Source organism: Hyperoodon ampullatus, assembly GCF_949752795.1.
Source record: "Hyperoodon ampullatus genome assembly, chromosome: 2".
Classification (NCBI taxonomy): domain Eukaryota; kingdom Metazoa; phylum Chordata; class Mammalia; order Artiodactyla; family Ziphiidae; genus Hyperoodon; species Hyperoodon ampullatus.
In genome coordinates, this window is record NC_136915.1 from 16,960,812 (window position 1) to 17,249,169 (window position 288,358).

The 288,358-nt window shown below is 38.1% G+C and overlaps 3 protein-coding genes across 26 annotated transcripts; 1 reads left to right on the forward strand and 2 right to left on the reverse strand.

The window, feature by feature from the left end:
* Positions 1-657: 657 nt before the first annotated feature.
* HP1BP3 (heterochromatin protein 1 binding protein 3) lies at positions 658-33,776 on the reverse strand (the record flags this gene model as incomplete). Of its 8 annotated transcripts, none has more annotated exons than XM_079727282.1 (12): positions 658-952; positions 1,441-1,554; positions 3,033-3,144; positions 4,808-4,967; positions 9,901-9,991; positions 18,237-18,391; positions 19,660-19,740; positions 21,586-21,729; positions 24,136-24,295; positions 25,620-25,773; positions 28,613-28,712; positions 33,682-33,776. In XM_079727282.1, 11 exons carry the CDS (start codon positions 28,692-28,694, stop codon positions 658-660), a joined length of 1,548 nt encoding a protein of 515 aa, XP_079583408.1. The 8 variants fall into 8 exon arrangements, with proteins under 8 accessions (XP_079583408.1, XP_079583404.1, XP_079583403.1 ...); XM_079727278.1 differs by lacking the exon at positions 33,682-33,776 and adding an exon at positions 33,077-33,202; XM_079727277.1 differs by lacking the exon at positions 33,682-33,776 and adding an exon at positions 29,156-29,251 and having other exon boundaries at positions 28,613-28,709.
* A 12,848-nt stretch (positions 33,777-46,624) lies between these two features.
* On the reverse strand, positions 46,625-232,729 carry EIF4G3 (eukaryotic translation initiation factor 4 gamma 3; the record flags this gene model as incomplete). Of its 17 annotated transcripts, none has more annotated exons than XM_079696716.1 (33): positions 46,625-47,647; positions 49,127-49,273; positions 53,096-53,177; positions 65,372-65,518; positions 73,990-74,088; positions 76,246-76,327; positions 77,483-77,608; positions 83,124-83,296; positions 87,243-87,361; positions 89,325-89,545; positions 91,051-91,168; positions 92,169-92,262; positions 94,194-94,288; positions 97,405-97,537; positions 98,980-99,084; positions 100,130-100,366; positions 101,793-101,939; positions 118,152-118,349; positions 126,585-126,755; positions 132,045-132,155; positions 132,527-132,646; positions 134,374-134,507; positions 137,052-137,298; positions 139,573-139,661; positions 177,880-178,719; positions 185,198-185,306; positions 203,945-204,067; positions 206,624-206,721; positions 214,310-214,424; positions 215,225-215,404; positions 227,606-227,638; positions 231,165-231,278; positions 232,685-232,729. In XM_079696716.1, 33 exons carry the CDS (start codon positions 232,712-232,714, stop codon positions 47,466-47,468), a joined length of 5,019 nt encoding a protein of 1,672 aa, XP_079552842.1. In that variant the 3' UTR covers positions 46,625-47,465. The 17 variants fall into 17 exon arrangements, with proteins under 17 accessions (XP_079552842.1, XP_079552851.1, XP_079552846.1 ...); XM_079696725.1 differs by lacking the exon at positions 132,045-132,155 and adding an exon at positions 216,342-216,362; XM_079696720.1 differs by lacking the exons at positions 132,045-132,155; positions 231,165-231,278 and adding an exon at positions 216,342-216,362 and having other exon boundaries at positions 91,051-91,111; positions 232,685-232,714.
* Positions 100,527-100,814, forward strand: LOC307048035 (small ubiquitin-related modifier 2-like; the record flags this gene model as incomplete). Its single annotated transcript, XM_079696889.1, has 1 exon — positions 100,527-100,814. The coding sequence occupies one exon, from the start codon at positions 100,527-100,529 to the stop codon at positions 100,812-100,814; it is 288 nt and encodes a 95-aa protein (XP_079553015.1).
* Positions 232,730-288,358: the final 55,629 nt, after the last annotated feature.

Consider the following 288,358-nt stretch of genomic DNA (forward strand, 5'->3'; position numbering starts at 1 on the left):
ACATTGATCAATGTGAAAAGGGGCCCAAAGGAGTCGTGCATCTTCAGAATTGAATGAGATCATAATGTTTTTGGCCTATTCCCAAAGCTAAGACATCTCTGTGTTTATAGTTGGAGAGAAGGGGCTAGTGGAGTGGTTTTATAAATAAGATTAGTTATTATAGCTATAACTGAAGTCTCCAGGCAGGAGGCTTTATGATTCAGTCAGTGCTATACTGCCTCCTTTTTACTTGCAGCACCTGACTAGCATCCCATTCTTGATGCTTTCAAACAAATATAAAAATCTTCGCAACTGTTTAGATAAAACTGGAAAAAAAAAAAAAAAAAAAAAAAAGCCAAAGCTGACCATAAAAAAAGAAAGAGGGCTGGGGTGGGGGGAGAAAAAAGGACAAGTATAGATTATACGGTTCAGGGAAGTCCAGAATTATCGGGGAAATTAAAATGGCTGGGAGGGAGGGTGCGGGGCGAGGGGCAGGCACCAAGAAGAGCACCTAAAGCTAACAAATGGCTAAACCGGTTTAGTTATATTCCCTCCCCATAATGTTCATAGGGGAGGAAAAAAATGTAATTGTAAAAGCATCAAACTAAAACAAATGCACACTGACCTTAGAAAATAAGATTTTGAGTTTCATCATGATACCCTTTTTTCCTATAAAATTTACTTTTTTGCTTTGAAAGATTTCTTCATGGTGGATTTGCCCTTGCCAGGCAATTTCACTTCCTTTCTCACACTGGCTGCAGGCTTCTTTGAAGAGCTACCACTAGGTTTTTTGATGACTGGGGGTGAGGGTCTGGCTTTCTTGGCAGGAGTTTTGGCCTTAGGGGGGGCTTTCTTGGGCAGGGGCCTAGCTTTCCCTCGCTGGGCAGCTGGGACTTTAGGTGCAGGCTTGGACCCTCTCTGCTTCATGGATGCAGCCTTCCCTGGCGACTTGGCTGGGGTTTTCTTCTGCAACCTGTGAGAACCAAAGAGCAAAGGCAATGACTTAGTACTTGAGAGATTCACTTCACCAGGATGACCAGATACTTTGCCAAAAAAGAAACAGCACAGGCAGAAGTCACCTAGGTTAAGAAGAGGAATGTGGGTTATTACTTTTTACCTAAAGGCTTTACTAAAATTGTATAAAAACTCAACCAATTCCTGAAGACTACACATAATTCCATGTTTTTCCTAGAAAAATATGCAATTCTTTTTCTTCAAATAATCAGACAAACTATGGATATATATATATATACACACACACACACACACGTTTGACCAAAGAGTTATTACATATTCACAGTGTTTCACAAGTTTAGAGCCTCTAAATGCTCAAGAACAGGACAAATTCAAATGTTACACAAAGAATCTGAGAAGGATCCTGAACTGTTAACACACTTTTCACAGCCTCTCTCCTAGCGCTGTCATTTTCAGCTCTAAGGAGGGTTTTCCACACGTCCCCACCTTCTCTTAGGTGGTGGCTCTTCATCCTCAGAGTCCTCCTCTGATGACTCATCTTCATCTTCATCCTCATCTTTAGAATCATCTGGCTCTTTCTTTGGAAACAGAACTCCTGGGCTAGTAAGAAAAAAGTTAGGTAAAGAGAAATCCCATCAGGACAAGGAAAAGAATGTGAACCTAGATATGCTCTTCCCTGGAGATAACCCACTTCCTCCCACCCTCCCCAATTATGTCAAGTTAGGTTACAAATATCAGGTACAATTTAACCTATTTTGAACAAACATATGAAGTTAGGACAAATCTATAAAAGTCCCAGACCATACCTCATTCCCTTCCTCCCTCCATTTAATAAAACTGATACTTTCATCATTTATTTAGTAAACGATTATTGAAGCTCCTGACATGTGTTTGGCACTGTTATCAGCCACTGAATATACAGCAGTGAATGGTCTATACAGCGGTGAATAGCCTACACAGCAGTATATATTTTTTGCCTTTATGATACTGGCAAAAGACCTCAAAAGTGTCATAAAGCCTGAATCTCTTCAAAGTTTTTGAGAAATTCAGCAAGGATATTCTAAATTTTCTTTGTCCTTAATGGTAGAAAACTTGATCCCACTGATTAATAAGTCCTTAAATTATAACACTGTACGTGCATGATTTTAAGAATATTTAAACATTTGAAAAACTCAAATAATAAACATTCAATCAAGTAACACTTATGTTTATACACCAAGAGCAATGTAAGAAAGCTACACTATACTGCTGAAATAGGTTTCAGTGGTACATGTCATGGCACTTTATTAGAAACGAAAGTGTAAGAAGGCGAAAGCACGGGTACACAGAAAAATGCTTGGTCCATAGGAGGTGCTCAATACATTTTTTTGGTTAAATGAATAAATATGTATAAGAGACAAGTTTTCAAATAAATAGCCTTGTCTCTATAGTATGAAGAGGCAGATTAGGATTCTTAGAAGTAGTCAGTGCTCTCCCTACTTGGTGCTGGACCATTAAAACATATGTAATCCTCTAGTAATCTTCCTGTCATTACCATGTACTTTATTCTTTTTTTTTTTTTTTTTTTTTTTTTTTTGCGGTACGCGGGCCTCTCACTGTTGTGGCCTCTCCCGTTGCGGAGCACAGGCTCCGGACGTGCAGGCTCAGCGGCCATGGCTCACGGGCCCAGCCGCTCTGCGGCATGTGGGATCTTCCCGGACCGGGGCACAAACCCGTGTCCCCTGCATCGGCAGGCGGACTCTCAACCACTGCGCCACCAGGGAAGCCCGTACTTTATTCTTTATTAGAAGGAATGAACATCTAAATGACTGGCCAAGGATCTCAAAGAAAATTCAACGCTTGATTTCAGCAACACTCGCCTAACAGTAAGTTCCAGCAGGATAGCCCCAATCCCCCTGTTCTTATATGAAAACCTTCAGCTCTAAAAACAATACTGCCTTAAGTAGTCTTTATTTTCAAGTATATTCAGTTCAGTATAACAATAATAAGGGCAAAATAAGTTAAGCCAAACCTGTAATCTGGAGTCAGATTTTAAATTTGCAATGACCAATACTTCACATTATGGGCTAAGTGCTTACCTGGGGTAATAGGGAAAACAGAGCTGGAAGGTGCCACTGAATCCTTTACCAGAGATCTGTTCCATCCACCCATTCTTTTCGCATCTCTGTAGGGTTTTCTTCAGCAAATGCACTGAACAGTAAAGTCAGAAATGAAGAAAGTACTTATTTATTCAGATTTGATAATTCCCTCAACCACAATCAGTTATACATCAATTTATTGTCCTTACATGTGCTAAGTGAATCCCTTGTGGTCATAGGGATTTTTAATTAATTCACTAAATTATTATTAAGTGTCCATAAATTTGGAAAGAGTTAAATTATAATGGGAAGAGACTTTACAGACCATTGTGTCAAATTCCTCATTGCACAGGAAGTGGAATAGCAGCCAAGGGTGGCTAATGACTTGCCCTACAGTCGCACATAAATGGTTAATCGCCAACTTAAAACTCAATCTCTCATTTCTATTCATTCAAACATCTACTGAGTGCCTATAAGTACTGATAAGCATTTAGAAGGATATCTATAAAGAGAAAACCAATTTCTCAAGAATCAGCAAACAGTAACAAAACAATATCATGGCTCCTAAAGGCCTCAGCAATTCTCATCTTTCATATAAAAACACATAAAAATACATTTTATAGTGATTCAGTGTCCAAATAAATAGCTGCCACAATTATTAGTGACACTGAAAAGGTTAATAACCAAATTCATCTTCTCTTATAACACTTGGTCAAAAGAGAAAACCACAGAATAATCTACAGGGTCAATAGGCACAATTAAACGCAGTATATATCTTAAGTAAAGAAAGAGAAAAAACAGCCATACAGGGGCTTCCCTGGTGCCGCAGTGGTTAAGAATCCACCCGCCAATGCAGGGGACACGGGTTTGAGTCCTGTTCCGGGAAGATCCCACATACTGTGGAGCAGCCAAGCCCGTGCACCACAACTACTGAGCCTGAGCTCTAGAGCCCACGAGCCACAACTACTGAAGCCTGCGCGCTTAGAGCCCATGCCCCACAACGAGAGAAGTCACCGCAATGAGAAGCCCACGCACTGCAACCAAGAGCAGCCCCCGCTCGCTGCAACTAGAGAAAGCCTGCGTGCAGCAACGAAGACCCAATGCAGCCGACAATAAATAAATAAATTTATTTAAAAAAAAAAGACTTCAAAATTAGCTTTTCATCTAAAACAATATATTCTAGTTTGCATTTTCTGTTACTTAATTTTCATATTCCTCACCCTACACCATTGTGCCTACTCTCATAGTTCACTGAGAAAATATACACTCTCACTAATCTGTATGTGACAATGCTGCTAAGGCAAGGTTTCTAATCTCAAATCACCACCTGACAGGGTAAATATACTTTACTGAAAAGAAGTATATTCTGTTTAGGGCTTAAGTCAATAAGAAATAACCTAAGTGGGAAGTATTTTACAACAACGACTTGGTTTCAGGGTGATATTAGATGTTCTGGTAAACATTCACAAGTAGGTGAAAAGATACTATACTTGAGAGGTGTTTCAAACCTAGCAATTTGTCTCTATTATAATAAAAATAAATATCAGAAAAATCTTTACAGCAAAGTAAAATCAAATTCTGATCCTCAGCAGACACTGTAAATCAAGGATAAGTCTTGATTTTTTTTTGTAAATAATAAATAAGTTTGTAAAGTTGTTCCCTCTTGGTTTTCAGTCAGTAGTTAGTGCTTTATCATTAACAGCATGATCTTTAGGGATCCTTTCACAAGACAATCCCCTGGATCCCCGTTAAATGTGCTCAACTCTGAGTCTTACTTTGATAGTTAGAATTGGTCCCTGGGTGGTTCTCCAGGACATACTTCTTCAGAGCAGTGGTGGAGCAGGTCTTCGGCTCATTCATGGCAGCAATTGCAGACAAGATTGCATATTCCATCAGGCTTCCACCAAGCAGGGGTTTCTCCCCTGATTTCTTCAGCTGTTTTCCAAGGAGGAAGAGAAAAGCATCAAGACAACACTCTCCCAAAGCAGGTCAAGACAAGACTCCTCTGCACCAGGTGGGTCGGAGTTCCTGCATTAGCACAGATACGTTTTACAATGAATTGTCAGGTTAGGGACTTTCTCTTCCCACTCTTCAGGTATTCAACCTAACTGAGGAGTCCCAACCCTCCTAGGGATGTTTTCTCCTTCTATCCACCCCTCCATCCAACTGAAAATAGCAAAAGCCAACCTAACCCCAAAAAAGTGACAGCTCCATTCCAATAAGGAGGTTAACTTGTTATGACCCCAATAAATGAACACTTTTGAGAATACTTCCTTTTTTCTGAATCTGAAAGATGGAGTATTATTATAAAAATAATAAATAGCCTTTTTAATCCTGTAAGGAAAACGGCTAAGGAAAAGTTTGATAAATATTTAGGGTATCATACAAAAGAAAATTATATAGCATACTTCAAGGACAAAAGGCTGGGGAACAAAGGTTAGCACCAATAAGCAAAAAGGTTAAAGGACAAACTGAGGTATGGTCTACAATAGTAAGTCTCAAAAGAAAGGTCCACAAACCCCCTGGGGTTCCTGAGATCCCTTCAGAGGATCTGCAAGGTTAAAACTATTTTCATAATAATACTAAGATGTGATTTGCCTTTTTCACTGTGATGACATTTGCACTAATGGTGGAAAAACAATGATGGGTAAACCGCTGCTACCTGTGGAGGCACAGAAATGTACCAGTAGTTACTGCATTCTTTACTGCAATACGCTTATGGTTAAAAGAAAAAAGAAACAAAAAAAAACCCAGTTTCACTTAGGAATGTCCTCGATATAAAAATGATTTTATTAAATCTCAACTCCAATGCATATCTTTTTGATACTTTGATGGGGCAAAGTGAGAAGAATTTATAAAGCATGTCAGCTGCATCTGGAGGGATGGTGGTAGTCTCAAGAAAAGCACCCAGTGATTGAGTTGTGAGCTGAATTAGCTGCATTTTTTATGGAATACCCTTTTTATTTGAAGGAACAATTAACCAATAAACTATGGTTAATCAGACTTGGGTATCTGGTAGTCATTTTCTTGAAAATGAGTTAAGTGAGCCCATCATATCAAGGAAAACAACTAAGAGTATTTGTTGCCAATGATAAGTTCAACTTTTCAAGAGAAAATTTAAATTGTGGAAAACTTGTCCTACCATCATGAGCACAATAATTTCCCAATACTTAAACACTGTTCTGATGAGATCAGTGGGTGATATTAATGAATATGATTTTTGTTACTGTTTGATGAAATGTGCCAATATTTTAACAACTGCATAATTCAATGAACTACTATTCTTCAAATGACCAAGTGATATAATTATGTCTAAAAGATACACTCAAAGTTCAAGACAGGCCAAAGGATTTTGAGATAACAGAGTACAACGAGTTCATTGATACGGTTTCAGGTTCCACATAGCACCTTTAACGTACTTTAATACCACAAAATCAATTAATGTAATATCATATTAACAGAATAAAGGACAAAAGCCATATGATCATCTCAAGAGTTTTAGAAAAAGCATTTGACAAATCCAACAGCCATTCATAATAAACTTCCAACAAACTAGTAACAGAAGAGAACTTTCTCAATCTGATAATAGGCATCTATGAAAAACTCACAGCTTTAACGGTGAAAGAATGAATGTTTTCCCTTTAAGATGGGTAAAAAGGTGAAGACATCTACTGTCATCACTGCACTGGAAGTTCTATCCAGTGCAATCAGGCATGGAGAAAAAAAAAAGAAAAAGACATCCAGATTGGAAAGGAAGAAGTAAAATGGTCTATTTGCAGATGACATTATCCTGTATGTAGAAAATCCTAGGGAATCCACCCCAAAATCCCAAGGAACCCACAAAATCTCTAGAACTGGGCTTCCTTGGTGGCGCAGTGGTTAAGAATCTGCCTGCTAATGCAGGGGACACGGGTTCAAGCCCTGGTCCAGGAGGATCCCACATGCCGCGGAGCAACTAAGCCCGTGCACCACAACTACTGAAGCCCGTGTGCCTAGAGCCCATGCTCCACAACAAGAGAAGCCACCCCAATGAGAAGCCCATGTACCAAAAAGAGGAGTGGCCCCCGCTCACCATAACTAGAGAATGCCCGCATGCAGCAATGAAGACGCAAGGCAGTCAAAAATAAAATAAAAGTTAAAAAAAAAATTTATAGAAAAAAACACTCTAGAACTAGTATATGAGTTCAGCAAGTCGCAGGATACAAGATCAAAAGACAAACCAACTGTATTTCTATAGGCTAGCGCTGAGCAATCTGAAAATGAAAATAAGAAAATTCCATTCACAACAGCATGGAAAAAGAGTAAAATATTGAGGAATAAATTTAACAAAAGAAATATAAGACCTGTACACTGAAAACTACAAAACACTGCTGAGAGAAGTTAAAGATCTAAATAAATGAAGAGGCAGTGAATGTCCATGGATAGGAAAACTCAACATTGTAAAGACAGTGATTCTTCCCAATTGATCTATAGGTTCAATGCAATCCCTACCAAAATCCTAGCTGGACTTTTTGTGAAAATTGACAAGTGAATCCTAAAATTCATACGGAAATGCACAAGATCCAGAATAGTCAAAATAATTTTGAAAAAGAAAAAGTCGAGGACTTATATTTCCCAACTTCAAAACTTACTACAAAGCTACAGTCATCAAGACAGCGTGATCGTGGAATGAGGATTCACATACAGATCAATGGAACAGAACTGAATCCAGAAATAAACCCTTACATTCATGGTCAATTAAGTTGTGATAAAGGTACCAAGGCAATTCAGTGAGAAAGGGACAGTCTTTTCAATAAATGGTTTTGGGACAATTGGATGTCCACATGCAAAAACATGAATTTATAACCCCCACCTCACACCATAAACAAAACTTAACTCAAAATGGATCACAGACCTAAATGTAAGAGCTAAAGCCATAAAACTCTTAAAAGAAAAATAGGAGTAAATCTTCCTGATCTTAAGCTAGGCAATAATTTATTAGATATGTCACCAATAACACAAGCAACTAAAAAAATGATAAACTGGACTTCATCAAAATTAAACAGTTGTGCTTCAAAAGGCACCATTAAGAAAGTGAAAGAATGGGTTTAGGAGAAAATATTTGCAAATCGTGTATCTGATGAGGAACTTGTATCTAGTTATATAACTCATAACTCAATAATAAAACAAACAGCTCAATTTTAAAAATAGACCAAGGATTTGAATAGACATTTACCAAAGAAGATAAATAAATGTCCATTAAGCACATGAAAAAATGGTCAACGTCAGTAGTCTTAGGGGAATGCCAACCAAAACCACGAGACACCACTTTGTATTCACTAGTATGGCTATAATTTAAAAAAGACAATAAACATGTTGGCAAAGATAAGGAGAAACTGGAACCCTTATACATACATTGTTGGTGGGAATGCAAAATGATGCAGCCACTTGGGCAGTTTCTTAAAACAAATTTACCATATAGTCCAGGCAGTCCACACTCCTAGTTATATACCCAAGGGAAATAAAAATGTATATCTGCACAAAGATTTGGACATAAATGTTCATAGGCAACATTAACCATAATAGCTAAAAAGTGGAAATAACCCAACTTGTGAATGGATAAACAAAGTGTGTCAGATCCATACAGTGGAATACTATTTGGCAATAAAAGGAATGAAAGTACTGATTCATGCTGCAACATGGATAAACCTAAAAAAATACTATGCTAAGTGAAAGACGTCAGACACAAAAGACCACATAATGTATGATTTTACCTACATGAAATATGTAAAAAGGCAAATCTATACAGAGAAAAAATAGATCAACAGGTTGGATGGGGATGGGAACAGGGAGTGATGCAAACGGGCCCAAGAGATCTTTTTTGGGTGATGGAAATGCTCTAAAACTGGACACTGGTGATGGTTATACAACACTGTAAATTTACTAAGAATCACTAAATTATACATTGTAACATAAAATGATTGTATCTTATGGTGTATAAATCATACTTCAATAAAGTTATTACAAAAAACTATCATTTGGTGAGCTTTGGTATACTATCAAAGAATAGTATCAACCTCTATCTGAAAATTATCTTAAAATACTCCACATTTGGGCCTCCCTGGTGGCGCAGTGGTTGAGAGTCCGCCTGCCGATGCAGGGGATACGGGTTCGTGCCCCGGTCTGGGAGGATCCCATATGCCGCGGAGCGGCTGGGCCCGTGAGCCATGGCTGCTGAGCCTGCGCATCCGGAGCCTGTGCTCCGCAACGGGAGAGGCCACAACAGTGAGAGGCCCGCGTACCACAAAAAAAAAAAAAAAAAAAAAAAAAAAAAAAAAAATACTCCACATTTATCTAACTGTACTCCTGTGGGAGCTGGATTTTCCTCATAGATGTAACCCAAAATATATTAAAACAGATACCAGCTGTCTTCTATTAAGCTAGACAGTAAAGACTTTTGTAAAAATGTAATAGATAGTAACCCTCTTCTCATTAAAATTTTTTTTATTTTGGGAAATACAGGTTTTTTTTTGGTCGTGCCATGTGGCATATGCAGAATCTTAGTTCCCTGAGCAGGGATCAAACCCATATCCCCTGCATTGGGAGCACAGAGCCTTAACCACTGGACCTCCAGGGAAGTCCCATGGGAAATACAGTTTTCATAAAAAGTGTTATGTATGTTACATGCAATGGGTTTATTATTTTTTAAATGAATTAATATTTAAAATTTTCCTCTGGTGTAATTTCTAATATGGTAAATATTGCTGTGCATAACCCACATAAACAAAAGCTCCTGGGGCCCTCAATACATTTTTGGAGTATAAGGAGATCCTGAAACCACAACTTTTGAGAACTACTTCTCTACAACCAAGCCTTTTTAGCCTCTAACCTGGAATGTCCCAGAAGCACCTTTGCCAGTGATTTGTTCTAACTGGCCTCTCTCTACTGCTCTCTGCAGAGCATTCTTCAACAGCTGAGGCCTGCAGAGAAAACATAAAATAACAATAAATATATTAATGAAGGTAAGATTTGAAGAAAACAGAACCAGGGTTATTCTAAAGAACTAAAGTTCTGATTCCTATTATATGTGTAGTACTTTGTTAAAACAGTAAAGTAATAAATTGTTGGCACCCTTAATAAGTGGTATTTTTTTTCTTCAAGCAAAGAAGCTAAGTCATTACCTGTACATACAGAACCATGAATCATACAGAACCAATTTCCAACTTGCCAAGGCACTCCAAAAGCCTCTTTTTTACCATCAGACTACAATAGCAACCAAACTTTGTAATCAAGCAAAGAATGGATATCTTTAACGTCCCATCTAATTCTGATATTCTCTGCAGCAAAATTCCTGATTTTTTACAAGTATATACACATTAACAAAAAATTGAGTTGTTTTTTACAAACCAGTATCTAAAGTCAGCCTAATAAAACAAAATTCCCTGAGAAAGAAAACTGGTTGTTTTTAACATAGTATCTCTGCATTAAGAGGGTTGTATTAAAAAAAGTAAAAACAAAAACAAAAAACTAGGTCATCAAAACCAAACGGTGGGCAAGAAGAAATTGAATATCATTAAAAACATAAGAACAGGAATTCCCTGGTGGTCCAGTGGTAAAGAATTCGCCTTCCAATGCAGGGGATGCAGGTTTGATCCCTGGTCCGGGAACTAAGATCCCACATGCCACAACTAAGCCCGGGTGCCACAACTACTGAGCTTGTGCGCCTCAATGAGAGAGCCCGCGTGCTGCAAACTACAGAGTCCACACGCTCTGGAGCCTGCGTGCCACGCTAGAGAGAGAAAACCTGCACATCACAACTAGAGAGAAGCCCGTGTGCTGCAACCAAGGCCCAACACAGCCAAAAAAATAAAAGTAAATAAAATAAAATATTAAAACAAAAACAAAACAGAAACACATAAGAACAAAGTGTTGAGGCAAAAGCTGCTCTGTCAAGGAGCAATGGTCTGAACGGTGGGTGAAGAATGTCAGGTGCAGGGAGAAATCAATCAAGCTAGCTTAGGGCTTAAAGGGGTCTGTGGTATGGAACAAGACAAAATGGAAAGCTATACACCCAGGCCAACAACAGGACATCTGAAGAAAGGGTTAATCGTAACCCAAAAGTTAAGAGATGTGTTTTGCCACACCTCCCCAGAATTACTAGAATAGCACCCAAGGAGCAGAAAATCATGAGACTTCTTTGAAACTGGTTACTTGATAAGTTAAGTTGAAAAGATTAACAACTTGGCAGCCCACTGAGGGCCAGAATGATGAGGGCCAAACTATTACCACTTGGGGTGCTTTATCGAGCTTTGATACTTTTGTTTGGAGAAGAAATTTTGAATCTTTTCTCTAACCACTAAACATTACAGCCTGAGCTGACACTAGAGTTATTAATTACATTATCCGCATGTTTGGGGTAGAAGGGTGGAGGGGATCCCCTGTTCTAACAGGATGCTAAAGAGCAGAAACCATGCTATCAAATCTTGTACATCCTGACACTCCAAATGAAGAAACTCCCTCTCCGCCAAATCACAATGCAAGTATTCCTAGGCCAGTGCTATTCCATTCAGGACAAATATGATTTATGCCATAACCCAAAACACACTCAAAGTCATTCACCCCACAAGTATTTACTGAGTATTTATTATGGTTATGCAGGAATAAACACTTAGATCTAGTCACTGGACTCGAGGAATTTAAGAGATGATGAATACGTAATAATTATGGTAGAGAATAAGGTTCAGGGTTGAAGCATGTGCATAGAGCTTTGGGAACACAATTGAAGTTAGATTCCAATGGAGGACCATACAGCTTAAGTTAAACAGTGAAACCCTAGTCTCTTGTATCAAATTAAACAACTAATCTGAGAAGAATCTTCTGGGTTTTTTTTTTGGCCATGCTGCGATGCTTGCGGGATCCTAGTTCCTCAACCAGGGATCGAACCCAGGCCCTTGGCAGTGAAAGCTTGGAGTCTTAACCACTGGACCGCCAGGGAATTCCCTGAGAAGAGTCTTCTTAATGAAGGTTCAAATGCTTCAGGAATGAGCTATCAGTTAAATTGGTTCCCTTAACATTTTTGTTTTCTCAGCAATACCAGTCATTACCTTAGCATACACCTTATCCTGGGCCTTTAGAAAGCTCACAGTTCTATCACTCACTCCTACCTTCAGGTAAAACCACACTTACCAAGTGCTTCAAAGCTTCTCAGATTGGCCCTTTCTCTCTCATCACTGTTATAACCTTAGTACAAGCCACCATGGTCTCCCTTCTGGAAACTGTGCTTCTGTTTTCATAGTGCACATCACTATTAGGTCAATAAGCCTATAAAGGCCTCCTTTAATATGTTACTCAGTTGATCAGGTGTCAGGTCTTAATGCTCCCACCCAGCTTCAAAGCATTCCATGGCCTGGTGCCAGCCCTTGTTAGTCTAGATCCAGTCAGACACAGGCTTCTTTCCGTTCCGCAAAAAGAATGCCAACTCCTGCCTCTGAAATTTTCTCATGAAGCTCCTTTAAGATGCCTTCTCCACTCTATCATCACATCTAAATTCTACACATTCTCTAGATCCATCTCAATGGGATGGGACCCGACTGGATCCTCATCTTGATTGGATGGGGCTCAATCAATCCCCATCTTTTTAACTCACTGCTAACTCCCAGGCACAACTCCTTTTTCTGAAAAATTCTAGTCTGTATCACACCATTCTGTACTTATGATGGTGCTAAGTGCTGCTGTAAATGTTTTACACGTGTGGAATAAACAAGAGAATACAACAACCCCAAGAAACAGGTACTACTATTGCCCATACTTTACTGAATGGGAAAAGTTAAGTGACAGAAAAATTAAGTCATTTCTCCCAGATCACATAGCCAGGCCGTGGAAGGACCAGGTTATAAACGTGAGCAGTCTGATTCCAGATTTTGCATTTTTACTTACTATGCTAGGTAGGCCTGCACTTTCCAATATAAGACAGCCCTGGACAGTGGAAAAAGCAAGAGGAAAATAATGGAAAAATGAAATAAAGTTCTGCTTTCACCAGTGAATAGCCAAGTAACCCAGGGTAAGATTTTTATCAGGAAAATTGAGGTAGGAATACCTATTTTTAAGTCTATTTTGAGAATTACAGAAAACAATCCAAAATAAAATGTTTTTAAAAGCCCTATACAAATTTATTTTATACAAATTTGTTTATTATAACAAATTTTTATATTTATTGTAACAAGTTTTTCTTTTTAAAAATAAGATGAATAGACCAGTTTAATTAGAAAGCAGGGAATAGTGAGTGATTGTTGGTGGCTATGTTTTTCAATTGTGGAGAAAGTTAGTCTGCACTGAGAGATAAAAACGAAAGCAATGCACAAAGCGAATGGAAGGTAAGGGAGGGAGTGGCAGGAATCTTAAGAGTTACATCAATCTGTTAGAAACGCATGGACAGAATTAAGAAGACCAAAAGACTCTTGAAATTACTTAAAGAGTTTAAACTGTTAAGAAATTAAGGGATCTCCAAAGAAATTAATATGTTTAGAGAAAAGTATAGGGAGTAAAATTGAATCTTGGGCTATGCTCATATTTTGGTATGCACAGAAAGAGAAAAATCAAAGAGAATACGATGAAGTTACACCATACACAAGGATTAGACATTAAAATTTGATTTCTAATGTCATATGACAGAATTACCTTTGACAGCACCTTCTTAGAGGCCAACCCAAAGCCTATGTAAAGCCAACATACCCCATTTTTCTCTAGGGTTGCAAAAAGCATTGTTAACAAATAAAGGAGGTGACTTGCATGTTGTATAAAAACAGTCTTTAAACATTACAATCATTATTTAGTATGGTGTGATGCTCATATCATGAGAACCACGTTGGAATTGAGACTGATTAACAATACTAACATTAGATGAGTTATTATTACGTGCCAGGCACTTTTATTTATTTATTTATTTGGCCGTGCCGGGTCTTAGTTGTGGCACGTGGGATTTTTGTTGTGGCATGCAGCATCTTTTTTTTTTTTTTTAAGTTGTGGCATGTGGACTCTTAGCTGCAGCAGCATTCGGGATCTAGTTCCCTGACCAAGGATCGAGTTCCGGCCCCCTGCATTGGGAGCGCAGTCTTCACTACTGGACCACCAGGGAAGTCTCAGGCACTGTTCTAAGTGCTTAACACATACTAAGGTTCCTAACAACTCTATGACTTACACACTGTTTATCAATGAGGAAACCAAGACACAAAGAGATAACTTATTCAGAGATATAAAGCTAGAAACGACAGACTCAGGATTTAAACATAAGGGTCGGGTTCCAAAGTCTGTGCTCTGTACCACAATGCTCTACAGCCTCCAGTGTATGGTAGCAGAAATTCATGTCTCATCTCATATGCTCCAGGGCAAAAGTTCCTTGAGTGAAACAGCCAGGTGAAGTGCCCATATTAGTTCACTCATTCAACTAATATTTATTGAGCATGTTCTGTGTGCTAGGCTTGGGAAAAACAGAAGTGAACAATATAAAAATCTGCCATTTTAATGGGATAAACAGGTAATTTTAAAAAAGGCAAATAAAATGCATAGTATGTTAGAACATGGTAAGTGCTATGGAGAAAAATAAGGCAGAGAAATAGAATTCTGCATGCTGGGAGAGGAGGGAAAGGTTGCAAATGTAAGTTAAATGGTCCTATCAACCAAATGCAATGAGTGGACCATGTTTGGATATTGACTTGAAAAAAACAACTGTAAAAAGTCATTTTGGAGACAACTGAGGACATCTGAACATGGCCTGGGTACTGGATAATGTTAAGGAATTATTAGTTTAGTTAGGAATTCGGTTAGTATGATGGTTATGTTCTCTCTACATTTATGTGTATGTTTGAAAATTTCCAAAATAAAATGTTAAAAAATGGTACGGTAATCAAGGCAGGCATGTGGTGATGATATGAGAGTAAAAACTTAAAGGAAGTGAAAGAGTGAGCAAGGTGGGTTATGGGGGAAAACCACCCAGGTAAAGGGATCAGCAAGTGTCAAGTCTCTGAGGCCAGTAAGGGAGAGAAGAGTAGTAGGAGGTTAGGTTGGAGATGCAATGGAAGTATAGTGTCTTGTAGGCCATTTTAAAGACTCTAGCTTTAAACTTTTTAACTGTGAGGTGGTTGGAAAGCCACTGGGAGGTCTGAGCAGCAAGGTGGTATGGTCTAACTTACATTTTAAAAGTCTCACTCTCACTGCTATGTTAAGAACAGACTGAAGGGAGGGAGCATGGGAGAAACAGGAGGTTATTGCTCTAATACATGTGAGAGATGATGGTGGCTTCGAAAAGAGTGAAAATAGTGAAGGTAATGAAAAGAGGTCTGTTTACGAATATATTTTAAAGACAAAGTAATTTTTTATAGATTACATTTAGGTGTGAGATAAAGAGACCAGGACAAACCCAAGGTTTTTGGATTCAGCAACTGAAAAGATGATATTGCCACTAACTGAGATGGAGTAGGTATGGGAAGTGCAGGGCCTTTCTGGTGGGGCGGGAGAGACGGGGCAGGAGGGACGGGCGAGGGTCGGGTGGGGGTCAAGAGTTTAGTTTTGGACATGTGAAATTAGCCACACAAGTGGTGATGTCAAATAGGTGTCTGTATATATAAATGTGGAGTTAGGAGGGAGGTATGGGCCAGATTTATATACCTGTATACTAGTATTGTATAGGTGCTATTTAAAGTTTTGAGAATGAATGTGGACAGAAAAGACAAGAGGCCTAAGGTCTAACCACGGGGCACTCGTACATTAAGGAGGCAGGAGATGGGAAATCAGGAATCCTTAGGAGGCTGAGAAAGAACGGGTGGGTAGTGAAGCTGGAGGTAAATCAGAAAGGTGTGTGTGGTGTTCTGAAAGGCAAGTGAAGAAAGTGTTTCAAGCAGGTGGGAGCCATCAACTGTGTCAAATGCTGTAGAAAGACCAGCAAGTCAAGGACTATGAACTGACTACTGTAATTTGCAATGTGGAGGCCCTCAGTGACACTGACAGGACGAAGTACTTCAGGTAAAACGGTGGGGGTAATGTGTGACAAAAGTGGGTTTAAGACAAAGTAGGAGGAGAGAAATTATAGGCAGCAAGTACAGACAGACAACTCATACTTTAAAACTACTTTTCTTGTTCTTTTGTTCGGTCAAGCGCTAAGTATACACTTTCACGTTAAATATGTGCATGGCAGGACTCCACTACAGTCAGTGGTAGAGCAAATCAAAGTAAAGGAAAAAGGAGCTTCAAAGAAAGAAGTTACTATTTAATAAGGTAATAAGAAAAGGTCTTCAGGTTCATCATCATCTATGGGCTGACAACCCACCTATTTTCAGGCAAATTTTGTTTCAACATAAAATGACAACAGGACATGTCCCCAAAGACATGGAGCAAAGTTACACTGCAATCACCAGCATGTCTCATGTAAGTAAAGTAGAACCGTAAGGAAAGAAAAAAGCTGGGGGAAGATACAGTCTCTAGTCACCAAAAACAGAGTAAAAAGAGATAAGAGTGAAATGTATTTCCATCTTTAGATGCGCCAAACAATGCGTATTGGACCCGAAGTTATACCTGTGGCTCCTAATCAGGGTATAAGAAGCATGAAAAAATCCGGATATTAATTTCACATTTTCTGCTTCTATGATTCCCCTTTCTTTGGCACTTTCACTAACTGGCCACTCTGAAGACCACTAAGTGCTCTTCTGAGAATGTGGCTTCTGGGCTGAAACCCCTGCAATTCTAACTGTATGCCTCAGTAATCCAAAGTAAATACCAGTACTAAACTATATCAGGACAATGTGTATCCAATACAGAAACTGTCTGTAGAAAGGACTCTGGATTAAACGCAATTTCCCAGAAGTCAATATAACAAAGAGGTTACACAAACACATTCAAAACACAAACTCTGTGAATTACAAATTTAAACAATGTGTCTGCATGAATCCACAAGCACATGTGACAATCTAATCAGTCTAGATGCTTTTAAGTGGCAATTATTTTACAAATGAATTACTATCAAAGTTCTCTCAGAATTTTACATTAAATGTTTAAATGATGAAAATATTATGCTATTTCTATGTAGAAGTGCTACCAAAGCCTGAAGTCTCCTATGTTCTCAGTTATACCTCTAAATAAAAAATAATGAGCTACCAACCACCTCATTCCCTATTAGGGCGGCTACTATCAAAAAACAAACAAAAAAACACCAGAAATAAGTGTTGGTGAAGATATGGAAAAATCAGAACCCCTGTGCACTGATGGTGGGAATGTAAAATGGTACAGTCACTGTGGAAAACGGTGTGGTGGTTCTTTACATAGTTAAAAATAGAATTATCATATCATCCAGAAATTTTACTTCTGGGTATTTGAAAACAGGGTCTCAAAGAGACATTAGTACACAAATGTTCACAGCAGCATTATTTCACAATAGCTAAAACATGAAAGCAACCCAAGTGTCCAATGACAGATGAATGGACAAACAAAAGGATAGACAAAATGTAGTATATACATACAATGGAATATTATTCAGCCTTAAAAAGAAACGAAATTCTCGAACACGCACAACAACATGGATGAACCTTAAGGACATTATGCTAAGTGAAATAAGCCAGTCACAAAACATACTGTATGATTCTACTTATATGAGGTATGTACCTAGAGTAGTCAAACACTGTACAGACAAAGTAGAATGGTGGCTGCTAGGGACTGGGGGATAAGGGGGAACAGGGAGTTCTTGTTTAATGGGTACAGAGTTACAGTTTTGCAAAATGAAAAGAGTTCTGGAGATGGGTGGTGGCAATGGTAGCACACTATGGAAGTATTTAATACAACTAAACACTGTTACCACTACAAATGGTTAAGAAGGTAAATTTTACATTTATGTATATTTTATCACAACAAAAAAATTAGAAAAAATTTAAAAAATAATAAGCAGCTGAGAGGACATAGTTTAATGCTGAATATTCTAGCAGCTGACATCATGAAAAGAGTTACTCTATCAGAGCCTTGTGAAAGTCAACATGCGGTTTGAGTTTCAAAAAGAAACTACATATGGAGATATGAAAAGGAAAATATAATGGTACAAAAAATAAAACCCACAAAAAAAGCTTTTATTCCTAGCTCAACTGAAAGTCATCCTTACTGAATATTTAATCTTTCTCCTTTCTCATGAAAAAGGGGCTAAGAAGTAACAGACATCTGTGCTTTAAAGTCCAGGCCTCTGGCTCATACCTGATGTCCACTCTAAGTTTAGGGTAATACTGAGACACGTATTTCCTGATGAGACTGTAGGAAGCTTCTTTAGGTTCACAAAGGCGAGTAAAGGCCAGTGGGAGGATATCCTCCAATTTTACTTGTGGTTCTGGATCCACTGCAGAGCTCCTGTTCTGAAATGTAATATCAAAAATTATCATCATTACAGGATATAGAGCTTTCTTTTCTAATGCTTCTATATTCAACTCAAGGGCTTTCCCAAGCTGACTGCCAAATCAAATAAGCAAAAGAAAACTATTCCTTTTTAGCACATTCAAATAATTCATACCACAGTGGTGTAATGTCACTTGAGTGGCAATTTCTTTTGAGATAAAAGTTTCAGGGACTTCCCTGGTTGGCGCAGTGGTTAAGTATCAGCCTGCCAATGCAGGGACACGGGTTTGATCCTTGGTCCGGGAAGATCCCACATGTTGCGGAGCAACAAAGCCCGTGCACCACAACTACTGAGCCTGCGCTCTAGAGCCCATGAGCCACAACTACCGAGCCCACGTGCCACAACTACCGAGCCCACGTGCCACAACTACTGAGCCCGTGTGCCACAACTACTGAAGCCAGCACACCTAGAGCCTGTGCTCCACAACAAAGAGAAGCCACCGCAATGAGAAGCCTGCACACCACAATGAAGAGTAGCTCCTGCTCGCCACAACTAGGAAAGCCCACGTGCAGCAACGAAGACCCAACACAGCCAGAGATTAAAAAAAAAAAAAATTGAACTGGGAGACTTAAAAATATATATAAAAATTAAAAGGTATTAAAAGTCTTAATTCATTCTTCAATAACAAAGAATGAAAAGGATCATGCAGCACCAGACAGCACTGTTCAAAAAAGTTCATTTTGGAAGTCTGAAAGCCTTATAAAGAAAGTACAAAAATCTCCAGTGCTGTAACACTGGAGATGTAGAGGAACAGTCATGATTTCAATTACTGACACAGAGGAAATATTACGTATTTCACTTTATTATCATATACTTTCCATAAAATGAAATTATGTGTCTGGAGGAGGGGGAGTGTTAGTATCTACAAAAAAGAAAAACTGGCTTAAGATAGAGTTTTAGGGTCTAATATTAGGTAAACATGTACTTGTATGTCTCTTCTAGTTTAAAAGGTATTTCACAAAAAAGCAGTATAACTCATACAGCTGCCCATAGTTCAACAGAGGGCAGTTAGGCCCACGGGCTCCGGGGCTGGGGTGCCTGGAGTCGCACACTGTCCCGTCTACTCTCTGGCTGAACCATAATGAGCAAATGAACTATAACCTCTCCAGGCCTTCAGAGAAAGGCTGCATCCTGCACAGTGCACACAGTGAACACTCAGTAAACACTGTATTGTTAGCAGCAGTAATAGTATTACAATGCTCAATCAAACTGGTATAGACTTCTTACCTTTCTGTTTCTGGACTTCTGAGGTGTTTTTCTTGATTTCTGGACCACAATAAAACTCCCGGAAGCACCTTTTCCTTTTACCTAAAGTAAATTAACTTTAGTTGCAATAACAGGTATTTTTATTTTAAATTATTCTGGTACTCATATTGGTAACTTTATACTAGACTAAAGCGAATTACAGGGCACGGTGATGCAAGAACTAATGTAAAGTGCTGCTGAACTCTTCAGAGAAAAAAGAATGGATGAGTCAAAAGACTTGGGATCAAATCCTATTTATGGTACCATTTAGCTATTCAATACTGGACAACCTCATAAACCCTCTGAGCTTTTGTTTCCTCATCTACAAAAATGGTGATACCAGGTTAAACAGTTTACTATAAGCTTTCAAAAAAAAAAAAAGTGAGAAAACCTCTATCTTTAAAGGAAGACAGCTCCTTGGCAAAAGTTCAGGCCTAGTTGATCTCAGGCCACAATGCTTCCTACAGTTTGCCCGTTACAGATTATTACTGCATATGGGAAAGGTTATCTAGCAATTTTAGACATTGCACATGACAGTATGTGGAAGTCTTAGAATATACTTCCACAGTTTACGAAGTGCTGTCATAGAACTTCACATTAACCTGAGTCCTCCACACCTTAGCTTCACCTACACTGCTGTGAATACAGCAATCAAACGGAAATGCTTTCAGCCTATAAACCTGTTGAAGCATCAAACTGAGGGTCAGCCTATGAGGCAAAATAGGTCACAAACTATATTTTCGAAAAGAAAAACATGAAGCCAGCTAATAAACTGTGCTGACATATACTATGATACTAATTATAATGGTTAGATAATATCTTTTAAGCAATGATTATTTTAAAGGCCATTTAAATATCAGTTTTACAACATTTTGAGAAAGGGAGAATGTAAGCTCCATCACAGGACTGTTTTACTCACAGATGGACCCCCAAGCACCTGGCACACAGGACACACTCAATAATATATTTGTGGAGTTAAGTATTTGTTGAAAGTTCCTAAGAGGAATTTAAATGCCTGAGTGGCACAGAATTCTGTATTAATCAAACCATGCAGAAAGATATAGAAAAAAGGCAATAGGACTCTGGGAATGCAGTGAACTAGATCTCCAGAACCATCTTTGCTATTACCATGGGACCCTGGTAGTTACTTCCTCCCTCTGGACCTCTGAAGATTGACAAGAAAGTTCATTCTAGCTTTAGATTTTTATGATCTTAAACAATTTTCTTTTTAAGTTGAGGTATAGTTGATTTACAATATTATATTAGTTTCAGGTTACAATATAGTGATTCAAAAGTTTTATAGATTATACTCCATTTAAAATTATTATAAAATATTGGCTATATTCACTGTGTTGTACAAAATATCCTCATAGCTCTAAGTAAAGTTTTGATGTACTATGCAAAGTAACATGGATTTATGCCTGAAATCAATATTGGTTTTAGTATTATTCTCAATTTATTCAGGTTTATCTGATGCTCCCAAAAGCCTTAATAGTTTCAGCCACTAATAAGTTAAGCTGAACCTATGTGCAAATCTAATTTATAATGATAACCAGTCTAGCCATAGAAGTTAGGCCTTAAAACGAACAACCCCAAGACAAGAACAATTACCTTTTCTGCTGCTGCAGTAACTGGACTCCTCAACCCCACTTCTAATCTGCAGCACTACATAATCTCAAGCACAAGCAGCCCCCCAAAAATCCGATTAAAAGTACAGGCCGCTAGAAAAAAAGTTACATTACCATACTGCTTCTGTTCTCTAGAATAGTTATCTTTAAACTTTTCATCATCATGTTAACTTATTTTAACTAACAAATTCACAAAGCACAAAAAGCCTAAATGTTACTAAATATGGATTTACAGCTAATACATGTTGAAATGATCTTATTACAAACAACCATTTAATACCTGTTTGATAACACCTCTATTTAATTCTCTTTTCAGTGCTTGTTTAAGGAGGTAGCCCCTTCTCTCCAGCTCCAGAGAAGGGTACTTATGGATGATATATTTTCGAATAGCAACCACGGATGCACCACTCTTCTGGAAGCATGCCTAGGAAACAGATTTATCAAACCATACATATTAATTTAAACTAGCTGTTTTTCATGTTTTCTGACACCTATGTTTTCAAAATAAATTATTTTGGAAGTGAACTTGATAATGGATGATAAAAATGGCAGGAAAGAGTGAACAGTATTGCAGGTAACTTCAGTTCATCATGGCTGTGGAGAAATACAGAATTAACAATATTTCTGCAACAATTTTAAATTGTTCAAAACAGCCAAAGAGAAGATACAACATGTGAACAACATTCTGTGTGTTAATGAAGAAGCTCTTTCCATTCTAATTCTATTCTGTATTTAGAAGACAGATCTTTAGCATTAAAGTGAGGAAAGCAGGGCATTTCTATCCCTTGTAGATTCACAGATCTGGCCCATTTTATGGAATGAACTTCAGCACACCAGAAACAGTATTCCTCTGCAGGCTTTGTGTGAATGCCAGCAGATACCATAAGCAAAGATAATCTGAATAAATGGCACAAAACTGGGTTTACAGATGCAAAGCCTTAAGGGGCATTTTGGACAACAATGAGAGCATCCGATTGCAATTTAAAGTGCCCTCTTCCTTTTCCATCCTATTTATCTATATTCCATTTGACTAATGCCCATGGAAAACTGAAGTAGGTCACTGCATCACAAAGGCAGCAATTCTGTTTCAAAAGCTTTATATTTTGAAGCACACAAGCAGCATCTATTATCTAATGAGCTAGTCCACCAATTTTGTGTAGCCATTGTCTATAAAATGACCATAGGATTTACTCACTGTCATTGCATAAAGACTTGGTTGAATGTTATTTTATACACTGACAATAAAGAAAAATAAGTCACAGACAGATGAACCAGAAAAGACTGTACAACACAATTTAATATGGATTGTGTTAAAATGAATCACCTGCTTCAAGTAAATGTCTCTGACCTATTACAACCTACTGAAGTTTTCTCCTGATCTTATAAGAAAACACAGAGTAAAGAAAATCAAGCAGAAAAGCACATTCTAATGCTAAAACAATCCCTTGCTCCACCAAACTGAATAAGATGAAAATAGGTATCAAGATTCCTGTTCAATTCAGAAAATGGTGTCAATGGTCTGAAATCGTGATTTGTTTACACTGCATGGAATACACGATATATATAGAGAGATATATAAATAGATATATAGATATGTATTTCATTTGTACAAATATGCATAATCATATTCAAACTATTTTTCAGGCCTAATTATACTGTTTAAATTTTTTGTTTTATTATCTTAGAATTTTAGTCCCTTCTCCACCCTCACTGTAACCCTGCTCCTCCAAACCTAGACTGAGCGGTCACAAAGTGAAATCCTTGAAGCAAGGCTACACAAAGAAAAGAGATCTCACTATAATCAAGCTATATGAACCAGGAAAGTTTTCTAAATGAGTTGAGAGTTGTCTTGAAGGAGTGTAGGGAGAGGTCTGAGGGCAAACCTTTTTCCAGTTTGTCAGTGCCGTCTTCTCAAATTCTAAGTATGACCACCAAACTCCTCTTTCCTATGTAAACCACCGTTGGTTAAACTGATCTGTAGCCTTCTCTCCCCAATTCTGACTCAGATCCTAGCAACAAGGTCCCTGAAATCAGTGTCTGTGGCTTCTACTTTAACTCCTTTTGTCATCTGATCATGTGAAATAAACATGGCAAAATGAACCAGAAAAATTTACACACAAAAAGGCAAGGTCAGATTAGAAGATACCCTTAAAACAGGAAAACAGTATCTGATGATCACACAAGCTAATGAAAGTCAATGAATTATCGCAAAGTTATAAAGCTATGGAAGGAGGACAGATTTGGCAAGTATTTTGGAATGACCAGGTGATGAAGCAAAGCAGTGAGGTTTCTAAAAGAGTTCTGGTGTGAAAGATAACCAACTACTAATATTAGACATAAGCTTTGAAAATGAACCTAAAGATAGTATACTGTTTTGAAATAAAAATTTTCTCATTGCTATTCAGTTACCCTGAGTCACAATTCAATTTCATTAAGGGCAAGGACTCTGTTTGTCGTATTCTATGCTATATCACTAGTACGATTGCCTGCTACAGAGAAGCTAGTCCTTAATTGTTTGTTGAATGAATTAACATGTTCAGCCTTCAAATAAAAACTGTACTGAATATAAACTGAGTTTTTAAAAAAAACATCTAAAGATAAGTTAAAAATACTTGCTATAGTAAATCTGAGTTTTAAAAAAAAATTAACAGTGCTCACCAAATGTGATAATATTATAAAAACATGAACTTAGCAATGGCTTTCTTCTATTTAAATCTCTTTTAGGAAGCAGAGCAAGATTTCTGATGCCTGCACAGGAGTATGCCATTTTCAAATACGCAAGAGACAAACAGAATAAATCTAAGATGAACTGCTTGAAATAAAAACTTGCCTTAATGGCCTCAGTTAGGATTGCATCCATCTTGGGACGTGGGGAGGAAGCCATCGGTGTTTGTTTCTGGGCCCTGGCTAGCTGGCTGGCAGAAAGGGTAGCCCAGGAAGGTATTGTTTTTTTCACTTTCTTCTCCTTTTCTTTAGACTGATCTTTCTCACTTTAAAACAAAGAATTGTTATTATGCAAGATAAACTCTTCAGAAAGAAGTATAAAGTCAGAAAGAAGAAAAGACCAGAGAGGGATAAAAATCAATGTTTTAATTCATTTCCACACTGAGGTGATACGTAAAATAAGCAACATTTTACAAAATAAAACATTTTTTAAAAATTGGGTTCTACAAATGAACCAAAAAGGTGTGCTCTCCCAGCTGCACACAGGAGAGAGGAGTCATATAAATCAGCACTAGTATGAAGGGCCAGTACATAAAAGAAATGAGAATTTTAAAATGAATTCTAGTAACAAGTGCAACAGATGCGATTCAGTACAGTGCGAAGAACTCAAGCTCTGAAGTCAGAAAACTTGGGTTTGAGTCTCAGCTCCAACATTTACTAGCTATATGATCTTAGAAAGTGACCTGAGTCTCAATCTCCTCAGCTGTAAAACAGTAATGTAATACCAAATACTTCACAAGGTGCTGCAAGAAATGATGAGATTACGTTTATAAAAAGTTTTGTGAACCATAAAGCATTATACAAATTTTATTCTAAGTAATAACACTCCATGTACCTAAAAGAAAGGGTAGCTGCTAAAAATTCCACGGACCTTACATATACCTGTGAAACTGGGATGAAGGATTCCCTGAGGATTATACCTGGAAAGTATAGTTATTTCTAAGTCATTCTTTTATTTAAAAAGTAATTCCTGTTTTCACCAGTTATGAAAAGAATAGAATGAATGCTACCAGCTGTCCTGCAAAAAAATTTAAATTAAAAAAGAATCACCATCACATTGTACAGATTATCAATAGCAAATTTTGCCTTCAGATTCTCAAAGTCACCCTCCAATTGAATACTTCATCAAATATATACAGAGTTTTAGGTCACTCTAGCAATGTCTTGGTATAGATTAATGCTTTCTAACATAAGCACGTAAAAATAACTCATTCCAGCAAAGAGGGAGGAATAAAGTGAAGAAGAGTCTCTCAGGTCAGGTTTTTACAGTCACGTTCCATTTCTTATTGAAATTATGTCAATGTTTACAATAGGAGACACTCCCACAATGAATTCTAAGCACAAAAACACATGCCAAAGCCAAAAAGAATGAATTTTGCATCCGTCAAACCACTGTTCTGATAACTACTACAAATTCTAATAGGCCATACGACTACATCGTAAGCCTATTCCAAAAGATAATTCCAAAAAAAGTAAATCCAAATAGCATGTATCTAGCATAAATTAAGTTGTATCACTTTAAAAAAATCTGACCTACAGTCCTTTTACATAGTCTTCACTTATAAATAGCAAGAAGGCATAAGTCCTTACTCCTTTTTGGTTTCCTCAGAAGGCTTGTTTTCTTCCTTCTCTTCATTCTCAGGTTGCCCCTTTGGCTGCTCTGTCTCACTAGATGTAGCAGGTGGAGTTTCATTCTCTTGTTCTTCTACAGTGGAGACAGATTCCTCTGAACTTACATCTGGTTCTAAAAAAAAAAAAAAAAAAAAAAATCCGGTGAGTAGAATTGCATCAAGTAAGTACATTAGAGGCTGAGTCAATAAAAGGGTAGAAGTTTATCTCTTTAAACAGATAAGCCAAATGTTGCAATTAACAGTTGTATCCTAAAATGAACAAATGACTATGAGTACAGTTTTTTTCCCCTGCTTTATGTCACTCAAATTGCCTATATAAGGGGTTGCTGATCCAGACCATTAGGTGAGAAAAGGAGAAGGATCAGGAAATTGCACAGAAAGGGAAACTCATTTTACCCCAAATCAAAACTCTTGAGTGTTTTACTCTATAATATTAATGATGAGACTCATAATTAAGAAATTAGCCATTTCATAATTTAACAGGCTAATATTAGTAAGGGAATAAATAATAGAAAATTAATATTTATTTTCCAAGTGAAATGATTCTGGCAAGTGTAGACATATGAGAGCGGGAATACTGAGATCTGCAGTTGCTGGTCTGCATCTTTTCTCAGCAGGTCTCCTTGAGCAGCCACTACAGAACACAGAACCCCAGGAAATGATTAAGCAGAGACTTAAAAGGGCATCAGTGGACAAAACTAGGCAAAAAAAAAAAAAGGATACGCTTGAAGAGTTTAGTCATTTAAATTATGTGAACTCATGACTGGCATAATGAAGACTTTGGGGCCTTCACATAAATAAGAGAATTTTTTAAAATGCCACTTCCTTCTGATTGCCAAACCACATACATACAATGCTAAAGGAATTCTACAAATTAAAATTCTAAACTGTAAGTTTCAGGATAGTCAACTATAATTTGTAAATCATCCTGGATTATGCTCTTCAACCAGACATGCATGTAAGTGAAAAATCCTCCCATATATGCTCAGCAAAAATCAAGGCTCTAGAGTCAGATATATCTGGATTCAAGTTCACACTTTCTAACATTCTAGCTTGATATCTTAGGGCAAGTTCTTTGACATCTCCAAATCTCAGTACCCTTACTTCACAGAGTTATTATGAACATTATACAAAATGCTTTAGGGGAAACCTGTAGGCTAGCACTTGTACTGCTTCCCATCCTCCTCTGGCCTCTTCTACTGCTTCTAGAGCTGTTACGCAAATATTACAGCTAGAACTTCAGTATAACAATGGTATCTGGTGATAGATAACTACAAGATGTATTTTTTTTTATCACGATGTATCTTTTACAGCCCTTCGCCCCAACGATCCGACCTAACTGGCCAACCTGCCTGTGTAAGAACTTACTTTTAGTTAGTCATGTTTACTTATTTTTACATTGCCTTATTCTAAACAAATTGAAAAGCCAAGACCGTTTAGTGAGTTTTACCTTAACAGCAGGGCTACAAATTAAATTTCACGTTATTTTCTCTTAAAGCTTACGGTTTAATAAAGGTTCAATTGCTCAACAGATGATGAGACATTGTTACATATGAGACAATGTTTCCAACTCACAGAACTATTGTGTATGCCTTTTTGGATTTATAAAATTTACAACATGAGTGAAGTCCAATTATTTTCATGTACAAAATACTATAATGGGACAGAGATAAGATAAACAAACACAACTTGTGAAGTGTCTTACCGGTCCTTTATAAATTCTCGCTTGACTTTTCTAATACCTTACACCTGAACACTCTGGTGTATTCTGAAAACTCACGTTATTAGTGACTTAGTGACTTCAACTGGCTGTTAAATGTGGCTCAAGATGGGCCATCAAGTGGCTTATCTCAGTGCTGGAAAAAATAACCTATCCTCAACTCACCAGCAACTATTATTATTTTCTTTTTTTTTTTTTTTTTTGTGGTACGCGGGCCTCTCACTGCTGTGGCCTCTCCCGTTGCGGAGTACAGGCTCCGGAAGTGCAGGCTCAGCGGCCATGGCTCACGGGCCCAGCCGCTCCGGGGCACGAACCTGTGTCCCCTGCATTGGCAGGCGGACTCTCAACCACTGCGCCACCAGGGAAGCCCTATTATTTTATTTTTATTTTTTTTAATATGCTGATTCCCATGTCTCCTCACTGCCTTAGGCCAGAGTACCCCAAATGCTTGTAGTATTCGTCTGAGGATTCTGAGACAAAATCCAGGCTCAGCTGGAGGAAGAGCAGATCCCTAGTGCACCAAGGATAAAGGCATGAAGGGTGCATGTATTATTTTATTCGTAATATATGCTGGTCAGCAAATATTTGGCTCTAACAGCCACGACAGGGACAGCACCACGTGCTCATCCCTGGCAATGAAAAGAAAAGAAAAAGGTCACAAGAGCCAGAAAAGCAGTTCCACTTGAAGAAGTGGTCAGAGGTGCCATAAAGGAACACGAATACTCCAGATTGACGGTTCTACCTTTCTCTTGATTTATTATGTTCCCACCTCTGCCTGGCCAATCTTCTCTCCACCAACACCAAAGTTACAAACCAATGCTTTGATCGCCCATTTGCTCCCTTAAGGCCTCTTGATGATTTCGGGTTGAGCCTTCCGCTGTCCATCTTGAAGGCCCAAGTCCTCCATTCTTCCAGGGTCTTCATCCCCATGACACTGTATGCCCAGAAGCTACTCTTCGACCATTCCTGTTCTCTCCACCCATCTTTCTGTTTTTTAATTCCAAGAACATGAAATTTTCACCTTCTAAAAATCTTTAGAGACAAGATGAAATTCTTTCTTTGCCCACATGGTCTGGAAATGACATACCAACAGGTACCACCTCTCTCTCTAAATGCTCCCCCCAAACACTGAAGCATAAAAAAAGAACAATTCAGTCCAAGGGAATTTATGGGACACTCCCAACTGGAGCAGAAACGTTTGCCTTTTGAAGCCGTTCACCGCTTTACTTTACCTGGCTTTTCTTCCTCCCCTTCCGCGAGCTTGCTCTTGGGAGGAGTTTCCCGGGTAGAATTCACAGCTCGACGAATCGGCATGGTGTTATCTTCTACCTTCTAAGAAAAGAAATGGCCATAATCACACATGCAACAAAATTTCTCTTCTCTCTCTTTCTCAAGGGGCCTAACTGGGTGTCAGAAGATGTAGGAGAATTCTTCAAGTCGACTCCAGGATCTGATGCAAATTACTTTTAACAAGGTTTTTTGAAATGAAATATGATTCTTAAGAAGTACTTTTCAATGTATTTTATTTTAGCTAGAATTTCAAATGGAAGTAAGTAATTATACTTGATTTGGAATAAATTTAGAAGGTTGGAGGTTTTCTCAGGAGTTTGAGGGGAAAGGGAAGATGAAAAGAACTTTGTATCTACTTGATTTGTTCAGATTCACAACCCAGACTCCCCCAAGTAGAGGAAGGAACAGGTACCAAGAAGGACCCAGCAGGGCCTGAAGTCAGGGACTGATCCAAGAGCGAGCTTCAAGAATGTGTCAGCCCCTACCTCACCTAACTTGTCCGCGTGGATCAGCTGAGCTCCTACTATAAGTGGGAGTGCCTTAGGATGGACGAGTTCACCTTGAGACGTATCAGTCGCCATTTAAAATAATTTCTAGGCCCGAGTACAGGTTACACTCTGAAGCCTCTGCTGTTAACCACAAGGATTTTTCCTAATGGTTTCAGCGTGGTGAAGAATCAACCTAAAGCACAGAAAAGACCTGGTGTGAAGATTAACAGAAACAAAACTAAACTAAAACGTCTAAATTTAATATACATCCAAAGGGAAAAAAAATTCACCATAAAACTTATAGTTAAGCGACAGATGACTTGGTCAGTTATCATTCAGAAAGATAAAATCACTATCAAAATATAGACTATGTAAAAGCAGCGACTAAGACAAATGCACAAGCCACAGCAGCTGTTGCACCTTCCACATGAACAAAGGCAACAAGGACAAGAAAGCTCATGAGGAACCTAACCCCACCCCCTCCTGCTAGTATCAGGAACTTAGAAAGAACAGAATAAGGAGACCCAGAAATAGTTTAGTCAATGTTTACTCAAAGATCAGTTTACTAAAGAGAGAGGCTATTGTTGTTACTGTTCTCAAATGGGTCAGGAAACTTAACTGTAACCTTAACTCCACCTCCATCAGAGAAGTAATACAAGGGCAAAAATACTGCTGAAGAACATGACAGTCTGAGAGCCTCCAGACTCAGAAAAGCAAATTCAGACCATCAGCTAGGAGACTAAGTATGCCTCTAAGACCTTATTTGTCATATTTTTAATATTAAGCAAAATCAGCGCAAAAGAACAAAATTAAAGATTTAAAAATAAAACGCAGGTAAATCACTCAAATTTACCTGATCATTAACACCCTCTGCCCCGCCCATCCTCATCCTCAATAACATTTTATAATAAAAACTCTTCCAAAATATAAGAAAATAATCAGTTAGGCGTTTAGATCTTTGTGCTACTGAACATTAATGAAGACTTGGGAAAGAGTAGACTAGTCATTCAGCTTCTACTTTAAGCTCTAACCCTGTCTAGGAATTTAAGAGCTTTCAATTTGTCAGGTAATAGTTTCAAGCTCCAAACATACAGAACGCTTTCACGTTTACAGGGAAAACCATTTTATGGGAACACCAAGATCAATGCCAGACTTGTGAACTATCCGTCAACTGCAATGAAAGGCAGCTGAAAGAATTCAAGATCATATAATATGCTAAAAACTTACTATTCAAGAGTAAATTAGGAATATCCACGAATACTTAAAAATTATTAACTGTTACAAAAACTACTTAAAAAGCTCATATAGCAAGTCACTTCAACAACTATAAAACACAAAAATAAAAAGTTGTTTTCTCATTTGTGAAAAGTTGGGTTTAAGGGCATTATTTAGGTTTGTGAAAGCTAAAAGTCTATCTTGGAATAATTTCAATACATAAACTTGCTCCCTCATCCAACTAGAACTTACATAGTAATGTATTTTCCTTGATTAAAAAAAAAGCAAATCTGATGATACTTTTACATGTAAATACCATACAGAAGTAAAACTTCATGATCAGGTTATTCTTGGTGAAGTGACACTGCTAATAAATTCATCTTTCTTAACCCATGATAATACTAGCTAGGATGAAAATGATACTGTGAAGTCAGCAAAACCTTCAGCAGTCTGTTCGTAGAGGATCTTTAAAAAGTATTTTCCCTGTAAGTAAAATACTAAAAAAAAAAAGTCAAAACCCTTCCAGTCAACTCTATATTTACTAACTGCTCAAAATCGAAACAAACAGGTTTTAGAAAAGGAGTGGGGGTGCAAAGGAAACGACTCTCAACGCCAAGATGACAAAATTGACTGAAATCAGGGCAACAAGTACATGGTCCATAAAGACATTAGACATCATTAACCTGAGGACAAGAATGTTAGTTTAAATTAGGTCAGGTAAGAAGTATGCCCAGGGTGGAATAACTGAGAAATAAGTTGGTTTGCCAATCTTCCTGGCTGCATCCACCAAAAAAACCAGAGCCTGACACTTTCCTGCTTAAAACCTCCCCATTACCACCCCCCCCTTATTTCAGTAATCTCACCCCTTACTATTCCACCCATCACTCTACTCTCGTGACTCCAAACACACAGATCTTCTTTTGGTCCTCAGTGTGTGCTATGCACATGCTCTTCTTTTACACTGCAACATTCTTTTCCTAGACACTTCAATCAGATTTCTGCTCAGTGTCACCCCCTCAGAAAGCCCTCCCATTCTTCTTATTCTTTTTCAGGTTTCTTTATATTGCATTTGTAATAGCATTTAACACCACCTGTAATTCAATATATGTCTATTTACTTTTTTATTATGTGTCTCTTTCAGTGAAATGTAAGCACTACAAGAGCTAGGACTAATTCATCACTGTATTCCCAGCACCTAGAAGAATGCTCAGCACATACTGGGTGCTGGATAAATATTGGGGAAAAAAAGTTGAATGAACAATGACACCTGACAGTACTTATTACTATATTCAGCAAGTGTGAAGAACACTTAAAAAATAAAACTAAATATTTAAAATTTAATATAAATATTAAGAAACGTTTGCCTCAGCTCTGCATTTCCTTAGTAAAGGTCATGAAACTTAAGGCTTCAGTCTATAGCACTTTCTTTATAATACGTTGGTTAATGAGTTATTCCATAAGTTCACTGTTTATCACAGAGCTAACAAAACTATATGAATGGTTAATTCACACTACCTTAACATCACAGGTACCCATTAATTTAACTTTTGTTGCTACATTTCTGAATGATCAGACTTTTAGGCCGCCACACTTGTTTCCTCACAGGAATCTTATCTGGCTGGTTCACTGCTGCATACTTGGTGCCTAAGAAACATACCAGGCACAGAATAGGTGCTTAATAAATATTTATTAAGTGAAAGAACGAATAGACGAAACTTGAATAAGTTTTTCATCTGGGTTCTTATATGTGCCATCTGAGTTTACCTGTGGTTTATGTGGTCTTTCTGTGGTCATCAACCTGTTTGTTTTTTAAATTTAATGTAACATTAACATAACAAAGATTTGCTTTCGTCAAGGGAAGTGCTAAGTTGTTTAAATGCAGGCAATAAAGAAAAGGTTGTAAAAGTAGAAAGTCCGTAATTTCAGAGTTTTAATTTACTTTCTCTACATTGAGAAAGCACTAGAAAAAGAAGTAGTTCAACAATGTATTTCAGTTTACTGATATCCTTGAAAGTACGCATTTTAGGGAAAGTATTATTTCATATTTTACCATAAAATGTACACAAGACATTATACATTATAATATCATTAGCTATGCACTGATTACATCAAATTGTTCTCAATCTAAAGTCTTTACGTTCAGACTTAAAGGGTAATGTCACAAAAAGCATGCGTATAATTAGCTAGCAACTTCTTTTTCACTTTCGTATTTCAATATATCAGTGTCTATATTGGGCACAGATGCTATGGACACTACACGGACCTATTCCTAAGACACGCACAATCTAACTGGCTAAAGAGTTAGGATTTTCATCTATACACGAAGAGTTCAGGACACTTCCGCCAAGTTCTCGCCCTCAATCTTCCAATTAAGCTTAAAAACAAGGCCAAAAATAACCTCTAAAAATGTTACTTCTACTTTGAAACACATTACACTAAACTTCGGGAAAGAGCAGTAAGAATTTTAAAAGCTCTTAACAGTTTTATGCCTATGCCAGATTAAACAAAACTAAACTATCTTCCAAATTAAAACTAGACACGTGTAACTTCACTCTAAGACAAGCCAGCTTTGTCCATAAAGTCCCTGGTAAATTCCTAGCTGTACTTTTAACTAGATTCTCACTTTTCAATGTAACATAAAGTCGGGAAGCATGATAAACAACAGAGAGAAAATGTATACGCGGAAAGGGCGGTAAAGTTCACCTTGGCCGTCCTCTGTGCAGGGGTGAACACTCCCTCAAAGTGGTTAAGTGACTCGTCCTCGGTCACAGACATTGGTCAATTCGGTATCAAAATCTCAAATCTGGGCCTCGCACTTCACCACTCCTGCCTCCAACTCTTTACAAACGCCCCTATTCACACGTTTGACTTTATTAGCTAAAATCACATCACGTAAGGAGCAGTGACTAACAAGCTCTAGGAAAGCCATACGGGAAAACGAAAGCTTAGGCCCGCGTCGCGGCGGCAGCGGCAGCAGCAGCAAAGGCTTTTCAGGGGCGCCAACAGCTGACACCGAGCCCGGACCGCCGAGAGAACCGGTTAGAAAGACCAGGAGAGACAAAGGCGGGGAGCGGCCGGTGCGGCGCCGAGCACAAGGCAGGGGGAGAGCGGAGCCAGGATGAAGGCGGCGAGGCAAAGGGCGGCGAGCTCAGCGGCAGCGGACACCGAGGTGCGCGCTCATTGCAGCTGACAGCTCGGGCTCCCGCTCCGGGATGCGCGCGGGGAGGCCGACGCCGCGACCCGAGCAGCGGCCGTCCGCGCGACGCAAGAGGCAGTGGACCGCGAGTCCCAGCGCTCGGTACACTCACCGCTGGGAGCTCCGTAATGGCGGCGGCGGGGGCGGAGAACCCGGGGGGCGGGTTCGCCACAGCCAGTCACCGCCGCCGGCATCTTTCGAACCGGCTCCGAAAACCGCTGAGAGTGGGGTGAGGGGGAGGGAGGGAGCGGACAGCGGGGCCCACCGCAGGCCTCGGGAGCATGCGCAAGACCTCAGCCAATCGGAGAGGGCGGGAGGACGCTGGCGCAGGCGCGCTGGGACACAGGGCCCTAGATCAGGGAAGAGCTCCCCCACCTCCCCAGCCCAAACAAAACAAGGGCGGGAGCGCGCGCGCGAGAGGGCCCCGGAGGAGGCTTCCAGGAGAGGGGCAGGGGGCTAGGTCGCAGTGGGGGGAGGGGAAGGGGGCGGAGCGGTCGGGGAAGGCAGACAAAAGGCACCACCTCCGGGGACGCGAACGCCCCGCCCCCTCCTCTTGGGGAGCGGCGTCGGCGCCCCGAGCGAGCGGCCTCCGCCACTCGCCCTCGGGGTCCAGCGGGCCCGCACCCACTCCCCACCCGCCTTTTCCGTTCTGAGTTACCTCTGCGCTCCCCGCTTCCTGTCGCCCGCGTCCCGCAAGGATTCTCGGCGCCGCTCCCGCTGCCGCTCGTCGCCTCCGCCGCCGCTGTCCTCCAGGCCCAGCCGCCGAGCTCTGCCGCCCCGCCCCCCTGCCCGCGGCCCCGCGCGCGCGCCCCCCAAGCCGGCCCCGCCCCCGCGCGCGCCGGCGGCCGCACCCCCAGCCCCCGGGAGCGGAGGGAGCGCGCGAGGCTTGCCTCCCCGGTCGGGCGCGCGGGGTCGCGAGAGGGCGCTCCGGGATGTGGGGACGCCCGGGCGGGGTCTGTGCACCTTCCACCCGGCGCTTCCCGGGTGGCGCCCGTTAGTCTGGGTTTTGCGGTTTCGGTTTCCTCGGAAGGGCACTCTTTTCACTTAACCCTTCTCTACTCTGGTTCAGTCCCTGGTTTTGGCGATCCGTCTGCCTTTAGAGGGGTTGGGATTTCCCGCTTCTGAATTTAGCCACAGCACAAGAACTACACTTCTTTGAAGGCGGTTGGAATAATTAGAAACCCAGAGAGCGGAAAATTCAGTTCCTCACGTTCGTTCCCATTAAGTATCCATACAGTACAGGGTAGCGTAATGACTCAGGAAAAGAAGTGTAAAAGTTGATTTTCTAATCAATGAAACGGTCTTCCCTGGCTCCCCAATCTGCATATGCAGGGAAGGTTCTCAACAAGGAAACCGTGGGATTAGAAAACAGGGAATTCCCTTTGGATTGCCATTTTACGTTGGTATCAGCGTACTTCGGCTTGTACGTACTGTTTAAAAATGTAACTTTTCAAAGTCGGCTTGGGAAAATTCTATGTACCTAAAGTAGTAGGTGTTTTGTCGCGGTCAGAGGGGGTTCGGGTAATGATATAGGGAAATAATAAACACTACAATTGCCTTGAGGCTCAGAGCAGTGTGACTAGCATTCAAATGCATGTGCCTGTCATCCCAAAGATTTATTATGAAACCATTTAAGCACTTGCTAGCCCAGTCCTCAGGCTCTGGCATTGCCGATAGCACTTTAACTGTCTCACCAGCTTTCCCAGGCATAGCCATCCACTCCATCAGTTCCAAAGGGAGGTATATAAAAATTTAGCCACCACCACCAAAAATTCCTTACAAGGTGAGTGTTACCATTAATGTCCCGATGGCATTACCAATGCCCTGGCACTCTAATGTCCCATTAAACATGTTCACAAGGTGTTTTGGTCATTTTGTGCCCAAACTTCATCCTGCTCACTTCCTTTCTTATCAACATTTCTACCTTTTGTCTCCTTTTTTAAAGACTCTTCCATTTTTATGTGTTCATATGCTTAAAACGTCCTACCTTTCTTCTTTTTCCCGGAAATGTCTTTAGCCCTATCTCATGCAAGAAGCTGACACAGATAAGGGCAAACTAGATTTCTCCACTCCACAGATTTTTGCTTAAAACACACACACACAACTTATCTGTTGTTTACAACACGTACACCCAAGGAGGGAAAACCCTGAAAACAAAATTCTTTCTCCAGAGTGTGCGCATGGAGGCGCTTGCAAACAACCGCCTCCCAACCATGCACTAAAGCTAACACTCACTGAAGTCTGAAGCTGTTTTTCACTTCCAAAGGGATTTGAAGTTTTTATTGGACATGTATATTGCTTGAGGCATTTTACGTCTGCTAAATGTAACATCTGGTCAGTTTTGCTTTTTTTTTTTTTTTTTTTTTTTGCGGTACTTGGGCCTCTCACTGTTGTGGCCTCTCCCATTGCGGAGCACAGGCTCCGGACACGCAGGCTCAGCGGCCATGGCTCACGGGCCTAGCCGCTCCGCGGCATGTGGGATCTTCCCGGACCAGGGCACAAACCCGTGTCCCCTGCATGGGCAGGTGAACTCTCAACCACTGCACCACCAGGGAAGCCCAGTGTTGCTTTTTATACTTAGCCGCATCCGAGTTAAGACTCCATGGGGTATGGTTTTATAGTTTATCTCACTTGGTTTTCTTTGAGCTATACTAGTAAAAACATCATTCAATTGTGTTTGTTAAAAACAGATTTACATGATGAATTTTGCACCCTTTACTTAAGCTGTTAGGCTGTTTGATGTTCTGCACCGAGGGAACACGCATCTTGGCAAGTTTAAGAGCAGCTCAGTTCTTATGGAGTGTGTGGAGTTTACGGTCAGAGCACCAGTAAGACCCTCTTGCACAGAGACCTCTCACACTGACTGATATCAAAGTCCCTGAAGTTCCACCATTCATTCCTTTTAATCTCTTCTATAGCAATTTTAAAGTGCTGCTATCAAGGAGAGCTAACGTACAGGCCTCAAACTGATAATTCAGAATTCATTGTTTTAACCTCTGAACTTGAGAATCTAAAGCTTTCCATTGGACAGTCAGGGATTAGAAGAGTAAGAACTCCGGGTGTCTGACTAGAGGAAGAGCTTCTAGGAGAGAGAAAAGGAGTAAACGTGCTGTCGTCCGTGATGACTTCACACTTCTGCCCAGGGCCAACCAGCTTATAGGAGTGACTCTGGAGTCCCAGAAACATGAGAAAATGTAGGGTTTTGTGAACTAGAAAAGCAAGTGTTAAGAAGTCCCCAAAATGGATAACTAATAGGAACCTTCTGTATAAAAAAAAATTAATTAAAAAAAAAAAAAAGTCGGGCTTCCCTGGTGGCGCAGTGGTTGAGAGTCCGCCTGCCGATGCAGGGGACACGGGTTTGTGCCCCGGTCCAGGAAGATCCCACATGTCGCGGAGCGGCTGGGCCCGTGAGCCATGGCCGCTGAGCCTGCGCGTCCGGAGCCTGTGCTCCACAACGGGAGAGGCCACAACAGTGAGAGGTTCGCGTACCGCAAAAAAAAAAAAAAAAAAAAAAAAAAACAAGTCCCCAAAATGCAACTGCATCATTTCTAGTTTTCAACAAAAACACTCATTTTCTTCAAAAGCCAAGTCACTGTTGAAACTTTAGCATACCGCAAGCCTTGCAGACTTCATGGCCTATTGTCAGTGTAATAGGTTTTTTGCTATTCCTCAAATTTAAAGCTAAGTGATACTTAAATCTGTTAGGCTAAAAGGTCTTGTTTTGTATAGAAAAGCAAAATATGTGACTTTGGAGATTTAGGCATAAGGATGGAGGAAGTTGAAGCAATTGCAGATTCCAAGAATATTCCAGACTACAGCTATGACACTACCTCACAAGGTTGAGCATGAAAGATACATCAACCTATTTTACTCACATTCCACCTCGTGTTAACACAGATGTTTAAAGAATAATTCTTGATTGCCTGGTGGGGAGAGAAGTTTCTGTTCCTAGCAAGCCTGATCTTTATTTTCCCCACAAATCAAAGCTGAGGGGTTGCAATTTCACACAGCAGTAACCAAAAGCCAGGCTGGAGCTCCGATCCCTTAAGAAGGTATAGTCCTGGTAGGGTTGGGGGTCATCTGACTTTTCTGGTTTCTAGCCAGAAAGACTGGAAATGGCTCTCAATTTGGCTGCAGCTTGGAAAGGGATGGTAAGAGAATTAATTTATATGATTAGGCAGAAAGTGGAGACTGATGAAGAGATTTAATATTACTTCACTACTGCCACCCCCTTAATGGTTTTCTTTTATTGTTTGTTATTATCTGAGGCCAAGACCCTGGTTTAGAGATAAGCAACACTCCTGGATCCTCCTCTGCCGATGTTGCACTTTCTTCTACTCACTGGTGGCAATAATTTTAACTCTATTCAGCATAGCAGTTATCGAACTGAAAAACTTTTTTCTAAACTCTGAAAAATTCTGAGTCTAAAATATGTCTGATCCCAATCGTTTTGGATAAAGAATCATACATAGATCAGAATATAAAAACCAAATACATTTTACAAAATAACATTTTCTGTCGTATGTCCCCCCCTTCTCTCTCTCTCTCTCTCTCTATATATATATATATGTATATATATATATATTTAATACTGGTTGTAATCCATTAATTTTGTCATTCACAGTTTGAGAACCTCTGTCCTAGATGTCATTAGCCCTTCGGTGTTCAATTGGAGTCAATGTTTCTAGCTCCTTGAGGGGGTCTGAAAAGTGTTAGTGCCAAGAGTTTACTGTCATTTTGAGGATAAGGATTTTAAAAGCTACCCTTTAAGTTTGAAGCATCTGACAAATTGAAGTTACAATTCAGCCTTCAAAGGAACAAAAACATTTGGGAATGTTATTATAGGTGTCTTTCAGTGGGAACTAGAACCTAGAATTAAGGTCCCTAAGGTACTTAGTCCTGCCATCTCTAGGGAAAGCAACAGGATTTGCTTTCAAGCCTGGCTCATGTCAGGTTCTGGGAATTGTATGTGTTGAACCATCTTTTACCCCTTTTAAACACCAGAGGCAAGACAACCGCATTTTAGACATAATAAAGACACTCATTTATCAGATTTACTAAAAATCAAAATATATCCAGTTTTGACAGTGTAATAGGAAGTAAATTTGCCAACAGTACTATTCTTCTCTCTCCACTCCTACTTTGTGTCTTAAAAGGCAAATCTTATTTGCGGGAAGATGCCTGAAGGGGAACCAAGCCTGTGATGGTGGCCAGAGATAAGTGAGAGTCAGATCAATGACACCTAGGGTGGTGACTGTCAGGGTTTGCTGATGGGGAGGTTGAGAGTTAGTGGGAGGCAGGACGTTCAGGTTTTAAACCAGGAAAATCCCAGCAAAATGAGTTGGTCACCATAACACATCTTTCCTTCGTGGTTATGGGGAAGTTTGAGAAAGTTTCTTTAAGCTTAAAGGGGAAGGTATTTTTCCCAATAAAACCCAGTAATTTAAAGGAAAACATGAATCAAAATCTATGACTGAAAAGAAGACAGATTTTTAAAGTCAGAATTATGAAAATGGATCCATTTGTTTAAAAAAACACAAACCTGAAGTTCCAAAAAGAATGGTGATGGAAGGACTTCCCTGGCGGTCCAGTGGTTAAGACTCCATGCTCCGCTGCAGGGGGTATGGGTTCGAAGGTAGTGTAGTTTAATTTTGTATGTGGCTGAATATGACTAAGGTTGTAGAATGGGATAGAAAAAGAACATTGGACACAGGGAGGACATGCCCCAGGTATTCTAGGCAGAATGCTGGGGGCTTTATCTGATCTCCTTTAATTAATCCTCACAACAACCTTATGGGGTGGATGGTGTTTATAGATAACTTTAATCTTAGATATAAACTTAACTGTTCATTCTAAAGAGCCAGAAGTTATTCCCATCCACTAACTGTGTGGCTAAATTTTGGGACTGGAAATGATTAAAAGTACGGCCATTCCTCTTACTGAGTGACAACTTATTAAAAACAAAACAAAACATAAAAAACCCAACTAAGGTTGGTCTCTAGCGAATTCTACTAAATTGAAAGAATACGGCAACTTTCAAAAAGTTCTTTCACCCATTTGCCCAGAGAAGGTTTGTCTGGATTAATCTGTCACAGGACATGTTTAAATTCTACTTCTGCACATGAAATGGACTCTCCCCATACCTGCCACTCTTTCTTCATTTTGCAAATACACCCTGCATCCCCCCTACCACAGAGCCTTTGCACTCATGATCCCTTCTTCTTGAACCCACCCCCTTAACTATTTAATTCTTTAGATTTCTCAGTTTAAAATTCTCTTCCTGAGGGAAGCATCCCCTAACCCCCCAGTTTACACAGGGCACCCATTATATGCTCTCACAGCACTGTATTTTCAAAACATGTGCCATTTGTAATGCCACATTTGTGTGTCCAACCAACACCTTGCAGTTTAAACATATTTTTTAAATATCAGAGGACTTCCCTGGTGGTCCAGTGGTTAAGACTTCGCATTTCCACTGCAGGGGACGTGGGTTTGATCCCTGGTCTGGGAAGTTCCGAATGCCATGAGGTGTGGCCAAAAAAAACAAAAAACAAAAAAAAATGAAGATATGAAAAAGGGTTGTAACATGACTGAAACTTTAAAAAAAAATCTGAAAATATAAATTGTTCCCAAAACTGTTTGGTAAATCAGGTTATTTTCACCATTCCACAGTGGTCTCAACCCTGGCTCATATTAGTATCACCTAGGCAACTTAAAAAAAAAATGATGCCAAGGTTTCATCCTCAGAGAGTCTGAAATAACTGGTCTGGGGTGGAGTCCCAGGATTTGTGTTTTTGAAAACTGCCAGGTGATTCTAACACACAACAATGCTGAGCCCCGTTATTCTATGTTCTAGGAAGCAATTAAGATAGGACAACCATTAGAGCTTTGGCAAAGATAGTTTCCTAGGACTTCAGGTCAGAAGACATATTTTGATTAACAAGAGGTAAATATTTCAGAAGAGTCAGAAAGGAAATCACCGGTAGAACAAGTTCAACTGCTGGATGGTCATTTGTTTAGAAAATTTCAGAAAATCTTGATATTCTTACTTCTTTGAAAAGTTTAATATCCTATTTCACCAAGACTTAATTCACTGTTAAGCTTGGTAAACAGTACTTAAAGTGATTCTGGATGTGCTCATATGGTTGGCATGAGTGAACCCTTTTTAGAGAGGACAGTGGGGGCCCATACAAGTGAGAGTGAACAAATTAGCAGTAAACAGTAGCATTAGCATCAGAACACAAGTCTCCTAACTCTAGTCAAGATCTCTTTTCCACTACAGCATACAACTTCTTCCTATATGAACTCTTGCTATCCACTCAGGTAACATGTTTTTTACTCAGCTGGTTCCTCAGATGGCCTAATTTGTTTAACTCTTTCATGTTTCCTGAATAAATCTAAGACTTTACATTTACCTCAAAGTACTATTTTAGTTGCATCTCATCAAGTTTTGATATGCAGTACAATGGTTTCCATTGTCAGTTAACTTCTGGTTATTTAGCAATTTCCATTATTATTATTTAATTGAGTTAGTCTCTCAGGTAAGATTTTAACACTGTACTGTATGGTACTTTAGTAGATTGTCTGAATATTGCTAGCTAAGGGAAAGTTAAAACAAATTATCATAACAGGGAAAGAGAGGGAATAGTTCTAATCCTTTTTTCTTGTTATGTAGGGTGAGCAAAACCATAATCGTAATGTCTATAGGGTGAAGTCTTTTGGGTACCAGAGTTATCATATAAAAAATGAAGCAGTATTTGTAAAAAGTCAGTGTTCCTGTGAAACTGGCAAGATCTCACATTCAGTAAAAAAAAAAAAAAAAAAAAAAAAGAGTTTACAGTGCTGGCAGAACTAGAAGCAGAGAAACCCCAGTAGTAATGAGCTCACCCAGTGCCCAGATCTAGGTTTCTAAATACTATTCTCCTAAAAGAAACCAAGGCTCCTTGAAGAAATGACTGACTCTATGACTAGGGCAGGAAAAATGCAAAAATCCAAGATACTCCAGTGGCATTTTGTACTGTCACAAAGTAAGTGCTCTAAAAACAAACAGATGAAGAAATGTCGAAGAGACACATGAATCAACTTGAAAGAGCTCCCAAGGCCAAAGCTGGAACAATCTGGGTGACAAAATAATGTGGTATTGGATTATAACTCAAAGTGTAAGATAAATATACATGAATCTGTACTGATATATATGTATATATATATAATATAGTTATATGTGTGTGTGTGTGTATCTACACATGACTTAATAAACAAATAGAAGAGACAAATCTTTCTTGCAGGAGAATTCGAAATAATAAGCAGGTATCTCCAACTCCAGGAAGGAAGTGGAGCTTAATTCTCTCCTATTCCACCCTTCCTCGCCCAATGTGGGCTAGACTTAGTGATTAGCTTCCAAATAGACCAGAGTAAGAAAAGGGGAAAAGAAAAACAACTTTAGAGTGGAGACCTGACAAACACCACGTTAACCATGTAGTCAAGGTTAAACATCACCAATGACGTCATGGGGGCATCACATACCCCCTGATATAAGGAGGGCACTTCACTTAAAAGGTATTTTTACCCCAAACTCTAATTATGAGAAAAACACCCGACAAACCCAATTGAGGGACATTCTACGAAGTACCTGACCAGTGCTGTCAAGGTCATGACAAACAAGGAAAGATTAAAAATCTGTCAAAGGCCAGAGGACACTAAGAATACATGATGACTAAACGCAATGTGGTATCCTGGATTGCATCCAGGACTACAAAAAGGACAAAAGGGACAGTAGTGATAAAGTCTGGAGTTAACAGCAATGCACCAATGCTGGTTTCTTAGTTTTGATAAATGTCCTCTGGTAGTGTAAGACATTAACAGGGAATTGGGTGAAGTGTATATGGAACTATCTCTACTAAATTTGAAACATCCCCATAGAGTAAAATTATTTCAAAATAAAACATATTTTATTTATTTATTTACTTTTTTTGTGGTACGCGGGCCTCTCACCGTTGTGGCCTCTCCCGTTGAGGAGCACAGGCTCCAGACGCGCAGGCTCAGCGGCCATGGCTCACGGGCCCAGCCACTCCACGGCACGTGGGATCTTCCCGGACCGGGGCACGAACCCGTGTCCCCTGCATCGGCAGGCGGACTGTCAACCACTGTGCTACCAGGGAAGCCCAATAAAACATATTTTTAAAGTTTGGCACATGGGTCTCTGTAGCTTTTTTTCTTTGATATGTTAAGTCATTTCATGATTTGGTAATACAAAATGATGTCTTCCCTTTTTTTGTGGGGGGGGATGGTTGGTAGTCCCGACATTAACAGATAATCATTTTTCCCTCTGAGGGATACATGTGATCTTTGAAGCTAGTGAGCATATAGTGTATCTCTCCCTAAACTACTGGAGGATGTGAAGACTTAGAGCTCAAGTTTATTGAATAGGAAAAGTAATCTTCTGTAAGACTAATAAACTGGGACTAACGAGTAGTAGGGGCTGTTTCAAGGCATTTTTATTCCTTAATGAGTAATTTTACTTTCATGACAAGTAAGCAGCCTCAACAGTCCCTATGTCCAAATGTGCCTCAATGGAGAGGACAAATAAAACCTCAGACTCCAAGTCAAGCTACATCTTAACTTTTCCAGGGTACACTGTAGTAGCCTCTAATTCATGCAGGAATTTCAACCCCATGGAAAAGTTATTCAAGTAGCAATAAATGAGAGGTCAAAAATGACCAGACCCTAGTTGCCAGTGCTAGGATGTCAGATATCCCAGGTCATATACATCAAGTTCACAGAGTGACAAAAGGAAATTCTCAGGAACTTGTTCAGAATTAGCTGATGGTTGTAAACATATTTCCAAGTTATACCTAAAGAAGTAACAGAGAACAAAAAGTCAAAAACAGGGGAAAATCAGGGTCTTAAACATTGCTGTTAGGTCCCTGATGTTGCAAACACCTGTGAGGTTTGATCATTTGCTAAATGTTGGACTGGAGGTCAAAACAAAAAGCAATGCAATGTATGATTTCATCTAAATGAATCTACAGAAACAAAAAATAGAGTAAGTGGCTCTCAGAGGCTGAGGAGAGTAGAGAATGAGGAGAGACTACCAAAGGATATGTGCTTCTTTATGGCATGATGAAAATGCTCTGACATTAGATAGTGGTGATGGTTGCACAACTGTGAATATAGTAAATTTTGGGTGAATTTTATAGTATGTGAAATATATCTCAATAAGAAAAAAAGCCAACACAAAAATAAAGGAATGCAAAATGTTCTTCTCTCCAAAATGGGGAATGTAGGAGTGCATAAGGGCCAATGGAATGGTCAAAACTGAAAAACTGGATCCCTACATTTTTTTTTTTTAAAGTAATAAAACTTAAGGGAGTTCTGGTAGTCTAGTGGTTAGGATTCAGCACTTTCGCTGCTGTGGCTTGGGTTCAGTCCCTGGTCTGGGAACTGGGATCCTGCAAGCTGCATGGCACGGCCAAAAAAAGAAAAAAAAAAAGAATAAAACTTAAGTAATGATAACACAGAATTACATCCAATAGCCCAAGACTATTTTTTCTAGCTTAGAATCCTTTTGACTGGATCAAGTTCACAGAGTGACAAAAGGAAATTCTCCTTGAATGGAGCCATTTGTAACAAAAAGATGTCAAAAACCCCAGAATGATAACTTGTTTGAAGAGTGGTCCTAGACCAGATAAAACTGTCTTTGGGTTAATTGTTGTAAATAATCTAGATTGTATTTTGAAATATATTAAAAAAGACAAAAACCAAATCAAAGATCTGCCAGCATAACAAGCGGTAGACAGGTCTTAGTGGGATGGTATGCTGATGTAGCAATGTAAACTTCCAGCTTTCTTTTTGTCTTTTTTCCATGAAAAATGTGACCTCCATGGGAGTAAAGATTGTTTTGTTCACTGTTTTATTCCCTGCACTTAGAACATAGTAAATGCTCAGTAAATATTTGTTGAATGAACCAAGTTCATGATGCAGCCATGAACAGGCTTGCTGGTCTTTGTAAGAATCTAAAATGGGTTTATTTTGAAAATTGGCATCATGTCCTTTTTCTAGAAAGGGAAAAACTCTCATTTAAACTTATTGAGTAGCTATAAGTTAGCTGGTTTGAATACAGGCATAAAGCACCTTAATCAGTGAACTAAACCTTAATTAATGAACCTCTTCCCAAAGTTCAAATGGGTGAAAGAGCTTTTGTGACAGCTTGAAGGAGTTGCAGCCATGTCAGTGCTGGCCATGTCACCTATTACTTTAAACCCAAAACAACCAAACCTTGCTTTCCAGTAAGAAAACTGTGAGGGAAATCCAAAAGGGAGGGGATATATGTGTATGTATGGCTGATCCATTTTGCTGTGCAGTAGAAGCTAACACAACAGTGTTTTGCATTTCAGCTGGTATAAGTGTGGATCAATATCCCACTTTGCTCATATTTTGCCATTAGGTAATCTTGCTAATCCCATCTAACGTTCTGTGCATAAAGCAGCAAGTTATCCATAAATTACTTTGTAGTCTCCTCATCACACTTCACACTTATAGGTTGAGATTTCCAACACGACTTCTGTTACTGTACTATAGACGTTTATAGCTGAAGCTTTTTTCAACCCTTGAATTATTTCCCCCCCAATATTATTCTCTTTCCTCCAGTCCTTACACTTGTCCACATCTAAAATACCCATGAATAGGCCATCACTACTACCTGAAGTTCCATCCTGGCTAGACCCCTGCAAACGACAGCCACAGATTTCCAAGAGGCAGTCACCACCTTGCTTCTCCATCCCCACCCACCACCCTTCACCCCTGTGAGTGCTGCCGACACCTAAAGCTGCATCAGTCAGGAGATTCCTGGATCAGAACCCTCTGCACTTTTGATTCTGGCAGCTGTTAAAAACTCAATATAACACAGAATCAAGTTGCTTCTTCCAACTGAGGGTTCCCAGGCAGAGCCTGCAGCCAGACCCTGAAACTTTTCAGGCCGCATCTCTGATGACAGCTGCTGTCATACGCCTGTCACAAGACTTTCAGGGTTTTGTTCTTCGAGAACAGCTTTCCACCCCTGTGCAGTGGGCTCAGTGTGCTCATGTAGTGGGATCCTGTATTGTGTTCAACTACATTCTGAAGAACTTTTGATTGCTATGGACAGTTTTGTTCTTGGGCATCACAAGTCTTGCCAAGTCTCTTAATGTGAATATTTCTTCAGAGGTGGAAGCTAGAAGAACTCTTTGGTTATCCAGATACAAAATACAAGACGGCTTATTTGGGAGCAGCATGGCTTTCTTCATAATACATTTTGTAGGGTGATGGCCTACAAACAATTGAAATGGAAAGCTACCTGTAGAGACTACAACTTCATCAAAGAAGAAAAAAAACAAAGCACAGCACAGCACTCCAATATCTGTCGGAGAAACAGAGGCCCAAACCACAGTTTGTTTTATACTCACCAGAATGGCTTGAGTGAAGCTGAAGTTGGGAAAAATGTGATTTTCACACATGGTATTGGTTTGGTTTTAGACCCCACAACCACTTTTTAAAAAGTGTAATTTAGCTTTGGTTTCTTTCATTTTTTAGAAGACATCTTTGCGTTTCTTAAGCACTGGCAGCAATGATGATTTTAAAAATCAGTGGTAGTGGTAGTATCAAATTGAATTAGTGCCCCTAATCCAAATACATAGAGTGGAACACGTGGTTATTTAAAATATTGCTGTTAGGTTTGTTCCTACCACGAATGCATTTCTAGTTGGTGTTGGAAAGAAGCATTCCCTGGACTTCAGAGAAGCTCTCCCACCCAAGCACAAGCGTCCTCCTTTACCCACAAAGTAGCCTGCCTTTTCCAACTGTGGACACACAGGCAGGCAGGCAGGCAGGCAGGCAGACAGACAGACAGACACACACACACACACACACACACACTCTCTCTCTCTCTCTCACTCTCTCCCCTACTTCAGAAGTGATTTTGATTAGACAGCGAGAAGCCAGACAGCACCTCCCAGAGATGGGCGCACATGCAGCAGCTGTCAAAAGGAGAAGTCACTTTACTTTCTTTTAAACTTGCAATGTTTGTCTTTATTTTGTTCTTTATATTTTGAAAGTGAAAAGAAATAGTATTGAGTCAATTTCTTTTTGTTTTTTTAAATATTTGTTCTATGTATTTACAAGCCTTAAAGTTGCTCTAAAGATTTCAAAAGTATTAAGAGTACTTTTCCCAGGGTAGCACTTTTTTTTAAAACAATTCTTGGAGTTCTCTGGTCCACAGCATTTCCTTCTGTTCCAAGGTTATGTATGTTTTGATTACTATTTTGATTTTTTTATTTTCTGAAGCAAGCTGAGAGGCAGGCAGAAAGATTTGATGCCCAAAAAAAAAAAAAAAAAAAAAAAATCTTTCTTACCTTGTTCACCCCAAACCTTCTTAAATCTGAACTAAATACTATGCTTTAAAACAAACGTGAGGTGCATCTGAAGGGGAGGGAAATTTATTTCTCTGCTTTTCTATTATACAAGTTGTTTACAGAAACTGCAAATTATAAAATTACACTGGCATTTGCAGTCCTTAAAATAAATTAAAAGTTCTCAACTTTTTTTTTTTTTTGCTAAACAGATGTTTTTTTTTTTAAAGTATGAGTCCTTGTTTAAAAAGAAAAGATTAAAACAGAAAATACTTTCTATAAATAATACATGTGTTTTGGTTTTAGTGCTCCCGCCCTCAGGTTTGAAGTTTACTTTTTTCCAGTACCTTTTTCCTCCATGATCACCTTTCTTTCTCTTTCCCCTCTCCCACTCGTGCACACGTGGGGGTTTCTGCGAGAATTGGCCTTGCTGCACTGTGATTGGCGAAGACGTGACACTTTTTATAAAAATACTTAAATTGTTTCTTTTGTTTCATTTTGTGTATTTGAAGTTTTAGTTATCCTCAGACTCCTCTTCTGCTTCCCGCAGCCATGTGAAGAATGCTGTGACAGATTTCAGGGCCACACCCTTCCCATTCTGCTCTGCGGGGTCCTTGCTGCTTTCCCATTTGTAGAAGGCATCCTCAGAGATCACCTCCTCGTCATACAGGCAATCAAAAAACATCCGTAGCAAATCTGCAAGGAGGTGAAAATAAACCATCAGTTCTGGGGGCACTGTAGCTGTGAGAAGACCGTATTTCCAAGCAGTGAATGGATGCACATGAACTCCCCAGGATAAGAGCATCCATGACACTTCATCACACTCCCTCTTGATAGCATAAGAGCAAAACCATTTGTCTAAAGAATGGGAAAAGATTTAAGCAGTCTAAACTATTTCCTATTCCTGTTATTTTGTTCAATTTGAACTATTTTCTGATATTGCTGAGTTGTTTGATATCAGGTAGTTCTCACCCTAAACACTTAAAAATTAAATATAAGAATACTTTTTTTTACTTTCTTCTTTATACATTTTGTTTGAAATTTTACAATAAATATATATTATTTTTACAAATTTTGGGAGAAAAAGGCAGAATGTACTTCCCCCCCTCTAATGTTGTTTTCAAAATGAAAAGAGTAATAATTCATATGAAAAAAATGGGTAAAAACTATCTCATCTGGATTTTATCCAGTGAAATGATAGTCGTGGTTTATTGTTTTCAATGTCCAGATGATCTGGGCAATTTTAATCCTCTGTTTTGCTCTCACAGTGGAAACTTAGCTTATATTATTGTTCAAAAAAGAGAGATTTAAAGATAGAATGTCTCTTCAGTTACACCCTGAGGATTGTTTCAATCTTTTCCTTTATTTCCCAGAGGGATTTAATAGCACTAGCCAAGAAGGAAAACTCTGGAAATGCTACAGCCTAAGGAAATGCCAAAGAACTACTTCAGTGCTATCTCTAAAATAGCCAAGTATTTACTATCCACTTTCACAAGTTTCAACTGAATTTTCAAGATTTAATACAATTCAGTTAATTTACCAGCATCACTAAGACTCTGGTATTCAGGTTACCTTATTTGTCTGGTTAGCCAGAATTAATCATAACTATTAACTGAAAATTAGTCTAAACTGCCTTAATGTCTTTGTTGGGTATCTGAGGATTCTGAAGAGTATCATCCTCTTTCATTATTAAGACCTGTGTCTAAGAAGGTGAAAAACTGTACTGCACATATGCTAATGTCAAGATGCCCTAGACCTGCATTGTCCAATAGGGTAGCCACTAACCACATGTGGCTATTTACATTTAAATTAAGTGAAATTTATTTCCTCAGTCACAGTAGCCACATTTAAGTGCTCAACTGATATGTGTGGCTCATGGTTACCATACTGCATGACAGAGATACATTTCCATCATTGCAGAGAGTCTATTAGACAGACCTGCCCTAGGATGAGGATTAAATCTCTAATATAAACTAGTGTTCTTGTTATCATTTTCTCATAAAAGTCAAACACTTAAAAATGTTCAGGTCTATTAAAGTTATTGGTTATCTGAGTTTTTGTAATTAGTGATTCTTCTATTATCCACTGTTCAAGCCCATCCAACCATCTCTCATGTCTTGGCCTGGATAAATCTCACCCTCTGGTTGGGTTAATTGTAGCAAGAGGTAAACTTACTGGCAGGTTGATCAAGTTTTACTATTGATGCTTGTAGTGCATAAAGTGCTTGCAGTTCCTTCTCCGTATCTGAGTCTAGGTACTTGATTAAGATCGGCACTCTCTGCTTGATAACAGCAGTGTCTACTCGGAAGGTAGAACAGTCGGCTGGAGGTGATAGAAGAACTGAGCATTAACACACAGAGCCATTTTCAATTTTCTGAGTCGATAAGACACACATGACTCTGCAAGGAAAGAGGAAGCAAGGGGGTCCAAGGCAAAGATTTTGAAACCCAAAATTTTCTGAAATTCTTAATGGGATATTCTCCCTGAAACAAACAAACAAAAATATAGCGGGGGGGGGGAGGATATATTTAGAGTGCTGGGTTCCCTCAAGAGCAGCACACTCAGTTCTTTGTCTTTAATCGTAATGAAACAGGGACAGTGGTTTCATGACATTTCAAACTACAAAAGGAATTAGAAAGGAAATTAAAGTGATAGTTCATATAAAATCTTTTCACAAGGGTAAAAGAATTAGAACCATTTTTTTATTACTATCAGGATGAGGACTAACTGTGACAGTGGCAAACAACACATTTAATCTGAGCCTTCTGAGGGAAAGGCACAGTTAAAAAAAAGGGCTAAGAAAAGCATGCTCAGGGCCTAGAAGCATGCGTGGTTTTTTGTTTTTGTTTTTTAGCTTTATTGATCTTTGCTATTGTTTTCTTTGTTTCTATTTCATTTACTTCTGCTCTGATCTTTATGATTTCTTTCCTTCTACTAACTTTGGGTTTTATTTGTTCTTCTTTCTCTAGTTCCTTTAGGTGTAAGGTTAAATGGTTTATTTGAGATTTTTCTTGTTTCTTGAGGTAGGATTGTATTGCTAAAAACTTCCCTCTTAAAACTGCTTTTGTTGTATCCCATAGGTTTTGGATCGTCGTGTTTTCGTTGTCATTTGTCTCTAGGTATTTTTTTGATTTCCTCTTTGATTTCTTCAATGATCTTTGGTTATTTAGTAACATATTGTTTAACCTCCATGTGTTTGTGTTTTTTACATTTTTTTCCCTGTAATTGACTTCTAATCTCATAGCATTGTGGTCGGAAAAGTTGCTTGATATGATTTCAATTTTCTTAAATTTATCGAGGCTTGATTTGTGACCCAAGATGTGATCTATCCTGGAGAATGTACCGTGTGCAGTTGAGAAGAAAGTGTAATCTGCTGTTTTCGGATGGAATCTCCTATAAATATCAATTAAATCTATCTGGTCTACTGTGTCATTTAAAGCTTGTGTTTCCTTACTAATTTTCTGTCTGGATGATCTGTCCATTGGTTTAGGTGAGGTTTAAAGTCCCCCGCTATTATTGTGTTACTGTCGATTTCCTCTTTTACAGCTGTAAGCAGCTGCCTTATGTATTGAGCCCTTGAACATCATGTAGTGTCCTTGTCTCTTGTAACATTCTTTATTTTAAAGTCTATTTTATCTGATATGAGTATTGCTACTCCAGCTTTCCTTTGATTTCCATTTGCATGGAATATCTTTTTCGATCCCCTCACTTTCAGTCTGTATGTGTCCCTAGGTCTGAAGTGGGTCTCTTGTAGACAGCATATAGATGGGTCTTGTTTTTGTATCCATTCAGCAAACCTGTGTCTTTTGGTTGGAGCATTTAATCTATTCACATTTAAGGTAATTATGGATATGTATGTTCCTATTACCATCTTCTTAATTGTTTCGGGTTTGTTTTTGTAGGTCCTTTTCTTCTCTTGTGTTTCCCACTTAGAGAAGTTCCTTTAGCATTTGTTGTAGAGCTGGTTTGGTGGTGCTGAATTCTCTCAGCTTTTGCTTGTCTGTAAAGTTTTTGATTTCTCCATCGAATCTGAATGAGATCCTTGCTGGGTAGAGTAATCTTGGTTGTCAGTTCTTCCCTTTCATCACTTTAAATATATTGTGTCACTCCCTTCTGGCTTGTGGTGTTTCTGCTGTGAAATCAGTTGTTAACCTTATGGGAGTTCCCTTGTATGTTGTCGTTTTTCCCTTGTTGCTTTCAATAATTTTTATCTTTAATTTTTGTCAATTTGATTACTATGTGTTTCGGTGTGTTTCTCCTTGGGTTTCTCCTGCCTGGGACTCTCTGCGCTTCCTGGACTTGGGTGGCTATTTCCTTTCCCATGTTAGGGAAGTTTTCAACTATAATCTCTTCAGATATTTTCTCGGGTCCTTTCTGTCTCTCTTCTCCTTCTGGGACCCCTATAATGCGAATGTTGTTGCGTTTAATGCTATCCCAGAGATCTCTTAGGCTGTCTTCATTTCTTTTCATTCTTTTTTCTTTATTCTGTTCCGTGGCAGTGAATTCCACCATTCTGTCTTCCAGGTCTCTTATCCGTTCTTCTGCCTCAGTTATTGTGCTATTGATTCCTTCTAGTGTATTTTTCATTTCAGTTATTGTATTATTCATCTCTGTTTGTTTGTTCTTTAATTATTCTAGGTGTTTGTTCTTTAATTCTTCTAGGTCTTTGTTAAACATTTCTTGCATCTTCTCAATCTTTGCCTCCATTCTTTTTCCAAGGTTCTGGGTCATCTTCTCTATCATTATTTTGAATTCTTTTTCTGGAAGGTTGCCTATCTCCACTTCATTTAGTTGTTTTTCTGGGTTTTATCTTGTTCCTTCATCCAGTACATAGTCCTCTGCCTTTTCATTTTGTCTATCTTTCTGTGAATGTGGTTTTTGTTCCACAGGCTGCAGAACTGTAGTTCTTCTTGCTTCTGCTGTCTGCCCTCTAGTGGATGAGACCATCTAAGAGGCTTGTGCAAGCTTAAGCATGCAGTTTTATTTCTTCTGTAAGTTAGCACTGGGACAGAATCCTGTTTTTTCTTTTTTCCTTTTTTTTTTTGCGGTACGCGGGCCTCTCACTGTTGTGGCCTCTCCCGTTGTGGAGCACAGGCTCCGGATGTGCAGGCTCAGCGGCCATGGCTCACGGGCCCAGCCACTCCGCGGCATGTGGGATCTTCCCGGACCAGGGCACGAACCCGTGTCCCCTGCATCGGCAGGCAGACTCTCAACCACTGCGCCACTAGGGAAGCCCCACAATCTTGTTTTTAAAAGCACCTTCTATACTTTACAACTCTGATATTAAAACACCAAAGTCTTATGGTTGTATAGATGCTGAAAATTACTTTAAAAATTTTAATGAAGACTTTCCACTTAGCCTGTTATTTTCCTTGGTAAAGAACTAACATTGGAAAAACATTCATCTGAAAAAACATTCATCTGAGAGAAAATCTTAAACTCGGAAGCTATCTCTATAATGATAAAGACAGAGCTGAAATTCTGAACAACTTTTGAGCTGACAGATTTCTTTTTTTTTTCTACTTCAGTGACAGAAATGTGGATTTCTGTCTGACACTAAGTGGATGATCTCATGAAGTACTGGTAAAAACTATATGCAGCTTGGAACATTTAGGTTTTCTACCAATTTGAATCCTATCCACCTATGTCTTATCATATAAAGTCAACATAAAGCAGGAGAAATAATTGGTATTTTCTTTCCTCATATACGTATTTACATATAATGGCTTTTCTGTTGAGATTAGCCCTTCATTGATATTAAATAAGAATATTCAAACTGTTCTTTAAAACTCTTCAATGGAAGACAGGAGGCTTTGAATGTTGGAGGTGAAAAGTAAAGGAAAAGTCACATGTAGCAGAGTATAAAACAACCCAAGGATCATGCACCAACTTCCGCTGAACTGAGGAACACAAGGCATGCAGCAACTGCTCGCATCTGGGCTCTCTGCAGGCAGAGCAGCTATTCACCCCCCTGCCCGAGACAGCCAGGCATTACAGAGAGACATGGTATCCATTTGGCACAGAAACTGAGCTTTACAGGGCAAGTTTGGAGGGCAATATAAACTCTGACCCACATCATCTCATCAGCAGTTGACATACAGGGGATTTCAGGTGTTAAGAGCTGCCTTCAGAAATATTACTTACCTATAATAGCTGCTTTACAAACAGCTGTCATTAAAGCTCTAAGGAATGTAGGTGAACTCATCTGGCTTTCATCTAGGTTAGCCTGAAATCAAAAGTAAATAGAATAGTTAAAGGTACCCTTGCACACCAGAGAAATTATTTTCCCCTAAACCTGGCTTTGTCTGGCTCTAAGGGCAGATGGGATCATGTTCAACTTTCTTGTAAAAATTAGTCTCCTAATTCACCAGAAAATACTGGGGCTATCGCCAGTTCTGTCCGAAAATGCTCTCAGTAGCAGTGTTTCATTTTCAGAGAGCTTAACTATCCCCTATCCTTTGCTCATTCAGTTAAACAGTGCTGTGTACTATATACGTTTAGAAACGTAACCATTTAAAAGCATTTCCCCTTCTCAATAAATAAGCCATACTAAGATGATCTATCCAAATCTATAAAGTTGAAAGAACAACTACACCACAACCACACAGTATTTTAAAGCCTACTTTGCTCAGTAGTGTGCAACTATGTTTTGATGTACTAACACTGCTTTCTCATCTTAATTTTAATGCGACTTGGAGGTTAATTTCAAGCATTACCTCAAACAAACCCTTCAGGTGGTGGTGAGAAAACTATTACTCTTTTCTAAGGATGGCAAAAAAATGTATTTAGAGATAAGGTAAATAGAGTAAATGGGCCCCCAATTTATTTTTTAGTTTCTCTTAAGATCTTATCTTTTTGCTATAAAACACCATACTAGCTAGTATGGACACCAAGGGGGGAAAGCGGGGGGTGGTGGGGTGGTGGGGTGGTGGGATGAATTGGGAGATTGGGATTGATATATATGCACTGATGTGTATAAAACAGATAACTAACAAGAACCTGCTGTATAAAAATAAAATAAATTAAAATTCAAAGAAAAAACCCCACTATACTAAACCAGATGACTAGCAAAAGGAAAAGACAAACAAAAGCAGCCATTTTCTAGGCAGGTATTTCAAATAATTTCCAGAGTTTATGCTCCTTATGCCTGTGAACAGAATTAATGCTTATTTCAGCTTCTTTTAATAGCAGAGCATAGTATTTTCTACTGAAAGAGTCAGGCTTAAAATGACTGGCTAGGAAAAAATTAAAGATGTCATTTTAAACCTAAGTGTTAGAAAGCTAAGAACTTCAAAGATATTCAGAGATCAGTTTAATGTTTATGAATTTTAGAACTGACACAGACTAACCAGCAGCTCTCTCTTTGTTGAATACCTAACCTCGCACATCACCTGGGAGGAACTGACAGTTTCCTGAGAGCGGAATTAAGACTGGTTAACAAGTCAGATGGCTGGCTCTGTGGGACACTGGCAGAGCTGAACACAGAGGGCCGTGATACCTTTTGCTACCGATCTTTTCCCACAGGACAGAAACATGTGGTGGCACTGCTGACAGCTAAGGCTGAGGAAAGGGTGGGGCAAGAACTATGCATAAAAGATTTCATGATGGGGGCTCCCCTGGTGGCGCAGTGGTTGAGAGTCTGCCTGCCGATGCAGGGGACACGGGTTCGTGCCCCGGTCCGGGAAGATCCCACATGCCGCGGAGCAGCTGGGTCCGTGAGCCATGGCCGCTGAGCTTGCGCGTCCGGAGCCTGTGCTCCGTAGCGGGAGAGGCCACAACAGTGAGAGGCCCGCGTACCACAAAAAAAAAAAAAAAAAAAAAAAAAAAGATTTCATGATGATTTATGTGTTATAGCCAGTTGCTAGTATACCTCTTTAAAAAATATACAGGCTGAAGCCAAAGCTGGTCTAGCCCCAGAAATTACTTCTGCAAAGTCTGAACAATTATTTTTGAAGAATAAATGAGAGAATAAAAACACACCATTACTTTTTGGCCCAACAATACTTTATAAACACGTTGTAGAGCTATTTCAATTGAATATCATTTGAAATCCCCAAGGATTAGACTTCAAGCGGAGTCTGAGAAAAATAAACAAATTAGCTATATGTGATTAGATAATAAATAACACTTCCAAACCATCTGTTTCTTCTGTTTTAAAGAAACAAATTGCATATTTCTTCTACCAAATAAAGCCACATACTGTAATTCTAACATTCAAGAATAGAAAAGACACGAAGAAAAGTATAAGAACACTAAAGATTAAGCAAAGATGTTAACAAAAAAGCACAGAACAATAAGGAAGATGGGTCCTCTAATTGGAACTGATAAGCGAAATCAGATTATTATATAGTACCAGTATCAGACACAGAGCAACAAACACCTTATATGTATTGTCAGCTCAGTGACCATTATGTTTTTGTCTTCTTGCTCCTTTTTTAAAAGTCACCTTTATTAGGTATAATTTACATTCAGTAAAATTTACCCTTCATCTTCTATTTAAGGAGAATAATTGTTGGTCTGGACTAGGCAGAATAAATACTAATATTTAAAAACTGAAGCCCAACATGGACGAAGAGGTAAAAACAGCATCATTTTGCAATACATGAGAAATAGAAGAAGTAAAAGACCAAAATGCTGAAATCTATGAAAAATCAAGGAGAAAGAGAATGATGTGAAGTATGCAAACACTGACCTGACTTTTAAAACATAAAAGAAGGTGTCTGATGTCAATAATATACCGGAAAGCCTGATGCTGATTCTATGCTAAAATCTATAACAAACTATCATATGAATGGTTTAAAAGTCTTACAGCGGAAAGAGATGATTATGTTAAGAGGAATAAATACATACATGAAAAACAAGTCATGCTGAACTAACCTTCTTTCCTTTTCTGATACGATCAGTATATGGTAGCTCAGATGGATATAGCCTTCACTTTTCTAGACTTTAGCAAGACATTTGACAAATTATCTAATAAGAGATATCCCCTTATGGACAAGATGAAAAGGTGAACTAGACAGTAGAATGATGTGAAATAATAAGCAAGTTAATAGCTGAAATGTCCACAGGGGTGGGGTGAGATTTGGTCCTAAAAAGCATGCTGCTTTATCCTTAGTCCTACCCCATTCACACATTTTACCCATAACTCGAATGAGGGCAAAGTTGACATATTAATGAAATGCAAGGAGGATACAAAGTGAAAAAGATGGCAAGCAAAATTTATGACCAAGTCAGAATTTAAAATGTCCTGACAAGACTGAAAAAAAAACTGTCTAATTTAAGAAGATAAATGTAAACAGAATTAAATTATTAAGGGACTTCCCTGGTGGCACACTGGATAGGCCTCCGCGCTCCCAATGGAGGGGGCCAGGGTTCGATCCCTGGTCAGGGAACTAGATCATACACACATGCTGCAACTAAGAGCCTGCATGTCTGCAGGCCACAACTAAGGAGCCGGCGAACTGCAAATAAGGAGTCTGCCTGCCTGCTGCAACTAAGACCTAGGGCAACCAAATCAATAAATTAAATAAATAAGTATTTTAAAAAAAGAAATAAAATTTTAAAACACCATTTTGGTTCAAAACCAAATGCATGAGTTTGGGATGGGAGAGGTGACTAACCTGTAGAATATAAAAGAATGGGTACTACAAGACTGAAAGAGCAAGGAGACCTTCAAGATGGCAGAGGAGTAAGACGTGGAGATCACCTTCCTCCCCACAAATACATCAGAAATACAGCTACATGTGGAACAGCTCTGACAGGACACCTACTGAATGCTGGCAGAAGACCTCAGACTTCCCAAAAGGCAAGAAGCTCCCCAGGTACCTGGGTAGGGCAAAAGAAAAAAGAAAAAACAGAGACAAAAGAATAGGGACAGGACCTGCTCCTCTAGGAGGGAGCTGTGAAGGGGGAAAAGTTTCCACACACTAGGAAGTCCCTTCACTGGTGGAGATGCGGCGAGGGGGGTGAGGCAGGGGGAAGCTTCGGAGCCACAGAGGAGAGCGCAGCAACAGGGGCGCAGAGGGCAAAGCGGAGAGATTCCTGCAGAGGATCGGTGCCGACCAGCTCTCACCAGCCCGAGAGGTTTGTCTGCTCACGCACCGGCTGAGACGGGTCGGGGCTGGGAGCTGAGGCTCGGGCTCTGGAGGTGAGATCCCAGGGAGAGGACTGGGGTTGGCTGCGTGAACACAGCCTGAAGGAGGCTAGTGTGCCACAGCTAGCCGGGAAGGAGTCCGGGAAAGAGTCTGGACCTGCCTGAGAGGCAAGAGACCATTGTTTCAGGGTGCGCGAGGAGAGGGGATTCAGAGCACCACCTAAACGAGCTCCAGAGATGGGTGCGAGCCGTGGCTATCAGCGGAGACCCCAGAGATGGGCATGAGATGCTAAGGCTGCTGTTGCAGCCACCAAGAAGCCTGTGTACAAGCACAGGTTACTATCCACACCTCCCCTCCCGGAGCCTGTGCACCCCGCCACTAGTCCTGTGATCCAGGGAAAACCTCCCCGGGAGAACACACTGTGTGCCACAGGCTGTTGCAACGGCACACCAGCCTCTACCAGCCTCTACCGCCACAGGCTCTCCCCGCATTCCGTACCCCTCCCTCCTGCCTGACCTGAGTGAGCCAGAGCCCACTAATCAGCTGCTACTTTAACCCCATCCTGTCTGAGTGAAGAACAGACTCCCTCAGGAGACCTACACACAGAGGCGGGGCCAGATCCAAGGCTGAAACCCAGGAGCTGTGCGAACAAATGAGAGAAAGGGAAATCTCTCCCAGCAGCCTCAGGAGCAGTGGATTAAATCTCCACAATCAACCTGATGTACCAGCATCTGTGGAATACCTGAACAGACAACGAAACAACCCAAAATTGAAGCGGTGGACTTCAGGAGCAACTGTAGACTTGGGGTTTGCTTTCTGCATCTAATTTGTTCCTGGTTTTATGTTTATCTTAGTTTACTATTTAGAGTTTATTATCATTGGTAGGTTTATTTACTGATTTGGTTGCTCTCTTCCTCCTTTTATATATATATAGATAGATAGATAGATAGATAGATTTTTTTCCTTTTTCTCTTTTTGTGAGTGCATATGTGTATGCTTCTTTGTGTGATTTTGTCTGTATAGCTTTGCTTTTACCATCTGTCCGAGGGTTCTGTCTGTCTGTTTTTATTCTTTTTTTTAGTATAGTTTTTTTTTTTTTGCGGTATGCGGGCCTCTCACTGTTGTGGCCTCTCCCATTGTGGAGCACAGGCTCCGGACGCGCAGGCTCAGCAGCCATGGCACACGGGCCTAGCCGCTCCGCAGCATGTGGGATCTTCCCGGACCGGGGCACGAACCCGTGTCCCCTGCATCGGCAGGCGGACTCTCAACCACTGCGCCACCAGGGAAGCCCTAGTATAGTTTTTAGCACTTGTTATCATTGGTGGATTTGTTTTTTGGTTTGGTTGCTCTCTTCTTTCTTTTCATTTTTTGTTACTTTTTAATTTTTAATAATTATTTTTTATTTTATTAACTTTATTTTATTTATTTATTTATTTATTTCCCGTTTCTTCTGAGCCGTGTGGCTGACAGGGTCTTGGTGCTCCGGCCACGTGTCAGGCCTGTGCCTCTGAAGTGGGAGAGCCAAGTTCAGGATACTGGTCCACCACAGACCTCCTGGCTCCACATATCAAATGGCGAAAGCTCTCCCACAAATCTCCATTCCAACGCTGAGACCCAGGTTCCACTAAATGACCAGCAAGCTACAGTGCTGGACACCCTATGCCAAACAACCAGCAAGACAGGAACACAACCCCACCCATTAGCAGATAGGCTGCCTAAAATCATAATAAGGTCACAAACACCCCAAAACACACCACCGGACGTGGTCCTGCCCACCAGAAAGACAAGATCCAGCCTCATCCACCAGAACACAGGCATTAGTCCTCTCCACCAGGAAGCCTACACAACCCACTGAACCAACCTTAGCCACTGGGGACAGACATAAAAAACAGTGGGAACCACAAACCTGCAGCCTGAGAAAAGGAGACCCCAAACACAGTAAGTTAAGCAAAACGAGAAGACAGAGAAACAACCAGCAGATGAAGGAGCAAGGTAAAAACCCACCAGACTAAACAAATAAAGAGGAAATAGGAAGTCTACCTGAAAAAGAATTCAGAGCAATAATAGTAAAGATGATCCAAAATCTTGGAAATAGAATGGAGAAAATACAAGAAACGTTTAACAAGGACCTAGAAGAACTAAAGAGCATAAAGCAATGATGAACAACACAATAAATAAAATTAAAAATTCTCTAGAAGGAATCAATAGCAGAATAACTGAGGCAGAAAAACAGATAAGTGACCTGGAAGATAAAATAGTGGAAATAACTACCGCAGAGCACAATAAAGAAAAAAGAATGAAAATAATTGACCTCTGGGACAATATTAAACACACCAACATTCGAATTATAGGGGTCCCAGAAGAAGAAGAGAAAAAGAAAGGGACTGAGAAAATATTTGAAGAGATTATAGTTGAAAACTTCCCTAATATGGGAAAGGAAAGAGTCAATCAAGTCCAGGAAGCGCAGAGTCACATACAGGATAAATCCAAGGAGAAACATGCCAAGACACACACATTAATCAAACTATCAAAAATTAAATACAAAGAAAAAATATTAAAAGCAGCAAGAGAAAAACAACGAATAACATACAAGGGAATCCCCATAAGGTTAACAGCTGATCTTTCAGCAGAAACTCTACAAGCCAAAGGGAGTGGCAGGACATATTTAAAGTGATGAAAGGGAAGAACATACAACCAAGATTACTCTACCCAGCAAGGATCTCATTCAGACCTGATGGAGAAATTAAAACCTTTACAGACAAGCAAAAGCTAAGAGAATTCAGCATCACCAAACCAGCTCCACAACAAATGCTAAAGGAATTTCTCTAGGCAGGAAACACAAGAGAAGGAAAAGACCGACAATAACAAACCCAAAACAATTAAGAAAACGGTAATAGGAACATACATATCGATACTTACCTTAAATGTAAATGGATTAAATGCTCCAACCAAAAGACATAGACTGGCTGAACAGATAAAAAACAACACCCATATATATGCTGTCTACAAGAGACCCACTTCAGACCTAGGGACACATACAGACTGAAAGTGAGGGGATGGAAAAAGATATTCCATGCAAATAGATATCAAAAGAAAGCTGGAGTAGCAATTCTCGTATCAGACAAAATAGACTTTAAAACAAAGACTATTACAAGAGACAAAGAAGGACACTAAATAATGAACAAGGGATCAATCCAAGAAGAAGATAAAACAATCGTAAATATTTATGCACCCAACTTAGGAGCACCTCAATACATAAGGCAAATGCTAACAGCCATAAAAGGGGAAATCGACAGTAAGACAATCATAGTAGGGGACTTTAACACCCCACTTTCACCCATGGACAGATCATCCAAAATGAAAATAAATAAGGAAACACAAGCTTTAAATGATACATTAAACAAGATGGACTTAATTGATATTTATAGGACATTCCATCCAAAACCAACAGAATACACTTCCTTCTCAAGTGCTCATGGAATGTTCTCCAAGATAGATCATATCTTGGGTCACCAATCAAGCCTCGGTAAATTTAAGAAAACTGAAATCGTATCAAGTACCTTTTCCAGCCACAACAGTATGAGACTAGATATCAACTGCAGGAAAAAAAATCTGTAAAAAATACAAACACACGGAGGCTAAACAATACACTACTTAATAACCAAGAGATCACTGAAGAAATCAAAGGGGAAATCAAAAAATACCTAGAAACAAATGACAATGAAAACACGACAACCCCAAATCTACAGGATGCAGCAAAAGCAGTTCTAAAGTGGGAAGATAATAGCAATAAAATCCTACCTCAAGAAACATCTCAAATAAACAACCTAACCTTATACCTAAAGCAATAAAAGAAAGAAGAACAATAAAACCCCAAAGTTAGCAGAAGGAAAGAAATCATAAAGATCAAAGCAGAAATAAATGAAAAAGAAATGAAGGAAACAATAGCAAAGATCAATAAAACTAAAAGCTGGTTCTTTGAGAAGATAAACAAAATTGATAAAACATTAGCCAGACTCATCAACAAAAAAAGGGAGAAGACTCTAATCAATACAATTAGAAATGAAAAAGGAGAAGTAACAACTGACACTGCAGAAATACAAAGGATCATGAGAGATTACTACAATCAACTATATGCCAATAAAATGGAAAACCTGGAAGAAATGGACAAATTCTTAGAAAAGCACAACCTTCAGAGACTGCACCAGAAGAAATAGAAAATATAAACAGACCAATCACAAGCACTGAAATTGAGACTGTGATTAAAAATCTTCCAACAAACAAAAGCCCAGGACCAAATGGATCACAGGCAAATTCTACCAAACATTTAGAGAAAAGCTAACACGTATCCTTCTCAAACCCTTCCAAAATATAGCAGAGAGAGGGACACTCCCCAACTCATTCTACGAGGCCACCATCACCCTGATACCAAACCAGATAAAGATGTCACACAGAAAGAAAACTACAGGCCAATATCACTGATGAACGTAGACGCAAAAATCCTCAACAAAATACTAGCAAACAGAATCCAACAGCACACTAAAGGGATCATACACCATGATCAAGTGTATCCCAGGAAAGCAAGGATTCTTCAATATATGAAAATCAATCAATGTGATAAACCGTATTTACAAATTGAAGGAGAAAAACCATATGATCATCTCAAGAGATGCAGAAAAAGCTTTTGACAAAATTCAACACCCATTTATGATAAAAACCCTCCAGAAAGTAGGCATAGAGGGAACCTACCTCAACATAATAAAGGCCATATATGACAAACCCACAGACAGCACTGCTCTCAATGGTGAAAAACTGAAACCATTTCCACTGAGATCAGGAACAAGACAAGGTTGTCCACTCTCACCACTATTAAAATTCAACATAGTTGGGCTTCCCTGGTGGCGCAGTGGTTGAGAGTCCACCTGCCGATGCAGGGGACATGGGTTTGTGCCCAGGTCCGGGAAAATCCCACATGCCGCAGAGCAGCTAGGCCCGTGAGCCATGGCCGCTGGGCCTGTGCGTCTGGAGCCTGTGCTCCGGAACGGGAGAAGCCACAACAGTGAGAGGCCCGCGTACCGCAAAAAAAAAAAAAAAAAAAAAATTCAACACAGTTTTGGAAGTTTTAGCCACAGCAATCAGAGAAGAAAAAGAAATAAAAGGAATACAAATCAGAAGAGAAGAAGTAAAGCTGTCACTGTTTGCAGATGACATGATATTATACATAGAGAATCCTAAAGATGCTCCCAGAAAACTACTAGAGCTAATCAACGAATCTGGCAAAGTAGCAGGATACAAAATTAATGCACAGAAATCTCTTGCATACCTATACACTAATGATGAAAAATCTGAAAGAGAAATTAAGGAAACACTCCCATTTACCACTGCAACAAAAAGAATAAAATACCTAGGAATAAACCTACCTAAGGAGACAAAAGACCTGTATGCAGAAAACTATAAGACACTGATGAAAGAAATTAAAGATGATACCAACAGATGGAGAGATATACCATGTTCTTGGATTGGAATAATCAACACTGTGAAAATGATTATACTGCCCAAAGCAATCTAAAGATTCAATGGAATCTCTATCAAACTACCAATGGCATTTTTCACAGAACTAGAACAAAAAATTTAACACTTTGTTTAGAAACACAAAAGACCCCAAATAGCCAAAGCAATCTTGAGAAAGAAAAACAGAGCTGGAGGAATCAGGTTCCCTGACTTCAGACTATACTACAAAGCTACAGTAATCAAGACAGTATGGTACTGGCACAAAAACAGAAATATAGATCAATGGAACAGGATAGAAAGCCCAGAGATAAACCCACACACATATGGTCACCTTATCTTTGATAAAGAAGGCAAGAATATACAATGGAGAAAAGACAGCCTCTTCAGTAAGTGGTGCAGGGAACACTGGACAGCTACACGTAAAACAATGAAATTAGAACACTCCCTAACACCATACACAAAAATAAGCTCAAAATGGATTAAAGACCTAAATGTAAGGCCAGAAACTATCAAACTCTTAGAGGAAAACACAGGCAGAACTCTCTATGACATAAATCTCAGCAAGATCCTTTTTGACCCACCTCCTAGAGAAATGGAAATAAAAACAAAAATAAACAAATGGGGCGTAATGAGACTTCAAAGCTTTTGCACAGCAAAGGACACCATAAACAAGACGAAAAGACAACCCTCAGAATGGGAGAAAATATTTGCAAATGAAGCAACTGACAAAAGATTAACCTCCAAAATTTACAAGCAGCTCATGCAACTCAATATCAAAAGGACAAACAACCCAATCCAAAAATGGGCAGAAGACCTAAATACACATTTCTCCAAAGAAGATATACGGATCGCCAACAAACACATGAAAGAATGCTCAACATCACTAATCATTAGAGAAATGCAAATCAAAACTACAATGAGGTATTACCTCACACCAGTCAGAATGGCCATCATCAAAAAATCTGAAAACAATAAATGCTGGAGAGGGTGTGGAGAAAAGGGAACCCTCTCGCACTGTTGGTGGGAATGTAAATTGATACAGCCACTATGGAGAAAAAAGTATGGAGGTTTCTTAAAAAACTAAAAACAGAACTACCATATGACCGAGGAATCCCACTACTGGGCATATACCCTGAGAAAACCATAATTCAAAAAGAGTCATGTACCACAATGTTCATTGCAGGTCTATTTACAATAGCCAGGACATGGAAGCAACCTAAGTGTCCATCGACAGATGAATGGATAAAGAAGATGTGGCACATATATACAATGGAATATTACTCAGCCATAAAAAGAAACAAAATTGAGTTATTTGTAGTGAGGTGGATGGACATAGAGTCTGTCATACAGAGTGAAGTAAGAAAGAAAGAGAAAAACAAATACCATATGCTAACAAATATATATGGAATCTTAAAAAAAAAAGTTATGAAGAACCTAGGGGCAGGACTGGAGTAAGGATGCAGATGTAGAGAATGGACTTGAGGACACGGGGAGGGGGAAGGGGAAGCTGGGACGAAGTGAGAGAGTGGCATGGACATATACAGACTCCCAAATGTAAATACCTAGCTAGTGGGAAGCAGCCGTATAGCACAGGGAGATCAGCTTGGTGCTTTGTGACCACTTAGAGGGGTGGGATAGGGAGGGTGGGAGGGAGATGCAAGATGGAGGGGATATGGGGATATATGTATATGTAGAGCTGATTCACTTTGTGATACAGCAGAAACTAACACACCATTGTAAAGCAATTATACTCCAATAAAGATGTTAAAAAAAAAAAAAAGACTGAAAGAGCAGTTTGAGCTCAGTGTAGTGAGCCTGCCAGAAGCACAGAGTTAAAAAAAAAAAAAAAAAAAAAAGCAAAAAGCACCACCTAACTGTACTGTTGGACCACACCTGGTGATCATGCTCAGTTTGCACATGTCACTTTGTGAGGAATGTTCAAAATCCAGGTTATGTTTGTATGAGAATAACCAGACAAGGGTCTGGATATCAAGATTTCAGGAACGAATGAAAGAACCTAGAGGGGGAGATAGGGATATATCTTACTGACTAGTATAAATTACTTTAAAAAGATTCTGAATTAGGTGAGATGATAGATTATCATATAGACAGCAGGGAAAATAGGTAGAAAAACCAATTTATCAGCAGCTTCATTATTTCTCAGTGCCTGGAAATGAGTTGTTAAAAAAACAACAGCCCATTAGAAGGACTACAAAACAAGATTTATGCAAGAGGGAGAGAACTAGATTAGCCTTCAATGGCTTTCTTTCAACTTGGATTAGTATATGATCCCATGGAAATGTGCACAAATAAAACACATGTACATAAACAGAAGTTACTATTTAAAGGAATACAGTAACAAATTAAAAATGGACATAATCAACAGACTCCACAAGATTAAATAAGATACGAAGTTTCCAGAAGGGAGTGTTGTTATGAAAATGTCAGTCAACACATTTAATAATAATTATATATTGCTTATTAATTTTATCCAGATTAGTATTTAAAACATGACAACATTAAGAAAGAAATGAAAATTTTTGAATGGTAAAATGCAGGGTGTATCCAAAACTAATGAGAGATCCAGAAAAATGGCTTATGTTCTGAATATTTTTACCTGACTTTATAAAAGACTACGAATCTTATAAAAATAGAAAAACAGCATTAGTTTCAAATACATAAACATGTAAGAATAAAAACTAACTTCATTAAAGTTAAAAACTCCCATTAAGTGAGAGGGTAAATATGTGAATGAAGGGATCCCACAAGAATCTTTCTTTCAGAGATATCAGGGAAGGTGACATAGTCTTTATACCTCTACCCAGTCAAAGATCTGTTCATCATTTGCTTTGTCCTCAATAATGAGTTTCTCGAGTCGCTTATACAGCTCTTCGGCAGAGAGTTCTTTCTTTGAAAGTGCTTCAGAGGAACAGGAACCATCAGACTCTATAAAGTCCAACTTCTGTAACATACAGTGTTAAACATATTAACATAATTCAATATTATTATCACCCTGAGAGGAAAACAAAGTCATGGGCTATCTCTTCTATTGCACATGGTATCAAAATGATCAGCAGAAGCCATTCTATATTTATTGTTCTAAAAGATTCTCACTCCATTACCCTTCTGAATATTTCCCCATTTTTTAATACTGCATAGCTCTGCTTCTTCTTAAAAACAAAAGCAAGCTTACTTCTCCTCCAAATCATTCTGAATTTCAGTCTTTTTAAAAAATTTAAGTACATCTGACATACAATATTATATTAGTTTCATGTGTACAAAATAGTGATTTGCCATTTGTATACACTGTGAAATGGTCACCACAATAAGTCTAGTCATTATCTATCGCCATACAAAGTCAATACAATACTATTGACTGTATTCTCCATGCTATATATTACATCCTCATAACTTATTTATTTTATAACTGGAAGTTTGTACCTCTTGACCCCCTTCACCTATTTCACCCCTGCCAACCCCTTCCCCTCTGGCAACCAACTACCTATTCGCTGTATCTACGGGTTTTGATTTGTTTTGTAGAATCCACATATAAGTGAAATCATGCAATATGTGTCTTTCTCTTGACTTATTTCATTTAACATAATACCCTTGGGTGCTTCAGTCTGGCTTTTAGCTGTGACATAGCTCTAAGGCAGGGCAGGAGTACTGGCAAGGGTACAATTTAACTCCCTTTCTGCAGCCTATGATTTAGTATCACTATTGCCACCGAGCAGCTGTCAAAAACTCTATAGTTTTAGTTTTGTCAAGTCCTTTAAACACCTCTTGACCATTCTGAATCCGAGTGTGAGAAACGATGCCATAATTGTTTAACTCTTAGATGGGTAGTTAAAAAAAATCAATAATCAAAATGATTTTTCATTTTCAAGGGTATAAGGAAATGAGGTATATAAGTATGTTTTGCCTTATGAAGTTTCTCTATGCAAAAACCATGAAGATTAAAATATTAAAGATTATTAACATATTTTCCTCTAATACCTTAGAAGACTCTGATATATTTCTATACCCTCCTTTGATCCACAAAGAAAAAATTACCTTGAATTCTGTGAAAAAAAAATTTCATTCTATCATTTTAATTGTCTTTACCACTTATGTCTCATTTTAAAATATATTCCTATAAAGTTTAGAAACATGATTCAGTATTACAATTTTTCTGATTCAATGTTGATAAATATCTCAACCACCACATTTCAATATACATACAAAATCACAAGAAGATGGCCATAAGTTCTTTTAAGAACAGGCAATTTTTCACAGCTTTGAAACATTCTCCAAATTTGTTCTAACACTCTTAGGTGTTAGAACACCTACACAGAATACCTCTTTAACCTACCCTAAACCTACATAGATGACTGAAGGTCTGAGAGTGATTAACAACAACAGCAAAGTCAAACATGAATTACACTGCTCATTAATATAATATGACATAAAAATGTGAAAGTGAACGTCTTTACCATGGCCAAACAGAGTCAGTGGTGAGTTGTAAAGTTTACCTTGGTCATTGGAGAGAAACATTTATTTCTCAGAATCCCTGTGTTTCTGTATATGTTATCGAATCCTCCTAGAACCTAGAAGGCTGGGCTTCAAATTTATGGATCAGCTCATCACTACCTCTTGCAGAATGTACTCGGGTTCCCAGAAAAAGGGCATTAAACCAGCCATTTTAGTTTTTATTTATTTTGGCTGTGCTGGGTCTTCGTTGTGGCTCATGGGCTCTCTAGTTGTGGTGCACAGGCTTCTCTAGTTGTGACACGCCGGCTCAGTAGTTGCGGCACACAGGCTTAGTTCCCTGACCAGGGATCGAACCCAGGCCCCCCCCCACTGCATTGGGAGTGTGGAGTATTAACCACTGGACCACCAGGGGAGTCTCTAAACCAGCCATTTTAGAAGAAAGCTGAAATTCAGGATACAGAAGGCCAAGTTTTCTGGAACCTCATTGTTTTGTCTTTTAAACTTTTTTTTTTTGGTGGTATGCGGGCCTCTCACTGTTGTGGCCTCTCCCGCTGCGGAGCACAGGCTCCGGACGTGCAGGCTCAGTGGCCATGGCTCACGGGCCCAGCCGCTCCGCGGCATGTGGGACCTTCCCGGACCGGGGCACCAACCCGTGTCCCCTGCATCGGCAGGCGGACTCTCAACCACTGCACCACCAGGGAAGCCCTAAACATTTTTATTAATAACAACATCATCCGTAACTGACTGAGTTCCTCTCTATGCTCAGTGCTTCTTAAACATTATCTCATTTAATCCCCATAAAAATTCTACCAGATAGTTATTATAAGCATTTCATAGGTGAGGAATACGAGGCTTAGAGAAATCAAGTAAGTTGCTTAAAGTCTTAAGTGGTAGAAAATTGGAACCTGAATCCAGGTTTATTTGACTTCAAATCAGGGTGCCATATGTTTTCATTTATCTTGGATATACACCTAGAAGTACAACTGCTGGGTCTCATGGGAGTTCTGTGAGGAAACCATCATTATGTAGTTATTTTCATAAATTACATCTTTATACAATGTATGCCCATTAACACATATTTATAGTTATTTTCTTATGGATTTGCCTTTTAAATCATATAGCAAAGAAAATGAGGAGCTACAAACCAAAAACATAAAAATACTTGCTTTTATATTTACCTGTGTGGTTACTTTTACCATTTATCTATATTTCTTTGCATGGCTTCGAGTTACACTCTTGTGCTCTTTTGCTTCAGCCTGAAAGACTCAGTTTAGCAGGGGAGGTCTACTAACTCAGTTTTTATCTGGGAATGTCTTAATTTCTTCTTCATTTTTATAGGAAATATTGCCAGATATAAACAGTCTTTAAATTTTAGTACTTTATTCTTTTTTTTTTGGCTGCGTTGGGTCTTCGTTGCTGCGCACGGGGCTTTCTCTAGTTGAGGCAAGCGGGGGCTGTTCTTCATTGTGGTTCACAGACTTCTCACTGCGGTGGCTTCTCTTGTTGCGGAGCTCAGGCTCTAGGTGTGTGGGCTTCAGTAGTTGTGGCACACGTGCTCAAGAGCTCAGGCTCAGACGTTGTGGCGCACTGGCTTAGTTGCTCCGCGGCATGCGGGATCTTCTCGGACCAGGGCTCGAACCCGTGTCTCCTGCATTGGCAGGCGGATTCTTAACCACTGCACCACTAGGGAAGCCCAGTACTTTAAATATATCATTCCAGTGTCTTTTGACAGCCATAGTTTCTGATGATAAATTGGCTGTTAATCTTATTGAGGCTTCTTTGTATGTGACGAGTCTCTTCTCTCTTGATGCTTTCAAGATTTCTTCTTTGTTTTTGTCTTTCAACGGTTTCATTATATCTTGATGTGAAACTGACTTTATCCTGCCTAGAGTTCGTTGAAATTCCTAGATGTGTAGATTCATATCTTTGATCAAATTTGGGAAGTTTTCGACCATTATTTCTTCAAATACTTAAATACTTTCTTCTGCTCCTTTCTCCCTTCTCTGGTACTACGTTATATATATACTGATGTGTTTGATGGTGTCCCCTAGGTCCTTAGACTTCGTTAATTTTTCTTGTTTCTCTTTTCTTTGCTCCTCAAACTGAGCAATTTTTTTCAAAGCCTCTTTTTATGTTAAATGGATTATTTTTTCAATATGTATTATTACAATTTAAAGTTTTCTTTAAAAAATAAACTATAGGGACTTTTTAAAAAATTCAATGATATTCAGTTTCATATAACAATGCCAGAAATTTCATTAGCAAAACAATTAGTAAAAGAGTGTATCTGTTGTGAATACTGAAGATGGATTTTCATCGTAGTAAATTAGTGCTGAATCAGTGATTCCTGACTGACTGAGCAATTTCAATTGCCCTGTTTCCAAGTTCGTTGACTGATTCTTCTGCCTGCTCAACCCTGTTGTTGAAAGAGTCTAATTTTTCATTTCAGCTATTACCACTTTTCAGTTTCTACTTGGCTCCTTTTTATAATTTCTACCTCTTTACCAGTATTCTCAACTTGTTCAATTCATCATTCTGATTTCCTTTATTTCTTCGTCCATGGTTTTCTTCAGCAACTTGAGCATATTTAAGTCAGTTAAAGTCCTTGTCTAGTATTCCCAATGTTTGGGCTTCCTCAGGGATGCTTTCTGTCATTTTCTTTTTTTCCCCTGTGAATGAGCTATATTTTCCTGTTTCTTTGAATACTTCATAATTTTTTTGTTGAAAACTAGACAGTGTAATGCAGTAAGTCTGGACATTAGATTCTCTCCCTCGCCCCGTATGATGTTGCAGTCATCTGTTTAGTGACTTTTAGACAAGGACTATATTCCTTCTCATATATGGTTACTGAAGTCTCTGATCCATTATCTCTGCAGTCAGCCAGTGACCTTTCAGAGATTTCAGTGAATGCCTGGATCCAATGAGAAAGAGAGGGGCGTGGGGGTGTGGGGAAGACATAAATGTGTTCTGTTTAAGTTCTTTGACAGACTCCATCCAAGAAGTTGCTTCAGGGTGAGGAGCTGAAATGACATCAAGGTCCTGCACAGGATACTCGGTGAACTGCTAGGCAGATTAAAAGACACAACACCAATCTTTAGAGGACAAGGTCTTTATTGCTCAACCTGGCGCCAGAAAGAAGGTGCTACTGTCTCCTCAGCTGTCTGTCACAGAGCTGGGGGCTGATAGCTTTCTATGCAAAACACCAAAATCACTGGAATTTACCAGACTCTTTTTTTCATCAAGAATCCTCCTGGTATTGGTAGTGCATGTGTTCCACTCCATAATTCCAAAATAGCTGATTCTAACAGACCTTCCCAGCTCAATAGTTGTTTCAGTGGAGGGACTAATTCTGGACCTTCTTACTATATCATCTTCCCTCCATCCATACACTGATTTTTAAATTTTAAATTAACCTTACATTCCTGTGATAAAACCTACCTGGTTATGATGTATTATCCTTTTTATATACTGTTGCATTTGATTTGTGAAATTTTTGTTGACAAGATTTTCTCTGTGTTAATTAGGAATACTGGTCTATAGTTCTCTTTTCTTGAAATGCCCTTGATTTTGTTATCAATTTAATGCTGGCCTCACAGAATGAGTTGGAAAATAAGTCTCTCCTGTTCAATGTTTTGGAAGAACTGGTGTAGAATTCTTTGCAGAATTGGCATTATTTCTCCCTTAAATGTTTGGTAGAATTCATCACTGAACTCACTGGTGCCTGGAGTTTTCTTTGTGAGAACGTTAACTACTTCAATTTCTTTCATAGATATTCAGGTTATCTATTCTTCTTCTTGAGTCAGCTCTAGTAGTTTGTGTCAAGAAATTTACTCATTTCAACTAAGTTGATGTATTTATTGGCATAAAGATTATTTGCAAAATTCTCTTACTTGTTGTTATGTGTAGAATCTATACAATGTCACCTCTCTCATTCTTTTTATTAGAAACCTGTGCCTTCTCTTTTTTATTTTTCCTGATTTGTCTGGCTAGGGGTTTATCAATTTTATCTTTTCAAAGAACCAGCTTTTGACTTCAGTGACTTTTCTCTACTGTTCTTCTGTTTCATTGACTTCTGCTCTGATTCTTGTTATTTCCTTTTTAAATTTTTTATTTATTTATTTATTTATTTATTTTTGGCTGTGTTGGGTCTTTGTTTCTGTGTGAGGTCTTTCTCTAGTTGCGGCGAGCGGGGGCCACTCTTCATTGCGGTGTGCGGGCCTCTCACTTTCGCAGCCTTCTCTTGTTGCACAGCACAGGCTTCCGACGCGCAGGCTCAGTAGTTGTGGCTCATGGGCCTAGTTGCTCCACGGCATGTGGGATCTTCCCAGACCAGGGCTCGAACCTGTGTCCCCTGCATTGGCAGGCAGATTCTCAACCATTGTGCCACCAGGGAAGCCCCTCCTTTTTTCTATTTACTTTGTTTTATTTGCTCTTCCATTTTCTAATTTTGTAAGGTTGAAGCTGAAGTTACTAATTTGTGACCTTACTTGTTTCCTACACACAGGTGTTCAGCGCTAAAAATTTCACTCTAAGTACGGCTTTAGTTGCATCCCACAAATTTTGATGTGTTGTGTTTTCATTTTCATTCAGTACAAAATATTAAAAAAATCTTTTACGATTTCTTGTTGACTCACGGGTTATTTAAAAGTGTGTTATTAAGTTTCTAAATATATGTTGCCCTTATCCTTAAAGGTTAGTTTATTTGGAAGTCAACTCTAGATTAACTTTAAGATTATTCCGGGACTTCCCTGGTGGTCCAGTGGTAAAGAATCTGCCTTACAATGCAGGGGACACGGGTTCAAGCCCTGGCCAGGGAACTAAGGTCCCACATGTCGTGGGGCAACTAAGCCCATGCGCCACAACTACTGAGCTCCTGCACCTCAACTAGAGAGCCTGCGTGCTGCAGACTACAGAGTCCACACGCTCTGGAACCTACATGCCACAACTACAGAACCCATGCACCCTGGAGCCTGTGCGCCACAACTAGAGGGAGGCCTGCACTCCGCAATGAAGAGCCCGCGTGCTTCAATGAAAGATCCCGCCTACCGCAACTAAGACCGATGCAGCCCCCCCACCGCAAAAAAAAAGATTACACCACCATCTTCCATTGTTATCTATGTATACTTTGATTAACAACTGGCTTTCATTGTTGCTATTGCAAAGTCTGCTTTTCCTTTGTAGGTGATGTGCTGCTTCTTTCTAGCTACTTTAAAATCCTTTTTTGCTTGCTTTTGATATTATGTAGTTTCACTAAAATGTAACTATCCTATGTGGTATACATGTGCTTTCTATATAGATTCATATATTTTTCAGTTCTGGAAAAGTCAGCCACAGTCTCTTCAAATATTGCCTCTTCTCCATTCACCCTATTTTCCCTTCTAGGACTCCAATTAGACACATGTTAGACTTTCTCATTCTATCCTCTAAATTTCATAACATCTCTTAGAATTCTGTCTAGTTTCTTCTCCTTCTCTTTTTATATCTGCCCAGTCATTTTGACTACTCTATTCATGTTTGCTCATTTTTGTGATTCCTTCTTTTTAAAATAATGTTATTTTATATGCTGAGTGATGATTCCATTATCTCAAGTCTCTGGAGTCTAAATCTTGCACTTATTGTCTGTTTACTGTCTCTCATGGTTACCTGTTTCATTATACTTTAAATGAACTCTAAGTATTAACTCATATATTTAGGTAATGTTAATTTGCAGAAAGTAAGAGCTAAGTTGAGTATAGTTTTCTCCAAAGAGCATTTTGGTTTGCTGCTTCTTGGAGCCAGGGTAATATTGAACTGGGACCATTTCAACATCTTCAAGATCTCTGGCAGTGCTTATAATGGTATTAGGCAACACACCCTTTACATGTGCTTACTGCTCAGAGCCAATTTCATCTTTGGCTTTTTCTGCCCTTATTCGTTTTGTTACTTGGGAATTTCTTCCACTTTTTATGAGCCCAGTTATGCAAGATAAATTATGCCTTATGTAGGAGTACTCCTCAGTGTATCTAGACTACAACCAAAAGAAAGCTAAAGTCCACAGTTAACCTAATGTCTTTATCCAGCCTAAATATATCCAGCTTAAAATATACTTAAAGTCATTTTCTGATTGCTTTATTACTTTCTTTTTACCTAAGAGTGATTTTTTTCTTCTTATTGCCGAGTTTGTTGGCTGTCTTAGCATTTATTTTCCTCAGATGTTTTAGGATTCTGACTTGCAGGATCATTTTGAGAGGAAGTTTTTTGTTTTGTCACTCTTCTTTTTATGGTTGCCTCTATTTGATCCCCCACAATTCTTTACTTAGGACCAGATTATATTGACTATGCCTTCTGCCTTGTTGTGGATTTCTGAATCCAGTTACCAAGTCAGTAGGCAGCTTAGCTAAGGTTCTGCCTATAAGACTATATCTACTTCCTCGTATTTATTTATCTAGTTTCCACTTAGTGACATGCAGTAAGCCTGTCTCCAATCTTCTACCTTGAAAGGGGCATCTAGACCCTATTATCCCACAGAAGTAACTTCTCTTGCCTCTATTTGCTTTCAGATCCAGAGCTCAGAAGACTTGCAGCTTTAGCCCTATTAACCCTGCTTTATTCATCAATTTCATTTCTGGTTCATGGAGACGTGTAGCTTGTTTTCTAAGTGTGGCTAAATCCTTAAAATTTTCTTTTCTTTTTTATCTATCATCTAATGAACGCAAAGACAAAAAGCTACGATGTTGTTAAAAGTTGCCTGGTGAGAATTGTGATTGAGTCTGACGAGAGATCAGAAAATATTTGTCCTTAGGAACCACGAGGTTTTTTTGGGTAAAGTGGCTTTAAAGCATGGACTTACAATGACATCTTGACCATGATTCCTATTTTGGTCTAATTTTAATAACTGGAATACTAGTACAAATACTTTTATCTCCTCTAAGAAACAGACCAACTACGATCAAACAGGAAGGCACAAGCCTTGCTCGTACTCACCTGCTCCAAGAGAAAATTATGTACATCTTCCCCTTCTGGTAAAAAATCCTTCCAGCTGAGGTCAGCCTCCCTCCATAAGGCTCCCACTTTCTTATGGCTCTAAAACAGACATTAAGTCCAATCCATTTACTTTTACATTGGAAGGAGAAAAAGAAGTCAAGAGTACAGAAGTTTGAAGGAAGGCTAAAAAACTGAAACTTTTCCTTGCTGATATGAAGTTAATTTCTTAGGACACTTAGCTTTCAAACTGAGATGTCTGAATGTTCATAAACGTAATGGTAAATGAAGTACAGTTGCTTAACGTTCAATAATTTCTTCTACCAGATGACTAATCTGGGGATCTGCAAGCTGGTGCTTGGGGTTTATGAATATAATCAACTAAAAAGAGTCCAATTCACAGAGCTTATAAATTCAAAACTGTCTCTTTTCCTGGATAGTGCTATATGCATCTGCTATTAAAGCCATTCAATAAGCCTCCCTGGAGTCTCTCTTCATAGTAGATTATGATTATGCTACCTAACATGAGAATGACTAAGGAAGTCATTGCTCCTGATCAAGGAATGAGAATTATTTCAAGGGCAAGAAGAAGTGCAAGGCTGAGCCCAGGAAACAACAGAGAAGAGCTGCTGTCAGGTGGAAAACTGATGAGGAGGTACAAGTCCACTGCCTGAACAAAGTCACAGTGATAAAGGAAAATGTCAGGCTTTGAGGCTGCAACTGTCATCTAAGGAACATATACTAGTTATTTCACAGACTAACTTGCCCAAGGTATAGCTGATAACCTGGCAGGGTCAGGATTTAAACTCAGGCTAATTCCAGAGCTTATATTCTATGAGAATTTTGTTTTAGTTAGGAGAAGTGAGAATTTGCTTTCTGTTTCTACAAATAAAAGTTAACGAGAATTTGAATTTTAGGGACTAAAGTCAAGTAGGTAGAAGAGCAGGAGAAAATTCTGGATCTACAAACTGGGGTTCAATAAAAACTTTAGTGCCATCAAGCAAAGAATATTAAGAACAAATAGGTAATCAACTAGAATTAGAGACGAGACTGTTTAGTACACCTCTCTATGAATAACTATTAACAAATAAGTATAGTTTAAGTCAGAAATCACTCTAAAATTTTCATACGTGAGTTGTTTTGTTTTGACGTTTCTCACCCCAGGAGTTACATCACCTTTGTGAAGCTACACCACTTTCCCAAACGTCTTAGACCTCTAATATAGCACTGACACTCTCTTTTGAAACTATTGGTTTAGATTTGTCTCCCTCTCCAGTCTATAAATTCTTTGAAGATTTAGCTACCTTTGCAGACTAAAATCCTAGCATAGAGCTTTGCAGAGAATTATGCAGTATTTATTAAACTAAAATAAATGCAACTTTAAGATAGAAATTCACAATCCTGCAGAATCATTTTTACCACCTATTTCTTTTTTTGCCATTAAAAAATTTATTTTATCGAAGTATAGTTGATTTATCATGTCGTGTTAATTTCTGCTGCACAGCAAAGTGATTCAGTTATACATATATATACATATATACATTATTTTTCACATTCTCTTCCATTATGGTTTATCACAGAATACTGAATATAGTTCCCTGTGCTATACAGTAGGTCCTTATTGTTTACCCATTCTACATATAATAGTTTGCATCTGCTAATCCCAAACTCCCAGTCCATCCCTCCCCTACCTCCCCTACCCCAACCCCACCCCGGGAACCAAAAGTCTGTTCTCTATGTCTGTAAGTCTGTTTCTGTTTCGTAGATAAGTTCATTTGTGTTGTATTTTAGATTCCACATGTAAGTGATATCAATATGATTTTTTTTACCACCTATTTCTAATCAGATTACCTAGCCCATGATCCAAAAATATTGTAAAATTAATCATTTTATGAATCTTATCTTTCTCTGAAAGCAGAGGAGTTTTAATTGAAATCTTTTAAGAAGTATAAATAATATAGCCATTTTCTTTCAAGAGAAGATAAAATCATTAGCCACAAATAAAATACATCTTGAGATTCTTTAGAATTGTACCAAATCTAGCTGAGATTAGCTAATTCTTTCCCAAATTACAAGAAAACAGAAGGACAAATATACCTTTGGAAGAAACTAGATTGAACCAGAAACCTCACTTTTTTTTTTTTCTTCAAATAATAGAAGTTAAGAGAGTTACCTGCACAGTGATATCTAAGCTTTTCACGGATAACCCAAGATCAAAATCACTGCACTTCCCAATAGGCTGCTAAATCCAACACTCACCATTTGTTTGCATAGAAGGTGCAATATTTCAGAAAGCAAGACTCCAGCTCTTCCGACAGGAAGTAAAGGTTTGCTAAATTCTCTGTAAAAGACAGGAGTAGTGATTAAGTACCTCTGAACAAATTCTCTGTTCTAGAACAGTATGCAAACAATGTATGCCAAAAGAACAGATACTGTGCAACCTAAATAATACTGGGCAAGCCAAAATTCCAGAACATCTCTAAGTAATAATTTTCAGAAGTAGTTCAGAGACTTCAGGTTCACTTTACGCTTCATGGGGAAGCTGGAAAGAGACTTTAGAATTCCTGGGTTTTGCCTTTTTCTCTAACTGCTTCAGTGACAGAAGCAATGCAAAGATCAGTCTCACTTAACAATCTGTTTATTTACATGAGCTCCACCTTAAGCCGAAAGAAGAGAAGCACCTTAGGTAGCAGGGAGTTGTGAAGCTTAGTTATGAAGTGTTTTTAAGAAAGGAAGCTTTTCTTTAGAATCCAGATGAAACAGAAAGGAACCAATTTTCTCACAGTCTGTATCAGTATTTCCCAAACTGTGTTCCACAGGATGCCAATAATTATTCCTCAAAAAAGGATTCTACAGTCAATTAAGTGAAGCACTGCTGACTTAAACAAAGCTAAAGTTTTTATTTGTTACTTGGTTTTACTATAGGATTCTCATAACTTTTAATGTGCTATAATACACTTTGTGAATCTCAAAGAAAAGGGACACAATAGTATGCAGAGTTTGACTATGCGAACAGCTTTGGGGGAAATACTAATGTTTTGAAGAAGAGTCTACACAATGTAGCAACAATTTCCCACTCACGTCCAAATCTAGAAATGCCTAAGAGCTCAGCTCCTTTTAAAACAACCTGAGCATGTGCTATGCAGGTACCACAGTCTGAAAGTTATTATGTGGAACTATAACTTCTTACAGCATTGGAGCAATGAGAGACATAAAAGTCAGATTAACATTAAGCTTCCAGGAGCAATCACCTTCCAATTACATGATTCTGGAGCCATATCTAACCTTAATGGACCACAGGGCTATTATATCCCCATCACTTCTCCAATTTAGAAAAATATAACATGTTTATACTGAAATTAGAAGTCTTAAAGAGCCACAGGCTGCGTGTGAGTCCTCAAAAGCACTAAAGCAAGAGCACTATGCTAGAAAGCCAGCTGGTAAGCTCTGAGTTATTTTAACTAGATACACATCAAAAGAAACAAGTATAACTTACACGATAAGTTCTCTCATGGAGATTCCGCCTTCTTTTAACATGGGGGTCACCAGTTCAGCAAGGTACAACCAAATATGGGGAATATCAATGGCCATGTCATCTGCCAATTCTAGTGTTTCTGAAAAACTGAAAAAGAACAGGAAAAAACATTCACATGCAAATATAATTCAAAAGTTAACATTAAATAAACAGACCAAAAACCAGTCGACAAATACCTATTAAACAACTGCTATGTTCGGTACTGTTCTAGGCATCAAGTAAACAAGTTTTTGCTCTCAAAGAGCTTATATTAGTGTGGGGAGGAAAACAAAACAACCGAAAGCCTATTTGCAGATAGGGCTAATTCTCTGAAGAACATGAACTATGGTACTAGGCTATCCCTAGAGGGTGATCAGAAAATACCTCTGTATGGAGGTGACATCTGAAAGACTTAAATGATGAAAATGAGGCAGTTATATGAAATTCTAGGGTAATAGGCTATTCTATTTAATCCCACACTATAAATAGTTCACCACAGTTGAGTATCATATCCTCTGAGTCAGTCAGAAGCACTGACTAAAAACTTAGTGTAATGCAGACCAGACACAAGGAGAAGAAAAGACAAAAACCCTTGTCACTGAGGAGCTTACAGTGGGGAAGAAAACTGGATGGATACAAAAGAGCCTGACAACATTATTATATAACATCGTCATTATGACATGTTACAAACTGTTCGACCTCTAAAGAAAAGCTAATGGTTTCAGGCTTTCATGCCATGGAATATTTCTCAATGTGAAGTAAAATAAATGGAATTTCAATATAAAATTTAGAAATACAAAATATCAGCACAGTCTTTTTAGGCTGAAAATCATAGCTATTCATTTTAAGTATAAAAACATAACTCAAGACTTTGTTAATCATTCCAATATAGAGCATATTAAAAAGTCCAAAAACAAAAGTGAATTAAACTATAGGAGACATATACATAATCACAAGGAAATACACATAATCAGAAGGAAAGGGCGAATGAATGAAGGGGCCAAGAGCAGGTGGTGTTAGTCTTCATATCCTTTTAGATCTCTGCACACATAAAATGTGTGCTTTTTCACTGCAATTCCAGTTTCTAGCCAGAGTGTGCCATTCTTTTTACCTACCTCAGGGGCCTACACAACACTTTTCCACTTAAAAACTACAAGGCAGAGTCCCTTTCCTGAAGGTGCCATTTCAAAACAATTGGCAGCTCAGCCACATTATCTACCGCTGGGCTTCATGAATCCTAAGGACAATTTTGTGACCTCACAGCTTGCAATTACTTGACATCTATTTGCTATACAACAGATTCTTGACTGTTCTCTCATTATGTCCACTTTCAGCTCAGTTAATGTGCCAATGATGGAACATAATCTGGCTGGGCTTCAGGATTTCTGGGTTGATCACCTATAATGCCTATTCATGTTCCATGGGTTAGCAGTATAGATTAAACTGTTTAATGAGACAACCGTAGCCGTCTTGGTCTTGCAGCAGTATATCTGCTCTTCTTTTCATCTCATATTACAACAAAGAGATACCCATATTCTTGCCCCTGTTTTCTACTTCTTGATTAGTCAGTTTATCATGGTACAATTTGCAGAACACAATCACTGATCAAATCCATACTGCTGATAAGAAAATATATTTGGCTGAACATAGGATATCTGAAGCAAAAGCTCATAAAAGACTTATTTCTCTTCAGATTTACAGTTCCTAAATCCTTTTGTACGATTTTAAAAGAAAAATCCTAGGTGTGCAGAAGCTGCTAGATAATTATCTTTATGTCTTTGGACTACTACCTAGCCTGTAACAATGCCTTGCATAATATATTATATATTATATATATTCTGAATGTATATTATGCCTTATATAATATACATTCAGAAGCTGGCTGAATAAATGAAACAGAGCTACACCGTAGCCTTGTTTCTTGGTATGTAGTGACCACCACACCCACTAAACTGTACTTCCATGAGGTCCACAAGTGGGACTTAGGACATCCCTTCCCCCATTTCAACTACAGAAACTCTACTTTTATTTATTTTATATATTGGGTTCCTGTCTAAAATTTAATTAAAGAAAGCAATACATTGTTAAAAGTTAGAAATATATTTTTTAATTCAGTAAAGTTCTGATTAGACATCTGCTAAAAAGGCAAAATAATCTACCACAATTGGAAATGATATTGTCAAGCAGAATCTTCTACAATTTGCATTATGATGACTTAATAACAATATAAATCTACTGTAGATAATCAAAGAAGAAAGAATGAAGACATCTCAAAATTAGACTGGTCAAGTATTATTATGACTGATCATTAGAGAATCTAACTATAGGTAAAAGGAAGAAATAAATAAAAAGATTTTAAAAGCCAGTACCGTCTTCAAAGGAATACCACAGAAAAGGCTATTTAAACTAAATCTTACCTATGTGAGCAAATGGGGTCTTCACTTGTTAACTAGCACCTCTACCATTTTGCATATGGAACTTAGTCTGCTTGTCCATGTAAGCGCTAAATAGTATCTTTTTACCAAAGCAGAAATGCCTTAGGTGGCAAGAAAAGTTCCAAAAAAGTAATCAAAAAAGTAGTCAAGGGCTTCCCTGGTGGTGCAGTGGTTGAGAGTCTGCCTGCCAAAGCAGGGGACATGGGTTCGTGCCCTGGTCCGGGAAGATCCCACATGCCGCAGAGCGGCTAGGCCCGTGAGCCATGGCCGCTGAGCCTGCGCGTCCAGAGCCCGTGCTCCGCAACGGGAGAGGCCACAACAGTGAGAGGCCCGCATACCGTGAAAAAAAAAAAAAAAGTCAAGAAGGAGATAAGAATTTCCTTTCCAATAAGCCTCTCCCAAAATGAAATATTAATATATCAAGATTCCTTGAAGGGCACATATTTTATGTCTCTAGTCAACTCCAATTTTTACTGTCCTGTTTTTCATTTGTTTATTACACTTTCAAAGAGATTCCAATTCCATGGTGAACAGTGAGCTACACTCAACTACCTTTAGTAGACAGTTTTTAAAAAGAAGTCTTCTGAGGCCATGATATTAAATGACTGTACCTCACTATTTGAAATGCACCTACACAGTAATGTGCCCACGTACCTACCTATCTAATTTGCATCATAAAGTATTTAGATTCAAGTCCTGAAATTTCCAAGAGGATGGCTTGATGTTGTGGAAATATTATTTATATACAGCAACTATTATGCTCAGAGTTGATACAGCATCTTGTAAGGAAAATTCCAAAGGATCTAAGCTTTATTTATAAACCACCTGACACAAAGAGCCTATCTGAAATTTCTGTCTAGTCTATCTTACTATTTAAGTAGCAGTGCATGCTTTGGGGAAATGTAGGAGAAAGGGCAGATTGACAGTTGGAGGTCTTCTCCTTTGTTTTCCAGAACCATCACAGCTTTAATGGCTGCTCAGAAGTTGGCATCTAAGCAGTATCAGCATCCAAGAAAGCTGACCTTGTGCTCCCCCACGGTGCTATGTAAGGACACAGATCTTTGGATACTGGGACTAAAGAGACACAAGACAGGGCATTTCTGTGGCTCCAGTAAAATGTGCCTCTCTGGACAATACGATCTATTTATAACTTAGGCTTCAGAAGCAATCGGGAAACTACGATCTACTTGCAAGAAGGCTCTTGGTAAATAATAACCAAGAGGCTATCTCTTTGTTTGCACCATGCCAGGCCTCTGCATTTAGGAAAGAATAGGGGTCTTCCTAGGGCTCTTGGTCTAAGGATGGTTAGGTCTAACTAAGTATCAAAAGCTCGGCCTGAAGCCGCTGCATTATCACAAGCTGCAGAGGAAGGAGGGACAAAGAGAGATGAAGTAGTTACCGAGACACAGAAGTGTTCATCTCATTTCTGGTCTAAATAAAAGGCTGTGGCTGTGGTTATACTGCCAGCAGCGGCGACAGCACCACCATGAAAGTGTGGACACCATGTCTGGGTGTGACACTTTTTCCTCAGGGAATCCCACAAAGAGAAATGAAAATGTCTGAGGTAGCTTAGAAACCAAGCTAGCACCTCACAAGTTCAATTAAGGCCAATGAAGCTAGAACACACCCCTTTGAGGGCTTTCCAGGTATGAATCAACTTCTGAGTATAGTTTGAAGAGAGACAGAAAATGGTAAACAGTAATCTAGCATTCTCATTTCCAAAACTTTCTGGTGAATATATCATAGTATCTGGTAAAAAGCAAATATTTATAAATTAATATAATAGGTATTACTGAAACTACAGTTTCAAGTTGGCTAGGGGCAGAACTCAACGTGTGAGGCTATAAATACCCTCATTTGCTCTTATTATTTACACTGGCTGGTTACTGGAGTGAATCTCATATATCTCTTTTAAAACTGAAAAAACATCCTGGCTTTTAAAGGCCAACAACCATAGCAACTTTTGCCAAAATTTCTTACTAATAAGTTAACTGGGTCAGATGGCCTTAATCTGGTCAAGTCACTGAATCGAGAGAAATCTAGCTCACTGCTTAAGGATAACTTTTTAATGATCCTAGGAACAAATATACATCTTCTGGGACCTTGAGCACAATGTCATCATTCCTTCCAAAATCAAATGAATATTCCTAAGTACATTCAACCTTGGCATTTAATGGTTACACTATTCTAAGAGGTTGGCCATATCTGAAAGATATACAGAGATCACCAGCATTTAACTTACATGAACACAAAAAAGATTAGCAAAAAAGATTTACAATGAGAAAAATAACTTAAATAGTGCAGAATTCTTATGGCCATCCCACTCAACGAGCATATACCCCAAATGAGTATGAGATGTGAGATTTATCCCATCTGACATTTATCCTTCAGGAGGTCTTAGTTCCTTTCCTCTTAGAAAGTGGGTACCTGTCAGTCCTGGGTGTGGTTCTATGTTTACCTTTGCACAACATGGCTCCTAAAACAAAATTTTTTACCATATGCAATTTTCGCCTTAAATATTGATTTTAGAACATAAGCCTGGGCAAGATTCTGTACCACAAAGAACCTGATCCATGCATTTGTGATGATCACAAAGATAATCAGAACCTGATCAAATAAGGATATAACACAAGTGACAGCCAGACTTCATCAAACCAGCCATCATGAGAAATCATAATGAAACCAACTTGGAATAAACTATATCATTAACAACTTGGGAGTTACATATGCTTCTATGGGGGTACAGTGAACAGACAAGCACTTCCTGTCCAAAATGAACCATGGTTTACTGAAAGAATAAGGCTTTTAGGTTTAAGTTAATCTTCCAGAATTTTTCTCACAAAGAAAAGCTTTTTCCTAGAGAACATGCAGGGGTTTACATATAAATGGGCTGATGAGCTCAGAGCTTCCCGACAGTTAAGGGGGTCTCTGCTACCTTACTTACATCATAATATAAGTCTAACAACTAGATACAGAAAATCAGAAAATAACCATTATGCCCTAGCACAATCTATAAAATGCCATCATATCAACCAACATATTATCAATATAATATACATCAACATATTATGGTAGATACAGTTTTAATCTATGGAAATAGCTAAATACTTAAAAAGATATGTACTTTTAAAATTAAAGACTACTTAAGAGCCTAGTAACTGAATACCACTCTTGAGTAGGATACCGACCCTTTGAAAAAGTCCTGTTTGCTGAGTTTTTCTGACTGCACCAGCTGATACAGTAATTGGCCCATGTGATCCCTGGTGATCTGGCTCCTTTCCAGGGTGGACTCCACACCCATTCTCACAAACACATAGAGCAGGCCCTGGGCATTCAGCTCTTCCACACACTGCATGGCTTCCTGTTCAAATAGCAAATAAAAGCTTACTACAAAATATGGATAGAATTACCAGAGTGTGAAAATAAGTTTAAAATCTTTTACTTATGACAAAGTCAGTAGACAACTCTAAGAACAAGACAGTTTTCATATATATATATAGTTAAACATTAATATAGCTCAGTAAAGTTCAGGTTAATATGGGCAATATTATTAGGCATATTTAAAAATAATACTGCATCTTTATAAGGCTAATGTGTTTAGATTAACAATTTTATTAAAGATCACTCAAAGGACCAGAGGCAAAAATGTATTTTTCTACACAATATTTACCTATATTATGATCATCTTAAAACTGGAAATGGTATATTATGAAACAATATTTAAATAGAAATTCAATGTCATGATTCAAAGGCCTTAATGTGGCAACTGAGGTAATTCTGTTTGAGTATGTAATATTTGCAAAATCTTCAATGAAAAATGTCTTCCTTCATAGTAAAGTTGACATGGTTAGCTGAAGTACTAAAAACGTTTTAGGAAGATCTTGGGATGTGGGGCTTGTAAACTGGTCCTTACCATGGGATGATCTAGCTAGGTCAATACCTTTGATCTGGAGGATAAAAGCCTGGCAGCCAGGGTCACTGAATCACCAATACAGCAGTGTGCCTCCCTGCCCTCAGCTACCTCAACTTTGTCTGAGTCCAAAATCCTTTGGTTCAACATCTGCAGAGAGTAGCTCTTCTGAGGGGGAAGATGCATGTGAGAAGGGCAGCCTCCTGACTGAGGAAGGGAGTAAGGCATATCTGGGTGTCTCACTGCGATTGTATTTCCCCTCTGCTACTTTATGTAGTATCTCCCACATCAATTTTTTAACTAAAAGATTTTCAAACTATAGAGAAATTAAAGAGTAATACAAGGTACACCTATATACCTTTACTTCAATTTAGATTCATTAGTTGTTAGCTTTCTTTCTCTTCATATATTCAAGAAATTTAACATTCATACAATAATGTCAACAAAAATATCTGATATATAGTACATATTCGAATTTCCACAATTGCCCCCAAATGTCCAATATAACTTTTTGTTGTTGTTGCTCTAGGACCCAACTGAAACCTGACATCACAAGTCATGATGTCTCTTTAGACTCCTTCTTTTTGGCCTTGCTGTGTGGCTTGAGGGATCTTAGTTCCCCAACCAGGGATTGAACCCAGGGCCCTAGCAGTGAAAGCTCCAAGTCCTAACCACTGGACCGTCAGGGAATTCCAATTCCCGCTTTAGATGCCTTTAGTCTAGATCAGTCCTTTCTCTCTTTTTTGTCTTTTTATGGCACTGGTACTTCTGAAACAACTGTCATGTAAAGCTGTTTCTTACATACACTTTTAACCAATCAATCCTTCTGTTTCCAGCCCCATCTGCACCTCACGCACATTCATGGTCTGCTAAGTAAATTACCATTCATCCTTCTAACTTCCAGAATGTTGCTGCCCTCTATTCCTTATGCTCTTTATCCTTGTGGGTTTTTACCTCATTTTAAGCCTATCATCATCATTAAAAGGTTTTTTCAGGAGAGAGTAAAAATGAATGCAAGTACTCAGTGCTCAGTACTAAACCTGAAGTGACTAAGTGTCTTCCAGTGAGTATTTAGTCACTGAATCTGCCTACCAGGCCAACTAACTACATCATGGAACTTCTAATGAGAAGCTTCTAATTTCACAGCAATTCATAATCTTACCCTTCTCCCTGATTTTCTAACGGTTTGATTCTTGTTTTTGAACTCTCAGCTGAAATGACACCTCCTATAGTCCCTGTGACTACCCAATCACCGGCTAGCATACCACCTAATTTTACTTCTCTGCACTATAACATTGTTTTCTTTTTGTAGTAGTTGTTTATTTATTTTTAGGGCAGCTTTGTCTGTATCTCCCACTAGAACATAAACTCCATAAAAGAAACATAAAAAAAACAGACTATGTTGTTCACTACATATACTACAATATTTCCAGGAAGTACTCCTTAAAATGTGGCTGGCACATTTCAGGTACTCTATACATATATGTATCACATAGGCTAAAAACTCAAGATGTGGAGTCAGACAAACGAAGGTTTGAACCCTGGCTCTGCCACTTACTTACTATTGTATGAGTTTAGGGATGTAACTTAATCTCTCAGCTTTGACTTCTTATCATAGGGTTACTATGAGGATTGCAAATAATACATATATATTGATAGAAGCACTTGGGCACATTGCCAAACACAAAACAAAGGCTCAATAAATATTAATTTGTATTAGCACCTATTAAAATATTAGGGAACAAACTTCCTTAGAATGAGCTCTGTAAGCCTTTAGCATGACACACTAATACCCTAAAGGTAATAAGAAAAAGTATAGTTTAGGCTCTGAAGCTAGAAACCTGGATTTGAATCCTGAGTCTACCACTTATCAGCAGTATGACCTAGAGCAAGTTACTTTACATCTTTGCACCTCAGTTTCCTTATTGTAAAAATGGCTATTATAATAGTATTAATGTCTGGATGGTATTATGAGGATTAAATAAACTAATACACATAAAATACATGGAGTAGCACCTAGCACACAGTAAGTCCTCACTACGTCCGACATTATTACCTGGTTCCTATTGCCACTCAGCAGCAGAGCTGCCTTGAACGATGCATAATGACATTCATGAGTCATAACTGACTCTGTCCCTTCCATAGTGCAGGCTTAGTCTAGGGCTAAAGAATCTTCAAAGGGTCCTCTTGTTGCACCTAAGTGTTATGAAGGTCTTTTCCTTCTTAAACCTCCAGTTCATCACAGGGTCCTACTTTTCCTCTTTCAAAGCATTTGTTGCTCACTGACTTTGTATATCCTTTAAATTATTTCTAAAGACAATCTCTACTGCTTTCTTCCTTATTGTTTCTGTTTTTTCATCTTTTCTTAGTCTTTCCATTTTCTTCTTTCACATTTCCCTACTTCCACGTAAGAAAAAAGCTGTGCTGCCAATTTGTAAGAATACTCCTCATTTTCCAGGAATCTAACAAATCACAGTATATGAAGTCTATTTTTTGGCTCATTCCAGCTAATGTTCACTTATTTTTGCTGCATTTCCAAGGGTTTCTGCAAAGTACTCCTCTCCAACTCGCTCATGAGCAAAACTTCTTCCTACTTCTTGTAAATTTTGGACAATTTCAGTAAGCTTTTGCCAAAGGAAAAGTAGTTAATGTATCTGACAAATATTTTAACAGATAAGCCTTTGCTGACTCCAGATCCCTAAACTAGGCCTCATTATATGATCTCTCCTAAGACCCTATAGGTCTACTACAGTTTAACTATTTATGGAATTTATCTGTTTATGATCTGTCTCTACCTTAAGACTACAGGGCTCGTGAAGTCAGGAGGTATGTATATCTTATTCACTGCTATCTTAAAATGAAGATCAAGGAGAAGGTTAAGGTTAAAGAAGGGCAAACGGAAAGCCACATCTTGAAATGTTTCACTTAGGCTGTCTGACCCTGGCACATTACTTACTCTTTTGTGCCTCAGTTTTCCACTTATGAAATAAAGAAAAAGTAATGTCAGCTGTACTTTAAAGTTAATATGAGAATGATGATAAAATGATTGTAAAGATAACGACAGGTAATATATAAGGAGCCAGGAATTCCTCATAATGATAATGTGTTGTTTTTTGTTCATCAGTATCAAAGTCAATTTGGTTACTCCATAGTGGGAATGGACTGATACCCGTTCTTCCTTCCGGACCACTGATCTTGTGAACTACAGTACCAATTTAAAAGAGAGTACTTGGCAGAAATGCATCAAAGTTGTGCAAACTGAACTGTGTAGAGCTTGGATTACTCACTCTAAGTCTCATCAGTTCACAATAACTGATTTAGACCAGAACCAAGTTCCTCTGTCTCTTGCCACAGGGCTTTCTGTGTTGTTGCTTTCTTTTTTAAAAATTTCGTTTACCTTAAAATCATTAATGTGTAGAAATTCATCAATGATAGATTTGGACTTCCTCTCCATCTCCTCCTCTGACAAGGCAGGCTTGTCAGGGGCTGACGTTGCTGGAATTTCTGGTTTCGTTACTAGTGAGGTTAAAAAAAGTGAGAAAGTAAAAACGACAAAAATTATCATTAAAATGGGAGGATTATGGTTGACAATATTTATGTGTTGTTACATTGTTTTTTTAGTAAAGGCATTAAAATAGGTACAAATTTGACAAAGCAAGCTACCTGAAAGTAGAATACAGAAACATTTTTTTAGAGTAGATATGCACTAAGTAACTTCATAATCCACAACAGCTACAAGGTATAGGGATATGATAAATCTTTATAATTAGAGTTTTGTTCCTTTCTGTATTTTTTTAAAATTGAGGTACAGTTGATTTAAAATATTACATTAGTTTCAGGTATACAACATAGTAATTCAACATTTTTCTAGATTATACTCCATTTCCTTTCTGTATTTTGATTCCTCTCCATTGCTTCTATGATGAAGAGCACATGAGGTCCACACAATCGTGCACAGAGCTACAGCCACATTGGCCTTTGGCAGTTGCTTGAATATGCCATGGTTCCACCTTCTAATACTTTGCTCATGGTGCTCCTCCTGTATGAAATGATCTTTCTCTCTGTCTCTCATCCATCCCTCCCTGCAAACCTGTTTTAACTCCTCTTGGTCCTTCAGACCTGAGGGAAGACTTCCCTAACATCCCTCTGTGTCAACTGTACTCAGCTCCTTTGTTAAGTACTCTCTTAGAAATATATTTGTTTCTTTCATAGCGTTTTGCTGTTTGTATTTATATATCATCTTTCGTGGGGTTATTTGATAAAGTTCTTCCTGATCCAGCAGACTGAAGGCCAGAGCAGGGATCGAGTACCCAGAAGTCACTAGGTGCTCAGGTGCACGTGGCAAATGAACAAATGGCCCAGACAATAAACATGCAGAGGGCAGCTGTGCTACATTATTCACTACACACAAGATTATTTTCACACCTTACCTTGTTATGTTCTCAAAATAAACTAGCTTAGATAAGAAAGCCACTTGTAAAGATCTGGGGTGGTGGTGGTGGGATGAATTGGGAGATTGGGATAGACATATATACACTAATATGTATAAAATAGATAACTAATAAGAACCTGCTGTATAAAAAATAAATAAATAAAATTCAGAAAAAAAAACATTGAAAGATCTGAAGTCTTTATCAGTTGGGAGGTGACATTTCAATTTGCCTGTGAAATCCATTTAGAAACTACAGTTGGGAGACACAATTTAAATAGTGAAACAAAATTGAAAGCTTGGAAAATGTTGTAAAACAACCAGTATTACTTCAGGATTAAAATTTAAAACTATTTTTCATCACTGTCATTATCATCAAGACATCTAATACCTTTTGCAAACTTTGTATTTATTAGGTAATGTCCTAAGTATTTACATGTATTAACCTCACTTTTAATCTCCGCAACTCTACAGGGTTAGTACACTTATTATCCCCATATGACAGATGAGGACACTGAAACACAGACAGGTTAAATACATGAGGCAGTTTTTAGAGCACTCTCTGAGTTGGTCCTCTAAGCACATACATGCTCAACATGTACAAAACCCACAGAGGTTCCAAGATGAAGGTAACAAAAGACAATCTGATACTTTCTCTTTGGTTTGCCCTGTCGTGGCTCAAGAGTGTCAGAATTTTCATACATTTGAGGGGCTGTACAAAGGACAGGCACTCTAATGCACACTGGGGTATAATTTAGGGAACTTCTAAGAAATTCACTGCTTAATATACATCAAGAGGACCTCACCATCGTCACTTTTAATAGTGAAAGGGGAAAATTTACAAATTGCTGAACAAAGGGATACCTGGGGAATGAGAACTATGTTATAAGATTATGAAGATACCTTTTAATTTTTAAGGCACTGGCGTGTGTGCCGTTATCATGTATTGATTCTGAAATCTACTCAGGCACAAAGCCTCCTTTGCATTTTTTCCCTTCCAAATTTAAGGGCCCAATCTTCACCTGTACCTGTTCATATAAAGCCTCTCACCTGACTCCCTGATTCTGCTTCGCTCAGCCTCAGTGCTGCTCCTGTCCACATCCATGCCTCCTGTGAGCTGCTTCACAGTCTCCAGCATCTCTCTCCGTTGCTCTTCTTGAGACTGATTGTCTAACAGGTCTTTACTGCTGCTGCCCCTCATGAAAGTATTTGGACGAGCTGTTCCAGATGGAAGGGGCTTGTCATTCTTCTCCCTGCCCATGCTTCCGCGACTGAAAAGACAAAACAACAATTTTCAAACTAAAGACCACCCCATCCACTCTGTATTCAAATTATAAAATAACACTAAGACTTTCTAAAAGTATGCAGAAGAATTTTTCACAGATAACTTCAGATGTGTGAGGCAACAATTATATTTCAAAGTGTAATTACTTATATAAACAAGTAAAATCATGCTTTAAGGAGAATATTAAGATGTGTTCGACATTTTTCTTAAATGTTAAAGGGATACCACTTGAAAATTTTAAATGCTAATAGCAATTCTTCATTTAAATTAAAAAAAATCTTTTAAGAAAAAAGAAGACAGTAATGAATGTATGAGCTAAATGAGTGAAAGGGAAACAGAGTACCAAAAGAACGTGGTATCACAATCTTAAAAACTTTCAATGATACTTTATTTATTCAGAAACTTCAAATACATGGAAAATATTTGAGAACCAAGTAGTAGAAACAGTTTTTGAATAGCCAAAATCACACACTTTGTTCATTTTAAGAGAGAATCTTCCTATCTTCCTACTCTTTTTTTCAGACAATTCTGACCAGCTGGGCAAATGGGTCCTTGGCCCAGGGCAGATCAGAAACAGAGAATTTAAAAGTAGAAAAGAGGGAAGACCTAGAGGAACGACAATGTTCTCACCACTATGAAAGAACATACACAGTACTCAAAAAGCAGGGCCATCACGGGAAATCTAAAGCAGGGCAAAGAGCCAGAAACACCTCAATAGCACAACCGATGCTCAGTGGCAATCTATGTCATCATTAAAAAGTTGACCTGTGCTATATTTTGTTTCAAAAGCCAAGAGAATAGTAATACAGCTTAGAAAATCTACCTAGTTATACTGATTATAATAAAAAACAAAAACTTGAGAGTTTAAAGAAACTCAGCTCTAAAAGTGTTTACATGAAAAAATTATATTCTGTCACTATATTACAGGTCCGCATCCACTCTCCATAAACTAGTCAATGGAACACTTGACTGTATAAATCCTACAAAAATGCAAGTAGAAAGACAGTAGAATATAGAGTAGTGAAAAATAAAAGACAACCTCAAATATAACTCCAAGGACAGTGTGACAGAGAAATATATGGTTGGGCTGTTATGCCCTTTAACTCACAGCCTGAGAGTGCTAGGTTAACCTACAGCATCCTGAGGCATTACCTTGGAGAGCCCTACACAAGCCTCCATGGCTCTTTGGGTGGGCCTGGCTTTCTTAGTCGAGCAAAGTATTAGATATTTGTCAGATAACTTGCCCTTCCCTTCCACCTCATCCTAAATCTATAATTTCCTTATCTTGGAGAAAATCAACTTTAGGGATGAAAGGAATCTATCCATAGGGATTATCATCATAATCTCTGTGTGTGTGTGTGTGTGTGCGTGCGTGTGTGTGTGTGTGTGTGTGTGTGTGTGTGTGTGTTGCGGGGGAGGGAGAGAGAGACAGACAGAAACAGTCTGACAAGCAGGTCAGTCTTGAGTTAATGTGCAGACCGAGCTTCTTACCTAGTTAAGGTCCGTCGGGAATCAAACTCTAAAGGCGTGGATGATGTAGACCCTGAGGGTGCTGGAGGTTGCAAAGCAGAGAATCTGTTTAAACTGGAAGCACTTGACCTTAAGGCATCTATAGGTATTGAGACGTGAGAAAAAAATACAAATCACATGACTAAAATGCAGCTTCTAATTGGTCTGCCTCCTTGGGGTGCGGCCTGAGACTAGGCACTTCTAACCAGCCTAATGAGGTGGTACCAATCTCCTGGTCCACAGACCACACTCTCAGAAGCACAGTGTTAGAGGGATCTTGTATGCAAAAAAGGATTTAGGAATCTTTGTTCATTACAACCATTTGCTCCTTTAAAAATATAATTAAATTATCCTAAGTAGGGCATGGGAATGGTAGAGGAAGGAAGGAGGCAAGCAAAGCAAAACAAAATATTTCACTTAAAAAAACTAACTAACATAAATGCTGTGATAACATTTACATAAAATTATGGATGTGAGTTTAAGTGAACAACTTCTTTTCTAATTTAAAAGAAAAAAGGTCAAAATTACATAGTAGAAGGGAAATACGGGAAGGAGGCTAGCAATGAAGTTTACATTTTTTCCATTGGTCTTTCTTTAGCTTTTAAGATGTGTTTGTAATGATCCAAATATTTCAGTCCTAAAGCCAAATCTCTCAAAATCTACTTTTGGCAAAGACTTTGAAAAATATTTTAATCTAATTCTTTTTTCTTTTACAACTCCCTGAAATTAAATGCTTCTGGGTAATAATATTATTTTTCTCAGCAATATGAGTTTCCCTTTTTAACCTGGAGTCCCAGTAATTTTTCTAATTATATTGAATTTATGAACAATAACAACAGCAACAAAGGAATCAAATAGATTAAAGTTTTAAATAACCTAACTGAATTAAAAAAATTTTCTTTAAATATTCAAAATACCTAAGGATCCTTACTGAGGAGGAAACGTTCAAATTATGTTAGAGTGGGACACCAATAAATCCAGCCATGATTAGTCTATAGATACTTTCCTAAAATTGTTTATGAAATGACTGCAGAAAGCACTGTAAGGTGAACACTAATAGACCACATGCAGGTTCCCAAGAAGGGACACTCCATACTTACCAGTCTCACTTGCCTTTGCTCCACCACTGCTGCCTTTTCCCCAACTGCCCAGCTGTGCTTTAGGTACCAGCTGAATTTTCTCATCAATTGTGGGCTGTAATATAAGTGACCACAAGTCAACAATAGGAAATATTCTAGAAGAACAGTTTATCTTTTTTTTTCCGTGAAATAAAACCAATTTCAGCAATGAAATTTTGCCTGGAATGCCCACATAAGAAACATAAATGGGAGCTGTTCACATTAAACTGGGATTCCCATGGCCCCTGAAGGACTCTCTGGAATCCAGCTTCCACAAAATACAGTTAGAAACCACTGGTCTGGAGAATGCATTCAGATCCTCTAAGATGGCAATGCCAATCTGCTAAACACAAGTAGTTTCTAGTGATTCCCCTCTTACAATAATGCCCAGGGATTTAAAAAAGAAAAAAAAGGAGTACACAAATACTACAAAATTAACTCATTAATCTCTTCAAGTGACTGTCAGAAAACAGGCTGAAAGACACAAAGATTTCACATTTTAGCAAAGCCTAAAATAGGGTGGGGCAGGGAAGGAGAGGTGGATTAGGAGCATTCAGTAAAGAGGAATAAGACAAAAGAGAATAAAATGTTAAGACAGGGAGTTAAGGTGCCTGATATCTCTCAGGTTTAACTCTCCCAGCACAACTTCAGTACAAATGAATACAAGTTACTCGTAAAATGCACACCACAACACTAAAGCAGTGCCTTGTAACAAAGGTATTACTCTATTCTGACAGTACTGTTTGCTATATGACAGTTAACAGTGAATTTGCTTAATGGTTTTGAACTTTTAATGAGATGTTTATATAGAGTACCTACAGTATAACTACCTGAATATATACTACATTTATTTTTTTAAATTTATATATTTTTCAAAATATTAAGGAAATAATGTTGTAGGCTTATCATAGTGCCCATGCACAGAAACAGTATTGTAAAACACAGACAAATGATTTTGGTTAAAACTGCCTCTTGCTGGAAATGGAAGTGGATGGGAATCAAGTTGTATTCAGAAATGGAATTCCTTCTCTGAGACATAAACAACTGGAAGAATGTACCAGAGTCTTAGAGAACAGGATCCCAGCTGATACATCAAAAGAGACCCAGAGAGGGACTGTTCTATCCTGAAGCAATGCCTTGACAAGACCATAAAGATGCAAACAACATAGCCCATCTTCTTCCATTTGATATTTTCAACATTAGCTTTAGGTTGTCTTTATCCTACTGGCAGGCTGCCAATTTTCAGGACTATGTAAAGTATATTACAAGTAAGGATCAAACTACACTTGCAAGTGGTCTGCACAACTCACTGGGCTGTACAAGTTTCCACTTTTACAAAATGTAATTCTACTTTCTCTATCGTTTCCAAGGTTCTTCATTCTACTTATAGTGATGAACTTCCACTGCTGAAAACATCTGCTAGGAGAAAAGTCTTTCCTCTTACTGCCCATGGATTCTCAAGAGAATACATTAAATCTTTATCACAGAATAATTTCTCGTAGGTCCTCTGTAATTTCTTTTATGCCTTGGATATAGCAAACCATTCATTCCTTTCATGATTAGACTTAGACAGGTACCTGCTTCTTCCTCAGAGCTAAGAATATACTGTATATATATTATACAGTATGAATATTATATCATACAGTATGAATATACTATATATATATATGTATAAAAGCTTGCAATTAACTATGGCTTCTCAAGAATTTTTATCATCTCTCTTATACTAAGCATCTCATACCTTTAAGAATTAACCTAGTCAATTAGTAAGCCTTAGTAAACCTAATTAACCTAGTCCTCCTTAATAAACACTCATAGAAATAAAAGGACTAATGCCAGGACAAGTAGGTAAGAATACACTTACTGATGATGCTGACCTGTAGAAATGCATCTGCATTAAAAAACCACCACCCCATAAAATCTGCAATATGGCTATTTTACATGAAAAATCATTTTGAGGGCCATGATTTGGGGCTGTTTGAAGTTGTGTTTAAATGTCACACTCACCTTAGTGATTTTCAGGAATTTTGAGGGGTCCAGTACCCGACTATTCTTGGCCCCTTGAACAGTGTTCCACCCACCTTCGTCCACTCTCTGGACACCTGCAGGGAAAACAGAGCGAGCCACTCTCTCATCTGTCTCAAATCAGTTTGACAATGAAAGGGCAAGCAATATTTTTAACTCAGCAGCTCCAATCAAAACCCAGGAAAAACACAAAAGAAATTGTAAAAGCATTGCTGACAGTCTCTTTACTACCCACAACATGAAAGTATCAAGTAGAAGTACTTTGCTTGTATCCATCTGTCATGAAACATTACTGACCTAGAAGAAACCAACTGATACAAATGAATAGGGATTTAGTGCTAGACAAGGGAGGGCCAAATCTAATGTTTATAGAGTTAATGATGAGAACACTTTGGGGAAGATCAGATGGAAATAATTTATTGCAAAGTTTATTTCACTTAATGGTGTCATATGACACACTATGCTTCAATCATCCCCCCAAAACCTGCTTCTCCAAACTTTCAGCCGCTGAGGCAGAAAACCTTGATTCCTCTTTCTCTCACATGTCACACCTAATCTGTCAGCAAATCTTGTCAGTTCAACCTTTTCAATGTATTCAGCATCTAGCCCCTTCTAATCACTACCAACACTACAAATTTGGTTTAAGCCAGCAACACTCCTTGACTGGTATAAAAACATCATCACTGGCTTCCCTGCTTTCACCCTCACCTGTTTTCTTCATGGCAGCCAGTGTGACCCTAGTAAAGTGTGAGTTAGGTCCTGTCATTTCTCTGCTCAAAACACTTCTGTTATCTATTTCACTCTGAGAAAAAGACAGGTTCCTTATAAATGGCCTACAAACTCTAAATAATCTGGCCCCCTGCCTCTCGGACCCAATGTCCTACCACTCTCCCCCTGTGCCCTTTGCTCTAGCCACACTGGCCTCCTTGCTGATCCTTGAAAAGGCTGCTGCAGGGCCTTTGTACTTATTATTCCCTTTGCCTAAAACCTTCTTCTCCAGATATCCACATGACTCATTACTTCATTCAGTCTTCGCTCAAACACCACCAACTTTTAATAGGCTGCCCAACCTCCCTATTTAAAACTGTAACCTCTATTAATCAAACCTTGCACTCCTACCCCCTCCCTCTCTGTTTTAGCTTTTCTTTTTTTCTTTTTTTCTTTTTTTTTTTTGCGGTACTTGGGCCTCTCACTGTTGTGGCCTCTCCGGTTGCGGAGCACAGGCTCCGGACGCGCAGGCTCAGCGGCCATGGCCCACGCTCCGCGGCATGTGGGATCTTCCTGGACCAGGGCACGAACCCATGTCCCCTGCATCGGCAGGCGGACTCTCAACCACTGCACCACCAGGGAAGCCCTGTTTTAGCTTTTCTATAGAATATATCTATCTGGCAAAACTGTATATTTATGTATTTGTTCCCCACCCCACCTCCCACTCCCCGTAAGATGTAAGCTGCATGAGGTAAGGGACTTTGTCTCTCCTGTTAAGTGACAAGCACTCAATAAATATTTATTGAATAAATGAATGAAAGACCACCAAACTGTCTATCCAAAAGCTTTTCCAATCTTCACATATTTCTTTCTTTTTTTTTTTTTCCGGGTACGCGGGCCCCTCACTGTTGTGGCCTCTCCCGTTGCGGAGCACAGGCTCCGGATGCGCAGGCTCAGCGGCCATGGCTCACGGGCCCAGCCGCTCCGCGGCATGTGGGATCTTCCCGGACCGGGACACGAACCCATGTCCCCTGCATCGGCAGGCGGACTCTCAACCACTGCGCCACCAGGGAAGCCCCTCACATATTTCTTGATTTTCTCTTTGCTAAATGGTATTAATGATCATGAACAGGCTTGCTTATTCCTTGTTCCTGTGAAATGGAAAAGCACACTTTCTTCCCTGGAGGATTCATCTCTCAGAACTTCACTATGAGCTATACAGTGTCTATGATAAATAAGGGCTAATGGTTATTGAGTATTTACTAGGTGGCAGTTGCTACGCTGAACACTTTACCTATATTATTAGCTCATTTCATCCTCACACAAATCCTAGGTACTATTATGTGATGAATTTTACAGATTAAGTGACTTGTGCAAGGTCATACAGCTAGGATGCAGGAGAGCTGAAATTCACACCAAGATAGCTTGGCTCCAGAGTCTATGCTCTCAACCTCTATACTAATATGATCCAGTCACTTTAACTGATCACTTAACTGTACAGTGGACAAAATGAGCATTCTCATTTGGATGTCATCTTAGAAGAAACAGGCTTAAAAAAAGATCATTTCCTTTCTGAAAAAGTTTTCCTCTTCCAATGTTCCTAAACTTAGTCAATAGACTTTCTATTATCTCAGGTGTAAAATGGCTTCTATTTCATCTTTCATCTTACCTTCCTCCACATAGGATTTCAGGCAACAGCAACATTTCTGAGTTCAGTGTAGCCGTTGATTCATCAGGTGAAGAGCAACAGACTCATTTTATTTATGTATCTCTAGCATGACATTACTCCTTTGGCTCAAAAACACACAATGGCTCCTTAATGTCAAATCAAGCCGAAAGTTCCTCATCTGGCTCCATTCTTCTGGACAAACATTTTTCCATTCCTTCTGAACACTTAAATTTTACTCTAATCAGGCTTATTGATTCCTCTTTACAGTATATGTTTATTTTAATTTCGTGACTAAAATTTTTCCTTCCCTTCCAAATATCGTCCATCCACCAATACCCAGTTCAAGTGCCCCTTCCTCAAATAAGGATTTCCTCCAGGTTTCTACCTTTTCTTTTCTGAATTTTAACAGCCTTAGTGGAGAATACATTTCATAATTGATAGTATCTTCCATTTGCTTGAAAATGTTCCCTTTATTAGTTTTGGCTTTCCAGATTAACTGAAAGCTTTCAGAGGGAAGGAGCTATATCTTCTACTTCTTTTTATTTCTCTCACCAATGCTGAGTATACAGAGGATGCTCAATAAAGTCTTGTTGATTACTGCCTTTGAAGTAGTCAAAGAAATCATGTTTAGTTCCTGTATTCTCTGCTTTTACTCAACAACCCAGTCTCCAGGTGAAGCTGCTTCACTTACCAATCACCACTCCATTCTTTGGGTTAGTCTTTCTGCTCTCATTTCATATTTAAAAATAGAATTCTTAAACATCTATCCCTCAAAACTCCCAAGTTCTCTAACGCCTGGTGGACTCCACCCCTCACCTGGTCTTCTCTTCTCTTTGGTCATGAGTTGTTGGACCTTCCTCTGCTCTTCTTGTTCTTCTATTTTAGCTTCTTTGTGAATCTGTTCAATAGTTTTAGGCCCTTGATCTGCTCTTCGAGATACCCAATTACACTGTAAAAGGAGAAAACGAAATCATCAGCCAGAAAAAGGAAAATAAAAATAAAAAGGAAATTTTTGAAAATCTGTTTTATACTTTGCTGGAAAAGTATAAAATACATATAAAATCTGGTACTATGACAATTTTTCATTACAGCTAAATAATTAAATTTTTCTCCATCAACCCTGAGCTACTGTATACTGAGCATTCCAATAGCTGATGGATAAAGACAGAGTGAAAGACTGGCCCAACTATCTATCTATCTATCTATCTATCTTCTTTCCTACCTACCCTACCTGCTTACCTATCTATGCATTTTATCATTTTGTATTTTTGAAAGGAGCGAGAAGAGGAATCAACAAAGATCAGGATTCTTTGGCCTTGACTTAGTCTGGTATGTTGCTACTCAGTTCATAGCACACTACATTGGGGCTCTAAATGGAGGATGACTAGTGTTTTTCTTCCTCCCGTTATCAAGGTTCTGGTGCCTACACAAAATGCCGCACCGCTCTGAGCTTTGGTTATCCTCTCCACTCAGGACAAAACAAGCTGTCTCCTTATAGTTTCACTTCTCCCTTTACTTCCCTTCCCAGCTATAGTCTCAACATCTGATACCAATATGAGTGATTAAAGGAAGAGGCGGAGAAGTTTTTAACATTTATATTAGCTTGAGGCAAGAATGGCAAAAAGGTTGAAATCAGCATTCAAAATTCTGATCAACTGGTAGCTGCTTTGTTAATAAGAAGGATCCTGAGGTCACATCTCGGCTTAGGAAGATAAAGAATCGTCATCAATACCATCTGGTCTGGGTGCAGGGCAGGGAAGAGGGGGGAACCTATATTCACTTTCTCTAGCTTAGGGTTAGCTGCAGTATATTCCCTGTAGGAGTTAAAACAGGAAAAGGGAAAAGAGGTGGTAGTGGTAAAAAACTATACCTGGTATGAGAAATGAGAAAAAATAAAAAGTAGCAGAACAAGAGGGTATACGGTAAGAAAAACAGAGAGGAAAACATTGACATCTCTTTTGAGCTGGGCACAATACATAATTACCTCAGTGAATCTTCGTAACACATCTGCAAAGTAGGCAACATCACCATTTCAGAGGCTAAAATGTAAGGCTTAGGGAAGTTAAATATATTCATTTTGAAGATGAGCCTTCCTGATTATTTAGCATGCTAAGACTAAATTTAAATGACCACAGTTTGAATTCAGAATGGCTGATTTCAAAACTGCAATGTGGTCTGAAAATCAGAATAAAGAAAAGAAACAAGTAACAGACAGGTAGGTGTATATGCCCTTTGTCCTTTCACATAACTCCCTCACGAAAGTTTGTCAATTCAAGTTCTGAGAGTCAGGCAGCAAAAGCATTAAATCATTATACATGTAAATCTTAGGACATCCTCCCCAAGCCAACTCCTGAAAAGAGACTGTAGTGGTAGGCTTATTTTTCTACTTACCAGCCTTAGGTCTATCACATCCTGAAGCATGAATCGAATCCTAGATGAGGTTTTTCTTTCTTTCACAATTTTCTCCATCTGATTAAAATACTGGTCCATACGTGGCTGCAGGATACAAAATCATTAGTATTCCTGGCTGAGGAATTCAAATGTAGTTTTACCATGTAGAATTTTAAACGGCCTATAAACACAACTTATAGCCAAAAGGCCATGTGGTAGAATTTTTAATTGAACATGACACCCAAAATAAAGGCTACATATTCCAGGCAGCTGGTCACAGTCATAGGCCAACAAAATATAAATGAAAATGTCATACTGCAGCTCCTTGGAACCTTAAGAGAGGGGTGACTGTGTCCTTTGCCCCTTTCCAACCATCTTGGGCTATCAGATCAGTAAGGACAAGGGCTACACCTTAGCGATGACAAAATGTTAAGCTGGAGGAACTGAAATTTTTTTATCATCGCTTAGCCACCAGGCCAGCCTCAGACTTCTTACCCCTGAACTTCATTTACATGGGTGAGAAATTAACCTCAGTCTTGTATAACACACTGATATTTGGGGTTTTCTGTCGTAGCCAAACATAATCCTAGCTGATTCTGATGTTATGAAACATTTCTAACATTATTTCTTTGATGCATTTCTAATTTCCCTGCCCATTATTTGGAAAGTACCATGCTATATTTGAATTATAATACTTTTAATGATTTCTTATATTATGGTTAGATAGCTCTGTCGCTAATGCTCTATTTAATTAGAACATAAACTTGAGAAAGCTATCAGGTCTTCTTTGTTTCTGTCTTACCCTCAGTCCTGGCCCTTAGTAGTTTTTCTCTCCAAAATTTCTGTCCACAATTTGCTATACATACACATACAAATGACCTGTGAAACAGTCATGCAGAAAAAGGACAAGTGACAAATAATGTCAATTCATGAATTGGCTTTTATATAATTTGGAACCCTCTTTACTTCTGACTTTAATGAAAATGTGGTAAGGAGCATGATGGCCCAACAATGACAACGAGAAGGACAAAAGAAGAAAAACAAGCAGCCTAGACTGCTGGGGCGAGATGGACACTTGTGTTGATAGTCTACTTCTTCCGCAATTGACAAAGAGTCCCTGCCGGAGGTTTCTGAGATTTGGGGTTTTTACCTTTGCCTTCTCAAAGTCCAGGTCTTTGCCAATTGTGGTGAGTAGGCGACACAGGCACTCGAGGGATTCTTCATCATGGTTTTTTAGCAGCTTCACCACACAGTCATGCATGATGGCTTCAGTCAGCATTTTGAGTTTAAAGAGTTCTCCAATGAACTTGATGTTACCAATGGATCTCCGCCGGGCTTTATCCTTAGCTTCTTCTAGTTCATCATGAAGCCTTGTCCTCTCCTCCGGCTATTGTGTAAGGAAGAATAACAGAATCTTGATGATGAAAATGGTACTGCATAATAGGTGCTAAAAACATACGCTTGACTGGTGCTGCTTGTGTGCTTGTTCAGGGCGGACCTGGTACCTCTTTTGTGAAGCGGCAGCTGAGGAGACTCCAGTGCTCACCATGGCTGATGAAAAGCCCAAGGAAAGAATCAAGATGGAGAACAATGATTGTATTAATTTGAAGGTGGCAGGGCAGGATGGTTCCGTGGTGCAGTTTAATATTAAGAGGCATACACCATTTAGTAAACTAATGAAAGCCTACTGTGAACGACAGGGTTTGTCAATGAGGCAGATCACGTTCCAATTTGATGGGCAGCCAATCAATGAAACAGACACACCTGCACAGTTGGAAGTGGAGGATGAAGATGCAATTGATGTGTTCCAACAGCAGACAGGAGGTGTCTACTAAAGCGGAAACCTGCTACTTTACTCCAGAATTCTGTTCCTCCAGACCAAGAAAGACGTTCTCAATTAGAAAACCGCAATTTGGTTCCACCGCATCTTGACTATTACAGTATAGTTGCTCTATTCTTTCATTTTCCCCTTCCTCATTCCTTTATCGTACATAAAGTAACTGGTGTATGTGCACAAGCATATTGCTTTTTTTTTTAAACTAAATGGCCAGTGGTATGTTTTGATCGACATCAAATGGAGATGGGATGGGGAAAAATACTGGTTCTGTGAAAATACCCCCTTTTCTCCATTAGTAGCATGCTCATTCAGCTCTTTATCTTTATATTCCAGTAAGTTATTTTGCTCTCACTATTTAACAAAAAAAAACCAACATAAAAACTCTTGCATACCTTGCTCGATTGGAGAATTTTAATGTTTTTCATGTATCATTGTAAAACCAAGGACAATTTTATAACTTTTTTGTACTTAGCTGTTACATGTAAGGCAACCTGTCTTTAAGTAGGGCTAAATTACTCTAAAAGAAATGAATCCTAGATAGTTTTCCCTTCAAGTCAAGCGTCTTGTTGTTTAAATAAACTTCTTGTTTTTTAAAAAAAATACGCTTGGATTCATGGTCCTCACCCTTTCTAGGGGTCAGGGATACCCTCTGATATTTTGACAGTAACTACAGATCTACTCAGAAAACAAAACTATACCCGTAAGTGTGCATCCATTTCAGGAGATTTCTGGAATTTAGTGACCTTTCTGAAGTCTAGGTTCTGAATCCCTATCTTAGAAGGTTGAGCTGCCCTTACATGTGGCACTAAAAGGAATAAAGCATTCCTCTAAACACCAATACAGTATATTTCCACGTGAAGAAAAGGCCACAGGCACCTACTGAAGTAGTAGGCAGATACTGTAGCCAGCTTCCTGAAAATTCTATTTGATAAATACTCGAAGTGCACAAGCACTGTCTTTCTGTGAAAATACTTACAGCACTGGCAGCCTCGAGTTCTTTCTGCTTCTTCTCAAAGACATCATCATCGGCTTTATCTTTTTCAAACTCCTTCTGGCAACGGTTCAGTAGTAGCTTCCGGAAATTCACCGTGTTACCAGGCTTGTCCGCCATGGGTACTTTCAGCTGCATCCAGATGGGAAAATGCAAAAGCGGCAAAATTACTGAAAGAAATTTAATGATTTTCTCAAAATATCTATTTTCTTTATTGTGCAAAATAACGCTGACCGAACCACAGGTAAGCATTCTACAAGATATATACAATTTAGCTTAAGGCATTTCATGTTTCAATGCTTAAGATGTTTTAAGTTTTATACAGAAAAGATACACATTCCTCTCATATAAATGTTCTGTATCCTCTCTGACTGGTTGTGCCTCTAGCTGACTGAAATCCTTGTAATATTACTACAGTCATGATTCTGCACTCCTCTAGACCTTTTTAACTCTGAAGGGTTATTACTTTTGTTTTTCCTCCTACTACTGTAGGTACTTTGGTTTAAAGGAACAAATAAAAACGAAATAAAGCAGGGGAGAATTTCATGGCCATAGGAAAACTGTTGGAGGTGAGATCCTTATTCTAGAAAAAAGCAGAAGTGAGGGGACACATTTGAGGATTTTTGAGGTATCTATTCCTAAGGGGAATGTCACAACACTGTAACACTAGTATTTACTTTGACTATCAATATAGTATGTTTATTTTTTTTTAAATAAATTTATTTACTTTATTTATTTTTGGCTGCATTGGGTCTTCGTTGCTGCGTGCAGGCTTTCTCTAGTTGCGGCGAGTGGGGGCTACTCTTCGTCGCGGTGCGCAGGCTTCTCATTGCAGTGGATTCTCTTGCTGCAGAGCTCGGGCTCTAGGCACACGGGCTACAGTAGTTGTGGCTTGCAGGCTCAGCAGATGTGGCTTGAGGGCTCTAGGGCGCAGGCTCAATAGTTGTGGCGCACCGGCTTAGTTGCTCTGTGCCATGTGGGATCTTTCCGGACCTGGGCTTGAACCCGTGTGCCCTGCATTGGCAGGCAGATCTTAACCACTGCGCCACTAGGGAAGTCCCTGTTTATTATTTCTTATGTGTCAAAAGAAAATACTAATTCTCTAAAAGTTCAGTCTAATAAATGCCCACCTTAGCAACATTCTTTTGATATACAGAAAGATTCAGGGTGGAGGGGAGGCGCCTCTTGGAGGCAAGATGCTTACAAGATTTCCATTCAAATCCAATGACAATTACTTTCTAGTAACTGCAGTAGCTCACACCTTCAAGGTTACTTGTAACCAAACACAGAGACATTCTTATTTAGAATATAAAGAAAGTGGACCGGTACAGTGATTGACTAAAATATTCTATTTTACAGACAAAATCCCCTGAGTACCATTTTGAATAGTCATTGCCTCACATGGCAAAATGGTTTTTCTAGAACTACAGTGCTACCGAAGTTCTGAAATGCATGGTCTTCACCCTGGATTTAGTGGGAGAAGTTGGTAAAAAATGGGACATGTTGTATTCATACTCACAAAAGAGTTACAACCAGAATGGACTTGGACAACTACTGATCGAGGCTGAATGGCTAGAAACTTGAGGACTGAGGACTACGATACTATAGTGCAATATATTTGTTCCAGAACTGATGGCACACTCCAACATGTTCCCAATGGATATGAAAGACCATTCAACAAGTCCAGTTCTTACCAACCAAGGGTCAAGTGTTTCATTATACTTTCTTTTCAGCAAGAAACATTAACTTAGAAAGAGGGGAAGATGATCAAATACTTTTTAGACAACCAGAGAAAAGCATGTCCCTATCTCCAAATTCAGGCCATTCAAATGCAAGTGACTACAAGTCACTTCAAAGTCAGGCCTATTCTAATGATCACACCAGAGTAGGTAATCAACCTTAAAGAAAAGAAATGCTACACAAAAGCAAAGGTTTCTTCAAAGTAAAAGCCCAGAGTAGACTCTTACTATATACAACCCAGAATATACAACAAAAATGCACTACAAGAAGCATATCTACAAGCGAGGTTATATGTAACAGAGCACCAACATGACATAAGGTTCCAGAATAGACTGAAGGTTATAAAAATTAGTAGTTATATCCAATTTGCTACTGTATAGGAACACAAGTAAATCAGTCAAAAGGTCCTATCCAACTTCCTGGCATATTCACCACCATTATCTATATTAACACTAAGAACATAATAGAGTGATATAATAAAAATCACCTGGGCCATAATGAGATGTTTCCTGCATTATGGATTTACTGTGTAGAAAATGAGAAAAATGTGGATAATATGAAAATTCAAGCCACTGTCTTATGGTGAGAGGGACCAGAATTAAAATGAGTCAGAAAGGTTAAATAAATACAACTTGTGATATGTTGGTTTATAGGAACAAATAGAAATGACATAAGCAAAGGAGAATTTCCCTACACAAAATGTATAAAAAGCTTTGCCTTTTACACCTTTTATGTAGGGAAGGCTATGTTGAAAGTGTTGGGTTAAAGATCAACAGATTTGCTCACTTGATTTTAAACAAAGGCAATTCTTTTAACCCAAGTTCGTTTCATCATCTAAAAACAAGGGAGGCACAATCCCTGTGTCTAACCTAGAGTGCAGCTTTAAGCATCCAGTGAAACAGGTTTGGGGGAAACACTTTATAAGTCACAAAGCATAAAGTTTACCTGGGGTATGCGGAACACTGAAAGTGAAAGAGCACTGTAATCTTAAGTCATAAAATCAGGATTTGGATCCCAGCTCTACACCTAATCAGTATGTAAATGTGAGAAAGTTACCTCATTAAGCCTTAGTCCCTTCATCTGCAAAAGGAGGCATTCCAGTGATTACAGATTGAGGGACATCATAAAGTAGCTGTTGAAACAGGAGCTTTGGAGATAGTCATAACCCCAGCTCTGCCATGTGACTTTGGCCAAATTAATTAGCTTCACCAAACTTCTGTTTCTTTCTAATATGGGGATAACATCTGTCTCTTAGGACTGTTTGAAGGATTAAATGAGATAGTCTAAGTAAAACAAATAATAGTGCCTAGCACATAATTAAGAGTACAATAAACTAATATAGCTATACTTAAACTTGGAGCTGTATTTGACATGTTTGTAAGTAAAAATTAAGAGAAATCTATACTCTAATAACATAAATATCAAAGAAAGTATTTAAGTTAGCTCACAAAGCAATTAGGGAGAGAACCACAAAAGGCAAGAGAACTGAATATCTGCTATCCCAAAATGATGGTCATGGGACACTTCACATGTATAGGACATAAAGAACATGTGATTGTGCATAAGCTTTTTAGATATATTCACATGGAAGTATTAAAATCAAACAATCAGCAGAATGGTCACAAATTTGCAAGAACATTTGTCTCCAAATGAATGAATGTTTAGCTACACAACCCCCTTAAGACTTGTTTTGGAACTTGATCTTAAGGTCCTCTGGGGATGGTTAACAGGGCTGTGGAAATATGGAAATAGGCCAGGGAGGATATATCCTCTGAGAATTGTGATGCATGGTAACTTTTTTCTTCTTAAGAGATGATAAGTTCAACAGGATTATGGCATTATTAAGTCAGCATGTGTTGTCAGCTGGACATTGGTCAGGAGACTCAGTAAAATTGGTTAGTTAGAACAGAACATGAAGAGTGGGTGTCTTAGTCTGGTAGGGCTGCTGTAACAAAATATTGGGTCAGCCAAAAAGTTTGCTCTGGTTTTTCTGTAACATCATAAGGAAAAAAACCCAAGCGAAAATTTTTGACCAACCCAATACCATAGACTGGTGGCTTAAACAACAGACATTTACTTCTCACAGTTCTGGAGGCTGGAAGTCCAAGATCAAGGTGCCAGCAGATTTGGTTCTTGGGGAAGAAGGACCCTCTTCCTGGTTTACAGACATCTGCCTTCTCCTCTGTCCTCATGTGTCCAAAAAGAAGTTCTAGTGCCTCTTCATCTTTTTTTAAAGGCACTAATTCCATCATGGGGCCCCACCCTTATGACCTCATCTAAAGCTAATTACCTCCCAAAGGCCCTGCATCCTAACACCATCACACTGAGGGTTAGGGCTTCAACATATGAATTTAGAGGGAGACAAACATCCAGTCTGTAACTGTTGACAAGGTAGATGCTTGAAGATGTGATTGTGGATAATAGCAAAAATGAAAGGTGACATGCAAAAGTGAGAAAAAGATCTCTCTAAACAACTGTAGTTTTCTTGTTCTTTTAAAAAAATTTTTTTTAAATTTATTTTTTGGCTGCATTGAATCTCCGTTGCTGCATGCAGGCTTTCTCTAGTTGTGGTGAGCGGGGGCTACTCTTTGTTGTGGTGCGCGGGCTTCACACTGTGGTGGCTTCTCTGTTGCAGACCACGGGCTTCAGTAGTTGTGGCACGCAGGCTCAGTAGTTGTGGCTCATGGGCTTGGCTGCTCCACGGCATGTGGGATCTTCCCGGACCAGGGATCGAACCTGTGTCCCCTGCATTGGCAGGCAGATACTTTTTTTTTTTTTTTTTTTGCGGTACGCGAGCCTCTCACTGTTGTGGCCTCTCCCATTGCAGAGCACAGGCTCTGGATGCACAGGCTCAGCGGCCATGGCTCACAGGCCCAGCCGCTCCACGGCATGTGGGATCCTCTTGGACCAGGGCACGAACCCGTGTCCCCTGCATCGGCAGGCCGACTCTCAACCACTGCGCCACCAGGGAAGCTCTGGCAGGCAGATTCTTAACCACTGCACCACCAGGGAAATCCCAACAAGTATAATTTTCATCTAACAGTAGTCCGTGATCAAAACTAAGATACATAAGTATTTCAAATGGGTTGTTTGGGAGATGATTTCTCAGGAAGTGAGGGAGTCAAGGAGGAATATTTTATAGTAAGACTGCTTGGTAAGCTAGATTCGCTGGAGAGCACATACCTTTTCATTTTCACACAAAAGTAAACTAACCATGTGACATTACATTACACTGTAAACTAACAGTGTCCATCTCATATTGTGATGAGATCTGTCCACATACCGGTCAGCCAGCAATCTTGGATATGAATGCTGTCAGCATCAGGTAGTTATTTTCTTCAAGTAATAGGATTTGTACTGCTAATATATTTGTTAGTGTTGAGGGTAGATACTCCTTATCCTTAAAAGGATGAAACTCCCTGAGAATCATCAAGGACTATCAGCTGTGTGTTAATTATAGTAGTCAAATAGGAAACTAGAAAATAGAAGGACAAGTACTGGCCTTGCTTAGCATGCTCAGGATTTTGAATGCTCTCCCAGAACATAAAGATGCTAGTGGTAACTCATGGCCCATTAGTTATTTTGCTCGAAGCATGTTCTGGTCTGAGGTAAAGTATTTGGAATGACTAGTATAATATAAACAAGTGGTTCCCCCAAACTAACTCTAAAATGCAAAGTGAACAGCAATAAATCAATTGTCTGACTATAACTCATAGGTCTATGGTGACATACTATCATTTATCAGTGGTTATATCCTGACCTTAGTAAATCCCCAACCTAAAAATGAACTTAACATAATCTGTATGTATTATGAACACATCTATCAAAATGCAGCTCTATTAGATACATGTGGAGAGGTATATAGTGCTTAGGGATACCCACAAGGGAGTGGTCAAGTTATGAAATGATAAGTCAATTCTCATCAATCTTTTCTTCAAAACATTTTTGGACTTCCCTGGTGGCGCAGTGGTTAAGAATCTGCCTGCCGATGTAGGGGACACGGGTTCAAGCCCTGGTCTGGGAAGATCCCACATGCCACGGAGCAACTAAGGCCGTGCGCCACAACTACTGAGCCTGCACTCTAGAGCCCGCGGGCCACAACTACTGAGCCCGCCTGCCACAACTACTGAAGCCTGCGTGCCTAGAGCCCGTGCTCCGCAACAAGAGGAGCCACCGCAATGAGAAGCCCGCACACTGCAAGGAAGACTAGCCCCCGCTCACCGCAACTAGGGAAAGCCTGCACGCAGCAACAAAGACCCAATTCAGCCAAAGTTAAAAAAAAAAAATTAAAAAAATAAATAAATGAAAAAAACCAAACATTTTTCATCTCTCCTCAGGCAAGTTGCACATTCTTCCTCCTCTAGTTGACTCCAGCCACTTGCTGTTGCCTAAGGCCAGCTTTTCATGTCTGTAATTCCAGGCTTTATTTCTGAAGAGATTTAATTGTGTCTCCCTTGTTCTCTTAGTGTCTCTTCCTATAATCAGTCCTATCCTTCTTTTCACATCTTGCTTTAAAGCACTTAAAAAGTGGCAACATTAAAAGTCCTGGATGTGGTATAACAGGACACAGAATGCTCAAAAATATACCCTTTAGTGCCACTCTCTATAGCTGAGGTATGCATGCCTGCCACAGCAGAGATAAAAAGTAACAAAAGTACGGTCTTAAGTTATACAATAAAAAGTTGTTAGTTATTCTTTCATTCATGCATCTACCCACTCACTCAAGACGTATGTCTGAGGGTCTATTATGCGCCAGGAACCATTCTAGGCACTAGGAATTTAGCAGTGGAAAAACCCAGAAAAAGTCCCTGCCCTTAGGAACTTACGTTCTAATGGAGTTCTGAGATGGGGGTTTTCTTTAAATTTTGATTAAAACAAAAGCATCTCAATTAAAATGACTAATAACCCAATTTAAAATTTTATTTAAGCACAGATTTAGATACAGGATAGCAATTTCTCTTGTCTACTCTTCTTCACTGGCCGCTTGATTCAGATGTCCTCCTCCTCCTAAGAGGAGTACTGAGTTCTAGTTAAATGCCCCACAGTTTGTGAAGGAGGTCTTGCAGGTCTCTTCAGTCATTCCTAGCCGAACTACGAGAAGCAGCAGCATACTCCAGAGGCACAGGTTACTATCTCTTAAGATGCCCTTAAGCCTTATGTGCCAGAAGTTTCACTCAGAAGAGCATGGTAGAGGCAGGCAGCTGTGTATATGTCTAAATAAGTGTGTCTGTGTACATAATAAATATGGCACATGCAGAGTAACTTGGTAAAGCCAAAACTATTATATCAATTTCCTCTGTAAATCTAAAGAATTCCTTTCTTAAAAGCCTACCCTTTAATATGTCATGGAAAACTGACATACAATATAATTGTATTCTCAAGCCCTCCCCTAGATAATCACTGCAAAGTAACAAAGGAGGTTTTAAACGGAGGTGTGTGATCCAGGTGAACGAGAAAGAGGCAGAAAAAAGGTTTAAAAACTACTCTGAAGGACTTCCCTGGCAGTCCAGTGGTTAGGACTCCGCACTTTCACTGCCGAGGGTGGGCGTTCAGTCCCTGGTCAGGGAACTATATCCCACAAGCTGTGCAGAGCGGCCGAAACAAAACAAAACAAAACAACTCAGCTCTGAACAATGAAAACAAGTATTCTCTTAAATCTTAACATCTCAACAATCTAGACCAGGTTTCTCAACCTCGACACTATTAACATTTTGGGTTGGACAATTCTTTGTTGTAGGGGGGCTGTCTTGTGCACTGTAGGATGTTTAGTAGCATCCTGGGCCTTTACCCACTAATATGCCAGTAGCTATAACCAAAAATGTCTCCATACGTTGCCCAAGGTCAGAACAAAACCACCGCTGAGAGTTGAAAACCACTGATATAGGCCATTGTTTGAGCTAGGGTTCTATCATTTAACATTGGAAACCTCTATATGTATAAAATTCCTACTTAGGCAATTTTCTAACTTTCATAAAATAGGGATAATAAAATGGTTGATGATTAAATGAGTTAGATGTAACAATTTTAGCACACATCTCAAAAAAAATATTGCTATGATTCCCACTACTCCTTACTCTCCCTACTACTACTTAGGACCATAATTATGATTATGTGGGCAACTATAACTAGATTCCATTACTTCAAATGACCAACATGGATAATACATGAAAGTGGCATAGGTCTATACATTTCTTACGACTATGAATCAGGCCAAAGACCTTCCTTGCAATTTGACCTGTGGGTGTGTCTTAGTAAAATATATTGATAATGACAAAGAATTTACTTAAATAACTTAATGAATATAATGGATAGAAAAAGAACACCTCCCCTGGGTAATACCTTAATTTTTAAATTCAGTCTTAAATTTCTCTCATTCTATTTGGAGGTACTGTTTATGAAACTAATAATTATGTTTAAAAAAAAAAAACAGGGGCTTCCCTGGTGGTGCAGTGGTTGAGAGTCCGCCTGCCGATGCAGGGAACACGGGTTCATGCCCCGGTCTGGGAAGATACCACATGCCGCGGAGTGGCTAGGCCCGTGAGCCATGGCCGCTGAGCCTGCGCGTCCAGAGCCTGTGCTCCGCAACGGGAGAGGCCACAACAGTGAGAGCCCCGCATACCGCAAAAAAAAAAAAAAACAACAAAAAACAAAAAGTCAAACTGCCTGTGGTCAAGAAGGTTTGGAAAACTTCACAGAGAGTAGATCCTTCTTGTTTGATTTCACAGGAAACATCAGCCCAGGAAACAGAAACTTAAAGGAAAAAAATCTGCTTAAGCTGGCATTAGTGAAACATATACTACCATTTCAACTTTGGACAACACTGGCCCATAGACATGCCATCTGAAAATAATCAGCTTAACTCCATTTCTTCCCTTAAAATAAAAGAGCACACATTCATGTATTCATCAGTAAACTTTGCTAAAACTTAGTATTTTGCCATATTAATTTAATTTATTTATTTATAAATATTTATTTATTTGGTTGCAATGGGTCTTAGTTGCGGCAGGCAGGCTCCTTACCTATGGCTCCTTAGTTGAGGCATGGATGTGGGATCTAGTTCCCTGACCAGGGATCAAACCCAGGATCCCCTGCATTGGGAGTGCGGAGTCTTAACAACTGTGCCACCATGGAAGTCCTGCCATATTTACTTTAGATCTTTTATTTTTAAGAAACTAAACATTAAAGTTCAAGGGCCCAGAGTACTTTTTTATTTTTCACTCTATTGCTTGTTCTTTTTTTTTTTTCTTTTAAGGTTTAGCTTAATGAACACTGAAAGCCCCCCAGAGCCTCATTTAAATTCTCCTTTCAAAGCACTACCACCTTCCAGCCTCCACAGTTAATCCCATTACCCTATACTTTTATAATAAACACTTTCTTGCTTTTCTTTGTTTTACCATCTAGATATGCATCCCCAAACACCATGAAACCACTGTTTCATCTTTGAACTTTAAATAAACAAATCACATAGTATATATTCTTTTGGGTCTGGCTTCTTCTGCTAAAACTTTTTCTTATTAGATCCATGTGTACATAGTTATAGTTTGGGTTGACTGTCCTAGTATGAACATGCAACAATTTATCCATTTTGCTGTTGATGGGCAGTTTCAAGTTTTGATCTGTTATGAATAATGACACAAACATTTTTGTATGTTTCTTGGCACATAAGAAATGTATATTTATCAGCTGGGTATATATTGATACTTAAGAATGGAAATGCTGGTTACAGCAGAAAAAATAACTTCAGCTTTTGTAGATAATGCTCACCTCTTTTCCAAAGTGGCTGTTACAATTTATATTCCCACTGGCAGTGTTTGAGAGTTCTAGTTGCTTCACATATTTGCAAACATCTGGTAAATTTAGCAATCTGGTGTTACTACATGGTTTTTTATCTAGTTGATTAATTTTCTCACATTTATGGGTCATTTGGATAATCTCTTTGGTGAAGTGTTTGTGTAAGTCTCTTGTCTACTTAAAAAACTGAGTTATTTTCTTATTGATTTCTATTACTTTTTTAAGAAAAACTTTGATATAAGCCCTTAATTGGATTTTTGTGTTGCAATTATCTTCTCCTAACATGTGGCTTGCATTTTCACTTAATAGTGTGACACCTTTTGATGAAAAATGCTAATTTTAATGTAGTCTGATTTACCAATCTTTTCATTTGTATATGGTGACTTTTGTGTCCTAAGAAACTTGCAAATTATTGTCCTCTTTACTATCTTTTTCTTCTTGTAATTAGCTTTACTATGACTAGTTGTAAAAGCTTTCCTTTATTTTCACCCTTTAAAAAAAAAAATCATGCTTGGGGTTTGTAGGAAATCTTTTGATTTTACCATCTTTTACCCTCCCTGTAATTTTCCTTTTTTGGGGGTCTCTGTGCTTCAATCTGGATTCTATAAACTTATCTTCTAGTTCATAATTCTTTTCTTCATCTGTGTCTCATATGATGTTAAATCTATCCATTGAGTTATTAATTTTATTATAATATTCAGTTTTGGACTTTCTATTTGGTCCTTTTTATACTTTCTCATTCTCTATTGAAATTTTCAATCTATCTTTATCACCTTGAACATAAGCATATTCATTTATCGTCTGTGCCTGATAAAGTCAGTATCTGGGTCCCAATGTAGGGCATCTGCTTGTTGGTGGTTCTCATTCATACTGTCTTTTTTCCTTGTGTGTCTAATTATTTTTAATTGGGTGCTGGACAGTTTATTTGAAAAACTGTTCATAGAAATAATTTGAAGACTAGTATGATAGTCTCTAAAAAGAATTTTTGATTGCTTATTGCAGGTACCTAGGGGGCACTAACACTGAAATCACTATAATCCAAATTCAAGGATTGAGATGATTTGATGTTGAACTACAGTCCCTGTGAGAGTGGGTGAATTTCTTTCTTTCTTTCTTTCTTTTTTTATATTTTTTTGCCACCTTGGGTCTTTGTTGCTGCGTGAGGGCTTTCCCTAGTTGCAGCGAGCGGGAGCTACTCTACGTTGCAGTGCGTGGGCTTCTGATTGTGGTGGCTTCTTTTGCTGTGGACCATAGGCTCTAGGCACACGGGCTTCAGTAGTTGTGGTTCACAGGCTCATTAGTTGTGGCGCACAGGCTCTAGAGTGCAGGCTCAGTAGTTGTGGTGCACAGGCTTAGTTGCTCCGTGGCATGTGGGATCCTCCTAGCCCAGGGATCAAACCCATGTGCCCTGCATTGGCAGGCAGATTCTTAACCACTGTGCCACCAGGGAAGTCCCGAGAGTGGGTGAATTTCTGATTCACCCTTGTTCCAAACATTCAGTCCTTTGGGATCCCAACCAAAAGTATAGGAGGATTTACTAGAGCCTCTTCTGCTACTCCTTTCGGTGGGCATTCATCCAACTTTTGTGCCTGTAACCCAATGAAACTTTAAGAAAAAGAAGTTGTTCAAGTCTTTTAATTGCCTCTTCTAGGGGTAAGTTTTACCAAATGTCTCACTTTTCTTCTGATTTCTACCTTTTCTAGGATCTTAGAAATTCTTTACTGTCTTTTAGCTCTCTGATACATTGAAGATTTTTTAAAATATTGTGACCAGCTTTCTAATTGTTATCCATGGAAAGGTGCTCTGAATCACCTAACCAGCCAGTACCAGAAGCCACAACAGTTTACCTTAATCCTACTTCCTTCTTTCTCTTACCTTGAATTTGGTGTTTATTTCCAATTTGTATAATTTTATTATATATATTTAATAAATAATTTTATTTTGCATATTAAAAACCTTATTAGATGATGTCATACTATTAATTCGGTAATAAGGTTTTTCAGGTTGATCTATGGTGATACACTTAGCATTACATCATTAATTTTTCTTTTTCTTTTTTTGCAGTACGCGGGCCTCCCACTGTTGTGGCTTCTCCCGTTGCGAAGCACAGGCTCCAGACGCGCAGGCTCAGCGTCCATGGCTCACAGGCCCAGGCTCTCTGCAGTATGTGGGATCTTCCCGGACCGGGGCATGAACTCGTGTCCCCTGCGTCGGCAGGCGGACTCTCAACCACTGTGCCACCAGGGAAGCCCATCATTAATTTTTTAAAAATTTATTTCAGCTGCATTGGGTCCTCGTTGCTGTGCAGGCTTTCTCTAGTTGCAGCGAGCAGGGGCTACTCTTCATTGTGGTGCGTGGACTTCTCATTGAGGTGGCTTCTCTTGTTGCGGAGCATGGGCTCTAGGTTTGTGGGCTTCAGTAGTTGTGGCTTGAGGGCTCTAGAGTGCAGGTTCAGTAGTTATGGCACATGGGCTTAGTTGCTCTGCGGCATGTGGGATCTTCCCGGACCAGGGATGAAACTCGTGTCCTCTGCGTTGGCAGGCGGATTCTTAACCAGTGCGCCACCAGGGAAGTCCCCACATCATTAATATTCATTTTTCTTTTTTTGGCTGCTCCATGTGGCTTGCAGGATCTTAGTTCCCTAACCAGGAACTGAACCCGGGCCACAGCAGTGAAAGTGCCAAGTCCTAGCCACTGGATCGCCAGGGAATTCCTACATCATTAATTTTAACTACTGCATGTATGTATTACTATTCAAATCCACTGACCAAATAAATTGTGGTATATTCTTATTGTCTTCTTTAGGCTTTTTACAGTTGTTTCCTATTGTTCACTATTAAAATCAATACATAAATAAACATTCTAATATATGATTCTTAGTGCATAACTGGGAATTTCTCTGGGGTATATACCAAGAAGTGAAATTACTGGGGTATAGTATATGAACATCTTCACTGTTGTTGTCCAATTACTCTCCAAAGTGATTATATTCTCTTTCTCGACACTTCAAAATGGTTTCTTTTCTCTCACACTCATGGATGTGACTTGCATAGAACCATATTTTATCTTGTCATTTCCCTAATAATGAATAACACTGAGTATCTTTTCTTAAGTTTATGAGCCAATGGATTTTCATTTCTATGAATTGTCCATTTTTTAATTGGGCTGTTTTTTTTCTTACTGATTTGCTTTTTTTCCCTCCTCAATTCTGGATTCTAATATTTTGGTAGCTATATGTATTCCAAATAGATTCTCCCAGGCTGTGGCTTTATCTTTTTATTTTATTTACAGCATCATTTGCTGCACCAAGGGTTATAAATTTGATATTTTTCTCCTTTATAGATTATTCATTTTGATTCTTGCTGAAGAAATTTTTCCCCACTCAAAGTTCATAAAGATAGTCTCCTTACTTTTCTCCTAAAAGATTAGCTTTTCATATTTAGATTTTCATTATTCTTATGGTTGTTTGATTTTTGTATTTGGTTTGTATTAGAAATCTATGACTATTCCCACTGCCACCCTTAAGTAAAATAAATCACCCTTAAATAAAATAAAATAAATCTCAAAAGTAAGTTAGCTATGGTGTTAGAAGTTAGGACAGTGGTCACCTTTAAGGAAGAAAGAAAGGTATAATTATATTTACTGGCCAGGGTGGTAGGTGTGTTCACTTTGCTGATATACAATGAGCTATAAACTAATGATTTGTACATTTTTCTGTGTACATGTTGTAGTGGTGTGCTAAAGCTGGTTCACCCTAGTTCATGAGGGCCAATTGTTAAACAGGAAGTTGTGAGTCAAGAGTCAAACTGTTGGTAGCTTAAAATTAACCATTAAGAGAGTATTTACATCATTAATTTAACAAAAACTACAAATGAGCAATTTTTCTTTTCCCAAACTGCATGTATTTCTGTTATACTGCAATAAAAAAAGTTAAAAAACATATATATCCTTTGGTATATGATATAACTTTGGGGGAACTTATGCTAAAGAAGTAAAATCTCCAGCATGTAAGAATAAATATACTTAGTTGTTTATTGCAGTGCTGTTTCCGGTTACAAAAAAAACTCCAAACCAAAAAACTAGAAACAACATGGGGTGGGGGCGGGGGGCAGGGGCAAAAGAGAGGAAAATGAATGGAAAAATGTTATGTGTGTGTGTGTGTGAGTGTGTGTGTAATGTGAAATATGCAACTACTAAAAAGGTATGAGTAAAATCTATCTGTAATGACCTAGCGGGATGCCCAAAACATACTAAGTGGAAAAAAAAGCAAAATGCAAAACCATGATATAATTCAATTAAAGAGAAAATTTTAAATATCCTCTTTATACATATGTATATATTTTAATATGATTTTATGAATATAAAGAAAATTATGGAAGGGTACAACCAAATCATTCACGTTGATCGCCTTGGAAAGAAAGGAAGCTTAACTGGCTGGGGCTGCAAGTGAGGAGTATTACCTTTCTCTGTGTTTATCCCTATTTTATTTGACTTATTCCAATAGGTGGTTGTTTTGTAATCTAAAAAAATCCAATAGTTTAAAAAATCTTATTATAAGAGGGTATATCATAACAAAAGTCCCATAAATGGTTGGCTTATCTGTGAATTCTTCCCATTCCAAAATAACTTGTATTATGCCCAGGCCTTTTCAAGGGTTATTTTCAGCAAGAGTATTCTTCTTTTTAAAAAAATTAACAACCCTTCATTGCTTGTAGCATTAAATTCAAAAATTGGTAAACAGGGCTTCCCTAGTGGTGCAGTGGCTGAGAGTCCACCTGCCGATACAAGGGACACGGGTTCGTGCCCCGGTCCGGGAAGATCCCACATGCCGCGGAGTGGCTGGGCCCGTGAGCCATGGCCGCTGAGCCTGTGCATCCGGAGCCTGTGCTCCGCAACGGGAGAGGCCACAGCAGTGAGAGGCCTGCGTACCAAACACACACGAAAAAAAAAAAAAATGGTAAAGAGCACAAAAGTATGAACCAGAAGGTCTGGGATCTAGTCCTAGTTCTAATTTCTGGCTACATGATGTCATGGCTGTCACAATGAAAATGAGAGGCACGAGCTGAAGAATCAGTTTGCTTTCAGATAACTGTGGTATGTTAGAAGGCAATATGGCAAGTGAGGGAGTTAAATAATCCTAGATTTGAGCTCTAGCACTGCCACTTACTAGGTATGTGATCTTGGGCAAGTTATTTACCCTTTTTTAAGCCTCAGTTTCTTATTCAATAAATAAGTTATTTACCCTTTTTTAAGCCTCAGTTTCTTATTCAATAAAGTGGGGCTATGACCCACTAACCTTTCAGGGTTATAAAAACTGTTAAAATGACAAATGTAAACCACCTACCCATAGTGCAACCTAGTAGGTGCTAAATAGATGGTTTCTGCTATTATAATCATCCTCATTCTATTATCTAGCATTTTAAGATCTTCACAATCTCTTCCACCACCAATTTAGTTTTGAATCATTTAGGGCCTACGACACGCCAAATACAGAGCTAGGACGTTAACATATGCAATCTCATTTATTTTAATTAATTTTATCAATGTAATAACCTTGAATTGTATGAGTTAATCTTATTTTATGGATTAAAAAATGAGGCTTAAAGAAGTTATGTAACTATTCTGAGGTTATAAAGTCAGCAAATGGCAGAGTTGGAATTCAAATTTAAATTTTAAACTTAAAATTTTAAACCTAGAACTATGATACTCCAAAGTCAGTGTTTGGAAACATTATGCCATGTTTGTTGCCTTAGACTTGAGCCTGCATGGAATACGTTCTTCCTTCTCTATACTTGTACCCCCCCACCCCCTTCCATCCAGGCTGAACTCAAACTCTACTTGCTTCAGAAAAGTTTGTCAGTCTCCCACAAATATAGTGATTTCTTTTTCCTTCAACTTGATTTTTCAGGCTAAACCACCCATTCAGACATCAACACACTGCAATATCACAAAGTACCTTATAAGTGATTTTTTTCTTGCTAATGTTGCTTTTTCCAATATGGATTTTTAGTACCTTAAAGACAGAAAATGTACCTTTTCCAAGTCCCAACAGACTTACCTACCTTTGACACAGGTACTCAAAAATATTGGTATAAAACGATGGAATTTTGAATTTTCATAGTGAGGCACAATGACAATAAGTTGTGATAATTAAGAAAAGACTCAAATGTTAAAGGACACACATTTCTGATACAAGTACCTTGGTAATAGTAACAGGCAGAGAAAACACAGATGGTACATGGCAGTTTTATGACTGCAGAATAGAGGACAATGAACACTAACCAGAAGCTCTTTGGTCTCCCATTCTTTCTTGCCCTAGATTTGACAGGCTGTGGACAACGTAAAGAGAAAGAAATCTAATAGTTTCTAAGACAGTATCATCAGTTTGAAACCTTTATGACCACAACTACCCTATCACTTTTACCAAGGCTAGACTTAGAATCAACATGATTTTCAATTTTGAATCTAAATGTAAATGTAAGCATTTGCTTTATTTCTATAAGATGACACCCCAGGAAAAATTGGTTGCCCGTGACAAAAATTTCACAGTACAAATTTAAACCTTATTTGATCTTCCTCACATTGCATGGGACCATATCATGCCTATTTCAGTCTCATCTCCATATTCCCTCCAGACGTGAGTAGATATTTTAAAGAAGCAAGATTATTTTTATACAATGAGGATATTACATAAAGTACTAAAAATATATTCTCCCCTTTACTCTGCCCCATTAACACTCTGGGAAGAATGTGTAGTGAGGGGAGAATATACCTCTTGGAGATTTCTGGTTTTACTCCTTCCTCTCTTCTTACCGTTACTAGACATCGACACATGTTTGCGTAAGCCACAGAGAAACTGGGTTCGTCAATAGCCTTCTCAAAGACCAGGTCAATGACTCCTTTCAGCCGCTCCTCTGTGTCAACAGTAAGTCCTGACACTTGCTTCATCAGTTGGTTGAACATCTGTGGTGTCAATTTATTTAAGATACTTCGAACTTTTCTAAAAAGTTCCTAGAAGGACCACAAAAAAAGAAAAGACCATTATATTAACTATGACAATATGATGCTTTCTATAAGGATTAATATCTTGTTTATAATTTATAAGTGTGATTTCCTAAATTATTAACAAAAATTGTGAACTAGTCATAGAAATAATTAAATCCATCTATTTTAACATCTAGTAAAAATTTACACCACCTCTTTTTCACTACGGATGAGAATTCAAGGAACTAGGTATGTTTTCCACTTCACTGGTGGGACTATAATTTGGTACATTTCCAAGGGCAATTTGGCAATGTGTACTGAAACTCTTAAAACTGTGAAGTGCCCTTTAAATCAGCAATTATACTTTCAGAAATTTATTCATATTTAAGGATAGGTTAAAAAAGGTTTAAGCCATCATAACTTCCATCAATAACTCTTTACAGCAAATAACTTAAATGTCTTAAAATAGGAATTTGTCTACATTATGGTATAATACAAATCATGGTATAAAACAGTAGGCAGGAGTCTTTTAAAATGATGTTATAGAAACCCTCATCAAATCAGAAATAGAAGTGAACTTCCTTAACTAGAAAAAGGCCATGGATAACCCTACTTAATGGTGAAAGAATGAATGCTTTCCCCCTAAGACTGGGAACAAGGCAAAAATGTCTGTTCCCACCATTCCTATTCAAAATCTTACTGGAGGTCCTATTCAGTGGAATAATGCAAAGAAAAAGAACTACAGCCCATACAGATTGTAAAGGAAGAGATAAAACTCCCTATTCACAAATGATATGATTGTCTCCACAGAAAATCATAAGGTATATTATAGAGACACTAGAATTAATAAGTGAGTCTAGTAGGTTTGTAGAACACAAGTCAATATATAAAACTCAATTTTATTTTTATGTATTAGCAATAAACAACTAGAAATTACATTTTTAAAAAGTACAATCTATAACAGCACCAAAACCATGAAGTACTTAGATAAGAATTATCAAAATATTCATAGGAGTTGTGTGATGAAACATACAAGTCACTGATGAAAGAAATCAAGGAGGACCAAAATAAATAGAGATCTATATCATGTTCATGTATTAGAAGACTCATTATTGTTAAGTTGCCAGTTTTCTCTGAAGAGACCTACAGATTTAACACAACCGAAATAAAAATCCTAGTAGGGTTTTTTTTGGGTGGGGGCGGGGGAGTAGAAATCAAGAAGCTGATTCTACAATTTAAATGGAAAAAAAAAAAAACTAGAATAGCTTAACAATTTTGAAAAATAACAAAATGTGGAAGACTCCTACAACCTAATTTCAATATTTACTATATATATGAAACTACCAGAGGACAGACACAACAGATCACTGGAACAGGATGAAAAGCCTAGAAACAGATTCATACATATGTGATGAATTGATTTTCAACAAAGGTACAAAGGAAATTCAACGGAGAAAGGATAGTCTTTTCAACAAATGGTGCTGGAACAACTGAATATCCATAAGCAAAAAAAAAAAAAAAAAAGAATCTTGATTCACACCTTGCATATAACACAAAAATTAACTAAAACTGGATCACAGGGCTTCCCTGGTGGCGCAGTGGTTGAGAGTCCGCCTGCCGATGCAGGGGACTCAGGTTCGTGCCCCAGTCCGGGAAGATCCCACATGCCGCGGAGCGGCTGGGCCCGTGAGCCATGGCCGCTGAGCCTGCGCGTTCGGAGCCTGTGCTCCGCAACGGGAGAGGCCACAGCAGTGTGAGGCCCGCGTACCGCAAAAAAAAAAAAACAACTGGATCACAGACCAAAATGTGAAACCCAAAACTAAAAACTTCTAGAACAGAACACAGGACAAAGCTTTCTATTCTTGTATGCAAAGCACAATGTATGCATTTCTATTCTTGTATGCAAAAGCACAAAGTATGAATGAAAACACTGACAAATTGAGCATCATCTAAGTTAAAAACTTCTACTTGGCAAAAGACACTATTAAGAGAATGAAAAGACAAACCACAGACTGGGAGAAAATTTTTGCAAAATACACATTTGATAAAGGATTTATATGCAGAGTTAAAAAAAAAAAAAAAAAAACCTCTCAAAACTCAGTGATAAGACAGCACACCAACCAATGAAACAGGCCAAAAGATATAAACAAAATTTTACCAAAGAAGATACACAAGTGGCAAAGAAGCACATGAAAAGATGTGCTTATTCAATATATTTGTCATTTGAGAAATGCAAATTAAAACTACAATGAGATATTATAACACATCCATTAGAATGGTTAAAATTTACAGAGCAGAAAATAGTAAGTGTTGGTGAAGACTGAATTATTGAAACTCTCATGCCTTGCCAGTAACATCCTGGAAACAGTTTGGTATTTTCTAATAAACTTAAACCTATGTTTAGCATACAACTCACTGATTCCATAGCTAGGAATCTACCCCAAAGAAACAAAAACATATGTTCACACAAATCCTATATGTGAATGTTCATAGCAATTTTATTCATAACTGCTAAAACCTGGAAACTGTTTACCCTGTGAATGGATCCAGTAATAAAAAAGAATAACCTAATAATACACGTAATATTATGGATGAATATCAAATGTATATGCTGAGTAAAAGAAGCTTTATTCCGAATGATTCCATTTAAATGACATTCTGGAAAAGGCAACATTATAGGGACAAACACATGGCTGACTGCCAGAGGTGGGCATGGGCGGGAGAGGATGAATACAAAGCAGTACATGAAAATTTCAGGGGGCTGATGGAAATGTTCTGTATCTTGATTGTGGTGGTAGTTATATGACTGTGTGTGTGTGTCAACAATTATAAAACTATACACAAAAAAGTAAATTTTACTAAATGTAAATTACACCTCAGTAAAAATATGAAGTTGTAAAAATCTATGAAATCATGATATAATAACCTGAAAAGGCCTATAAAATGTTTTGTTTGATCCCTATATAATTTATATCTGAATACAAGGATTTTTAGAATATGTACCCCTATGTCAATAGTTTTCTCTAGGCAGAAGATAGTAAATACATTAAAAAAAAATTATACTATCAACTTTTTAAGCAATGAGTCAGTATCACTTTTATAAAGAAAAATTTTTTTTCAAGCTTATTAGAGATGGGGGAGTCACTGCACTTCTCTAAATTGCCTATATCAATTGAGACAGTATCATTTAGGTCTAAATCTTTAATTTGTGCTTTACATAAAAACAAAATAAAATAAAAACAAAACCCAGCCTTCAGATCTTCAAATATATCAGAAGATAATTTAAGCTTATAAAAACAGGATAATAAAAAGGTCATTTATTGAAGTAACGTACAGCAAGTGACTGACTACAGTTCATAATACTCTGTTGCGGGACTTCCCTGGTGACAAAGTGCCTAAGAATCCACCTGCCAGTGCAGGGGACATGGGGTCGATCTCTGGTCCGGGAAGATCCCACATGCCACAAAGCAACTACACCTGTGCGCCACAACTACTGAGCCCACGTGCCACAACTACTGAAGCCTGCTGCCTAGAGCCCATGCTCTGCAACAAGAGAAGCCACCACAATGAGGAGCCTGTGCACTGCAATGAAGAGCAGCCACCGTTTGCTGCAACCAGAAAAAGCTCTCACACAGCAGTGAAGACCCATCACAGCCAAAAATAAATAAATAAATAAATTTATTAAAAAAAAATACCGTGTTGCAAATATCCTATGATATGGCTTATGTGTGGAATCTAAAAAAAAAGGTACAAATGAACTTATTTACAAAACAGAAACAGGGTCACAGATGTAGAAAACAAATTTATGGTTATCAGGGGGGAAGGGGAGGGAGGGATAAATTGGGAGATTGGGATTAACATATACACAGTATTATATATAAAACAGATAACTAATAAGGAACTACTGTACAGCACAGGGAATTGTATTTAATACTCTGTAATGACCAATATGGAAAAAGAATCTAAAAAAGAGTGGATATACGTATACATATAAAGGATTCACTTTGCTGTACACCTGAAACTAACACAACATTGTAAATCACCTATACTCCAATAAAAATTAAAAAAACAGGAAAAAAATAATACTGTGTTGCATATTTGAAAAGTTCTTATCACAAGAAAAGAATGTTGTAATTCTGCATGATGATGCATGTTAATTAGACTAATTGTGGTGATCATTTTGCAATATTTATACAAATATTGAATCATCATGTTGTACACCTGAAACTAATATAATGTTCTATGTCAATTTATACCTCAATTAAAAAAAGAAGGAAATCTCCAGCATCAAAAAACAACAGGGCTCCCCTGGTGGCACAGTGGTTGAGAGTCCGCCTGCCGATGCAGGGGACACGGGTTCGTGCCCCGGTCCGGGAGGATCCCACATGCCGCGGAGCGCCTGGGCCCGTGAGCCATGGCCGCTGGGCCTGCGCATCCGGAGCCTGTGCTCTGCAGCGGGAGGGGCCACAGCGCTGAGAGGCCCGCATACCACAAAAAAAAAAAAAAAAAAAAATTGACGGAAAATCATTTATTCATTATAACTGAATATCTATTTGATGTTCCCAAAATTCTGTATTAAGTACAAATGAAGCATAAGGCACAGTAATCAAAACCATTAAAATTTAGCTGCAAAGACAAGAAAGTTACAAGAGAAATGATAGAGCAAAGCACGAAATTGATTAGAAGCCAGAGAAGTGAGTCATTTAGGTACAAGAGAGGTCAGAGGCAATGGGTTAGTCAGGAAATACCTTTAGAAGGAAATGAGAATAGGGCCAGATTATGAAGGGCAGAAAAAGCTGGCTAAATGAAAAAAAGGGGGAGAAGACATTTTAGGAAGGGGAAAATATTTTAGGAAGGAATTGTTACTGAGGCTCTTCTTTTTCAGGAATAGAAAACAAGGAAAGATCAGAGGACTAGGGACTTCCCTGCTGGTGCAGTGGTTAAGACTCTGTGCTCCTAACGCAGGGGCCCCAGGTTCGATCCCTGGTCAGGGAACTAGATCCCACATGCATGCTGCAACTAAGAGTTTGCATGCCACAACTAAGGAGCCCAACTGCCACAACTAAGACCCAGCACAACCAAATAAATAATAAGTAAATAAATATTTTAAAAAACCAAAACAGATCAGAGGACTAGTGTGCACTAGTTGGGAGAGAAAATGATAGAACTTAAATGATAGATTAAAAGCTAGAGTGAAGAGATAAAAATCGGCCTCTCAGGTAGATGAGTCAGGCAGCAGCAGTGGGAATACTGTATCAAGAGAAGAAAGATGAAGCAGGGAACCCCAGCAGTGGAACCACAACAGCAGTGTATGTATGTGGAAGTAGTCTAGACACGTCATTAGCAATGATTTCCTAGAAATGTTTCAAGGAAAAGATTAAATCTTATGATACAGGAAAAATAAGGGCATTGGTGGTCATTCATAATGTTGTTATAAATACAGTGGTAGGAACAAAAGTCAGGGTGAATGAGTTTTCTGGAAGTGGAGGCAACAATAAAACTGTTGTTTTGACAAAAGGGAAGAAATAGAATAACAGGTAGCAGGAGCAACAGGTCAACATGGGGTATACCTGTGCATCGGAGAAGAATAAAAACACAAGAAAGAGAGGGAATGAAGCAAAGATGTTCTGTATTAAGAAGAAAAAGTGTCAAGAAAAAGGAGGTTGTATTGGCCCTGAAAAAGAAGTCTATTAATCCTGCACTGTATTTGCTTTATCTATTCACTGAAGAAAACTTAGCTAATTAATGACATCTCGAAGTCAGTATAATTATTCTTCTGTTTCTGAAATTAATAATGGAGAGAACTTGGTCAGGATAGCCATCACTAAAAAGTCTACAAGTAACAAATGCTAGAGAGGGTGTGGAGAAAAGGGAACCCTCCTACACTGTTGGTGGGAATGTAAACTGGTGCAGCCACTATGGAAAACAGTATGGATGTTCCTTAAAAAACTAAAAATAGAATAGCCTTATGATCTAGCAATTCCACTCCTGGGCATATATCCAGACAAAACTATAATTGGAAAAGATACATGCACCCCCAATGTTCATAGCAGCATTATTTACAACAGCCAAGATATGGAAACAACCTAAATGTCCATCGACAGATGAATGGATAAAGAAGATGTGAGATATATATATATATATAATGGAATACTACTCAGCCATAAAAAAGAATGAAATAATGTCATTTGCAGCAACATGGATGGACCTAGAGATTATCATACTAAGTGAAGTAAGTCAGAAAGAGAAAGACAAATGCCGTATGATATCACTTATATGATGTAGAATCTAAAATATGACACAAATGCACTTATCTACAAAACAGAAACAGACTCACATAGAAAACAAATTTATGGTTACAAAAGGGGAAAGGGGGTGGGGGAGGGATAAATTAGAGTTTGGAATTAGCAGATACACACGACTACATCTAAAATAGATAAACCACAAGGTCCTACTGTATAGCACAGGGAACTAAATTCAATATCCTATAATAAACCATAATGGAAAAGAATATGAAAAAGAATATATGTATGATATACATACACACACACATATCTGAGTCTTTTTTTTTTTTTTTTTTTTTTTTTTTGCTGTACGCGGGCCTCTCACTGCCGCGGCCTCTCCCGTCGCGGAGCACAGGCTCCGGACACGCAGGCTCAGCGGCCATGGCTCACAGGCCCAGCCGCTCCGCGGCATGTGGGATCTTCCCGGACCGGGGCACGAACCCGTGTCCCCTGCATCAGCAGGCGGACTCCAAACCACTGCGCCACCAGGGAAGCCCATATCTGAGTCATTTTGCTGTATACTAGAAACTAACACAACATTGTAAATCAACTATACTTCAATAAAAAAATTTTTTAAAAATCATGGGGAGAATTCTGTTACAGAGTAAAGAGGCAGATTACAAATCACAACAAACGGACTATTCAGTAACTACAACACTGTGAGTAACAATCTCTTAAAGCTTGTTTCTTCTAGGAAGAAGAAAAAAGAGACAGTATCTATTCCTTCCTTCATAGGTGTTGTAAGAATCTAATGAAATACGGCACTAATACAAGTGCCTTAAATACTAAAACAAGATCTTTTCATCTTCAATGATAAAGATTTAGCAGGAATTTTAACTATCTTTGTAAACCTTTTAGGTCCCTATTCATTAAGTAATTCTCAGAGGGACTGGAGGGAGGGATGTAGAAGATGCTTTAAAAAAAAAAAAAAAGGTTGAGATACATTGAGAAGAAATGGAGGAAAGATTAGGTACTTGATTTTAGTGAGTCTGGAGAAGGACGTACTTAGGGACAAATGTCTGGGGCAATTACTAGAAAGATGAACAAAGGCAAGCAGCCAATTAAGGTTGGACAACATGGCTTTGTGTTGGATCAGTTCATCTTGGTCCTGACTTTGTATGAACAACTTTGCTGGTTAGCATATTGTTTAACAAGTATTTATTGAGTATCTACTATGTATGAGGCTCTGTGTGTGCTCAATCAAAATCGGGATTTGTAAGGCACATCTCTTTCCCAGGAACATTATCACACTAAGTACGTAACTGGGCTCCAGGAACCTGCCAAGTGCTTTATACTGCTTCATTTAATCTTCACAATGCCCTATGAGATACATTATATTAGCATCTTAATTAGTATCAAATTAGTATCTTAATTAGTATCAAAAACATCCAAAGGATATAATAGAGGTAACCCAGGGATAGGAACTGGCATTGTGCATACAGCAAAAGATGAATAGAGACTTTGTATAATTTGACACACAAAAATAATTTTGTGTGGATTAAAGGAATTCATTTAATTTACCCTAAGGAGTTCTGAGGGCAGGATATGTACAGAAAGATGCACAGACTTCAATTTTATTACAAAGGACTATGAAGAAGATGGGTTTCTAAATTCTAACTTATTAGAAATGAAACATAAAGCAATATACTAACTAGACTAGCACAGGGTAATGACTGAGAATCTAAAAACACATTTTTAAGAAAAGCAAATATTGATCTAAACCTGAATGACAGAATTCTATGATATATGAGCCCTCTAAATATAGTGTCTGTTTTGAAAAGCACACAGAATGCAATTTCAAGAGAAAACAGTAGGTAGCTGGCATCTATGATAGCTTTTAGAATAATGCTTGTAATATGAAAAAAATCAGAAAAAATCTTAAACTAAAATCTCTACATATAATAACAGGGCAAAAAGACAAATTAAAACAATATCATTATAATTCCAAAACAGTGTTAGAGTGTGCTTCTGTTCTCACCTGGGTTTTAATGTTTTCAGGATCCTCAGCTTGGCTGTCTCGTTTTTGGCTGGGCTTCCAGGCGTTCTCTGCCTTTTTCAGGTGCACGTCTTCTTTTACAGAGACTGTGATGATCTTTCTGGGTTCTCTTCGTTGTCCAGGTTGAGATCTCCGTGGTCCAACATTCAACAACTAGGACAAGAATATTTTTTATAATATCGACACAGAGTACTTAAAATTTACTGTCTCTGCTGTGCTGCTCAAGTCAGGACTGATGAACACACCAAACACTTCTGGATGCAAAGATGGGTACTAGGCACTCAATTTAGATGTGATCTTTTTTTTGGAGGGGTATGTCTTAGAACACCATCACTGTAATTTACACCACCACTACAATTTTTGACCATGAAATCCTAAATGAGATAACTAAAGTGATGGAAAATTATGTTTGATAAAGCTGTTATTCCTAACAAAAAAGATTACCCTTAACTGAAGCGTCTTCTTTTTTTTTTTAACTAGTTATGTGACTTGGGACTGGTCACTTGAACAATTACAAAAATTCACAGGCAGAAATCATCACAGTTACAAATCTGCTTCAAAAACTGGGCCTCTAAACTTCATGTGAAATGCAAATACACCCTTACCATGAAAATTATCTATAGCATAGACACCCAGCCTGACTGTAGATCTTAATGGATCCCTCAAAGTTTGCTGGGTCAGAAATACTAACACAAGTCTTCCTTCTATTATTAATGAAATCCAACTAAATTGCTCTCTGAAAAAAATGTCTTCCTTTCTTTGTCAGCTCTTTGTTCCTTCTAGAGTCCCACTATACTCATTCTGTTAAAACCAATATATGCTAGCATGTCATGCCGGTCATCAAATTAAAAATTGTTACTGTAAGAGCAATGGTAAGTTAAAAGTTATATTCTGTGTATTAAAATATTCATAATAGTTGCTACTCTAAATGCTTGGAAATACTTTTTCACGATTAAATATTTGGGTTGGTAGTAAGTTCTGCTCCTCCCAGATCTGTAGCATATTGACAGCCTTTACTTTCTCTAACATGTCCTTCTCTAAACGATGAGTAAATATTGCAATTAGGTTTCAAGAGGAAAGAAAAAAAAAACTTCACACAAGACATATAGACCAGAATCATATCTCACTTAATGTCCCAACACTACCCTTTAAGTAGAAATTTAAAGGTCATGCTTTATATATAAAGACACATTCTAAGAGACAGGGTCTGAGGCCTTTGATAAGCTTCTGACTTATCTCAGAATTAATTATTCTCTTACCCTTTACCATCTGCCCTAATTAGAAATAGCAGTATCAAGGATGTATCAGGATCAAAACTTAGAATTTCTGGACAATACACAGCAATCTTGTCAAATACATCCAGCTAGAGACTTGGTACTGATGATATGATCTTAAGACTATTTCATAAACATGAAAAAGCTGAGGTCAAATAAACCCAGAGGTACCACGCATGGTGTAACTGAGAGAGAACTAAAGAGGATCATCATGCTAGAAAAGTACCAACAGGGAACAGCTGCTAAACCAGACAGCACTGAAACCTTGATATGGTAGCTCAGGCAAAAGAATTCTGTTAAGAAAAGGTAGTAAACCATGTATTGTCTGGTTCTTATAACTCAGGATATATTCTAGTGTTAATTCATGTGGGTTGCTATCTTTTTCAATGTTTGGATAAAATTCAAAGATCACAAGACATTTAACTTAATCAATGCATCTGCACATAAAAATTTGTCAAGAACAAAGACTGGTGGGTGTAATAAAAGGTAATTATGTCAAAATCATGTAAGAGTCATAGTATAATCTGTGGATATAATTTTAATCATGTTTGAATAAAGTGAGAAAATGTCCACTTCCAAAAAAATACTGCAAACACCAATGAATGTTTAAATATGATTTACACTACAACTCTTTACCTGCCCCAAAACAGGTAATATGAGTAATATAAGTGAATTTCAAATGAGCAGCATAGAGATGTGAGAAATATTACTAAATAGATAACAACAGTGTTTCAAAGGAAAAAAAAGTTTTGAAAAGATAATATAAACTGTTAGTCTAGGATTAAAAAACTGAAATTATAATCCATGTGCAACCTTCCAAGACAAATTTAACTTTATCTGCATCTCTGGATAAAACTAAGATAGATACTGTTCACAAATATTTACCTAAGTATACTGAGTCCTCAAGAGATTACTATTCTTATAAATGCTTAACATCCTTGATTAATTAATCTCTAACATTCTTATGTTTATACTCTGAGAATGATTCACTGTCTGGTGAAGTGGACAAAAGAGGCAGATTAGAAGACAAAAGAATTGTGGACTCTTGAATACAATTCTGCTACTTATGAGCAAAGTTACTGTGAGCAAGTCTCAACTTTGTTGAACTTATAACTTTCTCACATATTAAATGCTTATCTTACCTACAGGTTATTACGAGGATCACAGGATACAATAAGGCATGTAAAAGGACCTTAAAAACTAGGTACAATATCAGGTATTATCATCAATAGCAAAGGAAAAAAAGAAACTTTTAAAAAAGTGATATATAGACTGGTATAATTACCTTTAAACATTTCGTGTCCTTTGTGTGTGTGTGAAAAACTTAATATAAATTGTCAGATTTACAGTATCTTTCAGAAGTTGCACCATATGTAATGAATGACTTATTTACTAAATACAAACAAAATCTAGGATCCTGTGCTGAGGGTTATGGAATATATACAAAGAAATAAAGCCTGTTTTCTTTGCTTGAAGGACAATCCTGACTGATGACTAGAAGAGGAACTTTGAGGTATCTATAATGTGTGCAGGGTCCACAAATGTCAAAACTAAAATGAAGTGTCAAAATTTGAGGCTAACTAGTGAGCCACAATTTTTTTCAGGTGAGCTAAAAAATTAAAAATTTTTTACCCACTCTTTTTCTTAAATGTATTAAATAAGAAACTATACACAACTCTGCTGTAGAATTTAATATACATTGCTCCTATCTCACTCAGAGACTATAAACTCAAACTCTTCTGCTTACCTGGATAACCAAAGAAAATAGGACCAATATTCATTCTAGCATTTTTTTTTTTTTTTTTGCGGTACGCGGGCCTCTCACCGCTGTGGCCCCTCCCACTGCGGAGCACAGGCTCCGGAAGCGCAGGCCCAGGGGCCATGGCTCACGGGCCCAGCCGCTCCGCAGCATGTGGGATCTTCCCGGACCGGGGCACGAACCCATGTCCCCTGCATCGGCAGGCGGACTCTCAATCACTGCGCCATCAGGGAAGCCCCCATTCTAGCACTTTTTAAAGAGAGATAACCAAGGGTCCCTTTAAGAGAGAGGGAAGGATGATATGAGCTTAGGAAACCTCTTTGCACCTAGGATTTTTATAACAGCTCAGTGAATCTCAAAGTTAGTTAAAATGAACATGAGTTACTAGTCTAGGTCCACAGCCCCTTTCTCAATACATTTCTTCTGGGACACTTTCTGTGATGTCTGCCAACAGATTACTATTAAAATTAACACCACAATAGCCAAGTAATTTGACTTTTAAAAAACTAGAGGGATGATACTGCCTGGGTGCTTCCAACAGATATACACTTAACTGCCCATCAAAAGACCTACCTTTATGTTTAAAAATTGCTTGTAACTGTATATGATGCTAAAACAATTGCTACACATTAAAAATATTTTATAACAAGTCTGTTGCAGGAAAGTTTATACCAGGAGTCCTGGAAAATTAAGCTATTCTAAGAAGCATACCTAGTAGATCTTAACATCTTTGCATGGTAATTATTTATAAGCCAATTTGGAAGCTGTATGGAACCAGAAACTATGAAGAGTAGGGCTGCTGGTTTTTTCCAAGCAGCATTATTGATTGTTCCTTTATATTATATATAATATAAAGGATATGTATAATACATATCCTTTAAAATTCCTATCTTTATCTTCACCAATATACCAAGGTAAGATGGACAAATTACATGGGGAATGTTTGTCTGCTATGGGAGATGTTGGAAGAATAATTACTTGCATTAAGACTTAACATATTAATATTACCCTGATTAATCAAAATAATTCCACTTAAAAATTAGCTTGTGGCACATGACAAAGCTATGCAAAGAAAGTGAATTAAACAAAGCACATTTTTTTGGAGACACTACAAATTATTGATAATGGCTCATTTCCTGTCACATTACTTTGCACCAAATAACCCATTTATCTGATATATGCAGGCACATAAATTATTGGGCAAACATATATTGTGATAGTTACTTTTAAAACTCCTTTTCTAATTTCAGTATTTTCAGAGAGATATAGTTATTCTTAATTCATAGTATTTCCTTTATGCTATACCTGATTATTAGACAATAGCAAGCTGAAAATGAAAAGTGACAGTATACACGGGAAGAGGAGATGCCGGAATTCATATCTTCTGTGACTAACATATGAACAAAATTGAGCAACATGATAACCACAGATATTAACCAGGGAATAATCAAAATGGCATCAGCATTATTTCAAATGTTTGGCAAAACAAAGATATAAACCGAAACCAAAACTAAAACAAACGTTAACAAATATAAATTTAACCCACCAACAAGGGAAATAATGCTGAAAAACAAGGTATAAAATGGTTTCTAGAAAGCTGCTTTCTAAGACTCTCTAGTGTGGAAATTCAAAAATTTAGAGAAAATTTTAATTTGGTATTTAGAGAAATTAGATAAACATTAAATTTCAAACCTGTGTGAGAATAGAATATTATACACACAGAGGTCTTTAAGATGGTGATGCTCAATAAAAAGTATGCTTCAAATTAAGATTTTCTGTAGGTTTTACTGTATAAAGCCTCCAACACGGTGTAGACCTTCAAGTATTTTCGATCAGTGTTTGGCTGCAGGCAAATAATTCAAATGTCTACCAAGTGTCATTTGTTTTCAGACAGTGTAGTCTTACTTCAAAGCAGGTTTCAAAAGTTGCCATTCCCGAAATAAAAAGGTGATGGGGAAATAAAAAATGTCACCTTATATAAAAATATTTTTACAAACATAAAATAAAGTAGTATAAACAGGGTGATCCACAAATGTACATCAAACCCCAAGCTCCTTCAGAACTTCAGATTAAGTGTTCTCTATGCCATTCCAACTTAGGAAAAAGAGGTATTCACATCACTGGCAACTTTACCCCATGCTTTCTGTAAGTCTACAAAGCATGGAGTAGGCAGAGCCTGCCAAATTCTGCACAGTGCAGTGCCCCAGCATAACTCCATTGGTGATGCCACTTCCACCGCTGAATAGCCTGCCACTGGGGGTGTAAAGGCAATGTGCAGTTTACCAACTGCACTCTTTTGTACATATCATTTTTTCATATTTTGACTTCACGACCTACAGTAAATGAGAAGAGCAAAACAGAAAATATAACACCACAGACTACTGGTTTTTTTTTAAAGATTCAGCACACCCTTAGAGGCAGGCTCTTCAGGGTTGGGTGAGACATCTCCAGTGGAGTGCAAGTTGGGGCTTTGCTCTGTCCCAGAATTGGCAATCCATGCCTGCTCTGCACTTTGCAAATCTGTAGAAACAAAGACAAAGAAATGACCATTAGCTGAATGTCATCAGAGACACCTCAAGACAGAACAGGAATCCTATTCAAGGTTGGCTCTATTTTTAACCCATTTGCAGGTCTTTTCAACTGAAAAAATATGAAAAAAAAATCGAGACCAAATTAATGCAGACCCGCTTCTTTCAAGTAAAAACGACTCAAGTGTACTCTTTATTTGTTTTAATATTAGTATGGAAAGGATAGTCTTCGCCTCTTTTACTTCTTCTTCTTGGTTAGAAGAATCGAGGAATAAAAGCTGCTTGCTCTCTTGCCGTTAGACAAGATGACATGAAGTCTACGACAGTTTCTAACTAACTGGGTTGTAGGGAACTTGCACTTACAGGTACACCTCTTCCACCAGGGGCTTGCCTTCCAAAATCTGCAAAGGCTGGAGTAAAGTCTGGTCCTCGAGGTAAAATCCGAGGATCCAGAGTTCGCATTGGCAATTTGGGTTGGTTGATCTGCACAAAGAAACAAAGGAAAGCTTAACACAAGTTCCAGAGCATTCAGTGCCATGAAGATAAAAACTTAGACTGAAAAGTTATGTCAGCTGAAAAGACAAGCACTGGCTTTTTGAGCCAGTGGGAGTCCGAACTGAATTCTGATAGATTCTCCTGGGCTAGCCACAGAGCCCTTGGTCAACAATGGTTTTTTGGTTCCTTGGGAATAATTAGGCCTACAATTCCCAAGGGGAGGCTAGACAATCAGTGGATTGGTTCACTAGACACTTAGGGCCAGTAGAATGGCACAAGACAAGCTATTGTGAGAACTTATGAACTAGGGCCAAAGTTTGGAATCTTTTTCCAGGATCATCAAAGCACTTGCCTCTAAGAAACCTGATATTGCTCCTTTTGGTTTTGATGCTGTTGACTTATGGTTAGTAAAGGATGTATTCTGAGGGGACAACAAATCTCAAAAGGAGATAAGTTTCACATATGATGACTCATTTAATTTTCTTTCTTTCTTTTTTTTTTTTTTTTGGTTGCACCATGCCCATTGCGGGATCTTAGTTCCCTGACCAGGGATTGAACCTGGGCCCTGGCAGTGAAAGTGCCGAGTCCTAACCACTGGACTGCCAGGGAATTCCCTATGATGACTCAGTTAAAATCTCACTTTGTCTGCCATGTTAATCGGAGATATCTGGCTTTGTATAGGCGTAAAATGTGACTATAGACTCAGCAAAGCTAAGTAGCTCAGTGAGAAATCAACTCATGGTTGGCCAAAGTCAGAAACAGATAAAGCAGGAAGACAGGAAGGAATATCTTCTAAGATGATAATCTAATTCAGTGGGAATAACAAAACTTGCCCTCTGAGGTACTGAAGTAGTTTCAAATTAGTACCACCAATCATTCAACTGTCCTCATGTTAGTACCTAACAGAGAGGACTCAGCAAGAGAAATAAAAAGATCTGTTGCTATAACAGAATAAAATAATATAAATAAGGTCTGGAAAGGCAGCTGCTGGAAATCCCAATAAGAACTGGATCTCATTCTGTAACAAAGTTACCATCTACACTTTAATTAGGGATTAACAGTTCCTCTATAAAATGAGAGCTTAGTCACCAGAACTGGTTCATCATTGATTTACATGAAATTATTTGGGCAGATATACACCTGACTTTACATTTTTTAATTTAATAAACAGATGAAATAAACACTGACTGGACTAATTTTCTGTATGCACCATTAAGAACAGATGTAAAGAGAAAGGGTGCCTATTTATTTGCACAGGTTAAAGACTAATCCTCCTATTAAGTATCTCTTAGGGAAATATTGAGTTATACACTATTTGAATTACGTTAACTCCCACTTAAGTTTGATCTGCCAAATACTTTCCTAGGTTTCTGACCTAACCTTAATACCATTCTAATTCCCTATTGAGGTTTTAGAACAGTGGGGAAAGATAGGTATATTAGCCCAACACACACGGTTTCTACCACATCACTAGGAAACAGCCATAATAAGCTGACAATAAATTTTAAAACTTTACCCCTCAAATATGAGACAAACCCCACAGTTACTGTAATCTATAATAAACCCAAAACCCAACAATGCTTAATTAAACATTTAATTCAAATGCCATTTGGTCTAACAATTTCTAAGAATTGCTCACACTTCACATATTTGCACTGATAGTTAAAAACAGTTCCCACCAAAAAGACATAGCTTTCTCTGAGTGCTCAGCTTACCTTGTCAAGAACCACATCACTGATGGGAGGCAGGCCCTCTGGTTTCTGAATACATGCTGGCATGAACTGGAAATCCAGCAAAAACTCCCTGTTATACTGCTTCTTGCCTTCAGTATCAGCAGGCTTCCAGGATTCTAAAAAGAGGAATGCAGGCAGACAACTGTCTATAAGGTCATTATATGTATATCCAGTAAGAGTATAAGCTGATTGCAATATTTTACTTTATCTCATCAGATACAAACAAAGCCACCAAGGAAACACTGAGCTTCAGTCGGAAAATGTCATATAAAGAATTAAACTGTTATTTGTTCTTTTATCCCCTTCTGGATACCTTTGAATAGTAAAGTAATCTGAAGTAAGGTGCTATAGGAACCATTTCATTTATACATTAAGCAGCCTTTGGTCAGGGACATGTAATAATCCTCATTAAATAAACTACCAAGCCTTTTTTTTTAAAATACAATTTTTAAAGGTTATACTCCATTTGCAGTTATTACAAAATATTGGCTCTATTCCTCATGTTGTACAATATATCCTGTAGCCTATCTTACACCTAATAGTTTGTACATAATAATACTCTTGGTTTCCTGGAAAAGAAGGATACTTTGTATGTTCACTTGGAAATGTTACTTTGGAGGGGAAAAAAAAAAGGTAAAAGGATGTAAAACACAAAAGCAAATAACTTATTAAAGATTCTGAAAGGTCTAAGCAGTCTATAGATTATTTTCCGATTACAGTTTAATCTGAAGAAAACAAAATAATGTACTTGCTTACTGAGCCGACTAGACTGGAAAAGCACATATCTTTGTCCAAAAATCTTGTCACTAAACATATTCTTAGCTAATATTTTTAATATGAATTTTAAATTAGTTCTTTGCCACAGCACTTACTTTGCTACTATTACTATTGTTTCAGCTATCATTACTCACAATCCTACTATCATTATATAAAGTTGAAGAATTTCTTGAAATTTTTATTGGATAATAAAAGCAAGTCAGTTTTTTCTTTTAATTAACAAAACACTCATCAAAATCAGGCCCCAGATCCCTTAATGACAGGACACTGGATCCTTCTTTATATTAGTGGTTCCTAATATACAGGTCATATAGACTCACTGATGGTCTGTGAGAATTTTACAGATATTTTATTACCATATTATATTTATTAAAATATATACAGTTTATTAGGATCTAAATTTTAAATTGCCCTTTTCCTCAATTACTGCTAGTGTATATTACTGGGGCAAAGGGCAGTTAGTTGATCAATATAGTTAGGGTCTATAGTTGTGCACTTTTTCCTTGCCAAACTAAAGGATAAAAATATAATTTATACAGTCCTAAAAATGACAATAGTACTTCAATCCCTGAACAAGGATTGGTGGTAGCCCAAGTGCTTGGCAGTATAAGCCTGGATCTTTAGAAGAAGTGTCAGTTTATTGAGCTTTAAGTGTCAGTATACTGAGCTTTAAAACTTTACCACTCAAATCTGAGCCAAACTGTAATCTATAATAAACCCAAAACCCAACAATGCTTAATTTAAACATTTAATTCAAATGCCATTTGGTCTAACAATTTCTAAGAATTGCTTAGAAATTTAAACAAAATTTACAATAGCCTAACCTTACAATTTCATAAAGCCCATTAGGAGTACAGTTCACTGGTAGTGTTTTCACTAAATATAAGTGATCAGTATATTAAGGTGGGATCGATCAATGGCTTTCAAACATTTTTGACTACAACTCACAGTAAGAAATATAGTGATTTCATGACTCTGAGCAAACACACACATATAAATGAAATTAAAAGCTTAAAAAAACAATACTTCCCTTAGTGCATGTAATACACTGACAATTTTTATTGTATTCTTCTTTTTAAAAAATGTTGGTTATAACTCACTAAATTAATTTCACAACCTATTAAATGGGTTAAAACCAGAAGTTTGAAAAACACTGGTCGAGATTATTTCTGAGGCCTGATATTTTACATTCAAACACTACCTCATGCAGACGTCACTTTAGATTTGGCAGACTAAGAAAAACTTTTCACCTAACCCAAATTTTCTACCTTTCCCCACATGTCCACACCAAATATCCATAAATCTCAAAGTCAACCATGGTTTATATAGTATTAGAACAGAGGTTTAGTGCATTTGACGGTGTCTAAAGGTGAAAGATCCTCTAGGGTTTATCACATATTTCACAGGGCACCTCCCGCACCACAGGTGCTTAATAACTTAGTCTTACTGCTTCCAACTGCCTCCTGGAGTTCAGCTCTACAGAGTGAGTTCTATCAACAAACTAAGTTCAAGGTTTGTGAAATGACAAGTACACTATCTCAAGGAACATGGCCATCATATCTGAAATATCTCTTTCAATTAAAATGAAATTAAATTTCTCTTGTCGAATTCTACCAACCTAGCACTGATTTCCTTTGCCAGCTGCTCCTCCAATGCCAGTGAAAGCAGAATACCAGCATCAGATATCACTTCCGCCAACATAGGACTCTCTGGATTTGCTAGCTACTAGCGCCCGCCTGCTGATCTATTCTGTAAATATTACATTGTGATGAGCCTCTTCCTTCCACCCAATATTTCTTCATAAGGAGGCAACATTTCTCTAAGTTGCAGTAGAGTGAAGGAGAGAAGGAAAGACATACACAGGAAGACAGGGATAAACTTACCTGATTTAAATGGGAATGTGACCCCTTCGCCAGAACTATCAGTGAAGCCTGAATTAGCATCTATTCCTTCACCCTCGGAAACACTCTCAGCACCATTACGTACAGGCTCAGCTTCTTCTCCATTTTCTTCCACAGTTTTCACATTTTGTAGGTCAGAGGGGTCTCTTTCAGGATGAAACCCTTGGCTCATTTTATCCTGTTCAGATTCAAGTACTTTGTCACCTGAAAGCTCCTCTTCTGCTTTAGGCTAAAGCATAAGTGAACACAGAGGTTATATTCTTTTCACTGTGTGTAAATACACAGGAAGACCCACACTTATCCCCTCAAAAAGCATAGGAAAACATGTCACTCAAGATAAGGATGTCTGTGTTCAGCATATGGTACTAAAATGGTAAGTTTATTTAAAACACTTTTCTCATTTCATGTCCTGGGATAAAGCAGACAATTCAAATGGCTACTGAAATGCTTTAACATGACTAATGAAATCTAAATATATCGAAGGTTAAAAAGGAAAGAACTGTTAATCCTTGGAACTTGATGGACATGAAAGAGTTCTAGTCAGAATCTATATCAAGCACTATTACCCTTGCCACTAAAACTCAGCAAATATAAAAAGAAACACACTAGAGGGTATTTTTTGGCTGTCCTCTGGCCGTGAAATAGAGTTCAATGAATAGTTTAAAGTATGTTGAGTCCCACAAAGCTGACTGACCATCGCTCACATTTAACAAGGAGGACACTTGTTAGTTAAAATCTATTTTGTTTATTGGTTCTTAGAATTCTCTGAGATTGTGACCTTGTTCAAATTATACATGGAAAAATGCTTGGAATATATTCCTCCAGGGAGAAATCTGGGTTCCAGTGCATCCTATTTTTAAAAGGCAAAATAGAATTAAAGTTATTCACCAGATTACTTTTGACCATCTCAGTTTCAGATCCAAAAAAAAAAAAAAAGTAATTCTTAAGGGCCATATCAGCCCTCAAAACTCTCTGAGGCAAAGGTCTCCTGAACTTTAAGTCTTTCTTTTTCAAAGGGAAGCACACTGAAAACAATCCTTTGGAAGAAGCTCTCAGAGGAAACAGCAATTTACCACAAATTCCAGTGGATAAATTCACACTAGGAGAGCCAAATTAGAGGCTCTATTGAATTGGCTGAACAAAAGGATGTCATATATACCAGGAAGTAGTCACCCCAACTGATTTATGAAAAAAAAATTTTTTAATTAAAGAGTTACAAACCCTACTTTGTTATTAAGTATTATAACAGATATGATACTAATAAATTTTCTTCTACTAAAATCAGATCATGGGGAAAAGACACTAAATTTTAAAATGTTATCAATAGAAACAGATGATTTTTAGGCTTTGTTTCTAAAATGGAAATAAAAAGTTCATGCAAATACACTCCCTTCTCTCTCTCTCTCTCCCCCTTGTTCTTCCAACAGGAAGAGCACAGAAACCATCAAAAGAAAGACAGACATAAAAATTCCAAGAAAATAAAAGACGAAAATGATTTATTTTTATAAAACATGGCAGAAAGTGAGGCTTTTTTTTTTTTTTTTTTGCGGTACACCTCTATAACTTATTGCCAATTCTTACGCCCTGATAACCATAATGAAATCACTCCCATGAAACATTTTAGTGGTTGCTATGGGACTAACTGTGACATCAACAGAGCATCATGTATGAGCAATGACAGGACAGGGAGAAGTAACAAAGGCGTAATGTGAGCTGCCTGAAGGGGGTAAGAATTATAACTAGCTAGAAAAGTTTTATGAAATAAATGCATTTAAAGTTATTTTAAAGTAATTTCTACATTTTAATGTTATCATCTTAAACATTCAATGAAAATTATTTTAATAAAGTAAATATAAGAAGAGCTCAAGAAGAAAAAAGCAACATAGAGATTGTTTATATTACTCTTCATTAAAAGCTTCAGTACATAAGACTAAGGATACTGAGATTAGAGCCTATGAAATTGGTAGAGCACGCCTTAGGATTAAATCTGCTCTTGATTCTTCCTCACATCATGTCTTGGACCTGGTGTGTGGTATCCTACAGAGAAGTCTAGCATGGCTTAGTTCAAAGAGACAAACCATATGTGAAAAGTTATATTCCTGGGATGCAGGTAAAAGACAACAGATTGAAAATCAATTTCCTTAAAATATATCTGATGATTTCCACCAGCACTGCTAATAGGTATTTGCAAATAACCCTGTTTTTAAAAAACCAGATTAGTCTTCCCATCTGCTTAATATAAGGGAAAAAATTAAACAATACTTATTTTTGCCACTTGAGAAGAGGTATTTTGAAACAGAGACAAGAATTCAATGAAATTGAACACGCTATTAACAATCTTTAAAAAATTCTGTAAATGGATTAAAAAAAAAATCAGACCCTGAGCTTGATATATTTGCTTGGAAAACAGTATCTCAAGAAAAAGTTACAAACCCACACTTGTTTCAGGAAATGGCACCACTGTTCTGAAGATGAGCTGAAGAGATTTACTGCTGCCCCTTACCTCCGATTCTGCCTCTAACACCTCTTCACTGGTTCGGGTCCGATCTTTTGGTTTCTTCCACGTCTTTGGTGCAGTTATAGCTGTCTGAGCTGAAACAGAAAAGTAGACTGCCATTGCTTCCCACTGCAAAGTTTGGAAATATTAGGTCTAAATGATACCCGTGTTCAAATTTAGCAGAAAAAAAGAGGGCTTCCTCCACACTGAGGAGATAGATGGATGATAAAGTGAAGAACTGAGTAGCTGTGTGTGGCCCAAAGATTGCAATGGCAAATGTCTTAGGCACAAATTGGTCACATCAGTTCATATGGCCTTCAACCAGTGGCCTAAGTTCCTCCTATTTCATGGTTAGGACATACTGAGGTACATAATTCAGTATGAGGTGAGCATCTATATAAGAAACTGCCCTACCAGCCAATTCTAGACTTGGGCCTGGTTCTACTGTTAATCAACTATGTGATCATAAGCAAGTCACACTTCTCAGGCACCAGCATATTCAACTATAAAGTATAAGAGTAAGATTAGAAGATATCTAAGGTTCCTTTAAGCCACAAAAATATTAAATTCCAGATTCTTGTTTTTTTCTTAATGATTTTTTAAAAATTTTATTTATTTTTGGCCGTGTTTTGGGTCTTCGTTGCTGCGCACAGGCTTTCTCTAGTTGCGGCGAGTGGGGGCTACTCTTCATTGTGGTGTGTGGGCTTCTCATTGCAGGGTCTTCTCTTGTTGCGGAGCACAGGCTCTAGGTGCACCGGCTTCATTAGTTGCGGCACATGGGCTCAGTAGTTGTGGCTCATGGGCTCTAGAGCGCAGGCTCAGTAGTTATGGTGCATGGGCTTAGGTGCTCTGAGGCATGTGGGAACTTCCTGGACTAGGGATGGAACCCGTGTCCCCTGTATTGGCAGACGGATTCTTAACCACTGTGCAACCAGGGAAGTCCCCAGATTCTGTTTTAAAAAGCTTTCTAGGGACTTCCCTGGTGGTCCAGTGGGTAAGACTCGCATTCCCAGTGCAGGCGGCCCAGGTTTGATCCCTGGTCGGGGAACTAGATCCCACATGCATGCCTCAACTAAGAGTCCACATGCTGCAGCAAAGATCCTGTGTGCCGTAACTAAGACCCGGAGCAGCCAAAAGAATTAAATAAATAAACAAACAAATAAATAGATAAAAAAGCTTTCTAGACACCAAAAGGATACTTTGATTCAGATTTCATTAGATAGGCAGCACTTCTACAACATTCATTTCTCACTTCACATCAATACTGCTGGCCTACCCTTTTATACTGCTGGGGTGAAAATTAAGGAAGAAACAGATAATTTTTTTTTTCTTTTTGGCTGCGCCACACAGCTTGCCAGATCTTAGTTCCCAGACCAGGGATCGAACCTGGGGCCCCAGCAGTGAGAGCACCTAGTCACAACCACTGGACTGCCAGGGAATTCGCAGAAACATAATTTTTATTGAATTATTCTATTGTACCAGAAGTTTTGGATGGAAAGTTAAGCTTACAAAGGATTTTTAAAAATTTATTTGGCTTACAAATTCCACAAAATCATTCAACACTTGGATGTACAATTTAATGATAATTTAAACATCACATAGCAAATAGAATATATTAAAAGGATCCCACAAAAGGAATCAACACAAAGCTGAAGGGAACCATCTAATCTGATTCCTTATAGAAATAAAAGATCTCATTGAAACTAAACCAACTAATCTCTCTGGGGCAGGTTCAAATTTTTTTGGAAGAACAGTAGAATATAAACACTCACACTGGTCTGGGGAACAAGGAAAAGGAGACATTTAACCATCTTCTCAAAATTACTGCACCATCATAAAAATACCCTGTAAATCTCCTTTGTTACACACACCTCAAACCAATTTGTCTTTAGCCTTCCCTTCACAGACCATAAGGAACAATAAAGCATTATTAGACCAACTGTTATTCTTCCTTTGCGGCCTACCAAGGTAAATCATTTTCTCAAAGTATGGAACTCAGATTATGGTAACTATGGGTGGGTTTAAATTCGCTGTTGCCTCACAGTCTTATGATGAATATGTATATTCATGTATTCATGTATGTGGTATGTGGTGGTCTCTTTTCAATTTTTATGAATCTTCTGATTTTATATAACCAGTCCATTTTATATGCATCTCTCTGAAATGCTTCTGATTAATTCTGCATCCACAGAAGAATCCTTTTTAAGAGTTATAGAGAGTCTGAGGAAACTGTACATTTAAATTAACATTTTGTTTCATATATGCATGAATTCAGCTCTAATTTCCATTCATGGAAAAGGGGAAGACTACTTTCTGGAGGATTTGTTAAGATGAAACACAAACTCAGGAGTAGTTTCCTCTAAACAAAAAAAACAAAGATGTAGACAAACTTTTCCTTCAAAACTGTATCAGATGTACCCAACCCCAAAACATTAAACATTTCTTCCATGGGTAACATAACACATATAACATGCTTTTTAAAAATTAGCTACGTACACAGCAAGAACTGTTACTCTGTTCAAGTGGTTTAAGTTTTGATTTAAAGCAGTAATTCACAAAAAGAGCTGAGAGAAAGCACACACCTCTTTAGGAGATACTCAGTCCTTTAACAAACTGGACACAGATACACAGCTAGTGTCTAGTGAGATTGTGATATACAAACCCTCTCCTACCATTACTGATGGAGACGTGCAGTAACCTTTGGTGTGCTAGAGTAGGGAGAAGAAGAGGTAGGCGACAAGGGAGGGAGGAAGCAAGGGAGGGAGAGACACAGAGACAGAAACCCCAACTGCCAGATTTAAAGGACAATTAATACCAAGTTAGCTAGAAGAAGGGAAGTAAATTTAACATACTGTCTCAGATTTGTTCTTTCCTTTCTAGTCCATTCCCAATGCCTATACCTTAATTAGGCCCTTACTACTGCAATGATTTAACAAGAGATAGTCTCAACTCACTGCCTCCATTTTCTTATTTTAACATATCATGTGCAATACTGCCTGAATTATGGCCTCTCTAAAGAATTGATTTGATTGGTTATTCTTCTACTTAAAATATTCCTTAAGGCATCATCCATAGTGCCAAGCAAGGCTAGGCACTTACACAGGCTAGGCATTCAAATTTGTTGACTGAACAAATGACAGCAGCTCTCTGTTAAAAGAGGTACTACCAACATTCCCAAGACAAAGACAAATTCTTTCCCCCTTGTCTTGCATTAAAGCACCACAGGAAAAGTGACAATCTCTGGATGAGATTCATAATTACCTGAATTTAGAGATGCCTAAAGGAGCCTCCCCAACTCTCCATAAAAATTCAACTCTTAGAGGCACACTGAATTTCTACTACGTTAAAATACAGAATAAGTAAATTCCAACATTAGAGCAATGCTATGATTTCAAGATTTTTGCAAATTTTTACGTTATTGAAAGGAAAATGTTTTCCCTCACAGCTCTTTTTATGAAAGGACTAATATATAAATTCTGAAAAACATGAGGGACACAGACAAGTTGAATCACTGGGTTTTAATAAACAAACGGGATCAAGAAACTTGCACAAACCTCTTAGATAGCCTCATCCACCAGAGGGCAGACAGCAGAAGCAAGAACTACAATCCTGCAGCCTGTGGAACAAAAACCACATTCACAGAAAGATAGACAAGATGAAAAGGCAGAGGGCTATGAACCAGATGAAGGAACAGATAAAACCCCAGAAAAACAACTAAATGAAGTGGAGATAGGCAACCTTCCAGAAAAAGAATCCAGAATAATGACAGTGAAGATGATCCAGGACCTTGGAAAAAGAATGGAGGCAAAGATCGAGAAGATGCAAGAAATGTTTAACAAAGACCTAGAAGAATTAAAGAACAAACAAACAGAGATGAACAATACAATAACTGAAATGAAAAATACACTAGAAGGAATCAATAGCACAATAACTGAGGCAGAAGAACGGATAAGAGACCTGGAAGACAGAATGGTGGAATTCACTGCCACGGAACAGAATAAAGAAAAAAGAATGAAAAGAAATGAAGACAGCCTAAGAGATCTCTGGGATAGCATTAAACGCAGTAACATTCGCATTATAAGGGTCCCAGAAGGAGAAGAGAGGGAGAAAGGACCTGAGAAAATATCTGAAGAGATTATAATCGAAAACTTCCCTAACATGGGAAAGGAAATAGCCACCCAAGTCCAGGAAGAGCAGAGAGTCCCAGGCAGGATGAACCCCAGGAGAAACACGCCAAGACACATAGTAATCAAATTGGCAAAAATTAAAGAAAAAGAAAAATTATTGAAAGCAGCAAGGGAAAAACAACAAATAACATACAAGGGAACTCCCATAAGGTTAACACCTGATTTCTCAGCAGAAACTCTACAAGCCAGAAGAGAGTGGCATGATACACTTAAAGTGATGAAAGGGAAGAACTGACAACCAAGATTACTCTACCCAGCAAGGATCTCATTCAGATTCGATGGAGAAATCAAAAGCTTGACAGACAAGCAAAAGCTAAGAGAATTCAGCACCACCAAACCAGCTCTACAACAAATGCTAAATGAACTTCTTTAAGTGGGAACCACAAGAGAAGAAAAGGATCTACAAAAACAAACCCAAAACAATTAAGAAAATGGTAACAGGAACATACATAACAATAATTACCTTAAATGTGAATGGATTACATGCTCCAACCAAAAGACGCAGGCTTGCTGAATGGATACAAAAACAAGACCCATATATATGCTGTCAACAAGAGACCCACTTCAAACCTAGAGACACATACAGACGGAAAGTGAGGGGATGGAAAAAGATGTTCCATGCAAATGGAAATCAAAAGAAAGCTGGAGTAGCAATACTCATATCAGATAAAATAGACTTTAAAATAAAGAATGTTACAAGAGACAAGGAAGGGCACTACATAATGATCAAGGGATCAATCCAAGAAGAAGATATAACAATTATAAATATATACGCACCCAACATACAAACAGCTCAATACATCAGGCAACTGCTAACAGCTATAAAAGACGAAATCGACAGTAACACAATAATAGTGGGGGACTTTAACACCTCATTTACACCAATGGACAGATCATCCAGACAGAAAATTAATAAGGAAACACAAGCTTTAAATGACACAATAGATCAGACAGATTTACTTGATATTTATAGGACATTCCATCCAAAACCAGCAGATTACACTTTTTTCTCAAGTGCGCACAGAACCTTCTCCAGGATAGATCACATCTTGGGTCACAAATCAAGCCTCAGTAAATTTAAGAAAATTGAAATCATATCAAGCATTCTTTTCTGACCACAATGCTATGAGATTAGAAATCAATTACAGGGAAAAAAAAAAGTAAAAAACACAAACACATGGAGGCTAAACAATACGTTACTAAATAACCAAGAGGGGCTTCCCTGGTGGCAAAGTGGTTGAGAGTCCGCCTGCTGATGCAGGGGACGCAGGTTCGTGCCCTGGTCCGGGAAGATCCCACATGCCTCAGAGCGGCTGGGCCCGTGAGCCATGGCCACTGAGCCTGCGCGTCCGGAGCCTGTGCTCCGCAACGGGAGAGGCCACAGCAGTGAGAGGCCCGCACACCGCAAAAAAAAAAAAAAAAAAAAAAATAACAAAGAGATCACTGAAGAAATCAAAGAGGAAATAAAAAAATACCTAGAGATAACTGACAATGAAAACACAATGATCCAAAATCTATGGGATGTGGCAAAAGCAGTTCTAAGAGAGGAGTTTAGAGCTATACAAGCCTACCTCTAGAAACAAGAAAAATCTCAAATAAACAATCTAACCTTAAACCTAAAGGAACTAGAGAAAGAACAAACAAAACCCTAAGTTAGCAGAAGGAAAGAAATCATAAAGATCAGAGCAGAAATAAATGAAATAGAAACAAAGAAAACAATAGCAAAGATCAATAAAACTAAAATCTGTTCTTTGAGAAGATAAACGAAATTGATAAACCATTAGCCAGACTCATCAAGAAAAAGAGGGAGAGGACTCAAAAATATGAAATTAGAAATGAAAAAGGAGAAGTTACAACAGACACTGCAGAAATACAAAGCATCCTAAGAGACTACTACAAGCAACTCTATGCCCATAAAATGGACAATCTGGAAGAAATGGACAAATTCTTAGAAAGGTATAACCTTCCATGATTGAACCAGGAAGAAATAGAAAATATGAACAGACCAATCACAAGTAATGAAATTGAAACTGTGATTAAAAATCTTTCAACAGGGCTTCCCTGGTGGCGCAGTGGTTGAGAGTCCGCCTGCCGATGCAGGGGACACAGGTTAGTGCCCCGGTCCAGGAAGATCCCACATGCCGCGGAGCGGCTGGGCCTGTGAGCCAGGGCCGCTGAGCCTGTGTGTCCGGAGCCTGTGCTCCGCAACGGGAGAGGCCACAACAGTGAGAGGCCCAGGTACCGCAAAAAAAAAAAAAAAAAAATCTTCCAACAAACAAAAGTCCAGGATCAGGTGGCTTCACAGGTGAATTCTATCAAACATTTAGAGAAGAGCTAACATCCATCCTTCTCAAACTCTTCCTAAAAATTGCAGAGGAAGGAACACTCCCAAACTCTTTCTATGAGGCCACCATCACCCTGATACCAAAACCAGACAAAGACACTACAAAGAAAGAAAATTACAGACCAATATTACTGATGAATATATATGCAAAAATCCTCAACAAAATACTAGCAAACAGAATCCAACAACTTATTAAAAGGATCATACACCATGATCAAGTGGGATTTATCCCAGGGTTGCAAGGATTCTTCAATATACACAAATCAATCAATGTGATACTCCATATTAACAAATTGAAGAATAAAAACCATATGATCATCTCAATAGATGCAGAAAAGGCTTTTGACAAAATTCAACACCCATTTATGATAAAAACTCTACAGAAAGTGGGCATAGAGGGAACCTACCTCAACATAATAAAAGCCATATATGACAGACCCACAGCAAACATCATTCTCAATGGTGAAAAACTGAAAGCACTTCCTCTAAGATCAGGAACAAGACAAGGATGTCCACTCTCACCACTATTATTCAACATAGTGTTGGAAGTCCTAGCCACGGCAATCAGAGAAGAAAAAGAAATAAAAGGAATACAAATTGGAAAAGGAGAAGTAAAACTGTCACTGTTTGCAGACGACATGATACTACACAGAGAATCCTAAAGATGCCACCAGAAAACTACTAGAGCTAATCAATGAATTTGGTAAAGTTGCAGGTCACAAAATTAACACACAGAAATCTCTTGCATTCCTATACACTAATGATGAAAAATCTGAAAGAGAAATTAAGGAAACACTCCCATTTACCATTGCAACAAAAAGAATAAAATACCTAGGAATAAACCTACCTAAGCAGGCAAAAGACCTGTATGCAGAAAACTACAAGACACTGATGAAAGGAATTAAAGATGATACCAACAGATGGAGAGATATACCATGTTCTTGGATTGGAAGAATCAATATTGTGAAAATGACTATACTACCCAAAGCAATCTACAGATTCAATGCAATCCCTATCAAATTACCAATGGCATTTTTTATGGAACTAGAACAAAAAATCTTAAAATTTGTATGCAGACACAAAAGACCCCGAATAGCCAAAGCGGTCTTGAGGGAAAAAAACGGAGCTGGAGGAATCAGACTCCCTGACTTCAGACTATACTAACTACAAAGCTACAGTAATCAAGACAATATGGTACTGGCACAAAAACAGAAATATAGATCAATGGAACAAGATAGAAAGCCCAGAGATAAACCCACACACCTGTGGTCAACTAATCTATGACAAAGGAGGCAAGGATATACAATGGAGAAAAGACAGTCTCTTCAATAAGTGGTGCTGGGAAAACTGGACAGCTACATGTAAAAGAATGAAATTAGAACACTCCCTAACACCATACACAAAAATAAACTCAAAATGGATTAAAGACCTAAATGTAAGACCAGAAACTATCAAACTCCTACAGGAAAACATAGAACACTCTTTGACATAAATCCCAGCAAGATCTTTTTTAACCTACCGCCTAGAGTAACGGAAATAAAAACAAAAATAAACAAATGGGACCTCATGAAACTTAAAAGCTTTTGCACAGCAAAGGAAACCATAAACAAGACAAAAATACAACACTCAGAATTTTCTCGAGAGAAAATATCTGCAAATGAAGCAACTGACAAAGGATTAATCTCCAAAATATATAAACAGCTCATGCAGCTCAATATTAAAAAAACAAACAACCCAATCCAAAAATGGGCAAAATACCTAAATAGACATTTCTCCAAAGAAGACATACAGATGGCCAAGAAGCACATGAAAAGCTGCTCAACATCACTAATTATTAGTGAAATGCAAATCAAAACCACAATGAGGTATCACCTCACACCAGTCAGAATGGGCATCATCAGAAAATCTACAAACAACAAATGCTGGAGAGGGTGTGGAGAAACAGGAACCCTCTTGCACTGTTGGTGGGAATGTAAATTAATACAGCCACTATGGAGAACAGTATGGAGGTTCCTTAAAAAACTAAACATAGAACTACCATATGACCCAGCAATCCCACTACTGGGCATATACCCTGAGAAAACCATAATTCAAAAAGACACATGCACCCCAATGTTCATCGCAGCACTATTTACAATAGCCAGGTCATGGGAGCAATGTAAATGTCCACTGACAGACGACTGGATAAAAAAGATGTGGTATATATATGTACAATGGAATATTACTCAGCCATAAAAAGGAACGAAATTGGGTCATTTGTAGAGACTTGGATGGATCTAGAGACTGTCATACAGAGTGAAGTAAGTCAGAAAGAGAAAAACAAATATCGTATATTAACGCATATATGTGGAACCTAGGAAAATGGTAGATGAACCAGTTTGCAGGGCAGAAATTGAGACACAGATGTAGAGAACCAAGGGGGGAAATGGGGCAGGGGGGGGGTGTTGGTAAAAAAAAAAAAAAAAGAATTCTTTTTTACACTTCAAAAAGTTTAACATAGTCCGAAATAGGAAAATCTACAGAGACAGAGAGCAAATTAGTGGTTGTCAGAGGCTAGGTGGGAGAATGGGAATTACTGATAGTGTGGGTACAGGGCTTCTTTTTTGCACGATGAAAATATTCTGGAAGTAGACAGTGGTGATGATTGCACAACTTTGTGAATGTACTATAAACCACTAAATTGTACACTTTAAACATGTGAATTTTATGGTATGTGAATTACATCTCAATAAACACATTATTTTAGAAAAATTAAAAAAAACAAAACAAAACAAACGGGACTACATCAAACTAAAAAGCTCCTGCACAGCAAAGGAAACCATCATCAAAGTGAAAAAGCCAACTGACTAAATGGGAGAAGATATTTGCAAATCATATATCCAATAAGGGGTTAATATCCAAAATATATAAAGAACTCATACAACTCAACCACAAAAAAGCAAACAAATCGATTTAAAAAATGGGCAGAGGATCTGAATAGGCATTTTCCCAAAGACAATATACAGATGGCCAACAGGCACGTGAAATATGTTCAACATCACTTATTATCAGGAAAATGCAAATCCAAACCAAAAATGAGATATCAACCACACCTGTTAGAATGGCTACTATTGAAAAGACAAGAAATAACAGATGTTGGAGAGGATGTGGAGAAAAGGGAACCTTTGTACACTGTTGTTGGGACTGTAAATTGTTGCAGCTGCTATAGGAAACAGTACAGAGATTCCTCAAAAAACTAAGAATTGAGCTACCACACAACCAAGCTATTCCACTACTGGGTATTTATCTGAAGAATTTGGAAACACTAATTTAAAAAGATATATACACCCCTGTGTTTAATGAAGCATTATTTACAACAGTCATGGTATGGAAACAACGTTAAGTGTCCACTTACAGATGAATGGAAAAAGAAGATGTGGGGTGTGTGTACACACACACACACACACACACACACAAACGGAATACTACCCAGCTATAAAAAATAATGAAATCCTACCATTTGTGACAACATGGATGGACCTTGAAGGCACTATGCTAAGTGAAACAGTCAGACAGAAAAAGACAAATACTGAATGGTTTCACTCATATATTTGGAATATAAAATAAACAAACAAAATAAAATCAAAACAAACTCACAGAGGGCTTCCCTGGTGGCGCACTGGTTGAGAGTTCGCCTGCCGATGCAGGGGACACGGGTTTGTGTCCCGGTCTGGGAGGATCCCGCATGCCGCGGAGCGGCTGGGCCCGTGAGCCATGGCCACTGAGCCTGCGTGTCCGGAGCCTGTGCTCCACAACGGGAGAGGCCACAACAGTGAGAGGCCCGCGTACCGCAATTAAAAAAAAAAAAAAAAAAAAACAGAAACAAACTCACAGATACAGAGAACAGGTTAGTGGTCACCAAAGGGGAAAGGAGGTGGGAAAAATGAGTGAAGGGGGTCAACTGTACGGTGACAGACTGTAACTCGATTTGTGGTGGTGATCACTCTGTAGTGTATACAGTTGTAGAACTATAATGCTGTGCACCTGAAATTTACATACTTAAAAAGAAAAAAAAAAGGATACTTTACTACTGGTAAGGGAAGGTCTCAAGTGCATTGTCACAGGGTTGTACATAAGGAGTAGAACGTTCCAATAATGGAAAGAGTGCAAGGTCCCACTCTTAACACCCAGTTCCAATCCTTTCTCATTCCTGTCTCCCAGCCCCAATGTTTTATTTTTTTCCCCACCCGGCTTTGAAATCCTAAAAGCTGGCAATAAATTATTCTGATTATATCATATTCAAGAATTTTGTCTAGAGTTTCTTGAAGTTGGGGATATTATTCTGTCCTTTTGTTCTTCCACAGATCCTTGTGAGAATCTAGTAAAATATGATGATTTATTTAAGGAATAGGGTTAGAGCACAGAAGAAACCCAGGTGAGAGAAGGATTAAGTTTTTACCATGGAGATGTAAATAAACTGGAAAAGAATAATTATGGTGATAAAATATGTAAGAATGATAGGGTCATTAAGAAATGTCAAAGAAAAGAAACACTAGAGTCTAAGTCTGCCAGTGTTTTTCCAGCATCTTCTCAGGTGTTGCTATTTGATATGGATGGATGGATTGGTAATTATGCTCCCAGTGTGTTAAAAATAGGCTTTCTGCTCTATGACTGCTTTACAGAAGCTTAAATAGTATAAGCTAGTCTCCCCAGGGCCTAGCACTGAAACCAAAAATGTAAGTATAATAAAATAATGAGTCTAGACTTAAATTCTACCAAAAATATACATCTATAACACAATTTAAAAGTTTTTACTTCCAGCTTTAACATTAAACATCATCACAGTAACAGTCAAATCATAGGTTTATTAATTTTATTGATGTTCTCAGTAACTACCTTTCAGTTTTATGGTTCTTTTTTTCCCTGTGTCCCTGTTTTCTATTTTTTATTTCCCCTATTATCTTTATCATTTCCTTTGGGTTTAATTTTGCTTTTCTTCTTTTTTTCATTTAAAATTTCAGCTTTACTGAGGTATAACTGATATATAAAATTATAAGATATTTAAAGTGTACATCGTGATTTAATATATGCATACACATACATTGTGAAAAGATTCCCCTCATCTAGTTAATTAACACATCCATCATCTTACATATTTATCTTTTTTTCTTGGTGAGAACATTTAAGATCTATTCTCTTAGCAAATTTCAGTTATACAATAAATACAGTGTTATAAACTATAGTCACCATGTTTTACATTAGATCTCAGACCTCATTCATCTTATATAATTTGTTCAGTTAATAGTTTCTTCAGATGGAAGCTGAGGTCAATAATTTGAGACCATTTTCTTTTCTAATATGGGCATTTAGTGGTGTCAACTGCCACCCAAGTACTATCCTAGCAGTGTGGTAGGGAGAATAATGTACCGCCAAAGATATCCACGTCCCAATCCCTGGACCTTGTGAATATGCTACCTGACGTGACAAAAGTGACTTTGCAGGTGTGATTAAGTTAAGGGATCTTGACACGGAGACTATTATCCTGGATTAACCCAATGGATTCAATGTGATCAAAAGTGTCCTTACAAGTGGGAGGGAGGCAGGAGAACTGAAGAGATAAGAAGATGCTATGCGGCTGGCTTTCAAGATGGAGGACAGGGCTCCAAGCCAAGGAATACATGTATCTCTGAAATATGGAAAAAGAGAACAGATTCTCTCATAAAGCTTCCAGAAGAAACACAGACCTGTTGATATCTTGATTTTAGTCCAGCGAAACCAGTTTGGGACTTCTGACCTCTCAAATTATGGTGATTTGTTATAGCAGCAACAGGAAAAGGCCACAACCACAAATTTTGACTTGGGTTTTCATTTGTTTCAAAATACTTTATATTGATAATTTCCCTTTTGATATCTTCTTTGACCCTTGGGTTATTTACAAGTGTGTTATTTAGTTTCTAAATATTTGAGGGATTTTTCCTGAGATACTTTTCTTGCTGATTTCTAATTTAATTCCACTGTGGTCAGAGAATATACCTGCTTTGGCTTGAATCCTTTGAAATTTATTAAGACTTGTTTTATGACCCGCAATATCGTCTATCTGGGCAAATTTGACATTTGCACTTCTGTATCTGCTGTTTGACTGTTTAATAAGGTCAAGTTGGTTGTGTTGTTTAAGCCTTCTATAGCCTCTCTAATTTTCTTTCTACTGGTTCTATCAATTATGTTTTTCTAATTACGTCAAATCCGTGTCACTACTTTTTGATTATGTGAAATGCAGTTATAATAAATGTACTTAAAAGTTATTTAATGATTTTCTATGCTAATTTTAATAACTATGTCAGTAATAAATCAGTTTTGATTATTTTTCTCCTCATTGTGGGTCATATATTTTCATGGCTTCACTGGTTAATTCTAGCAAACATTTGAGGAAGAAACAGTATCAATTCTACAAACTCTTCCAGAATACTGAAGAAGAGGGACTACTTATCAATTCATTCTATGAGGTCAGCATTACCATATACCCAAATATGAAAACTGCCATAAAAAGATATGCCAGTATCACTCATGAACTTAGATGCAAAAAAAAAAACCCTAAATAAAATTTTAGCAAATCAAATTCAACAATACATGAAAAGAGAAATACCTCATGACCAAGTTTTAACCCAGGAAAGCAAAGTTGGTTTAATATTCAAATATCAAGTAATTAATAAACAAAAAAAAGAAAGCTATGATTGTCTCAAGAAATGCAGGAAAAAAACTGATAAAATCCAACATGTATTCCTGATTGAAATAACAAATTTCTCAGCAAACTAGGAATATAAAAAGAACTTCTTCAACCAGAGAATTCAAACCCCTACAGCTAGTATCACACTTAATGGTGAAAGACTGAAAGCTTTCTCAGATCAAGAAAAAGACAAGAATGTTTACTTTCACCACTTTCTTTCAACATTGTACTGGAGGTTCTAGCTAGTGTAGTAAGTCAAGAAAAAGAAAGAAAAGGTGCATCCAGTTAGAAATGAAGTAAAACTGTCTTTCTTCAGAAATGACATATTTACATAGAAAATCCAAAGGAATCTCTACAAAAATGCTAATAAAGCTAGTAAGTGAATTTTAGCAAGGTTGCAGGATATGAGATGAAAAAGTCTATTGTACTCCAATATGTTAGTTATAAAAAATTAAAAATTGAAATAAAAAATGCCATGTACAATAGCCATCCAGATATATGAATCTGACAAAATTATAAAAGCCCTGTATATTAAAAACTTCAAAATATTCCTGAGAGAATTAAAGAAGACAGACTTACATGTCAAAATATATCATGTTCATGGGTCAGAAGACTCAATATCGTAAGACATCAATTTTATCTGTAGATTCAACACAAACCCAATCAAATTCCAATAGGTTTTGTAGAAAAAAACTGCAGAAAAAAACTGATTCTACAATTAACATAGAAAAGCAAAGGACCCAGAATGGCCAAAACAATTTTGAAAATGAAGAATAAAGCTGAAGGACTTAGTGCTATCTGATGTCAAGAGTTATTACGAGCCTCAGTCATCATGACAGTGTGGTACTGGCATCAAGAAAGATGACTAGATCAATGAAAAAAATAGAGAAATCAGAAACAGACCCACATATAACACGCACAACATATTTTTGGAAAAGCTGTAAAGGAAATTTACCAGAAAACGGGTAGCCTGAAATTCTCGTACATTGCTGGTGGGGATATAAAATGGCACAAATACTTGGAAAATGTCTTGCGGTTTCTTAAAAAAAATTGAATATACACTTAAATATGACCCAGTCATTCCACTCCTAGTTATTTACTCAAGAGAAATCACAGCATATGTCCATACAAAGTCTTACACACGGATGTTCACAGCAATTTTATTTGTGACAGCCTCAAACTGGAAATAACCCAAATGTCCACCAACAGGTGAACAAATTGTGCTACGGATGCATAGTGTGTCAGCAACTTTTAAAAATGAGTCACTAACATGTGCAACAATATGGACATACCTAATGAGTGAAGGAAACCAGACAAAACAGTTTATGCTTTCTGATTTCATTTACGTAACGTTCTAAAAAATGCAAACTAATCTATAGTGACAGAAAGCAGATAAGTGCTTGCCTGGGGACTGGGGTGAGGGTAGTGCAGGACAGAAGGATTTATAAACAGACAGGAAGAAACTTTTTGAGGTGATAAATATGTTCATTATCTTTTTTTTTTTTTTTTTTTTGGCAGTACGCGGACCTCTCACTGTTGTGGCCTCTCCCGTTGCGGAGCACAGGCTCCGTACGCGCAGGCTCAGCGGCCATGGCTCACGGGCCCAGCCGCTTCGCGGCATGTGGTAACTTCCCGGACCGGGGCAGAAACCCGTGTCCCCTGCATCGGCAGGCGGACTCTCATCCACTGCGCCACCAGGGAAGCCCAATATGTTCATTATCTTGATGGTTGTAATGGTTTCATGAATATATAGAGATGTCAAAACTAATCAAATACTTTAAATATGTATATGTTAATTTTATGTCAGTTACACTTCAATAAAGGTGTTAAAGTGGTCTGGGTGGTTGCTAAAGTAAATAAAACATACGCATATCCATATATCTACAATAAATGACAGTGTTTTAACCTATAATAAATGACAGTGTTTTAAAAGATTTAAAAAGAACATATATAGTATTCTTCCACTTATGGAAAGAAACAGAAATCTATACAGCCAAGCAATAGGATTCCAAGGGCTTTTTTTCTTCCTCCTAACTTTTGCTGCTTTTTATCTTTTAATTTTCTTCTTTTCAAAAATGCCAAAAATATCATTTGAAGCGAACAAATATAAAGGTGATATCCCTCTCTACCAACTAGCGAATTCTAGTTGCCTGAGCTGAACAGAGGTAGCAGTCTTTGGGGTACAGTGTACCATACCTTTACGGCTCACACAAATAATCACAATCAAATATGTAGGTTTATTTTTAATTAAAAATGGGGTCATGCCATACAAGTTACTTTGCCAAGTGCTTTCCCCCACCTTTATTACGGAGGTCCTTTTAGGCTACGGGGCAGGCCTGCCCCCGCGAGCTGCCGCACAGGGTCCCTCAGCGTGTGTGTGCACGCCTCTGGGCGAGCCTCACACACCTTGCTGCTTTTCTTGCCACAGCGACCACTTTTAAACCCTTCCCTGCTGCTTCTTTTACTTCCTCCCTGCCACCCCCACAAAGGCACGCGCACACATACGCATTTATCTTAACAGATACCACCAGATTTCACTCCAAAAAGGTAAAAATTCACATTCCTATCACAAATACATGAGTGTTGGCTTTCTTCCATTCTCACAGGTATTGATATTATATCTGCCAAACTAATAGCTAAAAATGGTATTTCAACATTCACTAGTAAGGGTCAGCATCTTTCTCTATTTTTACTATTTGATCTTTCTTTTCTGTAAATTTCTTATTTTATTCTTTACTCAGTATTCCATTAAATTGTTTGTTTTAACCTGCATATACTCTATAAACAGATTAACCTCTTACATACCATTTTCTTTTAATTTCCTTTTGCCAAGACAACAATTCAAAATTTTATTTATTACAATTTTATAATGAATTTTCTCTAATGAATATGTGTTATGTTTATAAACAATACCAACAAAAAAGCCATGAAAAAACGACACATGTATTTTAGTTAATTTGAAATTAAGGCAAGGAAAAGTCTTCTTTTTTGATACTGTCTCAAATACTTACCAATGTGCCACTTTCAAACCCAAAAATTTTTAAATGGATTTATTTGCATGGACTAGCCTCACAATCTTTAAGACCATGTCTCTCTCTAGTTTCTGAGGCATTAAAGCTAGAAATTTAGCTTCTACATTCTGGTCAAAAGCAGGACGATTTCCTGCCCCAACAGTGCTAAAAATTTTACCACTAACCCACTCAATACACCTTTGTTATTCTATACAATCAAAGACTTAGATACAAATTGAGAATGCATCGTTAGAATTTGAGCCCTTTGAAGATAACAACTGTATCTTACTGGTCTCCTTTGTATGTCCTACATCTAATACAGTATATGCTCACTAAAAATCTGTTAATAAACAAATGCCCTGCAATCAAAATTAAACCGAAGATTAACGTTTCTCTACAACAGCAATAAACACTGTTTCAGTCTTTTTGTATTCGGTAGGTACTACTATATTATTTCCATTTCAGAGATCAGGAAACCGAAATAGGAGGAGGTTAACTAAATGGCCCCAATCCCGGAGAGAGCAAAGGTTGGAGCCAGAATTAAAACACAGATGTAACTTCAAAGCCTTTGTTTTCCCAACATAATACTCTGCCTCTCAACTCTACCTTGCTCCTGTACTTTCTCATCTTAATTCCAGCTTCATTTTCATTTTGGTTGTCTTTTGTTTTTGTAGCAGGAGAGGATGTGGAGGTAAACAAGGGACAGTAGCGTAAAGAATGCTGTCTGCCTGTTACCCCTAAGCATAGTATGTCAAGTCATCAGGAAAATAAAATGACAAAGTGACTCTAAGTAGAAGGTTTGCTCCAAGCTCGGCAGAGGATAGTTCATTATGCAATGCTGTAGCAGTGAGAAAAAAGATGACTCCAATGAGACCACTACCTCATTTTCTAGGCCTCTGTATTACATTTTACTGCTCTTTCTACAGTGCCTCAGGCATTTTTACACTTTAGTAAGTGCTTCTGCACCACTTCTACCAGGATCAAAATAAACTGCAATTAAATTTAAGGTAAATCTAGTACAGATAAAGAAATGTCAATCACTACAGCACAGATATATAATTTGAGAACAGACTACAACACAAGTAGTTATCTTTCTGTCTACTAAATGCTTTTCATCTCTAAATACAACACTAGAGCTCATTCCCTTGAATACATAAACCCTGATTTAAAAACCCCTCCCATCTGATCATCAGTGAGTCCACACTGCCAGTGCTTTGCAAAGTATACAGGAGTTTACTGAAACCTTCATCTGGGGGAAGCCACTAAGAATAAGGAAACACACCTTGACAGCTGTGATCACTTATCCCTCATCTTCACCTTACCCAACCTTATATTACCAACTATCTCTCTTTAAGATCATCAAGTTCCCAATGGAAAGTCATCTCTGAGTCCCAGAGGTCAGAAGAAGACCTGTCAGATAGTAAATACAAATTGACATTGTCTGAACAAATCAAATAAAGCTATTAATCAATTTAGTTCTGAATTTCTACCCCAAACAGTTAAGTATGAATTCATCAAAATATTTCAACACATTATAAAGACCCATCTTTAGGCCATACGTCCATATTTCTTGGCTTTCTACGACAGCTCCTAATTTGAATATTCTTCCTTGTGTCCCAAAATATGGATCAGAATATACTGTCAAAAAGTATTTTAAGTTACAACTCATCTAAAAATAAATACGAATTTTAGAGGCGATCTAGAGTCTACTATGGAAATCTAAAAATGTCAGCATCTATTTATTCCAAGCAGAGTTGCTCAAATATTTGTTGAGTCGAACAGTACTAAGTCTTAAATGCAAATAAGTGGAATTTTTAATTACTCTCCCATCTGAAAAACTGACCTGATACAAATGGTATTAGGAATTTACACAAAAAATAAATTCCTGAGGTATACTTCCATTCTTCTGATTGGTATTATTTAACAATGATTAGTGTAGACCCCATTTGCAACATGTATAAAAAAGCCATGCTTTTGGGGGTTATAACATGATTTAATAATGTGATTGTACAATTTAAGAAATATCTTTATATGTACAGTATGACATTTCAAAGGGAGTATCTCCCTATTACAATCAAATAGATGTAAATGTTTCAAATAACACTCTAATCATGTTTGAATTCTGTGTTTAAATAACTAATAATAGCTAATTTAAATTATGACAGCTCTGGGACTCATAAGTAATTGTTGAGTAAATGACAACTACTAATGAGGGTGCTATGTTCTAAAAACCCTAATAGTTTTTGGATGTTATCAAGTACTTCATTGAATACTAAATGCTATCACATAAAAAATGACCTCTTTTTCATTTTTTAAATGGTGCACTAGGTACTAAGGTACAGCCTAGATTACACGCATGGATTCTGGAATCAGTAGAAACTTGCAGAAAGAGTTATTAACTAATGGGCTGGGGATGACATCTTCTGTGCTTTTGTGGTCCCTTATTAGCCATTTAAGGTGAGTACATTTAACTCTAACCCCTGTCATCATCTACCTATTTACTCAATTGTTAATTTATATGAATATGTGAACATTATATTAATCTCCAATATAAAATGAGTATCTACATCACAAGGATTATTTTAAATGATGAGAGGAAATATAGTATAGAGAACAAACTAGTGGTTACTAATGAGGAGAGGGAAGGGAGTAGGGGCAAAATAAGGGTAAGGGATTAAGAGGCACAAACTACTATGTATAGAATAAAAAAGCTACAAGGATAGATTGTAAAGCACAGGGAATATAGCCAATATTTTATAATTACTTTAAATGGAGTATATTCTATAAAAAATATTGATTTACTATGTTGTACACCTGAAATTAATATAATATTGTAAATCGACTCTACTTCAATGAAAACTATAAATAAATATTTTAAATGAGAGACAATAAAGAAAAGTGGTTATGAGCTCTAGATGTGGAGCTAAGTATGAATTCTGGCTCTATCATTTATTTACAAACTATATAACCTTTAGCAAGTATTATTTCCTCTGTATCTTGGTCTCCTCTTCTGTAAAACAAGTTAATAGGGTTGTTGTGAGGATTAAAGAAGTTAATACAAAAGTGCCTGGCAAATAGTAAGCACTTAACCAGCAACAGCTATTATTAAAAACAACAAATTTTTCCAACTAGGATGGTATGGCTCATTTATTTATTTATTTGTTTGTTTATTTATTTATTGTTTTTGATGTGTCTTTTTAAAATCATAGTTGATTTATAATGTGTTAACTTCCTCTGTACAGCAAAGTGATTTAGTTATACACATATATATATTCTTTTTTAAATATTATTTTCCATTATGGTTATCACAGGATTCTGAATAGAGTTCTCTGTGCCATACAGTAGGACCTGCTGTTTATCCATTCCATGTAAAATAGCTTACATCTGCTAACCCCAACTTCCCACTACATTCCCTCCCTCAACCCCCTCCCCCTTGGCAACCACAAGTCTGTTTTCTATGTCCCTGAGTCTCTTTGTGTTTCATAGATAGATTCCTTTCTGTCATATTTTAGATTCCACATATAAGTGATATCATATGGCATTTGTCCTTCTCTGACTTACTTCATTTAGTATGATAATCTCTAGTTGCATCCATGTTGCTGAAAATGGCATTATTTTGTTCTTTTGTATGGCTGAATAGTATTCCATTACACACACACACACACACACACACACACAGAGACACCCCCCCACACATCTTCTTTATCCATTCATCTGTCGATGGACATTTAATTTGTTTGCATTTCTTGGCTATTCTGAGTAGTGCTGCTATGAACATAGGGGTGCATGTATCTTTTTGGATTAGAGTTTTTTCTGGATATATGCCCAGGACTGGGATTGCTGGAGCATATGGTAATTCTATTTTTAGCTGTCTGAGGAACCTCCATACTGTTTTCCATAGTGGCTGTATGTATGGCTTATTTAAAATACACTTGATTTGTTAGTCAGATACTCTATAACGCACGCACACACACATACACACACGCCAAGAATAAACTGACACCAACAAAAACTTATTCATTTGCTTAAATGAGTAAACAAACACTTAACAAAAGCTCTAGGAGGGTAATAAAACAAATCAGAGCTTTACTAATCTTGAAGAAGGTGTAAGAGAGCTGGAGATAAAACGCATACATATCAATATTTGTAAAGCCCTACAAGTATTCTAAACTGATATAAACATACTTAGGTGTTAAGAGTCAAGGAGTTATCAGAATGGAAAATTTTGTGAAGATAGTCATATTGAAAATATTAAATTTTGAGCAAGTTCTTTAATATGCTCTAAATTAAGAAGACAACGTCAAGGCAACAATGTGGGAATTAGTACCTGGCAAATGGGTGTGGAGGACTGGCTACAAAAAATAAAATAGTACAGCTAAGAAGAGATAACGACTAACAGAGGGCCCTGAAGGTTAACCTGAGAGCCTGGATCTCACACCTCTGCATCAGTTACTCTGTCTCTGTAACGCTTAGACAGATATATCCAGAAACAGTATTTTCTCTGGAAGACTTTTCTGGGGAATGTGTACTGAACATACTTTTGTAGAGAAGTCTCAAAGCAGAGAGAATTGCAGACGCTGAGGTATTAATAAGAGAGTCTGTGAAATGGACTAGAAAGGGAAGGGGATTGAACAGATGGATGGATAAATAAATGGGATGGATAGCTGGAAGGATAAGAAAGGCCTGGAAGGGTCCTGGGTAGGCGGCCTTGGAGAGAGCAATGCAACTGTGGCAAAAATATACAAGAACTAAGTTACATACAAAGGAAATTCAGAATCATTAACTTATACAATAAAACACAGATCCTTTACGTTTCAACCACAAATAACGACCCTGCTGTCCCAGCCCAGTTGGGTGTTCCATATTTATGACATTAAACAATGCACCTAGAGTGGTTAACTACAGAGGGGCATTCACTACCCAGCTGAGAAGACCCTCTCAAACTCAGGTAAGATGTAACTACTAGCAAAATAGTAAGATAGAATAAAAATAATACATAGTTCAGGCATAAAACACATCAAAAGACAATGTGGTTTCAGGTTGTACTCCAACATTCCTTTACATCTGGTATTGTCAATTATGGTGTTTTTGTTGGAACCTACTTCCTAAATGTCTAAGCTATAACTTCCCTAACATGATTAATTTCTATCTTCAGGGTTTTTAGCATAAAGTTCTTAGGCTGATGCCTCTGACAGATCCTTATATAGATGCTGGTAGCACAACCACTCACAGTCCTATTCATTTTTTTTTAATAAAAGCTTTATTGAGATGTAATTCACATAACTATAAAATTCATCTTTTTAAAATACACAATTCAGTGGTTTTATCTGTAATGGAAAAACTCCAGTCTTTCCATCTTTCTATGAAGGGGAAAACCCAGTTCTTGCCTACAATGTATTTCCTTTTCTACTAATCCAGAACACTTCACTTCTGACACTTCTGGTCACCAAATACGTAGGGGTTTTCCCCCACAACAAGCAATTCTCTGTGATGCCAGCTGTGTTTCCACAATTTAATTCAATCTAACACTATCTACCTGGAGATAGTATCAGATATTACATGTTAGGGCTCAGTTCCAAAAGACTGCCCCCCACCCCCACTTCAGATGCCAGTTGCAAGTCTAGGTTATCACCTGTGCTTCTGACCGGCCTGCTATAGACTGGAAGTTCCAACAATCCCCTCCTCAGGTTTGCTAGAACAGCTCACAGAACTCAGGGAAACATTTCATTATGTCTACCAGTTTATTAAAGGATATGATAAAGGATACAGATAAACAGCAGGTAAAGATATACACGGGCAGGAGAGAGGTCTGGGAGAGTCCCAAGTGCAGGAGCTCCCTGTTGTCGTGGAGCTGGGGTGCATCACCCTCCTAGTGTGGATGTGTCACCAGCCTGGAAGCTCTCTGAACTCCCTACTATGGAGGCTTCATCAAGTAGGCATGATCCAGTATTAATTCCATCTGCAGCCCCTCTCCTCCGTCTGGAGGATGGAAGGAGGGCTAAAAATTCCAAGACTCTAATCATGACTGATTCTTTCTGGTTACCAGCCCCCATCCAGGAGTCATCCAAGAACCCACCTAGAGTCACCTCAATAGAACAAAAGATGCTCACAGTACTTTCATCACTGGGGACTTTACCGGGCTTTGAGGAGCCCTATGCCATGGACAGAGGTCAAAAAACAGTATTAGAACAAGAGATGCTCCTAGTGTGCTTATTATTCAGTAAATTACAAGAGTATTAGGAGCTCTGTGCCAGGAACCAGAGGCAGAGACCAATATATATTTTCTATTACAGGGACACCTCAGAGATATTGCAGGTTCGGTTCCAGACCATTGCAATAAAGTGAACATGGCAATAAAGTCACACAAATTTTTTGGTCTCCCAGTACATATAAAAGTTATGTTTACACTACACTGTAGTCTAATAGGTGTGTAATAGGGTTATGTCTAAAAATTTTTATACACCTTAATTTAAAAATACTTCATTGCTAAAAAATGCTAACCATCATCTGAGCCTTCAGCAAGTCATAATCTTGTTGCTGGTGGAGGGTCTCGCCTCGATGTTGATGCTGCTGACTGACCAGGGTGGTGGCTGCTGAAGGCTGGGGTGCCTGTGGCAATGTCTTAAAATAAAATAACATTGAAGTCTGCCACATCAACTGACTCTTCTTTTCATGAACGACTTCCCTGTTTGATAGCATTTTATCCACAGTAGAACGTCTTTCAAAGCTGAAGTCAGGGCTTCCCTGGTGGCGCCGTGGATAAGAATCTGCCTGCCAGTGCAGGGGACACGGGCTCTATCCCTGGTCTGGGAAGATCCCACATGCCGCGGAGCAACTAAGCCAGTGCGCCACAACTACTGAGACTGCACTCTAGGGCCTGCACGCCACAACTACTGAGCCCACGTGCCACAACTGCCACAAGCCACGTGCCACGTGCCACAAGTCTTTCACTTGTTCTTTCACTTGAACACTTGGAGGCCAACGCAGGGTTATTAATTGGCCTAATTTCAATATTGTTGTGTCTCAGGGAATAGGGAGGCCAGAGGAGAGTGAGAGAGATGGGAAACAGCTTGTCAGTGGAGCAGTCAGAATACACACATTTATGGATTAAGTTCACCATCTTACAGAAACATCCAAGATCACTATCACTGTAGCAAATGTAATAATCACGAAAAAGTTAAAGACACTGTGAGAATTACTAAAATGTGACACACAGACATGAAGTGAGCAAATGCTGTTAGAAAAACGGCACCAAGACTTGCTTGCCACAGGGTTGCCACAAACCTTCAATTTGTAAAAAATAGTATCTGCAAAGTGCAATGAAGTGCATTATAAAGAGATATGCCTGTATCTCACAACTGCATATTTATAGAATTATGCACCCTTCACCACTATCTAGCTTTAGAAGATTTTCATCACCCCCACAACGAAACCCCATATCCATTAGCACTCCTTCCCCACTCTTCTCTCTCCTCAACCCTTGGCAACTACTAAGCTACATTCTGTCCCTAGGGACTTGCCTATCCTGGACATTTCATATAAATGGAATCATATAATACATGGTCTTTTGTGACTTTTTCCTGTAGCATAATGTTTTCAAGGTTCATCCATGTTGAAGCATGTATCAGTACTTCACTCCTTTTCTTGACTGAATAATATTTCGTATTTTACATAGATACACAATACATTGTTTATCAATTCATCAGTTGATGAAAATTTGGGTTATTTCCACTTTTCAGCTGTCCTATTTATTGTTTCCCCATTCCTTTTAGTTTTCTCTTTCCCTTTCTTCCGAATCTTCTACTCCTGACTGAAACAGAAAGTTAATAATGTTATTACTATCCTCTACTTTATATGCTTGTTAAGGCTTTCAGTGGTATACACTCTCCTTAAAATTCATGTTCTAAGCAAACCATCTCTCTTCCGAATGACAGCAGAGGTCATTTTGAGATGTGCCATTGTAAAGATTAACTGACATAATGGTACAAATCCTTTAATCAAAGTTATACATGCATATAGGGACTATTCTAAGGGATTTTCTACCATCTCATGCCTAGAATTTAATTAAGAACTTTTCAGATGCTGTCATATTCTTGAGCTGCTCTCCTATGGAACAAAAATTCATAAGGGCAGAGATCACGACACCCATTTGCTCTGTGTTATATTAGTACAGTTCAAAGGGAACATTTGGGCCTTTAATACTAGCTGAAAATAGTAGTATTAATAACACTTAACATTTATAGGGTGTTTAATATGTGCTAGACACTATGCTAAGTGCTTTTTACATATAGCACATTTTATTGTCACTACATATTTATGAGGTAAATACTATTATTATCTTCCTTTTCTGGATGACAAAACCAATTCAGAGATTAAGAAACACAAGGTCACAGAGATGGACAAAGGAAAAGGCTAAGACTCAGGAGTATCTGACTCTGTTGCTTTCATCTTGACCACTATACTTTACTGCTGGTGTTTAGACTAACCAAATACATGAAAAGTTACATTCAGATCTTATGCATATATACTAAGAAGATTGCTGCTGTAACTAAAAATAACAAAAAGACGTTATAGTCAAAAATGAGAAGCTTAGAATTTATCTTGAGGGTGAATGCCCCCAGTGCCACCCATCACTCTGAAGGGTTTAAGCAGAGATGTGAAAAAGGAGTGGTAAGTCCAGATCTCTATTTTAAAAAGATGACTACTTCGTGGAGAATGAACTTGAAGGGGGCCAAAGCTGGAGCCAGAGAAATGAGAGGTATCCACGCAGAAGTGCAGGTCTAAGGCAGTAGGAAATGGAGAGGAGGAGACAAATTCAACAACCGTATCAGGTAAAATGAGAGAACCTTGTTAAATGACCATATATGAAAAAGGAGTGACTCAAGGAGGAAGTACATCAACAGTGACTTCAGGATTTTAGCTTAATTAAAGTCAGTGCCACTTAGATAAAAGAACAGGTTTGGGGGACTAGGTGATTAGTCTGGTATCGGATATATTGAATCTGAGACGACTCCGGGATTTCCAAGTGGAGATATCCGGCAGGCAACTGGAAATACAAGACTGAAGCTCAGAAGAGAAGGTGGGATGGAGATAAAAAATGTAATTCATTAACACATACCACCGGGGCCATCTACCATTAGATGAAATTACCCATGAAAAATGTGCTGAATAATATCAGAATTAGAACATAACCCAAATATGAGGGAAAATTTTGGGGTGGTGAAACTGTTGTATATTTTTACTGTGGTGGCGATTACATGACTTTACATGCCTGTCAAAATTCACAGAAATGAATGCTACAAAGAGTGAATTTTATTGCATATATATTACACTCAATAAATCTAACTAAAAAAGAAGGAGAGTGATCAATAGTCAATAATCAGTACCAATAATGCCATTAGAAGTGGTAAAAAGACCAATATGATAGCATGTTGCAAGCGTAAATCAGACCATATTAGTTAATAGTGAACACAGTAGAAGCAGAAATGGTAGACTATTCTTGAGAAGACTGGGTAAGAGGAAGAATGAGTTTAAATGGTAACTAAATGGACGTGTAGGATTGAGGGAGTGTTTAATGTCTGAAAGAGGCTTCAGCACATTTACAATGAGAAAGAAGTCTGTGGGAGGTGGTGAATATATATATGAGACTGCAAAGGGACAGCTAGTAAACTCTGATGAAAGTTTGGATAGAGACAGGCTTGTAGCTCCGGCAGAAGGTTGAAAAAGGCATACTCAGTGCACTCAGTTTTCTAAACAGAGACAGAAAAAATGCCATCTGCTGAGAGTGGGGAGGGTTGGGCTGATTACAGGATTTTACAACAGGGAGGTCATAAAATGAATGGTTGGTGGTGGAGAGCATGTGTTTGCAGAGGCACTTTCTTTTTTTTTTTTGTAGAGGCACTTTCATTCACAGTGGTGTAATCTTGTCCAGTAGTGCTCTGCCTACTGGAATTTAAGAGAGAAGATGGGGTATTAGCACTGTTTTTTTCTAAAGGAAAAGGGGATAGGAATTATCAGATAATCCTCCTCTTCCATCTTTGCTCAAATCTCATCTTCTATAGAGGCCTACAACTCTAACCATGTTATTTACATACTACAACCTGCTGCCCCTCCAGCATTCCTTTCCCTGCTTGATTATTTTTATAGGACTTAGAACTTTCTAATATAAACTAGGGCAGGGATCACTAGGTTCTTCATTGATGAATCTGAAGTGCCCAGAACAATGTAGAACATAGTAGACCCTCGTTAACTATTTGCGGCTGAAACAAGTGGGCATTCACAGGTCCTTTTAAACATGCATAAATGTATACTCCCTAAATCCTGAAAATATTTAAATAACTATAACAATGTAAAAAGCATGTTAGAAAGAATAACAGAAATGTGACGTAAAGGAAGGCTTGGGTTGTAACTCTTCTGGTGACCCTGAAAAACCCAATTTACCTCCATGGCTTATTTTTGGTAATAGCAAAGTAAGAATAATTATATCCCAGAAACAACTGCTTAAATCGTAAGATTAATGCTTGAGATGCCTGAGAAAAGGTCTTGTAAACATTAAAAAAAAGATGATTTTATTATGATTGCAACTAAATTACGAAGTACTATTAAGATAGCAATAGAAAATGGAGAAAAAACATATACTGAAGGAAATGCATTTTGGACATTTTTCTGCATTAGTAGTGAAAATTATCTCGTCAAAGATATTGGAAACACCTCTCAAGACTACTGTATGCAAGGTGAAGATGGCTATTGGAGAAACAGAAAGCTTTTAGCAAGACTAGGCTTGCCTGAAAGAGAACAGCATTCCCCTGAACTGTCTGTATTACCCTGTCGGCAAGCAAGTTAAGTACAACGGTTTCTTTCCGAGGTAGATTAATTACTAAGTCTGGGAAAAGTGGGCTAAATTCTGAACAAAGTACCTATGTCTATTCATGGAAATATGTATAACTAAGTTAATTAATATCAATGAATGAAACTTCAAGGCTCATGTTGCGAAGAAATGAACTTCTGTAAATAGTGGGGAAGTGTAACCCATTTGAGGAGGCAAGGAGGACCTGTGCACAGTGCTTGCCAGACAGGCTTGGCACCTGAGTCTGTGGATAAGCTCCACCACCAGGTAAGTGTCTGGACTCCTTCCACAGCATATGAATATAGAAAGAATTTGAACCAGCACCAGCATTCTACAGAGAATGCTTAAGATTTCACTGTGCAAGGCAACAAGAAAATAGGAATAACATAGCAGAAATGTTCTTTTTAGGCAGCTTTGTTGCCAATATTTTTACAAACATGGTGGGGAAATCCAGTCATTTTAATTTATTTATCCCTAAGGATCACTCAGACTCAAGCCTCTAGAAAAGGGAGCTAAGAGTCCTTGTTTTAAAAATTGCTCTGCTGGTGTTGATAAATGACATGGAACCAGGAATGTGTAAGAAGTTCTGTTCACAAGGTTCCAGAACACAGTCCTCCAGAGGTATATGAGAAGTTAAATTAGATGGGTGCACAATATGGGAAGGATTGGGCTTGTGGGACACTCAAACCACTGGTGACCTATTTTCGGCACCAGGAACCAAATCTTCCAGGGATATTTCGAATACTTCTTAGAAAGTTTAAGTCAAGCAAAGGCAAGAATAAATTTCAAATTCCTTATTATTGATGTGGACCTTCAGGTTATGGTTTTAAACATGAGTCTTTTTCAGGTTAGTTTACACAAACTGAAAGACTTTTATTTCTTTTATTTTCTGCTTACTTACGTTTTATCTCTTTTAAGGTATTTTCAATATTCACAAGTGAGAATAAATCAAGGATTATTATTAAAACAATTTTCCTGAATTAAAGGATGTTTCTTTCATACTGAAGTAAATCAAAAGTGAGAACATGGAGATTGGTTCAAGATGGCAGAGTAGAAGGACGTGCGCTCACACCCTCTTGTGAGAGCACCAGAATCACAACTAACAGCTGAACAATCATCAACAGGAAGACACTGGAACTTACCAAAAAAGATACCCCACATCCAAAGACAAAGGAGAAGCCTCAATGAGATGGTATGAGGAGCAAAATCACAATAAAATCAAATCGCATAACCACTGGGTGGGTGATTCACAAACTGGAGAACAATTATACCACAGAAGTCCAGCCATTGGAGTGAAGGTTCTGAGCCCCATGTCAGGCTTCCCATCCTGGGAGTCCGACAAGAGGAGGAGGAATTCCCAGAGAATCAGACTTTGAGGGCTAGCGGGGTTTGACTGCAGGACTTCAACAGGACTGGGCAAAACAGAGACTCCACTCTTGGAGGGCACACACAAAGTAGTGTGTGCATCAGGAAACGGGGGGAAGAAGCAGTGACCCCATAGGAGACTGAACCAGACCTACCTGCTACTGTTGGAGGGTCTCCTGCAGAGGCGGGGAGAGGGGGGAGGCTGTGGCTCACAAAGAGGACAAGGACACTGGCAGCAGAAGTTCTGGGAAGGACTCTTTGGCATGAGCCCTCCCAGAGTCTGCCATGAGCCCCACCAAAGAGCCTGTAGCCTCAGGCCAAACAACCAAGAGGGAGGGAACTCAGCCCCACCCATCAGCAGACAAACAGATTAAAGTTTTACCGAGCTCTGCCCACCAGAGAAACACCCAGGTTTACCAACCACCAGTACCTCCCATCAGGAAACTTGCACAAGCCTCTTAGATAGCCCCATCCACCAGAGGTCAGACAGCAGAAGCAAGAAGAACTATAGTCCTGCAGCCTGTGGAACAAAAACCACATTCACAGAAAGAAAGACAAAATGAAAAGGCAGAGGACGATGTACCAGATGAAGGAACAAGATAAAACCCCAGAAAAACAACTAAATGAAGTGGAGATAGGCAACCTTCTAAAAAAAGAATTCAGAATAATGATAGTGAAGACGATCCAGGACCTCAGAAAAAGAATGGAGGCAAATATCGAGAAGATGCAAGAAATGTTTAACAAAGACCTAGAAGAATTAAAGAACAAACAGATGAACAAGACAATAACTGAAATGAAAAATACACTAGAAGGAATCAATAGCAGAATAACTGAGGTAGAAGAACGGATAAGTGACCTGGAAGACAGAATGGTGGAATTCACTGCCACAGAACAGAATAAAGAAAAAAGAATGAAAAGAAATGAAGACAGCCTAAGAGACCTCTGGGACAATATTAAATGCAACAAAATTCACATTATAGGGGTCCCAAAAGGAGAAGAGAGAGAGAAAGGACCCGAGAAAATATTTGAAGAGATTATAATAGAAAACTTCCCTAACATGGGAAAGGAAATAGCCACCCAAGTCCAGGAAGCACAGAGAGTCCCAGGCAGGATAAACCCAAGGAGAAACACGCCAAGACACATAGCAACGAAATTGACAAAAATTAAAGACAAAGAAAAATTGTTAAAACCACAAGGGAAAAACAACAAATAACATACAAGGGAACTCCCATAAGGTTAACAGCTGATTTCTCAGCAGAAACTTTACAAGCCAGAAGGGAGTGGCACAATATATTTAAAGAGATGAAAGAGAAGAACCTACAACCAAGATTACTCTATCCGGCAAGGATCTCATTCAGATCCGATGGAGTAATCAAAAGCTTTACAGACAAACAAAAGCTAAGAGAATGCAGCACCACCAAACCAGCTCTACAACAAATGCTAAAGGAACTTCTCTAAGTGGAAAACATAAGAGAAGAAGAGGACCTACAAAAACAAACCCAAAACAATTAAGAAAATGGTAATAGGAACATACATATTGATAATTACCTTAAATGTGAATGGATTAAATACTCCAACCAAAAGACACAGGCTCACTGAATGGATACAGAAACAAGACCCATATATATGCTGTCTACAAGAGACCCACTTCAGACCTAGGGACACATACAGACTGAAAGTGAGGGGATGGAAAGAGACATTCCACACAAATGGAAATCAAAAGAAAGCTGGAGTAGCAATACTCATATCAGATAAAATAGACTTGTTACAAGAGACAAGGAAGGACACTACATAATGATCAAGGGATCAATCCAAGAAGAAGATATATAACAATTATAAATATATATACACCCAACAAAGGAGCAGCTCAATACATAAGGCAAATGCTAACAGCTACAAAAGAGGAAATCAACAGTGACACAATAATAGTGGGGAACTTTAACACCTCACTTACACCAATGGACAGATCATCCGGACAGAAAATTAATAAGGAAACACAAGCTTTAAATGACACAATAGATCAGACAGATTTAATTGATATTTATAGGAGATTCCATCCAAAACAACAGATTACACCTTCTTCCCAAGTGCACACAGAACCTTCTCCAGGATAGATCACATCTTGGGTCACAAATCAAGCCTCAGTAAATTTAAGAAAATTGAAATCATATCAAGCATTCTTTTCTGACCACAACGCTAGAAGATTAAAAGTCAACTACGGGGAAAAAAAAGAAAAAAACACAAACACATGGAGGGTAAAGATACGTTACTAAATAACCAAGAGATCACTGAAGAAATCAAAGAGGAAACCAAAAAATACCTAAAGAGAAATTACAATGAAAACACGATGATCCAAAACTTATGGGATGCAGCAAAAGCAGTTCTAAAGTGGGAAGTTTATAGCAATACCAGCCTACCTCAAGAAACAAGAAAAATCTCAGATAAACAATCTAACCTTACACCTAAAGGAACTAGAGAAAGAAGAACAAACAAAACCCAAAATCAGTAGAAGGAAAGAAATCATAAAGATCAGACCAGAAATAAATGAAACAGAAACAAAGAAAACAATTGCAAAGATCAATAAAACTAAACCTGGTTCTTTGAGAAGATAAACAAAATTGATAAACCTTTAGCCAGACTCATCAAGAAAAAGAGGGAGAGGGCTCAAATCAATAAAATTAGAAATGGGCTTCCCTGGTGGTACAGTGGTTGAGAGTCCGCCTGCCAATGCAGGGGACACGGGTTTGTGCCCCGGTCCGGGAAGATCCCACATGCCGCGGAGCGGCTCGGCCAGTGAGCCATGGCCGCTGAGCCTGCGCGTCCGGAGCCTGTGCTCCGCAACGGGAGAGGCCACAACAGTGAGAGGCCCGCGTACCGCAAAAATAAAATAAAATAAAATAAAATTAGAAATGAAAAAGGAGAAGTTACAACAAACACCGCAGAAATACAAAGCATCCTAAGAGACTACTACAAGCAACTCTATGCCCATAAAATGGACAACCTGGAAGAAATGGACAAATTCTTAGAAAGGTATAACCTTCCAAGACTGAACCAGGAAGAAACAGAAAATATGAAGAGACCGATCACAAGTAATGAAACTGAAACTGTGATTAAAAATCTTCCAACAAACAAGAGTCAGGATCAGAGGGCTTCACAGGTGAATTCTATCTATCATTTAGAGAAGAGCTAACATCCATCCTTCTCAAACTCTTCCAAAAAACTGCAAGGGGAGGAACACTCCCAAACTCATTCTACGAGGCCACCATCACCTTGATACTAAAACCAGACAAAGATACTACAAAAAAAGAAAATTACCAACCAATATCACTGTTGAATATAGATGCAAAAATCCTCAACAAAATACTAGCAAACAGAATCCAGCAACGCTTTAAAAGGATCATACACCATGATGAAGTGGGATTTATCCCAGGGATGCAAGGATTCTTCAGTATATGCAAATCAATGTGATACACCATATTAACAAATTGAAGAATAGAAACCATATGATCATCTCAATAGATGCAGAAAAAGCTTTTGACAAAATTCAACACGCATTTATGATAAAAACTCTCCAGAAACCTACCTCAACCTAATAAAGGCCATATATGACAGACCCACAGCAAACATCATTCTCCACGGTGAAAAACTGAAAGCATTTCCTCTAAGATCAGGAATGAGACAAGGATGTCCACTCTCACCACCATTATTCAACATAGTCTTGGAAGTCCTAGCCATGGCAATCAGAGAAGAAAAATAAATAAAAGGAATACAAATTGGAAAAGGAGAAGTAAAACTGTCACTGTTTGCAGATGACATGATACTACACAGAGAGAATCCTAAAGATGCCATCATTAAACTAGTAGAGCTCATCAATGAATTTGGTAAAGTTGCAGGATGCACAGAAATCTCTTGCATTCCTATACACAAATAACGAAAGATCAGAAAGAGGAATTAAGGAAAAAATACCATTCACCACTGCAACAAAAAGCATAAAATACCTAGGAATAAACCTACCTAAGGAGGCAAAAGAGCTGTATGCAGAAAACTGTAAGAAACTGATGAAAAAATAAAAGATGATACCAACAGATGGATAGATATACCATGTTCTTGGATTGGAAGAATCAACATTGTGAAAATGACTATACTACCCAAAGCAATCTACAGATTCAATGCAATCTCTATCAAAGTACCAGTGGCATTTTTCACAGCACTAGAACAAAAAATTTTACAATTTGTATGGAAACACAAAAGACCCCGAATAGCCAAAGCAATCCTGAGAAAGAAAAATGGAGCTGGAGGAATCAGGCTCCCTGACTCAGACTATACCACAAAACTACAGTAATCAAGACAATATGGTACTGGCACAAAAACAGAAATATAGATCAATGGAACAGGACAGAAAGCCCAGAGATAAACCCATGCACATATGGTCAACTAATCTATGACAAAGGAGGCAAGGATACACAATGGAGAAAAGACAGTCTCTTCAATAAGCGCTGCTGGGAAAACTGGACAGCTACATGTAAAAGAATGAAATCAGAACACTCCCTAACACCATACACAAAAATAAACTCAAAATGGATTAAAACCTAAATGTAGGACCAGACACTATAAAACTCCTACAGGAAAACATAGGAAGAACACTCTTTGACATAAATCACAGCAAGATCTTTTATGACCCACCTCCTAGAGTAATGGAAATAAAAACAAAACTAAGCAAATGGGACCTCATGAAACTTAAAAGCTTTTGCACAGCAAACCAAACTATAAACAAGACAGAAAGACAACACTCAGAATGGGAGAAAATATCTGCAAATGAAGCAACTGACAAAGGATTAATCTCCAAAACATATAAACAGCTCATGCAGCTCAATATTAAAAAAACAAACAACCCAATCCAAAAATGGGCAAAAGACCTAAATAGACATCTCTCTAAAGAAGACATACGGATGGCCAAGAGGCACATGAAAAGCTGCTCAACATCACTAATTATTAGAGAAATACAAATCAAAACTACAATGAGATAACACCTCACACCAGTTACAATGGGCACCATCAGAAAATCTACAAACAAATGCTGGAGAGGGTGTGGAGAAAAGGGAACCAACCGTCTTGCCCTGTAGGTGGGAATGTAAATTGATATAGCCACTATGGAGAACAGTATGGAGGTTCCTTAAAAAAGTAAAAATAGAATCACCATATGACCCAGCAATCCCACTACTGGACAGATACCCTGAGAAAAGCATGATTCAAAAAGACACATGCACCCCAATGTTCACTGCAGCACTATTTACAATAGCCAGGTCACAGAAGCAACCTAAATGCCCATCAACAGATGAATGGATAAAGAAGATGTGGCACATATGTACAATGGAATATTACTCAGCCATAAAAAAGGAATGAAATTGGGTCATTTGTAGAGATGTGGATGGACCTAGAGACTATCATACAGAGTGAAGTGAGTCAGAAAGAGAAAAAGAAATATTGTATATTAACACGTATATGTGGAATCTAGAAAAATGGTACAGATGAACCAGTCTGCAAGGCAGAAATAGAGACACAGATGTAGAGAACAAACGTATGGACACCAAGGGGGAAAGCAGGGAGGGCAGTGGTGGTGGGATGAATTGGGAGATTGGGATTGAAATATAAATATTAGTATGTGTAAAATTGATAGCTAATAAAAACCTATATAAAAAAAGCGATAACAGCAACTCAAATGGCTGTATGAATCAGAATTTTATTAACAACTCTTGAAACATACAATCATATCTCCATTTGAGAAATAAATCTCTCACCTTGCAGCCTACAGAAACTGAAAACCATCCTTCAACCTTAGCTGAGCCTACAAGAAATATAAGGCAAACACTTGGAAGCCACACAAACCAGGTCAGCTGCTGCTACCACTAAAATACTGGGGATATGGGAGGCTGTTGCCAGTCTCTATAGCCAAGGAGTTTACATCTGAACATCCACGTGGGACATACAAGATCTTGGATCCCTACAAAAGCAAGGACTTGGAACTGAGATTCTTATAAAAATCCCTGAGACTCCTAACAGAGTGACAGTCTCAGTGAAAAGGAAGCTAAAACAGTACACAGACCAAAATAAACCAGTGAATCAACATAGAGTGATGACAAGGAAGGATGTTTGGTTTCAACTAGGTGTAGAGAGCCTGCTGTCATCCTGAAAATTAGTATACACAGGGAATGCGTTTATTTTGTGTGCGGTAAGAAAGTTCGTTTAGGATATTAAACTCAGATTAAGTTCCAGCTAATGTTTTCCCTAAGACATGCTTTGAGAGGAGCTGCCCTCAATCCGCATCTGGGAAAGTTTAGCTGAAGATAAGTTCATAAAACAAATTTATAAAATATACAAAGAAACAATACACCATGAGCAAAGCCAGAGAAGACAAACAGAAAGATTAGAAACCTCCCTCTGCCAGAAGAATTTCAAATAATAGTTTTATATCAAAAACAGATAATGAATGTAAAAGAAAAAGAAAAAATCACTATTATTTTTAAAAGTGGAAAAGTTCATGTTACACAGCATGCATGTCACACAGTATATACACTCATGAAATTGCACAAAATGAATTCCTGAATGCTGAGCGGGGAACATTTTTCCCCAAGTTCTGAAATTCTCTCTTCTTCCCCACCAAGTATAAGGAAACCATAATAAAAATTCCTAGGACTTCAAGAAATCAATTAATACAGGGACTTCCCTGATGGTCCAGTGGTAAAGAAATTGCCTTCCAGTGCAGGGGACGCGGGTTAGATCCCTGGTCGGGGAACTAAGATCCCACATGCCGCAGGGCAACTAAGCCCATGCACCTCAACGAGAGAGCCCACGTGCCGCAACTAGAGACAGAGAAGCCCGTGCGCTGCAACAAAAGATCCCACGTGCGGCAACTAAGACCCAACACAGCCCAAAATAAATAAATATTTTTAAAAAGAAATCAATTAATACAGATTTTTGCACATTTAATTATTGAAGTGATCATATGAATCAAGAGCCCATCTCTGAGGCTTTTCAGAGTACCCTGAAGATACAATTCTCGTTTTATAGGGTTTGCCCTTCAACCCCTAAGCATCCAGAATTGCTGCAATTTGCTCCAGTCAGAAATATGATCTAGAATAGTGGCAAGAAAATGTTTTCTAGCAGAAGTAAGAGAAGGGACCACACATCTTAAGTCTGACTTTACTGCTCTAAACAAGTACCTCTGTACGAACTACTGCGTATTTCTATGCATCACACCTGTGAAAAGCAAATGGTTTCTGAAGCCCGCTTTAAAGTGTTTCATCCTCAGGCAGAGACAGTAAGAACTATTCTCAAAAGTCAACAACAAAAGACTGATATCCAAACCAAATTGTTACAATTTTAATATCCTCTCAAAGTAAATAAGGTACGCTAAATAAGTGCAAAAAAGACGGGAGTCATTAAGCATATGACATTTCAGGTCGATATTATCTAAAAGAACGATGATGAGTTAATTTTCATGGTTAACTTTTGTAGCAATAACATTAAAAAATATTAATACTGAAATCAGAGGGCCAGGAATGTTTCTGGTAAGCCTTACAATTTAAAAAATGCTAGAGGTGCATGGGTTCTTGAGGTTCATTTACTTTGAATTTTGAAGAGTGTAAGATATAAAGGGAAATTACAGAACTTCTAGTTCCTTTAAAACACATTCATAGGTTAAAAAAATCATGGAACTAGAAAAATGCCAAGACACTTTCCTTCCTGACATCACCAACCTCTACCTCATCCTTAATCATGGCAAAAGACAGTTCTTTCTTTTAGCTATCTTCTGGTTTACTGCTGAATAATCTATATTCTTTTACTAAGGTGCTGGTGACTTATATTACTAATTCCAAGAGTATTTGCATTTCAAAAAAAATGCACCACGGTATGAAGACAACTTAACCCCAAATTGTGTTTGTCCATTTATCCCTGGGAGCTGTCTTGCAATATCAGGCCACCTAAGTGACAAACTGCTTAAAAGAATGAATGAATGTCAGGGATGAGTAGAAGTGGGAGTTCAGTGCAGAACTTTGCTTTATACTAATTTCATTTCTGAGATATGGTTTGTATCTTTGTATTCCCTATGCCTGCTATTCTTTCTATTATTTGTTTGGATGTTTTTTTTCAAAACATTTGTCTTCAATAGCTTCTCCTATTTTTGGAACTACCACATCACTAATTGTTGAATGACAACTCACAGGTAGGTAAATGAAGGGAAAAAATGAAGGGTCAAACAAATTACTATTCTCCATCAAACAAGTGTTCTTTGGAGGGGCATTCACCTACAGCCACACCAAAAGTAAGATTGTTTTTTCAAAGACTTACAAAAAAGCCCCAGGTCATCACCCCACCAAGGAGGAAGTTCCTAACATAGTGAAGGCACTATGCTTCTGGAGCATACTGATGCTTATAGAGGCCGGTCTATTGAGGAAACAGGCGATTTATAAATGTTTATGATAAATTTCTCCCCGTCCCAACTGCCTGGCATTGCTTGCTTTTCTGCTCTGGTTTACTGTGGAACTAGGTGTTCTACAGTTCCAAAGAACCAGACACCTCTCAGAGACCTTCATGAGGAAATTACCTCAAGAACTGAGCTGGGTGGGAAAACCACATCTTAAAGGTAGAGATCAGGTTTGTCTGTTTGTTTTTTGCGGTACGCAGGCCTCTCACTGTTGTAGCCTCTCCCGTTGCGGAGCACAGGCTCCGGATGCACAGGCTCAGCGGCCATGGCTCACGGGCCCAGCCGCTCCGTGGCATGTGGGATCTTCCCGGACCGGGGCACGAACCCGTGTCCCCTGCATCGGCAGGCGGACTCTCAACCACTGCACCACCAGGGAAGCCCGAGATCAGGTTTTTTGATTTGCCAAGTTTCTCAATTAGACAGGTCACAGTAGGCAATAAATATTGGGGATGTGGGTGACTAAAACATCTCCAGTACCTATCTAGATCAACTGCTGGGGGAGCAGTCATTTGTCAAATTGTATAACTTAACTTGACAGGTACACAGAGAGCAAAATTATACAGTGTAGGGCAATGTTTCAGAAGATGGGCTATGCTGACTTGTTAAAAGCCATATTCTTATGGACTACTGACATAAGAATAGTTGATAAGCCTCAGATAACTTTTGATTAATATTATAAAAACCTAATGGTTAGATCCAAGATTCCAGGTGATGCTACATTCAAAAGAAATAATTTTGAATTCAGAAGAACATAATACTTTGACAATATTAATGATAAAGTAATAATGATAAAATTAATATTTCAGGAAAAATGAAACTTTAAAAAGAAAAAGCAGAAGAGCATTAAACCTATCTGCGAGTTAATCAGAGAGGGTACTTTTATTTTTCAGAACTAGTTATAAACCTTTGACATTCCGATTGCTATTTTCCTTAACCCAAGATTAAAGAAGAGGTCTTGCATAGAGGAATTCTTTTAAGTTTAGGATTGATTACGCTTTAAAATTCCGAGAAGACAGGATTAGGGACTATAGACCATGCTGGTTTTGACTGCTTTCCAGCCCCAAAGCAACAAAATTAACCATGGAGGAAATGATTCGTATGAACGAGGCAAAAACAAAAAACACGTGTACAGTGACATATACCTTGGAGGCATTTTGTATATTTGAAATTTCATTTGCATTTTTAGACAATGGAGTAACTCTGCTGGATGCACTAAAACATAAACACACCAATGAAGAAATGAGACTAGGAATTACAGCATTCATTTGATGTTTCTGGAAGTCAAGGAAAGTAGCCAATTAAAAAATAACTCAAACACTGCTTCCTTTTCATGTTGAACAAGCAAAATATAATTAATAACAGAATAGCTTACCTGGGACTGGGCTCTTTCTTGAACTTAAGTTCTGAGAATCCATAATCTCTTCTGTTTGCCCATCTGCTTCTACCTCTATTTTGTTCTGAATCTCTTTTGCATCTTCATTAAGGCAAGTTCTTATGCTCTCGTCCTCTTCTAAGACTCTCTGAACTGCGGTGGGACCACTAGCAGTACTAACAGTAGAGGCAGCAGCAGGAACAATGACTGGTGTGGGAGGAGGAGAAGCTGGAGGAGTTGGAGGAGACGGAGAAAAGGAGGGAACTATGGAAGGGGTGATAGGAGTTGCAACACTCTCCACTTTCATTTCTTCTGGGGTATTTTCCAGAATCTCCAATTCAAGAGTCAATGGCAACACCTCCTGTTTTACTATTTCCACAATGCTTTCCGTGGCTGGTAATTTTTCACTAACTCCATTCATTTCATTAATTAGGTTAGTACTAGAAATCAGCGGAATATCATTAGGTGCTACACTACAAGATTTCTTGCATATATCATCATGGATTGCATCTGTTGGTGAAGGATCTGATGCTTCTGTGCAAGATGTAGGGCTGGGTATAGGAATTGTGTCTTCTTTTGAGGAAGAGAGTTCACATCTGTCATCAGTAGCAATGGTGAATACTGGCTGGCTACTAAGAGCAGCAGAGGTGGGGGAAGCAACTGTACTTCGAGCAAGTGGAGAAACAGTGGTAGGTGATGGAGGCAGAGTAAGCTCTGGTATGGCTTCTACTGCAGTAACCTCAGATGTCGGGCCTGCTTGTTCTTTCTTCTCTCCACTAAGGGCTAGCCTAAGGACTGGGGAAGGAGTCTTTAACACTGGATCTGGTTTTGGCTTCTCTTCTGGGAAAGAAAAAAATGAAAGACATTTAAGAATAATTTTTGGATCAGAGATTGTACTGTATTATTTTAGGGTAATTCTTTTAATCTCTTACTCTAAAACATGGACAGCAGAAGACAGATCAAAATATTACTTATTTTGCCACTCCAAAAACATTGTCATATTTTCTTCTCTATTTTCCACTATTACTTAACCTCCAATACATATATAAAGTTTATTTTGAAGTAAGAGAAGGAATTAATTCACCAGATGACTATGTCAAGAACACAAAGGGAAAATCTAATCAAACCTGTAACTAAAACATTCTTGGGATGGGAATGGGGCTTTTCTTTAAGGTAGAGAAAGCCTTCATCTGTAGAAAATTTTTCTACCAAGGATACACTATAGAGACAGGACAGGACAGTTCAGGGGCAAATAACTGCAGATTAAATTATTAGATACAGATATTATTTTTTATTCTATATATTTCTGCATTTGGGGGATTTTTATAAAGAACATGTATTACCTGTATAAAAAACTAGTTTCAATAAAAACTATCATGGTGCCATTTATTATCAATGAAGTTTATTATCAGTGAAATCAAGTTCCTGAACATAAAAATGCATTTAGAAATTAACTTTCATTTCTTAAAAGAGGTATATAACTAGAAATAATGTTAAGGAATAAAAATGGAAATTTATCTTGTATCTTCAGTTGTAAAAAAAAAAATTCTTTAAGGAGAAACCAACATTAATATTCAGACAATCAAGTCCAATTAAAAATAAACAATATATATTAAAATAATACAGAAAATGTGCATTTGTATATAGACAGAAAAAGAATGACAGCAAGAGTGAGAGAGATAAATTGATAATCATAATAAAGGTTAATAAATTGATAATCATAATAAACCAGAAAAACGAAAGGAAAGCTAACTCATGAAAATTTCTAAATTTTAAAATTCCAGGCAAACTGATACATGATTCATGCCTGGGAAGATGAAACCAAAGGACATTTAGACTGGTTTCCAGCCTTGTGTTTCCTTAGTGGAATAAACAGGCTCCAGTGGAAAAACAGCTACTCATGAGCATGTTCATCAAATGCAAACAAAAAATTTAAGCACTGCTGAAAGACAATCTAAACTGCAAGGGACTTTACTTTCTCTGCCAGAAATCTTTATGCATAAGTGAAATTGAGTGTTTACAATAACCTTTAGTTAAGTAAGTCTGTCAAAGAAAATATGCTCGTTGATCAGATAAACAGATGGTAAAATTAAGCTGTTAAAGGCTAATTCATTCACTGCAACTACTTTTACTGGCCTTAAAATTCACTTTAATTGATGGGCTTAGAGGCCAGTGTTTCTTTAACTCTGCCTATTTACTGTAGTGGAGAAATAAGATCAATAGGCTCTGAATGCCAAATACTTCAGACTAAGTTGCCAGGGCAAGAGACAAAAACATTCAAAGAAATACATCTATTATATTTATTACATATATGTGATATATATAAAATAAATATGTATTTATTAAACTATCCCTGATGAAAATACTTTCCAACTCAACCAGAGTAACTGCTACATGGGTAACCCAGATTATAAGATACCACTGTTAAAAAGCACATCAGAATATTACCCTTTGGGACTTCCCTGGTGGCGCAGCAGTTAAGAATCCGCCTGTCAATGCAGCGGAAACGAGTTCGATCCCTGGATCGGGAAGATCCCATATGCCGCAGAGCAACTAACTCCGTGCGCCACAACTACTGAGACCACACACCGCAACTACTGAAGCCCACCTGCTCTAGGGCCCGCGTGCTGCAACTACTGAGCCCGCGTGCTGCAACTACTGAAGCCCGTGCACCTAGAGCCCGTGCTCCGCAACAAGAGAAGCCACCGCAATGAGAAGCCCACGCACCGCAACGAAGGGTATCCCCCTCTCGCCGCAACTAGAGAAAGCCCGCGCTCAGCAACGAAGACCCAATGCAGCCAATAAATAAATAAATAATTTTAAAAAGGATATTACCCTTTATGACCACTGAATGAAACCTAGATGAATTAAATTAAACAGTAGAAAATAGTAAATCTCACATTAACAATCTAATAAGAGTATGTCAATTCAATTATTAATTTTGGGAAATAAAATTTCTGATACTAAAAATATCAAACAAAAGCAGACCTATGACTGAAACTTCTACATGCTCTTGAGAAATAGCTAACATTAATAAAGAAAATTAGAAACAAAAAAAATTTATTTTGAGAGCTCCTTTTTCTGAAATAAGTCCTTTAATTAATTCATTAAACTTTTACTACAGAAAGCAGAAAGGTATAATAGAGTAGATCTAAATAAAGAACACTGATTTTATTTCTCTAAGAACTTTTACTATTAAGAGTATGTTTTTCAGAGCCATGGTAGTTTGAAATCTAATATACTGTATTCAAAATGTTTATACCATTTGGCCATTTTTAGGAATTTGCAGGAATTTCACCTTTAAGAATTTTTTCTAAGGAAATAAACATTGAAGAGAAAAGACAGAAGTCTAGAATATTTAAAGCAACAATATTTATAATAGAAAGATAAACTAAATATTTATATTATAAACTAATATTTATAATAGAAAAGTAAACTAAATTTCTAACGAGGGACTTATTAAAGAAATAATGGTCTGGGCATATAATGGTAATTATTGCAATCATTTGAAATAAGCTTTTAAAAGAGTATTTAATTATACAGAAAGTTGTTTATAATAAAAGACATGTTTTTTTAAAAAGCAGGGCACAAAAATTGCACGTGGAGCACAAACCTACTGGTAACAAAAAATATACAGAATACTAACATAGATGCATACGGGGAAGTCTAGAATTACATACAGGTTATTAACAATGGCTCTGGATAATGAGATAAGAGATAATTTTTCTTTCTGTTTAACCATAGTTTCTATAATGAATGTCAAATTTATAAGAAAGAAAAAACTGCTCCCTTTTACTCTCATAGAGTGGTGGAAACAAGCTCCTAGATGGGCGCCCTTTGGTTGTCAGGAGCCACATAAGACAGAGAGGGTGTTGCTATCATTGAATGGGGAGAGACCAAGAATGCTAAGCATCCTGCAATTTGAGGGACAGTCTCATTTGACAGAGAATAGTCCTGTCCTAAATTCCAAAAAAGCCCCAATTGAGCTGCATTGGTACAACTGGTTGAATTACAACAGAATAGCATTCATTGAATACCTACTCTACATCAAGAGCCTTCAAAACGCACTAAGACTAAGGCTCAAATAACTTTTATTTGTATTTAATTATACATACCATATCCTCAATACACTGAGCTGAATGCATTTTTTCAAACATCAAACAATCATTTAAGCTGTGTCTCTAGACTATCACACCAACTGAAGATTTTAATTCATTCAACAGTCTTTCTACAAGTCAAGTTGAGGTCTTCCTCGGGTTTTTTCTTTTTTTTTTTTGCGGTACGGGGGCCTCTCACCTCCGCGGCCTCTCCCGTTGCGGAGCACAGGCTCCGGACGCGCAGGCTCACCGGCCATGGCTCATGGGCCCAGCCGCTCTGCGGCATGTGGGATCCTCCCAGACCAGGGCACGAACCCGTGTCCCCTGCATCGGCAGGCGGACTCTCACCACTGCGTCCCCAGGGAAGCCCTTCCTTGGGTTTTTATCAAGTACCAAAACAAATGGGAAATGGCATATTTGTCTGGAAACTTGGTCTTCATGTAACTATTCCAGCTGTTCACATCAAAAACTGAGAAAATCAGACATTTAATTATAGCAGCTAACATTTATTAAGCACTTAATATGTACCAGGAAATGGGTCAAATACCATATATACATAGTGTCCTTCAATTCTTACAGTCACCAATGGGATAAAAACTATTACGTTCCTATTTTACAGAGGGGGAAACTGAGGGTTCTAGAAATTAAGTCACAGGTCCAAGGTCATATAACTAGAACCTAAAAATGATTTCAAATGCTAAATTCTTCCAATTCAAGAACCTAAAAATGATCTCAAATCCTAAATTCTTCCAATTCAGAGGGGAAAAGGGGGGTTTATGGAAAAAGAAGTATTTAGGTGAATCAAGCTAGTGGGAGACTTTGGGGCTAAAATGGGATCCCAGTACAAACCCTCAGTAATGATATTTCCATCAAGAGAGAAAAACCAATCTGACTGCAGAATGCAGAATCTATTGTTTCTGGGGGTAATATAACAATTTTTTAAAACAGTGCATTTTTGTATCCTACTTTAATTTCAAAATGAATCTACAGTTAAGAAGAAATTTTTAAAAACTTTCTTAACTGTTAAAAAATTCTCTGAAAAATGATGAACCCTTTCTAATGTTATTTGAATTACATATATTTAGTTTAAAAAAGAAAACTACTCTGAAAACTATTCTATATACTGACAAGTTATGGACAGAATTAGAAACAGAAGATTAGAATTACTGAGTTTTCTGGAGAACAGCTGGTACTAGAGGAAGACAGCAGTAGTTCCAAAAAGTTACTATAAGCTCTATGAAATATACTTAAAACAGAAGTTTTTCTTTTCATCAAGGTAATGTCGAACATTTTCCAATTCACTCATATCTATATCAAACATCAATTTGAAATGTTGATTTTATTATTCAAATTTCCACTAAGCATAAAAAGCAAAGAATTCTACATTCCTCCTGTAAATCAAGGCCTAAATATGGTAAGATGCAGGTGTCTACCTAATCCAAAAATCTTAGGTCAGAGCTATCACCATCAAGATATGTTATGAATTCCTTGTATTGCAGCCCAGCTAGAGAAAGTCAGCGTAAAGGATATATTTTAAGGCCTCTCTGCACAGTAATTATTCAGTATGTTTAGCACGATTCTAACTAGCAAAAGGATTATAACTGTGCAAAAGTAATGACATTTTGAAGGGAATACCCTGAAAATTCTCCACTCAGATTGAAAATATTCTGAATTTTGACTCAAAATTGCTTGATCATTGGTGGTAGGAAGTAGTCTTCCACAATACCTACGAACTGCACTCCTGCAAGGTGAACGGCTTTAATATTAAAAATTTTAACTTTAAGCGTTTATGAGTCTCTAACTCTGAACACTGCTGAAAGAAGTATTTGACACTGCAACTTTTAGAAGCATGTCAGTTTAGGATTTATTACCTATCTTGTGGTTTAAAACTATTTCATAAAACAAAATTTAGGACTTGTCTCTGTCCAAGTCTCCTAGGCTCCTGAATACTAAAGGGAAAGAACACCATATTATCTTTGCACGCCGTAAAGAAACATTGAAACCACACATTAGAAGTTTGTGTTATCATCTTGCAATCCACTGAAAAAACAATGCCACTAAATACCTCCACTTTGACTGTGTGCCAATTCCCAATGGCTTTTTTTTTTTTTTTTTTTTTTTTTTTTTTGCGGTACGCGGGCCTCTCACCTCCCGGATCTTCCCGGACCGGGGCACGAACCCGTGCCCCCCGCATCGGCAGGCGGACTCCCAACCACTGCACCACCAGGGAAGCCCCCCAATGCTTTTTAAAGAATAATTTTTAGAAAGTACAGAAAGTATACATCAGCTATGGAATATTAAAGGGTTTGGAGGAATAAATAATTCAAGAAAACAGAAAACACATATGACTTCTATTCATTCTTAGGATGAAATCAGAAACATGAACAAACTAACTTGCTTCCTTCTGTGTCTAATGAATTGTCTCCCAATTTTAGCTAAGGTCAACTTAAATCCAACTAGGCAGGAAAGAGAGACTGTGATAACCCACTTTCTGGCATGAGATTTCCCTTAAAGTTTCCTATTTATAATCCAAGAGGCAGTATGTGTACTTATTTCACCAAACATTTGGTACTTCATGTTCAAGGTCAACAGTAGAGACCTTAGTATGATTCCTGCATAATAATAACGGCTATAATTTACTAAGTGCTTTTCAAATGCTTGGCATGTCCCCACTACAACTCTGTGAGGCAGGTATTCTTCATTTCATTCTGTAACTGAAGAAATTAAGATATACAACATGACTCATCAAGACCAAATAGTGCTTGATGAATTCAGGATGTGAACTCAGTACTGTCCCCAACTGAGGCTACAGAAGCCAAACTTGTAAGAAGAAACATTTTATGCTTTTAAAAATAGCAAGATACACATGAACATGTTGAACTTATAAACAAAATTGTTGCTCTTATAAAGAAATATATACATAGATTTATTTTCCCCAACCTTGTTCCAAAAGAAATAGTTTAAGGCAGCTAAAGCCTTTACCTATAAATATACATTGACAGTGAGGCATTAATAAAATGTAGGAAAAATTTTTACTAATCATACCTACTTTACTTCCTTAGAGGTAGAACACTTTGATTTTCCATCTCAAAGCTCTGTTTAAAAGTGGGTATCTAAATAATCCTCATGTTTTACTTTTATTCCTAAATGCTGAGGGCAATGTAATTAATTAAAAAAAGAAAGAGACTAAAGGTAAGAGGGAGGAAAAGTCATACACAAACCTTGCTTCTGGTCGCTAGCTGCAGTGACAGGGGTGCTGGCAGCAAGATGAGCGCTCTCCACAGTCCCATAAACCACAGGGCTGTGCTCAGGGACCTGGCTGGGCAGCTGCTGGGATTTGAAGTACAAAAAAGGGTGATAATGAGCGTGCGAACATAAAAACTAGCAACATGGAACCCAAGGCAAGTGGGGAAGACAAAGTAGGGCAGGAGATCACAAAATTAAAAAAAAAAAAACAAAAAAAAAAACGGAAAGCAAGTAAAAAATATATAGGCCAGTATAATAAATTCAAAAAGTACATGGGAAGACAAGGAAGAAAAGGAAAAGCGGCAGCAGGAAAGGGGAAGGAAAAGAGATGATTAATATTGACCACAGCAAGAGAAGACAGCACAACAATCATTAGTACAATGCATTCTCCAGTGTTCCTTCTAAGGACAGACTTTCAATCTAACAGTGATGTCACATCTGAGAGAGAATTTAGCATCCTCCCAGTCAAGACCAAAGGGACTTGGTCAACTTCATTTATAAATTACCTAGCAAAGTAGTTCATCAGTCAAAAAGAGGACAAACAAAACATGATGGGTCTTAAAACCAGTTACTGATTCAAGAAAACAATACTGAAAGGTGATTCTTATCATTTGTCCATATAACCACTCAGGTGAAATGCAACTTGGAAAGCCTTTAAAGAAACTTTCACCTTAAAATGTCTTTAGATTCTGGGTCAAGGATGATATCTTTTCAGAGTCTGAAATCTGAGTAAAGTATCTGGCTTCTCAGAGCTAAGAGAAAACTATCCTTTTCAATCAGCCAGTATATGGAATAAAAAATGCCCATCAAAATTCTAGCAGAGTAGGTTGAAAAAAATTGCAGGCATTGTTCAACTTAGAGGGAAAAAGAATTACACAAGAAAGAACAAGAACATTCAATCTGCATCACATTCCAGTTAGGTATTTGTTCTGGATTTGAGGGTTACACAAAAGCCACACAACAAAGCAGTGTCTCTCCTCGGAGATCTAAGGTCAATTTTTTGATAGCTATAATCGTCTACATTGAATTCTATCACTGCTATCAGAGCAGAGCTCCCTGCACAATTCTGACTTTTTTTTTTGGAGGGGAGGGGGAAATTGGGGGTAGACAGGGCCACTCAAAAATGGGAGTTAATGAAAAATATTTTCGCGTCAGTAAGTCTCACATACAGTAGGAATATAAAATGAAATATATAAGTTAAACACCTATCATTTACCATATGTCATTTAACTAACAATGCTTTTCACAATGTACAACATACAATTTATATAGGACTATATGTAATGTATAAAATAACAGATAAAAATGGGAAAAATAGCATTATTTCACCTATTCATTATAGACCATGAAAGTACTCATATTCCACAAAAACTTCTAAATGAAGACCACTAAAATTATATTTCCATATGTAAAAAATGAAAGAGTTTCTATTTTCACTTTGAATCACTGTCAAATGGATAGTACTACCATGATTACTCTACTCGGAATCCTTAGCTCCAGTGGGAAAAAATTCTATTATTAAAATTCAAAAATTAGGAAGGGTTCCCAGCTGTAAGTGAAAATAAGTCACCCCTCTATACCTGCAGATGTGTGAACCACAGATACACAGACCTGATTGTACTAGCCATTAATACCTAAAAGACTTAAATATCCACAGATTTTGCTATCTGCGGGTCCTGGAACCAGTCTTCTGTGGATACTGAGGGATGACTATAGGGACTCAGTTCAATTCTAAGGTTGAAAACAGCTCTAGAACAAAGGAAAGAGTCTATACTATTTAATATTTATTAAATAGTTATCCACATAACCCAGGAAAGAAAGATCTGTAAATTGTGTCCTTTACCAGAAAGAAAGAAAATATTAACTACTTCAATAGTCAGGGAAATTAGTAACCAATGAAAAAGGGTAACTGCTGAAAGTAGGTCACCAAAATAAATGACATACATGGTTAAGGTGAGAGTTTTAAGACAGTAAAAGACTGCTGATACCTATAAATCTGTATAGATCAGAGAGTTTTTCAATCTAAGATTAAAATACCTTCAATCATATTAAAAAGACAACTGCACAGACATTTTTCCAACAACAAAGCCCTAGGAAGATGTTATGCATAAAGATTTATAAGAAAGGAGTGAGATAACATGTTGGTTAACTCATAGTTCCAAATCCAAGTGTCTAGTACTTAGTTATATAGCCACAGAATGCTAGGAAAAGTACTCAATTTCCTCAGCTGGGGACTTCCCTGGCAGTCCAGTGGTTAAGACTCCACACTTCCAATGCAGGGGGTGCAGGTTCGATCCCTGGTCGGGGAACTAAGATCCCACATGCCACACAGCGCAGCCAAAAAAAAAACCACACACACACAAAGGTAATCCTTAGCTGTAAACTGAAAAGGAACTAAAGATCCTACAGTGCCTTTCAGCTTTAACATTCTCTAAACCTCTGACAGGGCCAAGAAAATAACATACTAACATACAACATACATCAATACTTTAATCTTGTTTCAGATTAATTTTAATTTAGGATAATCTCAAATTTTTTTTTTTTTTTTTTTGCGGTACGCGGGCCTCTCACTGTTGTGGCCTCTCCCTTTGCAGAACACAGGCTCCAGACGCGCAGGCTCAGCGGCCATGGCTCACGGGCCCAGCAGCTCCGCGGCATGTGGGATCTTCCCGGACCGGGGCACGAGCCCGTGTCCCCTGCATCGGCAGGCGGACTCTCAACCACTGCGCCACCAGGGAAGCCCGATAATCTCAAATTTTAGCTAACCTCTAATTTCATCTCTTCTCAGGTGACATGATCAACCCTGTTGAGAATATATTTAATGAATTTCAAAATCACTGCACTTCAGTCACTTTCACTATTGGTAGGAGTTAAAATTTATAAAAATCAGACTGGAAGGGCAATTGATATCAAAACATAAAATAATTCAACAAAGATGCTCAGGAAGTCAGGTTAAAAGGTTAGGGTTTATTTGGCAACATCACATTGTTTCAACAGTTCATAATTTATGTCAATGCTAAATTCCCTCCCCACATCAAATTTTTCAAGATCAAAGTTCTGATTGGCAGAAGAAAAAAAATTCTCACTTTTCAAGTACAATGTTAAGGAAGCTTATTTAAAGAATGGCAAGATATCAGACACTTGACAGTACCCAAGAAGTGAATTTCCTTTCTGAACTCTACTTGAGAATCTACTCTGTTGAAGATTTACATATTAAATTTGAAGTACTGGCCTGAAGGGATACTGTTAGATGTGGGCCCAATGGAAGAATTAATTTTTTTTAAATAGAGTACCAACAGATAAAACGAGGCAACAAAATCTGGGATTGTCTTTAATATTCTTTGTACAATTTAAAATTCACTTCTCGAGAGCAGTCAAGATGGCAGAGTAGAAAGACTCAGTTATCTCACTCATGAGCACGCCAAAATCACAACTGTCTTCAAAACCACCATCAATGAAAAAGACTGGAACCTACCAGAAAAGATTTTCTACAACTAAAGACATAAAGAAGGAACTAAAACAAGACGGGTAGGAGGGGCAGACTCATGATATAATCAAATCCCATACCCCTGGGTGGGCAACCCACAAACTGGAGAATAGTTATATTGCAAAGGATTTCCCATAGGAGTGAGAGTTCTGAGACCCATGTCAAACTCCCCAGTCCAGGGGTCCTGCACTGGGAAGATGAAACCCCAGAGCTCTGAAGGCCAGAGCGGCTTAATTTGAGAAGCCCCATAGGACTGAGGGCAAAAGAAACTTCACTCTTAAAAGGGTGCACACAAAATCTGATGCGCACTGGGACCCAGGTCAAAAGCAGTAACTTGATAGGAGCCTGGGCCAGACCTACTTGCTGGTCTTGGGCAGTCTCCTGGAGAGGTATGTGTGTGTGTGGGTGGGGGGGGTGGCTGTGGCTCACCCTGAGGACACAGATACTGGTGGCAGCCATATTTGGGAACATTCTACTGTCTGACCACTGCTGCTGGCGGCTGCCATCTTCACTCACTAGTTCCATCACCTAACCTTAAACCCACACAACAGCCTGTAGGCACCAGTGCTGGGATGCCTCAGGCAAAGCAACTCTGCAGGAAGAGAGTCCCACCCATCAGCAGACAGGCTGCTAAAAGACGTCGTGATCCCACAGCCACCTCTAGACATGCGCCAAGACATGCCCTTGCCCACCAAAGGGCCAAGAACCACTTCTACCCACCAACGGGCAGGCACTGCCCTCTCCCTCCAGGAAGCCTGCATTAGCCTCTAGAACAGCCTCATCCAACAGGGGGCAGACACCGGATGCAAGAAAACTATGATCCTGCAGCCTGCAAACCCAGCCCACTCACAGCAGGCCAGACCGTATCCTGCGACTAGCTTGGCCCAGGCCCGGTCCACTAGCAGGCCAACACAAGCTTCAGGACACCCTGGATCCCATACCGAACTGTGTCAGGAACTGGCTCCCCCACCAACGACTTGAAACAAGTTCTAGGATCCCTGGGCCCTTCAGCCAGAATTCAGGAACCAGCTCTGTACACCACTACTAACCCCAGGCACTAATCCCAGGACCTGGTGTAATACAGGCAACAGCCTCGGAGTCTTTGGGATCCTGGCCCACCAGTGAGCCAGCACTAGCCCAAGGGCCCCCTAGGGATCTAAAACAAGCCACCTCATGACCAGGCCCCACCACACAGCAGCTAGCAGCATCCACACAAGGCATGGCCTGGCAACCAATCACACTAGGAGCCAACAAAGCCTACCAGACCACCCACACAGTCAGCCGTCCACAACAGGAGTCACTCAGCCCTCTTAGGAGGAACCCCTAGAGCATATAGCTTGGGTGACAAGGGGGGAGTGCACTGCTGGGACACATAGGATGTCTCCTATAGAAGGCCACTTTTCCAAGTTTGAGAAATGTAACTAACCTACCACATACATAAAAATACAAATAGCAACTCAGACAAAATGAGGTGGCAGAGAAACATGTTCCAGATGAAGGAACAAGATAAAATCCCAGAAGAAAAACCAAATGAAGTGGAGACAGGCAATCTACCCAAGAAAGAGTTCAGAGTAATGATTGTAAAGATGATAAAAGAACTCAGGAGAAGAATGGATACACAGAGTGAGAAGTTTTTAACAAAGAGTTAGAAAATATAAAGAACAACTAAACAGAGATGAAGAATAACTGAAATGAAAAATACACTAGCAGGAATCAATAGCAGACTAAATGATACAGAGGAATGGACCAGTAAGCTGGAAGACAGAGTCCTGGAAATCACTGCTGCTGAACAGAAAAAAGAAAGAAAAGAAATGAGGACAGTTTAAGAGACCTCTGGGACAATATCAACTGTACTAATATTCACATTATAGCCATCTGAGACGAGGAGAGAGAGAAAGGGCCTGAGAAAATATGTGAAGACACAATAGCTGAGAACTTCCCTAACCTGGGAAAGGAAACAGTCACCCAAGTCCAGGAAGTGCAGAGAGTCCCACACAGGATTAACACAAGAGGAAGACACCAAGACACACCATAATCAAAAGGACAAAAATAAAGATAAAGAGAGAATATTAAAAGCAAGGGAACTCCCATAAGGCTATCAGCTGATTTTTCAGCAGAAACTCTGCAGGCCAGAAGGGAGTAGGACGATAGATTTAAAGTGATTAAAGGGAAAAACCTACAACCAAGAATATTCTACCTGGCAAGGTTCTCATTCAGATTTGATGGAGAAATCAAAAGCTTTACAGACAAGTAAAAGCTAAAAGAGTTCAGCACCACCAAACCAACTTTACAACAAATGTTAAAGGAACTTCTCTAGGCAAAAAAAGACACAACTAGCAACAAGAAAACTACAAAATAAAAAAGCTCACTGATAAAGGTAAACACACACTAAAGGTAGGAAATCATACATACATAAAGCTAGCAGGGAGGTTAAAAAGACAAAAAAATGTAGTCAAGTCATCTATATCCACAATAAGCAGTTAAGGGATACACAAAACAGATGTAAAATATGATATCAAAAACAGTAATCATGAGAGGAGAAGACTAAAAAATGTAGGGGTTTAAAAATGCATTTGAGGGACTTCCCTGGTGGTCCAGCGGTTAAGACTTCACGCTTCCACTGCAGGGGACACAGGTTCGAGCCCTGGTTGGGGAACTAAGATCCTGCTTGTTGATCTCATGTGCTGCGTGGCACAGCCAAAAAAAATGCATTTGAAATTAAAAGATCAGCAACTTAAAACAATCATGTATATATATAGACTGCTAACTGCAAACCAAAAATCTACAATAGATATATACACAAAAAAGGAAAGGAATCCAAACATAACACTAAAGATAGTCATAAAATCATAATAGAAGAGAGCAAAAGACAGGTAAAAAAAAAAAAGACCTACAAAACAAATAAAAAACGAGTAACAAAATGGCAATAATTATCTTAAACATAAACAAACTAAATACTCCAACCAAAAGGAATAAAGTGGCTGAATGAAAACAAAAATTAGGTCTATATATATGCTATCTACAAGAGACTCACCTCAGATCTAGAGAAAAACACAGACTGAAAGAGGATGGAAAAAAGTATTCCATGCAAATGGAAATCAAAAGAAAGCCAGAGTAGCAATACTTATATCAGACAAAATAGACTTTAAAATAAAAACTGTTACAAGAGACAAAGAAGGACACTACATAATGATCAATGGATCAATCCAAGAATAAGATAAAAAATTCAAATACATATGCAACCAACATAGGAGCACCTCAATATACAAGGCAAATATTAACAATAAAAGGAGAAATCGACAGTAACACAATAATAGTAGGGGACTTTGACATCCCACTTACATCAATGGTCAGATCATCCAAATAGAAAATCAGGAAGGAAACACAGACCTTAAATGACACATTAGACCAAATGGACTTAACTGATATATGAAGGGCATTCCATGTGAAAGGAGCTGAATACATTCTCTTTTCAAGAGCACATGGAGCATCCTCCATGATAGATCACAGGCTAGGCCATAAAACAAGCCTTGATATGGTTAAGAAAACTGAAATCATATCAAGCATCTTTTTCCAATCACAATGCTGTGAGACTAGAAATTAACCACAAGAAAAAAAAACTGCAAACACATGGAGGATGAAAAATATGCTACTAAACACAAACACATGGAGGACAGAAAATATGCTACTAAACAACCAATGGATCACTGAAGAAATCAAAGAGGAAGTTAAAAAATACTTAGTGACAAATGAAAAAAAAAAAAAAGCTGAACTAAAACCTAGGGGATATGGCAAAAGCAGTCCTAAGAAGGAAGTTTAGAGCAATACAAGCTTACCTCAGGAAATCAGAAAAATCTCAAATGAACAACCTAACCTTACTAAAGCAATTAGAGAAAGAAGAACAAACGAAACCTAAAATTAGTAGAAGGAAAGAAGCCATAAAGATCAAAGAAGAAATAAATGAAATATAGACTAAAAAACAAAAAAAGATCAGTGAAACTAAAAGCTGGTTCTTTGAAAAGATAAACAAAATTGATAAACCTATAGCCAGACTACCCAAGAAAAAAAGGGAAGGTCCAAATCAATAAAATCAGAAGTGAAAAAGGAGACGTTACAACCGATACCACAGAAATACAACAGATCATAAGAGACTACTACAAGCAACTATACACCAATACAATAGACAACCTAGAAGAAATGGACAAATTCTTAGAAAGGCACAATCTCCCAAAATTGAACCAGGAAGAAATAGAAAACACCAACAGACCAATTACCAGTACTGCAATTGAATCAGTAATTTAAAAACTCCCAAAACAAAAGTCCAGGACCAGATGGCTTCACAGATGAATTCTACCAAACATTTAGAAAAGAGTTAGCATCTATCCTTCTGAAACAGTGCAAAAAAACTGCAGAGGAAGGAACACTTCTGAACTCATTCTATGAGGCCAGCACCACCCTGATACCAAAACCAGACAAAGATACTATAAAAAAAGAAAATTACAGGCCAATATCACTGATAAAAATAGATGCAAAAATCCTCAACAAAATACCAGCAAACCAAATCTAACAATACCTTAAAAAGATCATACACCATGATTAAGTGGGATTTATCCTAGGGATGCAAGGATTTTTCAATAGCTGCTAATCAATCAATGTGATACACAACATTAACAAATTGAAGAATAAAAACCATATGATCATCTCAATAGATGCAGAAAAAGCTTTTGATAAAATTCAACATCCATTTATGATAAAAACTCTCCAGAAAGTGGGCATGGAGGGAATATACCTCAACATAATAAATGTCATATATGACAAACCCACAGGTGACATCAAACTCAATGGTGAAAAGCTGAAAGCATTTCCTCTAAGATCAGGAACAAGACAAGAATGCCCACTCTTGCCACTTTTATTCAACACAGGTTTGGAAGTTCTAGCCACAGCATTCAGAAAAGAAAAAGAAATTTTAAAAATCCAAATTGGAAAGGAAGAAGTAAAACTGTCACTGTTTGCAGATGATATGATACTACACATAGCAAATCCTAAACATGCTACCAGAAAACTACTAAAGCTCATCAATGAATTTGGTATAGTTGCAGGATACAAAATTAATGTGCAGAAATCTGTTGCATTTCTATACACTAACAACGAACTATCAGAGAAATTAAGAAAACAGTCTCATTCACCAACGCATCAAAAAGAACAGAACATCTAGGAATAAGCCTACCTAAGGAGGCAAAGACCTATACTCCGAAAACTCTAAGACACTGATGAAAGAAACTGAAGTCGACACAACAGATGGAAAGATATACCATGTTCCTGGATTGGAAGAATCAATGTTGTTAAAATGACCATACTACCCAAGGCAATCTACAGATTCAATGCAAGTCCTATCAAAATACCAATGGCATTTTTCACAGAACTAGAACAAAAAATTTTAAAATTTATATGAAACACCTAAGACCCCAAATAGCCAAAACAATCTTGAGAAAGAAAAACAGAGCTGGAAAATTCATGCTCCTTGACTTCAGACTATAAAAAAAGCTACAGTCATCAAAACAGTACAATACTGGCATAAAAACAGACACGTAGATCAATGAAACAGGATAGAGAGCCCAGAAATAAACCCAAGCACTTACGGTCAATTAATCTATGACAAAGGAGGCAAGAATATACAATGGAGAAAAGACAGTCTCTCCAATAAGTGGTGCTGGAAAAGCTGGACAGCTACATGTAAAAGAAATAAATTAGAACACTCTCTGACACCATACACAAAAATAAACTCAAAATGGATTAAAGACTTAAATGTAAGACCAAACAGTATAAAACTCCTAGAGAAAAACATAGGCAGAATACTCTTTGACATAAATTGCAGCAATATTTTTTTGGATCCACCTCCTAAAGTAAAGAAAATAAAAGCAAAAATAAACAAATGGGACCTAATTAAACTTATAAGCTTTTGCACAGCAAAGGAAACCATGGACAAAATGGAAAGACAACCTAGTAAATGGAAGAAAATATTTGCAAATGATATGATGGATAGGGCATTAATACCTAACATATGTAAACAGCTCATACAACATGACATCAAAAAAAAAAAACAACCCGACCAAAAAGTGTGCAGAAGAACTGAATTAAAAAGAACACAGGGGCTTCCCTGGTGGCACAGTGGTTGAGAGTCCGCCTGCCGATGCAGGGGACACGGGTTTGTGCCCCGGTCCGGGAAGATCCCACATGCCGCGGAGCGGCTGGGCCCTTGAGCCATGGCCGCTGAGCCTGCGTGTCCGGAGCCCGTGCTCTGCAACGGGAGAGGCCACAGCAGTGAGAGGCCCGCGTACCGCAAAAAAAAAAAAAAAAAAAAAAGAACACAAATAACAAATATTGGCGAGGATGTGGAGAAAAGGGAACCCTTGTACACTGTTGGTGGGAATGTAAATTGCTGCAGCTATTGTGGAAAACAGTGCGGAAATGCTCTGAAAAATAAAAACAGAACTATCATATGACCCAGCAATTCAACTCCTGAGTATATATCAAAAAAATAAAGAACATTTATTTGAAAAGTTACATGCACCCCAATGTTCACAGCAGCATTATTTGTAATTGTCAAGATATGGAAGCAACCTAAGTGTCCGTCAAAAGATAAATGGATAAAAAAGATGTGATACACACACAAACACACACACAAAACGGTATCTACTGAGCCATAAAAGAGAATGAAAATTTTGCCATTTGTAGCAACATGGATGGACTTAGAGGGCATTATGCTAACTGAAATAAGTCAGATAAAGACAAATACTCTGTGATATCACTTATATGTGGAATCTAAAAAATACAACAAACTAGTGAATATAGCAAAAAAGACGCAAACTCACAGATATAGAGAACAAACTAGTGATTATCAGTGTGGGGGGAGGGGCAATATAGGGGTGGGGCAGTGGGAGATACAAAACTACTGGGTGTCAAGTATGTATTGTACAACACGGGAAAATAGTCAATATTTTGTAATAACTGTAAATGGAAAGTAACCTTTAAAAATTGTATAAAAATTTAAAAATTGATTTGGCAGGTTTAAAAAATAAATAAAATTCATTTCTCTTTACATAACCTATATTGTTTCTACCCAAAGAGAGGCCACCATCATTTACTGTCTATTTGTATATGACAGGATGCTTCAGTACAGAGGTAATTGTAGACAGGAGGCCAGCAACTATGGCCCAGGGGCCACATGCCTATTTTGGTACTTCCCATGATATAAAAACTTTTTACATTTTTAAATAGTTGGGGGAATTTTAAAAGAACAATATTTCTTGACATATGAAAATTACAGGATACTTAGAAAGTTTTATTGGAACAGCCACAGCCATTCATTTACATATTGTCTATGGCTGCTTTCATGCAACAATGGCAGAGTTGAGTAGTGGTGAAAGAGACAGTTGGCTGCAAAACCAAAAATGTGTACGATCTGGCCCTTAACAGAAAATGTTTGCTGACCCTTATTGTAATCCACTGAGAGAGAGCCAGAGACTCCAAATAGTTATACAAATATAAGCAAGATGCTGATGTAATTTACTGTTATCATAAGAGGCTATTTGAATGTTTCACATTTCATTATTTATATGTAAACTAACTTTTCAAAGTCCCATTCAATGACTTTAAAACAGCCATTGTAATAAATACCACATGTGTTTAACATATACAAACCCTGGGGATAAAGAAGTATTGCCCCCAATTGAGAAACATTATGAAGATTAGGAAGTAAATTAATACATAAATAGCACCAGGAAAAAGGACCAAAACATACTTCTTTCATAAATCGGAGAGAATTCTCCTACACTCATTCTTTAGAAAGGTGTGTATGTGTGTGTATGCATGCACACGCATACACACTCACATGTGTGGGTTTTCCCCCCTGGCACCTATCACATACGAAACATTGAGAACCCACTGGTGACTAAAACAGAAAAATCCTTAGCTTCTGGAGCTTATATTCTTTCAAGGGAAACATTTAAGAATAAACCTGTACACACACAGAGGAATATTATTCAACCATAAAAAAATGAAAGCTTGCCCTTTGCAATAACATGAATGGACCTTGAGGGTATTATACTAAGTGAAATAAGTCAGATAGAGAAAGAAATGCCATATGAGCTCACTTATATGTAGAATTAAAAAACAAAACAAAACTCATAGAAAAAGAGAACAGATTGGTGGTTGCCAGAGGTGGGGGGTAGGGTGGGAAAAATGGGTGAAGGGAATAAAAAGGTACAAACTTCCAGTTATAAAATAAATAAGTCATGGGGATGTAATGAACAGCATGGCAACTCTAGTTAATAATACTATATTGCATATTTGAAAGCTGCAAAGACAATAGATCTTAAAAGTTCTCATAATTAAAAAATTGTTTTTTGTAACTGTGCATGGTGACAGTTGTTAACTAGACTTATTGTGGTCATTTTACAATATAGACAAATATCATTACGTTGTACACCTAAAACTAATGTAATGTGTTATGTCAATTATACCTCAATAAAAAAATAAATAAAAAGAGGGGCTTCCCTGGTGGCACAGTGGTTAAGAATCCACCTGCCAATGAAGGGGACATGGGTTCAAGTCCTAGTCCGGGAAGATCCCACATGCCGCAGAGCAACTAAGCTCGTGCACCATAACTACTGAGCCTGCGCTCTAGAGCCTGCATGCCGCAACTACTGAAGCCCGCGTGCCTAGAGCCCATGCTCTGCAACAAGAGAAGCCACAGCAATGAGAAGCCCACACACCGCAACGAAGAGTAGCCGCCGCTCGACGCAACTAAAGAAAGACCATGCAAAGGAACGAAGACCCAACACAGCCAAAAATAAATAAATTAAAAAAAATTTAAAAATAAATAAATAAATAGAAAGAATAGACAGAGAGGCAAGCAGAAGCAAGGAGATGAGTAGGAAAGTTACTGTTGTTTAGAGGAGATCAAAGTGGTTTAGAGAATAACAGTAGCAGTGGAGATGGTGAAAATGAGCCAGATAGGACTTGCTGATATAATGGTGTGGAATATGGAATAAAGATTTTTGTTTTTAATTTAAAAAAATGTTTTGGCTGTGTTGGGTCTTCGTTGCTGTGCACGGGATTTCTCTAGTTGTGGCAAGCAGGGGCTACTCTTCATCGTGGTGCACAGACTTCTCACTTGGGTGGCATCTCTTGTTGCGGAGCACAGGCTCTAGGCGTGTGGGCTTCCGTAGTGGCAACACACGGGCTCAGTAGTTGTGGCTTGCGGGCTCTAGACCGCAGGCTCAGTAGTTGTGGCACATGGGCTTGGTTGCTCCACGGCATGTGGGATCTTCCCAGACCAGGGCTTGAACTCGTGTCCCCTGCGTTAGCAGGGGGATTCTTAACCACTGCGCCACCAGTGAAGTCTCAGAACAAAGATGTAAAGACAACTTCTAGGCTTACTGTCTGAGCAACTAGGGCAGACTATGGTATAATTTACTGATAACACAAAAACAACCAGGGGAGCACACCTAACACCTGAGGAAACATTAACAAAGGATTCTCAAACTCAAATGCTTTTATAAACTAATGGGTGACCTAAATATGTGACTCAAAAGGGTGTAAAATAATAATAGAACAATGTAACAAACTAAAGAATGTATGCCCAGGTTAAAGGCATTCAGACTGATGGAAACTTTTTTTCTTTAAACACTAACCTGATAAAACAACATACATCTGCAATAAAAAGAACCTCTTCCCTGAAGACAAGGAAAGACTCCCAAGGTGTCAGGAATGCTGAGGGAAACTCAGACACTCAGCGTAAAAGCTGTCCTTAGGCTTAACTAGAGGACTTATAATGATTTTAAGGTTCCAATGGGGTAAGAGGGCTAAACAACAACAACTTTAAAAACCAAGTTTTTAAACCACACCGCAACAAAGAGTAGTCCCCGCTCGCTTCAACGAGAGGCCTGCATGCAGCAACGAGGACCCAACGCAGCCAAAAATAAATAAATTTAAAAAGAAAAAAAATTTTACCTACACAAATCAATAAATAAAAATTAAACTAGATACCATTTTTAAATCTATCAAATAAGCCATAATGTAAGGTAAGGGGTATTCTCTCATATTGCTATTGGGAGATTAACTGGTACATTTCTGGAGGTTAGGTAACAACTGGCCAGATGATTTCCAGGTATCAAGTTTGTAAGAAGCTCTTCAAAAGACTGAATAATCTGCTAACTTTGGTAATTTTCCCAAAAGACAGGAGAGGCTGTATCTTCCTTAATATGTGCCAGCAATCAATTATTTTTCACCTGACCCTATACTCTGTGGCATAGGACTCTACCCCAAGTTATATCTGTGCTTCATTATAAGAGTAATTCTTAAAACAGAAAAAAGAACAAGAGGGAGTAGGGAGAGGAAGGAAAATATATAGTTCATTTTAAAATTTTAAGTGATTTCACTTCACCACCCTTTGGAATTAGACAATTCTGGAAGCCTTGCTTATACAGTCGTCCCTCAGTATCCATGGGGGATTAAGTCTAGGACAGCCCGTGGATACCAAAATCCTCAGGTGCTCAAGTCCCTTATATGAAAAGGTACAGTATTTGCATTTAACCTCCCAGGTACTTTAAATCATTTCTATATTACTTATTATAACTAATACAACGTAAATGCTCTGTAAATAATTGCCAGTGCATGGTAAATTCAAGTTTTGCTTTTTAGAACTTTCTGTAATTTTTTTTCTGAATATTTTTGATCCCTGGTTATTTGAATTAGCAGATGAAGAACCTGTGGATAGGGAGGGCTGACTGTACAACACCATACACTTCTTTTTACCCTGCAGGGTCCAAAATGACTTTCAGGAAGCTGGCACATTTCTTAATATGAAAACGTTCCTTGTGCCTCACTGCTATCAACAACAGAGATAGAGCTGAGAGACTTTGATGCTGAGGGAAAGTAACAAAAATGTTCCCTTCTTTCCAACTTAAATATTTAAGGACTAAAAGGGAACTCTGAGATTACTTAGTCTAATCCCTCATTTTACATATCAAAAAATAGGGGTTTAAAGGGCTTAACATTCTCACCCAAGGTCATAAATCTAAATGACAGAGTGGAGACCGACCAGCATCAAGTACTCTAGTATTCTGTCCATTCATGCACCTGTCTGTGTACTATGATCATCTGAATGGGCACATATATTACACATATTTCTATATCTTTAATACATTTGAGATATAAAATCTCAAGGAGTTATTCCACAGATCATTTTAAAACTCAGGAAGCAGGACAATTTTAAATTCAATCTACTCTTCAGGACAAAAACAGAAGCAGCAAAAACCTGTTTCTCCTCTCCATTCTCCTCCTCCAATGCAGTTTCTCTCAACTAACTCTTCTTAGCTTGCTTGCTTGCCAAAATCATTCATTATCCCCCTTTTTCTTTTTTTTTTTTTTTTTTTTTTTTTGCGGTATGCGGGCCTCTCACTGTTGTGGCCTCTCCCGTTGCGGAGCACAGGCTCCGGACGCGCAGGCCCAGCGGCCATGGCTCACGTGCCCAGCCGCTCCGTGGCATGTGGGATCCTCCCGGACCGGGGCACGAACCCGTGTCCCCTGCATCGGCAGGCAGACTCTCAACCACTGCGCCACCAGGGAAGCCCCCCATTATCCCCCTTTTTCAAACATCCCATGTACACTGCATGTTGTGTTTTACTATAAATTCCAGTATCTAAGCTTGAAGAATGACCTCTGATTCTTCCCTCTCTCTAACTCCTAGGGGAACCATGCAATGTGTTTACCTGGACAGTACTGGTTTATGCCTGTTGTCCCAGCAAAACGATTAACAGCATCCCCATTCATCTCTAAAACTGCCCCAATTTAGATGATAAATTACAGGGTTACCCTTTTTATAATCCTTACTTAGTAACCAATTGCTGAATATTTCTCTCACTGGCTTCCTCTCCTTCAACTGACTTCCCAATTTATCGCTAGAAATGATAACAGTCTCCCTTCACTCTATTTCCCACCTCCATGTGCCTTTCTGCACATGCTGCCACTCTGCCTGGAATACCCTTCTCTCTCTTTCCATTTTTGTGATACCAATCTGGGAACTCAGGCCAAGTGGCATCTCTGCTGTGAAGCCTTCAAGACTCCTCCAGTCATTCTCTGTGCCTTCTGAAATAACAATAATTGTAATACTAATAACAGATAACATTTGTTGGAATGCTCATTATGTCCCAAGCTTAAGCAATTTTAAGTATTTAATACTTATAATAACTCCATATGATATTTATTTCCCTTGTTTTTTTTTTTTTTTTTTTTTTTTTGCGGTACGCAGGCCTCTCACTGTTGTGGCCTCTCCCGCCGCGGAGCACAGGCTCCAGACGCGCAGGCTCAGTGGCCATGGCTCACGGGCCCAGCCGCTCCACGGCATGTGGGATCTTCCCGGACCGGGGCACGAACCTGTGTCCCCTGCATCGGCAGGCGGACTCTCAACCACTGCGCCACCAGGGAAGCCCTCCCTTGTTTTTTAAAATGTGGAAGCTAAAGTTCTAGAAGATAAGTAATTTGGCTAAAGTTACAAAATTCAGTTGTGGAACTAGGACTTGAAACCAAGTATATCTGATTCTAAGCCAAACCTTTAAACCTCTCCCCTGTACTATCTCACCTGTACCAAGTACCATTAATAGGTTTCTGTGATCCAACACATTTGAGCCTGTGCTGTAAATATGACCCACTTGGTCGCCTCTGTGCTTTAATAATTCTCGGTATACACTTCACAGGAGGATCGGTCATATATTAGTACGTATCCTCTGTCTCCCTTGAAGAGACTGGGATGAGCTCAATGATAGGGAAAGGGCTTTGCTATTCACAGCACACGCAAATGTGAATCAAAGCAGGTACTCCGTAAGGCCAAAAGCAATACAGTATTTACTATTTAGTCATAAATTCTGAAAAGGGTTGTCTCATCTGCAGTCTTACTTACTAAGACTGTGGTCTAGGATCTTTAGAATTAGGCCAAGGCTACAAACTAGCAGTTTTTAGGTTAAACCTAAAGGATCTTATTTGGCTAGCATAGTGCTATTTATTAGTAGAATTAGTTGCCGATTAAAACTCGCAGATTGATTTCTAGCTTCTTTTGAAACACTGGGTCAACATTTTTACATGGCATAACAATTAGGCATTAATGATTGCCTCCCCTAACCAGGGATATCCTCTCCTACTCTATGTGCACCACTCTCCATGAATTTCTAGAAAATGAAGCCAAGTGTCGGTTGCCATCATCACACTTGCACTGTTGTTGTTCTTAAGAGGAAAATGAAATATTTCTAGTACATATGTCTGTTAAGAGGCTATTTATTCATTCCATGAAGTTCATGCATTTGGAAAGACAACAGATCGTTAAGTGTGGATTTAAATGCAACTACCTAATAAAATAAACTGATGCTTCAAGACAACATTACACCTCAAAAAGAACTACCAACATTATAATAATTGACTGATGACCTTTATCAAATAAAAATATACATTTAATGGGCTTTATGATTACCCAAACACATACATTTGTATTCAGGCCTGGGATCCCTGGGGAAAGATAAAGAGCAAAAGGATTCCTGTGATTAAGGACAGAGATAACCAGAAGAGGGTAGGATCAAGCTTGGTGAGATTAAAGAAAAACAAACCAACCCACAGGGAATTAAAATGCAAAAAGGTATACTAATATATATTCAAGTTGAGAATTTAAACACAAATCAACAAAAGGTTGTCGACTACATAGTTGGACAGTAACAATATTTTAATTAATGTGGGAAAATACAGACCAAAATTGAACTGCCTCGATCAACTAATCCTAAATTTTTGCTATAGTATGTTCCCACCTAACAGAGCACATAAGTGGATAACTTAAATGTGTATATGGTGCTTGTCCCACGTTTACGTACAGGGACAAGATTAAGTATAAGCCCTGTTCAATCATTCCAGATTTGGAATATCCCTGGGGAAATAATAGGGAATGGTGAAAAGTTCTATTAACAATCATTAACATAACCTTACAATTCATATATCTAGATGGCTACATATTATATTTAGCTAGATGATGGAAGACTGAGATAAAAGTCAGCCAGAGAGTATCATCGTTTCCAAGTGAAACACATCATTATACAAAGTCCCAAGTTTTAGGTCGACTCAAAATTCACAGATTTTCAAGGGGCTCTAAACTTAGACATCTGTTTGTGAGCTCAATTTTTAAAGAACTTTTTTTTTAACCTATATAGTACTACTAAAATCAAGTCAATAGTCTGTCATTCTGAAATGCCTTATATTTGATCATCCATGTATCACCTGTTTTGTAAACTGGGCTCTGAGAAGTACCTCACCATCCTGCCACAAGAGGGGGAAGCAAGCAGATCCTTAGACCTTAACAACTTTGGTTATGTCTGATTTATATGCTGAGCATTCACTTTAGATATTTTGAAGATTTGAAATCACTCTTCTCCTCTGAATGGTTTAGCAGAATTTAAAGTAACCCAATGATGAAATCAAAATTCTGTCAAACTTGGGGGGGGTGTCCATTTTCTATTGTAGTTTGCTAAACCTCAGCTTCTCCTGGAAAGCCTTGATATCTAAAAGCAAGAAAGTGAACTCTTAGAAGATCGTGATAACCACATTCTGCAACAGGAACAAAAAGGTGTTTGCTAGAACTTGTTAATAACCTTTGCAAATGATTAAAGAAGACACCCTCCACTCAAGAAGCTCATTTATGTAGTACTAAAAAGTAAGAGGTATACCTATAATACATTTAAATATGCTCTGAATAACACAGGCAATCATCTCAAACAACACAGTTCAATAAAAATATTTAAATTCTCAATTTTAATGTTAATATTATCACAGAGTGTAGCATTTAATTCCTAAGACTCCATATTGAAAATATAAAATACTCATTTAATGATGAGGTTTCCATAGGAATGCAGCTCCTTTTGGTACCATGCAATAATAGTTCATTAGGAAGAGTGGCAGCAGCTATGCTCTGAATGTGAAGACAATACAGAGAAATATTACCAATAAAAAGTTGGAAGTTATAACAGTTTACAAAGAGAAACAACATGTCTGTTTAAATATCATTTAGATATTCGAGGCTATGAGACAACTGAGAGAAAGGAAAAGTACAGTCAAGTGGCTATAGAAGAAAGAAGAGCTCAGTAGAGGTTAGTGAACAAAAAATACACATCATCATCCATCATGGCACATTCTGTCTTACCTGAGGAGGAGTAGGTGTGGATGTGGGTCTCCCTATGGGTGGAGTAGGATTTCTGCTGCCACCTCCAGACATAATCTCCTCTGTTATGTCTTTACCTCCCTGGTTTGGATCTCGAATTCTTATCTATAAGGTTACAAATAAGATGGCATATTTATAGATGGGTGTCTATGTAGTAGATTTATAGGCATATGATGTATAAAGATACAAACTGGGAAACCTGTCAAACATCAAGGCTGACAATCACATTTGACTTGATTTCAATCACAGAACCAGAGGGGGTCATTCAAAAGAATTTAGGCCATTAGCTCTGACTTGAATTAATTAGCACAACAAGCTAAAATGAAACCTAGTTGGATAAATTTCTACGTGAAAAAGGCAAAGTATTAACACTTGTCTTTTAAGCAATGCCAAATTGACTGATTTTATTTATAATGCTTAACATAAGACAAGATTCATAAAAGAGTTTTAAAATATGGAAGTTACTATCTAAAGTTTTAAAGCCCTTAAATGGTTCTCTAACAAAATGTAAAATATCCATATCCTAGGACTCAGAAATAGGGATTTATGTTGCAGATAACCTTGTATATGTATGTAAAGATGCTCATTGCAATACTGTTTTTTTTCCCAGCAAAGACACAGAAAGATTCTAAAGGCTGATCAAGAACATAGTAATTAAAACTTTATGCTACAATATGTGACACCTAGAAAAATCGTACAGATGAACCGGTTTGCAGGGCAGAAATAGAGACACAGATGTAGAGAACAAACATATGGACACCAAAGGGGGGAAAGTGGCAAGGGGCGGTGGTGGTGTGATGAATTGGGAGATTGGGATTGACATATATACACTAATATGTATAAAATGGATAACTAATAAGAACCTGCTGTATAAAAAATAAAATAAAAAAATTTATGCTACATCCTTACAATTAAATACCAAACAGCCAGTAGAAAAAATGAGATTGATCTACATGTACTAATATGGAATGACTGTCAAGATGTACTGGTAAATGAAAAGATGCAAGATACAGAACAATGTGTATGGTCTTCTTTTAATTTTTTTGAAGGCTACCTATGCATAGACATCAGTGGAGATGTTGCTATAATGGAGATGGAGTACCTGGGTCTAGGCCTTCCGTCCTGGGACAGTGCTGAAAGCCCCCCCCTCTATTTGTCATTAAATCCAGAGCTTATCAAGCTAGCCTTGGCTTCTTGAAAATTTCAAAGAATTCACTAATAAAACCATTTGTATCTGGAAGCTTTCCTGGGAGTAGGTCTTTATTAAGATTTCTACTATCAGCTATTTTTTCAGGTATAGAATCTTATGCTTACTATAGTTTTTTGGGTTTTTTAAAATTAATTAATTTATTTATTTATTTATTTTTGGCTGCACTGGGTCTTCGTTGCTGTGTGTGGGCTCTTATCTAGTTGCAGTGAGTGGGGACTACTCTTCACTGCGGTGTGCGGGCTTCTCGTTGCAGTAGCTTCTCTTCTTGTGGAGCACGGGATCTAGGTGCATGGGCTTCAGTAGTTGTGGCACACAGGCTCAGTAGTCGTGGTGCACGGGCTTAGCTGCTCTGCAGAGTGTGGGATCTTCCCCGACCAGGGCTCAAACCCGCACTGGCAGGCGGATTCTTAACCACTGCAACACCAGGGAAGTCCCCTACTACAGTTTTATGTACTGTTTTACAATTCAGTTATTCTACTTTCTTTTTCAGTAACATCTATTAATACTGTCTTCCATTTCCATTATTTTCTTTATTAATTTTTCTGCATTCTGAGAGTGTTCTTCAAGTCCAACATCTACCATGCTGTGTCAACATTTCCACAGCAGTTTCTCAACTGTAGTGTCATGATACATTGGCATGTCATGTTTATTATGATGTGTGCACAAATAATTTGTCTCTGATGAAAAAGAACCAAAGTTCTGAACCTCATTAATTTTTATTAAATGAGAGTACTTGCAAGAGTATTGCTATGATGTCACTCCCACCTATTTTATCTGTGTGAATGTGGGAAGCTCTTATAAACATCATTCATTTTGTGTGTTCTGATGGATAAAAGATTGCAAGCCACTGTTCTACAAAATATTCTGCAGTGCGTATTTCATATTACTGTACTCTAATTCTCTTGGGCCTGCCTGACTAGATAGAGGCAAAGCCTCTGTAATTTATTTAAAACAATTACATTTTCTAAATTCTGCTTTCTGTTTCTTAAAATAAATATATTCTATAGGAAAGATTTTTCTTGCTGTCCTTAATACTATGCCCATTTTCTCTTGTGCTATTTTTCCCCTGTCAATTCACATTTGAATATAGAGTTGACTAGGACTAGAGTTAAAGGACAATAAGGATGTGAGAACCGAGCTCAAATTCCTCCCACTTAGTGAGACTTTAGAAGATTAAACCTTCCTGTTCTGGAGCTGGATGGCATGTTGTCATTTAGCATAGCTAGCTCAGCACGTGTTGAAAATTGATATTAAGCAAAGGGTACTTGCAACGTCTAGTTATATGCCCATACAAATCCTCCAGGTCTAGTGGTGAGGATATAAGGGAGGAATAAAAATTGGCAGTCATTTGGGAACTGAGGTGAATAATTATTACAGCTGTGGGTAAACTTATTTGATAAGTAAATGGACATTCAATTTTAAAGTGAGAAAACTTAATGAAGATCTCTTACTGTTTTTTTCTCTCTCTTGGCTGGAGGGGGCTGCTGCTGCGTAGGCACTATGATAGGTGCTGACTGATACACTGGCTGACTTGGGTAAAAAGGCGCTCCTAAAGAATTAGAAAAGAATGAAAAAAAGCATTCAGTTATTTTGTCAACCACTATAAGACTAGTAATGGCACTGTAAATCTAGACAATTCGTTTTAAAAAAAAGTAACAGACAAAAATAAGCATTCTTCTTGCTCAGCTCTTTCCACCAGCTCCCCTCCAGCTACTGAAGTGGTCAAGGAATGATTCCCAAACAGTCATAAGCATCTATCTTTTCTTCAGCATCCACTATAAAAACAACTAAATAAGCAACTCCTGCAGACTGCCACCAGAGTTACTGCTTAAAAAAAACATCTATCCTGGGGGCCCACTGCCTCCAACCATGATTCTCAAAGGTTTGTGTGGATATGTCTTGTGTGTGGGTTTGGTCAGGGGCAGGAGAATATATCTCATCATCTTGGGGGTTGGGGTGGTCTAATTCTTCTCCTTACTTATGGAGAACCACTGCCACAGGGAGCTACCATTTAGGTTTGGCGAATGTCCTACTGTTGGGGCTGATAACAAGCAGCCTAAAGATAAAGTCCAGCCACTAGGAATCCAGGTTCCAAACTACATTTTCTACCATTCTCAAACTCCACACCTTTGCTCTAAGGTATAACGTATTCCTATCCCTTGAGTACACCAATCTCTTCAACATTGTTCACGCCTATGACTATACTGCCCTTCTGCCTGAAATTAACTTCTACCTACCCACCTCAATGAATCCTTTTTAACTTTCAAAACTTTAACTATTATTATAATTACTATTAAACCAGAGTGCTTATAGCAGAGGTGGTAAGAAGGGGTCAGATACTGGATATTTTTGAAAGTAGAACCTCCAGACTTGCTAAGGGATTGGATGTGGGTGTGAGAGAAACAAGTGTCAAGGAAAATTCTTAAGGTCTGTCTGAGCAAGTGGAAGGATGGAGGTACTATTTACTGTGTTATTTATTTATTTACTGAGATGAGGAAGAGTACAATTTAGGGCAGAAAAATCAAGAGCTCAATTTTGGACATGTAAAGTTTTGACATTCTTATTAGACTTTCAAACAGAGATATCAAGTAGGCCAAAAGAGACACAAGTCTGGAGTCGGAGAATAGGTATCCATTTTGGAATTAGACTATATGGACAGTATTTAAACCATGAGACTGGGTAACTCAGGAAATGAGTTCAAACAGAAAAGAAGCCCAAGAACTAAACTTTGAAGCACTCTATGCTGTTTATTTATTTATTTATTTTAATAGTGACCTTTTTTTGGCGGCGCTGCATTGCTTGCAGGATCTTAGTTCCCTGACCAGGGACTCAATCTGGGCCCACGGCAGTGAAAGCACAGAGTCCTAACCACTGGATCACCATGGAACTCCCAAGGCACTCTATGTTGTTTAGAGGTCACAGATATGAAGAAAACCCAGCAAAGGAGATGAATGGTCCAAGAATGGGCAGAGTGCTTAACTATGTCAAATGGTACTGGGAGGTCAATTAAGATTTAGCAAAGTAGAATTCACTGGTGACCTTGACAAAAGTTGTTTGGGTGGGGGTGGAGGTGTGCATCCTCATCTGTCTTCAGAAAATGAAGACAGTGAGTACAGACAGCTCTTTTCCTTAAGTCTTAAAGGGGGCTTCCCTGTTGGCCCAGTGGTTGAGAGTCCGCCTGCCAATGCAGTGGATGCAGGTTCGTGCCCCGGTCCGGGAGGATCCCACGTGCCGCAGAGCGCTGGGCCAGTGAGCCATGGCCGCTGGGCCTGCGCGTCCAGAGCCTGTGCTCCGTGACCGCAAAAAAAAAAAAGTCCTAAAGGAAGCAGAAAAATTGCCTATAGGTGGACAAAAATATGAAGTAAAAAAAACCTTTTTATTTAAAAGATGGGAATGAAACAATATACCTGTATGCTGATAAAACTAATCCAGCAGAGGGAGAAAAAAAATGATAATGTAGGAAAGAGAGAAGAGAACTGCTAGAGTAACAGCCTTAAATGGGTACATATATGATGGGTGCACAAGTGATGATTAGCCTTTAGTGGGAGAGATGGATAGCAGTCAAAGTAACAAGAAGGAAAGAAGTGTGTATGAAGATAGTTAATACTGGTAAAATCCTTGGTACTTTAGTAAGAAGTCAAATAATGTAGGCTCCATTATCACTGTCATCATCAACATCTTCACCATCCCCACCATCATCATAATAATAATCCTCAAGTGGAAATTTCTCGGAAGCACTATGATTTGCAGTATCAGAACTCTGCAGGTATCAATCAGGTTTCGAGAATCAGATTTGGAAAAGAACTAAACAGGGCTGATGTAAACAGCATGACTAGGACTTGAGTAAATTCAAAGACAAAAACACATTAGCTATCCTCTAATAAGTGAGCAAAGTATTATCAAAGCAGAGCTCAAATAAGCAATTCTATACTACCATATACGTCACTAGCTCCAAAACTCACAAAACAAACCCCTAAAATTGGTTTCGAATGCTGTTACACAAGCAATACAATTGGCTCACCTTGCCTTATTTTTTAAGCTAAGTGAAATAAGATCCAAAAGGTAAAACATCACTTAAAAAAAATCAGATTCTTCTAATGAATCAGTTCTGAATCAACATCATTGGGGCAGAGGCTGATGTATAATATATGCACAATAAATACCAGCTGAATAAACCTGGCAGAATAGGATAATCTCAATATAGTGGGGAGTTAAACACTAAATTAGTAAAACATTTAGTCAACTATGGACCCCAGCAGAGCAGGCCTTCTGCCCTACCAAACAACAGTCTTTTTTTTTTTTAATAATCTAATCCAACTTCTTACATAGGCAGGGACATTTAAAACATTTATTTTATTCTATTAAAAATGTGAATCACTTTTACATACCATTTATCAGGCAAGTTACTTAATGTCTCTGGAACTCTTATTCATGGAATGAGGTAGGTTTATCTAGATCAGGAGGCCCAAATTCAGCTTAATACCATTTATTTTGTAAATAAAGTATTATGGGAAGACACCCACAAACAACACTTTATCTACTCTCTATGGCTGGTTTCCCACTCCTATGGCAGAGCTGAATGGTTTGGGTTAAAGGTGGGTGTGGGGATGGGATCCTAGTTCTGCAAAGCCTGAGATATTTACTATATATGGTCCTTTACAGAAAAAGTTTGCTGACTCTTATTCTATATCAGTGGTACTCCTAACCCCAGTCTATATAAAAGGTGCCAATGATATACGGCAAAATATATACAATAATAACCATGAAATACACACATACACACACAACTACAGGCTTGCCAACTTGACATTTTTGGAAAGGACTGTTCCTTTTTTGAAATTATTTCAGTCTTACTCTTGTGTTCTTAAAACAGCCTTCCTATAGGAAATGATACAATAAGTAGCAGTTTGCTTTAAAAGTCTTATTGGCAAAATTTTAAATGTAATAGTCATGTATGTTTCTTCCTTTATTTTACTTTACTTTATATTTCACTTGCCCAGGATACTGAAAGATATGGGAACAACTGGTCTAGTCAATATTTAGATTTCATCTCATTGGCAAAACCCCAAGCACAAACATCACACAAATAAGTTCCTGAAAGGCACGGAGAATACCTCAACATCTACATTCCACAGAATACTTAGCACAAATGTCTTACACATTCCAGGTCTTCCAAAACCTTTCAAAACCTTCAATTTCCCATAGAAACAAAGATAAATATAGTGGTTAAATATGCAGGCTGGCACATAAAAATCAATTTATCCCATAATATACCCATAATAATAATGTATTGCCGCTCTGCGAAAACACAATCAAACTGAATTTGAGGTGCCAAAAAAGTTTCCCACCTACACACACTACGGGGAACAATGACTCCCTCAGCTCTTACGAGCTGAACAAGGTGCCCAAGCCCCCACAGAGACTCAGGGAAAGAGTGGAAAGAAGATGACAGAAGGAAAGGGAAATGACATGACAGAGTGAGAAAAAAGGAGAGTATACTGGCTTGAAGTAAGAGAGAACGGGGCCATCTACCACTGTAAAGTCTCAATCTTTTTTTTCTTCCTCAACATCACTGCCACCATCAACCACATCCCTTTGCTCCCAAAACTATGCTTTTCATCTTGGGCGATCACCCTCTAGGGTTGGCCTGGAAATAATTTCAGTCTCCATGAGGTATTTCTCATGTAACAGGCAACAAAATATTTAAGAAGCACTGACAAGAGAAAAACTGAAAAGTGACACCAAGCAAATACTATTCATTAGTTATTTTTCCTCAACACTATAGAAACACTGCAAAAATTATACAGAATTCTATGATCCTAGTTACTGAAATTCAATGTAGTTAAGAATATTTTTTGAGAACCACTGTTCAAGGTTTAAACCAAGTAGGGGAGTAAACTGTTAGTATGCAGGAGTGAAGTGCAAAGTTAAGGATGAAGAACTAAGAACTCTGGGGGGGAGAAAAGCCCACCCAACTCACAAACTCCAGCAGTAGAGCAAGAAGGAACAAGTCTTGGATTCATTCCTTGCCAGTTCAGATAAAGGAAGGTCCTCTACCCTAGAAGAAAGGACTCCTGCTTTGGAACACAGAAGTAGGATCCCATCCCCACACCCACCTTAAACCCAACCCAAGATCAGGACAGGAGAGATGAAGAGGAAAGGGGAGGCATCAGGATCAGAGGGAAATTAAGAAATGGAAGTGAAAAGGTAAGAGAAGGGGAGATTCCAAGAAAAGGAAACAGAAAGGGAATGTTTATAGCTTCTACACCATAAGACCAAGGCAATATAGCTGGAGGACCTATAATTGATGGGAATGATTAGATTTCAACTTTTGATTCTGATAAAAACATACTAACTAGTGACAGGCTTTAAAACTAAAACATATGCCCCAATAACAAAAAGAACCTAAACTTCTATCAGCAGAGAACTAGATTATGATTTATTCTTAAAATGGAATACTATGTAGCTTGAAATTCTATAGGCAATGAAATGGAAAGATGTCCATGAATATGTCGTGAGATGGGGAAAAAAAACCAGGAGGTTTTAGAACATTAAAAATAGTATGTGCCCATTTGCATTAAAAATTATTTAAATATCAATGGAAAAAATATGTTTCAATCTGTTAAATCATTATTTTTTTAGGGGGTAAGGAGGGACAAAAATTGGTTATTTCAACTTTTTATGTCCTACATTATTTGTATTTTTCATCAACTTGGTTACTTTCATAATGAAAAACTATCTTAAGATCGTCTTTCTAATCTTAAGGAAACTAGGAAAACAGTGTTTTAATCTAGGTGATGAACTACCTACTCAATGTCTATTGGATCTATGGAAGAATTTCCTGGGGAAGAAAGAATATCAAAAGGAACAGACATCAACAATATCTGAGATACAACTGCACCTCAATCTATTGCTTTTTTGTAAAAATAAATAAATATGGCTTATATATAAAAGAAATAAATAAAACCAAAACGTTATAATACTGTGTATACACATCATCAAAACATTTCTCTACTAGTAAATGCATCTGTATTGTTTCCATATATACTGCAGCAGTAGTTTCAAGAGCAAGAAAGAGGGCTGGCACAGACTTATAATGATGATATTTTCTGAGTCAAAAAATCATTTATGTGATCCGTAAATAAACAGTAGACTAAAATTCAGTGAGAAACCTTTCAAAATAATTTTGTAAATTCGAAGATACAATTGCATTCCCTTTGCAACATGGATTTGAAAGAGAAATACTGTTAATTTGAGCATGTTTACTCTGACAGATAATCTCATCTTAAAGTTTTTCTATTCAATAAATTCTAGATAACAACAACAGCCGATTTTACACCTCAAAATAATTTTAATTGGATTTAAATTTTCAGAGCAAGTACCAATACAAAGGCACTAGACTTGTGTGAAAACTGTGCCTTAAAGCTAAGTTCAAGGGATGCACAAGTACCTCAACAGTACTGGCAATATTCTATGTTAAAGCTGGGTAATGTGCATATATTATTTTCCTTTTAAACATATGTGTAAACATGTATTATTCTGAAAATATCAAGTATTTCTTAGTAAAAATAGCACTTAATAAAGCCATGTTAAATAAACATATATATTTGAGACATTTAATGAAGTTTTAAAGTATATCATTTTGAAATAGCAGTTTCACAAGTAACAGAAAGGTTTTCCTTTTCTAAAAGAAGTAAAGCTAGTTAACACTTGGTTGCTTTGCCTATTTCACCTCAAAACCTAAAGGAAACCTTCTTGGGTTATTCTAATTATTCTATATCCTATATTCTATATCTATATTCTATATCCATCAATTATTCTATAAAGGTTTTTAACTGAGCCACTAATCCCAATGTTAGGAAATCAGTTAGCGGATACATGTTTATCTAGGGTGGGTTACCATCTTAAAAGAACAAGTTAAAATTTTAATATATCCTTGCTGTAATGGAAAAGAGCGATGCTTACTGAATTTTTTTTAAATAATTATTTTTTAATTAATTAACTAATTAATATTTTTGCTGGGTCTTCCCTGCTGCGCACGGGCTTTCTCTAGTTGCGGTGAGCAGGGGCTACTCTTCATTGCAGTGGCTTCTTTGGTGCAGAGCACGGGCTCTAGGTGCGCGGGCTTCAGTAGTTGTGGCATGTGGACTCAGTAGTTGTGGCTTGCGGGCTCTAGAGCACAGGCTCAGTACTTGTGGCGCACGGGAGTAGTTGCTCTGACACATGTGGGATCTTCCCAGACCAGGGCTTGAACCCATGTCCCCTGCATTGGCAGGCGGATTCTTAACACTGTGCCACCAGGGGAGTCCCCTTACTGAATCTTAAAGTTTAACGTTTCTAGTATTTGCTGATTTTATCACTTATAATTCGCCTTCTAAGGGAAAAAAACAAGTGTGGTATGTAGTAGAAATTTACTGAATAAAATAAGTAATTTTCATTACTCCTTAGTTTAGTATCGGTTCACACACCAAGTATAAGCTTGGTGCTTGCTTCTCTACATTAAAAATACTTGTAATTTTTCAAGGCATTTCCATTTAACTAATCCTCAAAACCTCCCCATGACACAGATCTTACCAAAATTTTGCAGAAAAGGAATCACAGGTATACTGAGTTAAATTCAGTCATCCCATGTATATTCTCTAAGTGCCTACCAGTCACTGTTCTCTAGGTGCTAGGGCTATAGCAGTAAACAAAACAAATAAAATTCCCTGCCTTCGTGGATATTACATTCTAGTGAGAAAACATTAACAAATGTTTTGGTAAATGGTGGTAAATGCTTAGAAAAAAAGAAATTATGGAAGGGAGATAAGGTGTATTTATGCATTCAGCAAAAATCCAGCAACAATCTAAGTAATCATGAGCCAGCAGCAGACATCAGACTCTTGAGACATGGGCTCTTTGCAACAGAATTACCAGCTCCTTCAGAAGGTGTCATTAACTAAATACGTTTCTATAATATTCTTTCCATGTAAGCCACTCTAAAAAAAAAAAAAAAGCTTTCAGGTCAGAACTGTTTGCAACATTTTACTTAAAAGTCTTTCACACCACCAAACCTCACTACCTAACTGACGTGCCAAACAACAAAATGAAATAAGCACAACAAACTAGCAGAAAATTGCCTAATTTTTCATACTTACCATAAGCACTGGGGAAGTCCCCGGGTCCCGGTCCAGGATAAAAAGGACCTGGCCCTGGTGGCTGAACCGGATACTGCTGTGGGGGCCCAACATACGGAGGGCCACTATGACGGTACTGCAAGAGAGGAGTTACAGACATTTAGGAAGTAACATGAAGGTAGCTTACTATGGAAAAATAAAGGTGTGTGTGTGTGTGTGTGTGTGTGTGTGTGCGTGTGCATGTATGTGTGTGTAAGAGAATCATTTAAAGGAGGTAAAGCCACTTTGTTAAACACATTCAAAACACCTGCTTGCCATTAAGATGCAATGAGTAGATAGACAACAAGGATTTACTGTATAGCACAGGGAACTATATTCAGTATCTTGTAATAACCTATAATGGAAAAGAACTGAAAAAAATGAATATACATATGTATAACCAAATCACTTTGCTGCACACCTGAAACTAACACAATATTGCATATCAAATATACTTCAATTAAAAAAAAAAGATGTAATGAGGATGAAAAAAAAGGTGTGCCTTAGGTAAAGCCATACAGCAAATCAGGGCACAGGCAGACATCAGCTCATTGTAAAGTTATTTCAGGCTGATAGCTTTCAATGACACTGAATGGTATTACTAGAACAGGTAGTTATGGACTCTATTTTAGAGTAGCTGGTTGTGGGTAACGGATTGGGAGAAAGCTAGGATATAAAAACAATTTCTCTATCATCTTAGAAAATTTTAAGAGATGAAGAAATATCTCCTTATGATATTATGAAAAATGACAAAATGGCTTAGACTTATATCCAACAGAAAAGTTCACACATCACTAAAAATCAAAGCTACAAGCCACCCTCCCTGTTCCCTCTGATGAGAAGCTGAGTTAATCCCCACTCTGCTGATGGACCACACGGATCTGAGAAATACTTTACCTGTGGTATACAGTACTGAGGACCCTGGGGCACTGGGTACGGCATGGGCAGGTGGTTAACCATCATGATGTGCTGATTGGCCTGATACACTGCAGTGGGTGTCTGTGCACCAGGACGAATGGAAGGACTGCTGTTCGGGATGGTAGCTCTAGGAGGCTGTATTTGAGGCCTCTGGAAAAACTGAGGAGGGGAGAAAAAAAAATATATATATATATATATATATTTTTTTTTTTACAAAGGGCAGTATGTAAATTTTACTATCTTGAGCTTTCTCCTTTTTTCCACTTATAAAAATCTTATCAACTTAAATTAGAAATACAACATACATAAAGAGAGACTTAATTGCCTATATCTGGGTTCACAAAAAGCATTCCACACGAGGCATAGCCACACCAGTTCAGGCTTTGATCAGTGCTGTCACTCATTTGAAAACGGTAGGGCAGCCTCACTTTTAAAATGAAATCTCAGCTAATTTAAACTAAAAATTCCATACCATAAATTATTAATTTTAAAATGTGTGGTAAAATATAACAAAAGGGGTAGTTGGTATCTCTCTAAAAGTTGTTCTGTTGTATAAAAGCATTGCTTCTTCCATAAAGAGTAGATAGCTCATTATCAACTTATTAAAAATTTAAGTAGTCCCCTAAAAAACTACCATTCAAGTCATTTATAAAGTATTTAGAATAACAATAAATCTTTCTGGACATTAAAATTTTCATCTCGGTTTATCAAGGTCAAATTAAACTAAAACCATCTGTAGGGTTGTCACACGCTAATTGTCACATGATACAAAAAGCCTTCATTTTGCAAATAGTGGCAATCTCATACTAAACTGAACCCAATTTTCTTTTCTCAAATAGTTTGCAATAAAAGTGGAAAATCTAGACAGGCTTGAGAATGGTCTGGAAGGAGCACATCTCAAATCTTTCAAATGGTAACCAGTACTTGTGGTTGTTTATGGTTTTCACTGCAGGCTTAAAAGCCTTGAAACAATATACCAATAGTAAATTCCCACTGTGAATGCGTGTATTCATCAGCAGACAATCAATCTCACTCTAATAATAATAATAAGATAATAGAGAAATAAAGAGGCCATGCAGAACCAGTAGTTTGTTACCTGGATGGGTCTGAATCCTCCCTTCAATTATGAAGCAAGAAAGCAGCAGGAAACAGAAAGAAAGCCAATGGAAAAGCTTATAGATCAGTAGGAAGGGGTAGGACATAGCATGCAGCTCAACAAAAATATCTTTCTATTTAGTAATAATAGGAGAAGAAAGAAGATTAGAAAATCAGAATGACAATTCTCTACTTGAGAATTCAAGGGCACATGGAATTGAAGAATCGAATGACATTTAATCGAAAGTAAATAAATCCAGTGGCAAAAATATTCTAATAGTAGCCAAAAGTATTAACAGCTTGAAAGGAAATGTATGCTTAGTGGACAAGTACCATTGGAACTACTGATTCCTACTCTTGGCTCTCCCCCATGATATGACTCAGCATTAGTTATTTAGCATCTCTAGGATCTGCTCTCCATCTTCAATGGAGATGAGAGTTAACAGTAGAAGTGCCATTTGTTACTTTTAAGTTTGCAAAAGTCCTAAGAAATACCTAAACCTTTCAACTTTTACCAAGCTCCACATGACAGAAACTTGCTCTTTTCAATTAACCAGGTATATAAGAGGCCACTTATAGCTTTAAAATGGGGAAATATAGTAATACTCTAAAAATGCTGTCTAGCTCCAAAATCTCTTGAGTTGTCTCACAATTCCAGACATGAGTGTTGCTAGTGGTCCAGATAACTGCAAGTTTGACCTTTGGGCCCACTCAGGTCTTATCATGTCCTACTCTTAAGCATCAAGCTACCCACAGGTGGTAGGAAGTAACTTGTCATCTTGTGCTGAATTGGAAGAATTGGGATCCAGTGCCCAAGGCTCATCCCCATTCAGCCCTCATACCCCAAGGGAAAGAAAGCCCTAAAGAGAGTAAGTCACAGAAAAGCAACAGAGAGTAAGGTATAGCAGGAGAATGAAGTGAATGGGGAAAGCAGATGGGGGAAACTACAGAGAGTAGTTGGTGAAGATGAAAAGAAAATACAAGAGGCAAGGGTGATATCATAGGAACCTGGGTTGGGTCACAATGACAGCAATAGTCTTCAAGTTATCTCCACGGGCACAGTTTTGGTGACAGACACAAGAATTTCTGTCAGTTGCAACCAGGAACACTGGACTAGTAAACTTTCCAGGCTAGACTTCACTTTTCCTAATTATACAGCAGACAGAATCTATTATTCATCAATGTGAGCTGTGAACACATTTCAGGAATGAAGTTAACCATTTTTATAACTCGGTGTATATATCACAGGAGCCACAAAACTGCAACAGGACTCGAGGAAAGGAGGGTCATTCATCTGGCTCAACTTACTGAGCACTATGAGATGTCAGACACCGTGGATAAAAAGATTAATTCTGTAAGAACCTTTTCCATGAACTCTAGAGGGCAGGCAAGACAAGGAGAGTATCAAACGGATACAGGTGATGATCCACTGTGGTTATATTATCAACAAATTTTGTCAGAGTACTTATTGCCTTAAGACACATGGTGTTACGGGGAGGTGAGGGGGAGAGAGAGAGAGGAAACTAGTCCGTTAACTTATGCAGAACAAGAAAAATAGACATGGGTAAAGTTTTCCCATAAATACTTCTCTCACCACTATTTTCCAACTGTTCTGCTGGAATTTTTAACCAGCCTGTCTAGAATAACTGAGATTACATTTTATGCAAGGAGATTTCTGAATAGGATAAAACTGTTTACTTAAGCTGCTCTGAAAGAGAAACAAACAAATGTTTCTAATGATACTCTTAATATCAACATACAGCCAAGCCAGTAAAACACAAAATTTGTGGTTATGTGGACATACCATATTTTTTTTTTATAAACTAAGATTTCAGCTTTGAAGCTAAGTAGAAACTTGTATTAAACAGGAACACTAAATAACAACAATGAAGACTCATATAGCACTTTAAGCTACCAGGTATCACTCTAAACTCTTCACATATATCAATATATTAAGTTATCCTCACAACAAACCTCTAAGGCAGGTACTATTTTTAACACCACCATTAGATATATGGGGAAACTGACGGACAGGGAGATTAAGTAACTTGCTAAAGGTCTGCCATGTGTAATTTAAACACATTCAGGTTCTGGGCCTGTACTTTTAACTGTTACACACTCTAACTCTCATGAAATGGAACACCCCTCATAATTTGAAACAAGTGACATCAGTCAGAAGAAATCTTTTCTTTTCAAAGGCTGAAGGGATATGGCAGGACGTTTATCAAACTACACTGATGGGTAGCAGATCCCTCAATCATAATTGATTTCTGGTAAGAAAAACACTCCATCAGCCACCTCATGAAATTCATGTTTATCATTCAGGGAAACAAATTTCTCCTACCTACAAGATTCTAATTCTCTATCTCCCTTAGAGTAACTGAAACTTGTTCATATGCTTTTTTATCCTTGGTACATTTAACAGGCCTACTTTTACTCAACTTCACTCACTGCACTAGGATTTTTACTATGACAGGCTATTTGGAGCTTGTCTTTCCCTTTATAAAGTACACCATTTCTCCCTCCCTCTCTCTCTTTCTCTCTCACTCTCACTCACACAAACACACACACAACACATGAGGTTCTAGTATCTCCAGGACTAGAAAAGGTGTAACGGTTGGACATGCAAAGAAATAAAAAGAAATGGATTCTCTTTTTTGTACTCCCTCCTAACCATTCAATTGTAAATATAGAATTAGATTTAATAGTCGGTAGGCATGGCAGCAGACCACAGCTTATTGAAAACAGTGTGTGGATGTGAATAGGCTTTCCCAAACTGCTTGCAATGCTTCTGAATCCTTTTTCCTTTCCACTGAGTGCTGAAGAAACATTAAAAGAATCAAACTATCCTGTTTTGGAAGGACAGTACAGGCCATTTAGTCTAACCATATACCTAAAGTTTGAATCTCTTATATGACATGCCTTTGAGGTTATGAGACTTCAGCAACTCAGGACACAGTTCCATTTCATTGTTAAATGGAGTTCTGACACTGCAAGAGTCTCTCCTCCTACTGGCTCCAAATCTATCCCTCTGTACCATCTACCCTCTGGTCTGACATCTATCCCCAAAAAATCACATCAAAGTCAAATCCTTCCTCTCCAGGAGTGACAAACCTCTGAGTTATCTGAAGACTGCCATCACTGCCAACTTACACATCACCATTTTTTGTTGCAAGCCAATCACCACCCTCCACCCTCTCCTTCCAAACAAGATTTTTAAATTCCCTAACCAGCTAACTCTTTTTTCTCAATCTTCTCCCACTGTTCAAAGTTCTCAAAGTAGAGAGCCAAACCTAAATATCCGGGTCTGCCCAGACCATACCAGGCCCTCATTGAATAAACATCTGTTGCTGAATAAAGGAACAATATATCTCTTTTATTCTGGCCAACTCTGTTTACATTAATGAACAAGGATCACAGGATCACAGGAGCTCTTTTGTCAACCACATTTTACTACCAATTAGTACTGAGTTACAATCATCTAAAATTCTTTAATATTCTTTATATATATATAAAGGCCAGGTTATATATAACCTGGCAATAAGTTATGCTCTTCATTTCTGTGTGTACTCTTATAGTTGTGTTTTGAAGTTCATATAGGAATCTAGTGTTTTATTCCTTTGAAAATTTATCTGGCTAATTTCAACCCATCATTTCAGATTACACAGATTTTTTTTTTTGGATTCTAAATATATCATGCAATATCAAAACTACATGACCATCAGCAAATTTGACAGGCATGGCATTAATCCAAGTCACTGATAAAAAATGCTGAAACGGGACAGGTAAAGAGAAAAGAACCTTGTACAACGTAAATATCATCTCCAAACCTGATTTCAATCTGTTTAGTCTTTTATCTTTCAATGGTCCACTAGTATGTCAGGAAACAGCAGAGGAAGATGACAGCCCTCATTTGAGGTGGTACTTTGGGTAGCTCCAAAGGGCTAGGATACATTTAAAACACAGGGTGAATTTATAGGGTACTTAAGATTGCTGACCTTCACAGAAACACTCTAGAAGCAAGAAGGAAAAAGTTACCTCTTGGAAAATCCTTCTAAAGACGTAGTAATTATAGCTTTACCAAAGTTTCCTGGCCAATAACAATGGTAATAAATGCTTTTTGAAGATGCTGTTAATTTTTTTTTTTTTTTTTGGCCATGCTGTGCAGCTTGCAGGATCTTAGTTCCCCAACCAGGGATTGAATCCAGGCCCTGGCAGTGAAAGCACCTAGTCCTAACCACTGGACCACCAGGGAATTATCCAGATGCTATTAATTAGAATATATCATTTTCTCATGACTTTGCTCTCTCGAACCATCAGAAGACAAAAATATCTCTAAAAAACTATATAATAACCAGAAATTCTTTGAAAAACACCTATTCATTTTCAATAACCAGAAAAAATCTTATTCAATCACATTAGTTCTTCCTATGTCAAAAACCAGTGAGTACTTATTAATTTGCAAAGCAATAAAAACCATATGAAAACTATGTTTCTGAAATCCCTAGCTTTTTGCATATATAGTTCAACCTACTGGAGGGGTAAACAGTAAGAATCTCAATTAAGAATTTGTTAGGTTGGGACTTCCCTGGTGGCACAGTGGTTAAGAATCTGCCTGCCAATGCAGGGGACACGAGTTCGAGCCCTGGTCTGGGAAGATCCCACATGCCGCAGACCAACTAAGCCCGTGTGCCATAACTACTGAAGCCCCCACTCCTAGAGCCTGTGCTCTGCAACAAGAGAAGCCACTGCAATGAGAAGCCCGCACACCGCAACGGAGAGTAGCTCCCGCTTGCCAAAACTAGAGAAAGCCCGCACACAGCAGCTAGAGAAGACCCAACGCAGCCAAAAATAAATTAATTAATTAAAAAAATTTTAGGCTAATATCTTTTTTAAAAAATTAAGTACTTGGGGCTTCCCTGGTGGTGCAGCGGTTGTGAGTCCACCTGCCGATGCAGGGGACGCGAGTTCCTGCTCCAGTCCGGGAAGATCCCACATGCCGCGGAGCGGCTGGGCCCGTGAGCCATGTCCACTGAGCCTGCGCGTCTGGAGCCTGTGCTCCGCAACGGGAAAGGCCACAGCAGTGAGAGGCCCGCGTACCGCAGAAATAAATAAATAAATAAATAAAATTAAAAAAAAAAAAAAATTAAGTACTTAAAAAAATGTTAGTGCTATGATTTTCTGACAAGTTAGAAATGGACAAGTAGTAAAGACTCCATATAATGGGATATCATTCAAGTATCAATCAGATATTCTGCTGACTTACAACAATTTATAATGGTTATTCATGTAAAATTCTTTGTTTTCCTGCATGTAACACATATTATCACATAATTTAGATTTCACTAAGAATTAGGAAATGTAAGCCCTATAGCTGAACCATCCAACAGGTAGCCACTAGCCATATTTAGTTACTTAAATTTAATTTAAAATTCAGTTCTTCAGCCACAATGCACAATTCAAGCACTCAATAGTTACATGTGGCTAGTAGCTACTACAGTGAACAACACAGATACAGAAGATTTTCGTCATCACAGAAAGTTCTATTAGACGGTGTTACCGTAGAGGATTGTCAGATGGAGGAAAGAAACCCTTAAGGATTCTGTCAGGAAGAAGAAAGTGTTCTATCAGATCATAATGCAGAGTCTGGGAAACAAGCATCCTTGGAGAACACTTCATTCATAGGTAAAAATAGCTTGGGAAAGGGGAAAGGTAGGCTGTCTCACTGCTAAAGGAAACTGACACTTCTCAAGGGCCTATTATGTGTCAGGCACTGTGACAGGCTGGTACTTTTATTCGCCACAATACCCTTAGGAAACATGCTGTTATTATAACATCTCAATATTACATCATTTGTAAGCATATTTTATCCATTTCACAGATAAGAAAGCTGAAGTCCAAGGTTAGTCTGCAGAAAAGGTTAGACTGAATCCCAGTTATGCCAACTCCCAACCTATATTTTCTTCACTGTCTCTGCTGCAATCCTACAACTCCTTGTGAGGAAGGCACCAGATAAAACTGCCCATCACTGGCCTACATCAAGCTCTGAAAAATACAAGAGTTATGGTGATGAGACTGCATAGATGCTTGGCCAGATTTCCTATCCATTAAACTCTGATATGCCAGGTCTGGTCCCAGAGGCAAACCCAAAGCCTTCATCTATTTTATTTTCCACATCTAAGAAAATGTCTAGAGCAATACAAATATTTCTCTACCAAGGACTAGGACTTCAAATGTAACAGCACAACTTGGAGAACAGAAACCTTTAGAGGTCATAATTGGAGGGAGGGGATAAACATAAGCCACCTGTTTCTTTTTTTTAAATCTTTTTGCAAAAAGTACTACAATAGGGGGTTCCCTGGTGGCGCAGTGGTTGAGAGTCCGCCTGCCGATGCAGGGGAAACGGGTTCGTGCCCCAGTCTGGGAAGATCCCACATGCCGCGGAACGGCTGGGCCCGTGAGCCATGGCCGCTGGGCCTGTGCATCCGGAGCCTGTGCTCCGCAATGGGAGAGGCCACAACAGTGAGAGGCCCACATACCGCAAAAAAAAAAAGTACTACAATAGGAAAACATGCATAGTTTCAATGCTTGCCCCAGGTAACATACTCCTTGATGCCACACACTGTTTTTTTATGAAGCTTATTATTTGTTTAAGCTAAATCCAATTAATTTGAACACTATGTGAACTAAAATCACATACCAACATGCTGCAAAATGTTTCTGTTCCACAAACACTTTAAAATACCAATTCCCTGGTTTTCCTCATAATGCAAAGACAATTCAGCCATAGTATATAACCAACGCTTGTATTTCTTGTGAAATCCAAAAGTAAAATAAGGACAGGAACATAAGTAACTTTAAACCACAATTACACAAACTTCAATAACCAAAGACATGAAGTTAGTAACACAAGCCAGATCTACATTATACCAAGTCACTTGTTTTAATTCTGGGTGTACGTTCTGTTCTTTCAGTTTCTAATTACCTTGGGATTTTCAAACATCAGAATAAAAATAGTTGACATATTTCTAAAGCCAAGAGTGTTCTGCATATAAAATAACTTAGGACTACTTTCTTTTACCTTTGAAGAAAACTGTTATTCTAAGCTAAAGCTCTCTTCAGATTATAAAATACAAAAAGAACATCCTTATTAATCTAAAGAATCCCTGCAAAAGCCAAAAATTAATTGTACCAGGAAGATGATGTGGCTGACATAATACTAATTAGAACATGGTATCCCTGACTTGAGGGACCCAAAAAGATCCCTGGCTGGCCACACATAAAGATCTTCTAAATAAAAGCAGTTCCAAGAAACATACACATCCTATAGCAGTTTCTTGGTTGTATTAAACTAAAAATGTTTACCATCCAAAATCTTGTTATTTGTCTCATTTCAATTCTGATAACTTCATTTTACAAAGAAAAAATATATAGGTTCTAGATTACTAGATTATTAGTTTTCTTTTCCCAAGCAATTACCTTCAAATAGCTCATCTAAATAACTACTGATTTTTTTTTCTTTGCATCGTTTTGCCAACTAAAAATTGGCACTTGCCATCTGCCTCTACAAGGATTAAATCACAAGCTGCTGCAGCCGCTGACCTTCAACACACACTGAAAGGAGTTCAGGGTGGAGATGAGGAATGAAGCGCTCTGTGCTTCGAGAAAAACTGGCAGAACAGGCCTTTAGATAGATATTTTCAGGAGCTGATTTTATGAGTGCAATTCTTGGATCTCCTCGTATCTAGAAAAGCACTAAAATCCTTCACGGTGATGTCTGCTCCTCGTGACTAGCAGTAACCTTCACGAGACTAGCGGCAACCTTCTGCAAAAAATATGTGCTTGATTACACGTACTCCTCCTTCACCAAAATCACATATATAACTGACCTTCCCCGCCTCTACCTCTTTGGAGGAGTTTCTCAGAGCTTTCTGAGATGCTGTCTCCCAGGCTATAGTCCTCATTTTGCCCCAAATAAAACTGAACTCACAACGCTCACCTTGTGCATTATATTTAGTCAACAGTTTATAGAACCAATTGTTACTAAACATCCACGAGAAGTTATGTATTTACTATGGGACTTTAGAATCATCAATCATAGGAAACATCATCCAGCATCAAATTATTTTGTAAAAAAAAATAAGATCAAAGCATGAAAGGACATATGATTGGAAAGGCAGTCACTGATGAATAATGTAATAAAGGAGAAATGAGAAATCTATTCACTAATTCTAACTAGTCAAGACTAACTCTAACCCTTGATTTAATTCTTTCTGGCCAAAGCAAACAGCCGAAGATGAAAAAACCATTTGGGCCTTCAACTTTTGAGTCTTAATCACAACAAACTAAAAATATCCCAGGACAAAGATGTTTTCCCTTAAAAAATATATTTTCTGTATACCACTCAACTTTTGTTATCAACTGTATTGCTTTCATTATGCAAGCCTCTATATGTCTTGTTTTGTATTATGAGCATTGAATCCATGCTTCTCCATGAACCTCTTAGGGTTTAGGTCTCTATGTGGCTTAGGTTTGAGGAGAAGATCTCTTAAATACAGACTTCGGCCAGGGATTCTTACATGGGAACTAGTATCACCTCCACAGAGTGTATCTGGAAATGTAGGAAGGTGTATTTTGTTTTGTTTTTTAAATTGTCACTGGGGGAATTCCACTGGCATGTATGGCCCAAAAGTTGCTAAAGCAACTGCAATATACAGGGCAGTTTTTCATAACTGGTTATTCCATCCAAGATGCCAATACCAACTCCACAGTGAAATAAGCCGAACTGGCTCCTACATTCATGGATACAAGACAGCAAACTCTTCCTAACAGTGTACTCCATGCTGTTCCACAACACTGGTTCAACTACATGCTGCTCAGCAGTGTCACTTCAACCACACTCTCCCCCCCTTCTCTATTTCTCCAAGGTAGCTACTGCAGCAGCCTGAGCCAAGGTTATGTATTTCCTTACTCACTTCATTCTGTGAGGTATAAAGAAAAAAATTTTAATTGTATTTAGGAAGGAAGAATACCAGAGTAAAAGTGGCCAGCTACCCGAAGTTTTTGTATCCAAGAGCAATGCTCTGGATTTATGCTGCATCTCAAGAACCCATCTTCAAGAACTAGTGTGGGGGGCTTCCCTGGTGGCACAGTGGTTGAGAGTCCGCCTGCCGATGCAGGGGACGCAGGTTCGTGCCCCAGTCTGGGAAGATCCCTCATGCCGCAGAGCGGCTGGGCCCGTGAGCCATGGCTGCTGAGCCTGCGCGTCAGGAGCCTGTGCTCCGCAACGGGAGAGGCCACAACAGTGAGAGGCCCGCGCACTGCGATGAAGAGTGGCCCCCGCTTGCCACAACTAGAGAAAGCCCTCGCACAGAAACGAAGACCCAACACAGCCAAAAATAAATAAATTTAAATTAAAAAAAAAAAGGCACAGCTGGTATTCTTAAAAAAAAAAAAAAAAGATTTTCCCAAAGATGACAATATATAAAGGCTTAAATACAACATCCCTATCTGAGGACCACTGCAACTGAACCCAAATAATAGAAACAGCCTTATATGAAGGAGCTCAAAAACCTTTTGACCAAATCACTAGTTTCTTTTTACTCTGCTTCTTAAACAGAGACCTTCCAGCTTTCTGTCAGGAGTAACTGGCTTTACCCCTGACTGAAATGTTAACCCTGCCTTTTTTATGGCCCTTGACTAGATCTGTTCCCCAAAAAAGGTATAATCAATCTTTTTACCTAAGAGATTATCTATTTTTTTAATTATTAGTAATCTCATCCCCTAGATTCGTAGTATATGTCACTCTGCTAATCATTTTATTTGTATTATCTCATTTACTCTTCACATTAGTCCTGAGATGGTATTGATACTGTCCCCATTTTACAGATGAGAAAACTGAGGCTGAGAGCAGTAAGTAGATTGCCCAAGAACACCCAGTTAATAAGGAAGAGTTAAATCTAGGTCTAGCTGACATCAAAGTCCAAGCTCTTAAAGTATTTTAACAATGTTATCTCTATCAAGTAAAAGATACCCCTGAGTTTTCTTTATCAAATCCAAAGAATTGCCATCCACTTCATATAACCACCTCTGAGTTCTCCTGCTAAATGTCTTTAACACCTCAGAATTTGCTTGGCTTTTACATCGTCCAAATTGGAAAGACTGTATTTTGAGAAGTAGAGCTTTGTATTAAATCACTGCTAGATAATGAAAGGCTTCAATTAAACAATAACCATTTACTCAGTAATAAGAATTCTAAATATGATACCACAGGTAAACGCTGGTAATATTCCTCTCATTTTATCAAACCATACCAAGTTGCATGACAATATTAAAAATAGCCAACACTTACTGGCTGCTTATTTTATGGTAGCTGACTTACATATATTATCTGTGATGTAAAGGGTATTTACCCCATTTTACATATGAGGAAACTGAGGCTCAGAAAAAGAACTGCTTCACTCAGCTGGTAGGTTACACAGTAGACTGGTAATATAAACCCAGATCTATCAGATTTAGAATTTAGTAGGCTCTTTCTACTACGGAATGAGAAAATGTTTCAGAACACTTTGGGGAAAAAACCCTGCAAGTCTTTTTCTTTCTCCCAAACCATCCCTTCTAGTATATTCCTGCTAAATAAACTAGTGTCTGCATAAACATTTTTGAAATTTTAATTTATACAATTACTTCATTTAAAAGAATAGGCTAAAAATATTAAAATTAAATAAGGTATCTATTTTCTATATACCCTAAGAATAAAGATAATTCTATGCAGCAAATGAATGTATATTATTGTTAATGAATCTGTTATTAGGTCTAAGTTAGTCACTGAGATTAAGTGGTTTTAGAAATACTAATGCTATTTTATACACATCAATACAAGTTACATCAGGATGTTAACAGAAAACCCTTAGAATGTTGCCTATTCCATTCAGTTAAATTTAAACTTAATACAGGTATCCACAAAATCTGTAAGGGCTTAATATATCTAAACATTTTCAAGGTCCTCTAAATTCAGAGCAACTATTTTTTGGAAAGTAAAAAAACTCTATTATTTTTAAACTGTGTAATAAACAGAAGGAAATTGGTTTGTTAATAACAAAATGCTGTGAAATACAAAAAGAACTGCATTACCTCAGACCGAAGCTACTCCGGAAAAGACTGGTTTGAGTGGGTCCATGGAATGGCAGCATTCTAAGAGTCAGAAACTACTAAAGCCCCCACCTATTAGTTAAGGGTAATAGTGAAGGGGCAAGGGTACAGTACCTGATGATGGGCAGGTCGAGGCCCCGCTGCAAACTGAGAAAAGGAGGGAAAACAAACACAAAAGGAAAGGCACAAAGAGTCAGAAACACCACAACAAAAACCAAAATGTCACACATTATGCCAAAAGAAATAAAACCCACAAGAAAAAAAAAACACAAACAGTCAAAGCTTTGCTGCAGGACAGTGACAGACAGGTACTGAGAGTCAAGAGGTTAACACCTCTACCAGAAATAGTTTGCCATTTATCAGCTGGGAGAGAAACAGCTAAGCTGTTAGGCACATAAAGGTGCTTCTCTGATAGGAATTTTTTTAAACCCTAAAATAAAGCAAAAGAAAGTTTGAAACACTAAGTGGTTATATTAAGACAAACATATGAAAAGTCAACTATGCTTACGCAACTGATATAACTAGAGGGAATGAGAAATGCTTTTACATTACAAGAAATAGCCAGGAGGTAATTATAATGTCCAGTAGGAAATAAAGAATGTAATAGGATGGATTTCAAATTTACTTAAGTTAAATGGATATCTCACACATGAAATGGAAATTTCAGTATCTTCCTTTGTTTCTTGGAGTTAAAGATTAAAATTTATCTATTATAAATATATAAGCATATATAAATATATATAAAATATATTTGTGATATATAAATATATGTAAATATATAAATAATTATATATATTTAAATTCAATTAACTAGTAATATTTAATACCAGGCATATGAAAGCAAACAGTAGTAAAGAACATCATTCTGTAACATGAGTAATCAAAGCGGTACTATTATAAGCTCAAGAAGAAAAAAAGAGTAAAAGTCAAATCTCTCAATTACTATTTATACACAACAGCACAAGACTGTATACATGTACCTACCTACTGCTATCTGATATTGAGAATAAAAGCCAAAGAAAACCTAACTTCTTAGCTAAATCATAGAGTACTTGAAAGCGGATAATACATATTCCAACGCTTACTTTCACTAACTTAGAATGGAAGAAAAAGCTTTTTCACCCATCAAATTTTAAATACAAAATCCCTAAGATCAAATAATTCTTCATCATAGCAAAACTGGGCTTCCAAAGTGATTTTACTAAAAAGAACAAAGGAATTATTCGGGCACGTAGAGTCATGTACTGGCTACCTACACATTAACTACTGAAACGTTAACCACCCTCTTTAACAGTTAACAGAAAATATTTAGTAAGTAGTTTTGAATGAAAACCTTACAAGGATTTTACTTAAAACATTAAAAAAGCTAAAATACATATTTTCCTTCAGTTGTTTGAGACTTCCTTCCGTTAGCTCATTATAATGGGTAAACCAGACTGAAGATGAACTAAGAAACAAACCCTCATACTCAGAATTTAAGTTACCCACAATAGCATATGCAAGAGATTTGGAATTATTTCCTCCACTGCCATTACTTAATATAAAAAATTTTCAAGAAATTGCAGTGGGTCACAAGCCACAATGTAGGAGATGACTGAAGACAGCCCTATCAAGAATTTACCTTAGAAGCTAAAATGTATACCTATTATTCAAGTAATGAAAAGTACCTTAACATATTTTGAAGTTATTCAGTACAACTTAATGAGCTCTCCATGACCTGTACGATTAAAGTGTGTTAGCCAGCCATTATATCTGCTAACAACCATTGTAAAATAGTTTTTCAGAATGATGATAATGGCAGCTACAGTTCTTGCAGAACATTTTCTCTTCAAAGAAACTGATGTCTTATATTTTCAGTTTTCCAACTATGAAAAGAACACAGATCAAACCTCTACCATGGACATCAAGCTTCAAGAATAGGTTAATACCACCCAGGTGGTATTAAAGTGTGTGTGGGGGGGTAGAAGTGAGATGTTTCTTCATGACACTTTTGAAGGAAATGGGAGAGAAGGGCCACGTTAAAAAATTAACCTTAGTACAGTAGTACCTGTCTTATCACTGTTCCACAGAAAGGCCCCATTTCTAAGGCTCTAAAATAAAAGTTGAAACTATATATTTGGAATGTTCCAGTCAAAAGAGAATTTTCTATGAGCAAGAGGACTACCTTATAAAATTACACATATATTAAAAAAAAAGTTAGTGGGAAAGTATCCTAGTCTATTTTGCACTAGTCACCATTGGCTATTGAGTTTTTCATTTGTAATGACAATAGTCTTAATCCTATGGGTAACTGTAAGCAACAGAACAAACTGTAGTCGCTGCTGGCTCATATTAAAAATAGAAACTTTTGTTTCTTTTTTCTTTTTTAAAGAGGGGTCTTTAAGATGGTGAGGACTGTAGATATTAAGGAAAGCAATCTTCTGTGAACTTGGATCCAACGTTAATGCCACCCACTCAACCACCCAGCCACTCACTCACTCTTCTGTGCACAGTTGGTAACTGAGCATGGCCCACGTATATTGATATAATTTTGGCACTTAGCACCACAGAATATAAAAATAACCAACGGTTACAGGTTACTGCAAAAGCCAAACTGTCCCCCTCTCCCGGTTAAGCATTCAATAGTTTCACTAGTTTGGAAGCTATTAAAAAAAAAATTACAGTTTAAAGAGTTCCAATACAACCAGAAAATGGAACATATAGGTAGCTTATCACTATTTTTTTTACTTTTAAACAAGACTTTCAACAATATAAATTTAACTAAGATACTAAGTATCGAGTAGAAATACAGGCACAAAGATCACCTCAAGGAGGGAGAGGGGCCACTTGAAGCCAGTTGGATTGCAAAGGCAGCTGTCCAGGGAAGAACAGAGAAGCCTAAACTGTGCAATTGCCAATGGCCCATTAATGCAGAAATAGAACGGAGTAAGCTTTAGCTGCTCTACAAAGCCATGGGAAGAGTCCCTTCCTTAGTGCAACAGCTTACCTCTCCTCACCAGTTGGGATAGCTGTGGGATGGATGAGACTAGACTATGGCAACTTGGGATGTCAGAAGAAATGCCATCCTGCCAAATTCCAAACCCAACTTCACCCTCCCAGCACCAACACAAATGAAGCAAAGAAAACTGGACCCAAAACAACAAGCAAGAGTAGTGTCGGGTCTGCTAGTCTTGCACTTGTTTTGGGGCATGTAATGGAATGTTATGTGTGTGGTTTTTAGTAATGGGGGTGGTAATGGTCACTAGCAGAGCAGATGGTAAAAATTGCATAGAGGATAGTGTCTGAAGAGTTTATGACCACAGAAAAATGGCTGACAACTATAGACAGTTTTCCCCTTGATATTCAATTATAAAATGGAAAGAGGGAAAAAGAAGCCTTGAAATTTATCTTTTAAAATCAAATTCATCTGAAAGGGATATCCCTCTTCAAGTTTAAAATAAAGAAGAATCTAAACCCCAAATTACTCCTGTCTAATTCCCAATAGAGAAGACCCACCCAATTTGTTATTCTTTTCCCCAGTATGCCTGGCAAAAACTGCCATGCTAGGTTAGACTTTCAGAGAGGAAGCAATCAGTGCATTTGTGTTCATCAGCCAATAAATGGATGTGGTCAAAAATAATGAGTGCCAGAGGCACCACTGCCTGCAAGAAGTACAGTTTGTTATATTGCTTACAATGCAGTATTTTATCCAGCCTCTTCCAGCCAAGGACCTGTAAACGGGAGTCTGTTCCAAAACCTTCCTCCTCTTCCAGTTGTCTGTGCAATGTATTGGCACTGTTCTGCTGGGCTGTCAAAAAAACTGGTTTAGAGATGCAGCTCTTCAGTCAGGTTTTGCGCCAGTTCTAACCATGTAAATTTAATTCTTTCTCTTTTTTTTCCCCAATAATTATAAAAGGGGTAGAGGGGTAAAAAGGGCCATAGAATCCTTTGCAATAAGAGCTTACCACAACGTTCCATGTTTAATGATTAGAACCGGGGCCTATCTAAATTAATCTGGTGAGATCTCAGGCCCATTCCAAGTAGTCAAGTGTCCACATTCCCAAACCACTCTCAGAACAAAACTTGCATCAGACATCTTGTTGACCATTTCGGCAAAAAAACCCAAAAAACAAACAAAAAAACCCAGACAAACAAATGGGCAACTAGGACCAAAGTCCCACCTCCTTAGAATGGTTCCACCCCCTGGGAAGAACCAGGATCTAAGAACAGGTATTGGAGAAGAGGGCAATAGGGAAAAGGAAGGTAGGAGGAGGATAAGAAAGAGATTACATTTTGGTGAAGTCTGTGATCTCCTAGTTCTTTGAACAATTCTATCACATATTTCAATATTCCTAAATTCATGCATAAAGCCAAATGAACAGGAGCTAATGCAATGAAATATTCCTGTACTACAGGCAAAAAAGCAAAGGTGGAGAACCAAAAGAAGATCCCTGTATTCTGAGGAAAACACAGAGCTGAGATATAAGTAGGGGTGTGAGAGACAATGTGAGATGTTACAGAAGCACCTTCTAGCAAAAACTAATCATGCAGGGCAGGAAACAACATTCTAAGGAATGGACAGCTGAAGCTGAAGTACACTTTTGTGAAACAGAAGGATGAACCTTGAGTAAATTCTCAGTCTTTGCAATACTTATTGCAATCCATGTAAAAGATGAGCAAAGAGGATGATAGCATTTACACTTGTATGACAATTTATTTACCGTCTGAAGAAATAAATACACTATTGGTGTAAGTCATGCATATGTCCACACAGTCAAATAGTTAGAACTGATCTAGTAACAATGATTCAGAAGTCATACTTCCCAAAGCACTGGAATTTCAGAGTCCAATTAATGAAATTAATTTACTTTCAAAATCATGCTTTATACTTCTCCTGAATTTTGAACAGTACAAATAACAAATTAAGAGCTGAGATGAAGTGAACTTGAATGCAACCAGAACTTGCATGACACAGAAAAGTAAAAGAAGATAAAAAGCTCCATTTCTTCCTGTTCTTAATAAATTCAAATTATTCCTACAGGAAAGGTCTGAAAATGCAATGCTATCCAATAATAATAGTAATAATAATTTTAAAAATTATTTGGGTAAAAATTTTCCAAAATCGAGTAAAAATATTAGCCAAAAGAACCTAAGCTACTACAAACACAAACTTAGGTGGAGAATATTATCTAGAACAAGTTTCTGCTTACTTACCGGAGAACGGGTCTGAGGTTGTGAATTCATTGTCTGAGGAGCTTGAGGGTATACCAACGTGGTTGGACCTGCATTCTGTCCAGAGGGATAAGGGGTCTGTCAAAGAATGGTAAGAACAATATCATAACGTGAGTAAATACGGCATAGTAACTCAAATTCAAAGAGTTTAAAAGTTTAGGAAAGTGTTTATTAATGTGGTTTACAGCTCTACTTTTAAAAACTTATCTTTATCACAATATCCAGCAATTCAGAATCAGTGCAGCTTTTTTAGAAGTTTTCTTAAATCTCCTGATGAGAAGCAATTTCATCACACTACTCAGAATGGTGAGCAATTTAGAACTTATGAATAATTTATTTCTGGAAGTTTCCATGTAGTATTTTCAGACTGTGGTTGACTGCCATTAACTGAAACCTCGCAAAGTGAAATTGTAGATAAGGTGAGGGGGGAATACTGTACTTTATTCTCAACAGTTAGTTGGTGGTATACTGAAGCATAAACTTGTGGCTGTCAAGATAATACATACAGCACTGAGATGTACCCCTTATGAAGACACAGAGAAATCTCTTTCTACACTTCAAAAAGTTACATAAGAACTTAGCCCTCTCATAACTATTGTATTACAGAAAGGAACAGCGGCCAATTTTTTTCACAGAAGACGCTGAAAATGTGCATGCTGGCCATATTTGATCTTATTCAAACTTTTCACCAATATCTTCAACACTAGAGCCATATAAGTAAACACACAACTAACTGCAAAAGAAGTATGTGAATTAACATTCAGGCTCAAGTTCTTTCATTCAGTAATACCACCCTTACTGTCCACACATAGCTGGTGCTCTATCGATATTGAAACTCTATCATTGCTCTCAAAATGAATATTAATAAAACAAAGAATTTATTTTCCTTTAGCTTGGAATTACTCTTTTAAACAGACAAAAAATAATAAAGTACTTCTCATATTTAAATTGTATGTATGCAAAGAGCTGATGCATACTCTGTACACAAGCAGTTTCACCTGAATGCAAAGCATAACACCTGATGACTGCCACACATGGATGTGATTCCTCTCTCACAAGGTATGCCATTGTGCCATTAGCAATATAGAGATATATTTTTGTTGTTGTTGTTGTTGTTAATGGACTCGGGTCCTCTTTATTTTTTATTTTATTTTTTAAATTTTTGGCTGCCTTGGGTCTTCCTTACTGCGCGCGGGCTTTCTGTAGTTGCGGCGAGAGGAAGCTACTCCTCATTGCAGTGCGCCGGCTTCTCATTGCGGTGGCTTCTCTTGTTGCGGAGCACGGGCTCTAGGCACGTGGGCTTCAGTAGTTGCAGCACGTGGGCTCAGTAGTTGTGGCACACTGGCCCTAGGGCACGCGGGCTTCAGTAGTCGTGGCGTGTGGGCTCTAGAGCACAGGCTCAGTAGTTGTGGTGCACGGGCTTAACTGCTCTGCAGCATGAGGGAATCTTTCCGGATCAGGGATTGAATCCGTGTCCCCTGCATTGGCAGGCTGATTCTTAGCCACTGTGCCACCAGGGAAGTCTCCCATTTGCAATATGTTAATAGGTGCATTGATAAAGAAATTTTGCCAATAGCTTGCTCAGCTTTCTTGCAGAGAATTTGTCCATTCTTTGTGAATGGTTTTAGAAATTTCAAGGAATGATTTTGACTTGTACCTGTTGTTGAGGCAGGGAGTACAACCGTGAATGATGCCTCTATGCTTTTCCTCTCTTCTCTGCATTTAATGATATGATTAACCAAGTTTATTGATTAAATTATTCTCAAGTAACTTCTTCAATATACTATTACACTTTGTTGAAAAACATTGCAAAAGCCTGAATGGGAACATTCTATGAACATGTTTCATAACATCAAATGTACAGAGAACCAGGGATAGACAGTCATTTTGATAGTCTTCATACATTTTGTTCGTACTTTCCTTTTCAAATACCTTCAAAGTTATCACAAAGATTTACTTCTCCAAGACTATATACATGAATGCTTTATATTTAAATGGCAATCCAGTTCACTGTACAAGTTTACAAGTTGAGACATATTCTCATTTTCATCATTACTTTCAAGTTTCAATGAACTCTCTTAAGTCACTGACTTTTTTTATTAACTGGAGGTAACAACAAAAACTAGCAAATGGTGGTAATTGACTATCCGTTAACGGAATGCCAGTGAAAGAAGACAAGCCAATCAAAACACACTTTGTCTTGCATACATAACCTTTAAGTCCATAATAACTATTTAAAAAACAGTGATTGTGACAATTAAAGATAGAAATCTGAGGGTGAATTCCATTACAACACAGAACACACTAACAGCAACTTAGGTCCAGATGCTGATGGTTTTCAAAATAAGGATATGTGAAAAAATTAATAAGATTTTCAATTTTCAAAATAGAAGGGAATTAAGCAAACAAAAATAATTATAGCATTTAGACAGCTCTTAATGTGTTTCAGAAACCATTCTAAGCACTTCACATATGACACAGAGATGAAAGGTTATTTCTCTTAAAACACTCACTTCCCCTTAAATAAATACTGCCGTAAAGACTAAATTCAATATTGTGCACGTGTGCGGACACACATAAATCTGATTTAAAAATTATGTAGCCACAGCCTTTCAAAGAACTATCAGGTGATACTTACCAAATTTTAAATAAGCTTATCCTTTTACTCCACAATTCCGTTTCAAGAAATTGACCCTAAAGATAAATTCATAATGGCAAAAAATAAAGAAGCACTTCGTATTTCCATTTATAAGAGAGAGGTTAAAGTAAGCTATATTCAGTCAAAGAGAGAACGTAGTGTAATCTTTGAGCTAAGAAAGAATAAGGTAAATCTACATACACTGTCATGGAAAGATATCTATAATATTAAGTGACATAAGCAAATCACAGAATTAGTAAGAATAAAAATCCTATTTGTGTAGTGTTTTTTGATATATGCTAATAGTATACTCAAAGATGTCTTGGGAAGACATATAGCAAACTTAAAACTGCTACTTCGCAGAAATAGAATTGAAAGGGGGATATAGGATACAACTTGTAGGTTTTATTTTATATACTCTGTATTAAGGGCACACTTCATTTTATTGTGCTACGTGTTACTGTACTTCACAGATGCTTTGATTTTTACAAATTGAAGGTTTGCAGGAACGCTGCATCAAGCATGTCTTTTTTAAAGTATAGTTGATTTACAATGTTGTATTAGTTTCAGGTGTAGAGCAAACTGATTCAGTTATATGTATTTACATATATTCTTTTTCAGATTCTTTTCCATTATCAGTTATTACAAGGTATTGAATATAGTTCCCTGCACTATATAAGCATGATTATCAACTCTATTTTCCCAGTAACACTTGCTCACTTCATGTCTCTGTGTCACATTTTGGTAATTCTTGCAATATTTTAAACTTTTTCATTATTATTATTATATTTGCTATGGTGACCTGTGATCAGTGATCTTTGATGTTACTATTATAATTGTTTTGGGGCACCACAAACTGCACCCATGTAAGTCGGTGAACTTAATCCATAAATGCTGTATGTATTCTGACTGCTCCACTGACAAGCTGTTCCCCATCTTTCTCACTCTCCTCGGGCCTCCCTATTCCCTGAGACACAACAGTATTGAAATTAGGCCAATTAATAACCCTGCGTTGGCCTCCAAGTGTTCAAGTGAAAGAAGAGTCCCATGTCTCTCACTTTAAATCAAAAACTAGAAATGATTAAGCTTAGTGAGGAAAGCATGTCGAAAGCTGAGATGGGCAGAAAGATAGGCCTCTTGCGCCAGACAGTTAGCCAAGTTGTGAATGCAAAGGAAAAGTTACTTCCTGAACGAAATTAAAACTGCTACTGTAGTGGACACACGAATGATAAGAAAACAAAACAGCCTTATTGTTGATATGGAGAAAATTTTAGTGGTCTGGAGAGATCAAACCGACAACAACATTCCTTTAAGCCAAAACCTAACCCAGAGCAAGGTCCTAACTCTCTTTGGTTCTGAAGGCTGAGAGAAGTGAAGAATTTGCAGGAAGAAAGTTTAACGCTGGCAGAGGTGGTTGGTTCATGAGGTTTTAGGAAAGAGGCTTGTATTTGTATGTCTCCATAACATACAAATACAAGGTGAAGCCACAAGTGCTGATGTTGAAGCTGCAGCAAGTTACCCATAATATCTAGCTAAGGTAAGGAATGAAGGTGGCTACACTAAACTACAGATTTTCAGTGTAGATGAAACAGCCTTCCATTTAAGATGCCATCTAGGACTTTCATAGCTGAGAGGAGAAGTCAATGTCTGGCTTCAAAGCTTCAAAAGACTGGCTGACTCTCTTGCTAGGGGCTAATGCATCTGGTGACTTTTAGCTGAAGTCCGTGTTCATTTATCATTCCGAAAATCCTAGGGCCCTTAAGAATTCTGCTAAATCGTCTGCCTGCGTTCTATACATGGAACAACAAAGCCTGGATGACAACACATCTGTTGACAGCATGGTTTACTGAGTATTTTAAGCCCACTGTTGAGACCTACTGCTCAGAAAAAATGATGCCTTTCAAAATATTACTGCTCGTTGACAATGCACCTGGTCACCCCAGGGCTCTGAAGGAGATGTACAAGATTAATGATGTTTTCCTGCCTGCTCACACAACATCCATTCTGCAGCCCATGAATCAAGGAGTAATTTAAACTTTCAGGTCTTATTATTTAATGAATACACTTCATAAGACTATTTAGCTGCCATAGATAGTGATTCCTCTGATGGATCTGGGCAAAGTAAATTGAAAACCTTCTGGAAAGGATTCACCATTCTGGATGTCATGAAGAACATTTGTGATTCAAGAGAAGAGGTCAACATGTCAACAGTAACAGGAGTTTGGAAGAAGTTAATTCCAACCCCTGCGGGGTTCAAGACTTCAATGGAGGAGTCACTGTAGATGTGGTAGAAACAGTAAGAGAACTAGAATTAGAAGTGGAGCCTGAAGATGTGACTGAATTGCTGCAATCTCATAATAAAACTCTGTGACAGATGAGGGGTTGCTTCTTATGGATGAGCAAAGAAAGGGTTTCTTGAGATGGACTCTAATCCTGGTGAAGATCTGTGAAGACTACTGAAATGACAGCAGAGGATTTGGAATATTACATAAATTTAGCTGATAAAGCAGTGGCAGGTTTTCAGAGGACTGACATCAGTTTTTTGTTTTTGTTTTTTAAATTCTTATTTTATTTATTTATTTTTGGCTGTGTTGGGTCTTCACTGCTGCACACGGGCTTTTCTTTAGCTGCAGTGAGCGGGGACTACTCTTCGTTGCGGTGCGCGGGCGTCTCATTGCAGTGGCTTCTCTTGTTGCGGAGCACGGGCTCTAGGCATACGGGCTTCAGCAGTTGTGGCTCGCAGACTCTAGAGCGCAGGCTCAGTAGTTGTGGCACACAGACTCTAGAGCACAGGCTCAGTAGTTGTGGCACGTGGGCTCAGTAGTTGTGGCTCGCAGGCCCTACAGCGCAGGCTCTGTAGTTGTGGCACACAGGCTTAGCTGCTCCGCAGCACGTGGGATCTTCCCGGACCAGGGATCAAGCCCGTGTCCCCTGCACTAGCAGGCAGATTCTTATCCACGGCGCCACCAGGGAAGCCCTGACTTCAGTTTTGAAAGACGTTCTACTGTGGGTAAAATGCTATCAAACAGCCTTGCTTGCTACAGGGAAGTCGTTCATGAAAAGAAGAGTCAGTTGATGTGGCAGACTTCAATGTTATTTTATTTTAAGACATTGCCACGGGCACCCCAGCCTTCAGCAGCCACCACCCTGGTCAGTCAGCAGCAACAACATCGAGGCGAGACCCTCCACCAGCAACAAGATTATGACTTGCTGAAGGCTCAGATGATGGTTAGCATTTTTAACAATAAAGTACAGTTGACCCTCAAAAAACAGGGGTTTGATCTGTGTGGGTCCAATTACATGCGTATACTTTTCAATAAATACTACAGTGCTTCATGATGTATGTACGTCAAACCATTATGCTGTACATCCTACTGATACAGCACTGTTTGCCAATTACACCTCAGTAAAACTAGGGGAAATAAATAAATACTACAGTACTACACAATCTGTGGTTGGCTGAATCTGCAGACGTGGAACCAGGGATACAAAGTGCCAACTATGGGACTTAAACATCCATGGATTTTGGTATGTGTGGTGGGCCCTGGAACCAATCTCCCAAGTTGTTCAAGGGTCCACTGTGCTTTTTAATTAAGGTACGTACACTGATTTTCTTAGACATAATGCTATCGCACACTTTATGCACTACAGTATAGCGTTAACATAACTTTTATATGCACTGGGAAACCAAAAAATTTGTGTGAATTGCATCACTGCAATATTCGCTTTATTGTAGTGTTCTGGAACCAAATCCACAATATTGCCATGGTATGCCTATATGTATTTTTCCTTTTTCATAAGAATTGATTACTTTTATAATAAAAACTCATTGAAGATAAACTCTGTGATAGCTTCCCTTCAACCTCCCTTCATGTGATAGAAAATAGTAAAGCAAACCAGAAAATCCAGTAGGAGGTCTGTATTTTGCGAAGTTTTAAATATTTCTGGAAAACAACTGAAATATCATCTCATAAATCACAATGAAAACTAAATCCACAATATTTATGGAAATGTAACACAAAGACACTATGCTGTGGGCTATGTGCCTAAATGAGGCCAATAATATATGTTTACTGGTGTTTTAAGCTTCAAGAAATCCACAATTTAATCAATAAAGAGATAGATAATAGATGTACGTAGTATTTACTCAGCCATAACAGTATAATCCTTTGTAGTCATTAAAAAAGATACAGAGGAGCATTTAATGACATGGAAAGAATGATATTGAGAGAGAATGCTGAAATAAGCACATATATGTACAAAATGTTGGTAGTATCTCAAGTCACTAGAGAAATACCAAAATTACTTAATAAATTGTTTTGGGATGGCTAGATAATCATCTAGTGGGAAGGAGGATATATACACTCAGCTCAAAAAATACCAAAAAATTCCAGATTGATTAAAAATGTTGGAATGTAAAACATGACACTTTAAAGGTACCAGAGGCAAATCTATTTCTGTCATCTTAGAGCTGGGAATTACTTTTTTTAAAAAATAAATTAATTTTATTTATTTATTTTTGGCTGTGTTGGGTCTTTGTTGCTGTGCGCAGGCTTTCTCTAGTTGCAGCGAGCAGGGGCTACTCTTTGTTGAGGTGTGCGGGCTTCTCACTGCGGTGGCTTCTCTTGTTGCGGAGCAGGGGCAGGCTCTAGGTATGCGGGCTTCAGTATTTGTGGCTTGTGGGCTCTAGAGCGCAGGTTAAGTAGTTGTGGCGCACGGGTTTAGTTGCTCCACGGCATGTGGGATCTTCCCGGACCAGGGCTCAAACCCCTGTCCCCTGTACTGGCAGGCGGATTCTTAACCACTGTGCCACCAGGGAAGCCCTACTTTTAAAATCTAAATAAAAACAGTACCTATGGATACACGAAATATTTTTTAAAATACACTATTACTATAAATTTATAAAAGTTCTCAATTTTAATATTTTTCTTTATAACTATATGTGTGTGTATATATACATATATATGCGTAAATGTGTTCCTTCATTCTTATTAACTAGCTATTAGAGGATATAAATAGTGAGAAATTCTTCTATCAAATAAATGTTTGACATCTAAATCTGGCCAGAGAAGTAAAGATAATACCTTAAAGTCTAGACCAGCACTTTGACCATATTGGCATCCACAATGCTTTGAAGCACCTTCAACCTCTTACAATTGTCTTCCTGAGAGCTACACAACCAGTGTAAATAAAAATTTCTGTGATGAACTTTTTCATCTTGCAAAACTGAAACTGTATAACCACTGGTCCAATTTAAATTTTATTTATACACATTTTCATCACTTAGAATTTAAATTTAAATAACCAGATACGGCTAGCTGCTACCATACTATACAGCACAGATGCAGAAAGCTGTTAATTCCAAAATTTTACTTCCCATGTCTACCTTTTGTATCTTTACAAATGTAACTCTAATTTTACAGAAGTACAGTAACATCCCATAAGCAAGAGTCCAAAGATAAAACGCTGGAGAGAGAAGCAGAGACATATCACTGAACTGGACATGCAGTCTTAAGCATATTACAATTGTCCCTTGCTATCCTCCGGGGCTTGGTTCCAAGACCCTTGTGGATACCAAAATCCACAGATGCTCAAGTCTCATATAAAACAGTTTTAGTACAGCAGGCCCTCCATATGCGCAGGTTCAGAACCCGCAGATACAGAGGGCCAAATGTATTTGTTTTCCTCAGCTAACTAAAGACTAAAACTTTAGGGCACTGATTCTCAGAATGTGGACTGCAGAGCCCTAGTGATGAGAAGGCCTGGGAGAGAAAACAGTCTCATAATATTAATGCCAAGATGTTGCTGTGTTGACATGTGCACTAATGACAGAAAAACAAGAAGGGTAAAACTACTGGTGCCTTAGTAAAAATCAAACCAATGGTGTTCCTTGTATTCCTCACTCCCACACTCTCACCATGCACTCACAAAAAAAAAAAAAAAAAAAAAAAGAGCGAGTACTTAAGTATGTCATTTATGTGACAGTAAAAATCATTAATTTTTATTCTGAGATAATTATAGAGTCACGTGGAGTTTAAAACATAATACAAAGAGTTTCCATATGCTCTTCATCTAGTTTTCCTTAATGGTAACATCTTATATAAGTATAGTACAATACCAAACCTTGAAAAATGACATTGATATGATCCAGCAACCTTATTCAGATTTCTCCAGTTCTACGTGCACACAAATTTTCGTGTATATTTAGTTCTGGGCAATTTTATCACATTTATAGGTTCCTGTCACCACTGCTACAGTCACAATACAGAAAAGGTTCTTCGCGAAGATCCTTTGCACTACCCTATAAAAGCCACAGGCACCTTCTTTCCTTCCTCTTTCCTCCCTTCACCTCTTATGCACCTAACCCTTAGGAACCACTAATCTATTCTCCATCTCTATAATTTGATCATATAGAGACGTCATAAAAGTGACATCACAAAGTAAGGAAGCTTTAGAACATGTCTTTTTGATATACTGTGTGACCGAATGAGAGAAAACAAATGAAACACTTCTGCAGTATATTGGGGTTAGCAGGTTATATCAACAAAAAGCATTTATAAGACTGTTTAAGTTACAAGCTGAACTAGGTGCTTTTTCCATTAACACCATTTTACTTGAAAGAATAAATAAGAGACAAACTATGCTTATGCAGACCTTGGTACATGGCAGACATTTTATTAAAAATGAACAAAGTGAACTTATCATATCGAGGAAAATTGAAGGTATTTGTTACCAATGATAAAATTCAAGCTTTCAAATGAAAATTCAACTTTTATAAAATGTGTAACTGTCACCATGAGCTTGGCATATTCCCAACATGTAGACTTTCCAGATAAGAATGTGATTTTTTATACTGTATAATAAACAGTACGTGACAGATCCACATAACTCAGTCAAGCAATATTTTTCAAATGACCCACGCATGATGATATACAAACGAAGTATATAATTAATTCAAGTGCAAGAGAGACCAATAGATTTTAATGTAACAGAGTACCAAAAGTTCACTAATATGGGTTCAGATTCCATACTGCAACTAACATTTAAGAAACTACCACTTTTTGAGTTTGGTATAGTATCAAAGAATAACCACAACTTTCTGAAGAGGCTGAATAAAATACACCTCCCTTTCCCAGTTACATCCCTGTGTAAGACTGTATTTTCCTCATATACTTCAACTGAAATAACACTGTAACAGGTCGAGTGCAGAAGCAGATATAAGATGCCAGCTAACTTCTATTAAGCCAGATATTAAAAGATTTGCAAAGCTTTGAATAATACAATTCTTCTCATCAATTTTTTTTGTTTCAGAAAATATTTTTTCACAAAAATGTATTATTCAGGTTTACAAAAATAGGTTTAAATTTATTTTAAAATAATATTTTAAATTCCTCAGTTTTAATTTCTAATACAGTAAATATTAACAAACATAAGACAAAATATTGAGAACCCCAAATATTTTTATTTAAGAGTATAAAGAAGCCCTGAATCAAAAAGTTTTGAGAACACTGACCTAGATTAATACTAGAGCTGAAAGGGATCTTCCTTTACTTCTTGCTATTAAAATATTAAACATTTACTTTGTTTCCCTACCCTTAAGTTTTTCCTCAAAACAAAACAAAACTTTCCATTCCATGGCTGAGGGACAGTTTGTTTTCACTCTCCCAAATTTCCACATTAATGTGGTTTACTGTGAACCTAAAATAATTTCCATCTGCACTGCTTCCAGGAACCTTCAATCTTTCAAAAACTGTCTTCCTGAGCTCTACATAACCACATTCAAAAGAACAGGAAATGTAGTGGTGTTTTTGCCTGTCCTTGCCCCAACCCCTACCTGGCTGGCATGGCACAATCTGGAGGAAGACAACCAATTCCCAGTTCCTCCTTCAGAACAGAAAGAAAAAGGCTGAACTTGTTTGTAACATTCTGTCTTGTCTGGGGGCTGACTGAGGGGTTGGTTTCTGTCTCACCTGACTCAGACCACTGATGGGAAGAGTGACATAGTTTGGATATAAGATTGGGTCCCTGAAAGGAGTGGCACCTGCTGAACTACATGCGAGCTGCAGGAAGACTTCAGACCTGCAGGCACCTGGGGCAAGAGACTACAGGCAGGAGAACACAACAGAACATTTAAGGCCTTGAGAAGAAGCCAGGGTAAGACTGAGCAATAACAACATTTAAAAGGAGCCATGTATACAGTAGAATTGGGGGAAAACCAAACACACAAGCCCGGGGAAGACGTGTGCACAGAAAATGATGGCTGATGGTCTTCCCCTGCAAGAAGCCACTTTTCAAATACCGGAAGGTATGGCTGTTTTTTCAAATGCTCAATTATCAACAGAAGATTACAAGGCATATAAATAAATAGGGAAACATGGCACATTCAAAGGAACACCATATATCTCTAGAAACCGACCTCAAAGAGACACAGCCTTTGGAGTTACCTGACAAAGACTTTAAAACAACTGTCTTAAATATGCTCAAAAGCTACAGGAAAACACGGAAACCTAAAGGAAATTAGAAAAACAATATATAAAGAAAATGAGAATATCAACAAAGAAATAGAAATTGTAAAAACAAGCAAACAATTTCTGGAGTAGAAAAATATAGTAACTGAATTTTTAAAATTTCCTTGAAAGGTTCAACAGCAGACTCAAAGAGGCAGAAAAAAAAAACTGGTGACCTTGAGGACAAAACCTTTGAAATTATCGAGTTTGAGAAGAAAATCAAAAAAATAGTAATAAAAAAGTAAACAGGGCTTCCCTGGTGGCGCAGTGGTTGAGAGTCCGCCTGCCGATGCAGGGGATACGGGTTTGTGCCCCGGGCTGGGAAGATCCCCCGTGCCACAGCAGGCCTGTAAGCCATGGCTGCTGAGCCTGTGCGTCCGGAGCCTATGCTCCGTAACAGGAGAGGCCACAACAGTGAGAGGCCCGTGTGCCACACACACAAAAAAAGTAAACAGAGACTAAGGAACATAAGGGACCTGATCAAAAAAACCAATATGTGCTTATTCCAGGAGAGAGGAACCAAGATGGTGGAGTAGTAGGACATGCTCTCACTCCCTCTTGTGAGAATGCCAGAATCACAACTAGCTGCCAGATAATCATTGACAGGAAGACACTGGAACTCACCAAAAAAGATACCCCACATCCAAACACAAAGGAGAAGCCACACTGACACGGTAGGAGGGGCACAATCACAGTAAAATCAAATCCCATAACTGCTGGGTGGGTGACTCACAGACTGGAGAACACTTATACTACAGAAGTCCACCCACTGGAGTGAAGGTTCTGAGCCCCACGTCAGGCTTCCCAACCTGGGGGTCCAGCAACAGGAGGAGAAATTCCTAGAGAATCAGACTTTGAAGCCTAGTGGGATTTGATTGCAGGAATTCGACAGGACTGGGGGAAACAGAGGCTCCACTCTTGGAGGGCACACACAAAGTAGTGTGCGCGTCGGGACCCAGGGGAAGGAGCAGTGACCCCAGGGGAGACTGAACCAGACCTACCTGCTGGTGTTGGACGGTCTCCTGCAGAGGCGGGGAGTGGCTGTGGATCACTGTGGGGACAAGGACACTGGCAGCAGAAGTTCTGGGAAGTACTCCTTGGCATGAGCCCTCTCAGAGTCTGTCATTAGCCCCACCAAAGAGCCCAGGTAAGCTCCAGTGTTGGGTTGCCTCAGGCCAAACAACCAACAGGGAGGGAACCCAGCCCCACCCTCAACAGTCAAGCGGATTAAAGTTTTACTGAGCTCTGCCCACCAGAGCAACAGACAGCTCTACCAACCACCAGTCCCTCCCATCAGGAAACTTACACAAGCCTCTTAGACAGCCTCATCCACCAGAGGGTAGACAGCAGAAGCAAGAAGAACTACAATCCTGTAGCCTGTGGGAAAAAAACCACATTCACAGAAAGATAGACAAGATGAAAAGGCAGAGGGCTATGTACCAGATGAAGGAACAGGATAAAACCACAGAAAAACAACTAAATGAAGTGGAGATAGGCAATCTTCCAGAAAAAGAATTCAGAATAATGATAGTGAAGATGATCCAGGACCTTGGAAAAAGAATGGAGGCAAAGATGGAGAAGATGCAAAAAAATGTTTAACAAAGACCTAGAAGAATTAAAGAACAAAGAGAGATGAAAAATAAAATAACTGAAATGAAAAATACACTAGAAGGAATCAGTAGCAGAAAAACTGAGGCAGAAGAATGGATAAGTGACCTAGAAGACACAATGGTGGAATTCACTGCCGCCAAATAGAATAAAGAAAAAAGAATGAAAAGAAATGAAAACAGCCTAAGAGACCTCTGGGACAACATTAAACGCAACAACATTCCCATTATATGGGTCACAGAGGAGAAGAGAGAGAGAAAGGACCTGAGAAAATATTTGAAGAGATTATAGTCGAAAACTTCCCTAACATGGGAAAGGAAATAGTCACCCACGTCCAGGAAGCGCAGCGAGTCCCATGCAGGATGAACCCAAAGAGAAACACGCCGAGACACATAGTAATCAAATTGGCAAAAATTAAAAACAAAGAAAAATTATTGAAAGCAGCAAGGGAAAAATGACAAATTACATACAAGGAAACTCCCATAAGGTTAACAGTTGATTTCTCAGCAGAAACTCTACAAGCCAGAAGGGAGTGGCATGATATACTTAAAGTGATGAAAGGTAAGAACCTACAACTAAGATTACTCTATCAGGCAAGGATCTCATTCAGATTCCATGGAGAAATCAAAAGCTTTACAGACAAGCAAAAGCTAAGAGAATTCAGCACCAAAACCCAGCTCTACAACAAATGCTAAAGTAACTCCTCTAAGTGGGAACCACAAGAGAAGAAAAGGACCTACAAAAACAAACCCAAAACAATTCAGAAAATGGTAACAGGAACATACATATCCATAATGACCTTAAAGGTGAATGGAGTAAATGCTCCAACCAAAAGACACAGGTTTGCTGAATGGATACAATGGATACAAAAACAAGACCCATATATATGCTGTCTACAAGAGACCCACTTCAGACCTAGGGACACATACAGACTGAAAGTGAGGGGATGGAAAGAGATATTCCATGCAAATGGAAATCAAAAGAAAGCTGGAGTAGCAATACTCATATCAGATAAAATAGACTTTAAAATAAAGAATGTTACAAGAGACAACAAAGGACACTACATAAGGATCAAGGGATCAATCCAAGAAGAAGATATAACAATTATAAATATATATGCACCCAACACAGGAGACCTCAATACATAAGGCAACTGCTAACATCTATAAAAGAGGAAATCGACAGTAACACAATAATAGTGGGGGACTTTAACACCTCACTTACACCGATGGACAAATCATCTATAATGAAAATAAATAAACAGAAGCTTTAAATGACACAATAGATCAGATAGATTTAATTGATATTTATAGGACATTCCATCCAAAAACAGCAGATTACACTTTCTTCTCAAGTGCACATGGAACATTCTCCAGGATAGATCACATCTTGGGTCACAAATCAAGCATCAGTAATTTTAAGAAAACTGAAATCATATCAACCATCTTTTCTGACCACAACACTATGAAATTAGAAATGAATTTCAGGGAAAAAAACGTAAAAAACACAAACACATGGAGGCTAAACAATACGTTACTAAATAACCAAGAGATCACTGAAGAAATCAAAGGGGAAATCAAAAAATACCTAAAGACAAATGACAATGAACACACGACGATCCAAAACCTATAGGATGCAGCAAAAGCAGTTCTAAGGGGGAAGTTTATAGCAATACAATCTGACCTTAAGAAACAGGAAACATCTCAAATAAACAACCTAACCTTGCACCTAATGCAATTAGAGAAAGAAGAACAAAAAAACCCCCAAAGTTAGCAGAAGGAAAGAAATCATAAAGATCAGATCAGAAATAAATGAAAAAGAAATGAAGGAAACGATAGCAAAGATCAATAAAACTAAAAGCTGGTTCTTTGAGAAGATAAACAAAATTGATAAACCATTAGCCAGACTCACCAAGAAAAAAAGGGAGAAGACTCAAATCAATAGAATTAGGGGCTTCCCTGGTAGTGCAGTGGTTGAGAGTCTGCCTGCCGATGCAGGGGACGCGGGTTTGTGCCCCGGTCCAGGAGGATCCCACATGCCGCGGAGCGGCTGGGCCCGTGAGCCATGGCCACTGGGCCTGCACATCCGGAGCCTGTGCTCCGTGGCGGTAGGGGACACAGCGGTGAGAGGCCCGTGGACCGCAAAAAAAAAAAAACAATCCATAGAATTAGAAATGAAAAAGGAGAAGTAACAATTGACACTGCAGAAATACAAAGGATCATGAGAGACTACTACAAGCAACTCTATGAGAATAAAATGGACAACCTGGAAGAAATGGACAAATTCTTAGAAATGCACAACCTGCCTAGACTGAAGCAGGAAGAAATCAATCACAAGCACTGAAATTGAAACTGTGATTAAAAATCTTCCAACAAACAAGAGCCCAGGGCCAGATGGCTTCACAGGCGAATTCTATCAAACATTTAGAGAAGAGCTAACACCTATCCTTCTCAAACTCTTCCAGAATATAGCAGAGGGAGGAACACTCCCAAACTAATTCTACGAGGGCACCATCACCCTGATACCAAAACCAGACAAAGATGTCCCAAAGAAAGAAAACTACAGGCCAATATCACTGATGAACATAGATGCAAAAATCCTCAACAAAACACTAAAAGGATCATACACCATGATCAAGTGGGGTTTATCCCAGGAATGCAAGGATTCTTCAATATACGCAAATCAATCAACGTGACACACCATATTAACAAATTGAAGGAGAAAAACCATATGATCATCTCAATAGATGCAGAGAAAGTTTTCGACAAAATTCAACACCCATTTATGATAAAAACCCTGCAGAAAGTAGGCATAAAGGGAACTTTCCTCAACATAATAAAGGCCATATATGACAAACCCACAGCCAACATCATCCTCAATGGTGAAAAACTGAAACCATTCCCACTAAGATCAGGAACAAGACAAGGTTGCCCACTCTCACCACTCTTATTCAACATACTTTTGGAAGTTTTAGCCACAGCAATCAGAGAAGAAAAGGAAATAAAAGGAATCCAAATCAGAAAAGAAGTAAAGCTATCACTGTTTGCAGATGACATGATACTATACATAGAGAATCCTAAGGATGCTACCAGAAAACTACTAGAGCTAATCAATGAATTTGGTAAAGTAGCAAGATACAAAATTAATGCACAGAAATGTCTGGCATTCCTATACACTAATGATGAAAAATCTGAAAGTGAAATCAAGAAAACACTCCCATTTACCATTGCAACAAAAAGAATAAAATATCTAGGAATAAACCTACCTAAGGAGACAAAAGACCTGTATGCAGAAAATTGTAAGACACTGATTAAAGAAATTAAAGATGATACAAATAGATGGAGAGATATACCATGTTCTTGGATTGGAAGAATCAACATTGTGAAAATGACTCTACTACCCAAAGCAATCTACAGATTCAATGCAATCCCTATCAAACTAACACTGGCATTTTTCACAGAACTAGAACAAAAAATTTCACAATTTGTATGGAAACACAAAAGACCCCGAATAGCCAAAGCAATCTTGAAAACGAAAAACGGAGCTGGAGGAATCAGGCTCCCTGACTTCAGGCTATACTACAAAGCTACAGTAATCAAGACATTATGGTACTGGCACAAAAACAGAAATATAGATCAATGGAACAGGATAGAAAGCCCAGAGATAAACCCACACACATATGGTCAACTTATCTTTGATAAAGGAGGCAGGAATGTACAGTGCAGAAAGGACAGCCTCTTCAATAAGTGGTGCTGGGAAAACTGGACAGGTACGTGTAAAAGTATGAGATTAGATCACTCCCTAACACCATACACAAAAATAAGCTCAAAATGGATTAAAGACCTAAATGTAAGGCCAGAAACTATCAAACTCTTAGAGGAAAACATAGGCAGAACATTCTATGACATAAATCACAGCAAGATCCTTTTTGACCCACCTCCTAGAGAAATGGAAATAAAAACAAAGATAAACAAATGAGACCTAATGAACCTTAAAAGCTTTTGCACAGCAAAGGAAACCATAAACAAGACCAAAAGACAACCCTCAGAATGGGAGAAAATATTTGCAAATGAAGCAACTGACAAAGGAATAATCTCCAAAATTTATAAACAGCTCATGCAGCTCAATAGCAAAAAAACAAACAACCCAATCCAAAAGTGGGCAGAAGACTTAAATAGGCATTTCTCCAAAGAAGATATACAGACTGCCAACAAACACATGAAAGAATGCTCAACATCATTAATCATTAGAGAAATGCAAATCAAAACTACAGTGAGATATCATCTCACACCAGTCAGAATGGCCATCATCAAGAAATCTAGAAACAATAAATGCTGGAGAGGGTGTGGAGAAAAGGGAACACTCTTGCACTGCTGGTGGGAATGTGAATTGGTACAGCCACTATGGAGAACAGTATGGAGGTTCCTTAAAAAACTAAAAATAGAACTACCATATGACCCAGCAATCCCACTACTAGGCATATACCCTGAGAAAACCATAATTCAAAAAGAGACATGTACCAAAATGTTCATTGCAGCTCTATTCACAATAGCCCGGAGCTGGAAACAACCTAAGTGTCCATCATTGGATGAATGGATAAAGAAGATGTGGCACATATATACAATGGAATATTACTCAGCCATAAAAAGAAACGAAACTGAGCTATTTGTAATGAGGTGGATAGACCTAGAGTCTGTCATACAGAGTGAAGTAAGTCAGAAAGAGAAAGACAAATACCGTATGCTAACACATATATATGGAATTAAAAAAAAAAATGTCATGAAGAACCTAGGGGTAAAACGGGAATAAAGACACAGACTTACTTGAGAATGGACTTGAGGATATGGGGAGGGGGAAGGGTAAGCTGTGACAAAGCGAAAGAGAGGCATGGACATATATACACTACCAAAGGTAAGGTAGATAGATAGTGGGAAGCAGCCGCAGAGCACAGGGAGATCAGCTCGGTGCTTTGTGACCGCCTGGAGGGGTGGGATGGGGAGGGTGGGAGGGAGGGAGATGCATGAGGGAAGGGATGTGGGAACAGATATATATGTATTACTGATTCACTTTGTTATAAAGCAGAAACTAATAAAAAAATAAATTAAAAAAAAAAAAAACTACCACTGGCATTTTTCACAGAACTAGAACAAAAAATTTCACAATTTGTATGGAAACACAAAAGACCCCGAATAGCCAAAGCAATCTTGAAAACGAAAAACGGAGCTGGAGGAATCAGGCTCCCTGACTTCAGGCTATACTACAAAGCTACAGTAATCAAGACATTATGGTACTGGCACAAAAACAGAAATATAGATCAATGGAACAGGACAGAAAGCCCAGAGATAAACCCACACACATATGGTCAACTTATCTTTGATAAAGGAGGCAGGAATGTACAGTGCAGAAAGGACAGCCTCTTCAATAAGTGGTGCTGGGAAAACTGGACAGGTACGTGTAAAAGTATGAGATTAGATCACTCCCTAACACCATACACAAAAATAAGCTCAAAATGGATTAAAGACCTAAATGTAAGGCCAGAAACTATCAAACTCTTAGAGGAAAACATAGGCAGAACACTCTATGACATAAATCACAGCAATATCCTGTTGGACCCACCTCCTAGAGAAATGGAAATAAAAACAAAGATAAACAAATGGGACCTAATGAAGCTTAAAAGCTTTTGCACAGCAAAGGAAACCATAAATAAGACCAAAAGATAACCCTCAGAATGAGAGAAAATATTTACAAATGAAGCAACTGACAAAGGAATAATCTCCAAAATTTACAAACAGCTCATGCAGCTCAATAACAAAAAAACAAACAACCCAATCCAAAATTTGGCAGAAGACCTAAATGGACATTTCTCCAAAGAAGATATACAGATTGCCAACAAACACATGAAAGAATGCTCAACATCGTTAATCATTAGAGAAATGCAAATCAAAACTACAGTGAGATATCATCTCACACTGGTCAGAACGGCCATCATCAAAAAATCTAGAAACAATAAATGCTGGAGAGGGTGTGGAGGAAAAGGGAACACTCTTGCACTGCTGGTGGGAATGTGAATTGGTACAGCCACTATGGAGAACAGTATGGAGGTTCCTTAAAAAACTACAAATAGAACTACCATATGACCCAGCAATCCCACTGCTGGGCATATACCCTGAGAAAACCATAATTCAAAAAGAGACATGTACCAAAATGTTCATTGCAGCTCTATTTACAATAGCCAGGAGATGGAAACAACCTAAGTGTCCATCATCGGATGAATGGATAAAGAAGATGTGGCACATATATACAATGGAATATTACTCAGCCATAAAAAGAAACGAAATTGAGCTATTTGTAATGAGGTGGATAGACCCAGAGTCTGTCATACAGAGTGAAGTTAAGTCAGAAAGAGAAAGACAAATACCGTATGCTAACACATATATATGGAATTTAAGGAAAAAAATGTCATGAAGAACCTAGGGGTAAGACAGGTAAAGACACAGACCTACTAGAGAACAGACTTGAGGATATGGGGAGGGGGAAGGGTAAGCTGTGACAAAGCGAGAGAGAGGTATAGACATATATACACTACCAAATGTAAAATAGATAGCTAGTGGGAAGCAGCCACATAGCACAGGGAGATCAGCTCCGTGGTTTGTGACCACCTAGAGGGGTGGGATAGGGAGGGTGGGAGGGAGGGAGTTGCACGAGGGAAGAGATATGGGAACATATGTATATGTATAACTGATTCACTTTGTTATAAAGCAGAAACTAACACACCATTGTAAAGCAATTATACTCCAATAAAGATGTATAAAAAAAAAAGATGTGGCAAATATATAGAGTGGAATATTACTCAGCCATAAAAAGAAACGAAATTGAGTTATTTATAGTGAGATGGATGGACCTAGAGTCTGTCATACAGAGTGAAGTAAGTCAGAATGAGGAAAACAAATACCGTATGGTCACACATATACATGGAATCTAAGAAAAAAAAAAAGGTCATGAAGAACCTAGGGATAAGACAGGAATAAAGACACAGACCTACTAGAGCATGGACTTGAGGATATGGGGAGGCGGAAGGGTAAGCTGTGACAAAGTGAGAGAGTGGCATGGACATACACATACACTACCAAACGTAAAATAGCTAGTGGGAAGTAGCTGCATAGCACAGGGAGATCAGCTAGGTGGTTTGTGACCGTCTAGAGAGGTGGGATAGGGAGGGTGAGAGGGAGGGAGATGCAAGAGGGAAGAGATATGGGGACATATGTATATGTATAACTGACTCACTTTGTTATAAAGCAGAAACTAACACACCGTTGTAAAGCAACTGTACTCCAATAAAGATGTTAAAAAAACGTACAGTATATGTATAAATGAATCACTTTTCTGTACACCTGAAACTAACATAACATTGTTAATCAACTACACTCCAATATAAAATGAAAATTAGAAAAAAAAAAATACAGAATAGAACCATAGGAAAAAAAAGCAATGAAACCAAGGTCAACAAAACTAACAAAACTTTAGCTAGACTGAATAAGAAAAAGAAAAATAAGAGAGATAAATAAATAAAATCAGAAATCAACAAGGGGATATTTTAACTGATTATACAGAAATAAAAAGGATTATAAAGAGAATGCCATTAACAATTATACACCAAAATCTAGATAACCTATATGAAATGGACAAACTCCTAGAAGCACACAATCTATGAAAACTGAATCATGAAAAAATAGAAAAACTAAACGGACCTGTAACTGGAAAGGAGACTGAATTACTCGTCAAAAACCTTGCAACAAAGACAAGCCCAGGACCGCATGGTTTCACTGGTGAATTTTACCAAACATTTAAAGAATTAACAACAATCCTCCTCAAATTCTTCTGAAAAACTGAAGAAGAGAGAACATTTCCAAACTCATACTATGAGCCTAACATTATCCTGATACTAAAGACAGATAAAAACAATACAAGAAAAGTACAGACTAATATCCCTAATGTAAATATCCACAACAAAATACTAGCAAACAGAATTCAATAGCACATCAAAAGGATTATACACCATAACCAAGTGAGATTTATTCCTGAAATGCAAGGTTGATTCAACGAACAAAAATCAATCAATATAATATCCCCACACTAACAAAATGAAGAGAAAAAAATCACAAGATCATTGGAACTGATGCAGAAAAACCATCTGATAAACTTCAACACCCCTTCATGATAAAAATACTCAACATACTAGGAATAGAAGAAAACTACTTCAATATAATAGAGGTCATACATGAGAAGTTCACATCTAACATCATACTCATTGGTGAAAGACTGAAAGCTTTTCCTTTAAGATCAGGAATAGGACAAAGATGCCTGCTTACACCACAACTATTCAACATAGTACTGGAAATTCTATCCAGAGCAATTAGACAAGAAAAAAAAATACAAAGAATCCAAATTAGAAAAAAAAATAAGATTATCTCTGTTTACAGGCAGGATAATCTATGCAGAGAGCCCTAAGGATTTCATAAAAGTCTGTTACAAGTCATAAGCAAATTCACCGAAGTTACAGTATAAATAATAAACACATAAAAACTAGTTCTTTCTATACATTAACAATAAATCTGAAAAGGAAATTAGGAAAACAATTCCATTTAGACTGGGAGTTTGGGATTAGCGGATGCAAACTATTATATATAGAATGGATAAACAACAAGGTTCTACTGGATAGCACAGGGAACTACAGTCAATATCCTGTGATAAACCATAATGCTAAAGACTATGAAAAAGAATGTATATGTATCTGTAACTGAATCACTTCGCCGCTGTACAGCAGAAATTAACACAACATTGTAAATCAATTATACTTCAATCAATTTTTAAAAAAGAAAATTCCATTTATAATAGAATCAAAAAGAATAAAATACTTTGAAATAAAATTAACCAAGGAAGTGAAAGACTTGTACACTGAAAACTACAAAATGTTGCTTAATGAAATTAAAGAAGACATAAATAAATGGAAAGAGATTCGATGTTCATGAACTGGAATACTTAATATTGTTAAGATGTCAATACTTCCCAAAGTAATTTACAGATTCATTACAATCCCTATCAAATCCCAATGACATGTTTTGCAGCTATAGAAAACTCCATCCTAAAGCTCACATGGAATCTCAAGGCACTGCGAAAAGCCAAAATAATCTTGGAAAAGAAGAACAAAGTTGGAGATCTCAAACATCCTGATTTCAAAACTTACTACAAGTCTACAGTAATCAAAACAATGTGATACTGGCATAAAGATAGACATATAAACAAATGGAAGAGAATAAAGACTCCAGAAATAAATCCTCATATGTATGACCAAATTATTTTTGACAGGGTACCAAAACTACGCAATGGGGAAAGGACAGTCTTTTAAAACAAATGGTGTTAGAAAAACTGGATATCCACATGCAAAAGAAGGAAGCTAGACTCTTACCTTTCACCATATACAAAAATTAACTCAAAATGTATAAAAGACCAAATCCTAAGCGCTAAGAGTATAAAAATCTTAGGAGAAAATATAGGGAGAAAGTTTTATGATACTGGATTTAGCAATGATTTTTGGATATGACACCAAGAATACAAGAAACAAAAGAAAGAAAGATACACTGGACTATATCAAAACTAAAAACTACTAGGCATCAGAGGACACAATGAGGGAAAAACTCACAAAATTGGAGAAAATATTTGTAAATCATATATCTGAAAAGAAGTTAATATACAGAAATCCTACAATTCAACAACAAAAAAAACCTGATTGAAAAATGGGTAAAGAATTTGAATAGACATTTCTCCAAAGAAGGTTCACAAATAGCCAGTAAGCACATGAAAAGATATTCAACATTGCTAATCACTGGAGAAAAATGCAAATCAAAACTACAATGACATACTAACTCACACCCATTAGGATGGCTACTAAAGAAAAAAAGAAAAAAAATACAGAAAATAACAAATATTTGGTTAGGATGTGGAGAAACTGGAACCCTTGTGTGTTGCTGGTACACATGTAAAACAGTGCAGCCAATATGGAACACGGAATGACAGTTCTCCAAAAAATGGGAAATAGAATTGTCAGGTAGTTGAGCAATTCTATTTCTGGTATATACACAAAAGATTTAAAAGCACAGCCTTGAAGAGATGTTTATATACCAATATTCACAGAAGTATTCACAACTGCCAAAAGGTGGAAGCAATTCAAGTGTCCAGTGACAGGTGAATGGATAAACAAAATGTATATACATATAATGGAGTATTATTCAGTCATAAAAAGTAAGGAAATTCTGATACATGCAACAACATGAATGAACCTTGAAGACATTATGCTAAGTGAAGTAACCCAGTCACAAAAAGAGAAACAGTGTATGATTCCACTTTTGAGGTACTTAGACTGGTCAAATTTAAAGACAGAAAACAGAATGGTTGTTGCCACATGGCAGGGGAAGAGGGGGTGGGTGTTATCATTTAATGGGTACAGAGTTTCAGTTGTACGAGATGAAAAGAGTTTTAGAGACAGATGGTAGTGAATGTTGCACAAATATGTGGATGTACTTAATATCACTGAACTATACAGTTTTAAGTGGTTAAGATAGCAAATTTTATATGTATTTGCCACATTTAAAAAATTTTAAAGTATCAACACACATTATCACAAGGTCTGATCACAAACAACTTTGTTTTGACAGCATTTATTCAACTCCATCGATTAGCTATCAGACTAATACATATCTGTATATACACATATATACTTGCTTATTTATATCTCATTGAATTTTAAGCAGTACTTGATCAAGTAGACCTTTCTAAACAATGACAACTTGATATGGCACTGTAATCCACCTGAAACTCATAAATGGTAGCTAAATATAAAAAATCACCTAATACAGTCTTTAAAATCATCATTTAACGGTCTGCACAACACACAATGCCTTTTATATATTTCAGTGAAGGGAAAAACCAAGTTCTTATCTTTTATTTCCAAGGAAGGAGAGTAACACAGAGAATCAGACCCAGGCAGAATATATATTCAACTACCTCATAAAGAGGTTTTAAATGAAAACAAAGAAAATTCCCCCTCCCCACAATGGACATCATCAAAGAAACACTACAAATGACCACAGGAAATAGAAATAATTCCGCCATTACAGAGGAAAACATTGTTTCTGCATGTCATTCAGGGTTCAGTGAGACATCTGTTGCAACTAACTGCTAATCTTACAAGAAGTGGAGGACCACTTTCTCTTTTCCCAAATCTGAATTTATCTGCTGTGGAATAGCTGAGTTTACTTGATATCCTTTTGTAACTTCTTCTCTGGAACATGCCCAAGCACCGTGGCTGAACCTTAGATTTTCAGGCCCAGACAATTTTAACACTGAGAAACAACCAATTTTTTCATTTATCTATTGCAACAGGTCAGGTATGGAACCTTCAAATGGTGTTCAAGTCAGTCCCATTTACATGGAGTGAATTAGAAGGTATGTCCTTCCAGATATATTAAATTCCTAATGACTGCACCAACTAAAAAGATGCTAAAATAGAAATCCCAGTAAATCTTCAATATAAAAACAAATCCTCTTATGTTTCCTTGATATTTTTTTGAAACAGAGAACGAAGCAAATTAAAACAGTGCAATAACTATTTAATGCACAAGTCATTTTTTTCATCCAACATAAAAAGGTATGTATTTCCCATAGTATCAAGCACTGTAAGTAATGTAATTTTATAGACTACTAGACTAATTCAATATTCCCACTTAAACATTACTGTAAACAGAATGCTGACATTATTTCTTCCTAATGAATCCATTTTCCCTTTCCCTTTCAAAATAATCTGACTCAAGTTCATATGCTGCACCTCGAAGAGCAACACTCAAATGTCAAAAAGAATTAATCACAGTGACTCACTGCTTCCCAGACAAATGAGAAGATTATGATTACTAGATATGCTCAGGCTTCCAAGTGCTTTCTCTTTCAGAGCCAAGCATGTAAATAGGTACACAGGGTAATAATAATCACATTCTGACACACTGAAAGACTCAATTACAGTACCCATTGGTGCCAACCCTGAGTACAAGGTGAGTAAATCAAGAAAATCAGAGTAACACTACAAATATCCTAAGTTAATATTAATAAAATCCAGCAAATATACATCACTAACATTTCTATTTCAAAAAAGCATGTGCTTAGAAGCAGCGGATTAAAGCTCCACAATCAACTTGATGTACCCTGCATCTGAGGAATACATGAATAGACAACAAATCATCCCAAATTGAGGAGCCAGGAGTCAGTGCTGTGCCTCTGAGGTGGGAGAGCCAACTTCAGGACACTGGTCCACAAGAGACCTCCCAGCTCCACATAATATCAAACGGCGAAAATCTTCCAGAGATCTCCATCTCAACACCAGCACCCAGCTTCACTCAATGACCAGCAAGCTACAGTGCTGGACACCCTATGCCAAACAACTAGCAAGACAGGTACACAACGCCACCCATTAGCTGAGAGGCTGCCTAAAATCATAAAAAGTCTACAGACACCCCAAAATACACCACCAGACGTGGACCTCTCCACCAGAAAGACAAGATCCAGCCTCATCCACCAGAACACAGGCACTAGTCCCCTCCACCAGGAAGCCTACACAACCCACTGAACCAACCTTAGCCACTGGGGACAGACACCAAAAACAACGGGAACTACGAACCTGCAGCCTACAAAAAGGAGACCCCAAACACAGTAAGATAAGCCAAATGAGAAGGCAGAAAAACACACAGCAGGAGAAGGAGCAAGATAAAAACCCACCAGACCTAACAAATGAAGAGGTAATAGGCAGTCAACCTGAAAAAGAATTCAGAATAATGATAGTAAAGATGATCCAAGATTCTATTTCCAAGATCCAAAATCTTGGAAATAGAATAGACAAAATGCAAGAAACAGTTAACAAGGACCTAGAAGGACTAAAGATGAATCAAGCATCGATTAAAAACACAATAAATGAAATGAAAAATACTCTAGATGGGATCAATAGCAGAATAACTTAGGCAGAAGAACGGATAAGTGAGGTGGAAGATAAAATAGTGGAAATAACTGATGCAGAGCAAAATAAAGAAAAAAGAATGAAAAGAACAGAGGACAGTCTCAGAGACCTCTGGGACAACATTAAACGCACCAACATTCGAATTATAGGGGTTCCAGAAGAAGAAGAGAAAAAGAAAGGGACTGAGAAAATATTTGAAGAGATTATAGTTGAAAACTTCCCTAATATAGGAAAGGAAATAGTTAATCAAGTCCAGGAGGCACAGAGAGTCCCATACAGAATAAATCCAAGGAGAAATACACCAAGACACATATTAATCAAACTGTCAAAAATTAAACACAAAGAAATCATATTAAAAGGAGCAAGGGAAAAACAACAAATAACACACAAGGGAATCCCCATCAGGTTAACAGCTGATCTCTCAGCAGAAACTCTACAAGCCAGAAGGGAGTGGCAGGACATAATTAAAGCGATGAAGGAGAAAAACCTGCAACCAAGACTACTCTACCCAGCAAGGATCTCATTCAGATTTGATGCAGAAATTAAAACGTTTACAGACAAGCAAAAGCTGAGAGAGTTCAGCACCACCAAACCAGCTTTACAACAAATGCTAAAGGAACTTCTCTAGGTAAGAAACACAACAGAAGGAAAATACCTACAATAACGAACCCAAAACAATTAAGGAAATGGGAATAGGAACATACATATCAATAATTACCTTAAATGTAAATGGACTAAATGCTCCCACCAAAAGACACAGATTGGCTGAATGGATACAAAAACAAGACCCATATATATGCTGTCTACAAGAGACCCACTTCAGATCTAGAGACACATACAGATTGAAAGTAAGGGGATGGAAAAAGATATTCCATGCAAATGGAAATCAAAAGAAAGCTGGAGTAGCACTTCTTATATCAGACAAAATAGACTTTAAAATAAAGACTATTAGAAGAGACAAAGAAGGACACTACATAATGATAAAGGGATCGATCCAAGAAGAAGATATAACAATTGTAAATATTTATGCACCCAACATAGGAGCACCTCAATACATAAGGCAAGTACTAACAGCCACAAAAGGGGAAATCGACAGTAACACACTCATAGTAGAGGACTTTAACACCCCACTTTCACCAATGGACAGATCATCCAAAATGAAAATAAATAAGGAAACACAAGCTTTAAATGATACATTAAACAAGATGCACTTAATTGATATTTATAGGAAATTCCATCCAAAAACAACAGAATACACATTTTTCTCAAGTGCTCATGGAACATTCTCCAGGATAGATCATATCTTGGGTCACAAATCAAGCCTTGGTAAATTTAAGAAAATTGAAATTGTACCAAGTATCTTTTCCGACAACAATGCTATGAGACTAGACATCAATTACAGGAAAAGATCTGTAAAAAATACAAACACATGGAGGCTAAACAATACACTACTCAATAACGAAGTGATCACTGAAGAAATCAAAGAGGAAATTAAAAAATACCTAGAAACAAATGACAACGGAGACACGACGACCCAAAGCCTATGGGACGCAGCAAAAGCAGTTCTAAGGGGGAAGTTTATAGCAATACAATCCCACCTTAAGAAACAGGAAACATTTCGAGTAAACAACCTGACCCTGCACCTAAAGCAATTAGAGAAAGAAGAACAAAAAACCCCCAAAGTTAGCAGAAGGAAAGAAATCATAAAGATCAGATCAGAAATAAATGAAAAAGAAATGAAGGAAACGATAGCAAAGATCAACCAAACTAAAAGCTGGTTCTTTGAGAAGATAAACAAAATTGACAAACCATTAGCCAGACTCATCAAGAAAAGAAGGGAGAAGACTCAAATCAATAGAATTAGAAATGAAAAAGGAGAAGTAACAACTGACACTGCAGAAATACAAAAGATCATGAGAGATTACTATAAGCAACTCTATGCCAATAAAATGGACAACCTGGAAGAAATGGACAAATTCTTAGAAATGCACAACCTGCCAAGACTGACTCAGGAAGAAATAGACCAATCACAAGCACTGAAATTGAAACTGTGATTAAAAATCTTCCATCAAACAAAAGCCCAGGACCAGATGGCTTCACAGGCGAATTCTATCAAACATTTAGAGAAGAGCTAACACCCATCCTTCTCAAACTCTTCCAAACAATATCAGAGGAAGGAACACTCCCAAACTCATTCTACGAGGCCACCATCACCTTGATACCAAAACCAGGCAAGGATGTCACAAAGAAAGAAAACTACAGGCCAATATCACTGATGAACATAGATGCAAAAATCCTCAACAAAATACTAGCAAACAGAATCCAACAGCACATTAAAAGGATCATACACCATGATCAAGTGGGGTTTATTCCAGGAATGCAAGGATTCTTCAATATACGCAAATCAATCAATGTGATACACCATATTAACAAGTTGAAGGAGAAAAACCATATGATCATCTCAATAGATGCAGAGAAAGCTTTCGACAAAATTCAACACCCATTTATGATAAAAACCCTGCAGAAAGTAGGCATAGAGGGAACTTTCCTCAACATAATAAAGGCCATATATGACAAACCCACAGCCAACATTGTCCTCAATGGTGAAAAACTGAAACCATTTCCACTAAGATCAGGAACAAGACAAGGCTGCCCACTCTCACCACTCTTATTCAACATAGTTTTGGAAGTTTTAGCCACAGCAATCAGAGAAGAAAAGGAAATAAAAGGAATCCAAATTGGAAAAGAAGAAGTAAAGCTGTCACTGTTTGCAGATGACATGATACTATACATAGAGAATCTTAAAGATGCTACCGAAAAACTACTAGAGCTAATCAATGAATTTGGTAAAGTAGCAGGATACAAAATTAATGTACAGAAATCTCTGGCATTCCTGTACACTAATGATGAAAAATCTGAAAATGAAATCAAGAAAACACTCCCATTTACCATTGCAACAAAAAGAATAAAATATCTAGGAATAAACCTACCTAAGGAGACAAAAGACCTGTATGCAGAAAATTATAAGACACTGATGAAAGAAATTAAAGATGATACAAATAGATGGAGAGATATACCATGCTCCTGGATTGGAAGAATCAATATTGTGAAAATGACTCTACTACCCAAAGCAATCTACAGATTCAATGCAATCCCTATCAAACTAACACTGGCATTTTTCACAGAACTAGAACAAAAAATTTCAAAATTTGTTTGGAAAAACAAAAGACCCCGAATAGCCAAAGCAATCTTGAAAACGAAAAACGGAGCTGGAGGAATCAGGCTCCCTGACTTCAGACTATACTACAAAGCTACAGTAATTAAGACAGTGTGGTACTGGCATAAAAACAGAAAGATAGATCAGTGGATCAGGATAGAAAGCCCAGAGATAAACCCACGCACATATGGCCAACTTATCTTTGATAAAGGAGGCAGGAATGTACAGTGGAGAAAGGACAGCCTCTTCAATAAGTGGTGCTGGGAAAACTGGACAGGGACATGTAAAAGTTTGAGATTAGATCATTCCCTAACACCATACACAAAAATAAGCTCAAAATGGATTAAAGACCTAAATGTAAGGCCAGAAACTATCAAACTCTTAGAGGAAAACATAGGTAGAACACTCTATGACATAAATCACAGCAAGATCCTTTTGGACCCACCTCCTAGAGAAATGGAAACAAAAACAAAGATAAACAAATGGGACCTAATGAAACTTCAAAGCTTTTGCACAGCAAAGGAAACCATAAACAAGACCAAAAGACAACCCTCAGAATGGGAGAAAATATTTGCAAATGAAGCAACTGACAAAGGATTAATCTCCAAAATTTATAAACAGCTCATGCAGCTCAATAGCAAAAAAACAAACAACCCAATACAAAAATGGGCAGAAGACTTAAATAGGCATTTCTCCAAAGAAGATATACAGACTGCCAACAAACACATGAAAAGAATGCTCAACATCATTAATCATTAGAGAAATGCAAATCAAAACTACAATGAGATATCATCTCACACCAGTCAGAATGGCCATCATCAAGAAATCTAGAAACAATAAATGCTGGAGAGGGTGTGGAGAAAAGGGAACACTCTTGCACTGCTGGTGGGAATGTGAATTGGTACAGCCGCTATGGAGAACAGTATGGAGGTTCCTTAAAAAACTAAAAATAGAACTACCATATGACCCAGCAATCCCACTACTAGGCATATACCCTGAGAAAACCATAATTCAAAAAGAGACATGTACCAAAATGTTAATTGCAGCTCTATTCACAATAGCCCGGAGCTGGAAACAACCTAAGTGTCCATCATCGGATGAATGGATAAAGAAGATGTGGCACATATATACAATGGAATATTACTCAGCCATAAAAAGAAACGAAACTGAGCTATTTGTAATGAGGTGGATAGACCTAGAGTCTGTCATACAGAGTGAAGTAAGTCAGAAAGAGAAAGACAAATACCGTATGCTAACACATATATATGGAATTAAAAAAAAAAAATGTCATGAAGAACCTAGGGGTAAAACGGGAATAAAGACACAGACTTACTTGAGAATGGACTTGAGGATATGGGGAGGGGGAAGGGTAAGCTGTGACAAAGCGAAAGAGAGGCATGGACATATATACACTACCAAAGGTAAGGTAGATAGATAGTGGGAAGCAGCCGCAGAGCACAGGGAGATCAGCTCGGTGCTTTGTGACCGCCTGGAGGGGTGGGATGGGGAGGGTGGGAGGGAGGGAGATGCATGAGGGAAGGGATGTGGGAACAGATGTATATGTATGACTGATTCACTTTGTTATAAAGCAGAAACTAATAAAAAAAAAAAAAGAGAGAGACATGTACCAAAATGTTCATTGCAGCTCTATTCACAATAGCCCGGAGATGGAAACAACCTAAGTGTCCATCATCGGATGAATGGATAAAGAAGATGTGGCACATATATACAATGGAATATTACTCAGCCATAAAAAGAAACGAAACTGAGCTATTTGTAATGAGGTGGATAGACCTAGAGTCTGTCATACAGAGTGAAGTAACTCAGAAAGAGAAAGACAAATACCGTATGCTAACACATATATATGGAATTTAAGAAAAAAAAATGTCATGAAGAACCTAGGGGTAAAACAGGAAGAAAGACACAGACCTACTTGAGAATGGACTTGAGGATATGGGGAGGGGGAAGGGTAAGCTGTGACAAAGAGAAAGAGAGGCATGGACATATATACACTACCAAAGGTAAGGTAGATAGGTAGTGGGAAGCAGCCGCATTGCACAGGGAGATCAGCTTGGTGCTTTGTGACCGCCTGGAGGGGTGGGATAGGGAGGGTGGGAGGGAGGGAGACGCAAGAGGGAAGGGATGGGGGAACAGATGTATATGTATGACTGATGCACTCTGTTATAAAGCAGAAACTAATTAAAAAGAAAAAAGAAAAAAAAAAGTATGTGCTTTAACTTCACAAAAAGGAAAAGTTCCTACATAAAAATTTCGTACATAAATACCTCAATGATGGCCCTGAAGCACCCAAAATGAGTATTTGTCCAGAATACAAGTTAAAGTGTAATTGTGCAGAATTATTTTCTGGATAATTAGAAGGCTATCTTCTTTTCCTAACCTTTTATTTAAATATCAAAGCTTTCATATTTACATTGAAAGAAGTGGAATAGTACTGGCCAACTATAATATTCAAAGTTATGTACAAGGGAGAACACTCATCAGTGGGTCTGCATTATGATTCTTCTATCTTGGGATGCTAAATGTAGTAAGAAAATAAAAATCCCCTACAAGCTATTTTTAGGTCATCACTGAGCTGGTTAAATAAATATTATGCCTGCTGTGTAATGTGACTCCCTTAGTACTTACTCTGCCGATAATAAACAGACATCATGCACACTCTATCACATGAGACAGGTTTAGAAAACAGCTGAGTCACCCACCAATAGTCTTCCTGCTCCCAGTAACTCAGTGGAAATTTCTGTCTCACTACAACACTTGGCTTCTTCCATTCCCACTAATAAGTTACAATTCCCTTAAATCTTTCCCTCAATAATATCGACCAGTTTATGAGAAAGCTCATTTTAAGAATCACATAGCTCTCCCCCCACCCCAACTAACACACCAGTGTTCCTGACAATACAAAAACAAAGACAAGCAAAACAGGAGGTTAATTAGGCTGGCAAACATCTCAATTAGGCCAGTCTACTCTGGAGAAAAACATGTCTCTCCAGTTGACACGGAGATACTTAACCACTGCACTGGTTCACACAGCTTATGCTTTTTGGACATGACCAATACATCCCCTAGGTTTTCCTTCCAAAGTATCCCTGAATGATACAGTCTACATTCTTGACCTCAACTACAGTTAATAAGGCCTCAAAGCAAAATTGCTTTAGATTTTCTTTCCTTTGAGGATGCTATTTAGTAGTATCGTCAATGAAAAACATTAAGCACACAAAAACTTTTTTTGGAATGAAATAAACTCTCACACCATACATTTTTTAAAATGCAGCAACTCAATTTATTTTCCCCAGCACCAACAGAAGTCCTGAAGATAAAGTTGAAAAAGACATGGTTCCTGTGCTCAAGGAATTGACAACTTACCTAACTCAACTGTAAAAGAATACAGAAAATGCTTTAAAGAGTGTGAATAACATATCAAGAAGCAAAGCAAAACCTGATTAATTCTTCCTGGGAGAAGATTTCCAGAGAGCCTCCACAGGTCACCACAGTTCAACAAGGGATGGGAACGTAGGGGAGCCATATGAGGAGAGGAGCACAATGTGTACACAAAACAAAAAGTGTAACAGAAGCACCAAAACCTGGAAAATGGAAAAGCCGGAAAAGTCTGCTGAACTCTGAAAAGGTCAGTGATGCCAGCGCATAGGGGTGGGTGAGCCAGTGTGGCCACAGAATTAGATTAGGGCTGAATTAAAAAGATATGTCAAGATATGTAAGGACTTTATCTTAAAAGGAACCCCAGGATATTTTGAACAGGGCAGCAATATCATAGGATTTGTTTAATGAAAAGGACTATTACAATAATATGGAGTCCTAGAGAAAAGGATCCACATCAGGGTTACCAGTTAGGTAGCTTTGTTATAGTCTAGGTACATGATGACAAGGGTCTGGTCTACCATGATGAATCTAGACAAAGGAGGCATATTTCAAAATAACTGGTACACTGAAATAGCAGGACTTCTAAGTCACTAGATGTAAGTGGTAAGGAAGCACCAAGGTTTGAGGATTGGGTAGCTCAGGATGCACACAGAGCCAAAAATGATCAGGCCACCTCTTGGACCTCATCTCATATCCCATTACTCTTCTGCCACATTGGCCTCACTTATTTCCCTCAAACATACCAAGTTTATTTTCTCCTAATGTCTTTGCATTAGCTGTTTTCTCTGCTTTGGATGAAAAAGTGATCAATTCAACTGTATTATGTTGAGTTTTAACTGTCAGAGAAAACCCCAGGTGTAAAGGTGTACAGAGTTATTAGACATGTAAAGAACACAGTTGTCATCAGCAGCATAAAACTAACTCCTTGCCACACGAGTAGCCGAGCTCACCTAAGGTACAGGACCAAATTTCATGAGATGGGGAGAAGAAAATGAATCTTTAAAGTAGGAAGATGTAGTTTCTGAAGGATGAAACGCAAGCTCCCTTTATGGAGAGTCTCTTTAGCCAGGCACATATCTACGTTAATTATACAAAACCTCTATGAAGTAAATCTTTTTTAAAATGAGAAAACATGTTCAGAGGAAATAAAGTAACTTGCCCAAGGTCACATACACAATGGCTAATTCAGAATGTGAACCTCAATCTGCTGATACCAATGAAAGCAGAGAGAAACAAACACAAGAGGTGAAACAAAATATCAATTAACATAATATTCAGGATAATGGTTACCTGTAAAGACAAAGGAGTGGGGTGGGTTAAAGGAGAAGTACAGGAGGGCTTCAAAGATATTGATAACTTATTTTTTTAAGGTGAGTGGTGGTCAGTTATTTTATTATTCTTTCAAACTGAACATGTTGTAATATATTCTTTTATACAATTATATATTTCATGATAATTATTAAAACTGTAGGTGCTTCAAAAATAAGTAAGTAGAAGGATTAGGAATGGAGAAGCAGGACTAACATAATGCATAACTTCAGGAGCTGTACAGTGTATCAGGCCATTGGTGGCCAGCCTGTTGCAGATGAAAGTACAGTGCAGGACATAACCGGAAATCAGTTAATGATGATCAGTAGGATTACCCAACAGCTAAGTTACAGCTTAGTCTAGCTGTACTAAGAAATCATAAATTCTTAATAAAGTATATCAGCAAAAAGGTATTTTAATCTCTACAACAGAAACCTTCATCCAGGGAGCCAGAACAGAGGAAAACACTTGCTTGGTTAGATTGAGTCACGGATGGAAACTGGCAAAATAGAGAAACTGAGCAAAGAAAGGGAACTAAGGGTTAATAATGATTAATGATAAGATCAAAGCTAAACAAATGGAATGTGAAGGCGGGAAGGGGCTTGTCATATTGAGAATAGAAAGGGATGACAGAATTAAAGGGCGTAGGCTGCAAAACAGGTACAACAGGACTAACCATGGGAAAGGTAGATGTAGGCAGCTGTGGTCAAAGAAAATGCAGATGTCAGAGTTCAAAGGAAGAGCAGTTCTAGGTAGAAACCAGAGGTAAACTAGTGCTCTTGAACACACATACAAGTCACATAAGTAATTTTAAAATTGCTGGTATCCACATTAGAAAAAGTAAAAATAAACATGTAAAATTAATTTTAGTAATATATGTTATTTCACCCAATATACTCAAAATTTCAACTTGTAGTCAATATAAAAACGGAGACATTTGGTGTAAGGTCAGCTCTCAGTATCTATGGATTCTATATCCACAGATTTGACTAACTGTGGGTCAAAAATACTTGGAGATGGGCTTCCCTGGTGGCGCAGTGGTTGAGAGTCCACCTGCCGATGCAGGGGATGTGGCTTCGTGCCTCGGCCCGGGAAGAGCCCACATGCCGCGGAGCAACTGGGCCCGTGCGCCATGGCTGCTGACCTGCGCGTCCGGAGCCTGTGCTCCGCAATGGGAGAGGCCACAGCAGTGAGAGGCCCACGTACCGCAAAAAATAGAAAAAATAAAAAAATAAAAATAAAAATAAATACTTGGAGAAAAAGATTTCAGAAAGTTCCAAAAAGCAAAACTTGAATTTGCTGCGCGCTGGCAACTATTTACATAGCATTTACATTGTGTTAGGTATTATAAGTAACCTAGAGATTATTTAAAGTATAGGCATACCTCATTTTATTGTGCTTCACTTTATTGCATTTCATAGATATTGTGGTTTTAACAAATTGAAGGTTTGCGGTATGGAATTAATTAAAGAAATCTCAGCTAAAACTGGAGTCAGGACAGACCTGTAGGGGGAGCTCTCATGCCCTGCCAAGCATCATCAATTGCTCCAAACAGGAAGAGCCACAGCTGCCATCACCAATAGGAAGGTACCTCTACTCTCCAGCAGAAAAAAGAAAAGATCTCTCCACTCCACGACAGCCCAGCCAGAGGCTGTAGTAGCCCAACCAATGAAAAGCCTCTGTACTTTGGACTCCCAGCTTCCTTCAATGGACTCTTTGGTTCTCACAGCCCTTCCCAACTCCCCCTTTGCCCAAGCTCCCCTTCCTTGTTTCTTGGATCTGCCTATGGTCTGCCACAGCTTGCATTTTCTGAATTGGAATTCCTCTGGCTATTTCTGAATAAACCTGCTTTTGCTGGTAAGGTAACTTAAATTATTAAAGTTGACTTATTTGATGTCGGAAGTAGGATCTGAAGGAGGCGAACCCTGAGAGATGATGGCTTGTGGAAACGAGCGAGGTACCCGCACTGAGCCCCTTGTGCTCACTGCTTCTGTGAGTCACTGCCTGCTTTTGGTTTGGTGAGTCTCCTCTCAGATTCCTGAACTTTGGTCTTTTTTCATTTTGAGCTCTCCAGCTTTATTCAGGAACCGGAACGGTTTTGCTCTTTCAGGAGAAAGGTTTCATCCTTTCTGGTCCAAGTTTTCATCCTTGGTATGTACTCAGAGTTGTTTTCTGGACCACGTGGCAGCAAGGTTCTTTGGGAGATGGAGCTAACTGGGATCCAAGAATTTGTTTTGCAACTTCTGGAATCCAGAGTAGGACTGTAGCAACTTTCTTGGGTTTCCAGGAGAACTTTGGGAAATGGGATCCCAGTCATCTAAATGCTCTGAGGGAAGCCCTTCTTTGGGGGGTTTGATGTTTAAAAACTATGGTCCTCCCATTCACATTTTTAACTAAGTGGTCCAAACAAACTAAAAGAAATTCAGAATTACAATGACCATTATGGGAAACTTTCCATCTCTTCGAACTCATTTTTCTTAAGGCTAAATTGGAGGAACATAGTTCTAAAATTAAACAAAACAAACGGTATATTTATTTTTGTTGATACCTGGAGGTTTCCAAACATGTGCAAAACCCTAAAATTGCCTCTTTGCAAGATTGTGTTTCTAAATTAACCAAAACAAAAAATACTAAAAAAGAACAAAATGGCTTCCAAAGCTTCATGCTCCTTGGGCTCCCCTCCTCCAATTTCTTTGTCTCAGGCATCATCATCTTTGTCTTCTCTGACCCCTGTCTCAGACTCCACCCCAGCAGCCACCTTGTGCTCAAGCTGTGCCTCCATGCCATCCTCCTCTCTCCTCCTCTGTGAAAACCTATACTTTTAAAATTGGGGCCTCTGAGGATCCAAATGCTAAATCCCTGTTTACTGTTTCTAAGTTAACTTAAGCAAATAACTAGAAGAAAAGATTTAAACAGCAATTGCCCTAGATTTTGATAATAGACAAATACACTCCAAAACTCCTAGGAGACATCTTACTTTCTATTTCTGTTTTTGTTGAGACTTCTGGTAAGTCACCCATCATGTTCAAAAGGAGGAACATTTGTTTTAGATAAACCCACCTTAAGGAGTACCTTAAAAGAGGATTCTAAGCCTCTTAGGAGACTAAGTAATGCATTCTTTGGTATGCAATTTGTCTTCTAAAAGACAAACTGACTTGAAAAACAGATCTTAAAAGGAACCTGAAAGCATGGAACCTGATAGCATGCAAACACAATTTGGATCTAAGTATTCTTTTGAGTTTGTATCTGAGACTCAGCTAAAATTTAAAATGAAACCATAAGGTCCCTTTGCATCTGTCTGTATTTTCATGTGTCTTTATTCATGTGTATATCTGTGTTGTAGATGTGTGTGGGTTTTTTTTTTCCTTTTGTATTTCCAAGTGGTACTGCCAAAATTAATCTGTGAGAGAGCTCTTAAAAATAAACAAGTGCTTATGTGAGTTAAAGAAATATTACATAAACTAACCCAAAATGCTTTTCAGGTTCACACTATCTAGGTTTAAATTTTAGTAAATGAAAGCTAGCTTAAGGTTGTTGTTTTAATTAAAACAGGGACGTCTTTGGAGTTATCAAGACTGAAAATAATGCAGGCATACAATTTTCATTCTAGTTCGGTTTATTGGTCAGATTAGTTCATGTTATCTTAGTTCAGGTCAAATAAGTTCATGGTGCTAAAAAAAATCTGTCAGCAAGAAAAATAACTTGGTAAGATAAAATTTTTCATGAGTGGTCTAAATAAACATGGCTGTTAAAAACAAGTGAATTGATGTACAGCAGAAACTAACAACAATGTAAAGCAATTTTACTCCAATAAAAAAAATTAAATTAAAAAAATAAAACAAGTGAATTGAAGGGATATGGATAGATAAATGGTTCTAGATAAACCTTTTAAGTAGCTTCCCCAAATTTTTTGGCAACCTGAAACTTTACAGTTTTGCTAAGTTCAATTAAATGATGGGTAGTCATTAAATATCTAGATCATTCCCAAATAACATAAAATACTGAAACATTACTGAAAATAAGTTCATCCATTTTTGGCTTCCTTTACAAAGGAACTAAAGATATTTGAGTTTAAAACTACGAACTGGGAGAAAATACTTGCAACCGACAAGGGCTTAATTTCCAAAATATACAAACAGCTCATACAACTCAATAACAAAAAAAATAAACAACCTAATGGAAAAATAGACATAAGACATTTCTCCAAAGAAGACATACAGATGGCCAACAGGGACATGAAAAGATACTCAACATCTCTAATTATTAGAGAAATGCAAATCAAAACTACAATGAGGTATCACCTCACACCAGTCAGAATGGTCATCATTAAAAAGTCTACAAATATTAAATGCTGGAGAGGGTGTGGAGAAAAGGGAACACTCTTGCACTGCTGGTGGGAATGTGAATTGGTACAGCCGCTATGGAGAACAGTATGGAGGTTCCTTAAAAAACTAAAAATAGAACTACCGTATGACCCAGCAATCCCACTACTAGGCATATACCCTGAGAAAACCGTAATTCAAAAAGAGACATGTACCAAAATGTTCATTGCAGCTCTATCCACAATAGCCCGGAGATGGAAACAACCTAAGTGTCCATCATCGGATGAATGGATAAAGAAGATGTGGCACATATATACAATGGAATATTACTCAGCCATAAAAAGAAACGAAACTGAGCTATTTGTAATGAGGTGGATAGACCTAGAGTCTGTCATACAGAGTGAAGTAACTCAGAAAGAGAAAGACAAATACCGTATGCTAACACATATATATGGAATTTAAGAAAAAAAAATGTCATGAAGAACCTAGGGGTAAAACAGGAATAAAGACACAGACCTACTGAGAATGGACTTGAGGATATGGGGAGGGGGAAGGGTAAGCTGTGACAAAGCGAAAGAGAGGCATGGACATATATACACTACCAAAGGTAAGGTAGATAGATAGTGGGAAGCAGCCGCATAACACAGGGAGATCAGCTTGGTGCTTTGTGACCGCCTGGAGGGGTGGGATAGGGAGGGTGGGAGGGAGGGAGACGCAAGAGGGATGGGATGTGGGAACAGATGTATATGTATGACTGATTCACTTTGTTATAAAGCAGAAACTAATAAAATATATATATATATATATAAAAATAAAATCAGTGGTGTACTTATATAAAACTAAAACTTAATTTACTTTCATTTGCTAAAAGAACAAAGTCTTCTTAGAATAGTGGTCTGCTCCTGATAAAAGACTGTGGAAGTCTTTTCCTTATCTTTAATTAGTCTCCTTAGAAACAAAAATTTGTAGTTTACCAAAATTCTTTTGTGTTTCATGTTGTCTTAACCAAGTCTTTATTAAAGAAAACTAAATCTTCTCAATATTAAAAGTTGTAAGTTTCCCTTACAATCACATAACCTTTTGTATTTGCCTTTGTAATCTTTTATTACTTTAGTCAAATAGATAATTAAGTATCATTTCATAGTGAACTGTGGTCCCACTGGATCAAACATCCAAAACCTTTTGATATTTTTGACAAACTTCCCAAAAATCAGGTTCTAAATGAAATCTTTTTTTTTTTTTCTTTTTTTTTACCTTGAACTAACTTTGGGTTCTCCCAGAGGGCCCATGGAGAATCTAAAAAGATTTGTGTCTCACCTGGTAAAACGCTGAATGAATCAGTCTTATTTGATATATTAAATTACATATGAGGCTTGTCATGTAAGAAGAATTACTGAATCTTTTTACCTTATTTGTATAGGTCTATATTAATGTAAGTGTTCAAAACTGTATCAAATTCCTGAAATTCCAAGATGTCCTGATATAATGTTATTAGTCACAATTTTTAAATGTATGTCACAGAAATAAGCAGATTCCCTTCTCAGTCCCATTATAGTGAACTCTCATCAGATCTTTAAATGGGCATTTTCAAGTCTTTGCCATTTATGGGCAGTTACTGCTTTATTGTAAAGCTTTTGTAAATATGTTTCATCTTTAAAGAAATTCAGGACTCTGATGGGTATTCTGGAACATAGTTTTTTGATAACTTTAAAATCATAATACTGGGGCTTCCCTGGTGGCACAGAGGTTGAGAGTCCGCCTGCCGATGCAGGGGACACGGGTTCGTGCCCCGGTCCGGGAAGATCCCACATGCCGCGGAGCGGCCGGGCCCGTGAGCCATGGCCGATAGGCCTGCGCGTCCGGAGCCTGTGCTCCGCAACGGGAGAGGCCACAACAGTGAGAGGCCCGCGTACCACAAAAAAAAAAAAAAAAAAAAAAATCATAATACTGAACTGGATAAGGATTTCTAAAACTCCAGTTGAAAACCGACTGCTTTAATGTTTTGCTTTCCACATGTAAAGTTTTTATTTTTCTTCTTCTCCTTTAAGCTATCTATAACTTACAGCAATTTGGTAAAGTGTTATCTTTACAGCAAAGGTTGAAGAATTTATTTTTTTCTATCTGGTTCTCCCCAAATTCTGAAACTCTCATTAAATACTCCTGTTTTTCATGTATATATTTGCATAGATACAATGTATACATATTTGCATCGGTTTTACGGGAGTCTATTCTCCTTGTAACAGGATGCCTGAAGCACCTGGTTCCCGCTTCTTTTGATCCACAACTGATAAAGGGAGACATAGTTCCATATTGTAAAGGTCTAATTGCTTCCATTAAAAATAACTATGCTCTGGTAGAGAATTCATTTCACAGTGCAATCACGAGAAAAGAAAAATATACCACACTCTACACCCTGGAGATTTTGTGTACTGGAAAAGACACCTCCGAAAGGACTCTCTCCAGCCTCACTTGAAGGACCCCTATCAGATACTGCTGACTAATCCTCATGCTGCCAAACTCCCGGGAGAAGACTCCTGGATCCATATGTATCACCAGAAGACACTGAACCCCAACTGGATCTGCACACCTTCTGACAACCTGAATATAAAGCTCACTAGGATCTGAATCAGATGACATCTGAGGGTGACAGCTTTCCCAACATGTCTGGACTAGGCCTATATAGCTTTCTTTCAATACTGTTTCTTACATGTTTTTCTCCCTCCCTTCCATGGAATGACAGTGCCCTCATCCGAATTTCCCAATCCCTTGCACAAGGCAGAAACCTCTCTGATTGCTGGATTTGCCATCAGAAACCTCAGTCCCTGGCCTTCCCTGGTGGTTTAGTAGTTAAGACTCTGCACTTCCAATGCAGGGGGCCCAGGTTCGATCCCTGGTCAGGGAACTATATCCCACATGCAGCAACTAAGACCCAGCACAGCCAAATAAATAAATAAATATATTTTAAATCCATTTAAATTTTTTTAAAAAAAGGAAACTTCAGTCCCTCCAAGACAGCAATGGCCCTTTGGTTCACCCTATAAGTGATTTCACTGGGGTTCCAGATGCTGTTGTTTGTCCAAATTGTTCCACAGTACCATTTCATAGACTTAGGGTGCTAAACCCGCCTAATTGTATTCCTTGCTTCATTTGGCTCCAGCCCTGGGATAAGAAAACAAGATCTTTTCAATATTTGCATAAAAAGTTCTATGGAGGTAACCCTCTCAGTGTGTAACAATGTAATATCTGAGACTTGGTAAGTAATGCTAATGCCTCTATACCAATGAATGAATTCATAGATACTATCACTTATGTGGGGGCCTTATGTACTCCCTCTGGTTACACTTTCAGATTTGCAAGTTTGGGGAATGGCTTTTAGGCGTGGGCAACTCATTGCCTTGATAGCGGAGAACACAAGGACAGTGTGCCTGTGTTGTATTCACTGTCCTATTCTCCCTACATACCGAACAGAAGCCTCTCATTGGTCAATCCCATTAATCATCTATAACTGCCCTAAGCAAGAACTTACAGGAAGTGTATGTGATTCTGGCTTTGCCCTCATAGGGAGAGCTTTCTTCCCAGCGATCAGACTGAGTGCCAATGAACAAGTATCAGGAATTTCTTCCTGACACTAGGTGATTTAGCTGACCCCACAGCCAATTTCAGTTTTAACTCAGGAACAATCACTAAACTCACTGGCCAAGGTGGTTTTGGATAACTGCAGAGCCCATGATTACCTACTTGTTGAGCAAGGAGGTCTCTGTGCAACAGCAAACACCTTTTGTTGTACATGGATAAATACCTCTGGGGAAGTAGAGATCCAATATACATAAAATTAAAGAGCAAGCACATTGGTTACAGCAAATTTCACCTGACAACCAACTGTCATTTATTCAGCTGGATACCTTCAGGTCTAGGCTCCTGGTTTAGAACCCTCCTGCAAACTGGTTTTAGAATGTTGTCTTTAATTCTGCTTTATATACTGGTTTCTAAGTTTGGTACCTATTACTTGTTGAACCTTTGTAAAAATGGCATGCCTAGTAAGATAATGCTAGCTCAGCCTTCAAGATAATTCTGCTTACAACCTTGACTAAATATGAACTTTTGTTGTTTTTTATTTTTTTGGTATGTGGGCCTCTCACTGTTGTGGCCTCTCCCATTGTGGAGCACAGGCTCCGGACGCGCAGGCTCAGCGGCCATGGCTCACGGGCCTAGCCGCTCCGTGGCATGTGGGATCTTCCCGGACCGGGGCACGAACCTGTGTCCCCTGCATCAGCAGGCGGACTCTCAACCACTGCGCCACCAGGGAAGCCCTAAATATGAACTTTTAACAAGAAATGCCTGAGAGTTCTCCCTAGTACCTTTTCCTGTTACTCAAAGGCAACCTGATGAGGGTTCTGATTTGTGTATAATACTTCCCCTTCAACAGGGGACATTACAACCAGGGAAGGGCCTTCCTGGCACCGAAAAACAAACCACTACATGTGGAAATTCTGACTCTTGACTAGTGATGTTTTTGAGGAAAGATCTTGATCAAAAGGGGAAACGTGAAACTAAAGAAACCTCAGCCAAAACTGGAGTCAGAACAGACCTGTAGGGGGAGCTCTCACGCCCTGCCATGCATCATCAATTGCTCCAAATGGAAGAACCATAGGCCTCCATCTCCAACAGGACTCTGCCTCTACTTTACTATCCCGCAGAAAGAACATCTCTCCACTCCACGACAGCCCAGCCAATCAGAGGCTGTAGCAGCCCAACCAATGAGAAGCCTCTATACTTTGGACTCCTAGATTCTTCCAATGGACTCTGGTTCTCACAGCCCTTCCCAACTCTCCTTTTTCCCCTACAAAAGCAAGTTCCCCTTCCTTGTTTTTTGGATTTGCCTATGGTACACCATGAGCTGCATTTTCCAAATCGGGATTCCTCTGGCTATTCCTGAATAAGTCTGCCTTTGCTGGTAAAATAACTGGGTATTATATTATTAAAATTGACGGTGGCAATCCTTCATTGTCAGACAATGGTTAACATTTTATAGTAATAAAGTATTTTTGAATTAAGTTTTTTTAGACATATTGTTTTTGCACATTTAATAAGACTACTGTATAGTGTAAACACAACGTTTTTTATTTTATTTATTTATTTATTTTTGGCTGCGTTGGGTCTTCATTGCTGCGCGCAGGCTTTTTTCTAGTTGCGCGAGCGGGGGGCTACTCTGTTGCGGTGCGTGGGCTTCTCATTGCGGTGGCTTCTTTGGTGCAGAGCACGGGCTCTAGGCGCGCGGGCTTCAGTAGTTGTGGCACGTGGGCTCAGTAGTTGTGGCTCACGGGCTCTACAGCACAGGCTCAGTAGATGTGGCACACGGGCTTACTTGCTCCGTGGCATGTGGGATCTTCCCGGATCAGTACTCGACCCTGTGTCCCCTGCAATGGCAGGAGGATTCTTAACCACTGCGCCACCAGGGAAGTCCCCAAACATAACCTTTACATGCACTGAGAAATCAAAAAATTTATGCAACCTGCTTTATTGTGATATTCATTTTATTCCAGTGATCCAGAACTGAACCTGCAGTATCTCCAAAGTATGCCTTATACGTAAGGATGGGCATAGATTATATGCAAATATGATACCATTTTACATAACGGAAGTAAGCATCAGCAGATTTTGCTATTATCTGTAGAGGGTGGTCCTGTGAAACAATCCCATGCAGATACCAAGAGACAATTGTATTTTACATTTTATAGCACATCTCAATTTGTGCTGTTTCAAGTGCTCAAAAGCCACAGGTGACTCTAGTGGCTATTGTAGTGAACAGTGCAGGTCTAGACTATGTACATATGGGTTGCTGAATATGTGTTCATATACGATTGTTCTGGGAAAGTGAAAAAAGGGAAAAACAGAGGATGAATCCAGGAGCCCACAGCAACAGTCTAATGGGACAACAAATGAATGCTAGATATCCTCATGGTAAATGGCAGAAAGTAAAATGGAAAAGTAAATTGTGTGCCAAATGCTAAAATCCTTAAAGAGTGTGGAAATTTGCTCTGGAACATTAGCGATGATAGCAATAAGGAAAGCAGTCTACACATATGCTACACATGGGTCATAGGTCAAGGACCTAGACAGGGTAATGAAGGGCCAGAGCAATGCTGAGCCTGCCTTAAAGAAAATTTTAAAACTAATAATATCTACTTGAAAGGATTTCTGGAAAGTAATGTTATCTAAATGTCCAGAGAGTAAGAAGACAGAGGGATGGTGGGTGAGCACATGGAAAGGGTGCTAAGGAAGAAACCTGATAACTAGACCGTCCCAGGAGGTCCAGTAACAGGATGTTAGCAGAGATTCTACAAGCCCTCTAACTACTATGGAATAAAAATATATGCAGATAAGCAAATAAATAGCAGAAGGCAAGTTTCCTGATTCTAGGACTAATAAGCTTCTTCTGGAGCTTAGAATACATAGTCACTAAACTGGACTATTTAATCTTCTCAGAGAAATAAATGGCTTAAATACATAGTTGGCAGTTTATAAGGAAACTATCTTGCTTAAACTTTGTGAGGGGGTCTTTTCCAAATAAGCCCATTTGTGCCTAGCACACAGTATGCACTCTACAAATATGTGGCATCCAAATATTTATGGGAAGAATGGCCTTCTAAGAAAATCTAGCTATTAATTCAAACAGATCATCGTAACAGTAAAACTGATAAGTAGGAAAAAGTATATTCAATAAATTGCTTTAAAAATAGGTTTGAGAACAAATCAAACTACATAAATGCTATTTACCACAACAAATCTATATGGACTCCTAGATCTTATTTATTAGCTCCAGTTTTTTCTGTCAGCCATAACACTGGGAATATAGCACAGGCATTTTTCTGCAGATCATTCAATTTCCTATAATTTTTCATTTTCATAAAATTCCAGCAAGATGATAGACATGAAAGATGAAAAACAATAATGTCTCCCCAGACAAATTCTCATTACGTTTGTCTTATTACTAGTTAATCTTTGGCAGAACTGTTCATTCCTGATGTCATGGCTCATCTGATAAACTTTTAAAATGTACATTATAAGTCTAAATCAAAGCATGGCTCTAATAGATGATTTGGAATAAATCTGAATCAAGCTTTGGCTAGAACAAAATACAACTAATCTACCCAAATACTAATAGATAGTACACCATCTCTCCTCCACCCCCTTCTCCCATTCTTGTCTTGAAGCAGAACAATTCTTGTTTTATTTGATTTAGTTAGAAAAAAACATTTCAGCTGCCGAAATAAATGTCTTATGATACTGATTACAGTAAGACACCACAAAAATAATAACCTTTGCAGAAATTCCAGGTCATCATATCTGGTATGATTTTCAAACACTTTCATCTTGAAATCTATTGATATTAAAAGAGTTACTATCAAAAAGTAACACCCATCGATCAGATGTCACCCTTAATTTCCTTTGCTGAGTATTCTACAGAGCAATGAACAAATGGTCAAAAGAAGAGTTAGAAGGTTGTAGAGAAGTATTAGTGAGAGGCAAAATAAAAGATGGTATACCTAAACCAAAAACTAATAACCTGTTTTAGCACTTGGACTTTTTTCCAAATACATCATAACACAATGAGGACTGCTTCTCAAAGAAGCAAATAACAGAGGTGCCTACTGAACAGAATTTTTCCTTTTTGTGTACTATAATGTTTGCTTGACAGTTCACACCGCTGAATGACTTTTGGAAAAGTTCACAGATGAACCTGTCTGTGTTTCTAGACAGCATCAAGGTTATTACCATGGCTTTCTGAGTGATTACCCTGGGATTTCTAAACCACTCTATGTATCAGCTTTGCCTGAGGTGTGAGGTGTTTTTTTTTAAACAATTTTACTGGGGTAATAAATACAGTGACAGTCAAACTAATAAAAATTTAACAACATTAAGTGATAATATTAAAATACCTATGTAACAAGGCCAGGATTTCAGTAATGATGAATACAGCTGTAAATTGGTATTAAAGACTTTAGAAGAAGTCCCAGAAACGTATGATACTGAAATACAATGCCGGGGTAGATAAGAATTCATTACCTAAAATTAATTCCCAACTTAAAAAAAAAAGTTAGGACTTCCCTGGTGGCGCAGTGGTTAAGAATCCGCCTGGCAAGGCAGGGGACACAGGTTCAAGCCCTGGTCCAGGAAGATCCCACATGCCACAGAGCAACTAAGCCCATGCGCCACAACTACTGACCCTGCACACCACAACTACTGAGCCCACGTGCCACAACTACGAAAGCCCGCATGCCTAGAGCCTGTGCTCCGCAACAAGAGAAGCCACCGCAATGAGAAGCCCGTGCACTGCAACAAAGAGTAGCCCCCGCTCACCGCAACTAGAGGAAGCCTGCGTGCAGCAACGAAGACCCAACACAGCCAAAAATAAATCAATTTTTTTAAAAAAGGTAAATATTGCAAAGCTACTGTAGCATAGGAAAAGCAATGGACATTCATTAAGCATCCAGCATGTGCCAGGGCCTTCGCATCTGTTATTTGATTTAATCCTCATACCATCCTGTGATGTAGGTATTGTTATTTCCACTTAGATGGCAAAATCCCACTTGGAAGGAGGTTTAACTTACCAAGATCTCATAATTAATAACCGGTAGAACTGGGATCCACAGCCAGGTCTCTCTTTTTAAAAAGAAACTTCACGGGCTTCCCTGGTGGTGCAGTGGTTGAGAGTCCGCCTGCCGATGCAGAGAACACGGGTTCGTGCCCGGGTCCGGGAAGATCCCACGTGCCGCGGAGCGGCTAGGCCCGTGAGCCATGGCCGCTGAGCCTACGCGTCCGGAGCCTGTGCTCCGCAACGGGAGAGGCCACAACAGTGAGAGGCCCGCGTACCGCAAAAAAAAAAAAACGAAAAAGAAACTTCACTTTTGATAATGCAGCCTTTATACTCTAGCATACTAAGAATTCTTTTCCACGGCTTATATTTTGGATGTGGGAGTGGAACTCTTCCTCAAAAAAAAAAAAAAAAAGTGAAGACTATATGATCAATCTCTGTTTTAAGGTAGATCAACAGAAAATCTTTTTTCGTACTTTATCACAGTTCAATTGTTGGGCTGTTCTCAAGGCCTCTTCAAGACGTACTCCCGGAGAGACATTATTCATTTCTGAAAGGAATCTCTTTTCAGCCCCAGAAACATGGCTGCTAGAAAATTAAAAGGGCTGTATTTCAAATGTTATCTAACACAAATACTGCTCTTATTAATCGTGGCTTTGGACTTTTTTAAATCAATGTTTTAGGCAACTCAACCATTCATTAAGTCATAATATGTGTTTTATTCTGCATTAGGACCATCCAAGTACTCTTACTCTGTTACCTCAAAAACAGATATTTAATGAGCACTACCCTATATGAGCTGGAGTGCACTTTAATGTCACTCATCACCCATCTCAACAGCTGTACTTGTCAGGCCACTCTTTCTTCAATCCAACTCTAGAAATATTTACCATAATAAATAGAATTTTAAAATGAGACAATTTTGACAAGTAAACTGATTTCACATCATACTCTGTAAAATGAAATATTTAATACAAAAATGAACCTTAACATCTCACATTACATTTCTTTAAATACCAGGGACAGTATTTCTTTGTACCTAACCACCACCATGACTCTATAAAAAAGCTTATTTGTGGGGACTTCCCTGGTGGCGCAATGGTTCAGACTCCACGCTCCTAATGCAGGAGGCCTGGGTTCGATCCCTGGTCAGGGAACTAGAGCCCACGTGCATGCCGCAACTAAGAGTTCACATGCCACAAGTAAGGAGCCTGCGAGCTGCAAATAAAGAGCCCACCTGCTGCAACTATACCAGCACAACCAAATAAATAAACTTTTTCTTTAAAAAAAAAGTTTATTTGTGGATTACATTATGATAAAATTCAGACCAGAAAATGAGATCACCTGCCAGAAAAGGCAATAAATTCTGTATCAATATAGTACTGAACTGTTTTTTTAAAAATCTAAATCCCTGCCACAATATCCACAAAAGACTTTTTCTGGCTTCAGAATTGAATCTTAATTATTTAATTCATGATAACAGTACCATTGAGAAAAGATTCACAGACCCCTCCTCAATATAAGCCTTCCTTAGAACAAGCTCTCGAAGGATGTAACAATAGAGTATTTGGCTCTTGTTTAGTTAAGCTTGTACCAGTAAAATAAACCTCTACTGAATTACACAAAACAGTTAAGAGCACCAGCCAGAAAAAAACTTCTGTTTACCCAAATAAAGCACTGCAAACAGCCACAAAGTTACACTTTTAGAAGATTTCATTTAGAGCCATTTCCATCCCAAAGATTTAGGAAGTTACTTACATTCGGGCACTGTACATGGGGGAATAAATTCTTACTGTCTTAAAAAATTTGAAAAACACTGTACTGCAGCTTTAAATCCAGAAAGATTTGATCTATTGAAGCCAAAAGCACCTGCTCATACTCTCCTTGTATTAGAATGGTCAATTATACAACACCTGTCAGGAGAGAATTTGATTCAATCCTCAAAATTAACTGGTATATATTATCAATATAGTAAAAACTATTTGAGTACAGACTGTAATATTATCTGTAAAACGTTAACAGTCCCCTGTAGATACTAGATAGAAATGGCTTCTCAATCACCAGAGCCACTTTCCCTAAGTTAAGAAAATCATTATGTTTGTGTGTGGTCTAAAAAATGGGGATGCTTTCTGCTCCTTTCACTGAAAAGCACTTCCAGCAAAGAAGACCTAGGAAGTCTCACTTAGGCAGTGGGTATTCCCTGTTCCACAGCTCTGTTCTCAACATCAGAATTACCTAGGCCTCATCCCAAGCAATCAGAGAACCTCTGGAGAATGGGACTCAGGCATCAGAAGATTCTAGTGGCAGCGAGGATTGAGAGCCACTGATCTCTTTTCCATTTCTAAGCAGTGACGTTATCTTAGTACAGAAAAATACTGTACTAAGTTTACCACCATTTCTATATTCTTTACACTTAGTTTGACATTTAAATGCTATGGTTTTTTGCCTTTCACAAGACAACGATGGGCTCATATAATAGGATGGCTTTCACAATATACCTAGATCTGACATGCTACTTGTGTTCCCACAATAGTAACTATACTATTCAAAGTTCAGCTCTTCCCTACCCAACATAATAAAAGCCAGTTCTCTCCCCAACCCTAGTACCAGTTCTCCCAAGGCTACTGGGCTAAAAGTACTGACCTGCCTAAAGGAGAATTCAGTGCCTGGTTCACTGAATTCCCAGGTACCAAAGGTATTCTAAAATCTGTGCACTGCTGGTTCTCTGCTTCCAAAGTCAATATCTGCTACTCATCACATCTCCTGTACCTTCTACTGCGAACTACCACTATCATTTCTCCTACTTTCCTCCCCCCATTAGCCTCACTTTTATTTACTCTCTGGTTTCCTGACAGTTTCTTCTTGTACTTCTCATCTAAAACATCCCCAGCTAGAGTTCCCATTCCCCTCATTTGTCACACTGGACATAATCTTCACTCTAGGTCCTGCTGCTCCCGTTATGACCACCTCCTCCTCCCCTAGTTCTTTGTTTTGTTTTTTGTTTTTTTTGGCTGCATTGGGTCTTCGCTGCTGCGCGCGGGCTTTCTCTAGTTGTGGCGAGCGGGGGCTACTCTTCGTTGCAGTGCTTCTCATTGCGGTGGCTTCTATTTGCTGCGGAGCACGGGCTCTAGGCACGCAGGCTTCAGTAGTTGTGGCTCACGGGCTCTAGAACGCAGGCTCAGTAGTTGTGGCTCACGGGCTCTAGAATGTAGGCTCAGTAGTTGTGGCTCACAGGCTCAGTTGCTCCGCGGCATGTGGGATCTTCCCGGACCAGGGCTTGAACCCGTGTCCCCTGCAGCAGCAGGCGGATTCTTAACCACTGTGCCACCAGGGAAGTCCCTCTCCCACTAATTCTTTAATTTCAGATTTAGACATGTGTCTCTACATTTAAGAACCAGAAGTTTCAATATTGTGTGGCTGAATTTTTATAAAGCCCAATTTTTCAAATTTATGTTCCCCCAAAGATGTTTCATGTTGAATGTTTAAAAAAAAATCACATCATACTATTTCATAAAAACAATGTTATAAGTGGTGGTTCTATTCCCAAAATTATTAAAGCCTATTTTGTCTAAAACGAACCTGAAATAAAGTACTACGATTAATTATGAGAAAGCTAGGAAGAATGCCTAGAGTTGGGACCTGGAGATTTAGACTCAATCCTTTACAAATGGTGCTGTTAGGGAACTGCTGATGGAAACCACCTGCCTTGGCCAGGCCCACCTGCCTGAGTTGTCTCATAACAGGAGGTCCTGATAAAGAACATGGTGCTACAGCTGAAAACTAACTGGGAGAATTCAGGAGGGGGCAAAAGAGGGAGCAGACAACCAACCTCCCAGAGTCCTTCTCATTGGAATCCATCTTGGCTGAGAGATGCGCACAGCACCAGGAAGGACCCTGAGTCACACTATGCGCCAAGCAAGATAACTGGCCAGAGACAACCTGGAAACTAACCCCATTACCATAAAACCTGAGACTGTGAGCCACGTGGTAGAGTGGTTCTCCTGGGTTCCCTTACCCTGCTGCTCTCCGCCCAGGCGCCTGTTTCCAATAAAGTCTCTTGCTTTATCAGCACATGTGCCTCCCCGGACAATTCATTTCCGAACGTTAGACAAGAGCCCACTCTGGGGCCCTGAAAGGGGTCCCCCTTCCTGCAACACTGCTACCTGTGGTATATGAAGCAAATCATTTCACTTTTCACACTCAACATTCCCAATCTACAAAATGGAGATAATCATATCCATCTACAGGGTTATTGTAATGATAAAATAGGTACAGTGAAGTAACTGAGAAATGCTCTGAAAACTCTAACCTATAAGGTAATCTACCATCAAGATATTATCCTCAAATACATAATCTGATAATAGGAGTACACAATAAATACTAGTTCACACTGTTATAATTCAAGTTATATTAGGAAGAACAGCTTTTAGTTAAAATTATTTCTAAATGTTTCCAACAGTCAGGATCCTCCTACACTCACTGTCCCTTATCTACTCAAGAGTTGATATTTTTTAGGAGAATCTGTCCATCTGATTCCTACAGCATTAGATCTACTTTTAGAACTTGTTACAGCAATAGCTTCTAGTGCGAGACTGTCTTTTTCGAAGACCCTCTAGGGATGGTCATTCTTCAAGAAACCTATATTCCTTAAGGTTTTTTGGAGTAATTCAAACTAAGCAGAACACAAAGATTTGGTGAAGGATGCCTTCTGTATGCATCCAGCTTTTTGATAGCTTTCATTTTCTCTAAAAATTATACAAAGTTTTATAGTCCCCTTTTCTAATATGTACTTCAACAGTGTTTTTCCTCCTTTGGCTTTATACTTCCTAATTTCATTGCTGCTGAAGTTAAGAGACAATCACTCAAAATCAAGGAGAAGATAGTAGAATAATGCCTTCCAGGTCCTTGATACTTATTTCTTTGCCTGTTGGCCAGCCGTCTGTCCTTTTGCTACTTCCCTCCCTTCTTAAATGTTGCCAAATGGTTATGTAAATAAGCCAGCTGGCTTCTGAGTCACCACTTTTGTATTCAACTTCTCTAACTCCCAAAGTGAACCTTGATACACTCTTTGAACCCTTAACAGCCCTTGGAATTTTTCAGTGTCTTTTTGAACATGGCAGCTGGACTTTCAGTGATTTTTCTCACTCCAGTGGGGTTATTATTGGCAACTGTTGGTCACCTACTAGTAAGTATTTCCATTGTTCCTTCCAAACATGCCTGTCCTCCTGATATCTCAATACATTTTTCTCTAAACATGCTACTATTTCCTGAAAGGAGAAAATCTCCATGTGTGTAAAATTTTTAAAGCTAAGAAGAAATGCGATAGTCTACATTGCATTTAGTGTAAAGAAGTAACTGCTGATTTGGCAATGGTTTCTTGAATATGTCATCAAAGACACAGACAAGGGAAAAAACATAAATTAGACTTCATCAAAATTGAAAACTTTTGTGCAAAGGACACTATCAACAGAGTGAAAAGGCAACTGATGAGAGAAAATATTTGCAAATCATGTATCTGATAAGGAATTGAGATCCAGAATGTATAAAGAATTCCTACTACTCAACAGTAAAAAAAAAAACAATCCAATTAAAAAATGAGCCGGGGGCTTCCCTGGTGGCGCAGTGGTTGAGAGTCCGCCTGCCGATGCAGGGGACACGGGTTCGTGCCCTGGTCTGGGAGGATCCCACATGCCGCAGAGCGGCTGGGCCCGTGAGCCACGGCCACTGAGCCTGCACGTCTGGAGCCTGTGCTCCGCGACGGGAGAGGCCACAACAGTGAGAGGCCCGCATACCGCAAAAAAAAAAAAAAAAAAAAAATCAGCGGGGCTTCCCTGGTGGCGCAGTGGTTAAGAATCCGCCTGCCAATGCAGGGACACGGGTTCAAGCCCTGGTCTGGGAAGATCCCACATGCCAAGGAGCAACTAAGCCCGTGTGCCACAACTACTGAAGCCTGCACGCCTAGAGCCCATGCTCCACAACAAGAGAAGCCCCCGCTCACCACAACTAGAGAATGTCCGCGCTCAGCAACGAAGACCCAACGCAGCCAAAAATAAAATAAATTTAAAAAAAAAATGGGCAAAAGATTCAGACATTTTCTCCAAAGAATACATATAAATTGCCAATAAGCACATGAAAAGATACTCAACATCACTAATCACTAATGACATGCAAATGTTTTACAGACACAGACACACACACACACACACACACACACACGAATTTCCTGACACCATCATCAAGCTTGCTGTTATCAAAAGGAGCATATTCTGAATGACAGTAGACACAAGTTGGCCATTCAAAACTAGAAATACTATAAGGAGAGTTAGTTACTACTATATAAAAGCTCTTGATTCCTGGTATTAAAACTGATAAAGCAGTGTGGCAATTTATAGCTAGTGTTTACAGTCAACAACATCAGAATGAGGTACACTACATATGCATATGAAAATAAAACCTACAATCCTTAAATTACAACATAACAGCTGTGAAATAAAAGTCATATTTTTATGGCAAGATGAGAAATTTAAACAAAAAATCTTCTCTGCCCTTTGGCCTCCTCTCTCCCCTCACTGTGCATTGTGTATCTGCATCACCAAACCTTTCCCATCAGCCATAAAGAGCAACATTCTCTTAACATCAACAAGACAACACCTTAAGAGACAGCATTCCTTCTTCATCTTGTAAAGGGTCACATGACCCACCACGATGATGATCTGGATTATTTAAACTGTCAGTAATAGGGCATTTGATGTACAGCCAGCCCTCTGTCTCAAAAAACATATAACTGTCCCTTGACTTCTAACAGGTGGAACAGTTCTCAGAGCCTTCTGAGATGCTGTTCCCGAGTTGTAATCCTGAATTTTGGTTCAAATAAAATTTTCCGTTTCTTTCTTAGATTGATTAATTTTTCATCAGTACACTCTTCCATTGAGATCACTGGTTATTTTCAACTTTTCCTATCTTCTAATATATGCCTTTAAGTCTACACATTTTCCTCTAAGTAACACTTTATGCACATTGCACAAATTCTGGTACAAAGTGCTGTTTGTCATTTATTTCTAAAGATAATGTTTTCTATTTTTATTTTATCTTTAAGTCAATAGTTTTTTAAATTTCCAAATAAACTGATTTTGTTATTATTTTTACTCCAACATTATGTTTAAGATTATGAAAAATATTATGAATAATTATATGTATTCATATTATGAATAATTACGTTCAACTAAAATAAATTATAAATCTGATAAGCTTTTTTAAAAACAGCAATTATATTCTGTAGAGTTTCAACTTAAACATAATTTAGATTTTGTCTTTCCTTTGTTGTTAAGCTCTAAATTCTATAGAAGTATATTTAGAAAAAAATATAAATATGATTGGAATGTAACATTTTTCTCTGTAGCCTAACATGATTAAATTTTATGAATACTCCTTAAGTAGCTGGAAAAAAAGCACAGTCTTAATTGAATGAGAAAAAATTAAATTAAAACAGATTTATTAATTATTATTTCATGCAAATTATTCATAGCCTTTGTAATAGTTTCTCTAATTTGAATTGGTAACACACCTTCTCTATTTTTTTTAAAGTTTGATAATTATGATGTTCAAATCACTGATATCCTCAATTATTTTTATCTTGGTTGGTTGTGTACAAAATTTCTCTTTCATACATATATTTGAAATATATATACATTCTTGTGCTAATATATATTTATATAAAAACAAGTTTACTATCTGTGTCATTTGTCTGTATCAGAGGTTGGCAAAGGATGGCCCTTAGCACCTAAGAAAGGGTTTTACTTATTTAAAGGGTTAAAAAGGAAGCAGCAGCAGCAAAAGATCATCTGGCCCCAAAATATTTACTATCTGGTCTTTCTAGTTTGCTAATCTACATCGGGGGTGGCAAATTTATTCTGTAAGGGTCCAGACAGAAAATATCTTAGGCTTTGTAGGGCATAAAATCTGTAGCAACTATTCAACTTGTCATTTGTAGCACAAAAGCAGAATTCATAAATAAATTAGTATGGATGTATTCTAGTAAAACTTACTTACCAAAAACAGGAGAGGGGTCAGATTTGGCCCTTGGGTCATAGTCTGCCAACCCATGATCTATATGGTTACTAACTAATCTGTCCATTTTCCTGAGATGTCAATCTCACACACTGATTATGAATTTGTCAATTTCAACGTTTACATTTGCTTCATATATATATTCTGAACCAATTATTAAGTATATAAGAATTTGTAAAGTTACATCTTCTAGAAATTAAATTTTTATATTGTAGGAATTATCTCTCTCCCATATAGTTTTTTGCCTTGCATTCTACGTAGACTTCTAAAGGCTGCTTATACTGCTTTCTTTTTATTAGCATTTTCCTTTTAATGTTTTCCTGCTTTTGTTTTTAATCTCTGTCATGTTTAAATGCATATATCTAGATTTCAGTTTCTGACAAACTGAGTGACTATTTAATAGAGGAATTTAATGTCATTATTATTACAGTTACCAACAATGTTGTTTTACCACATTTACTTTTCCCCTTAAATTCATGGGATTTATGGTCCTAGCTTATTCTTTATTATTAAGGTAACTATATAACCTTTTACCATTATTTGTGCCCATTACTTACTTATTGTCTTTCAGCTCTAATCCACCCTGTAAGTAGAAGGGTGCTTTCACCTCCTGTCAGTATGGCTCCAGACACCAACTCCATTCAGATCTCTAGTCTCTGAGAGCCATTTAGAGATCCAGCAGCAGACAGGCGTCCACACCTGATATTCAAAGTACTAGCCTCACCCTGCTCTCTCACCTACTGAGTTTCTGACGGCCAAGCTGCAGTAAAACTCCCTTCTGACAAGTCTGACCAACAGTCCCCTAAAACAGGGGTCCCCAACATCGGGGCCGCAGACTGGTACCGGTCTGCTGCTTCTTAGGGACCAGGCCACACAGCAGGAGGTGAGCTGCGAGCAAGGGAAGCTTCATCTGCCGCTCTCCATCGCTTGCATCACC